The sequence below is a fragment of the Astatotilapia calliptera genome, chromosome 7 (assembly GCF_900246225.1).
Source record: "Astatotilapia calliptera chromosome 7, fAstCal1.2, whole genome shotgun sequence".
NCBI lineage: Eukaryota > Metazoa > Chordata > Actinopteri > Cichliformes > Cichlidae > Astatotilapia > Astatotilapia calliptera.
This window is the reverse complement of record NC_039308.1, coordinates 42,714,933-42,995,184: the sequence shown is the minus strand read 5'-3', so window position 1 is coordinate 42,995,184 and position 280,252 is coordinate 42,714,933. Positions and strand designations below refer to the sequence as shown.

Sequence of the window (280,252 nt, the reverse complement as noted above, 5' to 3'; positions counted from 1 at the left end):
TCTCTAATCTTGTTGGCTGGAACTGTGCCGACATCTGTGATCTGTCATGGTGCTTTGTCGCCTCGCCAGAACAAAAGAAAAAGAGGTGAATGACTGTGAAAAGCCTTAAGGGGAGGAAAGGGTAAGAGAAAATTGATGTCTCAAGTGACACCAGGGGCATTTACATGTAGCCAGTGACACACATACACACTCTTAAATGTTGTACCTCATACAGGAGAACTGTACTTTATACACTTTGAACCTGTCCATATATCTGTGGTTGTGTGGCAAATGTGCATAGATGTATAGGAACCTGACTGTTTTTCTTTCATACCTAAGTCCAGACTTTATGACCAACCTGAATATTATGCTTTTGGTCTATTATGAGTCTAAGCAGTTTTGACCCACCAAGGCATACTGGTACCAAATGGCACTTTCATAGATATAAGATATCTAAAGGTGCTGTTTGATATCTGAGACTAAGTTAACGTGACCTGTCATGGCATCAAGCCAATTCACGCCAATGTATGCAGCACTGAGTGGCCTTAATATGTGTTGTTATCAACAGATATTGTTATTCACCTCAAGAGAATGTATCTTCAAGTTCAAAGCGATGTTGCTCCTGGTTTTAACATTTCAACCTGCTTATGGAACTTTGCTGCACATAACATCTGTGCTAGTAAATGAACTGACCACCACACGTGCAGTAAATCCAGGCCTTGTCATGAGATCTCCAACTCACTACCTCCAGTGGAATTTCACTTGTAAAGTTAGGAACAGCACAGCAGCACGGTGGTTAGCACTGTTGCCGCACAGCAAGAAGGTCCTGAGTTCAATTCCACCATCAGGCCGGGGTCTTTCTGTGTGGAGTTTGCATGTTCTCCCCGTGTTTGCGTGGGTTCCCTCCGGGTACTCTGGCTTCCTCCCACTGTCCAAAGACATGCAGCTTGTGGGGATAGGTTAATTGATTAATCCAAATTGCCCATAGGTGTGAATGTGAATGTGAGTGTGAATGGTTGTCTGTCCCTGTGTGTTGGCCCTGTGACAGACTGGCGACCTGTCCAGGGTGTACCCCGCCTCTCGCCCTATGACAGCTGGGACAGGCTCCAGCGCCCCCCGTGACCCTGAAAAGGATAAGCGGAAGCGATTGGATGGATGGATGGATGGATGGAAGTTAGGAACATTTTCTGACTGTAGGGTTCTGCTAAATCGACTGGTTTTATATAGTGTTTCTCTACCATACCTGAGGACTCAAAGGCTTTATACAATTTGCTTCAGTCATCTAGTCGCACCCATGAATACAAGCACCTTTTTCTGTGTAACTGCTTTCTGTGTAACATTCACACATTCATAGAGCACTTGTCTATATCTGGCATGCAGACTGGAGTAGATGACCTGTTCAACCTTCTGATATTCAGCCACGCCATCAATAGGATTGCTAGATTATTATTGCTATCTTGATAATATGGGTCAATCCATTTAAAACTGTAAATGACCAGAAACATCAAAGGGAAGAGATAACAAATGCACTGAAAGAGGATAGGGAGAATACTAAAGCTACTTAAAAACAGGCAAATTAGGGGAAGTGAATGCAGCTGGGGAACAACAAAGGAGCAAGTAATCAGGGAAATGATACAAGGGGAAGTCAAACTGAACTCAAGGCACGAATAACTATCAAAATAAAGCAGAAAATAAAACATGGTAAGTAAAAAATAATGTTTTTTTCCTGAAATGAAGGAACTTAATACAGGAGAACTGATAAACTATGAATCACCAGAAGACATTCAAAATAAAAAAAATATTACAGCATCAGTTAGAAGCATAAGTGACAAGTTAATACTGGTCAGTATGCATCCACTATAACATGTGCCTTGAAAAAGTTATGAATCTGAAAGTCGTAAGCAATTTTTGGGACCATAGAAAAGATGTTTTTGAGACTGAGATTGGAGATCATTGCTATTGTTCAGTCTTAGGATGATACTGCACTGTGCCAGAAGGAGAACTTAACCCTATCAGAGAAGAATTTCAAATATTCTTAAACAAGGCTCTGAATTTCAAAGTATCAAAAATGAGTTTATTAGAAAACAAATATTATCAAGAAAGAATGAACCTGGTATCAAAATGTAGTTAAAAAGGAGAACTTCAAGTGATTTAACTTATGTTAATAAGTCAACTACCCAGATGTTGTTATGATTCCTGCCACCTCCACCTCTCCAGTAGGGACGATGTAGGGTCATAAAATGGGACTGTGCATCAGAGAGCCAATGCTAAAAGACACATCAAAGGTAAAGGTGGGGATGCAAGTGATATCTGACAAAACTGCATTTCTGAACTGAAATCAACAAAAACCACAGAAACAGTTGCAAAAATAGTTTTGAAATATATTTGCATCAGCATGGGCATGACCTCAAAGTGTCTGCTTGTACACATCAGAGACGATACTCATCTGAGTATCATCTTTTACACTTACCTCCCCAGTCACTCTAGTGCCTTATGAGAATTATGACAGGGTTGTCAGTCAGTGGGCTTGGGTAACTTCTTCAGGATGATTATAACACTCCATTCTCTTCTTTTCATCACACACAACAGTCCCCCTGCAGCCATGTGACCCCACTTTAACCTCTTGTGTCTGCAGGTTTTCTTCTTCAGTAGTCTGTCTGAATTACAGCTAATCGTCTCTGACTGACCCCAGTCTGTCATTCTCTGATAGACCTTTGAAACAACTGCTGAGACAGTTTTTACCAGAAGACATTCAACTTACCAGAGAGGTCACATTATCTTCTTCTAAGAGTTACCGTCAAAGTTGAGAAGCTACAATAATCTAATGACTGCTTGATTTTTTTTCTCTCTTTGGAAAATCACTTGAACAATTAATTTGTCATTTAAGTAGTTGCCAATTAATTTACTGTCAGGCAACTATTTGACGAATAAGTTAATTATTTTAGCTTTGCTGCTCGGGTGTCTGTGTGGGCGCGTGTGTTTAAAAACAGGGACGTATGCTTCATTTGCATGGACCGATGCAGACAAATCACTAAATTGTAATGTCAGGCATAACCTTGGAGGCCCTCACAACTTTGCATATTTTAAAATTATTTGAGAGAACAGTGTGACCTTGTCTGGACTTTGTCCATATTGAGGCTCTTGAAACTTTGTGATATGATTTGATGACTTTTATGCTGTCTTTGATGAAATATTACAATTATAAATATTGAGTCCATATCCAACCTGCCTGTTGACTTTAAGTGAAATCCAGAAGGTTTCTAGTTTTCTTGTGCAGCACAGAAAACAGAATGACAAGTCTCCTCTTGGGCCTAATACACGTCAGCTTAGAAAACATGGCTGTGAAAGATGTCGAGGCAATTACTATTGGCATTACAGGTGTAATATCTCTGGACAGCATGTCCAGGGCAGGATTTTTTTTTCCTTTTTATGATTGAAGCAGCAGGTAACAGTTCCTGAGTGAAAACAATTGTTAGGCTTTGCTTGTAATTGTTGCAGAGAAAATTATTTTAGTAAATCATACACTTTTTATTCACTTCAGAATAAAGAGTACAAGCAAGAGTTTCCAGAACATCTGCGTTTGTCCACTGTGTCAGCCGATCATTTGGAAAGGCACAGACGTATAGAAGTTTTAAATGTGAGAGAAAGACTTCTTGGCTAATGTCAACAGCAGCACAGATTTGTATTACTGAAAACCTGACAATCTAAATGTATTATTCCTGGAACGTCAGTAAGCTGTATTAGCCATTAGTAGTCAGAGTATCCAGGAGAACAGTGGGATGCATGTAGTAGTGCTATTTATTAAGTTAATTAAGGGAAAGTGTTCAGTCAGGTTCAAGTCTGTGCTCTGTCGGGGCCACTCAAGAACATTCACAGAGTGGTCCAGAACCCACTCCTTTATTATCTTGGCTGTGTGTGTAGAGTTGTTGACTTGTTGGAAAATGGTCTACAGACAGTAACTTGGTCTCCATGGCTTGGTTTGTCCTCTGACATGCACTGTTAGCTATCAGACTTTACATTGCCCGGTGTCCTATATGATATATAAGTGCCTATCCAAGTCATGTCCAGTCAACTGAATTTACTACTGGTGGAATTCCAGTAAAGTTGTAAAAACATCTGACAGATGATCAGTGGAAATGGGTATTGTGTGAAGAATGTTGTGGTCGGAAAAAAAAGAATTTAATCCATTACAAGAAAAAGACTGTAAGGTGACAAAATGTGGAACAATTGAAGTGGATGCACTGTGGATCCAAAGTGACCAAACAATCAAAAGATCAGTGCATCAAGGTTTATTCACTAAGAGTATTAGCTTGCATTGCTATTTGTTTTCACACTGACAATAGTGTTTGGATGTGTGTTCCACCTCGCTGCATTAAACACTCTACATTTCAGAATGTGTGAAGACCTCATCATGCACAACCAGCCGAGTATCTGCAGATTGCAATCTACAATTATTTTTTGAGTTATTCACATTTAATGCCAGTTATGTCTCGTTACAACTTTGTGCTAAAAATACTTTTTGTAACATTGTTTGACATTGTATTTTCATGCTCTACCATCCATGAGTTGCCCTCAGGCCTGCCTTTGTCCTGTGTCCTGCAGAAACCAAGGATGGATCTGGCTGACACTTACACTAGTTTTGTACGACAGAACCAGGACATTCTGCACTGTGGTGTCAGTGATGAGCTCTACATTGAGACCGTATTTGATGTAAGTGCAAGTACTGTTTCCAGTTTGCTGAAATTATGCTCATATTCCTACGTTATTGTTATACATAACTTTCTTTGTTAATCTGTAATTCTGTGTGCAAAAGCCTAAAATAGCAAATTGGTCACGTAAGTACATGTAAAGAAATTCTTTTAAAAATTAGTTTTATTGTTGTGGTTTTTTGTTAGTTTTTCTTTCTTTTTCTTTTTCTTTTTCTTTTTACCAGGATCAGACAAATCCTCTTACTTTTTCTTCATTTAAAATCAAAATGCTCTTCTGAAAGAGTATGCTAAATGATGCAACAGTCATAGATCTATTTGCATGTGATGTAAAAATTATGTAAAAACATTTAAACTATAAATGTAGCTTTCTGTCTTGGGGACATAGTAAGTTAGGTCTAACATTCTCTTCACTATTTCACAGCCAACAGTTGTTTCAGCAAGAATGCTAACGCTTCAAGCAAATCAGCAATAATAAACACCACTCCAAGCCAACTTGACATTTACAAATTTGTTTAAATTGCATACATAGCACAAAATCATAGTGAAAGCAATATCTACAAACTTTACATTGTAAGGTCAATATCCAATAATATTCTCCAAAATTGAGCCCATTCCCTTTGGGCAAGCACTTTGTCATGTTTTAAGGTTTTAAAGGCTTTGTGTGCCATTCAGCTCTTTGCACACATGTTTCTGCTTCATGTCTCTGTTCTTTAAGCACATGCTTTACCTCTGCTGTTTTGCCTGTCTCTTAACTTTCTGTACATTCCTAAAGAAAAACAGGGTCAAGAGTGATGAATTTGTATCTTAAAAAAATCTATTTTTTATTTCTTTCAACAATTTCACTTGTGGGATCAATAAAGTATCCATCTTTCTATCAGCAGAAAATGCTTTTATTCTCTGTTCAGCTGTCACTAAATTGCTGATTTGAATTTACTCTCAGACTTTGTTTATAGAATCAGTTTTTTAATTCCTTTATGCACCTACAGTTGTAGAGCTAGACAATTTTTTATATAGGTGGAGTACTTTTTTTCCATGGCAAATTGCAGAAGGCTGAATAATACATTTTTCAAGTCAGTACTTTTGGGAATAAAACCTTATGCTCTTGAGTGTAGAAATTTTTGATGTAACATTTCCACTGGTTAAAAAATGTAGAACTGTTTCTACTTTTTTTTCCTCTTTTTATTGTTGACAAAGCTCCGAGATGGAGAGCCAGAGGGAAAATATTTTATGAAAATGGCAGCAGGATGTATTTCCAGTTCTATTTGTAAGTGAAGAGTCTCCTAACACACTCCATAATTGGTTGTATGAAATTTACAAAAAAGACAGAATTTTAATCTGCACCCGGGGCCCCCTTGGGCCACCACGTGTTTCTATATGGCGCCACTTACCTGATTAATTTCTTTCATTAACATGAATACTGGGAAATGGTTCCAGTTTGTTTCGGTCTGTTGTTGTTCCTGTGGGTGTGATGTTCACACTCACACCATTGGACGTAAAGCTGCTTTCAGGAGCTGTGTTGTGCTCTGATGGTTAAACCTTCTTCAAAATCAGTGTTGTGGTCAATAATTCAGAATTGAACTTCAAAACCTGCAAACAGTTGATACTCTGCTCTACCACCGGTGGCACACAGAAGTGCTCGCTTAATCACCAGTACCACCGAGAAAACATCTTATTCGTTCCAAGTTCTGTCAGCATCCAAACAGAAGTCCCAGAAAAATGAGGCAGCTTTGTGTACATGTCATTGTGGTTTGCAGGTACACAGTAAGTAAAACTAGATTCCTCAAGCTCAGTAACAGGCAGCATAAACTAATCATTTCAGTTTGTTTGATAAAGACGCACACAAGTCTGCAGCAACGTACAGGCTTAGAATTAAACCCTTAGCTTTCAGAAAAAAACGTTTATATTTTGATATTTGTTCTCCGATACTCTTTGACTATTTGTACCATTTATGACACGTTTATTATAATAACAATTTTTCCCCTGGTGATATAAAATTAACATGTGATGTATTTCATTTTACCAGTGGCAGGAGCTGCAACTTTCAAAAAGCAAAAAACATTTGCATTAATGTATCCTCAATGTAAAGATGTAAATTTGGCTAGTTCCAAAAAAGGAAGAAAAAGTGTATGTATGTATACAAGCATGCATATGCATATATATACACACACACACACACACACACACACACACACACACACACACACACACACACAAACGTAAACAAAACAGGCCCCAGTACCGAGCCTTGTGAGGCAATGTAATAAATGTTACTTCTGGTTTTCTAAATGTAAATGCATCTTTGTAGAGAAAAAAATGGAAAGCAGTTTTTGTTTGTTTGTTTTAAATAATGCCTCACTAACCTGACTGTGACTAAACAGGAACGTACTCATTAGAAATACTTGTAACTGCTGTGAATCCAATTTGACCACTAATTCTGGGGTTCTCAAAACATTTTATGCTCATCTTTCAAGTCAGTTTGTGGTTGATATTTTCTGTGCTTTATGTTGTTGTGTAAAATGTTTAATTACAGACAAAAAATGGATTTAATATGCACACATAAAGACATGCAAACCAAAAACCAAAAATAATTTTGAATAGTATCTGATCTGTTCATAGGAATCTTATATATACAGTAAATGCTTATAAAATCTCTACAAGCAGAGCTCACAGTCAGGTGTTTGCACACACTGATTCTCCTCTTTCGAAGCAGCAGCAGGTTGCTTAGTTCCGAAAACACTGACTGCTTCTGTTGACCTGTTTATCACTTAGAAAACATCAAGAGCTTTTGGCTTGCTCTGCTGGAGCCAAAAACACTTTCACATACCCAGCTATCCATCCGCCTAATCATCCCTCTATCCCACGCTGTCCGTTTTCATAACCTACCGCCCCCACTTGGATTTAGATTTTTAAGAATATTTTAGCAGAAAGTTGTCAAACACGCCTCAGCTCGCCATCATTAGTTAACGCGGCAACTCAGACATGGCGGTTCAGACCTTCATACACATTAGCGGCACGAAGCTGAGCGATGGATTTCTGCCACCCACCGCCTCCTCCGAGAGTTCAGAGTGTTGTGACTGAGGCTCGATCTGCACTGGACTGAATTTTGTGTGTGTGTGTGTGTGCGCGTTCGTGTTTGAAAAAGGGAGGTCGAGGAGAGTAAGTCTAATAGAGCTCAGAAGCACCCAGTCATGCGCCAAGAAGGAGGTGACAGCGGGGCCTTGAGGTTTCTCCACTCAGCCCTTCAACATGTATCTCACATACACACACACACACATATGTGCACACATGCATTTTGTGTGTAAACAAAGAACCAAATCCTTTGTTCGACAGCAGCATCAGACCTCCTGCCAGCAGCAATATGGGTATGCGGTTTCCTTGTTTATATAGAGCTTTGTGAGTCAAAGGCAAATTTATTTACATTTGCCACACCTTTTAAACAAAAGCTTTGTCAACACTGATGGATTTAAAGAAGAGGAAGAAAAAGGCTATGAAAGCAAAGAACACCAAAATGAAAAGATGGGGAATCAACATGAACTGTAAACACACTTAACAGTTTTTTTCCCTTTTGCTTGTGCATGCAAACATCTGTGTTTTTGTGTACAAGTGCTCATCAGGGAGCATCTGTGTGCATCACACACACACACACACACACACACACACACACACACACACACACACACACACACACACACACAGTTCTCTGTTCTCGACTTTAGGAGGGAACAACTGACCAACCAAGGACAAACCTGGATACAGTTAAAAATTTATCTCAAAACAGGCTTAATTCAACCTCAGATTTATCCTTCAAAACAAGATAAGATGTTTGAGATTCTTTCTTTTCCCCTTATTTCTGATATTAGTTTCAGTTCAGAAAGAAAACAAAATATTAGATCATTTAATTCTTATGTGAGAAAACATAACATATATTTGTTAAGGAAAAAAGCAGAACTCAACAATTGAAACAAAAAATAGACCCAGAAATAAAACATCTCCGGCATTTTATATACAGGAGTTTACAACTTTATAACCGAGGAACATTTATTGTGCAAAAGTGTGAATATATCTCAAATGTTCAAATCTTTTTGGCACCAGAGAAGCATACACCCATTTCTTCACATAATTTTTACAAGACCAATGCATACCTACTCGTTCCCCTATCCTTCCTGTGCTTATTCCCTCCATCTGTTTTCACTCTTATCCTCTAATCATCTCAATTAAGGACCTTCTTCATTCTCAATTTCCATGATGGTTAATGCGGTTTGCAAGGAAACCAGCAGGCAGCTGATTACTCACTCTAGAAACTCGCCTCCCAGACACTCAAATATACGTTTCCTTGAATGGAGGAGGAGCAGAAAATCAGAGGGTGTCATGCAGTAATTTGAAAATCCTCAAGCATTTGTTAATAATGAGTACAAGGCTGATTAGGATACTATGTGAACTGCAGCATTTAAAAAAGATTGTGAAGGAAAAGGAGGAAGAGAAAATAATAGCAGGATAGAGAATGTGTAAAAAGTATGACAGCAAATTTTAGGAATCACATAGGAGCTGTCAGAGACGGCATAAGGACACAAGCAGACGCACATAAATGAGTTGATGCAAACTAAACTGAAGAATGATGTGCTACAATTTAGGTTAAAAAAAACACATGCTTGCAACATTTTTTTAAATTTAATTAGTCCAGAATAATAGAGGAAAAAACAGCGTAAATAGTCTGAGCTGCAGAGAATAAGCCAACAGGAATTGCAAATTATTACAAATGCATTTAGCTGTGAGGCAAAGCAGCCATATATCAGTGGTGTGCAGATGTGTGTTAACATGTTAGCAGTCACCAGCAGCACGCGGTGACTTTTACAGAAAGGCAGTCAGCACATATAAAACTGTATTTTTGGAAAATTGTGCATAAAGTAAAAGTAATTCAATTAATCAATTTTGTTCAGCATCATATTCTATAAATCACACGTTTGTACCACAAATCTATGAAAAAAATCTGATGTTCACGAGCTCAGAAACATGGGTCTTTTTATATATTATATTGTATATTAGTAACAAAAACTCCGCTGAATTAAAAGGCTTGAGCAGTATGTACCATAGTTAACTATTAATATCTACAGGGAGAATTATGAATGAAAAATTCATCTCCTCATGCTAATTTGTGTCCATGGGGTCTCATTTGTCAGAAGTTTGATTCTAATTATTAACTCGATGCTGTAAAATCGGGGTACAGTCGTTCATCGCAGCTTGGATGGCAGCAGCAGTCACGGAAAAACTTGCCTCTGTTTGGGAAGCGCAGATACAGCAGTGATTCTGAGAGGAGGCCCACAGTTTATTTTCCAAAACCAGGACTGGGCTGTTTCAAACTGACAGCGAAAAATGTTTTGCAGTAAACTGGACTAATCAACAGAAGAACCTCAGGCACCGTTGCACTTTTCTGGTAAGTTAAATGTGTGTTTGGGAACTAATCATTAATTAATGTGCTACAGCTAATTAGCTGAGACCATTGTCGGCTGTTGGGGAAAGCCGTGTTCAGTTATTGAATTTGTGCAAACAGTTGCATGTTTCTCTCTCCACATCTGTAAGAACAGTGACACCAGATTTGTTTTTTAAGTGTGGACTTCAGCAACCCGTTATTAATGGTGGATTTAATTAATGCAGGTTTAACAGAAGATGAATTACTGAGAGAATTTAAGATCTTCTCACTGCATTCAGCGTTCAGCCTGTAATATCAGTTCTTGCTGATATCCGGTCAAAAACAGCAGATGTCTACAAAATAAAAGAAACAGGATTGCATGGGCTCAAATTGTGGCCATAAATATTTTGTATTTGTAAATCAGAATGCGTAGTTGTGAACTGAGTTTTGTAACGTTGTAAACCAAAATATCAGAAAAATGTATGCTCAGTAAAGCACCCCTCCGACAGCCAAACCCATGTGTTCTCTGATTGGATTGTTAAATTTGTGATTGACATGACATTGACCAATTAGCTGAAAGGAAGAAAAATTGGGTCAAAATTCATACTTGTGAGTTCAAACTCACACACAGCCAGGGAACTTTAGCACAGAGTTTCACACGTAGTTTTTGCTTTGTATCTGTAACCAGACCTTAACAAAAAAAAGGTGTCTTGTCTAAATAATTTTTTACAAACAAATCTTTTTTACACACAAATTCTCATCTATAGATGCACAAACATAAAATTTTCAGGTATTTTGGTTTACAAGGTTACAAAACTCACAACTCTCACAACAACGCATTTGATTTACAACTACAAAATATTTATGACCACAATTTGAGCCCATACGATTGAAATAACCAAATCTAGCATTTATGTGCTAATGCCAAATGGTAGCATTTGGCATGTTAAGTCCAAATTTGTTTCATTTTTCCATTAAATTTTTAGCACTGACTCTTTGCATTTATCTATGCATTTGATACACAGTTTGTTTTAAGTACTCTGGTTAAAACGCGATCTGAATTATTCTTATTGAGGTTCTAATTTGAGTTCACCAAGTTACATGTGCAGTACTCTGCACAGCTTACTTCCTTTGGCAGAAATAATATGAAGCATTAATGTATGTTGTCCAGTACTGAGGCAGCTGATCAGAACACCGCTGATCATGCCTCCTATGTTATGTTTGTGTTCCTGCAGTAGCACGACTGAAACTGACTGGAAACCTGCGACATCATCTTTGTCGATCTCAATTTAAAAAAAGTAGCAGCGAGTCAAAGGTAAAATATTATATTGTATAATTAATATATTGTATTGTTCTACTGTTATGCTGATGTCAGCACATCAATAGAACAATTAAACTGAAGAATGGTAAGGGAAGATTCCGAGGTGCATCAAAACAAGGTTTCAGCTTCAAGGGATAAACTTTAGAGTTGACAGTTTGTGATTATTTATTTCTCTTTGTGATTACAGGACTTGCACACTTGGATTCACACCTTGTGACAACAGAGAAATCATCCTATATTCCCACTCTTAATGCTGCATACGTATTCAATATTAGAGTAAATTTTAAATTGATCCAAAATTCAATGATGAAAAAGTATAAAGACTAAATTACCTTATTGTGCAATGTGGTCGCACAAAAGACAGACATCCATGTAAGTATAAAGAAGCATAAAAAAGTAACTCAGTTTGGTGTTTAGGAAAGCTGCTCATCTCGCCAAATTACAAGGCAACTATTGTTGTAATTAGGTGCTGTCTAAGTAAAACTGAACTGAATGTAGTAAGCTGCATGAAGAGGGCACGACATTTTCTCTGACAGCATTAAATAAAACCTGATTAAAGATAAAAGGTCTTCAATTGTATTTTCAACTGAAAACTTTAATCTGTAATTCTTTCATTCTGTGTTTTGCTAATAGTGTATTATTTCCCATGAGTGTGAGTCTTATGTTAAAATCTAAAAATGACAACATTTAATTTCTAGATAATTCTGATATTTGCAGTAACTCTGGGCCTCAGTGTAAGCGTGCAGCTGATTTCATCTGTCCTAAATATGATAACAAAAACTAAGGAGGGCTGAATCATTCAAACATATAGACTAGGAGTGTAACACAGGTGTGTAGCATCGCTAACTAGCTAGCAACAAACCTGTAGCAAAGTGTGTAAGCTTTTTATCTAACTTTTGGTCCTCTCAATGGTGAGACCAAAAAAATCATTTGCTTGAGCTGCCAGTTAAGGTGGTTGAGACATCCATGACATGTTATCGATGAAGTGGCTCAGGGATGGAGGAGAACCCTAGGCAGGCCCTCGACCTACTGGAGAAATCTCGGTTACCTCAGTAATGCCTTGGGTACCCCCTTGGAAGAGCTGGAGCTGGGGGTTGGAGGTTCGGAGGTCTGAGCATCTTTGCCTAGCTTGCTACCGACATGACCATTCTTCCAGAACCGCTTGTAAGGTCAGAAAGTGATATTGCACAAAAAGGCCTGACTGTGCTCTAATTTATCTCAAAGGTATTGTCCAACAGTGGTGTTCAGGCCAGTCAAGTTTTCGCATGTTAAACTCACTCATCCATGGTCTTTACAACATTGTTTTGTGAACTGGTGCGCAGTCATGTTAGAACAGATGGAGGCCATCCAAACTGTTCCCACAAAGTTGGAAACATGAAATTGTCAAAAAGTTCTTGGTATGTTGAATCCTTAAGAGTTCATTTCACTGGAACTAAAGTGCCGAGCCCGACTCCTGATTATTAGTTGTTTCAAAACCTTCACAAGTTTTAAATTTGCAGCCAATCGCAGAGCCAGCCAGCCAGCCTTCATTCAGTCTGTTGGTGTCACCAGCACCAATGCTACTCCCCAAGAAGAACCGTCATCATCTAGTCCAACAGTAATGTATACAGCAGTGCAAAATTTAGTTCTCATTTGATCAGCTTACAGTTATTTTTAAAAATTATTTAAAGATAAATTATTTTAAAAATAACTATTTAGGTCTCCCATCTTCTTGTGGTAAATCGATTGGTTCTCGTACAGTGCTTTTCTACTCCACTGCAGCACAATTTGGCAAGCTCATTTTTGCAATGTAAAATTCTTGATTAAATAAGAAGTTAATTTTCTTTTAAAAGCATATAATTTTTCACCATTTGATTACTTTCCAGATGAAAAGATAAGACTTTTAAAGAGAGAAAATGCTTTAATGCAGCCTGGGCAGAAAAATAATCAAATCAGGAACGGTGACTGAACTTAAACCCTAATTTTTAAGTTTGTATTTTGTTGCATTTCCTCGAGGCTAAGCTACTTAGACTGAGTGAAAAACTTATTACTTTGGTATAATTGGGAGCCAGGACATAGGAGGTTACAGGTTGCTTTCACAATAGAATGAATCAAATATTTGCATGACAGCTGCGTAATCATGGATGTGTTTTGGGTTTTGTCAAGTGTGTGAAAAACCTTTGGACTGTTTTTCTCTCTTAAATGGGAAGGTAATTACAGTCCTTGCCATTGTATAGAATTAAGTCAGCGGTGATCTCTCAGAGCAGATCTGAATATACGGGTCATTACTGTGTCAGAGCAATTTCCGCAAGTATTCTTGTAAGACTGGTAACTGAATAAAGCCACCCAGTGTGTGCATTTTACCAGCAGCATTTTGAATGTTTCTGTAAGTGAGGATTGCTCTTTAGGTGAGAAAAGGTGTGTTTGATTTTCCTGCAGCTGTGGCTTGTTGGTGGAAGGTGTGAAGGAAGATCATTTAATGAACATTACAAAGAAGGAACCTGATTTTTTTCCAACTCTTTGAAGTTCAAAGCAGAGCCCTGAACTCTGTCCTCGTATTCAGGACTTCACCAGTAAATTGCTGCCTTTGAATAAATAAATGTTTTACCCTCTTTGAGTTTTGCACTTTTGTTAGCACATGTCCTTTGACCTTACATTGTGGTGTTGCTAGCTGAATTAAAGCAAGGCATTTTAGATCTGTCAACAAGCAAACGGCTAACACGTAAACTAATCTGAAGGTGAACACACAGGTATGAAAACCATAAACTGTTCTTGTTCAGAGTATCTGTAGCTAAATTAACATAGTATAGTTTTTATTAGTATCTTTTCAGGGGTTTGGCTGCAACTGAAAAGAAAAATGTTTAAAGATGCTCCTCAGAGTATTTTCTTGGCCTTATTGACTTCAAAAACAGACTTGAAAAAGCTTTCTCCAGGAATGTGCTCTACCAGTCAAAGGTCACTTTATACATACTACAAAATCCAGTACACAGATCTTCACATGGTTTATTCATTTTAATGCTGCAAAGTCATGTACGTTTGCAGTGACTTTGTAAAATGTTGCCTGTTTTATAAAGTCCTGTGCGTGTTTGTACATTGACCTACAAAAAATACAAGGAATTACAATAGTTCAATTGTGAAGAAACAAAGGCATGAATAATCATTTCTAATTCCGATTCAGTAGAAAGCAGGTGAGAGAGAGCCTGGAGGTGCCTGAGATGGAGGTATTCTCTGGAGAGAAGAGGAATAAAAATCAGTAGGAGCAAGGCAGAATACATGTGTATGAATAAAAAGGAGATAGTTGGACAGGTGAACATGCAAAGAGTCGATATAGTGAAGGCAGGTGAGTTTAAACATTTGAGGTCAACCTTCCAAAGCAAGGGGCAGTACACAAGAGATGAACAGGAGATTCCAGGCAGGGTGGAACAGGTGGAGACTTACAAGATGGTAGTGAGACCTGCTATGATCTGTGGTTTGAAAATGGTGGTGACACTAACAAAAAGCTAGGAGACAGAGCTGGAGGTGGTAGAGCTGAAAATGTCAAGGTTTTCCTTGGAAGTGGTCAGCATAGAAGGGATTAGAAATGAATACATCAGAGGAACGGCCTGAGGTTGAGCAAAATTCGAAAGGTAAGGCTGAGATGGTTTGGACATTTGCAGAAAAGGGATGATGGATATATTGAACAAAGGATGCTAAATATGGAGCTGCCAAGCAGGAGATGGAGAAGAAGAAAACCACACAGAAGATTGATGGTTGTAGTGAATGATATGAAGAGGACTAGTGTGACAGAGCAGGATACTAGTGATAGGGTGAAATGGAGTCACCCCTATCAAGTCAGGCAATAACACTGAGGTAGTCATCTGATCTCAACCTAATATAGTATGTGTTTTGGTTGTTAAATACAAAAACTTGTGTTGTTCATCAGGTCTGGACTTCATGCACTCATAGAAAGCAAACGATTTTGATCCAATTTATTTAAAATTTTTCAATTACTTTTGAATCTCTGACGATCAGCACTTTGTAGAAAAATGGCTGTAATTTCTAAATACTCAAATCAATGCTTATTTTAGCCCCCTTGAAACAAAGCATTTCTGCATTTCAAAAACATCCTGATTGATTGATTTAAAATCTACTTTTGTCATTGTCCGGTGTTGAAGCAGCCAAACTGATAAATATTTAGAGCTGATAGTTTGGGCCTTCGACTTATCCCTAGCTATTGTTTTCTCTTCTCATAATTATCTTTGTCCTGTTTGGTTTGTTTCTGTTTCTTATAGCAATGGTACACTGACTCCATGAGGGCGATATGTGTTTGGCTCACTGACAGACTGGACCTGCAGCTGCACATGTATCAGCTGAAAACACTCATCAACATTGTTAAGGTAAATAAACGTGAAGTATGTAAGAGAGACCAAGCCTAACCATTTGATAGACAAAGAAGTCCATTTTTCCAAAAGGGATTGTTTGTCATTCAAAATGACCTATTGCGTTCAGCTACCACATTTTAAGCCATCTTTTCTTTTTAAAAAAAAATGGAGTGAATCACCCGAGACTGGCTCCATTCAATTAAAGGAACATCTTAGAATCTGGCTTATTTGTGCAAAAAGAGTCAGATCTGACAAAAAGGGAAAGGAAGAAATAATAAAGACATTGACGTGTCCTTGTAAGTAGCAGTGTGAAGAGGCGGGGAGACGTGAAGGAAAAAAAATGCTCAACTGTGGGCTGTTGTTGCTTCCAGCTCTCTTTGTCTTTTCATTGGTTGCTAATATACAGAGTTTAACTTGAAAGCAATGAGACAATGAATTATAATAGCCCTCATGTAAGGTGCAAACATTATTCCTTGCATGCTATCGTCTGTCGCCCTGGTATGGCACATAAAAGACTGCACGTCCTTGGGCCTCAGTCTTCCTGTTTTTGTCCTTTCGAACAGTGAATGGCACACGCCTTATCCTGCTTAATAAATTCCAGAGATGGTTTCTGAATTTTTTTTCTATTCCTTCTCTTTTTATCTTCTTCTCACCTCAACAGAAGACCTATCATGACTTCAGGTTGCAGGGAGTCCAGGACAGCACACTGAACATCAAAAGCTATGAAACCATCTACAACAGGCTGACGATGGAGGAGGCTACTGTGGCTGTCAAGGCAGGTGATGGCCTACGGGGCATCAGCACGAGAGACAGTGATGTAGAGGATGACTAAACACACATCTGCACACAACCGGTTACTGCTTGATTATCACCCTTTGTAATGGACATTCAATTGCAGTCTGTGACACACTACTACGCTTCACTAAGTAGTTCACACAAAGCTGAAAGAATAGTTAACAGATTTTTTTTTTTCTTGTACTGTGGCTGAAATATTGCTGTGGTGTTTCAACAAAGACAAGTTATCAATTAGTGCTAGATTGCATTGGCCAGAGAGATGCTCTATTCTGCTGTAGTTGTTTTGCTAACAGCTCATCAACAACTGTTGACGCTCTTGGCATTCAGAAACCTCTAAGTTTTGGTTGTACATCTCCATGGTATTTTCTCCACTGTTTCAGTTCTTGTCTGATTTACAATTATATACAATTTATTTCTATAACATAGTGATGCACAACATGTGCACATATGTTAGAATTCTTGAAATCAGTAAATAAAAAGACATAAATCTAAAGTAAATGTAGTGAGATGCAGTATTTTTTTCTGAAATGTAATAAGGTACAAAAGGGGTCAAATGGGTCAAAAATTAGATGTACAAATAGACTCAAGGACAGCTGGAGTTTTCAATGGTGGTTTGAGGGAAAGTATCTCAAAATTTTTAATCCTTTTGAGTCACACCAGTTGATAACGTACCAAACTTTCTATATTAATAATTTGCAAATTTGGCATATGGAGGGGAGGGCTAAACACAAAAAATACCTAATGAGAGCTTATCATTTCCTTATAGCTAAAAATTGGTTACTGATTCCCCCGTTTCCACTACATAGCCAAGTTTGAAACTATGGAGCTTTTTAGCCACTACTGATGAACCATCCTGGTAGGTATAGTTCACTGCAGGTAGCTGTACTATATAGTGTTTATATGTAATATAGAGTTTACACACATTCACACAAATATGCAATATGAGATGCTATGAGTGTTTTCCAGTCCACCTCATGATAGAGCTAACAACACAATAACCAGTCGTAGTAAAGGAGGTGAGTAGTCTTACTTCATTATAGGGGTGACTGTAGGCAAGGAGGTACAGTCACCCAATTGGAAGTATGGTGGTTCCATCCCTGGCTACTCTAGCCCAGCGGTCCCCAACCCCCGGGCCTCGGACCGGTACCGGTCCGTGAGTCGTTTGGTACCGGGCCGCGAGAGTTGAGGCTCAGGTGTGAAATGTATAGTTTTCAGGGTTTTTATCGGTTTTCAGCGTTATTTTTGTTATCGTTTTTATCCTTTTATCGGTTTTCCTGGGTCTTTTCACGTGTGTTATGAATAAATCTTCTTTTTTTCTGTACCGGTACTAGTTTTATTTTGTTGTATTTATCCGCGACACCTTAAAGGCCGTTCCGTGAAAATATTGTTGGGCATAAACCGGTCCGTGGCGCAAAAAAGGTTGGGGACCGCTGCTCTAGCCTACATGCCAAAGTATCCTTGGGCAAGATACTCAACCCCAAGGTGCTCTCCGATTTTGGTCATCAGAGTATGAATGTGTGTGAATGATAGACAGAGCGCACTAATGCATTAGATGTGACTATCAGTGTTTCCCAGATTCTCTGCGGTTTGATTTATGGACATACAGCCATGCTCTGGTGCAACTTTGTATAGTAAAGCTTAGCAATTGGAGGCGCTTTCTATTATGTCTTTGCTCACAGCTGTAGCCTAACGTTGGAAATGCCCTGTACCCCAGATTAAAACAAAATGTTTGCTAGTTATTTATTCCCTTCAGCCATTTGCTGCATTATACAGTACATCCTATAATGATTCTACTTACATGTAAAAATTGCTAAGCTAATAGCTCATTTCTCCCTTCATGGTAAGTGAATGGACACATTCAACTGGTACTGAAGTAATGCATTTTTAGGGGTGTGGCTACATGTAGATGCTGACAAAGGCACATGTAGCTCGTCTTTGCTTAGGTTTCACATCAGCAAATTTAAGTTACTGATGTCTTGATGCATCATCCAGGTAAGGAAAACCCCAAAAGTTGTTTCTGTTCATCTGGACGTAGCGTTTGTAGTTGAAGATTTCATCACTCATCTAAGTGACTTCTTCAGTCTCAGCTGAATGCAGCTTTCCCCAACCTTATAAACAGTACATTTAGATAATGACTGAAACTGATCAGTGGATGTTGATCAATGGTTATGGCAATTTGTATATTAATGGTCAAGAAACTGATTTCACAGCCCAGTTTTCATCAGTAGGGTTTCAGTGGACCACTGAAATGACAATTGAACATTAACTCTCAAGTGATCAAGCTACTTAAGACTAAAATGATCAAATGGGGTCATTTCATCATTGGGAAGGTCAATTGTGTCCAAGTTTCAACCACCAGGTGATCTTGCAGCATTTTGAGGTAGTCCTTCTTGTTCCATCCGCTTTGTGCACCAGTGCCATTGTACCAGTACCACTGGCTGCAGAATAGCCCCAGAATAATGGCATGCTTCAATGCCATCATACTCTTTAGCCCCAGAGCATGCTTGACAGTTGATACAGTATATTTAATTTTGAAAGCCTCACAGTTACTCCTCCAAGTATACCTGTTATCGTTCATATCATTGTGGCCAAATAGCTCTATTTGTTTCGTCTGGCCATAAACCTTTCTCCAAAAGGCATTTGGGTTGTGCATGTGGGCAGCTGTGAATTTTAGCAAATTCCAACTGTATATTTAACGTAGCTTTCCATTGTCCTTGCCACACCAGTGAGCCAATTCCTGTTTAAAAAACAAAACAATATCATACATAATAATTTCCATGCTTAAATGCTTATAAATTATGTTGTGCAATTTAAAATGTGATTTGTAGTCATCCTTCAAGAGCCAAGCTTCAATGTTTAAAGTTCATGTCAGAAGCTCTGCTACATACTGATTTCAGTGTATTCTTCAGATCAAATGTTTGCAATAATCTGCCAGTTAATTTAACCCTCTGATCATGTTTGTGTCAGTCCTAGTCCTGGGTCTTTTACCCAGCGGTTTGAATTTTAAGATATTTCGAGTTTTTACTGTGAGCTCATGATTTGCTCTTTTGGATGTTGAGACCTAACTTATATCATAGCTCTTCATCTCTGTATCTACACCGAGTTCCAAGTTATTATGCAAATTGTGTTTAAGTGTCATAAAGATTAAATAAGTTGTTTTTCAATTAAACTCATGGATGGAATTGTGTCTCAGGGATTTGTGGATCACTGAATTAATCTCGGAGACCTGTGATCATGAGTTTGACGGGTGAGCTCAATTAAAGGAAAAACCACTAAAGAAGGATGTTCCACATTATTAAGCAGACCACCATTTTCAAGCAATATGAGTAAGAAAAAGGATCTCTCTGCTGTTGCATGAAATAGTTGAATGCCTTGGACACATAATGAAAACCTTAGATATTTCACAAAAATTTAAGCATGATCACCATAATGTTAAGAGATTTGTGGCTGAGTCAGAGCACACACGGGTTCATGCAGATAAAGGCACAATGAGGAAGGTTTCTGCCAGACAAATACTTCAGATTAAGAGCAGCTGCTAAAAGGCCATTACAAAGCAGCAAACACATATTTGAATCTGCTGGTGCCTCTGGAGCCCTGCAAACATCAAGGTGTAGGATCCTCCAGAGACTTGCAGTTGTGCATAAACCACCCCTAACTAATGCTCACAAGCAGAAACAGCTGCAGTGGGCCCAGAACTACATGAAGACTAATTTTCAAACATTCTTGTTAACTGATGAGTGCCGTGCAACCCTGGATGGTCAAGATGGATGCAGTGGTGGATGGTTGGTGGACAGCCACCATGTCCCAACAAAGCTGCATCGTCAGCAAAGAGGGGGTGGAGTCATTTTTTGAGCCGGAATCACAGAGAGAGAGCTGGTCGGCTCCTTTAGGGTCCCTGAAGGTGTCAAAAGGACCTCTGCAAAGTATGTGGAGTTTCTGACTGACCACTTTCTTCCATGGTAGAAAGAGAAGAACTGTGCCTTCTGCAACAAAATCACCTACATGCAAGACAGTGTCAAATGTCATGCTGCAAGGAATACCTGTGCATCATTGGCTGCTATCAGCATAAAAGGAGAGGAACTCATGGTGTGTTCCCCATTCTTCCCTGACTTCAATGCTCTTAAGAACCTTTGGAGCATCCTCAAACAAAAAAATATGAGGGTGGGAGGCAGTTCACATCCAGACAGCAGCTCTGGGAGGATATTCTGACATCCTGCAAAGACATTCAAGCAGAAACTTTCCAAAAACTCACAAGTTCCATGGATGCAAGAATTGTGAAACTGCTATCAATAAAGGGTTCCTATGTTAATATGTAACTTGACCTGTTAAGATGCTTTTGATTGAAATGGCTTTTGATTTCACTAAAATTGATCTACTAATGCTGCAAATTCGACAAATGGCCATTTTCAATTCTCTATAACCTATAAAATGTTTTGACACTCTGTGTTCGTAATAATTTGGAACAGTGCATTTTAAGTTTTTTATTTTTGAAAAACATACTGTTTTCATTGGGAGGTTTGTTCAGTAACATTTGAATTATACTCTAACGGTTGATGACTCGAATATTATGCCGACTGCCATTTGAATCGACTATTTAGGAAAATCAGAGAAACATATTATTTGCATAATAATTTGGAACACGGTGTAGTCCTTTCAGTATGATAGTGTTAGTCATGTCTCCATGTTTATCTCTGTCACTGTGTGAAGTTCACGTCTTAATCTTATTTTGATAGTTCCTTGTCTTGTGCGTGTTGTGTGAAGTTTTGCTTCCCCTTTTCTCGTTAGTTATTCTGTTCACCTGTCTTGTTTTGCCCAGCTGTTGCCTCCCAAATTTTCTTGTGTGCAGTTGAGTCCTAGTTGTTTTGTCCTCCCTTACATTTTTTTCCCTCAATGATTTGTGTATTTGATTAATTGTTCCTGGTTTCCATCTTGTTTGTTTTGTAAGTTCTTAAGTAATAAAGCTGGTATATTTCTGTTAAGTTTTGCTAAATTTTCCAGTTATTTTTAAATGCATGAAATATCAAAATATATATATAAAAATAGACTGAATTGACACGTAAAATGTAAGATAACATGTAAAACCTGTAACTGTGAATAACCTTAGACTCCTGGGGACGATTTGTTTAATTCCTTTTTTTTATTTTCATGCTATTTCGGCTGTACTGAGTGAATATAGCTAATATTTGCCAGAATATATGGATTTTTATTTTCTTTTATAATTGTTTTGTCAGTTCTTTAAATTGGCTTAAAATAGTTAAAGACAGAAAGACTGCTACATCCCAGCAGCCAGAGGTTGGATCCCAGAACCTACACACCATGACACAATTTGTGCACTATTGCTGATGGATGACACTCAAACTGTGGCCATGACAAACCTGCATGGGAAACACTCAGCAGCTTATGTTGACACACATGGAGGGCAGGCTTGCATAGGGACGCTCATTTTGGACAATGTTTACAGGTCAAAAAAATCTAATCAATTCAAGTCTGCAGCGTGCCACTGCAATCCCCTCTCGTCAGCAAATGTAAGGGCAGTGTGACTTTTGCACAGATGGAAAGAGAAGAGCTGGCAGCACCATGTGTGAACCTTACATGCAAAAACCACAGCCTGTCCATTTGCAGCCTCTGCCCCACCTCAGCTGGAGTCCCTCTTCTTTAAAGGGTTCAAATCCAAAAGCTATAATTAATATTTGATATATTTAAAGTGGAAAATCTTTGTGGGAAGGTGGCATTTTTCTGCTAGGTCCTTGAGTGTCAGTTTTTGTAAAAAAAATAAATAAATTTGACACTGTTGAAAAAATAAAACTGCATGGATAATCATGTACTCCTTAAATGTATTTTATCAAAATCATTTTGTTGTAGTGTAGCTTTTTAAGCATACTGGTCTTTAAAGGGTTAAAATGCAAAAACGTAATTAACATTTAATATTTATTGTTCAGACTGAAGTAGTTTTAAAAGAGTTATTTAAATTGGAGAAATACAGCATTTTTTGGGGAATGTGGCTTTTTTTGTCCTATTGATTTTGAAGGATTATATAAGGGATAAAAAAAATTAATGGAAAATTGAAGGATTTTCCAGATAACAATTCATATGACTCGTTATGGAACACAAAATATTAAAGAATAAAGGGGTAAATGAGAAACAATTTTGAGTTTTAAACAGAAGTGAGGTGTGTCATGTGGGAACTCTGCAGTGCAAAGTCGAAAGTGCATAATTTTCATATCTGACAGGATATAAAGTTGCATGAAGTCCAAGTCTGTAGACCTCTGAGACTGAATTGTTCTGGGAAGGGGTAGAGAAAAACTTTCTGGAACATTGAAGGTCCCAATGAATACAGTGGCCTCCATCATCCATAAATGGAAAAAGAAGAACCAGGAATTCTTCCCAGAGCTGGCTACCTGGCCGATCTGACTGATAGGGGTAGAAAGCCGGAGAGGTGACCAAGAACCTGTTGGATCCCAATGGTGACTTTGACAGAGCTCCAGTATTGCTTTGTGGAGAAATAAGAACCCAACGTACCCTAAGCACACAGCCAAGATGACAAAGGTTTTGTTTTTTAATTGTAATAAATTTGCAAGATTTTCAATGATTTTGTTCACTTTGTGCTTATTGGGTATAGTGACCAAAATGACCAGAACTAAGAAAAGTGAAATCAATGTTTTTGAGAAACTAAACTACTGCCATAAAATATACTACAATGTAAAATGGATGACTTGGAAAACTGGAGTTGCTGTTCAAATATTTGGTTGGGCTCTCTCTCTGGGAGGAAGGGCAAGGTGCTGATTGGTGTACTTTCTTCAAAAAGTGGCTCCATGAGGACTTGGTGATTATATCAGCATGCAGAATTGGTAGTGGAGCTAAAGTTGAGATATGGTCTCCTGCCACCTGGGGTTGTGATAGTGAAATTTCTGGACTATGCAGACAAACTACGAGTCATGAAAGCCACAAGTGAAAGGGAACAAATACTCCATGACAGCCAGAGAGCCCCAGCCTCCCCTGATGCATCTGTTGACTTCCAAATGTGGAGTGTGGAATATGGAATAGCTCATCTTGTGAAATTTTTGGAGACGTTCAAGAGGAACCAGACACATCTTCACACAGCACTGAATGCAGAGCTTGTACACAAACTGAAAACCTTTGGTTCTTGGTAAAGGTGAAGTCTGACAAAACATTCTGACAGTATATATCTGGCAAATGTTACCTTCTGTTTTGAAAAGGCATCTTATTACTCGCTTGATGGTAGCCTTAACGACTGATAAACTGAGTATAAATCAATTAATAGCTTGGAGTGTTTGGCTGCAACAGCTAAAATCCATGTGGAATTCTGGTTTGTTTAGCATCACTTACTGTGATGATGACAGGGGAACACCAGTTAGGCTGTTGTTTAAAGCCTTTTGGATACATTTGTTATAGGAGGGAAGGGTGTATTTCACTTGGGGAAATAAATTGAGTTATATTTTCATTCTTCAAAGGCAAATCATTTTTGTTACCAGCCTTTTCAAATCAGCTCATCTTTATTTTTAATGTTTTTAAATTTAACCCAACATCACAGCAAAGCATGTAAAAGACAAGCTGTGGATGTCATGCTTTGTCTCACGTGAGTGTGAAATGGACGTGCATGCAGAAGTTAGAGTAAGCTGAGTTCCATCAGTGGGCAATGTTTTATTTCAAGCCAAAATGAAAACAAGCATTTAGAGAGACATTACTAATACATTTACATGTAAATTCATTTGCCATCTAGCTTAATCTTACCTAAGAAGGAGCCTGGAATGTACTTCATACCTTTCCTGGTCAGCAACATTTTTGCTCAAATATATTATCTCCCCCTCCTGGTGTGCAACTTCTGCATGTGTGCATTTCGCACATAAAAGAGGCAAAGTGTAACATCCACACAATGAACCAGTGTGTCTATTACAAGCTTTGCCCTGTTGATTAATTACAAGGTCATATGTCCTCTGAACTTTAGTTTACCACTTGGAATGTAAATGACTAAAGTAAGTCATGAGTAGAATAAGACGATGGAAAGCTAAAATAATCCATCTACAGAAACCCATGGATAACTGTGGACACACACACACACACACACACTGGGAGTGGAAACGCCTCAGAAACATGAACAGCTAAAACTAATCACAGATGATGAAACAAAGAAAGTAAAACTACAAGACGCAAAAAGAAAACAACTAGCAAAATAACACAGAAACTAATGTGATTCAACAAGATACAAGGGAAGAAAAGGGTAGCACGAAACTGAAAATCTCTAACCACATGAGTCTACTTCTAAATGTACCAAAACTAACAAAGACAGTTAAATATAATACTGAGAAAACTAATAATTTTTTTAATATTTTCTGCTTGACTATCTCCAATTTGCATAAAAATTTTATGGTACCAACTTTGAACACAGGAAAGGAGCCTGACAGCTGAAGGCTCTTCCTCCCATGGTACTTTTAGAAAGTCCACGCTTCACAGTGGGACCATGCATATAAAGACCATCCGTGCACCCTTTCTTGCAAAGACACGGCGGGTGGAACCAAAGATCTCAAATTTGGACTCATCAGACCAAAGCACAGATTTCCACTGGTCTAATGGCCCAAACAAATCTCTTCTGCTTGTTGCTTTTCCTTAGTAGTGGTTTCTTAGCAGCTATTTGACCATAAAGGCCTGATTCGTGCAGTCTCCTCTGAACAGTTGATGTAGAGATGAGTCTGCTCCTGGAACTCTGTGTGGCATTTATCCGGGCTCTAATCTGAGGTGCTGTTGACTTGCGATTTCTGAGTCTGGTGAATTTATCCTCAGCAGCAGAGGTGACTCTTGGCCTTCCTTTCCTGGGGCGGTCCTCATATGAGCCAGTTTCGTTGTAGCGCTTGATGGTTTTTGCAACTGCACTTGGGGACACATTCAAAGTTGCAGCAATTTTGACTGATCTTCAGTTCTTAAAGTAATGTTGGATTTTCATTTCTCTTTACTTATATTATGGGAAGAACCATTCAGCTAAATTCTAACAGTTGTATTAACATCTTCGTGGGGACGAAAAATTGGTATTTACTATACTTGTGGGGACAAACAGCCCTCGTGGGGACCAAAATCCCGGTCCCCACAAGTTTGAAGGCGTTTTTGAGACTCAAAATGTGGTTTTAGTGTCAGGGCTGCAATTAGGTTATGGTTAGGTATGTGTGTGTTTGTGTAATTTAATGTTTGTTTTCAGTTTCAGGGAAAATCATCTAAAATCTGAGAAACAGTGTTGGATATGTAGCATCTTTATTCAATAGGTAACTAACGCAACAAGCATGGTGGAGATCTGAGTCATTTCCAGACAGACCAGAAAGGGTTTTTTAAAAAAATCTAAGGATTAATTTCTTTTTTGTAATAAAATCCTCAGTAATGCCTAACAACTAAAAACTCACAAAACATTTATCGCTCACATAAAAATCAATAAGACAAGCAGACGATAGGACACACATTCTCCAGGTCACTAATATCGTGATAATTCTTAGCAAAATTCATGGTTTTGTTTATATTATGTTCTCATTTGAACTGTATTAAATTAAAAAAAAAATCGTAAAATATTTTCAAAATAAATCTGTCACCGATTAATCAAAAGAAGTACCATTAAATCAGCAAGACTTTGACTTTCATTTTATTGGCATTCTGTTCAGAAATTGGTAAAGACAAATACTTTCTCCTGTAACTGTTTGAGGAGAATAAAATAAAACAAGTAGAACAGGTTTGGAGTTCTACTTCTAAAGTTCTAAAGTTATTATTTTAAAAAATACATTTATTTGCGCAGTATGAAATAAAGTTAAGAGAAATTAATATTTCATGAACAAAATGTAAGAACTGAATTAACAGGGGAAAAAAATAACACCGCGAAAATCCAGGGTAGGTTGGCAGAATAACCTACTCCTTATGATGACACTTATAATTATTTATAAAAGTATTGTTTATTAGTTCAGTTCAAAATATGAAGTGGTGAAAAGTCAGTTTACACAGAAGCAGCGTCTATGCGGCGCTAACACGACAGTGGTTTATTAGAGGCTCTGGCATAAGAAGCCTTTATGGGCAAAAAAATCAATGAAACAACAACAATTTATAATAATTGTTATTAATATTGCTATTAATAGTATGGCTAATTATTTAGACGTAAATGTAATTAGCTGACAGACATCACAATATTTTGAAGTGATTTAACGTGTTGCTTAATGAAAACGATAATAAAAATAGGAATAAAAATGATAATAACTCTCAGAACGTGACTTATAATATAATTAATAAGTCTTGCGGTGTTTCTAGCAAAAAGAAGCAAAAAGGAAAACTTGGCTAAATAGAGTAAAACTGCCGCTGTGATCTTTCAGTATATAACAAGAGACGTGGCCTGACGCTCAGATATGAAGATCTTAGTAATTAATGTAAGTATAACTGTGTGTGTGTGTGTGTGTGTGTGTGTGTGTAAATATTTTTAGAATATTTAGTGTGTGTGTGTGTGTGTGGGGGGGGGGGGGGTGACGCACACCCAACATTATACGCTTATAGTACTACTACTACTATTATTATTATAACTTCAATTAAAAATGATAAGTTGTCTAATACTTCTATGGCATAAAAGCAACGAAACTCGGCTGGACAGATTAAAACTGGTGCTGTAAGGCTTTAGTAGATAAGTGAGGAGAGACGTGGCCTCACGTTAACACTGCAATGTCTCTTGCTTTAATAATGGGCGCATAATTTATTTTATCACACTTTTATTACGTGTAAACGAATACTTGATTTGTTGAGCCTCCGTGACCCCTGACTCATTAAAAACCATCGTCCAAGAACACACAAACATTCAACTTCCATCTAATTCCCTCATTATTTAAAACAGTTTGACTTCAAAACAAAACATTATTACATTAAGCCAACTTAGAGACACTGAAGAAGAAAAAGAAATGCGTGTACTATACTAATAGTCAACCAACACAAATACCTTGTTAACCTTTTCTTTTCTGATGTGACTGTGTTCACTCTAATTTCTGCTGTCGCTCCCTGGGCCCTCGACGGTCACTTTTATTTCTCTTCATCTTTTGTTCAAACCCTTGAAGGACAAATTCAGCTCAGTCCACTCCGAACCTGCCCATTCACTCTCTGCCTCCATCACTGACAGGATGGAGCTATTGTTGTGGGTTCGTGCGCCATTGGTTTCATTCATTCATCTTGTGGAATTTGCGCTTCAGCCCACCGGCTCTGTGCTTTGTGGATAAAAGAGTTGCTTGTATTCGTGTGACTGGAAAAAAGGATAAGACTCGATAGGGGAGAGTGAGCATTTTCACTGCAGATTTCTGTCCATCTCTTTGTCTCGAGTAGTCGCTTTTTTCCAAACCGCTTTTTAAGATTTAAAAATCTGGTGCGTAAAAGAAAAAAAAGGGCGCTTTGAGTTAAAGTTGTTGATTTCTAAACCCATCCAGACTGACATCAATGACATCAAATCCATTTTCTGCTCAATATCTCGATCTGTTTTCTGTTTTGAATTCAACTATATGACATGTCCCTGTCTTCTTTGAACCGTGCGTAAAAGGGCTGGGTTTTGAGAGCCAAAGACGTGTCCAAATCTGATCTAAAACACTGACAGTTCCTGACCCTGCAGCCGCTGCGCGTCTGGCTCATCACGATTTAAAAAAAAAGATGTCACGTAAAACCACAAGGGGACCTAGGATTCACCAAGTACCTTTCAGTTGAGCAGGAGTCCTGCCAAGTAAAGAACACTTTCCTCCTCCTCTTCCAGCGGCGACAAACGCAGAGAATCGACAGAGGAGAATTGAGCAAATTATCTACTTTTCCACTCTCCTTCTTGGACGGTAACGATCGGCAAGGTCTCGGCTCTTGCCCCATCGATATCGAACGAGCCTCGGGCGCCCTGATTGTTGTCAACAACCAGGAAAGCAGGGTCTGTGTTTTGGTGGGGGTGGGGTTGGGGGATCCCTGGCGGATGATGTCCTTTTCTGCGTGCCGGTGAGGAGCAGCGCCGATCTCATCTTCTTTCCAGCAGCTTTAGTTGTTGTTGTCGCAACCCGGTTGATGCGGAGGTGATGGACGGTCCTCTCCGCCGCCCAGCAGGGATCCTTGGCTCCCCCACGGCTTCAGGGAGCCAACCTGCGGGCTCAGAAATGCTCACCTCCGGCGGCAGCAGCAAGCCTCTCGCTTTCTCCATCGACCGGATTATGGCCAGGACACCCGAGCCCAAGTCAATACCGCTCCCCAACTGGTTTCAGTCCGCTCCAGTGGGGAAACCCGAAGCATATCCGTCCTCGCTGCATTGCATGATCCCGCTGGTACCGCTCGGCTATGAGCCGGGACACCGGCTCAGTATCACAGGGCTGGATCCGGGCCACTTAGACGCGTCTTCTCTCCCGGCTCCCGCAGAATTTTTGGGGTTTGGGCTAAACTATAAAAATCAACAAGAAGACACTGCTGTCAGCCAAACCACCGGGCAGTACAAACTCTTCAGACCCAGGGTGGTAAACCAGTCCTCTTTTCCCACGATGGGCACTGTTTGCTACCTGAATTGCAGCGGGGATTCCGGAGCGTGTCCACCGCCGGCTGGCCTGGTGAACCTGCACCCTATGGCCTCGTACCTGTTCACTGCCCGACATAAAGCCTTCATGGCAGAGAAGAGCAAGACCGGCATGCAACAGGCCGCGGAGCGGTACGCGGGTTCCGGCGTGCAGGCCTTCAAGGATCTATCTCCGAACCAGATTCACTACATAAAGCAGAGGGACCAGATCCTGAGTGACAAGATTTTCAAGGGCTCCGCGACAGCTGCAGCGGCAAGCGCCAGGCTCAGCGGCTCCTGTCCCGGTAGCAAGCCCAAAGTTTTTACCTGTGAGGTCTGCGGTAAGGTGAGCGTCAGCGCGGATTATTGAATTTATTTACTCTTTATCCACAGAAGGAAACTGAAAATGGATTTATTTTCAGAATTGATGTTAGTTATCTCTCACCCTCTTTTTTTTATGAAAAAATTCGGAGGTTTTGAAGATATTTTAAACAAGTAATCTAGTGTAAGTTAAATGTTGGATTTGATTAGTTATTAGTGTTTAACTTACAAATACTCGATCCTTTTACATAAGGTTAAGTTTTGTTTAATGGATGTGTTTAGGGTTAGATAAATAATATAGTGTCCGATACACTCGGTCACTCTATACGATCTAAACAACCTTAAAAAAAATAACTCTGACTAAAAAAGTATTCGACATATGTATGCATTAAAATAAAAATGCATACATATGTCGAATAGAATTTTTAGAGTGTGCAGACCCGGCATTTAGTTCGCAAAATTAATAAACGGAGTCCCGGAATGGAAGCGCAGAGTACATAAATAAAGGAAAAAACGGAGGTTTGCTGTGGTTATTTGAAATAACAGATGGAATTTATCGAATTTAACATTTATAATTTCTCTAAAACTCATTTTAAAAGGACCAAATTACCGTAATGCCTACTTGGTGGGTTGTTTAGGAATTTAAATTTTGGCTCATGCTGCGCATCTTTAGAGATTTGTTATTGTGTTACAATGAACCCATTCCGTGTATTCCAAGTCCAATAAATTACCCCCCAACAGATTACACATAATTAGACTTAATCTAATAATTACAGGCACCCATTCTTCTTCTTTTTTTCCACATAATTAACCTTTAACTGAGCAATGTAGTCGGCTGACATTTTATTATTTTATTATTATTATTAAAATAATAATGATTATATTTTTCTTGTTGACAAGGTGTTGCTTTTTGTTTATTTATTTGTTTTGTCTCGGGTTTCCCCCCCCTCCTGTTCAGGTCTTTAACGCGCACTACAACCTGACCCGCCACATGCCCGTACACACAGGCGCTCGACCATTCGTGTGCAAAGTTTGCGGGAAGGGATTCCGACAGGCCAGCACGTTGTGCCGGCACAAAATCATCCACACTCAGGTAGGATGAGTTCAGTCATTCATCTCGGGGTTTTTTTTTTTTAACGTTTTTTGTTTTGTTTTTTAATGATGGTTTTAAATGTTATGTTTGATTATCATTTCGCTGATCTCTGTAAGTTTTAAAATGTTATATTCTCTGTTTTATTTACCGTTTAAATGTCAACCAAAGGTCGCGATAAAGTCGGTCACTCTTTATTATTCTGTTTATTGATTTATTTTTCTTTAATATGTTTCACCTCTGAATCGTACGCAGACATTTAATCACACTGAAGTACGATCATTAATTTATTTAAGTAACTACCAGTTCGATTGTTTTCAGTCATGATGATTGATATGATTTAATATGCGTTTGGTGGGCGTGGCTTCAGCGTGGCGTTCGGATTGCAGGTTTAGACTCAAAAATCGATTTCTGTTTTATTTACCCCTGTGAGGTGTCACTTTCACAGAGGAAATTAATTACGCGCTAATTATGTTTGTTTCGCTTAAAATATAAATTAAGCATAAAAAGTATTCATCTTTATGCGCTGTTATATTAATGAATTTGATTCTACACATTATATACATTATCTGTGAAAGTATAAGGTCCTTGTGCATCTCTGCAAGCTTATTTTGTATTTTTTGGTGCTATTTTTTATTTATGGCAGATTTTCCACTGAGTTACTTATTTCCCCCCTGTAATTTTTTTTACAGGAAAAGCCTCACAAGTGTAACCAGTGCGGAAAAGCCTTTAACAGGAGTTCAACCCTCAACACGCACACACGCATCCATGCAGGATACAAACCATTCGTGTGCGAGTTCTGTGGGAAGGGATTTCACCAAAAAGGTGAGACGGTAAAAAAAAAGAAAATGGATCAGTATTTTCTTATTTGTTTTTTCTCCTTTTTCAAGGATTAGATTTAATATATCAACCAAAACATCTTGATTAGAAATTTTATTCCAAGAATCCGTTACATTTTAGAGCGGTGTTAAATCCTAAAAAGCAAAAGATCCCGAGAGAAGAGCCACATCCTCACTATACAGCTGGACTGAACTTACAGGTCAAACAACACAGAGCGAAAACACGATAAATTCATTGGCATAAAGAGGGAAAAAACAACAAAAACAAAAGGTGATGATATGTAACAGAAGTGGGTGCGATGGACAAATACAGCGGGTCTGAGGCTAAATCCGTTTAAAGTTCCCGTGAAGACAGTTCGCTACAGACTCCACACTGTTTATTATATATAATTATTATATATTAATGTAAATCGAACATAATTCAGCATATTCAAGACATGCGAGTTTAACAGACACAAAAATAATACAGATGCTTGTCCAGCAGCACTATTTTGTTTTCTTCTTTTTTGTTTGTTTGTTTTGTTAAAATATGTTATGGAAACATAAATGTTTCATTGTAACTGCCTGTAGCAGAGCTGTTACATGTTGTAAGGCCAAATATTTGGTGCTATTTCAAACCTTCAAACCATGTGGGGCATCTCTGCCAGACACATAGCAGTCGCCCAAAGCCCATTAGAGTGGTAGTTGATGATTGTGTTGTATTTATGTATTCATAACAATTACCAAAGTTTACTTTCTTGAAATTAGCCGGACTTGTAATTTTAGAAAAGGTTAGTCTGCTATGACGGCTAAAACAAACAGTTAAATCTGAAGAGGAATCGCTCCCTGGATTCATCCTGAGCTGTTATGAAGTGGTGAAAAATCTTCTATAGAAACGCACATTCTTAGTTGTGACATTATATTTGTCTACATGCTTACAGTTTTACTGTGCTGTACTGATGTATTCCCTTCAAACTGTTGTATTGCTACTGCTTTACATCTACTAATACATCAGCTCTAATACATCCAATACATCGCCTCATGAAACACACAGAAAACTTTTACGACTAAATGCTTTAAGTAATTTGAGTACATGTAAATTAGATTTTCATTTAAATAAAATGTTGTTACATAGGTACTGTGTAAAATGTTAAATGGAATATGGTCAAATAAAATTTACTTAATTTGTATACATTTAGTTTATACCAGCCAGTGATTAATTCTTTAAATAAAGAAACCTTTGATTTTTTTTTACAGTTCAGTATTTTATTATTTTCAGTGTTGCTTTGTGTTCACTGAGAGCAAAAAGTCATTTTTTAAGTGTACATTTTCCTTTTTTTATGTTGTTAGAAATGCGGTAATACTTGTATTTTATTTCAGGTTTTATTTAATATTAAGGTAATGCCGGTGATTGTGGTGATGAATTGCTCTGAAAACACTCCTCTGGTTCATATTAACAGGAGGAAAACATATGTTTCTTTTTTGGTTATTTTAAATATCACAGAATTCAGTAGGGTTTCAGCAATAATGCCAAATACTGGATGGATTTTGCTTCTCAAATGTGAACATGTGATCCTTATTTTAGTTGTTAATGTGAGTAAAACTGTATTTTTCACAAACGAAAAACACATATATGTGGCATGATTTCTAATTCTCAGAACAACAAAACAAAACAAAATAAGCAACATAAATAAATAAATTAAAAATAAATATTATAAGGAAAAATATTTGCTGGGCTTTTTTCCCACATGCTATGGACTCATACAGTAATGTATTCATCACTGATAAAAGGTATCCTGATAATTGATAAAATGTTAGTAGTTATTCCCTTCTGCCGGTGATAAAAATTGAAATACTAATAATAACATCAATAATAATATTTACTAATAATTGAACAAAGTGCACAAATTCTTAAAATATGTGTACGAGTGACTGATTTACATCAGTATGTTATAATTTATTTTTACTTATGCAATTAGTTTATGTAATAAGTTGCAATTTTTACCATAACCATCGATCCAATTTCTGTAGAGGATCATTAAAAACAAATTATGAATCAATATATGAACATTATTAATTATTATTTCATTTTAACCTAAATGTAATGTTAATTAGTTTAAAAAGTAAAACCATTTTAACCATCAATTACCAATTTAATAACTTTTGTACTGTAAAGTATAATTGCTTGTTTTTTGTGTTTTGTTTTTTTTTGTTTTGGTCCCATTTCACTTCCTCACAGTCAGATTATGTGATGCTGATACCACTGAGCAAATATACTTATGGAAATTCTTTGGAATTGTAAGGAGATTCCATGTCTTGATGTCTTGTTAAGTTTCACCCTTTTGCCTCAACACAGGAAACTACAAAAACCACAAGCTGACACACAGTGGCGAGAAGCAGTTCAAGTGCTCCATCTGCAGCAAGGCATTTCATCAGGTGTACAACCTCACCTTCCACATGCACACCCACAACGATAAGAAACCCTTCACCTGCCCAACCTGTGGCAAGGGCTTCTGCAGGAACTTTGACCTGAAGAAACACGTCAGAAAGCTACATGACCCAGCCGGCGCACAGTCTCCCCCACAGATGTAAAAACCTGAACACTGACTCTGAAGCCCCAGCACACCAAAATGCATAGTCAACAATTACATTTCAGCCAAGCTACATGTAAAATAAGCTACACTTTGGTCCTTAGACTTAAGAAGCCCTGTAGGTGGTAAGGGGAAGGTTTTTCATAAATCAGCCATATGCATGTGTTTAGAATTTGTGCACTTTTTTCATCCAAATTAATGCACCAGTTTATCAGTAAGTGAGACTGGAAAGTAACTAAAATACATTTTTATCATGGTTTTTGCTCCTTCTGTTCTCAAATTACAGATGCTTAAGAGTAAATGTCTTTAAATAATTTCCTTACCAATATTAACTAATTGGCTCATTTACTGAAGAAGTTAAATAATTTGAGGGTTCTTTTGTAACCTTAAATTATTATTTAAAAAAATATATAACTCAATCATATGATTTCTCTCACAAGCAGCAATGAAGCTCCCTGAATCCTTAAAACTGTGACTATGACTATGTTCTTTATGTGTTTCTGACTATGATCAAAGTTTTTAACTGACATCATGTCCTGTGTGTTGTTTCTTGTAATTCTACATGATTTAATGATGTGATATGGGGAGGAGTTACTTATGATTTGTAGAAATCATCATAGATGTCTTCCAAAATCCCCCTCCCCCCCCCCCACCAGAGAAATCATAACAACAGATGATAAAGTTGTAAAACTAAAGCCAGGCATTTCAGACATGATTTTATTCAAAGTTACAGGTGTTCTAACAAATTTAACAAGAAGACTTTGCCATCTTTAACTGAAGGCTAAAAACAACAACAACTGGATCACATTCAAATTTAATTTATGTAGTATTTTTCTATTACAATCATATCCTGGCATATAATGGCTACAGATTCCCCTGTAACAGTTGGCCTAGTGTCATGTGATTAAGAGCAGTTTCATTTTGCGTAAAATTGCTAAATAGCACAACTTTTTCACAAAACCCAGTGACTTAAAAGATCAATGCGTCTGCATACCTCCACCCACAACATGCCTAAACTGAGTTATGTTATCCAGAGGATTTCCTGGATCTGCATAAGTTTCTAATCATTTTTAGATTACATCAAGATGATTTCTCTCAGTTTTTCTTATTTCAATTTGATGTGTATTTGTGAAGATATGTTGCAACGCACAATGCTGTCCATCCAAAAATCATTCCAACTATTCCTGAATCTGGACTCACTTCTGCTCGCAAATTCTTCGTTAAATATCCCAACAAAGAGGCTAAATAAATCAATGACTAAATAAATAAATAATAAGGCAAAAGTCTAAAATGAGATTATCCCTCCTTCTGATGGCATCACTGTGACATATTCACAAAATAATCAATATTATCTATAATTGTTTTTGCAGTCTGAGGAGGGATAGCCATGGAAAAAACCCAACAACTTTTAATTATAACATTTGTTAGTGTCCCATTAAATCTTTAACAACAGAATTCTTTTGATTGGCACACATGATAGCCAATCATGTTGTTTACTTATGTACTGGGTTGAACTTTGGTTAACTGAAGAGAAGTAGGCAGTAATGCCAGGTGAAACAACACACTGATGCATGTTGTTAGTACGTGTAAAATGTAAAAGAGCTGAATTTGTGTATGCAGATCTATTTAAATTGTCTTTAACCTGACAGCTTCCTGGTACAAAATCTGTGCCCGTGTGATGGAAGAGCAGAAAATGTTTATTCTGTCTTGCTCACTTAACTCAAGGAAATAGCGCATTACCAGTAGTGAGAGTGCGCCTGAGCTGGTTGAGCACTCAAAATGCTTTCTGCTACAAGTCTCATTCACCAAATTACACACACATTCATGCAGCACTTTGTTTAACATTTACACACAGTCACACTCCAATGGATGCATCAGGAGCAACATGAGGAGTTCAGTTTCTTGGTCAAGGATACTTTGATTAAATTACTGGAGGAGCCAAGGATTGAGCCACTTACCTACTGATCAGTAAACAATCCCTTCTATGACCTGTTGTTGTGTCTACGACCACAACAACAGACAGGAAGTACATTTTTGCACAAAATCTTTGAATTTAAATAGGATTTTGTCACACATGATTAAATTTCCCTAAATACCCCTTTTACACTTAGCATACCTGACAGAGTCATTTTTTAAACATCCAGTCACAAAAATGTTATTTGCGTTTTCATTTGTGATCCAGGAAAAACAAAAAAGGAAAACTCTCTCCTTGAACACTCCAACACAAACCATGACTATGAACTTGAACGTCAAGGAAGAAAGAAAGAAAGAAAGTGTGTGTGGGGGACTCCTAACCCCTTTAAAGCCCCATAGTGGCCCCTTGATACCTGGTCCTGACATGCTCCATGTCTCTCTTAGCTTGCTGGTCTGAGGTTACTCTGAGGGGAAACTTAACTTTCATATCCTCGAATTACTAGTCACTTGTTTTGTTATAATGATGGATAATTATTCCATCATTAGTCATCAGTATTATTTTTCAGCCAGAACTCAGGATGTGAGATTACTAGACTAGACAAGTGACAGCAGTGAAACAGTGCAGACTCATGTTCAATAAGATTTAATAGTAAAAAGTAAATCTAGTTACATCTATATTTTTCTTAATATCAGCTAATTCCCTCAAAGTATAAATACCAAGGAACCAAGTATGTGTTTGGTGTATTTCCACCACAGGAAATAGTCTCAAACAGGTGCACTTTTTACTCCTGCATTGCCTAAAAAAATTGCGTTGCCTAATTGTTTCAGGCACCGCTTTTGATGAAACCAGCAGCTTTTGTTTTTGTTTTTGTTGGTTTTTGTTGGGGGGTTTTTTTTTTGGGGGGGGGGGGGGGGGGGGGGGGGGCAGACCAATTGCAAACAAAATAATACAGTAAGGCATCGTATTTAAACATGTTTCTTCCATAAATTCACATTGTTCGTCCAAACACATTTGACTAGTGTTTCATTAAAAACACATCCACCAAAAAATAAAACGTAACAATCAAAATTCATAGTTTAAGAAAGAAAGAATTTAGAGACTATTTCAGTGTCCAAATCTGTAAAGGTTAACTTATTAGCTTATTTTTCACTCCCTTTATTCATAGCATATCAGACATTTGTCACCATGAATGCTGTTTTCTCGCTCATAATCATGTGATCCAAATGTGACACTGATTTCATGACAAAAGGCGATTGTCCAAAACTGTTCTTCTCTGTACTCCAGCAGGTTTCAGAGTTTGTAGTTGCTTAAATTTGTGACTTTAATTACATTTTTATAGATTTGGTGGGTATTTATATCAGTAATAACATCGTTTTGCTCACCGCCTTAGTACCTGAACTCTGGGAATGTTCCAAGGAACAAAATCTTCCTTAAGATTTTCTGCATATTTAATATTGGCTGAAGCCGTGTTTGATTTTGCAAGATAGTTAGCCCTCCCAAAAAGCTGCTGTTTCAAATTCACGCTGGATATTCATGCTTCAACCAGCCTGTTTCCAGGAACATACTTCTAGGATCGACTTGCAGGTTCTTTTCATTGTGAGATGAGGTGCACCAAAACAATATAAATTATTAAGAACACTCTTTGTGAAAGGCTCTAGGAGGCCAAAACAGCAAGAACAATAGAGGGACATAGTTTGTAATTATTTCCAGAGTTTAGTTTACCCACCCACAGCAACTTATAAGGGTCACTCATAAATACCTATCCTAGAGGTATTTTATCCTCAATTGAACATGCCTTAAAAACAGAGGGTCTATCAAAGAGCATTCTGGGGTCCAATTCTGCAATGAAAAAACAGACCAACGAACATCTTTTAAAAATGGGCATTGCAATCAACCAATTAACCAACTTTAAAGCTGTAAATTCTACCCTTAAAGGTATGTAAACTTTCACAAAGTGCTACCTTCCCTTAGAGAGCAGCTGATTCCTCTGATAGAGACACAAATGAAAGAATCTTCTCAAAAGTTTCTTGGGAGTTTTAGTCGTGAAATTGTTATTTTAAGATAACTTCCTACTATACCATCTGTAGATGTGTGCACCCAGTTTTCCTGTGCAGTAAGGAAGTATTTCGGACATTTTCCGTATTAATAAAATACTTTATTTAACCAACTCTACAGATTTAAGCAAATAAATGGGTGATTACAGTGTTATTAATATTGATAAAACAGATGAAGAAAAAATGTAGTTAAAAATGACTGTAATTCTGTTGCTGTTCATGTCAGCTGAATGTGGATCCCACTGAATCAAAGCTGAAAACTGAAAGCTAACCCGGTTTATATCAAAATTATTCCCCAATTTTAACAACATATTCTACAGAAAAGCCCAGATTTTTATATCTAAAACATTTATATGATTATATGAAGTGGAGTGATAGCATGGCTGGTGTTTCCTATTCCTAATAAGAGATCCTTGTAAAAAAAAAAACAGAAAAAAAAAAGAAAAGAAAAAACAGAATGCAACAAGATAATGTCTTGAAGAAAACCCACAGAAAAGGATATAATGTAGCTAAAATATGAAATTTCTGTTTCATGAATTAATGTAAGCAAGGGTACAGTTTCTATATCATGTCTGATGCTTTCATTTTTTCCTTACTTACTAAATTTAGCCATTGTACCTTGTTGCATTTTACTTCATTATTACAGCATTTTTTTTCTCTGTCAGTCACAAAAACTTTCGAAATCTGGGTTCTCAGTGGTTCCATACATTTTTTTTTAAAGATTTGCATTTAAATATTTGTGTGTACAAAACCTAATCTGCTAGGACACACAGCTCTAACGTCCTATGAAAGAACCCCCACCACCCACAACAAAAATAAATAAGTAAATACAATACATTTCTTATTTACCTCTGCATCTCTGGTCCTGAGTCCTGAGAACAAGTTGAAACCTTCCTTTCTTTAGTTTGTTTCTAAACTTGATTTCAATCTCAGGAGAATTGTAAAAATAATAATAATAAAATAGTATTTTATGATATTTATTTTAAAGTGTGTTATATTCTAAAGAGAATAGCTGAACTGAAGACTACGTTATATGAAGAAGGGTTTCTTGTCAAAGTAATTTTTTGTCCTGCTGCTAAACGAAAAAGCATAATAAATGAAAATCAACTGTGTGTGCTCATTGATCTTTTTGAGTTAATTTCAGTAATTACTTCCTCCAAACCATCAAAGTGTCTTTTACACCCCACCTCAAGACTTCTCAAAGAAATCCTACCATAATTAATGCTTCACTTTTATATATGATCAAACTATCTCTATTAATCGGCTACATGCCACAGGACTTGGCTGGGACTAGGCTAGCAGTACTTAAACCATTACAGGGAGTGCAGAATTATTAGGCAAATGAGTATTTTGTCCACATCATCCTCTTCATGCATGTTGTCTTACTCCAAGCTGTATAGGCTCCAAAGCCTACTACCAATTAAGCATATTAGGTGATGTGCATCTCTGTAATGAGAAGGGGTGTGGTCTAATGACATCAACACTCTATATCAGGTGTGCATAATTATTAGGCAACGTCCTTTCCTTTGGCAAAATGGGTCAAAAGAAGGACTTGACAGGCTCAGAAAAGTCAAAAATAGTGAGATATCTTGCAGAGGGATGCAGCAGTCTCAAAATTGCAAAGCTTCTGAAGCGTGATCATCCAACAATCAAGCGTTTCATTCAAAATAGTCAACAGGGTCGCAAGAAGCGTGTGGAAAAACCAAGGCGCAAAATAACTGCCCATGAAGTGAGAAAAGTCAAGCGTGCAGCTGCCAAGATGCCACTTGCCACCAGTTTGGCCATATTTCAGAGCTGCAACATCACTGGAGTGCCCAAAAGCACAAGGTGTGCAATACTCAGAGACATGGCCAAGGTAAGAAAGGCTGAAAGACGACCACCACTGAACAAGACACACAAGCTGAAACGTCAAGACTGGGCCAAGAAATCTCTCAAGACTGGTTTTTCTAAGGTTTTATGGACTGATGAAATGAGAGTGAGTCTTGATGGGCCAGATGGATGGGCCCGTGGCTGGACTGGTAAAGGGCAGAGAGCTCCAGTCCGACTCAGATGCCAGCAAGGTGGAGGTGGAGTACTGGTTTGAGCTGGTATCATCAAAGATGAGCTTGTGGGGCCTTTTTGGGTTGAGGATGGAGTCAAGCTCAACTCCCAGTCCTACTGCCAGTTTCTGGAAGACACCTTCTTCAAGCAGTGGTACAGGAAGAAGTCTGCATCCTTCAAGAAAAACATGATTTTCATGCAGGACAATGCTCCATCACACGCGTCCAAGTACTCCACAGCGTGGCTGGCAAGAAAGGGTATAAAAGAAGAAAAACTAATGACATGGCCACCTTGTTCACCTGATCTGAACCCCATTGAGAACCTGTGGTCCATCATCAAATGTGAGATTTACAAGGAGGGAAAACAGTACACCTCTCTGAACAGTGTCTGGGAGGCTGTGGTTGCTGCTGCACGCAATGTTCATGGTGAACAGATCAAAACACTGACAGAATCCATGGATGGCAGGCTTTTGAGTGTCCTTGCAAAGAAAGGTGGCTATATTGGTCGCTGATTTGTTTTTGTTTTGTTTTTGAATGTCAGAAATGTATATTTGTGAATGTGGAGATGTTATATTGGTTTCACTGGTAAAAAATAAATGATTGAAATGGGTATATATTTGTTTTTTGTTAAGTTGCCTAATAATTATGCACAGTAATAGTCACCTGCACACACAGATATCCCCCTAAAATAGCTCAAACTAAAAACAAACTAAAAACTACTTCCAAAAACATTCAGCTTTGATATTAATGAGTTTTTTGGGTTCATTGAGCACATGGTTGTTGTTCAGTAATAAAATTATTCCTCAAAAATACAACTTGCCTAATAATTCTGCACTCCCTGTATTTAACAGCCATCATTGGATCCATTTGTCTCGGGTAATTATTGGCCAATTCTTTCATTTGCACAAACTAAGGTTAATTATGGAGTTCCACAAAGTTTTATGCTTGGACCATGTTTACATTATACTGTCAAGGTCAGTGGTTAGTGTGCAAATGTTGGACACAAAAGTAGAATCAATATACAGCTTTTGTCATGGTCCCAGGTTTCTTCAGTGTTGTTTGTTGTTGTTTTTCCTTCGCTCCTCATCGCCAGGGCGGACTCTGGCTTTGGTCCCCGCCTCAGTACTCACCTGTGCAGCTCTACTCACCTGCCATCCATCGCCGATGAGTACTCCTGCAGTACTTAAGGCCTCAGCGGAGTCTGACTCTTTGCTGGATCATTGTGCAAGCCTCCATCAGTGTAACACAGCTCGCCTAGTGATTTCCTCGTGTTTTCCTAGTGCTCCTTGTTAACGTCAGCTTCTCTCCTTGTGGAATGACTTCCCTGGACCCTGGCCTCTTTCCCTTGCTTGTGGATACTGAGTGGATGAGCGTGAGTGTGAGTGAGCTTGGACTGGATTGGATTGCGGATAATAGTGATTCACTGGCTGTGTGAAGAGGAGTTTGGACCTTCCCTACCCTGGACCTTTTCCTGGCTGCCCTGGACCCCATTTTCCCGCCAGCATTCTATATATGTATATATTTCACTTGTGTAAATAAACTACCTTTTTGACTTTCAACCAGAGTGAGTCTTGCATTTGAGTCCTGCACCCGTAACCTTGACAGCTATTCAATTTTAGACAAAACTTTATTTAATACAGGAATCGCTAAGGTCAAAGCATGATTGTTGGGTTTTCTCGGAATCTATTATTGTATGATCTACTGTACAATATAAAGCACCTTGAAGCAACTGTTGTTGTGATTTGGTGCTATATAAATAAAATTGAATTGAAAAAAAAATTAATTGAAAAGCATGATGGAGAGAGAACTTTGCAGGAACAGGAGGCACTTGAACAGCAGGAGAAGACGTGTTATTCACAGAGCTTAGGTTGAAGGTGAGTAAGATTGCTATGGTAAGTATAGGAGGTCTACAGGAAGAAGCAAGACTAAAGGGAGGGGTGGATCTCCATGTCAGTGACTGAGTGATGGAACTAGTAGAATAGAATGTCCAACCTTTTTCTTTCCTCGTCCAGAGCGGAGGTACGTTGTGGCGATCAGGAGTGCAGGCATGTGAGATTTAGAGTGAGAGTGAATACACCAGAATGCCAAAACACACTGGATCATGAGATGCTACCCTTAGGCAGTATTATCAGAAGGCATAGCATACATTTCCACTGCTATGCAGATGACACCCAACTTCATCGATCCATGAAGCCAGATAACACACACCAGTTAAACTGCAGGAATGTCTTTAAGACATAAAGCTCTAGACCATTACGGCTTTTGCTATACTGGTCCACATGATAGTCATATTTTTTTTAGATTTTTATTAGATTTTTTTTTTATTTCAGTCATTAGAATCAGAACAGACAAGACTGGGGCATGGAAAAAAAGAAGTTGGGAAAGTTAAGAGAAAATAGAGAAGAGAGATAGGAGAGAGAGAAAAAACACTGAAAATCTTCTTCACCACCCACTGAAAAAAGAACAAGCAAAAAACATCAAGTAGCAGTAAATAATAAATATTAAATGTTACTGAGCAGCACACAGTATTAATGATACATGTTTAAAGGCACCAGCCAACCAAGATAGTGTGCATTTGAAATACCTGTTCGTACACCTTTGTACACTGCTACTGCCCTGCCACCCAAGACATGACTCAGTCATGGAGGAGACCTGGACTCCGCACAGTCAGAGGCCCCCCAGAGCATGAGAGCCCCAGGAGGACCACCATAGGGGCAATCATGACACCTGCCTAGAAAAGAGCTGAGGAGAGCCCTGGATGAGGGTTCCTCTGTGGCCACGGTGTAGAAGCCACAGGGGGGCCTCAGCAGTGAGCAGGATCTACCGGAGCAGACAGGGTCCCAAGAACAGAGACCTGAGGGCCCCAAACCCCCAGCGGAGGCCCAACAGAGCCAGAGAGGCCCCACCAAGCAGCTGCTGAGAGTGAGCTACTACACACCCGAGCACCCAGCCTCGCTCACAAAGAACCACCAATGCACTGGCAGGTGGGGGCACCAGCCACTGGCAGAAAGTGTGGTGGGTGGAAATAGGCCCCCACAGAACTGAGATGTTCTGACAGAGGTGGAGCCTAAAACCAGACCTGACACATAGGCAAACAGGCACACACAGACCACCCGAGCCCCTCCAAACAACCCTCAATGTCTGCATGCGATTTAAAATTGAGATGTGGGTACTGGCACCAGAGGTGAGGCACAGACCAACCTCTGGCCCAGCCACCATCGAGGAGATGGTGCACCCCCCCCCCGGAGAATCGGTGGGGGTGCAGGAGATGCCGTCAGTGAGTCAGGAACTGTTGCCAGGATGCTGAAGCTCCTAGTAGCCAGGAGAATGCAATCCACTTCTTCTGCGAGTGAGCGGTAATCGTTTGTGGCCAGCAGCAGGGAGTTGGTGAGGCCAGCTCTGCTGTCATCCGTTCCTAGCAAGGACAGCATGCTCTCCATGAGCTCAAGAGCGGTACCATCACCCAGACCGAAGAGAAAGAGGAGTTTCTCGGCCTGCTCTGCATTGGAGTGGGAGTAGCACTGCAGCAGTGCCTTGAGAGCGGTGTATTTCCCTTGGGTGGGGGGATCCTGGAGGATCACACGGCGGGTGGATAGCAGATCCAGCAAGGCCACCACATGATGGTATAAATGCAGAGTAGTAACGTAGTAACATAGTAACGTCATCATTTAAAGATTGGATAGCCCACCTGCTGTGAATGTTTTAATGCAGTACAGTTGTTATTATTATCATAGTTAAAATAAATAACATTCATATAAGACATCAAATTGAAGTGGTTTATCTATGGCGTATGTGAAAGAGAAGTCCCTGAAAGTGTTGTTTATTCTTTCAGGGTCATATACTGTGTTCCCAGTTACGACTTTTTTCTTTATTTTTTTAACTTATCTAGAAATCGACTGGGTTCGTTACCATGTTAAAGATTTTGCAAGTGCAGTCTTTGTACTAAGACTTTAGTTTTTTTTTTAAAATAATCTCATTTAACTCTAGTTTTGTTTTATAAATTTTGTTCAGCATTTCCTGTTCCAGGGAGGACACATACGCTTTTTCTAATGATTTGATGATTTCTTCCAACTCCTGAATACATTTGATTTCTCTTTTCTTTTTATGTGATGAGAATGAAATTATTTTATCTCTCATCACAAAAAAGCAAAAAGAAACAATATAGGAAATAAAAAATCCATCAATCTTCTTCCGCTTAATCCGGGGCCGGGTCGCAGGGGCATCAGCCTAAGCAGAGAAGCCCAGACTTCCCTCTCCCCAGCCACCTCCTTTAGCTTGTCCGAGGGAACACCAAGGCGTTCCCAGGCCAGCCGAGAGATATAATCTCTCCAGTGTGTCCTGGTTCTGCCCTGGGGCCTCCTCCCTGTGGGACCTGCCCGGAACACCTCACCCAGGAGGCATCCTTGTCAGATGCCCGAACCACCTCAACTGGCTCCTTTCAATGTGGAGGAGCAGCGGCTCTACTCTGAGTCCTTCCCGGATGGCTGAACTTCTCACCCTATCTCTAAGGGAGAGACCAGCCACCATTCGGAGGAAGCTCATTTCCTGCCGCTTGTATCCGCGATCTCGTTCTTTCCGTCACTACCCACAGCTTGTGACCATAGGTGAGGATAGGGATGTAGATCGACCGGTAAATTGAGAGCTTAACTTTTTTTACACTCAACTTTTACGCTTTTCATTCACCACGACGGACCGGTGCAGCGTCCGCATCACTGTGGCCGCAGCACCAATCCGTCTGTCAATCTCCAGCTCCCTTCTCCCATCACTCGTGAACAAGAACCCCGAGATACTTGAACTCCTCCACTTGGGCCAGGAACTCATCCCTGACCCGGAGTGTTCGGGTGCGGGTCATCATACCCACTCCGGTGGTAAAATATAAATAGAAAATATAGAAAAAAAGATATACAGATCTGGATGATCTCTATTAGAAATAAATATATTGTACGTGGCCCTAAAAATCTCAGAAATATGGTATCTAACAAGATGCTCCAGTAACCAACACAGTTGCAGACCAGTGGCGGAGCGGGGGGAGGCTTACTGGGCTTAAGCCCGGGTTATTTTTTCAGAAGCCCGGGGTCTTTTGGAGTGTAATTTTTTCATAGTTAGATGCCTGGCTGACAACTGTATAAAACAAAAACTACACACAATATTCAAAGCACATAGTGCGCTGTGGGAATTTACGACTGTGCGCAAATCCCACCTAATATTGGTATGATCCGAGCTCAGGCACTAAGCGACTGAGCGAGGGGGCGGGGCTGCCTGCGAGTGCGCTGTTGGAGAAGCGCAGCCAGGTAGACAGAGGAGAACTGAAGTTCGTAGTGATGGGATTTCCGGCTCTTTTTAGAGATCCGGCTCTTTCGGTTCGGCTCACTAAAAAGAGCCGGCTCTTTCAGCTCCGAACCGGCTCTTCAGGTTGTTGGTACTTGCTGGCTTGTGTAGCCACTAGGTAACAAAAGCTCAACACTGCGCCCAGCATCCTGGAGCACTTCTGTTGTCTTTTGTACGTGTTTTGAGTTTTTACGTGCTTCGGAGTTTGTACGCGTTTTGGAGTTTGTACGTGTTTTTACGTGTTTTGGAGTTTGTACGTGCTTCAGAGTTCGTACGTGATTTGAAGTTTGTATGTGCTTTGTCCATAAATATACTTTTATTTATTCACTCCACATAAAATGTAATAAATAAATCATATAATACAAAAATCAACTATTCACATTTCAACTTTTAACTATTTAAATTTTCAGCTTTTTCCTTTTACAAATTTAAAGGGAAACAACACAAAACACTGCAAACCACAACACAATTAAATGTAAATTAAAATATGAAAACAAAAAGAACATGCATATTCTCTGTCATATGGACCTAAGAGCCATTTCGTTCGCGAACGACCCATCACTAGAAGTTCGACCAGGTACCAAAGCAAATCATTCGTACTGTAGAAATAATGTAAATATGACGGTGTATCACAAAAGATTGATGTCAAACTGATCACTTGACCCATATTACGTTACTTGCTCTTCGAGTGAATCAACAAATGGCGAAATGAAAAGCCGAACAACAACAATGCTGTTTCTTTAGAGAGTCTTAGCTTACGTCTGTTTATTTCATATTTTCAGTTGTTACCCTCCACGGCTAAATAAATCGGTTTCAGTAATGCACTGATATACAAGAATGGACATAAGGGGCTTCGTTCAAAGAAAAAACTCTGGTAGATGTTCTTTTATATATTATGTTTTGTGTGTTGTTCAGTATATTTCTATGCAAAACAAGAGGAATTTCAACACACAGCAGTATATTCACAGTTTAAACCAGATATTTACATACACTTTATGGAAAACACAAGAACATTTTTTTTACTGTACAACATCAATTTAGAGTAAACTTGTTTTGTTTTGGATAAATAAATATTGAAATATCTTTTGAATTCGTTAAATGTCAGAATAAAGAGAGCGAGCTGTCTATTTTTTTTTATCACTTTCATCAGATTTAGGAGTACATATACACTAAGTTTATTGTTAATTGCACTGACATGTCTGCAGTGACATGTCTCCCACTTCTGAGTGTGGACGCTTCATCTCTTTGCTCTCTAAATGCTTTGCTTCTTTTATTGATTTTTACCGATTTTTATGCTGATTTTTTCCCTTTTTCCATATGAGCTTACCTGCGATAGCTTCTGGACACTTATAGATCATTAGGACTAAAGTGTTCTTAACAGAAACAGCAACATTTTTATAGTTACCTTATCCTCAGCGCTCTGTGTGTCTGTGGCCTAGACACAGCTGAAGCCTGATTACAGCGTCTGGGCACCGAGCAGCCTCGATAGCCTAGAAAGGTGCTAACCGCTAGGCTAACTAGCAACAAGATGCCTTCCCTCTCCACAGATGACTACCACAGCCTCCTGCAGAAGATTGCAGCACTGGAGACAAAAATTCATCGCTTAGAAGTAAACGTGGAGGTAAATGGACTGTGTGGAAATGAAACAACCTTGCCTTTGACTCAAAACAATAGCGATGAGCAAGCTAGCACACAGCTAAGGAGCACAGATAACATGACCAAGAAAGTAGACTTTGTGCACTATTATAAATCCTCAAGCGATAATCCCCCCTTGGACTGTCTTGGTGCAAAACCAAGACATAAATCATGTCTCCTGGAAGGGGGAGGACGTACCACAGGCAGGGCACAGCGAGCTGAAATCTCTGAAACCGACTGGCCTTCACTTCCTACGAGACAGAGAAGCTCTTCTACCCCTGTATACGAGAGGAAACAGGACTGGACAACCGTGAATAGGAAGGTTAACAACAAACCTTCAAAACAACTGAATGTGAAACTGCAGAACAGATTTGCTCCACTATCAAAGGACCCTGGATCTATATCGGACAACCATCCATCTAAAAGTAGCGAAGTAAGGCCTGAAAATCCACGGGGAAAGCTAAAGGCTAGGCCTGAAACGCTGATTGTGGGTGACTCTGCTGTAAAGGATGTACAAAGCATGTGCGGTAAGAACACTAAAGTCCTCTGCTTTCCTAACGATATGGTCAACATCCTGAAGGAGAGAATTCTTCAAATTGCAGATGAATATCCAACTGTGACAAACATTGTCCTGCATACAGGGTCAAACGATGTGTCCAAACAACAATCGGAGGTTCTGAAACGGGACTTTATTGGATTATTAAACACTGTAAACTCTCTGAATGCAGCTGTATTCATCAGTGGACCTGTACCGCCGGTCAGAGGAGGAGACGAGAGATTCAGCAGGCTGTTTACACTGAATAAATGGCTTATATCAGCATGTGCTGACCACTCAGTGCATTTTATCAACAACTTTAATATTTTTTGGGAACGCAGGCATCTGTTTAAAGCAAATGGATTTAATTTTAACAAGTCAGGGGTGAAACTGTTCACCTCCAACTTGTTTTATTCCATACGTCATCCATCTGTGCTTGGAGCCAAGGCTGAGATAAACGAGGAGTTATCTCATAAAGAACAAACAGTACTCCAAGAACAGACAAAGCCCAGCAGAAACCTTGAGGAGGAGCTCCATCTGCCCCCACCCGGGAAGAGCCTCAGAAAGGAGAGACATCTGAGGCAAGAAGAGGCAAGAAGAGGGGTCCCTATTTGCCTCCAACTCTCTCAACAACACCAACGACCAGGACCAGGATCTTCCCCAGTCTCCCAAACCCCTGACAGGCCATCACCCCCATCACCCTCCTCCCCCTCCCTTTCTCCCTCCTCCCCACACCTGAAATTCACTGAAGAGATGATGGAGCGGGTCAATGCTGGGCTCAGATCTACCCCCCGGCCCAATCCCTCTTTGTCCCCCATAAACCCCCCACCAAAGCAGCCAAAGGTTCGCCACCGAGCCCCACCCTCAACAGAGCAATCGAAGTCACATTGCCCAGCCTCGCCCCCCTTAGTTCCTCCTTACTACCTTCATGCTTTGTCTCCGCAGTCTGATGTGTGATGTGTGGAGGGTCCGGGCTGCGAGGATTATGGCAGTGGTGACTTTTCCCAGGAGAAGCTGGGACCCTGTTTACTAGAAGGTTTTAAAATTTCTGTACTTTTAGGTGACAGGAGACATGTGGCCTGGTCAAAACACAGAGAGCTGCACTCTAAAAGATCTTTAAACATAGTAAACATACCTTGTGTGCCACAGACTGCTCCCAAACACGAGGGGACAAGTAATGCCTCTAAAACACTTAAGTTGGCTTTATTAAACGTTAGATCTTTATCTGGGAAAACATTTTTAATTAATGATTTAATCACTGAGCACAGCCTTGATTTTATGTTTTTAACTGAAACTTGGTTGGACCAAAATAACAGTGGAGCTGTTCTCATCGAGACGACCCCTCCTAACTACAGTTTTATCAGTGAGGCCAGGGTGAGCAGGAGAGGAGGAGGGGTTGCTGTCTTATTTAATGAATCATTTCAATGTAAGCAGCTATCTCCTGGAAGTTTTCAGTCTTTTGAATATGTGGCTTTACAGCTGAAGGCCCCATCCAAAGTTGTGTTTCTTAATGTTTACAGGCCTCCCAAATACTGCACAGACTTTTTTAATGACCTCAGTGAACTGCTGTCTGTGATCTGTGTTGATTTCGACTGTGTAATTATTGTTGGGGATTTTAACATCCATGTGGACAACCCTCAGGACAAAGGGACTAAAGACCTGAGTAACACTCTGGGCAACTTTGGGCTGACTCAGCATGTAACAGAGGCCACACATAATAGAGGACACACTCTCGACCTACTGATCTCCAAGAGCCTGAGCATTTCAAACATTACTGTGTCTGATGTGGGCTTATCTGATCATTACTGTGTTTTCTTTGAAAGTAAAATCTCAGCCCACACAAATATATCAACAGCAGTGATCACAAAACGGTGTATAACTGAAGACAGTAGTGAGATCTTTAACCAGGTCTTCCCATTAACACCTGACCTGTCCAAAGGTTCAGTCAATGAGCTCGTCAATAGCTTTAATGCAAAAATGTTAAATGTAATGGACACTATTGCCCCCATTAAGGTGAAGGTTATCTCTGGAAGGAAAAAGTCTCCATGGAGAAACTCCACACTAGTGAAAAATGAAAAAAGAGAGTGTAGGAAAGCTGAGCGGAGATGGAGAAAAACAAACCTCCAGGTTCATTATGACATCTATAAAGAGAAACTTCACAATTATAATTTACAACTGAGGAGTGCAAGAAGGTCCTACTTCTCTGACATCATCACTAAAAACAGCCATAATGCTCGGGTCTTATTTTCTACAGTTGACAGGCTAACAAACCCTCCTGTGCCAGTGGCAGCTGAACTTCATTCAACCATGGCCTGTAATGACTTTGCCAAATTCTTCACAGACAAAATCCAAAAGATTAGACAAGCAGTTGGAACATCAACAGCAGATCCAGGATATGTACTGTGTCCACCGAAAAGCTGTTTAAACACCATCAAACAGTTTCACCCTATTAACAGCAAAGACCTGGAGGACATCTTAGGTCAACTGAACTCCTCCTCCTGCTGTTTAGATGTCCTGCCAACAAGTTTTTTCAAAAAGGTCTCCAAGACTTTAGAGTCAGACCTGTTACAGATCGTCAACTTTTCCTTAATGTCAGGTGTGTTTCCAGAACCACTAAAAACTGCTGTAATCAAACCTATACTGAAAAAGGACAATCTTGACAAGACACAAATGAACAACTACAGGCCGATCTCAAATCTCCCATTTTTAAGTAAGATCATTGAAAAAGCAGTTTCTCAACAGCTCAATTACTTCTTAACACAGAATAACTGCTACGATGCCTTCCAGTCAGGTTTTAGACAGAACCACAGCACTGAAACCGCTCTGACAAAAGTGTTTAATGACATATGTCTGAATACAGACAGTGGAAAAATGTCAGTCCTAGTTTTACTGGATCTCAGTGCAGCATTTGATACAGTTGACCACAACATATTACTCAAACGACTGGAGAACGGGACAGGTCTTTCAGGAACTGTACTAAACTGGTTCAAAACATACGTAGAAAACAGGAAATACTTTGTATCAATAGGTAACTTCACATCTGAGCAGACAAGTATCACATGTGGAGTTCCCCAAGGTTCCATCTTGGGACCCCCTCTGTTTAACATTTACATGCTCCCACTGGCACAGATTATGAAAAACAACAAAATAAACTACCACAGCTATGCAGATGACACACAAATATATATCACAATGTCACCAGGAGACCGAGGCCCTGTACAGGCTCTTGGTAAATGCATTGAGGAAATCAATGACTGGTTGTGTCACAATTTTCATCAGCTAAACAAAAACAAAACTGAAGTAATAGTCTTTGGCGCCAAAGAAAAACGATTACAGGTCACCAGAGAACTTCAATCTATACATCTAAAAACCACAAACCAGGCGAGAAATTTGGGTGTAGTGATGGATGCAGACCTAAACTTAGAAAAACACATTAAGACAATAACAAAGTCAGCTTTCTATCACCTCAAGAATATTTCAAGGATAAAAGATCTGATGTCTCAACAGGACCTGGAAAAACTAGTCCATGCATTCATTTTTAGTAGGCTTGATTACTGTAACAGCATCTTTACAGGTCTACCTAAAAAATCAGTCAGACAACTACAGCTCATTCAGAACTCTGCTGCTCGAGTCCTCACTAAGACCAAAAAAGTGGACCACATCAGTCCAGCTCTGAGGTCTTTACACTGGCTACCTGTCCGTCAGAGGATAGACTTTAAAGTTCTGATGCTGGCCTATAAAGCTCTGAATGGTTTAGGACCAAAATACATCAGTGACCTGCTGACCCAGTATGAACCTTCCAGATCCCTCAGGTCATCTGGATCCGGTCTTTTATCAGTTCCCAGAGTCAGAACCAGACACGGAGAAGCTGCATTCAGCTTTTATGCTCCTTATATCTGGAACAAACTCCCAGAAAGCCTCAGATCAGCTGAAACACTCAGTTTATTTAAATCCAGGTTGAAGACTCACCTATTCTCAGCTGCATTTGAATAAAGCACCAAATCCACACTTTTAAGCTTAAATTTCAAAACTTACACTAACTACTGATCTTATCTATTTCTGATTTTATCTGTTTTGGTTTTATATACTGTTTTGTTTGTTTGTTAAGCTTAAATTTCAAAACTTACATTAACTACTGATTTTATCTACTGTTCTGATTTTATCTGTTTTGATTTTATATACTGTTTTGTTTGTTTGTTTGTTTGTTTGTTTGTTTGTTTGTTTGTTTGTTTGTTTGTTTGTTAAGTGGGTTTAGAGCTCTGGGTAGCTCCCCAACTGGGTCTAGACTGGGTCTAGAGAGTATTTTAAATTCAGGGAATTTAAAATAGAAAGTAGCTCGTCCACAGAAGGACTGGTAGCTCCCCTTACGATAAGGGTTCAGATCGCGCGAACAGGTGTGGGATTAGAGCTCTGGGTAGCTCCCCAACTGGGTCTAGACTGGGTCTAGAGAGTATTTTAAATTCAGGGAATTTAAAATAGAAAGTAGCTCGTCCACAGAAGGACTGGTAGCTCCCCTTACGATAAGGGTTCAGATCGCGCGAACAGGTGTGAAATGTGTGTGTTTAGTTAGTTTGTTTGTTTGCTTGTTTTAATTAATTTTAAATCATGCTTTTTATTTGTTTTTGTTTCTAATGTCTCTGTAAAGCACTTTGAATCACCTTGTTGTTGAATTGTGCTATACAAATAAATTTGCCTTGCCTTGCCTTGCCTTGCCTTAATTAATAAGAAAACTCCAGACGATTCCAATCTGAGCTGAAGAAGCTTCTGATAGGTTAGTAGAGTCCATGTGAGTAAATTGGTGCCACAGCTGTGGATACATATAAGGCAAAACACAGAGTCTGTTTATTTAACATGGGAACATCAAGAGATGTCAACGAAAACACCAGAAAAAGAATTGTGGAGCTCCATAAGTGTGGCTGAATTTTGAATACAATTTGGTGCCATTTACAATTAAGAAATACAGATAGTTTCTCTCTTTACTATTAAAGTTAACAAATATGTTTTTTATATTTATCAATCTAAAAAAATAAACATTTACTCTGATTCGATGTTACAATTAAAAAAGTGTTTTTATCTGAAGAGTATGTAAATATCTGGTTTCAACGGTATATTTGATGATGTTGGTGTTTGGCTTGATTGTCAGCACAAAGAGGGAGAGAGAGGAACAGAGGGAGAGAGAGGAACAGAGGGAGAGAGAGGAACAGAGGGAGAGAGAGGAACAGAGGGAGAGAGAGGAACAGAGAGGGAGAGAGAGGAGAATGAGGACAGAAGAGAGAGGGAACAAGAGCAGGTGAGACACACATGTTAGTCAAATGGTTGTTTACCAAAAGTATCACCGTATCATAGGTACTCATGTATCTCGTACCTAGTGTTTCTTTTTAGGTTTGTTATTTTTCAAATTCTACATTTATTAAGTTTTGCAGGCTTGTTTGCACAACAAGGCTAAATAATTATATAAACTTTTCTCAATCTAAATAGTGGACTTTAGTAGAATTAAAAAATAAGTGTAGTGCAGGTCTATGATGATTTTTAGCTATAAAGACACATCTCCTGGATGCACTGGTACGCATCTTCAGTGATGTATCCTGGGGTCATCAGGTGTTTCAGGTCTCACAACATCATACACCCTCGCCCAGGCGACCCAGCCGGGGGTGATCAGCCCCCGACTTGTGTACCAGTAGCTACCCACGGATCAGCCCTCTTGATCCACAGCCACCTTGTGGCTTTCTCTGCCGCTTCACTCACAGCCTGGATGGCCCTCTTCTTGGCTGCCCCCGCCACGCCCAGCCGGCCTAGGACTTTGCAGAGTGATCGTCCTGCAAAGCCTCTACAACCGACTTCTATGGGCTCATAGAAAGTCTTCCAGTCCCTTCCCCTGCACTCCTGCACTAGTTCCTGGTACTTTCCTCGTTTCCTTTCATTGGCCTCTTCAATCCGCTCTTCCCAGGGCACTGTAAGTTCCAGCATGATCAGCTGTTTTGAGGCTTCAGAAATAATTATCATGTCTGGCAGGAGTGATGTTTTTGCAATTTTCTGAGGGAACTTTAGTTGTTTACCCAGGTAAGCCTGCAGCTGCCAATCAGAGGCTGTGTTGAGGAGGCCAGTTGTCAAATGTGGGCGCACCTGGGATTTCTCTCCAGCCTTAATAAAAGAGATTTCCTTCCTCAGAGCCTGAAGATGCTTGCTGGTGCTTATTGCTGAGGCAATCTTTTCAGCAGCTACTCTGAGCACCTGGTCGTGCCGCCAACGATACCGACCATCGGCCAGGGCCCTCGGGCAGCTGCTAAGGAGGTGTTCTAGGGTCCCTCTTCCAGAGCACAGGGGACAGGCAGGTGTCTCGCTCTTTCCCCACAGATAGTGCTACTATCATCTAGTTCTGATTCTGGTTCTGTCTTGGTTAAGTCCTAAGTAGTCCTGATTTTGAACTGTTGTAGTCCAGTTTTAATTCCGGATCAGTTCTGGGTCTGGTTGAATTGGGGTTTAGTCCTCGTGTCTTGATACAGCCCGACTTTGTTCTGCCTTGCTGCTTAATTAAAAAACTAGTTTAAGGTATCCTGCATATATGATATATATTTTTCCTTATATGAAGTCATTCTTTTTTGAACAAAACTCAAAACAGAGCCTATTAACCCTTTAAGACCTACCATAGAACCAAGTCTGCCAGAGCTTATATTATATTTTTACATGTTGTAGTGCCATTTTTGGGAGCATTTCAAGTTGCTATACATCAATACAACCATTACAGCCTAAATTTTAATAACATGCATGCATTAAGTGCATGGTAATTACATAAATTGCAAAGAAGAATCGGCAAACAAACAAACACGCAAAACAAAAACAAAAAAAAATACAACGAGATTATACAAAATCGGCCTTCCCATTTTGTACATAGTTCAACCATTTCGACCAGTATTCGTCAAATGAGTCCGCCTGCAACTTTAGCCTAAAAGTTATTCTTTCCATAACAAAATTAGCATATATCACGTCAATCCACTCATTTATAGTAGGAGTATCCTCATTAAGCCAACGATGGGTTATGGCCTTTTTGGAAACTACCAACAGCACACTGAACAAATATTTGTCCAGTCTGACACTATCTCTACTTTTAAGATTAGGCTTAAAACTTTCCTTTTTGCTAAAGCATATAGTTAGGGCTGGACCAGGTGACCCTGAATCCTCCCTTATTTTTTCTGCAATAGACTTAGGCTGCCGGGGGATTCCCATGATGCATTGAGTTTTTCCTTTCCAGTCACCTTTCTCACTCACTATGTATTAATAGACCTCTCTGCATTGAATCATATCTGTTATTAACCTCTGTCTCTCTTCCACAGCATGTCTTTATCCTGTCTTCCTTCTCTCACCCCAACCGGTCGCAGCAGATGGCCCCGCCCCTACCTGAGCCTGGTTCTGTTAAAAGGGAGTTTTTCCTTCCCACTGTTGCCTAAGTGCTTGCTCATAGGGGGTCATATGATTGTTGGGTTTTTCTCTGTATCTATTATTATAGGCTATACTGTACAATACAAAGTGCCTTGAGGCAACTGTTGTTGTGATTTGGCGCTATATAAATAAAATTGAATTGAATTGAAACTGATTTTGGTATCGATCGGATACCAAGTAAATACAGGGCCAGTATTGCCAATATCAATACTTTTACCGTATAAAGGCAGTTTATCTAGGGGAGAGCAGTGAGTCATAATTTATGAGACAAATCATCTTCAATTTGCAAATATGTTGAACACATTTTAATAACTACTAAACCCCTCTGATTTTCACAATAATTAGTAAATACAACTGTTACGACCCAGCTCAAGGCCGCAACATAAAAAAGGAGACGAATACCAGAGTGTAAATAGGAAGAGGTTTTAATCTTACAATGGCATCACAGGCTGGCTAAAATGGCTGGTGCCACCCAGGCACGGCTAGTGAGGCGTCTGAAAGCCTGCCTCAGGTATGCTTTGATCAACACCTGATTAGGTGTGGCCAATTAGCACCAGCTGAACACACTGAGCCAGATTAAAGGCTGCAGAGGGACGTAACACTTCCTCCCTCCAACCGGTACCTCTAGGACCCCTAAACAAATTAAAAGCCCCTCTGAAGCCTTCAGGTACTTGACCCCCCCCCCCCCCAAAAAAAAAAAAAACCAAACAAACAACCAACCTGAAAGAAAAAAAAAACTAGCAAAAGCAGTGTTCACATTATAGTTGGCATCCTTAGGCATGGATGCCCCTGCATGAGGATTTGAAGTTGCCACACTGAAAACACACAAAAAGTAACATGTGACCAACACAAAGGAGCACCACAGTCAAACCCAAAATGATTACTTGATCTGCTACAACGCAAAACCAAAAGTACCAACAAATAATCACAACCGAGTGATCTGTTGTCTCCACCACACAAATGGTCACATACAAGTGGCCCTACCCATATGGAAAAGATATATATAAATCTTATAAAGTTTGTATCTGTCTTGCGTGAAACTTGTATGAAAAGCATACAAGAGTGAAAACAGATATAAGATCCCTTGAAAAATTATATAATGAAACTTGTATGTTTTGGATACTTCCTAAAACAATACATGAAAGTAATGAGAAAGTGGCTACTTTCATGAGTAATCACATATAAGTTTTTACTATTTCTTTTCCATATGGGTATACCACAACAAGTTACTTTAAACTCCAAAGTTCAGTAAAGCAAGCATGCTAGTGACCAACCACAAACTGAGAGCTATGGCCACACAACGATCACATCAAGGGTGGCTCAGCACCCCTCAGTGTTATTGATTGATTGATTGATTGATTGATTGGTAATTTATTTCAACATGTGAACAATATACAAGTACATTTAGAAAAGAAATGAGAGAAAAAAATATACCAACAACACTCACAAGTGATCCAACAAAAGTAGCCATATTCCCCACAACACTAAAGGTCACCACACAAAACACTCACCACACAACGATCTCATTAGCATCCATCAACAGTGACATATGCACACATGGTGTACACACAATGCCAACTTTAAAACAGCCTACCTGCCTCAGCTACAAGACCATAATAATGAATGGTCTCAAACCTCCTACCAAGTTTGGTGCCACTGGTTTACTATGTGCAACTCCCAGCCTAAAATGCTAAAAACAATAAAACCCTAACTTTACCTACCTAGTCTTCAGTGGTGTACCAAGCTCGAGGCAACTTTAAACGCAAAGGGCAGCACAGCCACCCAGCTGAAACCCACTTACTAAATGGACGTTGCTCAATCACAGTGAACACCATCACTCACCCACTAGAAAGCAATACAAAAAACTGATATTCAGTCTCCACAAAAATATCCATACAATCCCGGACCAGCATCATGAAGCCATATACGTAGTAGATTTTGTAGGCCCAGAAAGATGTGAAGGCACTTTATATATATCATGTATTTTGAAACCCGGTATTTTGGAGACCTGGACTATAAATGTGTCTGTCTCTAAAGCATTCTTTGGGTTAGCTTCTGTTATTTAAATGTGTCATGGGCTAAAAAAAAAAAGAAGTTTAACCTGTTAGTCAACAAAAAAAAGTTCAGACATTTTTTATAGTGTATGTTTGAGGTAATGTTTTTCATTTCCAAAAAAAATAAATAAATATATATATATATATATATATATATATATATATATATAATTATTAATGTTGAACCATTCAGTAGTACTACACACAGATCGTAGAGGATAAACATTGATTGATTAATCCACTATTGATATTTGGAAAGAGCTTGCAATACTTTTGGAACGAACGAATAGGCTTGCTGACAGTGCTTGTACGTGCGCAGCTGCCCTTCGAGGACTTGTCGGTCCTCCGTGCAAATGCCGGTTATGGCAGATTACCAGTCCAGTCATGTCGACGTGGTATGTCTCGCTGAAAAACAAGACAAAAAACCCCATAGAGGGTAGAGGAGAGTAGACTGGCTGCTCAACAACCAGAAAACAAGGTGTTCCGATTGTTTACGATACAACTGATTTATGTATACATGTCTAAAACTACAGGTGACATCCGGGGGCGGATCTACAGTGGTGGTATGGGGTAGCATGTGCCACCCTAAAATAATTTCTTGCCACCCCTAGTCCCACCCTAGTTTTGCAAATGACATCGTTGTTTATAAGCTAGTATTAACACTTTGAGCTACAATTAACACTGAATGTAAATTCTAAAAGTGAATATATTGCATTGTGTTAACCCCTCTCACCCATTAAAAAATGGTTCATCTCATAGCGTGGAACAGCTTTATTTTTTGTTGTCAGTAGCAACCCACTATGATTGTGCCGAGCTCATCTGTGTTTTAGATTTCAACACAGTCTGGAAATGGAATAAAGGTGAGTGTTATTAACTCTCTGGGGTCGACATGACCAATGTAAGCTGACACAGCAACAAGCTGCAGCCAACTTGTGTTGAAAGTTCGGACTTCAAACTCTATATACCAGTTTTCAGTTTTTATTGATATGCCATTAAAATCAGAGTTATGATCAAAAAAACATATGTGATAATTTTTTATGAATACTGTCGTTACATTTATTGTGGGGAAAAAGCATTTAAAATGGCATTTTCAAGGACAGCGCAAAAATAAACCAAGAAAAACAGCGCCTCCCATTTCCTATTGGTAGAAAAATGTCGACCAATCAAAAAAAATTATATGGCAACACCTGACATTTGTTTGTTTAGGATGCAGGGAAAATTTTGGCAGTGATTGCGGAGAGATCAACAGTGAGTTTGAGACGAGAGAGATTTGTGATGTTTAGTTTGTTTGGAGTGTATTGTTAGTGTGTAGTGTGGTCGTTTGTTTTGGTTTCTCCAGAATAATGAGATTACTAGTGAATGTCACAGTTGCTGCTAAAATGTCACAAAAGGCAGATTGTAATGCAATCACTGTCTCCAAGTGGGATACACCTGTATCTCTGTCCTTGGTTGGCTGGCTGTAGCTCAGGTGGTAGTGCAGGTCAGCTACTAACCAGGAGGTTGGTGGTTCGATCCCAGGCTGGCAGACTGCTCCAGTCTGCATGCCAAATATCCTTGGGCAAGATGCTAACCACATGTTGCTCTCTGATGCATCCAGGAGTGTAAATGTGTATGAATGTTAGATAGTGAGCACTGACAACTTAAATGAGTTGGGTGAATGAATTAGTTGTATAAAGTGCTTTGAGTGCTCAGAGTAGAGAAGCGCTATATAAGAACCAGTCCATTTACCTCCTGTTGTCAGGGAAGCAGGGTTTAGGCCAGGGAATTTCTCCTCTGTCTTGTGGCGAACAAACTTTTTTTTGGAGTGGCACAAATAATTTTTGCGGCATCTTATTGTCAAACCTAATTGTTCTATAATTTTAGTTTTAGTAGTTCATTAGTTTTAAATGGTTATACAAAAAATGCCAGAGGCATTGGCTGCATTTTTAGGTAAATAGTTGTGTATAACTTTATTGTTTACAAAATTTGTAAAGTTTGTTAAATGTATATTTGCATTTCAAATTATGAAAATTATTCACTAAACATGTTTGTGGTTTTTCCCTACTGGGATGTTTTTTGTGTGATTTTAGATCAACTATGTTAATACAGTACGTCAATGAAAAAATAAGTCTAAATTTAGACACATGAGGTTGTGCTATGTTTAAGTAAAAGTTTATTTATATAGCACATTACATAGACAGACGTCATAAAGTGCTTCACAAGAGAGGTAACAAAAACCCAACACAATCATAAAAGCCCTGGTCTAATTATGAACTTTTTGAAATAAAAATGTCTTTAGCTGTGAAACGTGTGTACTTACTGCATTTGATGTATTTTAACCATGGATTATGTATATTACAGAATGTAAACCCTGCATCTGTATTAAGAAATGCCTTTGATTTGGCAACTCCATTTGATATCCGTGCCACCCTCATGTCACTCTAAGAAAATTTCTCTAGATCCACCGCCGTCCACCGCTGGTAACATATCTCTTGCTCACTAAAACCTTAAATGCGTGTGCAGCAAGTGCCTGATGCCTCACGAGTACAGATCACATCTCATGCCCACATGGGGTTTTGAGGTAAATTTCACACTGCCAGCTTTGCACAGATCCACAAATGTAACCTGCGTCCATGTCCCTGTGTAAAACTCTTCTCTGTACTCCTCAATTTTTAAAAAAAGAAACAAAACAACTGACAGTTCTAAACAAACCAAACAGCCCATAACCCCTCTACTAGAAAATTAATAGTATTAGCAATTATCAAATCAAAATCAAATCAAATCAAATCACTTTTATTGTCACATCACATGTGCAGGTACATTGGTACAGCACATGTGAGTGAAATTCTTGTGTGCGAGCTTCACAAGCAACAGAGTTGTGCAAAATACAATAATGTAAACAAGCAAAATACAAGAATGGCTACATCTGAAACTAATAAATATATGTACAATATATAATAGTATATGCATTTCTGGATGTGAATACTAAATGTTTTTCTATGTGTGTGTGTGTGTGTGTGTGTGTGTGTACACATATTTTACAAATTAAATAGAGTAAACAATAAATAAAATATATATAAAAAAATATAGATGCTACACAGAGGCCTGTTGTGAAAAATCAGGCATTCTCTGATAATAAGTTTACTGGTTCTTATATAGCACTTTTCTACTCCACTTTTCTACTCCGAGCACTAAAAGCAATTCGAACAAACTGCCTCATTCACCCATTTATACGCAGAACCTTTTTCTACATAAGTACTTTCTATCTAATATTCAAACACATACTTGGATGGACGTATCAGAGATAACTTGGGGTTAGTATCTAGATACTAGAGACAGGTAAACTGGAGCAGGCACTGAATCCTGATTAGTAGTTGAACTGCTCAACCTCCCGAGTTAGAGCCACAATTAGCTTAATGACTAATCCTGAATACTTCAGGATGTAGCAGCAAATTATTTAAAACATATATAAACCTTCATAGGCTACTGTGTAATGCCTAATTGTTAAAACTATGTTTTCTGGTAGATGGGCGACAAGCTGTTCTGTTTATATTTAAAAAAAAAAAAAGGAACGCTTCATTAAAAAAAAAAATGCAGAAGAACAGTGAAAGGCCAGATGTCCCAGTTTTACACTGGGAATTGAACGCGGCTTATATTTGTGGATTTGTGCGAAGCTGGCAGTGCTTCCAAACCCCACGTGGGCGTGAGACGTGACTTGTGCGTATCAGGCGATTGGTGCACACTCATTTAAGGTTTTTTTTAAGAGAGCGAGATGGATGTTACGTGAAGTTTTAGAAGTTAGCATGCAAAGAAGAGTTTTTAAGAGAACTTTTAAACTGAACTTAATAAGTTGTGTGTAAATAATCACTATTTATCCAGGTTTTAATGAACGCATTCATAAAATAGGTTTACATGTTATTAAATTGCTTCGTATTTGTGGATGCACGCATTTGTGAGTCCTCAAAATCTGCACAAAAATAATATTTGTAATTTTTACCCATGTTAGCTTACATATCTTACGCACGTACGCATTCGTAACACTAACGGTCATACCCTGTAGGACCTCTACCTCTGCTGGTTTCATTACGTTAGATTATATTACGTATCACATTGCATGTAGGTACGTACGGTAGAATGTTGTCATCTTACGTGAGGTTTTACTTTTTACTTTTATTTTGAAATAGTGACCGGAAGTAGCTTGGTTCAGCCTGTGCGCGTGCGAAGTAGTGTCTGCGTAAAGTTGAACGTCTTCTCACCTCCACTGTTTTCGGTGAATAGTCGCCAAATTTCATCGCCTGGAACCGTTGTGGTGTAGAGAAAGCAGTAAGTAAGGTGGGTTCGGGTAGCTGCAGCACGTCTAGCCCATTATCGAGCGCTTGAAATGTTAAGCGTTTTGAACAGAACTGACTCATGTGGTAACAGACTGTCGATTAAAGCCACACTGCTAGCTAAAATCAACGCTGAGGTCCACTTATACGTTTACTGATTTTACTGCTGTGTCTGTGTTGTTAGATTTTTGACAATGATTGTTTGGTGTTGTGTGGTGTTCAACAAGCTTATCGATCACAAAGTAGTGCAATGTACTTCATATGCCGTGGTAATTAAGGCTCACTTAACAGAAGCATCCAATTTTGTTATTCTTACGTTTTCCGGAGCATTTCTAAAGTGTCTGGCAAATGCACTGAGGTGTTGTTTAGCCTTACTCTGACTTGGGCATGGCCCATGGGAAATGGCAGTTACATCAAAAATAATACAGAATAAAGCAGAATAATAGTACAGGGCAAAACATGCATTTTAATCGTTTTAAAGTGTTGTGAAGTATATTCATTTTAATTGTTTACCAACCTTTTGCCTTAATGTAGAGTCCTCACAACAATAAGGCACTGAAGCCCAAGATTCAATGGAGAGTTACAAGAGATAACAAAACGCAGTCTGGTAACAATATTAAATGTGGTTTGTTCCACTGAGTGGTAAAAAAAAAAAGATATGGTTGTACACGGAATTTTTTTTTTTAAAGTTTCCCATGTACACATTTTTTTTTTAATGTTTAAATACTACTAGTATTTTAATTTGTATTACTTAATATTTGTATTTATTTCATTTTTATTCTGACAGTCTTATTGAATATTGTTAAAAATAAATTTTTTTCAAATTGATTTTCTAGGTCATTATTTTAATTTTTCGTGGGACAAGACAACAGGGTGATATTAAGGTGGGCAGACTTAAGCAGGTGAGGTACTGGAAACTAGAACAGGATATTTTCCCAGAGGACACAGAGATAAGAGTTATTTAAATAATCATTGACTAACTGACTAATCACAAAAAAACTAGCAGACTAGTCAACTACCAAAATCATTTTTAGCTGCAGCCCTACTGGTGAGACGCCATTTCCTCTCATGCTTAGGAGTACTCTGGTTTAAGGTGCGTGTTTGTGAGTTACACCAGGGAGTCAAGTACTTCTGATGTGAGGGTTTCTTTTTTAGAGGAGCTACAATATCTAGAGTTGAATGCAGTGAAGAAGTAAAAATAATAACAAGATAATCAACCTCTGTGGGAGTAGCTTCAGGTAGCTGCTCTACAATTTTTTCCGCATTGAAGGCATTGAAGAAGATATCAGTGGATTAATTATATCCTTAAACTTGGTTACAGCGCATTCAGAAAGACATCTGCTGTGATGTAATCTATTCCATTGTGGTGTAATTAGAGCTGGGCGATATGAGATTTTTTCATATCACGATATGTTTTTTTCATTTCAGGCGATAACGATATCTATCACGATATAAGCCAAATAACTATATTTGTAAGATTTAAATGTGCCGTTGCTCACAAGTAAAATGTGAAATAATCAGCAGCTTGTTTTTATTTAAATATTTATTTCCCATAATAAGTTCAACAGGGTAGATGTACTTAAGGAACATGAGACTTTTTCAGATAAATAAAGGCAAATATTGCAAACTACACAAAAGGCAGCCGCTAAAGCGTTTAAGTTTCAAAATAGAACAAACGAAACAGACTAAATTGTCAATTCCACTTAGAAACAAAATATTAATTCTAAAAATAAATCTTAGTTTGTTTTACAGAAGAACAGACAAAATTGACTAACTTTTGTCAATATAAAATAAACTGAGAACTAAAAGGAAATTCTCAATCTCTCCTTGTTGTATAGCTGAGCTTTTCAAACAGTTTTAACAGTTACTTTAGTCTGACAAAAGCCGAATGACGAATTAGCGCTTCCAGTCAGACACTGAGGCTACGTCCACACTTACACGGGTATTTTTGAAAACGGAGATTTTCCGTTTTCGTTTTAAAAAATAATCCCGTCCACACATAAAGGCAGAAATGAAGGAAAACGCTGCTATGAACATGTCAAAGCAGCAGGTGGCGCTAGATTCCTAACCGTGCAGAAATGTTGGCCAATCAGAAGTCTAGAAGCCTCGGTGGGAAAAAGTAAACAAAGCTGGGGCATAGAAGCAGAACCGAGTTGTATGTGTGGAGGGACAGTAACTGTGTGTATATGTAAGCATTTAAACACTGCAGAGAGTAGAATTAACAGTAACAGTATTGTAGAAATTCATTTCACCGAAACAATAACGTGGCGCACAGTGTGACGCATTCACCAGTTTATTGTATTTCCAGACTTGCTTTCGGCACATTTACAGTGCACGCTACTCTGTTTTTTGTCAGACTTGAAATAGCCGAAATACCTTCACACTACGGAACTTCTATGGCTCTTCCGTTCGACAATCTCTCGGGCGTTGGAACCATCATCTGTTTTCTCTTCGGTCACGCTCGGTTGATTTTTCTAGTCGGCACACTCATTTCCTCCATTACCCGCTGGCTGCTTCCCAAACAAACACATGTGCGGCTTGGCACTTGTGCTGTACGTAACAAGTCACGCGACGTGACGCTGTGGCTGTGATTGGTTCGGCTCTGCGCTACTTGATTTGGATTGGCTGACCTTTTTTTTTTTCTTTTTTTTTTTTTTTTTTTTAAGAGGACAAGAGCGGCGAGGTCTATCGCGATAGCTTAATTTCTCTATCGAGTAAAAGTTATATCGCGATACATATCGTTATCGTTCTATCGCCCAGCTCTAGGTGTAATCCATTATTGTAAATGTAAATGTTAGTAGGAAATGGATTGACAAAAGAGGGTTTTCAGGAAATAGTGTTAAATGATCAGTTTCTATGCCAAATGTCAGAACAAGATCTAGAGTGTGTCTAAAATAATGGGTGGGTTCTTTTGCATTTTGAATCAAGCCAGTTGACTAATGAAAGGTTAAATGCCGTGTTGAAGCTGTCATTTCCAGTATGTACATGGATGTAGGGCTGCCACAAATGATTATTTTGATAGTCGACTAGTCACCGATTATTTTTGTGATTAGTCAACCAATCAGATCATGCATCCATTGGATGTAAAACATACAGCCTATTGCACCAGCATGCGTCTGCTCTTATTTAACTATCATTAGCTTACAACTTGAAGTGTTTAAGGTATGTGCTAACTAAAAATAAAGACAAAATAATAGTTTATTAAACTTTTAATGAAATTTGTAGATTGTCTCGGTGGAGTTTAATAAACTCAGCCGTCTGCTCCTTGCTCCCTCAAATATAACAGGACAAATTCTCGACCATCTCACATTTCTGTTTAATCAGAAAACGTTAGGGCTGCTCAATTAATCGAATTTTAATCACGATTACGATCTGAGCTTTCAACGATCATTAAAAATGACTGAGCCGATTATTAGCACCTCCCTCGTGCTTTACTCTTGCGAGGTGGCAAATCGAGCGCACCTCTCTGCATTTCGAACACGTGTCACATCAATTAAGAGTATCTGAGGAGAGCTAAGCAGACGTTATTTGGAGAGGATAATGGCTGCTAAAGAAAGAATGCCGTTGGTTGAAAAGCGAGGTAAAACTACTTCAGTGGTGTGGAAACATTATGGGTTCGCGGAGTCCGATGTGGATCAAGTCGATATAGTGTGTAAACTTTGCTACGGTGTTGTAGCTGCACCACAGGGCAACACTACAAATTTATTCAATCATTTGAAGACCGCTCACAAAGTGACATACGATCAAACAATGAAGGAGCATAGAGAAAAACCCTCAACAACACATGCTTCATCCTCACAGACCTCCATTCACGCTACCATGTACAACGCGACTAAATATTCCACCAGCTCCCAGAGACACAAGGAGATAACAAACACGGTAACGTTTTTCCTCGCCAAAGACCAATGCTCAATTAACACAGTGGACACCCCCGGCTTTAAGAAACTAATCAACACTTTGGACAAATGGTATAACTTGCCATCTCGTCACTATTTTAGTCGCGTGGCGATTCCCGCTTTATATGACGAGTGTCATGATGGTGTCGCAAAGGAAGTGCCTACAGCCCAATATTTTGCCACCACAACGGACTTGTGGTCAAGCCGCACCATGGAGCCGTATTTGAGCCTCACGGTACATTTCACTGACATGGATTTCAACATGAAAACGAAATGTCTCCAGACATCCTTTTTCCCAGAAGACCACACAGGACAGAACATAGCTGCAGGTCTGAAACAAGCACTGGCTACGTGGGATCTGGAGGAGAGTAAACTCGTCTGTATAACCACAGACAACGCTGCAAATGTCATACTGGCTGCAGAACTGAATGGCTGGATGAGGCTCCAGTGCTTTGGGCACAGATTACATTTGGCCATAGGTGAGTAGGCCTAATTCCTACTGAATATGATGCATAATGTGATTTTCTTTCAATAAGTATACAACATGATGCTTCGAATGAATATAATAAATAAAAAACAATTTAAATTCAGAGATACTTTTATTCATTCTCACAGTCAAACACATTTTCTATGAATTATACAAACACATAAATAAGCTACCATCACTTTTTCTTATTCATTCACACTCAAGGAAATGACAGTCATCATCCTGATAATGCTTGTTTATATTTTTTATGTTCTTATAGAAAGAGCCATGAAAGATCACAGGATTGAGCGTGCAGTGGGGGTCTGCAAAAAAGTGGTCAGCACCTTTTCATTCAGTTGGAAAAAAAAGAGAGAGCTGAAAAAGGCACAGATAGACCTCAAACTGCCAGACCACTCCTTAAAGACTGAATGTCCAACCAGATGGGGATCTAGGCAGGCCATGGTTTCCAGAGTCCTTGAGCAGCAGAAGGTCATTGCCCATGTCCTCTCCCAAGACAAAGGAACCAGGCACCTCATCCCCTCATGGCAGGACATTGATGTCCTTGAGGCCATCAACAAGACCTTGGGACCTCTGGTTGAATTCACTGATGCACTTTCTGAAGAGAAATATGTGAGTGTGTCTTTAATAAAACCAACACTCCACCTATTTAACAACTCAGTCTTGGCTGAGCAAGATGATGACACAGACCTCTCAAAATGCATCAAGAGGAGAATACTGGAGTACCTAAATGAAAAGTATGGTGACTCACCAACACAAGAGTTGCTTGACATGGCCACTGTCCTGGACCCAAGGTTCAAACTGAGATACAGTGGGGCAAAAAAGTATTTAGTCAGCCACCGATTGTGCAAGTTCCCCCACCTAAAATGATGACAGAGGTCAGTAATTTGCACCAGAGGTACGCTTCAACTGTGAGAGACAGAATGTGAAAAAAGAAATCCATGAATCCACATGGTAGGATTTGTAAAGAATTTATTCGTAAATCAGGGTGGAAAATAAGTATTTGGTCAATAACAAAAATACAACTCAATACTTTGTAACATAACCTTTGTTGGCAATAACAGAGGTCAAACGTTTACTATAGGTCTTTACCAGGTTTGCACACACAGTAGCTGGTATTTTGGCCCATTCCTCCATGCAGATCTTCTCGAGAGCAGTGATGTTTTGGGGCTGTCGCCGAGCAACACGGACTTTCAACTCCCGCCACAGATTTTCTATGGGGTTGAGGTCTGGAGACTGGCTAGGCCACTCCAGGACTTTCAAATGCTTCTTACGGAGCCACTCCTTTGTTGCCCGGGCGGTGTGTTTTGGATCATTGTCATGTTGGAAGACCCAGCCTCGTTTCATCTTCAAAGTTCTCACTGATGGAAGGAGGTTTTGGCTCAAAATCTCACGATACATGGCCCCATTCATTCTGTCCTTAACACGGATCAGTCGTCCTGTCCCCTTGGCAGAAAAACAGCCCCATAGCATGATGTTTCCACCCCCATGCTTCACAGTAGGTATGGTGTTCTTGGGATGCAACTCAGTATTCTTCTTCCTCCAAACACGACGAGTTGAGTTTATACCAAAAAGTTCTACTTTGGTTTCATCTGACCACATGACATTCTCCCAATCCTCTGCTGTATCATCCATGTGCTCTCTGGCAAACTTCAGACGGGCCTGGACATGCACTGGCTTCAGCAGCGGAACACGTCTGGCACTGCGGGATTTGATTCCCTGCCGTTGTAGTGTGTTACTGATGGTGACCTTTGTTACTTTGGTCCCAGCTCTCTGCAGGTCATTCACCAGGTCCCCCCGTGTGGTTCTGGGATCTTTGCTCACCGTTCTCATGATCATTTTGACCCCACGGGATGAGATCTTGCGTGGAGCCCCAGATCGAGGGAGATTATCAGTGGTCTTGTATGTCTTCCATTTTCTGATGATTGCTCCCACAGTTGATTTTTTCACACCAAGCTGCTTGCCTATTGTAGATTCACTCTTCCCAGTCTGGTGCAGGTCTACAATACTTTTCCTGGTGTCCTTCGAAAGCTCTTTGGTCTTGGCCATGGCGGAGTTTGGAGTCTGACTGTTTGAGGCTGTGGACAGGTGTCTTTTATACAGATGATGAGTTCAAACAGGTGCCATTCATACAGGTAGGGGACAGAAAAGCTTCTTACAGAAGACATTACAGGTCTGTGAGAGCCAGAGATTTTCCTTGTTTGAGGTGACCAAATACTTATTTTCCACCCTGATTTACGAATAAATTCTTTACAAATCCTACCATGTGAATTCATGGATTTTTTTTCACATTCTGTCTCTCACAGTTGAAGTGTACCTCTGGTGCAAATTACTGACCTCTGTCATCATTTTAAGTGGGGGAACTTGCACAATTGGTGGCTGATTAAATACTTTTTTGCCCCACTGTATGTAAGCGAGGTCAGCCAAGAGACAATAAAAGCCAGACTGACAATGGAAATGAAGTCCATCATGGTATTTATAAAGATACTAAACATATATCTATCCATCTATCTATCCATCTATCTATCATTATTTATAGTAATTATTTAAGGATTGTATTTTAGAATGCCAAACCCGAGACAGATAAAACTGGTTCCTCATTCTGTGTTGCTGTCATTTTATATTTGTCCCATTAAAGGAGGCTATAGTGATGGGGACACCCGTTGGTAACACGAAGGTTGCTGATAATGGTGCATAAAACCAAAAGAAGAGGAAAAAGGGCCTAAGCAGCTTCTTTAAGGCCCCTCACAGCACAGCTCCAGGTGCAGAACATGTTCTTCAACTGGACCAGGCCATAGCTTTTGAGCTTCAGGCCTACCTCCAGGCAGGGACCCTGGACACAGAGGAAGACCCACTGGGGTGGTGGAAGCTATCACAGAACCTCTTCCCACGACTCTCCATCCTGGCAAAGAAATATCTTTGCATCCCAGCCACAAGTGCCTCATCAGAAAGGGTCTTTAGCACTGGTGGAAATGTTGTCAACTGCCTGCGTGCATCCCTGAAGCCTGATCATGTCAATAGGCTGGTGTTTTTGGCTAAAAACCTTTGAAAGGTTGCAGGAACCATGTTTTGTTGAGCCATTTTGAGATTGTATGGGACTCGGGCCTACTAGTTTTTATTTATTTCTTATAAAAGGTACTACTTTCAGTGTTTAATTTTATTTTTGTTCAGGCAGCAACTTTAGTTGACATACCTCAATGTCAGTTTGATGCAATTGTGCATTGTGTGGCTACACAGCTTGCCTTGATGTTTGGTTATTTGTATGCATAAATATTATGCAGTAGTTTGAAGTTCACTAAACATTAATGTTTACATCTTTTTATTTATTTTTTATATTGCAAACATTTGGACGGTTATCAGAATTTGCACATTGTTTTATATTATTTTTTGACAATCTTTAAAGCAATTATTCAATGCATTGTTATTGTTAAATAAATATCGTGAAATAATCGTGATCTCAATTTCATTGAAAATAATGGTGATTATCATTTTTGCCATAATCGAGCAGCCCTAGAAAACGTCAGAGCACTTTTGTAAATATGTGATGTCTTGATAAATCGAGCAGATATTTGAAGTTTACACAGCTACCTTCTTGCCTGAAAATATCTTAAAAGTTTATTTTGTGACTCAGAAAGAGAAATATTAAAACTAAGTAGCTGCCATCATCGTTGGAAACTGGGGGTCCAGTCCCTGGCTATCGAGGCTGGGTATTGGAACATTATCTCGCTGGTGGGGGAAGGAATCTGGGCCCTTTCTCAATTCTAAGTACGGAAGTATGTACTCGCGTTCTCGGCGAGACCGGACTTGCCTGGACCGCACGGGAGTACGGACTTGCCGAGAACGCGAGCACGGACTCGTGATTTGTACAACTGGAACACCAGCGTACATGATGATGTCACAGGTCCGGAGTTTTTACTGCTGTCCCCTCTTAATTTAACTGTGAGTAATATGTTATGAAGCTTAACTTTAATCACAGACAAACCGATTTACTCAGGAACAAATAAAACACTGAAATAAACCAAACATTAACATTTAGAAGTGATCTAAGTTACTTATATATCATGTTTAACCTCAGTAGCGAAATCTCTATTAATAAAAATAGTGTACATGTATGTCTTAATAAAAACAAGCAGGTGAGATGTTAGAACGCCTTTATTTTTATTTTAGTACAATAGACAGCTGCTGGGGTTTGGGGTTTGTTTAACCTGAGTAGCGAAAAGACCGCGGGGGGGTTGAAAACAATGTGCCGGGAGTCCGCTGTTCTCGCCGGCTCTAATGATCCTCGACCTCGCTGTTTTCTTTGGAGCTGGCAGGTCACAGACGTCTCCGAAAACGTCGGAGCGCGTTTGGAAATATATGATATCTTGATAAATCGAGCAAATATTTGAAGTTTACACAGCTACATTCTCGCTTGAAAATAACTTTAAAAAGTTTATTTTGTGACGCAGAAAGAGTAATATTTAAAAGTTTTCAACCCCGCTCGTCCGCCATTGCTGCGTTTGAGTTTTGGACGAAATGCATTCTGGGATATTTAGTTGTACCAAGTCCACACAAGTCCCCACCGATGCATGCTCGATAAAACGGGCGGAGCGAGAACACATCCGGGACTTTTTTGCGTTCTCGGCTTGATGCGTACTTTGAATTGGAACAGTACTTGGTCTCCGACTGATGACGTATCACGAATACGCACAAGTATGCATATTGAGACAGGGCCCTGTACTAGTGCATGAGATTGAGAGATACTGGCTAGATATAGTCGGGCTCACCTCGACCCGTGGCTTGGGCTTGGGAACTATTGTAATGGGCTCTGTTTCAGTCTGCCCTCGGTGAGAGGCAACCCCAGAATATCCATGGGTGGGTATTCTTGTATCCCATCAATTTGCTACCAGTACACTGAGGTTCTCATTGTGCATGAGAGGGTTGCTCCACTTACCCAAACGGAACACTGACTGTCATTTGAGTTTATGTGCCAAAGAACAGTTTAAAATACCCAGCATTCTTGGAGTCACTTGGTGGGGCGTTTGAGGGTGCTCCACCTGCTGACACCCTTGTCCTACTGGGAGACTTCAACAATGACTTAGGCAACAACCTAAAATTATACTCAAAACAGAAAAACAAGAAAAACAACTGATGTTAAATGATGCCTTTAAGCCTACAAGGGTCCATTCTACAATTGTTTGTTGAATATAAACACCATTTCATGCTGATATTGCACTTCCTTTGTTTTTCAGATATCCAAATTTAAAATATCGGTATCTAAAATAAAAAGGTGGCATCGTGCCATCCTCAGTTCCAACTAGTGACAATAGTGACGATTAGTCATATGAACGACTAGTCACACACATCTCTAGTTCAAACACAACGGTCCATAAGTACATGTGGCACCAAAACACCCCAGATTGCAGGTCAGGTCAGGTAGATCAGATTGTAAGGGAGGATGCACCCATACATATAGAAAGTGTTTGATGGGAATGCCTGGCAGCTGAAACAAAAGCTCGGGTGTGGAAGGAGTTTGGTGAGGCCATAGAACAAGAGTACTTGCTCAGAGAATTATTTGATTGCTGGGGTTTTTGTCTGTATTATTGTAGGGTCTTTACCTTATCATAATAATGATAAAGTAACAATAATCACTTTGAGGTATTTGGTGTTATATAAATAAAACTGAAGTGAGTATTATCAATAATAATAAAGTATTGTAGTTGTTAAAAATAATTTAAATGTTATAACATGTTAATATGATTCCTGGTCTGGAAGAACAGCTTCCTTGTGAGCTCATGTCACTTCTCTCCCAGCAGCAAATTTTTTGACCTTTCAGCCACACTCTCCCTAGCCTCGTCACAGGTTGCCCTTTCTATTTCTGTTTCTCTTCTTTTAATTCAGGCAGGAGGAGGTGAAGTCATGTTCCGAATCCTCCATCATCAAGGTAAGGGAATGTGCACCAGTCTCAGGGCCCAGCGGCGCTATGAGCACCACAGGGCCATCATGGCTATACGTCGCGAGGATGTCAATCCCTGGGAGAGGAGGGCGCCACTGGCACCACGACATGTCAAAGAACTCACAAATGCTGGCGTAAAAGTCCTGGTACAGCCATCCAACCGCAGAGCTATTCACGAGAAGGTGAGAGAAGGAATACTTTGTTTAATTTTCACTTCTTCAGGTGGTGTTGTTTTGATTTTCAGATCTATGAAGGTAGTATTTAATATCTTGACGCATGCTCGATCATACAAGTAAGGAAATCCCAAAAAGTTGATTCTGTTCATCTGAACATAACGTCTTCAGTGGGAGAAACGTTTCGTTACTCATCCAAGTGACTCCTTGAGTCTCAGCTGAATGCAGGTTTCCTCAACGTTATAAACAGTACCTTTGCATAATGACTGAAATTAGCACCACTGACGATCAATGACCTTTGAGGTGAGGTTCTTGATCATTAATATCAATAATAATATCAATAATATAAAGAGGGTTTACCTTTAAGACCCATTGTCTGTATAATCAACTCGGTCACCTATAACATCTCAAAGTTTCTGGCTTTGATCCTCAAGCTGTTGGTAAGCAGCTCTGAACACCATGCAGAACACTTTTGATTTTGTTGAGAAGATGAGAGCTGTCATTATGCAGGCAGATGGTTTCATTTGATGTTCACCGACCAAGTACGTTTGCTCTTGGAACTATGTCTTCATTCCACATATTTCACATTCAAGGATCACTACTACAGGCAGAAACATGAGTGTGCCATGGGCTCCCTAGTTTTAACTATTGTGGCCAACTTGTACATGGAAGAAATGGAACAGAGTGCTCTGTTATCCTACCCTGAAACGCCACCAAGTCATTGGTTCAGGTATGTGGATCACACCTGGGTGAAAATCAAATCTCAGGACGTACCACAATTCACGGATCACATTAACTCAGTGGACCAACACATCAAATTCACCAGGGAGGATATGAAAAGTGGCAGGTTAGCCTTCTTAGACTGTAAGATTTCCATCAGTAATGAGGGACATTTAAAAGTTGATGTGTACCGTAAACCAAAAAGCTTTTAAGTATTTAAGGTTTGACTCTCATCATCCACTGGAGCACAAACTGGGCATCATCAGGAAGCTACAACACAGAGTGAACACCATCCCCACAGACACAGCGGCCAGGGAAGCAGAAGAACAGCACATCAAGAAGGCCCTGAGTAAATGTGGTTATCCCAGCTGGACATTTGTCAAAGCTGGGAAGGCGCCAAAAGAAAGCTCCAGCCGATCCAGGAGAGAAGGACAACTGCTGCCTAAGCGAAAAACCCGTAGTGATCCTTTATGTGTCAGGAGTATCGGAACAGCTGTGACATGTTTTCTCTAAATGCCACGTTTCTGTGACTTTCAAACCCCAAAACACGCTGCGGCAAAAATTCGTCCATCCCAAGTATCGGGTCCCCTGACACAGACAGAGTAATATAGTGTACTCTGTTAAGTGCCAGGAGGATTGCCAGGATTTATACATCGGGGAAACCAAACAACCTCTAGCAAAGCGGATGGCACAACAGCGAAGAGCTAACTCATCAGACCGCAGTCTGTTTACACCTACAGGCCAGTGGACACTCTTTCAATGATGAGGATGTACACATCCTGGACTGGGAGGAACGCTGGTTTGAGCGCGGAGTCAAGGAGGCCATTTACATGAAAAAGGAAAGACCATCTCTGAATCAAGGAGGGGGCCTAAGGCCACAATGCTGTTATTGCAGCCATTCCCCAACTCTCTGTGAATTGTACTCATGGCAGTGACCATAGATTAATGGTTTTTGAGCAGTGGTTGTTGATCAGTGGTCATGACAATTTGCATAGTAATGATCAAGCTGACCTCACAGCTCATTAATTGTCAGTGGTTCTAGTTTCAGTCATTGTGCAAATGTACTGTTTATAAGGATTGGGAAACCTGCAGTCAGCTAAGACTGAAGAAGTCACTCGGGGGAGTGATGAAATGTTTCTTCCACTAAAAATGCTACGTCCAGATTAACAGAATCAATTTTTTTGGATAGTATTTAGCGATTTTACATTTGGTGACTTTTAGGCATCTTTGCTTCATCTAAAAACATATTGTACCTATAAAATGTATAGCTTATGGGACTAAAAATACAGACAAACTTGAAGACACATTAAAAACATTTTGTAAGCCATAACATTTAGACCGTACTTTCTTTCAGTACTATATGAAGGCAGGGGCTATCATTCAGGAGAACATTTCAGATGCATCACTGATAATTGGAGTGAAGAGGCCGCCGGAGGAGAAGATCATTCCCAAGAAGACGTACGCTTTTTTCTCACACACCATTAAAGCTCAGGAAGCCAACATGGGGCTCTTGGATGACGTACTGAAAAAGGTAAGCCCTAAAATACCCTGCAGTGGTCCTGCTTTTCAGTCAGTTTATTTATGTTTCCAGTTAGGGGTGGGCGATATATCGAATATACTTGATGGTATCACGAGTTTTTCCAAATATGATGGTTAAAATGGCTTTATCGTAACCATCAAGTATAAATTGCCATGGCAATATTAAGCTGTCTGCATTTAATTCGCTGAGTTTTTTTTCTCAACGAGTTACATCATTAATCCCCCCTCCTAACCGGAAAGTTTTCTACCTGACACACTGCACTGAGCATGTGTGTTTATTAGGGGTGCAACGATACACAAAATTCACGCTTCGGTACTTTGGTGTCACGGTTCGATATTTTTTTCGATACAAAAAAAATGTTCATACCTTTTTAATTTGTCATTTATTAAATTTTCACGGCACATTCCGCACCACATCTGTTCGTTCATCATTTGTTTGAAGCCAGCTCACCTCCTGCAACTACTTTTCCGAGAATACGTGCTTCTTTTGTGGTTCAGACTCCTTCTGACATTTCTTTGGAGGTGGAGGAACATCACAGTAATTGCTTAAAGGAGCTTCTTCGACATCTTTAAGAGTTCTAAACAAATGTCTGTCCTCCTCCAGAAAATCTTATGTACGCAAACACGCGTTGCAACTTCTTATCTTGTGCATGTTTTTTATTTTGACAGCGAATGCGCACCTGCGGACCACTTATGTGCACTTATGTAATTGAGCATTGCGTGGCACATCCGACATACTGTTTTACTTTAGCGCTTACCTTCAGGGTCATACGTCACATGAAAACCAAAATAGTTCCAAACGCCAGATCTGAATGATGGTGGGGGAGGTTCAATTTGCCATGTTGCAAGGAGAGCTTAACTTCAGTCACGCTAGCTTGCCCTGCGCTCACTGAATCTGCGTTCGACTGTTCCGCCTAGGCTGCACTGTCGAGCGCAGATTCACTGAGCGCTCAACACAGACAGCATCGTCAGAAGGAAAGTTGATAAAATAAATTAAAAAATGTTGTATTGTTCGATGCATATGCGTACCGAACCGAAAGCACTGTATCGAACGGTTCAATATCGATACGAGTATCGTTGCACCCCTAGTGTTTATATACTACCAGGTGGGGAAAAACATGGCGACAGCAGGAGTTTTAGATGAGTGAGATAATGAGACTCTCTGTCGTTTAGATTTCACAACAGTGTCGAACAAAATGTGGTAATTTGCAAAACATCCTCTAAAAATATTGCCGCAAAAGGTAGCAGCACCACAAATGTATTCCACCAGCTGAAAAGTCATCCACTGCAAAATGAAGCCTGTTTTAAACTCTGCATGTCAGCGTCTCCCCACACACCAAAGAAAACGTTAAATGAACCAGCTGTGACACCTGCGACTGTTCTTGGTCACTCTGTTTTAGTCACTGTCTAGGCTTATGTTTCTGTAATTTGAGGTGATCACATTTTTTATAATAACCTTATAGGTTAGAAGCACAAAAGAGAACCTTTTTAATTTAACTGTTTTGTTTTGTCTCATGAATTCTTGCTTGCTGTAAATTTTTGTTGCTATGATCTTTTGTTTGTTAAAGGTCTAGTGTTGACCACAGAGAGACTTACTGTGACAGTATTGTCATCTGTAAAAAAAAAAAAAAAAAACCTCTGTGTGCAACTGATGGTTAAAACATGATTTTTTTTATTCAAAGTAGAAAAAAATATTGAGTGGTCAATTTGAATGAGTATACCAGTGCAATTTTAGGCACTATATGATTGAAAATAACATTTGTTTTTGGAGGCTATTTAAACATATTGTGATATAGATTGTGATATAGCCAAAAACATTGTGATATTATGTTTTCCTCATATTGCCCAGCCCTGTTTCCAGTATACAACTGTAAATGATGCAGGGAAAGTCTGTATTTATCTGAGGTACAAGAAGTTCCTCCCAAGCATTCTTTGGTGTCTTTTCTCTTCTTTTGCTAGCCTTGAAATAACTTTTTTTAAACGGTATGAGTTTTTCTTTTTTTAAGTAATATGCTTAGTCAAAGACAAAGGTGGGCAGTGTGGGTGCAGCCCAGAGGGGCTGCACGGACTAAAATCCTTTCATTTTCTCAAAAGTTGACAGCGCGCCTTATGTATGAATTCTGGTTGTGCTTGATGGCCGCGAACCGATTTTATGTGGAACACGGCGCTCAGCAATCTGTCAAAAAATGTTTTAGTACGACTTTAGTAAGCTACGGAGCTGCACCGCTTGATGGATTGTCGGAGCATTACGGCTGAGCCTCGCGGAGTGATACGTACTGTGCATCAACGTAATATTACCCTACTGTGTATAAGGACTATAAATGGCACCTGTTAAGAGACGTGGTTATGAAGCGGATTTCAAACTCCAGGCTGTCAGTCAACAGTACAAGTTGGGAACAGAGCAGCTGTGAAATCTGTCTTTGTTATTGTGCTCAGCATCTTTTAGTTTACATTTTGACTGCACAATTGTGAGCTTTTTGTTATGCACAAAAACAACATTGTTTTCTTTTATTTATGGAGCATTATTATTTAATAAATGCTCATGGTCAGCACTTTTTCCTTACAGCAAGAAGATCCTAGGTTCAAGAACTCAACAGCGTGAGGGTTTAAGGCAGGATTTAGATGTACGTGTTGCTTCAACACTTGACAGTGGTTGCACCTGTCATTTGGGGTTGTCTTTGTTAAAAGGACTATTATAAGCAACAACAAAAAATGTAATGCAAGCTAACTGTGCTCTGATCACCAAACTAGCTGCTGGTTACAAACTTTATTCATGTACAACAGACTGATTATTCATTGCAGTGATTGGTTGTTTTGTTTTGGGAGCAAAATTCCACAAGCAGTTATGTTGCTCTCTGTGAATATTTTAATAACCTAAATCGATTAATTGAGATGTTGCTGCTTGAGGTGCTGAACTCTTCTCAAGTTTCAGTTCAAGCACTGTAGACAAAGTGAAGCAATTCTATGATCACTCTTCACAAGGTCAATGACAGGCATGAGTGTTGAAACCTGAAACCAAGACTCGCCTGACACACATTTTCCATTTTCCAGCATGTGTTTTATTTTTGTTGTGATTCAATCCCAACAGCAGTAGAGACCTGCAGGTTCTCCTCTCTCTCTCTCTCTCTCTCTCTCACTCACTCACTCACTCACTCACTCACTCACTCACTCACTCACACACACACACACACACACACACACACACACACACACACACGTGATGTGATCAATTTTTGGGATAAAAAGCCAACACCTTTAATTTCAGTCCTTTCAATCACCTGCTCAGACTGTCAGGGCTCTGTGTGCGGGCTGGTGGAGATGTGGATCCAAGTGCATGACTCTGAGACGGAGATATAACTGAAAACCACAGCTTTATTGCTGGCACCAACAAAAAAGAAACCAAACATGAAAACACTAACTGGAACACACAGGCAGGATCTGAGGGTACGACGCGACACCGAGCACGGGAAAACACAGGGCTTACACAGGGTAATGATGAGGGAATGGACAACAGGAGGGAGACACAACTGGGAGAGATCAGGGCTGATGAGACAGGGGGAACAAAGCTGCACACACTAACATAAGACAAAGACTTTCACAATAAAACAGGAAACATGAATCACTACTCAAAACCCAAGCAAATCATAATTCAGAGAAAAACCAAACATAAGAACTAATCTCTTAACAAGAATAACTGAAACAGAGATTATAATAATAATCAACAAAGCACCAGAGAAACATAAAGAACCCATCATTCAAAAAATAAACCAAAACATAATAAACTCAAAATGCTGGGTCGAATCGCCCCAGAACTGTGACACAGACAGTTTAAATGTTAATGAAAACAAGCTTGTTAACTGCTTCCAGCAATGACTGTTTTCATTTTTTGACACATTAACACCAAAACTGGATTAAGATCAAGTTAAAACCAAAGCTGTCATAGTTTACAAGCTTTACGTCTGTTAAGTTTTTCATGAACTTGCTGTAGCCTGACAGCAGCGGTCCTCTCTCAGTAGAGAGTCGCATCTCACAGTATGTGAGGGTAAGACTGAAATAAAACCTTGATTATTCTTTATATCTCCTGGGTTCTCCTTGGGTCTAAACATCATTGTAAATGGCCTGTATTTATATAGCGCTTTACTAGTCCCTAAGGACCCCAAAGCGCTTTACATATCCAGTCATCCACCCATTCACACACACATTCACACACTGGTGATGGCAAGCTACATTGTCATCAGACAGTGAGCATGACAGTCTGTGCTGATTTCTGCTCATCTTCCTGTTTTTTATTTTTATTTTTATGGGCAGACACTTCTGTAGAGATTTACCATTAGAATGCAAAAATTGCACATGTAGCCAAATGGTTGACTTCACCCTTATGATGTCTACAACCATCCATGTTGCACAATGTAATCACTGCTTAAAGGGGGACATGGATTTGCATGATTTGATTCGTTAATATAGAATATAAATAAAATCTGTTACTCTGTATTATTATAGATTAAGTTGTCATATTTAAATGAAGTGGTATATAAAGTAATGAAAATTATTTAGTATAAGTATAGAAGAACCAGTGAAACTATACAAAAGGAATAATTGATGGAACCATGAATTCGGCTCTTTACTGAAAAAGGAGATTGTTTCCTGAAGGAGAATGTTTGGCTGTCAGTTTGTGCCCTGAAACTCAAGGACACTTGGGCTATGCAGCAGGTCAATGATCCAAAACACACCAGCAAGTCTACCTCTGAATGGATCAAAGAATACAAAATCAAAGTTTTGGAGTGTCCTAATCACTGTAGGATTGAGTTACTATTTGTTTCATTTAATTGTATTAAGTTAAATTAGATTTAACGCGGTTTGACAGGGTGAAACAATCTTAGTCACAAGTCCAAACAATGACAATAAAAGATCCATTGGTTATGACTTATTAGATTTGGAAAGGTGGGAGGACAAGAAATTGGGATCACTATCAGGAGACTGATCAAGGATTATAAAATTGGATTAAATAAAGACATTGCTTCACGGAGCCACTGAGTGTGGTACAGGGCACTGTTTTCCAGAAGAAGAGTAGGTGTTGTGTTGCCAATAATAAGGTGAATTTATTAATAAAGAAAACAATAATAAGATAAACGGTAAGAACTCCAATTGACTAATCGATATATGAGAAAGGTAACGTAAAACTTGACATTTATTGAAGCTATTGATTTTAAGTATAAAAAATTGATAGACAGCTTTAGATAGGTGAATCCTGAAATTGTATAAAGAGAGGTGGGTGTGAATCGAGGTTTACATTCCAACACTTGTTCAGGCTAATTCCCAGCTCTCTCTCCCATGCAGATTTAACATTGGATGGTGAGGAATAAACAGATGAAAGGAGTCTACCATATATCTGAGAGAGAAATTACTTTTGATGGGGATCGGAGCATAGGAGTTTTTCCCACAGGTGTTGGGGAGTTTAAAATGATTGGTATTCACTTTGAAAAATCTAAAAACAAAATACACTAAAATGCAAAATAAATAATAAAGACATAAATAAAGAAAACCCATAAATGACTATGTGTCCAAACTTCTCAACAAATAATGAAAACTGATTCAGATTTCTAGCTGTTGCTACTAGGGATAGGTATTGATAAGATTTTCACGATTCCGATTTCATTTTCGATTCTGTTTAACGATTCGATTCTTTATCGATTCTCTTATCGATTCTTTTTAAAAAAGGAGAACACTAAGGTCGATTAGCTTAGAACTTTGTTTTATATCTTCTCTTTGAACAAGATAGAAATTTAGGAGTAACATGGCCTTACAAACCCAGCAGTGAGATCTTAAGAGATCCACAGCCTACGGCTTTTCAATGGGGTGTCACAGGGTCCCCAGGAAAAAAATTGTAAATGTAAAATAAACTTTTAAAGCAATTAAAAAATTCTGTGCCCGCTGTAAAGGATTTATTAGATCAGTTTGGGGTTTTCTCAGGGTATAAAGTTAATGTAACAAAATCATCATTAATGTTACTTAATCAAGGGTACAATCAAAACGTAAATCAGAATGTATCTGGCTTTACTGTTAAATCTGAATTCATCTATCTAGGTATTAAAATAGTTCCTTCATTAAAAGATGTGGTGGTACTTAACTATAATATAATACTACAGAAAATTTCCAAAGATTTGGAGCGTTGGATAAGTCTACCACTATCTATTATTGGAAGGATAAGTGTTCTTAAAATGAATGTATTACCTAGACTGTTGTATATGTTTCAAAATGTCCACTGGCTCCTCCTGCTGGATTATTTACTAAATTAACATCACTAATCAGAGAGTTTATCTGGAACAAGAAGCAGCCTCGTATTCGTTTGTCTTTGTTGTACCTTCCCTTTGATACAGGAGGGTTGAAATGCCCCAACTTTTACTGGTACTATTTGGCTATTCAATTAAGGACAATAAGATTTTATTTTTCATCCCAAAATACCCCGTCATGGGTGGGGATGGAAGCAAATGCTCTTAAAATGCCATTAAATTTGTACTTATATTCTGCGAAATCCAAACAGTTAAAGAAAGAAACAAATAATCCTATAGTTCAAAACATGATTGAAGTCTGGTTTACAATAAAAGAAATGATGAATATTAAGAACAATCTCTCTCAGTTTAGCCCCATCTGGGGAAATGCCTTATTTGTACCAGGAAAGTTGGATGCAGGGTTTCAGGATTGGGCAGTAAAAGGTGTTAAGAAAGTGGGTGATCTGTTTTGTGATGGAGTAATGGTCTCATTTGAGGATTTAGTCTCAAAATTTCAAATCCCCCAAAAACACTTTTTTAAGTATTTACAAATTAGAAGCATTATTTCATCTATGCAAAATAAATCCCTTAATTTTCCCCAGTTAAGTAAGCTAGAGGAGTTTATGGTGAAAAAAGGTGGTAATAAAGGCTTAATTTCAACATTTTATAATTGGATTGTTTCTGCCTCTTCAGAAACATCAGTTTCTAAGTTGGAAGCTTGGAGAAAGGACCTAAATATTAATATTTCTGAGGAGACATGGAAGTTAATTTGCTTAAAAGCACAAAAACAATCGATTAACAGTAACTTAAAATTACTACAATACAATTGGATCATGCAAACATATGTAACACCGGTGAAACTGAATAAATATAATAATAGAATACCAGATACATGTTTTAAATGTGGAGAAGCCCGTGGAACATTTTTTCATTGTATATGGGAATGTAGAATTGTTTGTGCCTTTTGGCAGGAGGTGATGAACAAAATAAACCAAATTTTAAATAAAAAGATCACTTTGGATGTAGAAATGATGCTACTACAAGTGTATCCTAAAAATATTAAATTAACAACCTATCAAATTAAGTTTATGGATTATTGTACATTACAGGCAAAACGTATGATTGCAATAAATTGGAAAACATCAGTTCCTCCTGCTATTGGCGCTTGGATAAACTCCTTGACACAGTGTATGGAAATGGAAAGGATTACGTACTTTCTGAAAAACAAGTTAATATATTTTGATGAAATTTGGAAGCCATTTAAAAAAATTTTAAAAGTAGTAAATATAGAACAACTTATGTAGGAGAGTGGAGTAGGAGGAAATTGTTTAGCATGTGCATGCTATTTTTTATTGTTTATTCCTATTGATCATATTTTCTTATTTCTTTTTTTTTTTTTTTTGTCTTTTTTTCTTGAATTATGTATAAATGCCACATATGGTACAATTGTATATATATTTCATGTGAGCTTGTTCTTTTTTTTCTTTGTTCGGAAGAGAGCAGAGTGGGAGGTGAGGGTGGGGGAAAAGGGTTTCTATTACAACAGCATATTATTGGAAACTACCTTTGTATGTTGTTGGAAAAGTAATAAAAAAAAAAAAAAAAAGTAAAATAAACATTCTTCTGTAGCAATAACAAAGTATAACATAAATTATTCTGTAGCAATTACACAAGAATATCCAGTAATGTCCCTGCCTACAATTAAACACATTCACTTACCGAAAATCGGGGGCATCTGCTGTGGCAAATGGGTGCAAGCCTTTTACCACAAACTTGGTCACTGCTCGGTGACATTCGTCTATCCTGGCCTGAAAGGAGACGCTACTGGTAGACTGCAGTGACAACTGCCAGCATCTGAGCCAGCTAGACTCTGTCTGTCTCTCTCATCATGGTCACCTAAATGCACAGTAATGGCAGGTTTTGTAATAAGGCAGATTGCGCTAACATAATATGCACTGTTAGTTGATTATTTACCTGCTGCATTAACGGGAGAGGATGTGCAAACGTTACCGCTGCTGCTGGATTGAGATTCACGAGTCCGTAGCGGAATTAAAAACACGACATTCATTTAAGGTTATCGCGTGTTTTGTGAGCAAATGCTTTTGCATATTCGTAGTGTTTCCTCCCTTAAATGAAATATCTACTTTGCAAGTATTGCAAGTTGCCCTGTTGTCATCCGTTCTCATAAAGTATAACCAAACTTTTTAGCGTTTGAGCCGCCATGTTTCCTGCCAGGTAAATGATGCTCTGCAACGTGGTGACGTCATTCGGGGCAACTGGAATCGATAAGGGAATTGTTTGCGAAAATGGCAAACAATTCCAAGGAATTGAAACAGTGGGAACTGGTTCTCAACAAGAACCGGTTTTCGATACCCATCCTTAGTTGCTACTCAACTAATGATTTTGATGTACAGTAAATAAAGAAATACAGCATACTCTGCCGAAGGCTGGATTTCATTTTCCATTTAAATTCACACTCTTCAAAAACACTAACAAAGTTTCTTTTGTCTGTGCAGGAGATCAGGCTCATTGATTATGAGAAGATGGTTGATGCTAATGGTTACCGGATTGTAGCATTTGGCCAGTGGGCTGGTGTCGCAGGTAAGAAAGGCTGCTGGGATTCCTAATCTTGTTAATTATTTCCCCGACTGTGTAGAAAGAGTTGCACTGTAGCAAACTTTGGGATCAGTGAAGATCAGGTCAGATCATGGACAGAAGTGAATCATTCGTAAAAACATGGCCTTTATCATTTGATCAGTCTGACCACTGTTGACACTGTTAACTCGGACTTGCAAGATCAAAATCTGTTATTCAGTATAAACTGTTACAGAATTTTATGTCATTACTGACATAAAAAAATAATGAAAGTAGGACTCATAAGAAATCCCTCTGTCCAGCCATACTCTTCTTTCGTGTGCTCCCTTATTTTTAGACATGGATCCGTGTTTCAGCCTTTGTTATTATTACTTATTGTTATTATTATTTATTTGTTACTTCTTATGTTATTATTACTTATTATGCCGGATCCCCTTCCTGATGCAGCCCTTCTAGGAATTTATGCCTCCTGGTCTTAAACCAAAGATCTTTTGCATGTTTGGAAAATGTGCTCGACACTACACTATTGACCCCATACATAAATACCCACAATTAGTTGGATCAAGAAGAGCTCCTCCTGGCCCAGCGAAGTCAGAAAACAAAAGGCTTAAAGGGTTTAAGGGTGTTCTTTATGACAAACAGTAAATGGACTGGTTCTTGTAGAGTGCTTTTCTGTTCTCATGAGCACTCAAAGCGCTTTATACAGCTTACCTCATTCATCCAGTACCAAGATGGTGAGCTCAGGTTGCGTGAAAGAAAACGTGTTTATAGCATAAACAGCACCATTAAATCATTCACTGAGAAAAATGCTAGTGGGAATCCTTCATCAAAGGACCTGATCAACAAATTCTAACGTGAATAAGAACAAACTTTGTAGCTGTTCCATCCACCGCTGCAGTAAGCCTCAAAAAGTTTTATTATTGAAACATGCAGATGAACCGTTAACTTGATAGTACGATGATTGATACCTGATATCATGTTTAAATTGTACAGCTTAATGAATTCTGATGGCAGCCGTACTTGTAGATACCTGAACACAACTTGGAGCGTGGAAAGAAAGAAAGAATGTCGCACCGTATCACGTATAATTTGATTCACATTCTTTGATTCACGTATACGTTTTTGTGAACTCCATTGTACACGAAGCGATCTTCACGGGTGGGGGGGGGGGGCAAAACGATTTGGTCGATATGCCCCCGAAGGCCGTCAAGGCGCTACTGGCAGAGGATGACAGCTATGTCAGTGTTAGCACGCTGAACGCTATGCTGGAACAGCAACGGGAATTTTACACAAAGATCTGATTCATCAACAGCAAGATAACTTTAAGACATTCGTCCAATTAATCATGGATGGAACTAACAAAAGGTTGGACAGCATTCTGAAGGATGCACAGGATGTTAAATCCAGCCTGCAATTTACGGACGGGGTTGTCACTGAGCTGCAAACCGAAGACAGGTGCATTAAAAGCAAACTAAAAGAGTTCGACTCGGCGGTCAGCAGCATACGCGAGGAACACAAAGAATTAATAACCAAGATGGATTATTTAGAAAATCAATCGAGAAGGAACAACATTGTGGTGGATGGATTAACAGAAGAAAAAGCAGAAACGTGGGAAGGATCAGAGGAGAAAGTCCGACACATGCTGAAGAACAAGCTGGGCCTGGATAGTGACAGCATTCAAATTGAACGCGCTCACAGAGTCGGTCCATACAAGGAAAATGGACGAGCCGGGCCGATTGTGGTCAGACTACAAAGATTTAAAGATAAACAATTAATTTTCTCATCTGCCAAAAAATTGAAAGGTACTAATCTTTACATCAACGAGGATTTCTCAGAGTCCATCAGGAAGAAGAGGAAAGAACTGTTACCACAGCTGAGAGCGGCCAGAGACAGAGGTGATATTGCCGTCCTGAAATATGACAAATTAATTGTTAAACCGAGGCCACAGAACGCCGGACTTAATATTTAGATTTCAGCAATGTTGCCATTTGTAGCTGTTGAGATCGATCGGTCTGCAAATGTCGGATCCTATACTTATTCCTGGATTCTCCGGTAAAGATTTTGAAGTGGCTCATGTTAATATTTGTAGCCTTAAATATAAGATTCAAGAAATTCATGCACGGTTGTCAACAAATACGCTAAGTGTGCTGGCTTTTTCCGAGACAGATTTAGATGCTGCCTTAGAGAATAATGAATTTGAAATAAACGGTTATAAGTTGTATAGGAAGGACAGGAACAGATTTGGAGGGGGCGTAGCCCTATACATGAATGATAATATGGCAAGCAAACTACGTACAGACTTAATGTTTAACGACCTGGAAATTGTGTGGGTTCAGTTACACCCGCTCTATGGCAGGCCTGTATTAGCAGGTTGCTGCTATAGACCCCCAAGTAGTAATATGTTGTATGTAAAACGAATCTGTGAAATGCTGGAAAGAGTAACTGAGGAAAACAAAGACATGTTCTTATTAGGAGACTTTAATATCAATTGGTCAGCTCCTTCTTGTTCTTTAAGGAAAAAGATAAGTTCATCAGCGTCGGCTTGTTGCCTGTCTCAGATGATCACCATTCCCACCCGGGTCACGGTCAACGCTGGAGGTCATAGGTCATCATTATGCATTGATCATATATATATACAAATATTCCTGAGCATTGCTCTAATATTGTTTCTATTCCAGTTGGTTATAGTGACCATAATCTTGTAGGTTTGACCAAGAAAATGAAACCACTGAAAACTGCACAAAAGATTATTTTTCATAGATCATACAAAAATTTCAATGCAGATAAGTATATTAATGACGTAAAAGAAATTCACTGGACTGACATCTGCCTCGAGAGTGACCCTGATATGGCATTATCTATGTTTATTGAAAACTTTTGCTACCTGGCTGACAAACATGCCCCCTTAAAAAGATTTACTGTTAAAAAGAACTACGCACCTTGGTTAGATAATGAACTTAAGGTTGCAATGTCAGAAAGGGATATGGCAAAAGCAAAAGCACATAAGTCTGTCAGTCCACAAGAGTGGGCAAGATATCGCGAGTTAAGAAATCAAGTAACTAAATTGAATAGGCGCAAGAAAGAATATTATCAACTTAAGCTCAAGGAGGCCAATAAGGACAGAAAAAAGGTGTGGAAAGTTTTAAATAATATAATGGGTAGAGATCTTGCTCCGGTGATGTTTCACATCTACATGGGTATACGTTTATAAGTAAAGCTAAGGACATAGCCAATTATTTTGCGAATTATTACAGCAATAAAATAACAAATTTAAAATCTACAATGAGCAGAGGCGATCCCACCTTATCACGTCGTCTTATACAGGATGTTATCATGAATAATAAGCAATGCCAATTTAAGTTTGAGGCAGTGAATGTGGAGATGGTAGAGTGCTTATTGATATCACTTCCTGACGATACATCCTCCGGCTCTGATAACGTAGACAATAAACTGCTCAAAGTTGCAGCCAAGTTTGTGTCCCTTCCTATATGTCACATATTTAATAGATCTTTGGCATGCAGCTTATTTCCATTGCAGTGGAAAGAATCGAAAATAATTCCCATTCCTAAAAACAAGAATGACGTTTTTAATGGTGTCAATAGCAGACCTATTAGTCTACTCCCCGTTCTAAGTAGAATTATGGAGAGGATTGTCTATGAACAAATTCAACATTACCTAACAGAAAATCAGTTACTCACTCAGTTTCAACATGCCTACAAACCTGGTTATTCCACCAGTTCAGCTCTCATTCACATGACAGATAACTGGTATAAATATCTAGATAATGGGAATTTGGCCAGGGTGGTATTTTTGGATTTTAGTGCTGCATTTGATTTGATAAATCATGATCTTTTGATAGATAAACTAAAATGTTATGGATTTTCACCAGCAGCTTTGTGCTGGATGGAAAGTTATTTGTCTGGAAGACGGCAAAAGGTTTATTATAATGGTTATTTCTCGGAGGGCTGTAAAATGAACTGTGGTCTACCCCAAGGCAGCTGCCTCGGTCCACTTCTCTACTCAGTCTTTACAAATGATTTGCCGTATGTCCTGGATAAATCTCATCTTGTAATGTATGCTGATGATTCCACCATGTTTTATTCAGCCAGTAGCCACTCTGAATTGACAAGCGTATTACAACTAGATTTGCTGAACGTGTTTGATTGGATAAGTAAAAACAACATGATTTTAAACGTGTCTAAATCCAAATCCATGTTAATAGGAAGTAGAGTACGCTTAGTCAACAGCCCACAACTAAATCTTTCCATAGCTGGATCGGTATTAGAACAGGTCACCCAGATTAAATTACTTGGTGTTACCATAAACCACCACCTTTCATGGTCTCAGCACATCAACTCTGTTATTAAGAAAATGGGACAGGGCATAGCTATAGCTAGGAAATGCTCTTTTTATATCACTTCTTCAATTATGAAAGATGTCATTAATCCACTAGTATTATCTCATCTAGAGTACTGCTCAATCATTTGGTCAGCAACTAATAAGACAGATCTGAACAGACTTCAGTTAGTCCAAAATAGGGCGGCCAGATTAGTGTTAAGGTGTTCATATTATACAAGTATTGATAAAATGCACGATAAACTTTCTTGGCTTTCTGTACAAGTTAAATTATACTATGGCTTACTTGTATTTTTAAAGAAAGCAATACTGGTAAACACACCACACTTTTTTTTATGCTCAGTTGCAGTATCCAGATGAAATACATAATTATGCTACACGATTCTCAACTAACCACAATTTAGTAATTCCTCGAGTTAAAAGTAACTTTTTGAAAAACTGTTATATTTAGAGCATCTTTTCAGTGGAATAAGTTGCCTTATGCAATTAGAGAATTGGCTTCTATTCATAATTTTAAAAATCACCTAAAAGCCTATTTAGGCAGTTTTTAATTTATTTGTAAAAATTGTAGAGGGTAATGTCACTTGTAATGGAAATTGTGTATTTTGTTTGAGTGTTTTGTTTTGGTTTGCTGTGCGAGGTTGTTGGATATTCGTGGAAACTGGTACACGCTGTCGTATACGCCGGTCAAGCACATCCCGAACATGCTCAATGGGTGACATGTCCGGTGAGTATGCTGGCCATGCAAGAACTGGGACATTCTCAGCTGCCATCTGCCCTGAACAATGTGAACCATGATTCATCCGTGAAGCGCACACCTCTCCAACGTGCCAGACGCCATCGAATGTGAGCATTTGCCCACACAAGTCTGTTACGGCGACGAGCTGGAGTCAGGTCAAGACCCCGATGAGGACGACTGGCATGCAGTTGAGCGTCCCTGAGACAGTTTCTGACAGTTTGTGCAGAAATTGTTTGGTTGTGCAAACCAATTGTTCCAGCAGCTGTCTGGGTGGCTGGTCTCAGACGATCTTGGAGGTGAACCTGCTGGATGTGGAGGTCCTGGGCTGGTGTGGTTACACGAGGTCTGCGGTTGTGAGGCCGGTTGGATGTGCTGCCATATTCTCTGAAACGCCTGTGGAGACGGCTTATGGTTGAGAAATGAACATTCAATGCACGGGCGACAGATCTGGTTGACATTCCTGCTGTCAGCATGCCAATTGCACGCTCCCTCATTGCTTGTGGCATCTGTGGCATTTTGCTGTGAGACAAAACTGCACATTCCAGGGTGGCCTTTTGTTGTGGGCAGTCTGAGGTACACCTGTGCACTACTCATGATGTCAGATCAGCATCCTGATGTGGCACACCTGTGAGGTGGGATGGATTATCTCAATATAGCAGATGTGCCCACTACCACACATTTGGACTGATTTGTGATCACTGTTTGGGAGGGATGGTTATATTGTGTATCTGGAATGAATTTTAGGTCTCTACGTCCATCCCATGGGGAATGGGAGCAGTAACAAAGGTGTTGCGTTTATATTTTTGTTGAGTGTATTAGCCAGAGGTCCCTTTACTACGGTTCGGAGCCGTGGACCAGTTTTATATACGCAAGGAATAGTTTTCTATACGAGAACGCTGCAAAAAGTGCAGCCTTACGTAATGTCCACCCTACTGTTACTCATTTTATATTAAGATTTAAAAATCTAGTTGGTACTGGTATGACAAGTAGCCTTCAGTAATAGTAATAAATCACACAGCAAAAGTACATTCATGTAGTTGTAAAAAGCATGATAATATATTAAGTAATCTAAAGTATTCAGAATACGTTACTCTCACTGAGTAACGTAACGGAATACGTTACAAAATACATTTTGGGGCATGTAATCTGTAATATGTAGTGGAATACATTTTAAAAACAACCTTCCTAACACTGTTAAAATCTTTATTTTTGAAAAAATGAATTCAGTCATTAATAGTTATGGTTAAACAAATGCTTGGCTTAACAAAATGCTGACTTTTAGTTAGCCTAGCTACAGTGCCTAAGAGAAACCTATGGTTGTTTTTATTCATCACTGTAGTCAGTGATGAATAACAAGACACCCTAGATTTACAGAGGGGAAACTATTTTTACAGGCCAAATAAAGATCTTCTAAATTGAGATGGCATTTCCTCCCCAACATACGGGTTCTATTTTTTAAGTTTGAGAGTTATACCAGGGAGTAGGAATGGGAATTGATAAGAATTTAGCGAAGATATTACATTTGTGCAGTTGAATTGTATGCTGTGTGGTCAAATGTTTGTGCATGTTGGAGGTATTTCCCCTAATTGTTGTGCAGGCACTGGCAAAGAACTGAAGTTGTGTTAGAAGCTTAATGCAGTTTGTTCTGTCCTGGATGCAGTTTGCACTTTACCATCATGCTCTCATCCTTTTATGGAATAAAAATAAATGTAATGTAGACTGTGTCATTATTTTCATCCCTGACACAAGCTGAAATAAGTGGGAGTGATAGGCAAGTAGACAGTAAAGTTGTGGCCAAACGGTTTGAGAATGACACAAATATTGCTTTTCACAAAGTTTGCTGCCTTAGTGTTTGTAGATCTTTTTGTCAGTTGTTCTGTGACGTATTGAAGTAGGAATTACAAGCACTGTTTACGTTTCAAAGGCTTTTATTGACAATTACATTAAGTTTATGCAAAGAGTCAATATTTGCAGTGTTGGCCCTTCATTTTCAAGCTTCTGGGCCAAATCCTGATTGATGGCAACTGTTACGGATTCAAATATTGGGGGTGGATACAAGAGGAAAAACCACAATAACAACACTGGTCCGGCCGGGTTGAGTCAAACGATGATTTTAATGATCAAACGTGTGGGAGATGGACACTGTACGCAGACAGCATCAGATCTCAAAATGGTGGAGCATTGGTCAAACTCTTATAGCCTCTAGTGGCCCCCACCTAATCACAAAAGCCTAAACATTCACATTCTTTCTCTCACACAGCGCCTAAGCTACGACCTTGGCTCCCTGTTTATCTGCTCCTGCTGAGATGGGGCAGAAAACTACAGTATGTTCTGTTCTCTTCTAATCAGACAAATAAGGCGATGACTTTCTGCGAACAGTATTTCTTATAACTCAGCAGTATAATGCATCATAAAACAATATCATTCATTCACAATAAATCAGCAGTCTAATGTAATGCAAATCAGTTTAACAAATGTAATAGTTATCACCTTCTTCTAATTCAGGAGAATAATGCAAACTAAAACTACATAATTCACAATCTTTAATTAGGGGTCTAACATGGCATAAAATAATATTATAATCCCACACTCCCCCTGTTGAGCTCTTTAGAATAAAGAGCTCACCTACACCCTGTAATCCAGTGTAGCTGGGTTCATTTCTTCTTCCCCCTGAGGCCCTCTGTCCCCCTGTTGGGCGAACCATATGTGAGATGACCTCTGTGTTTGCGCAGTTCAGATTCAAGAAAAACTATTACTACAACAATAGCAGGTACAGATGACACTGCCCAGTTCTCCCACAGCTTTATTTTGGTGCTACCTTATAGGGCTGGGCCATATTATACCGTTCATGGTAATACCGGTATAATGTTAGGCAACGATAGGAAAATGAAATATCGCGATAGAATATGAGTAAAACGCGCATGCGCAGTGCCTTTGTTTTCATACGCACATGGCCGATTGTTGAGTGAAACAGATGAACCAGAATTGGTTTGTAAAAATGGTGCAACTTCAGTAATGTGGAACTGGTTTGGTGTTTGTCCGTCAAATACACGACAAAGCACATTTCTTTGCAGAACATGCAAGCGGCCGTCGTTATTGTCGTATTTGTCGGACTAAGATGCTCTTAAATCTGGGAGTAATCTGGGTCCTAAACTCCGTATGCTTCAGGTCAAACGAACACTGCAGCATCACTGAGAGTTAAAAACTGTCTAAATTCTTTCATCTTTAATAAAACGATCAGCATTGCTGCTTTACCAGGTGTAACTATGAAGTTTAACTTCCAAGCATCTATGAAAACAGAATTTATTACATTTAACGGCGTTAGAAGTTAGCAGGAAGCTAGCAGAAGTTAGCTTCGCTAGTTACCTAAACATGATATAGCATGTTCTGACTGAGAGATTTCTGAAAAAATTCAAACGTACAGCTCTGCTATCACTTCCAACATAAATGAAGAGAGGAAACTAAACAGCAGTGACGTTTGTAGGGTTACTGAAGTTGGGCTAGCTGGTATATAATGATGTGCTACGTGATCGCTAGCGACGCAGCTATGTTAGCATAACATAAACAGTGAAGCTGGAGGACGAACACTAACACTTTTCCACTTACAAAAGTTAACGTTAAGGTTCTGATAGTTAGAGACAAATGTAATCGCATGGCAGGATGCTGTAAACGGACCAAACTTCAGTCAGGAGAACAACTGAGATAATCCATCCACAATACGAGGTCAGTCATTAATATACTGCAACAACATGGGAATAGAGCAGCTGCCAGAGAATTCAACATTAATGAATCAATGGTACAGAAGTGGAGGAAGCAAGAAGAATGAGTTTAATAAAGTTTGATTTATCTGACTGCTTTGTTTCGCTTAATGTGCCTTATAATCCCGTGCACCTTATGGTCCGAAAAATACGTACTGCACACTGCAGTTTAATGTTGCAAAGCACCTCTTTTTAACTTCAGTGGATATTAAACATGGTTATGCTCAGGATATGTCAGCCCATTTCTACTGGAAATGCCTTTTGGTTAAACTTTCAGCAAGGAATTTGCATTTGCACTGTTACATTTTTATAAAGCTTTAATGTACATAAAAACCAGCTTCTTGTTTAAGTGAAAATAAATGGAAGGTTGTCTTTTTGCGCTAGTAATGTTGTGGAGTTGTATTTTGTCTCGCATCAATTATATCGTCAGTTATATCGTTATCGCAAATTTTCAAATATATATTGTGATAAATATTTTTGGCCATATCGCCCTGCTCTACTACCTTATACCCTTCAGACGTACTCAGACTAGAACCCCTGTCCAAGGAGCTTTTAGCCTTTATTTTATTGCTGCAGCCACCAGTGTCGTCCAGTTGGGTGATCCTCTGCTCTTCTTTCTTCAACCTCAGGGGTTAGACAACCCTTCAGTCGTTGCACAGATCAGGGGATTATTCTGCCCCGATTTCAAACAACGATCTGTGAATCCTCGGGTCCTGTGTGTCCTGTGTATCCCCCAGAAAAAGGTACAGGAACGTGTCCCCCTTTTGCCCAAGAGCCTCTCGAACCTCGTTGGTCTGGTGTTCCTGGATTTCCGCCAACCCCTTCATGGTTATTGCTGTGTTTATGGGATCCATCCTTTTGAGGTGACTAATCGGAGCCAAACGCCATGGCACTTGAACCCAGTTGGTGTCTCGGCAGTCACTGTGTCTGTCTCTGCTGTGAAGGATCCTCGTATATCTGTGACCTCGTCTGGTGTCTGTTCCTTTCTCTGTAAGAGACAGAAAACCAAAACACCTCTCTTCCTAGCCCTAATAATCTAATGTTGTTATCTACTGACCTCCTGGTGATTCAGAATTGGTTTAGAATATTCAGAATGTCCCAGGGACTTATTCTAATCATATCCTATGTGTGTGTAAGCGTGTTTGCATTTAGCCCTCTGCACTCAAGTCATTTCCTACACTTTATCAGTCTGGACCATCACGCCAAACGAAGCTTATGACCTTCAAAAGACCGAGTGCCAACTCATTATAAGCACATTTGCAAGGTGTGTCTGAAAATTATTAAAACCACTCATTTTAACAAAAGACATCAAAAACAAATTAGCCATTTTTAATCCTAACATTTGCCCCCCCAAAAATCATGTGTTTGCTTCCGCCTACTGTCCCACGGTTTCCTCTCCAGTGTGGTACTCAGCTTCTCATGAACACAGGCATTTTATCATCTAAACGCTATTCAGTTCATTTCAATGATTAACGCTTAAACATGGAAATAATGATTTATGCTTCTCACTGATTCTATAAAAAAGTCCGGAAACCTTCTGGGTCACTATTAGCGTAAGTTTTACCATACCTAAGTTATTAAAACACCAATGAAGTCATAAAAATGTTCAGATAACCCTTTTTTGATGTTAAAACTCAACTCCCCCCCCCCCCTTTTTTTTTTGACTCATTCCCATGTGTCAAATCAACGGAGCTAGAAAATTAAAAGAAAAGGTTAGTGACCTCATATCTTAGAAAGTATGAGACCTTCTCCTATCCAGTGTCGTTGCTCCAGTCCTGTCAGCCTGTGCCAGGGAATGAAACCAATTTAATTGTCATTTTAGATCTGTTCAACTCCTGGCTCTGCCCAGAGCCTGCGTCCTTAGAATTGCCAAGAAACAAAACCTGTATTAATATGAACTTCACTTGAATATGAACTTGTTGACTACTTTTGACACAGCAAAGGAATATTCTCTCCTTCTCGAGGACAGGCACTGACTCCCACTTATCTCCTGGAGCCAACTGTCCCTTATGGAGACACAACATTGCAGCTACAAGGTCTTGCAGATTGTTAAGTTGATCTGTGTGTAATGCTCTGAATCAGGTATGTAATATTAAATGAATGTCGTTTAATTAACTGCCACTACTTAAAACTTAGCAAAAGATATAACTGAATAAAAGATCACCAAGAAAAACATGATATCAGTGTTATGTAAGCGCGTGCAGCCTTCTATGCTCGAAGTCACCCCAGTCCATAGATCAGCCAAACATCGCGCTGACTGTAGCTTTTAACCCTTATTAACTTGAGCACAACTCTATAATGAGCAACAAACTGAATATGTATAAAAATGATCATGATTACACCTGCAATGAAAGATCATATGATTATCCTGACACCTGTAAATAGAAGATTAACCTGAGGTTATAACAATCACTGTAATACAAATGTTAATGTAATGTCAATAGCTTCAATAAATGATTAATGCAATGCTTGTTATATGATTCTGATGTAACAATACTGCTGATGCTAAAATAACAGTAAAACACCCCCTTTTTATCCCGTTTATAAACTTCACACATAAACGTTTATAAATACCTCTTTCAATTTTATTTCCCCCTGTTTTTCCCTCACTGACCACAGCAGGGAAATCTTTGTTTTGATTCAGCCATGAATCCAGCTCACCTGATTCATCACTGAGCCCCACCGTCACTGGCGTCTGACAGGGTGGCGCTGGATATTCTTCCTTTAATGTCTCTATGTTCAATCTGTTAATTAGAGTGCTTAAACATGAAGTAGACTGCGTCCACAACAAGTCAATACAGCTGTAAATGTGGCCAATTATCAATCTATTACCAATCAATAACAAAAAATAGCTTTTATTTGATGCATGCTTTTAGTCAACCACTCACCCAGAGGATTTCCAATCCCAGAAAATTCCTTCTCTTCATTTAATGAGTCTGTCCTCCTTCCATGCCCTGGTAACTGGTCCATCCAGAGCCAGATCATCTTGAAATATACATGCAACAAGCCAAACCACACCTTGGTCACACCAACCCTTTTCCGCCCTGAAGATGTCCAACGCCATCTTAGTCTCGACCAGGGTTTTAATAGTTCTGCAATTTTCATTAGTTTTTATTTTTATTTAGTTTTGACTCCAGATTTTCAATTTTATATCCATTGTAATTAGTTTTTACCAATTGTTTGCTAGTTTAGTTTAGTTTTTATTTTTTGAAAATCCTTAGTTTCAGTTTAGTCTAGTTTTGATTAGTTTCAGTTTAGTTTTGGTTGTGTTTGCGATAATTAAGTGTAACCAAATCCCAGTTTCATCATATCAGTCATGCTCTTCTGCTTATCCTTGGGTATTGAGACTATTAACTCTTGCAGCACCGGGTGTTCGTAATTTTGGTTCAAGTGAATTGATAAACTTTTTGAAGGCAATTGACTCACACAGTTATGTAGATATCCCCGTCCTGTTGTCTCGGGATGCATCACGCTGCCTTGCCTGGGGTTAGCTTCTGTTTTCTGGGGATGAGGTTTGAGTGCGCTCCCTTACCTTTTCAAGGTAAGCTAGGTTAGCCTTCTTGTGTGAGCTTTTCAAGTGCACTTTAAGGTTTGTGGGATTTTTTTTGTTTTATAAATGTCCCTCATAATTTGTCTCTGTCCACTACAAGACACTTGCTTTATCCAAAACACAGTCATATTCAAAGTAATCCCAAATTGGACTCTGGCGCTTTCTCCCGACTTTTCCTGACATGATTCTGCGCGTGGACGGAGCAGCAACACAGACGACTCGACTAACGTACTGCCACCTGCTGGCATAATGAGACAGCAAGAAAAAATCTGGAAACTAAACTTCATTTTCACCCTTGACTATTGTATGACACACACACATCAATGAAACTAAACACATTTTGCTATAAATTCAGTTAATTTTAGTTAGTTTTGTGAACACTCATTACAGTTTTCGTTAGTTTTCCTTTTTTGTTTTTATTATATTTCCGTTAACGAAAATGTTTTTTCACTTCTAGTTTTTGTTATTTCATTTGTTTTCGTTAATAATAATAACCTTGCTCTGCACACTGGAATAAATATAATCAACATGATCAACATTTTACGGCGTGTTAATTCACCATCTTATCGATTCAAATGCCCCATCCTTATGTGGTTTGTGACATTATGTTTATCCACTCTGTTTCTAAATGTTTGAAGAATTCTCAAGTTTGGGGTCAAATTTTGAGAATTTAACCATAAGTGAAAGTTATGGTGTTATCACCCCCTTCGGGGCTTACCTTTCCCAGTTTTGATGATACTCCTCCATATTCTTTGCAAATACCCCTGTTGGTGGCGAGAAACTGTTGGTGTGGTCAAGTGGGTGCTGTAAAAACAAAAGCTCAGGACAGAACAGTTATCAGTCATGTACTTCATACAAAATTAGCATATATCGAATTTCATATTGATCCTCTGAGTGTAATGGTACGTTTTAATTTGAATTTCTCAAAGCTAAACACAATATTTTTCTTTATTTTGCTCTTGTTCTTGTGCAGCACCACCCCTCAGCACATGCCCCTGTCGGTTCTATCCTACTTTTAAATTGCTGACTATTTCAAGAAAGGACCTAAAAGACGGGGACCAGTGTTTATTATTACATATCTCCATTTTGAGTGTGACAAGTCTATCATTCCCCTGTTATTCACAGACCTCAATAGAGGGTTTTTTGGCTTTTTTCTTCTTCCCCTCTATAAAAGTTAATTGACTCTTTACAGTAGCCTGCTATGGTTAATAATAACATGTTCAGTCATGAGTGAAATCAAACCTTTTCTTTACTTTAGCATTTAACATTCCCAACAATATAATGTGATACATTAATCGAAACACAGCTACTAAAACACAATTTTCTTAATGCAAACATCAGTAACTCAAAATTAGCAACCAAAGGGTTAAGTCTGCAGTTCACACTCATGTGAAACTACAGCCTCCCTTAGTCTCTGTCATCCTTCTGTTCTTGCAAAAACAAAACAAAGCAAGACAAAACATCCACCCTTCTTTTACAGGCTGGGTGAATTGTTTGTGGACATTCACTGATCCTAAAGTCGGTACTGTTTTTGTCTCAGTATCAAGTCAGTTAAAACTTTTAGTCGTCAGTCCATCACAGTCCAGTTACATGCATACATCCACACACATTCATACCAGATATTGCTGATAATGGAGTCTCATGCGCAACCTATTCGAGCATCCATCACCAGCACGATGACGTCATCATTTTAAAGGAAAACAGTTCCTTGTTTTTTGGACTGGATTGACTCGCTGCAATCCTTTTAGGCTCAGGACTTCTCATGTGATCAATGGTCCCATATAAGTGAATTTCTCCCAAGCCCATTATAATCATGGAGAAAAATACTTTGCGACTGTTTTCAGTAAGAATATTTTATAGCGCTTTAAAGTTCAATCTCTCAGGCCTGGATTAAAGAGCTGATTTGTTAAATCAGGAACTCACAAAATACCAAAATATCACCACCGGTGGATCACACCTCTCAGATTTTCTTATTTCAGTGCACTGTAACAAAAGCAAAAACAAACGTAACCAATAAAATACTCATATAATATCAAATACTGGGGCCCATTGCAAACATGTCCAAGCATAAAACCATCTTTCTCTCTCTTAGAGAAAGAAAACAATCCAAATCTCACTGATAAAATCAACCTAGTGTCAAGCAAAACCCAAAAATCAACCAAAACTTCACCAGAAAGTTTTTCTCCCTCCCGGGACAATATTGTGTAGGAATACAGGTATCGTAACTCCTTTTTGCACTGACAAAAAACATGTTGGATTTACTTAATTCAATAGTGGACACTGGTTGCACACAAATGTTTTGCTTTGGCAGAAACTTAAACAACTGAGTTAAATCAACACAACCTTTTCATATTCAGTAAACCTGTGCATTTTGTGTTCATAAAACGCAATTGAAACATGGTCAGATGGAGTAAATTGAGCTCCTGGAATATTTTAATCCTTCAATTCTGTCAGTTTATTTCAACACTATTCAGTAACTTTTATCCAAATACTACTTGGTCACTTAAATACTACATGTTGTCTTCATATTGCAACTACCATCCTCCTATCTTTATCCTGGTTGCAACAGGGCTGAGAAATAACCCTGAAGTGACAGGTTACCAGGCAGGGTACACCCCGGACAGCTGACCAGTTTATCAGATAGAAACAAACAGCCGTTTGCACTTACATTCATGGATAATTTAGAATCATCAATTAGCCTAGCTCTAATAACTGCATGACTTTTTACTGTGGCAGGAAACCAGAATACCCAAAGAGAAACCACTGCAAACTAGCCAGACTGTGGACTTGCACCCAGGAGCTTCTTACTGTCAAGCAACAGCACTAACCAGCATGCCAACAATGTAGGAAATACAGGAAAGCTATGATTTCCTGTATTTGAGGCAGAATTCTTTTGTTCTTGCCCTTGACAGGTTAATCCACAATAAATAGCAATAGCATGCATGGGGTGTGTGTGTCGTTGTCTGCCTCTTATAACTCCAGTGATTTTCCTGTAGTTTGAAATCTTATGCGGTGTTGTGAATTCCGTGAGTTCAGCAACTAACCACTCTTATTGGATTGTATCGTGTCATCTCAATGAGAACAAATTGAGTTGTTGGATTTCGTACAGATCTTTAAAGCCTGAGACAATTGTGTTAAATACACGCAAGATGCTTACGTAAATCCAAGGGCTGGCCCCTTTTTTTTCTTTTTTTTCTTTTTCAGTGTGTTCCTCCTTCAATTAAATCTCAAACACAAAAATGTGGCGCTCCGAAATAAGGCTCACACCGTTAATTCATCATTTTCACTTTGTACCACTGCTCCTTATCAGGCTATGTGAAGCACAGTAAACAATTCAGTGGAGGCCTTAAGCCATAAACAGACATCACACACAAACATTGTTTTCATAACCAAACTGCCTTAGACCTTGTCCCCCAAATCTACACAGGTGCCCTCTGGGTGACATGAACTGCATTTAACCAATAAACAATCAATGGCTTCTTGTTGTTGTAACAGATTCTGTATTTGGATGTTTGTGTGCAGCATTTGTTAGTAAAGCATTCTTCATTGCATCAGCGTGTGCATGTGTGTGCATGTGTGGATCACTTCTCAGTGAATTGAATCAGCATTTCGATTTGTGTGCGTGTGTGTGTGTCATTTCTCACTCAATCAACAAGTGCATATGTGTTCATATCTGTGTTTCTCTTCATTCTGAGTCAGTGCATGTAGATGTGTGTGTTTGTGTGTGTTTATGTTCATCACTTTCCTGTTCTGGGTAAACCACGGCCTGAAGCGTGCCCTGGGGTCCTGTCCTCCTCCATTTCAGTCCGTTTGCGTCCATTGGTGCTGCTGCTCAAAGTTCTGTCCATACTGGTTCTGGCCCCAATTGAGGCAGTCCTTTTCTCCAGTGTCCTGCATCTTCTCCTTGTTCCGCTCCTCCTTAACTTGACCCTTTTGCTTCTGTAGCTCCTTCAGGGCTTGCTCCTGCTGTTGGAGCTTTTTCGTCAGGTTTGGCGACCTCCTGCTCCAGCGAGCTCCGGCCTGATTTCAAGTCCTGTATCTGGGACTCCAAGCCTAACTGATGGGTTCGATTATCAGCCAGCTCCTCCTGAGCCATGCTCAGTTTCTGCTCTGATGCCTTGAGCTCTTACTGAGGGCAGAAACCTCAGAGTCTTTTCCGTACACGTCAGATTGAAGTTTATTGATGTTTTCCTTGCTTTGCTCCACGGCCTTCTGCGGCTCTGCTGTTCGGCTCTTCTCAGAGGTCAGCTCCTGGCCGAGCCCCGACACCTGTGCCTTCAGCTTATTTTCTTCTTGTGCTTTTGTCCATTCTGAGGTGCCTCCTGACCTCAGTTACTCCTCCTGTCTCTGGCACGCCCTTTTTGCTGCCCGATCATCAGTGTTGGTCCGTCACTGTCCTGCACAGTTTTAATGCAGAGTTGTTAAGGTCAGCATTCTTTTGCTCGGCCTCACTTTTCATCCGGGCTTAATGGGCGTCTCGTCACAGCTCTGTCAGCTGAAGCTGTCTGGAAATCTCCCCCGTGTAGTGAAACGGGCCTTGGATTTAACGCTCTTCGTCTCCGCTGCATGAGATCGTTTTCCTGCAGCAGTGTTGACATTTTCAGGTTGTTGTTGTGGGTCCAGCTGCTGTAGCATTTGGTCAGGGTCACATCAAAGATGGTAGAGGAGTGAGCAAAGATGGTAGAGGGGAGAGCAGGAGTCCAGGTCAGCCTCGGCTTTCCGGGCCGACAAAGCAGCCTGTAATCAAGCATAAAGAGAAAAAACAAAACAAAAACGGACGAACAGGAAAATGATGTTGTGTTGGCTGTGTTATTCAGAGAGGGGAGAAACAACGGGACCAGGCCCTGTGTCAGCCTTCTCTCCCCCTTTTTTTGTTTTTTCTCACTATATAATCAACTCATAACCCACCAAGCTGACAGGACAACACAGATACATGTTAAAATTCTTAAGATCATGTTTAAAAGCCCAAAAAGGAATTTTCTTTCATTCAGTAATCATTTGTATTAATCAATCAGCAGAAAACATGTCACAATTTGACTCTTTTAACCACTAAATTTGACGTGTCATCACTGGTTGGTCAGACCAGTGTCTTTTTTTGAAGTTAAGTTGTTGTCCTGCAACCCAGAGAGTTTATTTGTTAGTAGTGGATAAACTTTATCATTTAACAACCGGTGTATGTTAAGTTTCGCTGCTTTAACCTTGCTAGAAAATCTTCACGTGTTCATGAATGTAAGCTGTTTCTTCATTGCGTGTGTGTGCGTTTGTAGGTGGGTTAATTTAACTTTTTTCTCAAACGAGGCATTTCTCTGGTTGTTTGCGTGTTTTTATTTTGTTTCCCAAATCTTGATTTCCCACCTTAAATAACAGCATTCCATGTCTACAGCCAGGAGTCAGAGCCTGCTTGTGAGATTTCAGGGGCACATGGCGCCAATAACAATTCAGTCAAAAACTTGCCTGAAAATTTCCAGTGATGGTAACCGATAACTGGAGGAGAAGATGTCCTTTAAGCTTCTTTTCAGGTTGGGAACAAAGTGAGGTCAAGCTGTAATTTTGAGACAAAGCTTGGCCTGTCTGTCGTCCCAATTCTGTTTATCCTTTTGCCGCTGTACTCAGGTTTCCAGGTTGAGAGAAATCCAACTGTATTAACAAACTAAAACATTCACTTAGTATTTCTTTTCTGAAAACATCCATTCGCTTCATCTACCTAGATTTAACTCTCTCTCTCTCTCTCTGGGTGTATACTTCACACAGTCAGGCAGTTGCCTTCTATGGGCATGCAGAGTTCCTGTCACACACACAGCTACTCACTCCAGCAGCTGCAAAGCCGTCTTCACGTCCTCTCTCCACACTCTCAGTCACAATCCTCCATTAATATGAATGTATAAAACCAGTAATAATCGTAACCATAAATCAAATGTAACTGCCTATATTATTGAACTGAACCAAGAGTCACTTAAAAATCTTATAAATCCTGCTTCACACCACAAAACTGAAACAAATCACAGCTGTATTTATCACTCAATCTTACCCTGCCGACTGAAGTGCCGGTCTAAATCATGCACGATTTGTCTTTTCTATATCAAAACCCAGCCAAACATCAAACATTCACCGTAGTCATTCAAAACCTTATTTGTAATATTATAATCAGCAAAATCAGCGTCTTATTTACAGGTCTTTAACAATATTTGCAAATCATAATTATAAAACTCAATCACACGCTAAACAGCAAGCAAAAGTCCTCTGTGCGCTTCACAGCAGCCACCTCATTTGCATGTTCACAGTCTAAAAATAGCTCGCAGCGCTGCAGTGCGCTGTCGTCACACACAGTCTCGTCTCACACACAACTCTATTTTATATTACAAAGACGTCTTATATTTACAATCACTGTCAGGCCCGACAGCTTTAGCGCCTACACAATTTTGACAAATTTAAGTTAACGGGTCCAACCGAAGAAAGTCCAACTTTTTTGTGATCAATTAACCAGTATCAGCCTCTAACTGTATCTGGCCTCATTTCTAAACTCCCTAACTCAATTTAACAGTGTCCAAAAAAGCGCAGATACCGTTTAACACGGTAAGGAGCCTCTAACTCCTAGCTTATTCTAGGATGCCCTGTACCCCACAGTCAAGCCAAACTGAACTAACCCTGTTCGCCGACAGGTCAAGGTCGCGCGTCCACGGCCAGGAGGGAGCGTAACCTCCGGGCTATGCGCTTCTTAGCAGCCTCTAACTGCCGTCCTATAATAATTTATAACACTTTGAAACAGCAGTCAACTCCTCGAAACAAGAGTGTGACTGAGGCAGGTGCAACCTAGTGATCAATGGAGCCTCTAACTCACAACATGACCAACTCAGGTCCACCATATAACCAATTGAGCCTCTACCTCACAAAATGACCAATTCCCTACCAAACTACTTGAGCCTCTAACTCAATTTCTTAGCAGCCTCTAACTGCATTAACTTCTTAGCACCCTCTAACTATATTAATTTCTTAGCAGCCTCTAACTGCATTAAACACTTAGCAGCCTCTAACTGCATTAAACACTTGAGCCTCTAACTCAATTTCTTAGCAGCTTCTAACTGCATTAACTCATGAGATTTTTTTCATCAAAATCAAAACAGACATCTACCAGTAATTTCAGTGAGTAGACTTTAATTTTATCATGTCCAATTTGGCACACTTTGGAAATAGATTCAACAGGTAGTGCCTTACCTTTGTATAAGCCGGCTTATGCCCACTCACGTCAGACCACTGGCTTGTGTCTGTCCGTTCGACAACCTCGGACCGTCCAAACCTCCAACTTCCACCCCAATACCACAGGAGGAGCCCCCAAACTGTTACGGATTCAAATATTGGGGATGGATACAAGAGGAAAAACCACAATAACAACACTGGTCCGGCCAGGTTGAGTCAAACGATGATTTTAATGATCACACGCGTGGGAGATGGACACTGTACGCAGACAGCATCAGATCTCAAAATGGTGGAGCATTGGTCAAACTCTTATAGCCTCTAGTGGCCCCCACCTAATCATAAAAGCCTAAACATTCACATTCTTTCTCTCACACAGCGCCTAAGCTACGACCTTGGCTCCCTGTTTATCTGCTCCTGCTGAGATGGGGCAGAAAACTCCAGTATGTTCTGTTCTTCTAATCAGACAAATAAGGCGATGACTTTCTGCGAACAGTATTTCTTATAACTCAGCAGTATAATGCATCATAAAACAATATCATTCATTCACAATAAATCAGCAGTCTAATGTAATGCAAATCAGTTTAACAAATGCAATAGTTATCACCTTCTTCTAATTCAGGAGAATAATGCAAACTAAAACTACATAATAATTCACAATCTTTTTTTTTTTTTTTTTTCGCCTGTCCCATTTGGTTCTTTAGCCATCAGAATTGTTGTCTGAAGACCAACAAGGATACCCAATGGATTTACTTTGCCAAGTGGATCATCGTGGCATTGCCGTATTGGTCCATTTGGTCGATCTTTGTTTTTATTATTTATTATATTTTATTTTCAGATGTTACAGACGGGACAGACATGAGTGAGAGATAGGAAAGGGAGAAAGAAAGAGGAAGGAAAGGAAAAACAGAAGGGGAGAGGGACAGTGAGAAAGGGGGGGAGAAAAAAAATAAAAAATCTCCTGGATCACCTGTTGAGAGAAGAATAGAAAACAAGCAAAAAAAGACAAAAAAAACAAAAAACAAAGCAACATACTAAACACAACACCATCGCATTAATCTAGCTAAGTGTAAACAGCAGTAAATACTAAATATTCAATGTTGTTGTGCAGCACGCAGGACAGATGTGCTTCGAAGTAGCAGCCAAGAAAGGTGTAATTTGGGTCTACGAGCAGTGAACACCCGTGTGCATACCTGTGTGGATCAGCGCGCTTGTATTCCAAAGGTTTCTCCATGTAACGATCTGCTAGGGAGTGTGGGGGGGCCACAGCCCCGTCCTCCAGGGTGTGAAGCAGGTATGGAGGAGATCAAAACTCCAGACATCCAGAGGCCCCCAGAACACAAGAAACCATGGAAGACCAACAGAGGGGCAGCCGCGCCACTGTTCCAGTAAGAGCTGAGGAGAGTCCCAGATGAGGGCTCACTCAGCAGCCGCGGAGCAGAAGCCAGGGGGAGTTGCAGTGACGCGCCTGTGAGCTCCGCCGGCCGCCAGCTGTGCCTGAGTGACCGAGCCCCAGGCCGAGAGGCCGGGGGCACCCCACCCCCGAAGTGGCCCGAGCGAGCCCCAGGCTCCAGGCCCCGATAAGCGGCCGCCAAGGAGTGAGCCGGTGTGTACCTGGACGCCCACCCCCAGACACAAAGAACCACCAACGCACCGACACCTGAGGGAGTCCGCCACCGGCAGGGGAAGTGGTGGTAGGTGGAGATAGGCCTCCAAACCTTGGAGGGCCTGAGGTGTCCCCAGAGAGGTGGCGTCTGATACCCAACCTGACATATAGACACAGACATACAGGCACACACAGACACAAACATCCATTCCCCCCCTCATGCTCTCATATGCACTCACTCCACACTCAACCAACGTGGAGACAGACATAAAGAGACGCTGTACACACGATCACACTCCCCAAGCGTACTCTACAAACCGGGTCTAGGTACCCTTGCTCCTGGAGGGGGGAACTGCACCCAGACCCAGGTGGTGTTACCCTTTTCCCTGCGGTGGGGAGAGGCAGACCACCCCGACTCCGTAGCAGCAGGGAGGCCCCACACTCCAGACCGCAGTCGGACGGCCAACTCCACCTAGCCCTCCCGCTCCAGCAGGCCGCAGAGAATGGGGGTGGGAGAAGACTCCAAACCTCCCTCCACCCGCTCATTGTAGTGTTGATGCATGTGTGTTCTAAGGTGCAATTAAAACCCAGGAGGGCATGGAGCTACCTGCCAAGGAGCAGCAGGTAAGCGCATAGTCCCTCCTGATAGCCCTCAATGTCTAAGTGTATTTAAAATTGAGAGGTGGGCAACGACGCCAGGGGTGAGGTGTACACCCTGATGGTAATTTGGACTCCGTGATTGTGCCCACCCCCAAGATCCTATATGTATGTGTAATGAGAGTGTGAATAATGTGAATGTCTAAGTTGTGGGATAAAATTGAGGCAGAGGCAGCCAGAAGGGGACAGAGGGGGGGGGGGGGGGGGTAGCCTCCTCTGCACCCTGGTGACATACCCCTACTCCAAGGCCCTGCATGTGTGGGTGGTTGGGGTGGGGCGGGAAGAGAGAGGCAGCTGGAGATGGGGAGGGAAGGAAGGGAGGGGCAGGTAACCCCTCCCTGGGGCCAGCTCCCCCGCTGACCCCAGTAGGCACTCCCACACTCCGCGACCCGCCAGGGAAAGGGGGCCCAGGCCCATCCAGACCGGGGCCCAGTGCAGCAGCGCCTCCCGGCCCCACAGAGCCCGGGACAGTCCACCCAACCCCACCACAGAGAAAACTGCACCCACCCCACCATCCACTCATCTTCCAGACTACATAAGACAGTAAACGCCCAGGCTGAGATCTTCCTCCACCTCTCCTGTATCTCCCCCTCCTGCAGAGAGAGTTCCTGAAGAGAGGAAAGCTCCTGCAAGATGTGACCATCTCCCCCACCAGTTGAAGAGCCCCCCAGGTGGTTCGACGCACCGGCGGCACCCCGCTCCAGGGCCGGGCCCCCATGCACCCACCCGCCCACAACCCCGGCAACACACCAACCAGGATCCAAGCCCCCGAGGCCCGGCCCGGGCCCCAGCCCAGAGACGGAGCGCCCCCAGAACCTCACGCCCATCCCGGACCCACCCAGGGCCAGCCAGGCTACCAGGTCAGTAACCCACATCCGTCAGCACAGACCATCCCCTAGCCCCGCTGCACGCAGCCGCGAGGAAACAGTCACCTGAGAGCCAACAGAGCCCCCAACCGGACATGACCGCTACCCTGGGTTGAGCCCCCCAAGGAAGATGCCTCCGGGGAACCCCCCGACGCCCTAAGCCTGTCCCTACCCCCACACCAATCACAACAGTGAAGGCGGGACCAAATTATGACCCCCCACCCCCACTAGGTGATGGAGCTGATAAAAGGAGTCCAGAGCAATTGATCTGATGTGGTGGCAGAGGCTGTATCAAGACTAATGTAATCTAATAGATAATTTCTATATTGGTTAGAATTAAGATTATTTTTATTTTTCCAGTTCATGAGGACTGTTTTCTTGGCTATGCATAGGGCAGTGAAAATCATATGGGCTATATTCTTTTCTGAAGTGACATTATCTAAGCTGCCCAGTAAACACACTAAGGGGGAGGTTGGAATGTTACATTTCAGACACTTTGATAAGTCTTCACATATCTCGCGCCAAAACTTTTGCACTGGTGGACAGAACCAAAGAGCGTGGATGTAATTGTCTGGTGTATTGCCTTGACAGTGTGAGCAGTTGTTGGAAGATGTAAAGCCCATCTTGAACATCCGATGACCTGTATAGTGCACTCTATGTAGTATTTTGTATTGTATTAATTGCAGACTGGGATTTTTAATTAATTTAAAGGTTTTTAAGCAAATCTGAGACCAGAAGTTTTGGTCTAAGCTGACTGATAAATCTGCTTCCCACTTTGCAATAGGAAGGGATATTGATTCATCTAATTTAGAAAGTGTTCTGTATATTTTAGATAATAATTTGGGGGATTTAAGAGTAAGAAAATGTGCCGCACTTAGTGGTGTTTGTAATTCAACTTGACTGAGGTTAAATTTCTTTTTTACTATGGATTTAATTTGTTGATATTCTAAAAATCTTGTCTTGTTGATCCCATATTGTGCAACTAGTCTGTCAAATGGAATAAATTCTGTTCCCTCTAATATATGTTCTAAGTATTTAATTCCTTTACAACTCCATTCTGGGAAATTAATCATATTATTGTTTTGTAATATGTCAGGGTTATTCCAGATAGGTGTACGTTTGCATGGGATTAATGAAGACTCCGTTATTTTTAGAAACTCCCACCATGCTGTCAGAGAAAAGCTGATGTTGATACTTTTAAAGCATTCATGTCTTTTGATGTTTGAGCTAATAAATGGTAGGTCTGAAATCTCTAGATCCTTGCATAGTGCCTGTTCAACATCTAGCCAGGGCTCAACTAAGAAGGTATGTTTTAACCATTCTGAGATGAACTGAAGCCTGTTGGCTAAGAAGTATTGGTGAAAATTAGGCAGATCTAATCCTCCTCTATCCTTGGTTCTTTGTAGCGTTTTTAAGCTGATACGCGGGGGTTTATCTTTCCAAAGGAATTTGGAAATACATGAATCCAGAGATCTGAACCAATCTTGTGATGGTTTGTTAGGGATCATCAAAAATAAGTAATTTATTTTTGGCAAGATCATCATTTTTATAGTGGCGACCCTTCCCATGAGTGATATGGGTGAAGATTTCCATCTAGTCAGATCGCCTTCTACTTTCTTTAGAAGTGGGATGTGGTTTAATTTAGTTAAGTCTGAAAGCTTAGGAGAGACATTAATACCTAAATATTTAATATTTCCGGATTGCAGTGGGGCAGAGGAAGAATTATGGAAGGAGCAGTTAATGGGGAGAACTGTAGATTTTGGCCAGTTAATTGAATAATCTGAAACTCTTGAAAACCAGTTTATTAAAGTAATTACCTCAGAGAGGTTGGTTTGTGTGTTTTGCAGAAAAAGCAACACATCATCCGCATAGAGACTGATTTTATGTTCTATGTTCTTACATTTTATGCCCTTAATTGTTGTAGCCTGTCTAAATGCTGCTGCTAGAGGTTCGATAAAAATTGCAAAAAGTGAAGGGGAGAGTGGGCATCCCTGTCTGGTGCCCCTCAGGAGATAGAAGCTGGAGGATGTCTGGTCATTTGTTCTGATACGAGCTGTTGGGGAATTGTATAATATTCTTATCCAGTTTATGAAAGAGTTTCCAAAACCAAATTTGTGTAAAGTTGCGAATAAAAATTTCCAGTTAACTCTGTCAAATGCTTTTTCTGCATCTAGAGATAATATTATGGTTTCGATGTTTTTATCGTATGAGTAGTCTATTAAATTAAGTAATCTACGAGTGTTTGTTGAGGAGTGCCGACCTTTTATGAAACCAGTTTGGTCAGGATGAATTAAGAGGGGGGTCATTTTCTCTAATCTCTTTGAGAGAGCTTTGCAGATTATTTTAAGGTCTACATTTAAAAGAGAAATTGGACGATAGCTTGAGGGAAATAAAGGGTCTTTGCCTGGTTTTAGCAGGAGACTAATGTTGGCAGAATTCTTATTTGGTGGTAGTCTACCATTTTCCTCGATTTCCTGCAACATGCCGTGGAATACTGGTGCCAAAATTATCCAGAATTCTTTGTAGAATTCTGCAGGGAAGCCGTCTGGACCTGGAGCCTTATTATTGGGCATACTTATCAGGGCTTCCTGGAGTTCACTTGGCGTCAGTGGCGAATCCAGTTCCATTGCTTGACTATCTAGTAATTTTGGAAGAGTTACGTTGTCAAGAAACAGATCAATTTCATTTTTAGATGGGTTTATTTGTGGTGAGTATAAAGTTTCATAGAAATCCCTAAAAATGTTGTTTATTCTTCCAGGATCATATATTGTGTTCCCCGATAAATCTTTAGCAGCACATATAGTTGTTTTTTCTTTATTTATTTTTAGCTGGTTAGCTAGAAATCGACCTGATTTGTTACTGTGTTCAAAATTCTGCAAGCGAAGTCTTTGTATAAGGAATTGTGTTTTTTTTATTAATAATTTCATTTAATTCTAGTTTTGTTTTGCATATTTTGTTCAATGTTTCCTGATCTTAGTCGCACGCGTAGGCTTCTTCTAGTGATTTGATGTTTTTTTCTAATTCCTGAATATTTTTGTTTTCTTCTTTCTTTTTGTGTGATGAGAAAGAAATTATTTTACCTCTCATCACAGCTTTCCCTGCTTCCCATAGAACAGAAGCAGATATTCCGGGAGTGTCATTAAAGTCTAAATATGAAGTCCATTCCTTTTTAAAATATTTAATAAAGTCTTCATCTTTAAGTAGTGATATATTAAATCTCCAGTTTTTTCTTGGCGTAGTGTTATTCTTGTGCATTAGTGTTAAAGATACAGGAGCATGATCGCTGACAGCTATAGGATGAATCTCAGTGTCTGAAATGTCACACAGCAGTGAGCTGCTGACCAAAAAATAATCCAGACGAGAGTAAGAGTGATGAACATGCGAGAAAAAAGTATATTCCTTACTGGTGGGGTGAAGAGAGCGCCATGCATCGCAAAGACCAAAGTCGCTCATATACTGTTTGATTATATTTGTGGACTGCCAATTGCGCTGAGTTCCTGTTGTGTTGAGCCTATCCATGTCTTCATTTAGTCCAAGGTTGAGGTCACCGCCAAGAATGAGTGTGCAATCAAGGTGTTCAGAGAGTGCACTAAAAAATCTGTGGAAGAATGAGGGTTCATCAACATTTGGACCGTATATACTTACAATACATAGTTTTTTGTTCAATATTGATAGTTTAATAATTAGAAATCTACCCTCTGGATCTATAACTGTATCGAGTACTGTAAAATTAACATTTTTATGTATTAAAATTGCTACTCCCCGTTGTCTAGAATTATAACAGGCTGCAAACACGTTAGGAAACTCAGGTGTTTTAAGTTCGTTTAAACCTGTGACAGGTTTATGAGTTTCTTGTAATAAAACAACATCTGCCTGTAGTTTTTTAAGCTGGTTAAATATCTTTAACCTCTTTCCTCTGGAGCCAGCTCCATTTACATTCCATGTGACAAACCTCAGCATGCCCATAATTGTGTGTGTATGTCTAATGAAGTATGCTGGGTGTTTCGTTTAGACAGGTGGAGAGAATGTGGAAACATCCCTTGTTTGTAAATAGAAAGAGAAAAAGAAGTGTGGTGAGAGGCTCCATAAGTCTGACTATGTGTGTGAATATTCACTAATATGAACAAGCGTGGCTTGCTTATGTGTCCTGCAAGTCTGTGCGTGCTGTGAGGCTGTTGTGAATGTGCTGCCGTTGAGCTGATGTGTTTGCGTGATCGTGGTGTGAAAATATGGAGAAATAGAGGGTGTTGTTTGTAGGTGAGTGGGGAAGTAGGTGATCACAGCAGTGAAAGACAAGAGAAAGAAAGAAACCACATGAACTGTGAGCAACAACAACAAAAAAGAAACGAAACGGAAACATTCCAATTAAAACAATGACGGAGGGTGACGGTGTTATATCTGCTATGACATCATATTGATATTACTAGGTTAAACCCATGTTAAAAGAGAAAGTGTGAATGAATAAGAAAAGAGTGTAGCGGGTTCTTATCTGGAGTGCAGTCAATATAACCACGGTGTGGTGCCGGGGTCGCGGTAGAGCTGTCCGTCCACGTAGAGCCAGTCCACGGCGATGACAGCACGGGAGCCTTTCTGGATGAAGCTACGTCGAACTGGGAACAGGACCTTGCGTCGTTCCAGGATCTCTTTGGGGAACTGGTCGTTCACGCTGAAGTCCGTTCCTTTCAGCTCTCTGCCGCGACTCTTCACCTGTTCCTTCTGTTTGAATTGACCGAATTTGGCCACAATAGGCCGTGGTCTCCCGGTCCGCGACCGCACGCCCCCCAAGCGATGTACTCTATCGAAGTTGATGTTCTTTACGGTGTCCTCCGGCAGCTTCAGGTGGATTTTAATGAAGCTTTTCACCGTTGCCTCTGCGTCCTCTCCGGCAGTTTCTGGAATACCAGAAAACACAAGATTATCTCTCATGCTACGGGCTTGTAGATCGATAACGGACTCTTTTATTTTTTTATTTTCAATGTTTAGCTGGGTCACGTTATCGGTGAGAGATTTGACCGACTCCCGTAGCGTGGCATTTTCAGCGGCAAGCGTTTCCACCTGCTGCTGGCTGAATTCCAGGGATTCTCTCAGAGATTTAAATTCCCGGTGTAAAATCTCCACCAGGGACAGCCTCGCACCGAAACTGGACAATCGCTTGTCGATTGACTCCAGGATGTCTGCGATGTCTTTGCCGGCAGGCGATGTTGTACCGGGGGAGTCTGCCGGGCGACATCTCTTCGATGACGGCGTCTCAATTTTGGCCGGGGAAGATGCACTCTGGGCCTTATTCATTACTAAATCTTGAAAACAGCGGTCGATGTAATCTTGGAGAGCGTCTAAACTCTCCCCGTTGTCCTCCAGGGTGTTAGAGATGATAAAACAGATGTTGTTAGTTATATGACAATTGATTAGTATATTTGGTAATACTGAAGCTTGAAAAACCTTTGTTAAACTCTATGCTACCATTTGCTTTTTCTCCGCCAAAATCTCCGGCGTCTGACGTCACCTACAACATGGGTCGCTTACCTTGTCCGTCACTTCCGTCACTTACCCTTGCCCCGTCCGCCTCGTCCCCCTATAATTCACAATCTTTAATTAGGGGTCTAACATGGCATAAAATAATATTATAATCCCACACAACCCATTCTTTCATAACCTGCTTGTTGAGGATTGACCACAAGTTCTCAATTGGATTAAGGTCTGGGGAGTTTCCTGGCCATGGATGCAAAATGTCAATGTTTTGTTCCCCGAGCCCCTTAGTTATTATCACTTCAGTCACTTCGGTGCTCCATCAGAGGCTGGAAAGGGCATTGTTCATCACAAAACTGTTCTTGGATGGTTGGAAGAAGTTGCTGTCGGAGGATGTTTTGGCACCATTCTTTATTCATGGCTGTGTTTTTTGGCAAAATTGTGAGGGATCCCACTTCCTTGGTTGAAAAGCAGCACCCCACACGAATGGTATCAGGATGCTTTACTGTTGGCTTGAGGCAGGACTGATGGTAGTGCTCGCCTTTTCTTATCTGGACAATCCTTTTTGCAGATGCCCCAAACAATAAGAAGGGGGCTTCATCAGAGAAAATGACTTTACCTGAGTCCTCAGCAGTCCACTCACTGTACTTCTTGCAGAATATCGGCCTGTCCCTGATATTTTTAGGGGGGACAAGTGGCTTATTTGCTGCCCTTCTTGACACCAGGCCATCCTCCAAGAGTTTTCAGCTCACTGAGTGTGCAGATGCACTCACAACTGCTTGCTGCCATTCCTGAGCAAGATCTGCACAGATGGCACCCCAATCCTGCAGCTGAATCATCTTTAGGAGACTGTCCTGGCCCTTGCTGGACTTTATAATTATGTTATCTGAACCTAAATCGGGACAAAAGATCTGAGAAATCAGATAGAAAAAGCTGTTTATTCTGGTTCTTGTAGATGATTTCCCTCCAAAACTATATACAACTAGCTGTAAGTCATGTAACTAGAAGACAATTAAGAACATAATTTTGCATACATAAGATGGTTTTCTATGGTAGATGAGAGTTTGATGGTGTAAGGCAAGCTTTTACAAATACATACTGAGCCATTTTGAATGGCCTGTATTTTTATACAGCATACAATAGTTAGTCTGTCATGGGAGCTTAAATGGCACAGAATACTAAAAATCACCCTCTAACCTTAAATTAATGACCAGTTTTTCTGTCTTATAAATATTTCTGTCATTTTAATCGTTTATGATGACCACATTATAAATTACTATTTTGTGTGTTATTATTTAGTAAATTGTTCTTTTTGAAGTAAATGAATCTCTCTTTCTTTTTCTTCAGGAATGATTAACATTTTGCATGGATTGGGGCTGCGCTTCTTGGCTCTCGGCCACCACACTCCGTTTATGGTAAGAGTGGACATTCTTTATCATTTCAAAAAAATGTTAAAAACAACTTTGTCCTTATAAAGAGTTCACATGTGATGTCCTTTTCTCCACATGATTCATATCCAGCACATTGGTATGGCTCATAACTATAGGAATGTAAGCCAGGCCATCCAAGCAGTCAGGGATTGTGGGTATGAAATTTCAATGGGGCTTATGCCCAAATCCATTGGACCCCTCACATTTTGCTTCACTGGAACAGGAAATGTCTCCAAGGTACAAAACCTTAGACACAACCAAACACTCAGAAAAAATACATTAAGGAGGATTTTGTGATGAATGTTTCATTTTATGCATCTTTTTTCTTCTCTTGCAGGGAGCCCAAGACATCATCAACGAGCTTCCTGTTGAATATGTTGAACCTCACGAGTTGAAGGACGTCTCTGAAACAGGAGGTATGAAATATTTTGAGCATCATGCAATTTTCAGCTGTTGGAGTGACCGTGGTGGGTTGTAGCACTTTAAACACACAAGTTCTTTGGGGAAATGGTCTGTCTGATCTTGTTATTTGGAATGTGGAAAAACATGGATACCACAAAAAGCACAAGGACTTAAATTAAACATTGCTTACAGATTATATTACAAATGAAATGTGTTTAGAAAATAAGAACATTTATAAATTTCTACATTGATCAAAAAGTTCTTACTATTAACCAAACTTTTACTATGTTCCTTTATTTTTGCCTCTGTGAATAAATTGGAAAGTCATGAACCTAAAAAAACAAAATATCTGTCAATTTATTTTAGGGCTGTGGGATATGACAAAATATACCAGATGATGATGATAATAAAACGTCTGTCATCTCTATCCCTGTTTTTGTGGGGTTGTCAACTTTGAGATACTGAGAGTCACTGACCCGTTCTGTCATCATGTGAGTCATTAGGATCCCATGAGACAAAGTGTGAATTAGAGGTGAATCACTTGGAAAATGATCTCAGGACTGTATTATAGGTGGCACCTGTTTGGTGTTGTAGGTCACTACCTCTATTCAGTGGATATCCATTTACTCATTTACTCTTCTCTGAAACCATCCATCTTCTCTGTCCAAAATGTGAATATTAGCATCATGAAAACAGTGTGTCCCCTCATTGAAGTGAAATTATAGCTGAATCTTGTCCTAAAGACCTGGATCTCTCTTGTGGCGCTACGTACCTTTGGAGTGGTTGTTTCGTCCCTCCTATGTATTGGTCTGAGAACTGCTCATCATATAACATACACAACATTGTTTTTTCCAGTGATTTTCCATTTTGTTGTCTGAGGTTGTTGCTGGGTCTGAGATCTACTGGGGTGTTATGCTCGGTGAAGATTTTTCAAACAGAGCTATCACATCACAAGGGGCAGTAGTGTAGTTCTGCTGAGCAGTAACTCAAAGGGAGAAAATCCCATGAAACTCTGGGGCACCTCCCTCACTGTAAACGAAAGAGGGTCTAACTGGCAATCCTAATTGTGTTCATCCGCGTAAATGACCTTGCAAATCATGGAGCTTAAAGTCTCATTCAGCCGTTCCACCACCCCATCAGTCTGAGGGTGGTAGAAGTTGGTCCGAACACATTTAATGCCAGTAATTCGTACAGTCCTTGTAGTCTGTGAGACATGAATGATGTTCCCTGGTTAGTTGCAAGTTGGCAAGTCAAGTGATATTTATTTGCAGTGTTTTCCTTTGCTTTTATGAGAGCAGCTTTCCATCTACCTTTGTTGTTCCACACCACACACAACTCCACATCCCACCACAGGGCTCTAGAGTGCGACCAATTTGGTCGCAAATGCGACCAAATTTTTCAGTGGTGCGACTAAAAAAAAAAAATTGGTTGCAACTGGCGGGTAGCAAAAAAAAAAAGAAAGAAAAAAAATCTGCAACCTTCCCTGTGGTCAACAACAGACACACATTTTGCCCCTATCGTGGACTAAACCAATCAGAGATAGTCAGGGGCGGGACCTCTCTGATTGGCCGTGGTCCAGTTGAAAGTGCAGGTGGAAGTGGGAGGTGAGTAGCTTGAATAAAGCGATATCAAATCATTAAATCCTGAATCGACTTTTAAATATAACTGTGTTTTGCCAGAAACGCCAGATTCTCAGATTAAAGCTCACAAAACCATTTCAACAACAACCAAACAGCAAATGAGAGCAGGTACACGGATTGCACACAAAGACGTAAACACAGAACGGACCGACGCATCAGAATCAACTTTGTCTTTCTTGGCTTTCTCACCCGACAGCCCGTAGATGGACACGCTGTCGGAGCTTAGCGATTCTGATGTGTCCGGTCCGCGCTGTGTTTACGTCTTTTTGCGCTGATTCTGAGCTGCAGGTTTTGTCTCTCCAACCAAAATTCACAGAGCCAGCAGCAAAAGAAGCAGCAAACTGCGCTTCACATTTGATCAATGTCGTCATGAATTTTGCTGTTTTGCTTCCACGACTATTAAAATCACACTTCATGCACAGCTAGCTCTCTCTCTATCTCTCTCTGTACTTCAAGAACAGTTTCCTGTCTCCAATCTCTGTTTTCTGTATTATTCATTCACTTATTACCCACCAGTCTACCGTTGTTTACAGCGCTGTGGCTGCTGTCTTTTTCTTTTCTTTTTCTTTTTTTCACTTAAATGACCTCGGACAAGAAAGCCTGTTTTTTCTGTTGTTCAATACTGAAGAAATTTAAACTTTATATGCAGAACATTGTAGAATATTTTTAAGGTTATCTGCTATAAAAAGCCAGACCAGGAAAATCTCCTTCATGTTTTTCTGTGTTTTATTCTCAGTTACTTTCACACAAAGGCATCTGCTGTGATTTTCACAATTCTGATGAAGTCAGTACTGATAAATGATCAGAATTATAATATTTCTGACTGTCTGAGGCTAAGTTGAATCGAATCGGGACTTTGAAAACCGGAATCGAATGGATTATAGAAATCAGTGATGATACCCAGCCCTAGTGAGCAGCCTAGGCACGACAGAAGTGGATGTAGCTGCAATAGGAAAAGAACTATTGCTCACTTTTCTGTTAAGTTAAGGCCTGATCCTTCTGAAATTCATAGCCAGTGCTCTGACACGGTGTCATCAATCTTTGAATGCTGAAAAAGCACAGTGTATCCAGAAAAACACATTATATTTTATAAATTATTATAAAATTTGTGTGCGCCTAACTTTTGTGCCGGTACGCCTAACTTTTTAAAGTTAGGCGTACCGGTACGCCCATGGCAAAAAGTTAGTCTAGAGCCCTGCACCACAGTAAACCTCTCTAATTATTAGGATTCAAAGTCAGTTCACTGTATTATCATTAAAGATTAAGTCAAAATATTACTAGAATCATTAATGTGACATTAAGATTAGATATATACTAATTTATGGCTAAAGCTAACTGTATTCCTACAACCTTTTATTATGCAATTGTGTTTGTTCGTTTTTATCACTATCATTAAGTTATATTATGTAATTTAACTAGAGCAAACTGTATGTTTTCTTGCCAGATATGACCAAAGTGTATGCCACCGTCCTTAGCCGACACCACCACCTTGTAAGAAAGAGTGACGGCATCTATGACCCCATTGAGTACGAGATCCATCCAGAACTGTACACTTCCCACTTCAGGACCAGCGTGAGTTTCTTAATTTTTGTCTGTCACTAAGACCTGCTTACAACATTACTCCAACCCCCGTCTGTTATTCAGGGGCCTTGTCCTCTACTTCAGTCAGCAACATCCATCCATCCATCCATCCATTCGCTTCCGCTTATCCTTTTCAGGATAGGTGCTCGAGCCTATCCCAGTTGTCCTAGGGCGAGAGGCGAGGTACACCCTGGACAGGTCGCCAGTCTGTTGCAGGGCTAACACACAGAGACAGACAGCCACATGACAGCGCTCACATTCACTCCCGCATTCACACCTATGGGCAATTTGGATTAATCAGTTAACCTATCCCCACAAACTGCATGTCTTTGGACGGTGGGAGGAAGCCGGAGTACCTGGAGGGAACCCATGCAAACACGGGGAGAACATGCAAACTCCACACAGAACGACCCCGGTCTGATGGTGTAATTGAACTCAGGACCTTCTTGCTGACCTCCGTGCTGCCCACATAAGACATGAATAAGTCAAGTTGTGCTGGCATTTCAAAACACATGCTGTATTGATGTGTCATTTAAGTAGAAATATAAAGCCCACTTGCAGGGTTCTAGATCTGTGTTTACCATGGTAATCCCTATGTTTTTATATAGATTATTAGAGATTAGGGAAAGGAAAGGGGTAAGGTATGTGATTATGGAGGGGAGAGTTGGGACTTTAAAAGGAGGGTCTATGACTGGTAAAGAGAGAGAGCTCACTGACATGGAGAGAAGGAAGAGTGAGTTATTGTTTGTGCATGAGGCCAGGTGGAAGGGTAGCAAGGTCAGTAGCACTGGATTTGGACTGTTCTACTTTGCTGTAGAGAGCAAATGGAAAGGAGTAGGGGTAATCTTGAAAGAATAGTGTCAGACAGCATCATGAATTTGAAGCTGGAAAATGAAGGTGTGAATATTGTTAGTGCATTTGACCCACAGATTGGATGTCGGTTAGAAAAGAATATGGAATTCTGGAAATGTACATGCATGCAGAAATGGCATTACTGGATGCAGAAGTTGTTAGATGAAGTGGCAGAGAGTGTCCTCAGGGACATGTAGGTTAAGTGAACTGAGGAGACGATGAGGTGTTGGTTAGGTATGGTGTTGAGTAGGGCTATGCGATATGACCAAAATCTCATATCCCGATATAAGACATCTATCATCCCGATAACGATATAAATCACAAAAATGTAACATTTTCTGTAAATTCTGTGAATCTCGTCTTGCGTAAAGTGTTTCCAGCTGCGCATCATGTAGCTGGAGTCGAGTGTTTTAACAGATGCATGAAACAATACATTTTTAGACATAAGTTGTAAAGGGCGCCGTTTTTTTTGTGAGTATTTATTACACGGCGTGCTGCGGGGAAAAGCCTGTTCTAACGTTTGAGTCTAAGGTTTATTTTTTAGCAACTGGCGGCTCTTTTTTAATTCTCATCTGTAAATAATCTGCTCTTTCACGTGATTCAGTTTATTTTGAAAAGTCTCAACAGGATCTTGAGCTTTATTGTGAAAGGTTTATGTGAAACATAAACAAGCGGACACGCGATGGTGTTACCGTCGTTGTTGCTAACGACAACGCATAAAAACAGGCGCTTGTCCGTCTGTAGTGTGGTTATATAAAATATAAGAGAAAGAGAGAACTTTAAGAAATTAATATAGCCACTACAGTGACCATCAAAACGATTAAAAAATATTGCCGTAAACAGTTTATTTTGCGACACCACGAAACAAACGATAGCGTAAAATGAAACGATAGACGTTTTTATATCATCATCTGATATATATATAGTTATATCGAACAGCCCTAGTGTTGAGGAGAAAAATGGAAAACATAGTGTTCATCTGTTGTAGATTTGTTTTTTTTATTTTTAGGCTTGCCACTTCTTTTGTCCTCCACTTGTCCAGTTTCCTCAAAAAGACTTTTTCTAATGTAATGCATACCAGGCAAGATATGCAAGTTATTGGCTAATAGCTATTAGCCAATAACTAGTTATTAGTTATTAGCTTTTTATATTATATTTTAAAATTGGTTCTTTGCTAGGTTCTGTATTATGCATAGACCCATAATTCATTCATCTCTTGAGTTAGGTGTTTTTGCCTTTAAATCATGTGTCGGTTTTAAGTGGTTTAACAAACAAGAAACCCATCCCTCTGAAAATCATCATGGACTGGACTAAAAAATGAGTGAAAAAGTAACCAAAGAAAAACTTTGGCCTTCAGAAGGCCTTGAGAACTATTGCTCTGCCACATGGCGAGTGGCAGGGTACATCCTGGCTAACATAGAGACACACACCATTTGGACTCAGATTCGCTTAAGACTTTTTTCCAGTGTGATGGAACTGTCTGTAACTGTCTTATCTGCTTTATGAGGAATGTGCCCCGTGAATTAATGTCACCCAGTGAAATCAGTCAGATACATTAAAATAATAAGCTACTTAGCGATGTATTGCCAACATATTTAAGGTTGGGTTTTCAAAAAGTCAATGCTTAGATATTAATCAACATTAAAACCTAAGTAAGATAGTTGCAGCTGTAGTGTTAAGTTTGTCTCTGGCATGTCCAAATTAACACTGTCAGATTTGATTTCAACACTATTAAAGTGTCTATATGGGTCCACACCAGAGAGTGTTAATTTAACTCTTTTTGGAGAGTTGGTACGTTAACTCTGATTTAGTGTTAAACACCAAATCTGTCTGGAGTTGATAATTTAACACTTACTAATGCTTACTAGGTGTTAAGAGTTTATATATTAACTCTCAAAGAGTATTTTAGTTTAACTACGTAAGAGTTTTCTTCTAATTAATTCTAAAAAGCGGGAATTTTACTGTTCTGAACTTCTAGAAATTTCTTTTGGAAATAAACATTTACTAAAAAGACGCAATGGTTTTTGAAAAACATTTATTCTGAACTGTGCACCACAATTTCAAAACATTTTCTGAAAGATGTAACAGTATACATGTTCTCACTTTCATTAGAATGTTGTTTATCAAAAGGTCTGACATAGGTGAGCTGGTAAATGCAAATAACAGCATTCTCTCACTTATTTCTTTAATACAATATGCATGTCTTTCATTCATCACTTTGTGGAACTTCAACGAACTTCTGCTCTTCCCCATATTCCATCTTCACAAGCATATCCTGTGCGGAGATTGAATAAAAATTAGTGGCACAAATCAATTGCAGCACAGTAAAAAAAAAAGAATTCTCTTTGAGCCATTACTTGTGTAAAGTATTTTCCCAAAAGACAAGGACACAGGCAACAGGTAATACTGAACTAAATGTAAAGCCTCAACCTTTTTCATTTTTACCTAAACCGTGTGCACAAAACTCTGGAGGGATCTAAATGCTAACGTAGAACCCAGTCAGGACATCTGCTACTGCTGTTTGCGCGGTTTTTTTTTTTTATGGGAGATCATTTTCAGGCTTCAAGTAGCACCATTATACCAACATTTCACATTCTAGACATTGTTTTAGGTGTATTTGACCAAAAATTTGACTGAAAATTCACATGCAAGCTTTTTTTTCAAGGCTGTGGTATTTGCCCGCAAACAATACCTTTCAGCTAGCTAAAACAGAATATTATGCTATCGCCGAGCAACATGGCTAATGCCTTTCACACAGCTTTGTCTCAACTCCAAAGAGCCACAGAAGTAAAAGCTAATAATAATAATTGAAACAATCTTTGAAAAAATGACTTGCCTAGCATAGCAAACAACTCAAATATGTAGAGCAAAATGTTTTGAAACGGCTTCACTTCAGCTTCGATTGAAGCCTATGGTGCTGGGGGCGGAGTCTGTGAATTTACTCTATTGGTGTCATAGCCCCTGTAGGAGTTCAGAGTTAAGAGGTCAAGAGTTAATTTTTCCATTGTAACACGTTTCAACAACACTAAAATATTATACGGTTATCATAAATGTCAGCCTGACCAGCACACACATTGACATTAATAATAATAATAATACATTTTATTTGAGGGCGCCTTTCAGAAACCCAAGGTCACCTTACAAAAAAACCCACAATTAATAAAAGGAACAATAGTCATAAAATACATAAAATAAGTTAAAGTTAAAATTACAAAACAGAGCGTGACAACAAATAAAATCAGCATTAAAGCGAATAAGCCAGTTTAAACAGATGTGTTTTGAGCTTTGTCTTGAATATGGAGAGGGAGTCAATATTTCTTAGTGCAGGAGGAAGAGAGTTCCAGAGCCGAGGAGCAGAGCGACTGAAAGCTCTGTTCCCCATAGTAATAAGGTGTGAGGACGGAACAGTAAGATGAATGGCAGATGATGATCTGAGAGGGCGGGAAACAGTGGTGATATGGAGTAGGTCACACAAATATGAAGGAGCAGTTTTATGGATACATTTGTATGTAAGAAGTAAGATTTTAAAACTTATCCTGGCTTCTATGGGCAACCAGTGAAGCTGCTGAAGAACTGGGGTAATATGAGCACTTAACGGAGTATAAGTTATGACCCGAGCTGCGGAATTTTGAAGAAGTTGAAGTTTATGAAGGGACTTTTTAGGGAGACCAAATAGGAGGGAATTACAGTAATCAATACGGGACGTAATCAGACTATGGACAAGGATGGCAGCAGCATGGGGAGTGAGGAAGGGACGGAGTCGGTGAATATTACGTAAATGGAAGTATGCAGACCGTGTTATGTAATTAATGTGAGACTGGAATGAAAGAGTATTATCAAGTATGATACCCAAACTCTTAACCTGAGGGGAGGGAAGGGTGGGAGAATTTTCAACGTTAATGGAAAAGCTGTGGGATTTGGTTAAGATAGATGGTGTACCAACAAGTAAAACTTCAGTTTTATTACTGTTAAGTTTAAGGAAATTGGAGGAAAACCAAGATCTAATCTCAATAAGACAGTCTGAGAGGGAGGTAGGTGGGAGGGATGAATTGGGTTTAGAAGAAAGGTAGAGCTGGGTGTCATCGGCATAACAGTGAAAATTTATATTATATTTTCGGAATATATAACCAAGAGGAAGCATATAAATAATGAATAAAAGAGGCCCCAATACTGAACCCTGGGGCACACCAGCAGACACAGGATAGAGAGTTGAAGAATGGGATTTAAGTTGGATAAACTGAGTGCGGTCTGAGAGATAGGAGGTAAACCAGGTAAGTGGGGTATGACTAATACCGATGGAAGCTAACCGGTTCAGGAGAATATTGTGAGAAATGGTATCAAATGCCGCATTAAGATCAAGAAGGAAGAGAATGGATAGGAGACCAGAATCAGCTGCCATCAGAAGGTCATTGGTAATTCTTAACAGAGCAGTTTCTGTGCTATGATTGGGGCGGAAACCAGATTGAAATTGTTCATAGAGATTATGGTCATTGAGATGTAAATGAAGCTGGGCGGCGACAACTTTTTCAAGAATTTTTGAAATAAAGGGGAGATTTGATATAGGGCGAAGATTATCAAAGTTATTGGGGTCTGCACCAGGCTTTTTGAGAGTTGGAATAACAGAAGCCTTTTTCAGTGCTTCAGGAACAATCCCAGTGTTCAGGGAGGAATGAATAATATTGGTTATGAGAGGTGTTTATCTATTAGTAATTATCCAATATTTATCCATATTAGCGATCAGTTGTCAATACCATAGTGACTAGTGGACGATAGTTAGATAAAAGATGAATAATTTTTGGAGGCTGAACGTGTAGCAGATGGAATATTGAGCTGTGGCAGGTTGCTGTGTGTGCAGAGCAGTAGGGGAACCATAGCTGGACTGAGAACAGTCCATAGTGTGGAGTACTAATTTGAGAAAACAAAAAGCATATGTGAGGTCAGTTTTAAAATGCACATAGTTACCATTTTAATCTTTCACAATTAATGCTGTTTTTAATATTTTCTTTATTTTAGTATAACTAATACCATCCTTTTTCCAAAGCTTCACAATTACTTAATGAACAAGAAAACACAATAGAAAAGCAAATACAGAAAAATGAGACATGATGAGGCAATGACAATATATTTAACATGTAAACAAAGCAAACAAAGATAAAACAAGCCTGATGGTACTCAAACTGAACTTGAATTAAAAGTGAGTTTTAATATGCAATTTGAAAGACTGTATAGACTCTGAAGTGGCAAGTTATTCTGAAGTCTGGGCACTCCAACTGGGAAAGCCAGATTTCCTCTATGCTTTAAAATTGGAGTGGCAGCAAAATTATTCCACATCTTTAGGCATAGTAGGCCAGTAAAAATGGTGCCTAAGTTTCTCCAAAGTTATCGGACAAAAAAACTAAACTACACACTCCCTAACGTGAGGCACAATGCTCAAGTTAGTGTTACGGGTTCAAATATTGAGGGTGAGCACAAAAAACAACAATTGGTCCAGGAGAGTCAGTCAAACAATGATTTTAATGAACACACACGTGGAGAGATGAACATTGCACACAGACAGCATTGATCTCCGCCCAATAATACACAAGCAGTTGTTTTTATAACATCAGGGTATTATTTATGACGCCCCCTCATGTGTCAAAGCAGATACAATACATGCACAAGTTTAAAAACCACAAATGTTCTGTTGACGACTTTTGACACATTTAAAAGGACATCTTCTCCGTCTCGAGGCCAGGTGCTTCCTATTAATCTTCTAACTCTTGCTTGTTTACTCCTAAACTCAAAAAGCTGTGGCTGGAAAAGAGTAAGGCGTTCAGAAGCGGAGACAGGGACTGCTACAGAGAGGCCAAGTACAGGTTCACTAAAGAAATGGACATTGCCAAACATCAGCACTCTGAGAAGATGCAGCAGCAGATCTCAGAGAATGACTCGGCCTCTGTGTGGAAAGGTTTTAGGAATATTACAAACTATAAGCCTAAAACCCCCCACTCCACTGATGACTTGCTCTTAGCCAACACCCTTAACAACTTCTACTGCCGTTTTGACGAGCCATCAGGCAGCCTTCACACCTCCAACGACCCCAACAATAGAGGCACTTTGGACACTCATTCCCCCACCTCTCCCCCCTCCTTAGAGCCATCACCACCTTCAAACTGTTCACCTGCAACACCCGCCCCCTCACCCCACACAAAAGAGGATTTCACACCACCTCCTCCGACCACAACTCTTCATATTCATGAAACAGATGTGAGGAAGCAGTTTAGGAGTCTGAATGCTCGGAAAGCTCCCGGCCCAGACGGTGTGTCTCCTGCCACCCTCAGACACTGTGCAAACGAGCTGGCCCCAGTGTTTTCTGGCATCTTCAACTCCTCACTGCAGGCATGTCATGTGCCTGCCTGCTTCAAGTCCTCTACCATAATCCCTGTCCCCAAGAAACCTAGGATCACTGGACTAAATGACTACAGACCCGTGGCTCTGACATCTGTGGTCATGAAGTCATTTGAGCGCCTAGTTCTCTCCCATCTCAAGACCCTCACGGCCCCCCTCCTGGACCCCCTGCAGTTTGCATATAGAGCCAACAGGTCTGTAGACGACGCCATCAACATGGCCCTACACTTCATCCTGCAGCATCTGGACTCCCCAGGAACCTACGCCAGGATCCTGTTTGTGGACTTCAGCTCTGCCTTCAACACCATCCTTCCAGACCATCTCCGAGGCAAGCTTTCCCGGATGAATGTGCCTGATCCCATCTGCCGGTGGATCACTGACTTCCTGACGGACAGGAAGCAGCATGTGAGGCTGGGAAAGAATGTCTCGGACTCTCGGACCATCAGCACCGGCTCCCCTCAGGGCTGTGTTCTTTCTCCTCTGCTCTTCTCCCTGTACACCAACTGCTGCACCTCCACCCACCAGTCTGTCAAGCTAATCAAGTTCGCAGATGACACCACCGTCATTGGGCTCATCTCGGACGGGGACGAGTCTGCCTACAGGAGAGAGGTTGAACGTCTGGTGTCTTGGTGCAGCCACAACAACCTGGTGCTGAATGCCCAGAAGACAGTGGAGATTATTGTGGACTTCAGGAAGCACACAGCCCCACTCCCCCCCATCATCCTGACTGACACCCCCATCACCTCTGTGGACTCATTCCGCTTCCTGGGTACCACCATCACCCAGGACCTGAAGTGGGAGCCCACCATCACCTCCGTCATCAAGAAAGCCCAGCAGAGGATGTACTTCCTGAGGCAGCTGAAGAAATTCAACCTGCCAACACGGACGATGATGCAATTCTACACTGCAATCATCGAGTCCATCCTCACCTCCTCCATCACCGTGTGGTACGCTGGAGCCACTATCAGGGACAAACAGAGACTGCAGCGTGTTGTGCGCTCTGCTGAGAAGGTGATTGGCTGCAGACTCCCATCTCTGCAGGACCTGTACACCTCCAGGACACTGGGGCGTGCAGCCCGGATCTCAGCTGACCCTTCTCACCCTGGACACAGTCTGTTTGACCTGCTCCCCTCAGGCAGGAGGCTCCGGTCCATTCGCACCAGAACCTCTCGCCACAAGAACAGTTTCTTCCCCTCTGCTGTTGGACACATGAACAATAACCACATGATTGTCCCCGCCACTAACACATGACCCTACGCTGTGTCACTGCATCATTTCATGTTTGGCACTGATCACCACCTGCACTCATGTATATATCTTTCTACGTAGCACTCATAATTCTTATTCTCATGTATATATCTCATGTATATCTCATGCACATATCTTTCTTTCTACATAGCACTTTAATTCTTATTGTCTGCACTGAAGCACCGCAGCAATTTCCTAATGTTGTAAACCTCAACATCTGGCAATAAACCCATTCTGATTCTGATTATCTCCTGGAACAAACTGTCCCTTAGGCAGACATAATCTTACAGTTAAAAGGTTTTGCAAACTATTATTTGAACTCTTATCTAAACATGAGTCTAACTACTGTTTGTGTGTGTGTGTGTGTGTCTCGACCTCAAAATGCACTCGGCCTCACCCCGCCCGTTGACGCTTCTGACCTTTTACCAGACAGAAGCTCTCTGTGATAGGTGTAATAATCTTAACTAAGAACATGTGTAATCTATTGAATAAATGCTTTGATGAAATGATAATTAATGTAATGGTAATGATGGTTATGAATAGTAGCAGTAAAATATTTCCCTGATCTCCACATTAGGTAGCAGTCAAATAACAGGTGACATGAAATTAAAACAGTTGTGATCAAACACCAAGCCTAAAGTAGTCATACAACATGTTTTAAAGTCAAATACTCATGTCCTCATGAACTGGAAAAATAAAAATAATCTTAATTCTAACCAATATAGAAATTATCTATTAGATTACATTAGTCTTGACACAGCCTCTGCCACCACATTAGATCAATTGCTCTGGGCCCCTTTTATCAGCTCCATCACCTAGTGGGGGTGGGGGGTCATAGTTTGGTCCCGCCTTCACTGTTGTGATTGGTGAGGGGGTAGGGACAGGCTTAGGGCGTCGGGGGGTTCCCCGGAGGCATCTTCCTTGGGGGACTCAACCCGGGGTAGCGGTCACGTCCGGTTGAGGGCTCTGTTGGCTCTCAGGTGACTGTTTCCTCGCGGCTGCGTGCAGTGGGGCTAGGGGAGGGTCTGTGCTGACGGACGCGGGTTACTGACCTGGCAACCTGGCTGCCCCTGGGTGGGTCCGGGATGGGCGTGAGGTTCTGGGGGCGCTCCGTCTCTGGGCTGGGGCCCGGGCCGGGCCTCGGGGGCTCGGGTCCTGGTTGGTGTGTTGCCGGGGTTGGGGGGGGGGGGGTGCATGGGGGCCCGGCCCTGGAGCAGGGTGCCGCCGGTGCATCGAGCCGCCTGGGGGGCTCTTCAACTGGTGGGGGGATGGTCACATCTTGCAGGAGCTTTCTTCTCTCAGGAACTCTCTGCAGGAGGGGGAGATACAGGAGAGGTGGAGGAAGATCTCAGCCTGGGCGTTTACCGTCTTATGTAGTCTGGAAGATGTGTGGTTGGTGGGGTGGGTGCAGTTTTCTCTGTGGTGGGGTTGGGTGGACTGTCCAGGGCTCTGTGGAGCCGGGGGGCGCTACTGCACTGGGCCCCGGTCTGATGGGCCTGGGCCCCCCTTCCCTGGCGGGTCGCGGAGGGTGGGAGTGCCTACTGGGGTCAGCGGGGGAGCTGGCCCCAGGGAGGGGTTACCTGCCCCTCCCTTCCTTCCCTCCCCATCTCCAGCTGCCTCCCTCTTCCCGCTCCTCCACAACCACCCACACATGCAGGGCCTTGGAGTGGGGGTATGTCACCAGGGTGCAGAGGAGGCTACCCCCCCCCCCCCCCCCCCCCCCCCCCCCTGTCCCCTTCTGGCTACCTCTGCCTCAATTTTATCCCACAACTTAGACATTCACATTATTCACACTCTCATTACACATACATATAGGATCTTGGGGGTGGGCACAATCACGGAGTCCAAATCACCATCAGGGTGTATACCTCACCGCTGACGTCGTTGCCCACCTCTCAATTTTAAATACACTTAGTCATTGAGGGTTAGCAGGAGGGACTATGCGCTTACCTGCTGCTCCTTGGCAGGTAGCTCCATGCCCTCCTGGGTTTTAATTGCACCTTAGAACACATATGCATCAACACTACAATGAGCGGGTGGAGGGAGGTTTGGAGTCTTCTCCCACCCCCATTCTCTGCGGCCTGCTGGAGCGGGAGGGCTAGTAGGAGGAGTTGGCCGTCCGACTGCGGTCTGGGGTGTGGGGCCTCCCTGCTGCTGCGGAGTCGGGGTGGTCTGCCTCTCCCCACCGCAGGGAAAAGGGTAACACCACCTGGGTCTGGGTGCAATTCCCCCCTCCAGGGGCAAGGGTACCTAGACCCGGTTTGTAGAGTACGCTTGGGGAGTGCGATTGTGTGTACAGCGTCTCTTTATGTCTGTCTCCACGTTGGTTGAGTGTGGAGTGAGTGCATATGAGAGCATGAGGGTGGGAATGGATGTTTGTGTCTGTGTGTGCCTGTATGTCTGTGTCTATATGTCAGGTTGGGTATCAGACGCCACCTCTCTGGGGACACCTCAGGCCCTCCAAGGTTTGGAGGCCTATCTCCACCCACCACCACTTCCCCTGCCGGTGGCGGACTCCCTCAGGTGTCGGTGTGTTGGTGGTTCTTTGTGTCTGGGGGTGGGCGTCCGGGTACACACCGGCTCACTCCTTGGCGGCCGCTTGTCGGGGCCTGGGGCTCGCTCGGGCCCCTTTGGAGGTGGGGTGCCCCCGGCCTCTCGGCCTAGGGCTCGGTCACTCAGGCGCAGCTGGGGGCCGGCGGAGCTCACGGGCGCGTCACTGCAACTCCCCCTGACTTCTGCTCCGCGGCTGCTGGGCGAGCCCTCATCTGGGACTCTCCTCAGCTCTTACTGGGACAGTGGCGCGGCTGCCCCTCTGTTGGTCTTCCATGGTCTCTTGTGTTCTGGGGGCCTCTGGATGTCTGGAGTTTTGATCTCCTCCATACCCGCTTCACACCCTGGAGGACGGGGCTGTGGCCCCCCCACACTCCCTAGCAGATCATTACATGGAGAAACCTTTGGAATGCAAGCATGCTGATCCACACAGGTATGCACACATGGGTATTCACAGACGCGGACTAAAGCTTTCTTGGCTGCTGCCTCAAAGCACACTGTGCGCTGTCTATCTTGCGTGCTGCACAATATCGTTTATTACTTAGTAAATACTGATATCTATGACTAGCTAGTTTATTGTGATGGTGCTTTGTTTTCTCTATTATTATGTTGCTCTTTGTTGTTTGCTGTCTCCTCTGTTTGTTTTTGTTTGTTTGTTTGTTTGTTTTTTTTCTCCATACAGGTGACCCAGGAGTTTTTTTTTTTTTTTTTTTTTGTCTCTCTTCCCCCCCCTTCTCACCGTCTCTTCTCCCCTTTGGTTTTCTTTCTTTCTCTCCCCCTCTCTCTCTCATTCATTCCCCCTGTCCTATTTATTAAAAAAAAATAAATAAAAAAAAAAATAAAAAAAATGACAAAGGATGAACTGAAGCTCTGCCATCACGTAATGTCGCATACTGCTGTTTCTGATGTCATTTAGAGAAAAAAAAAAAAAAAAAAAAAAAAAAAGGTAAAGTAAATCTGTTGGGCGTCTTTTTTGGCCTTCAGACAATAATTCTGATGGCAAAAGAACCAAATGGGACAGGCGGCAAAAATAAATAAATAAAAAAATGAATAAATAAATAAAAATTTATCAATTATAAAACTGTTTACTCGCAGGGACTTAGAAGAGAGAGACTTACTGTTTATTGTTGGTGTATTATTTAATGCAGTTCAGGGTATTATATTTTTTTGTTTTGTGTTGTAGAAAATGTGTAATATGTATTTTACACACCATTCCAACTTTTTCAGAATTGTAGTTGTAGATTTAAATTACAGTTGAGATTTCAAAAGCACTACTGAATGGCTGACACACTGTAGTTCAACACATAGTGAATGACTGGACCATGGTTTCTTCCTGACTATAGGTAGCACCCTATACAACCTGTCTGATCAATGGTATTTATTGGGACCCCCACACTCCTCGACTCCTCAGGCGACTGGACGCTCAGATGCTCATGAGACCACAAAAATCCTCATCTGCATACAACGAGGGATCACCTAAGCTTCCTCACAAGTAAGAACACAGCACAGGAAAATCACAAATACAGGCTGGAAATCTTTTTCTACTGAATGAATAAAAGTACTGTGGTGGTAGCTACTGCATCTCAACAGCGATTGCATGTTTATCTTTTAGGGATATTCCTGGCGACTAATTTCTTAGTTGACTAAACAAGAAAAAAAAATTAGACTAACCAACTGGTCTAACACTAAGAAGCACTCAGGTTTGAAGTTACATTTGAAAACCGTTTAATGAAAAACAATAACAAACGCATTTCAAACCAGTTATCACATTCTTCAATAACAAAGAAGAAAAATGTCTTGATGTTCAATCATCCAGGTAAGGAAATCTTAAAAGAAAATCATCTGGAGGTAGCGTTTTCAGTGGGAGAAAGGTTTCGTCAGTCATCCAAGTGACTTCTTCAGTTTCAGCTGACTGACGTGGTGTTTAGAGAAAATATGTCTCAGCTGTTCTAATACTCCTGACAGATGAGAAATCACTAAGGGTTTTTGCTTAGGAAGCAGTTGGTCCACAGTTAATGTGATCAGTGAATTGTGGTATGTCCTGAGATTTGATTTTCACTCAGGTGTCATCCATATACCTTTACCTTTTTATTAGATCCCAGCTGGACTATTGTAACTTCTTATATATTGGAGTTAGTCAGACCTCCCATCCAAGACTGCAGTTGGTCCAGAATGCTGCAGCTCGTCTTCTGATGTGAACTAAAAGACATGAACATATTTCACCAGTGCTTGCCTCTCTCTCTCTCTCTTCACTGGCTCCCTGTTCACTTCAGAATTGGTTTTAAAATTTTATTGTTGACCTACTAAGCTCCAAATGGACAGGCTACTGGGTATTTGTCTTACCTGTTGAAGCCTTATCCGACTTCTAGATCTCTTAGTTCAAATGATCTTTTGCTTTTAGCCATACCAAGGTGTAGGCTCGTTCACAGAGGCAATCGAGCATTTGGGTTTGTAGTGCCTAAACTGTGGAATAATGTCCCCCTACAGATGACACATCTAAAACACATTTGTGTTCACTGGCATTTAATACAGTATGACCATTATTTGGTATTAATATTATAAATGATAAGTTATTTGGTACTATTTATTTTGTATTTCTGTTTCTGTTCAGTTCATAAATAAAAATGATAATGAAATGATAATGATACCTGAACCAATGACTTGATGGTGTTCCAGGGTAGGATAACAGAGCACTCTTTTCCAATTCTTCCATGTAAAAGTTGGCTACAATGGGTAAAACTGGGGAGCCAAAGGCCCACCCATGTTTTAGTCTGTAGTACTAACTATTGTGAAATATGTGGAATGAAGTCAGAGTTCCAAGAGCAAACACACTTGGTCGGTGCTGAGAGGAGTCCTATTGTTGAGGTTGGGGTCATCCTGTAATCTCTTGTGAACTGCCTCCCCTGCTTCAGTGACTGGAACATAAATGAGACAGACGTAACATCACACAAGACTTTTGTATCATTGGAACTAAATAATAAAAATACATTATATATAAATAAAAACCAAATAAAATAAAAAATAAAAATAAAATTAATTAATTAAAAAATGACATCCGGTCAGTAGTATTGTCTTGTTCTAACTGCTTCAGACAATCTATCACCCTCTTCCTTTAGTCACTTCCTGGTCTTGTTTCAAGTATTTTTGTAACCGAGCAGCAAGAAAATTTTCTCATGATAGTTTCTGGTTTAGCAAAACCGTGTACCTACCCTTGTCTGCCAGAAGGATGATAATGTTTTTGTCTTTGATCAGTAATTGTTGATCAATGGTCATGACATTTTGTATATTAATGATCAAGAAACTGACCTCATTGTTCTTCAGTGGTGCTAGTTTTAGTCATTATGCAAATATACTGTTTATAAGGTTGGGGAAACCTGCAATCAGCTGAGACCAAAGAAGTCATGTGGATGAGCGATGAAACATTTTTTGCCACTGAAAACGCTACGTGTAGATGAACTGAATCAACTTTTTGAGATGTTAAATATGAGAATAAATATGAAAACATGTTACTACAAAAGCTGTTCACGTATTACTAAAATATGGCAAAATAACATCTGAAAAACAAACAAAAGCATTGTGATTCATGACTTCTCATGACATCTTCAATAAAATTAACATCTAAAATAATAAAACAAATCATCCAGCCATTTTTTTCTGCTTATCTATAGTTGGCAGAGGCACCCCACTTATCTGAGGAAACATCAAACCTTTCCCAGGCCAGCCAATAGATCTCTTCAGCGTGTCCCGGGTCTGTGCTGGGGCCTCCTCCCTGTAGGACATACCCGTTTGGATCACCTTACCCCACAGCCTGCTATACCCTCATAAGTGTTTTCTTTTCTGTCTTCCTGCAGGCTGCTGGCCATCTGCGACATATCTGCTGACACTGGAGGCTCTATAGAGTTCATGAATGAATGCACCACCATTGATAAGCCTTTCTGCATCTATGACGCTGACCAGCATATTGATCATGACAGGTATAGAGCAAACGGTTCATGATTTGCCTTTGTGCCAGCATCAACTGTGTTTCTGTTTGGATCAGGGTTTCAGAATTGAGGCAACGACTCCAATTTTTACATCAAGCAGCATCTTTTATGATTTCTGTATATTCTTCTGTTCAGCTTTGTTTATTAACATAACTCACCATTCGTATCCTGCTAGACCTTTGTGTGAGGAATGTTGGAGTCATTTTTGACCAGGATAGGTCTTTCAATGCACATTTTATCAAAATCTGTAGGACTGTTTACTTGCATTTGGACATGGATAAAACATGCTAACATCCTATCTCAGAGTGATGTAGAAAAACTGGTTCATGCATTTATTACTTGAGTTGGCTTTTAAAAACTCCTTTCTTATTTTATCCTAAAGACCTCATATTTATTTATTTTTATTTAATCAGGGATCCCTTGAGATTAACATCAGGGGAGACTTGGCGAGGAAGGCATATTATTACAGTGTTACAAGTTAAAAATCAAATACAACATTAAAACACATAAAACAAAATAATACAAATACAAAGTCTAGTTTATGAATAACAGTCTTCAGTTACAACAGTCTTTATTAGAGCTCTGAATACCCCAGGGAGACAAAGACAAGCAGCTGCTGGCTATTTATATTTTACTCCTGCACAGTTGGTCTGGATCACCAATAATTTCTTTGTACATTGACAATAAAGGGCTATTCAGTTCTGTTCTGTTAAAGTGCTCTGAAGGTTTTTCAATGAACAAGGTGCAAAATAAGAGACCGCAAATCACAGCAGCTGTTTAAAGGGATCTAAAAAAACACGTTGATGGTTTGGAGGAAGTAATTATTGAAGTTAACTCAGAAAGATCAATTGGAGAAAAAGAGTAACTTAACATCAATGATACTAAGAGTAGCTGTAGATAATATTACATCTGTGGGATGATTATTGGTAATTTTTTCTTTAATGATTAAAATTTTATTTGTGAAGAAGTTCATGAAGTCATTACTAGTTAACGTTTGTTACACCCCAGCCCAGGGAAAACCGGCGTGCAACATAAGGAAAATAAAAATAAGGAGAAATGCCCCCACACTCCCTGCTCTCAAGGAAGATGAACCAACAAAAAACAGCTACCACGGATTTCACAACAGCCAGTGTTTTGGCACTGTAAATTGTGCCAAAAGCAAGTCTGGAAATACAATAAACCGGTGCATGCTCAATCTCTGACTGGAAGCGCTAATTCGTCATTCGGCTTTTGTCAGACTAAAGTAACTGTTAAAACTGTTTGAAAAGCTAAGCTATGCAACAAGGAGAGATCGAGAATTTCCTTTTAGTTCTCAGTTTATTTGATATTGACAAAAGTTAGTCAATTTTGTCTGTTCTTCTGTAAAACAAACTAAGATTTATTTTTTGAATTAATATTTTGTTTCTAAGTTGAATTGAAAATTTAGTAGCCTGTTTCGTTTGTTCTATTTTGAAACTTAAACGCTTTAGCGGCTGCCTTTTGTGTAGTTTGCAATATTTGCCTTTATTTATCTGAAAAAGTCTCATGTTCCTTAAGTACATCTACCCTGTTGAACTTATTATGGGAAATAAATATTTAAATCAAAATACGCTGCTGATTATTTCACATTTTACTTGTGAGCAACGGCACATTTAAATCTTACAAATATAGTTATTTGGCTTATATCGTGATAGATATCGTTATCGCCTGAAATGAAAAAAAAAAAACAAAAAAACATATTGTGATATGAAAAAATCTTATATCGCCCAGCTCTACAGCAGACTGATTTTCTCCAGGCAGATAATTTAGTAGCATTGCAAGAAATCTGCTCCCTTTAGCGCCTTAAAGCAACTGTTGTTGTGATTTGGTGCTAAATAAAATGTAATTGAAATTGAATTTGATTTAGTTTTCAGTCTGAAATATTTTTTAAATTATTAAAAGCATGATTGCATTAGCAAAAACTTAAGGTGTAGCACGTGTGAAATTGTAGATTTGAAGATTTTAAATCGTCCATAAACGATAAACATAGAATTTAAATGCTGTAGACATTTCTTCAAAACTATGGTATTTCAGATCCACTGTGCATCACTGAGCCCTTAGCAAAATACTATTCCTTCTTCACCCCTGTGCATCATTCGTATTCCAGGATTGATTATTTTCGTCTGGATAATTTCCTTATCCCAAGGGTCACCATGTGTAAATACAATGCAATTGTAATTTCTGATCATGCACCAGTGCAGGTTGATATCGCATTTCCAAATGTATCAGCAAGGCAGCGGTTCTGGAAATTTGACTCAGCATTATTGTCAGATGAGGAGTTTTGCAAGTTCATAGTACACCACATCGAGCTTTTTCTAGAAACAAATAACCCAGGAGTAGTTGGCTGTCCGACTGCGGTCTGGGGTGTGGGGCCTCCCTGCTGCTGCGGAGTCGGGGTGGTCTGCCTCGCCCCACCGCAGGGAAAAGGGTAACACTACCTGGGTCTGGGTGCAGTTCCCCCCACCAGGGGCAAGGGTACCTAGACCCGGTTCGTAGAGTACGCTTGGGGAGTGTGATCGTGTGTACAGCGTCTCTTTATGTCTGTCTCCTCGTTGGTTGAGTGTGGAGTAAGTGCATATGAGAGCATGAGGGTGGGAATGGATGTTTGTGTCTGTGTGTGCCTGTATGTCTGTGTCTATATGTCAGGCTGGGTATCAGACGCCACCTCTCTGGGGACATCTCAGGCCCTCCAAGGTTTGGAGGCCTATCTCCACCCACCACCACTTCCCCTGCCAGTGGCGGACTCCCTCAGGTGTCGGTGCGTTGGTGGTTCTTTGTGTCTGGGGGTGGGCGTCCAGGTACACACCGGCTCACTCCTTGGCGGCCGCTTATCGGGGCCTGGAGCCTGGGGCTCGCTCGGGCCACTTCGGAGGTGGGGTGCCCCCGGCCTCTCGGCCTGGGGCTCGGTCACTCAGGCACAGCTGGCTGCCGGCGGAGCTCACGGGCGCGTCACTGCAACTCCCCCTGGCTTCTGCTCCGCGGCTGCTGAGTGAGCCCTCATCTGGGACTCTCCTCAGCTCTTACTGGGACAGTGGCGCGGCTGCCCCTCTGTTGGTCTTCCTTGGTCTCTTGTGTTCTGGGGGCCTCTGGATGTCTGGGGTTTTGATCTCCTCCATACCTGCTTCATACCCTGGAGGACGGGGCTGTGGCTCCCCACACTCCCTAGCAGATCGTTACATGGAGAAACCTTTGGAATGCAAGCATGCTGATCCACACAAGTATGCACACAGGTGTACACACGGATATTCACAGACGCGGACTACAGCTTTCTTGGCTGCTGCCTCAAAGCACATTGTGCGCTGTCTATCTTGCGTGCTGCACAATATCGTTTATTATTTAGTATCTACTGATATCTACTGCTAGCTAGTTTATTGTGATGGTGCTGTTTTTTTTATTATGTTGCTCTTTGTTGTTTGCTTTCTCTTCTTTTTTTTTTCTCCATACAGGTGACCCAGGTGTTTTGTTTTTTTGTTTGTTTGTTTTTTCTTTCTTCCCCCCCTTCTCACCGTCTCTTCTCCCCTTTGGTTTTCTTTCTCTCCCTCTCTTTCTTTCATTCTTTCTCCCTGTCCTATCCCCCAGTCATGTCTGTCCCGTTTGTAGCAACTGAAAATAAAATAAATTCATAATTATAATAAAGGTCAATCAAATGGACCAATATGGCCTTATGCCTTAAGACAACAATTCTGATGGCTAAAGATCCAAACGGGACACAAAAAAAACAAAAAAACAAATAATACTCCAGATGTTTCAAAATCTATAATTTGGGAGTCGCTAAAAGCATATCTGCGGGGCCAAATTATTTCTTTTTCGTCTTATAAGACTAAAAAGCGAAACGAATGGCTTCGGGAGCTGACGGAGCTCATAGCTAACATTGACACACAATATGCTACCTGTCCAACCGCTGATTTATACAAGCAGAAGGTACTGCTGCAGTCTGAATTTGACACTCTCTCAATTAAAGAAACTGAGAAGCTCCTTACCTAGATCAAGACATCATGTGTACCAGCATGGTGAAAAAGCAAGTAGATATCTTTCGCATCAGCTTTGTCAATCCGCCACAGCTCAATCTATACCCAACATACAGTTAGACTCCGGTCAGGTGGTAACACACCCTGACGGAATTAATGCTGCTTTCAAGCTATTTTATCAGGATCTCTGGGGTGGCTGTAGCTCAGGTGGCAGAGCAGGTCAGCCACTAATCAGAAGGTCGGTGGTTCAATCCCAGGCTGCCTCCTGGCTGCATGCCAAATATCCTTGGGCAAGATACTAACCCCATGTTTGCCTACTGGTGGTGGTCAGAGGGCCCGGTGGCGCCAGTGTCCGGCAGCCTCGCCTCTGTCAGTGCGCCCCAGGGCAGCTGTGGCTACAACGTAGCTTGCCATCGCCAGTGTGTGTTGAATGTGTGTGTGAATGGGTGAATGACTGAATGTAGTGTGAAGCGCTTTGGGGTCCTTAGGGACTAGAAAAGCGCTATACAAATGCAGGCCATTTACCATTTACCATTTACTTCCCGCACTGATTATTCAGAGGCTGACTTGGTTTCCTTCTTGAGGAACATAGATACTCCCACTATTAACCCAGACCAACATGAGCTGCTGGAAAGACCTATTACCTCAGCGGAAATATTGCAGGCAGTTAATTCTTTGCAAAATGGCAAGGCACCGGGCCCAGGTGGCTTCTTGTGTGATTTCTATAAACGCTTTGCCGACAAGTTTGTTTCTTTACTGTCTGAGGTTTTTTCAGAAATTCAGGCAACAAGCACGTTGCCACAAACTCTGTCCCAAGCCACAATCTCTGTAATACTCAAAAAAGACAAGGATCCTCAAAAATGTGGATCCTATCGCCCCATTAGTCTACTGAATGTGGATTATAAGATCCTCACAAAAGCTCTTGCACTTTGTATTGAGAAGGTAGTACCTTCTATTATACATGAGGACCAAACAGGCTTTATAGTGAACCGCCAGTCATATTTCAATATCAGACGGCTGTTAAATATCCTATATTCTGACCATTCAGTTGATCACTAATAGTCTCACTAGATGCCGAGAAGACTTTTGACTGTGTGGATTGGCAATATTTGTTCTCCGTTTTGAAAAAATTTGGCGTCGGTTCTAATTTTATTTCATGGATCAGGACTCTGTACTCAGCACCCCTGTCTTCAGTCCGCACCAATAACACTATTTCAGAATACTTTTCCTTACATAGAGGCACCCGCCAGGGATGCTCCTTAAGCCCCCTGCTATTCAATCTGTCAATAGAGCCGCTGGCGGCAGCATTGAGAACAGACCCCATAATAAGGGGGATCACTAGGGGAAACACTATTCATAAGTGCTCCTTGAATGCAGACGATCTCCTTCTGTATATTACAGATCCGGAGGCATCAATTCCTTCACCTCTGGACCTCATTGGATCCTTTGGCCGCCTGTCTGGTTACAGATTTATGGAAGAAATATAGTATCATCAGAATTCAAGTATTTTTAGACATTGAATTTATAACACTAAACTTTTATCCTCCAAATTTCCCTGCAAAAATTCACCTGCAAAAGTGATGAGCTTGAATGATCCAAGCCAGAGCAATCAGCACTAGATCGAGTCGAGCGGCTCTCAGCCAATTAAATTATGCTGTTTGATCACATGACACCGTTAGCCAGCAGTGTGTCTCCTAAAAGAGAGCTGTTTAAAGGTGAGTAATTAAGTTTTTCTCCTAAATAGAGATCATTACAGAACACCTAGTCCTACTTAAAATCCCATTTATTTTTATTTTATTTTATCATCTACTCGAACTAAGGAAAACGTTTGACTAACTCAAAGACAATTTCCACGCCTCCCCTGCCTGTCTGCAGAGGCAGTTTTGAATTTAGGAGCGGCAAGATGGAAGCGGCAAACCCTGGCGATTCTCTGGTAAGTACAGTGGGGCAAAAAAATATTTAGTCAGCCACCGATTGTGCAAGTTCCCCCACCTAAAATGATGACAGAGGTCAGTAATTTGCACCAGAGGTACACTTCAACTGTGAGAGACAGAATGTGGAAAAAAAATCCATGAATCCACATGGTAGGATTTGTAAAGAATTTATTCGTAAATCAGGGTGGAAAATAAGTATTTGGTCAATAACAAAAATACAACTCAATACTTTGTAACATAACCTTTGTTGGCAATAACAGAGGTCAAACGTTTACTATAGGTCTTTACCAGGTTTGCACACACAGTAGCTGGTATTTTGGCCCATTCCTCCATGCAGATCTTCTCGAGAGCAGTGATGTTTTGGGGCTGTCGCCGAGCAACGCGGACTTTCAACTCCCGCCACAGATTTTCTATGGGGTTGAGGTCTGGAGACTGGCTAGGCCACTCCAGGACTTTCAAATGCTTCTTACGGAGCCACTCCTTTGTTGCCCGGGCGGTGTGTTTTGGATCATTGTCATGTTGGAAGACCCAGCCTCGTTTCATCTTCAAAGTTCTCACTGATGGAAGGAGGTTTTGGCTCAAAATCTCACGATACATGGCCCCATTCATTCTGTCCTTAACACGGATCAGTCGTCCTGTCCCCTTGGCAGAAAAACAGCCCCATAGCATGATGTTTCCACCCCCATGCTTCACAGTAGGTATGGTGTTCTTGGGATGCAACTCAGTATTCTTCTTCCTCCAAACACGACGAGTTGAGTTTATACCAAAAAGTTCTACTTTGGTTTCATCTGACCACATGACATTCTCCCAATCCTCTGCTGTATCATCCATGTGCTCCCTGGCAAACTTCAGACGGGCCTGGACATGCACTGGCTTCAGCAGCGGAACACGTCTGGCACTGCGGGATTTGATTCCCTGCCGTTGTAGTGTGTTACTGATGGTGACCTTTGTTACTTTGGTCCCAGCTCTCTGCAGGTCATTCACCAGGTCCCCCGTGTGGTTCTGGGATCTTTGCTCACCGTTCTCATCATCATTTTGACCCCACGGGATGAGATCTTGCGTGGAGCCCCAGATCGAGGGAGATTATCAGTGGTCTTGTATGTCTTCCATTTTCTGATGATTGCTCCCACAGTTGATTTTTTCACACCAAGCTGCTTGCCTATTGTAGATTCACTCTTCCCAGTCTGGTGCAGGTCTACAATACTTTTCCTGGTGTCCTTCGAAAGCTCTTTGGTCTTGGCCGTGGCGGAGTTTGGAGTCTGACTGTTTGAGGCTGTGGACAGGTGTCTTTTATACAGATGATGAGTTCAAACAGGTGCCATTCATACAGGTAACGAGTGGGGGACAGAAAAGCTTCTTACAGAAGACGTTACAGGTCTGTGAGAGCCAGAGATTTTCCTTGTTTGAGGTGACCAAATACTTATTTTCCACCCTGATTTACAAATAAATTCTTTATAAATCCTACCATGTGAATTCATGGATATTTTTTTTTCACATTCTGTCTCTCACAGTTGAAGTGTACCTCTGGTGCAAATTACTGACCTTTGTCATCATTTTAAGTGGGGGAACTTGCACAATTGGTGGCTGACTAAATACTTTTTTGCCCCACTGTATATTGTTTTTTATCTTCAAGTTTGTCTTTTGAAACGTTAATTTTATTTAAATCCATTGCTCACGTATAAAGTACACAGACGGGGTCTTTGCTCAACTCGTCTGAGGCGTGTCTCACTAAGCGCTACATGCTACCATCCAGCTAACCGAGCTACCCTTTACATGCTGTGCTTTGGAAAATAGGATACTCGTTAAAAAAAAAAATACTCCGCAGATATTGATAGATAGATGAACACTGCAAATATAATGTTGTAAACAAGAACGGCCTTTGGTGAAGGGGTAAAATACACCATTAATAAAGCCATAGAGTGAATGGCTGCCATGGTTGCAGAACGGCCTGATTTAATGACAAGAATGGGGAAGAGTGAGGTGAAGTGAACCAAAGCCACAAAACACGGTCAGACAAGGCGGCAAAAGGGCAGTGATCTGTCCGTCAGTATGAAGTTGGTGTGTGCTTTGGTGAACAAAAACTCGAGACCGGTAGGAGGAAGATGGGAGACTCGTGTTTCACTGGAATAGTGGTGAATTAAAACATCCTTTGTTGGGGACATTTAGATGTAAATGCATCCATACAGGTGAGACAGAGGCAGACCAGACAGTGAAGAAAACAAGGCAAACATTAGAAATATTAAAACGGAAATATAGGATTAATATAACATACAATTAGGGAAAATGTAAGGAACACAATGTAAGTGATATTGTAAAGTCATTAAAACAGCATACTCTGATTAAAAGAAACATGTAATTGGGTAGGATAATAATAATATTAAAAAACATGTACAAGATGGGTATGTATACTTGTACCCAGAATTTAACAACTATAAAGTTGTAGCATGTCAGTACCTTACCCCATCCACATCCTGATTGCTCTGGCTTGGGTCTTTCAAGTTCATCACTTTTGCAATTGAATTTTTGCAGGTGGATTTTTTGCAGGTGAATTTTTTGCAGGTGAATTTTTTGCAGGTGAATTTTTGCAGGTGAATATTTTTGCAGAGAAATTTGGAGGATAAAAATTCAGTGTTATAAATCCAATGTCTAAAAATACTTGAATTCTGATGATACTATATTTCTTCCATACAGATTGAACCTGGCTAAAAGCACACTGTTCCCTATTAACAGTCTGGCGAAGGAAGCTGACTACTCAGCCTTTCAGTTTAGACTGGAACACTCCTTATTCACCTATTTGGGTATTCAAATCACAGACGCTTATCAGGATCTTTTTAAACAAAATTTTATCCCTTTATTAGAGAAAACAAAATCGGATTTGGCACACTGGTCAGTATCACCCATCTCTTGCTGGGCGGGTCAACACGATTAAAATGGTAGTCTTGCCTCGATTCATGTACCTCTTCCAGATGATACCCCTTTTTCTTCCTAAAACCTTTTTCATCCAGTTAGACGGACTCATATCATCTTTTATTTGGGACAAAAAAGTTCCAAGAATCCGTAAATCCTTGTTACAGTGTTCTAAGTCGGAAGGCGGCCTGGCCCTACCAAACTTTATGTATTATTATTGGGCTGCCAATATTGTGAAATTATCCACCTGGATGCGGGGTTTTAGGGAGGGCAGAGGGCCGCCTTGGTCCACTATGGAGCTAGACGGTAATCTCACCATATCCCCTGTTGCAATAATGTGTTCAGGTCTACCAGTCAGTCGCAATGTTCATTTTAAAAATCCTGTGGTTAAGAACTCTCTCAATGTCTGGTTTCAGCGTTCTCCTATTACGTCAAATCATCTTTTTTTTACCAGCTCTGAGCGATGCAGGGTTCAAGGTTTGGTACAGCAGAGGAATTATCTGCTTCTCTGATCTGTTTGTTAAAGGGTCATTTTTATCCTTTGAAGCATTGTCTAAAGATTTTGGAATCCCAAAGACTCACTTTAGATACTTACAAGCGCGTAGCTTTGCAGTTAAACACTTCACTTCTTATCCAAGTCTACCTAATGTCTGTACACTTAAATGGTAAATGGTCTGTATTTGTATAGCGCTTTACTTGGTCCTAAGTACCCCCAAAGCGCTTTACTCTATACACAATCATCCACCCATTCACACACACATTCACTTGAGGATTGTCTGCAATTTCGATCTATTGCTAGAGGTCACATCTCTCAAATATATAGCACATTGCAGCATATAAAGGCAGACTCTGTGTCCAAAGCCATAAATGCCTGGGAGCTGGACTTAAACCTCCAGATCCCAGACGACCTATGGGATCTTAGTGTTAGCAAGATCCATGAATCCTCAATCTGTATACGGCATTGTATAATACAGTTTAAAATTCTTTACCGGGCGTACCTAACCAAAGCTAAACTAGCCAAAATATACAATGCCTCTGATGATAGATGTCCGAGGTGCAAGCAATCACCCGCCGACATTAACCATATGTTCTGGAGCTGCTCTGATTTGAACCGGTTCTGGGAATTAGTTTTTAATATGTGTGTGGGAAAACAATTGATCCTAATCCGATAACAGAAGTCTTGGGTGAGAGAGGTGATGAGGTGCTTGCAGACAGAGTATTTGAGATACAGTTTGAGAGGGTCTCAAAGTAAATACTACAAAACCTGGTCATCCTTTGTTGAATATGTGGAGAAGTTGTCATTTACTGCTTTTATCTGTGTTTGGGGTTTTTTCTCTTTCTTTCTTTAAAGCCACCTACTATCTGTAGCAAGCCAAAAAGAACTGCGCACAATGCAGCCCCCCTTTTATTTATGTATTGATTTTATTCTGTTTTTGTTTGTTTTTGTTTTTTGGTGGGTTTTGTTTTTTGGGTTTCACATGGTAGTATTTTTTTGTTTGTGCCCATAGATTATACATTTTTCTGCATCCAACTGGTTTGCCACTGCGTGGCTCAACCGGTTTCACAATGGCAGTGTTTGTAGTCGCAATTCGAGTTATATTTGTCTGTACTTTTGTCATATTGGAAAATCATAAATAAAGTTGTCAAAAAAAAAAAAGACTTGTCTGAGAGCCCAATATAACTGCAAAGGTGAACAGGTAAATAAAGAAAACATCAACAAATTTTGCCTTTCAGTGGTTTTACAATTAAGCAATACACAAGTTGATACAGAAAAATAGCCCTGTTAGTTTCTGTTTTATGTTTCTAAATGTTCCAAAATTAAAAGTTGACTTCAGTATGTCCAGGGGTTTTTTGCTTCCATATGGAAATGGGCCCACTCAAAAGTATTGTCTTTCTGAAATAAGCAAGGCCTTCCCTGAAAACAGTTTCTTCTGGATGGGAGCATATGTCTCTCTAAAATTGCTACATACATTTCAGCACTAATGTTGCCTTTCCAGATGTGCAACCAATAACAGAATCATGAATGCTTTTAATACAATCTTTACTGCCCATCTTTACTTGTTAATCTACTAAAATTAACATTTTTTATACCCTCCTCATGTTACAGATCTATTGACAGTCAACCTAAATAGACGCAAAGCTGTTTCTTTTTAGTGCTGCTTGCTTTTTCAGCCTTTTGTTGTCCCCTCCTAACTTCTTTGAGACTGCCATCAAATTGTATACGTGCTACTGTTTTTTGGGTTTTTTTTGAAAGAGTAAAATGCCTGAATTTTAACATTTGATTTGGTTTTATTTGTGGTCCCGGCAGCGTGGAGGGAAACGGGATTCTCATGTGCTCCATTGACAACCTTCCTGCTCAGCTGCCAATCGAAGCCACAGAGTATTTTGGTGACCGTCTCTTCCCCTACATCTGGGAGATGGTAAGACGTCTGATTTGATGCCACCAATTTTCCAGTGCATTTGGTGGTGTTTTCTGATCAAGTATGGGAGAGGGCTATGACATGTTTCACATAGTGTTTCCTTGTGAATTATATGTCATTACCAGCTACCTTCAGATTCAACCAGACCATTGGACGAAGAAGAATTTAGCCCACAAGTCAGAGATGTAAGTAGTGAAATGTTGGTTGAGAGAAGTATCTCACTTTATTTGTTACAAAGGCATGATGCTATTTTTAGTTGAGTGTTTTACTTCATTTTCTAATTCAATATTTTGGTTGATAACATATACATTTATTTATTTGGATTAGATATGTGTATGTAACGGATGTTTATTTGACTCTTTCTGCAAATAAGTGAAATTCATGTTTGGTTTGGATGTTCTGATTTATTCCTAAAGGCTGTCATCGCCTCTAACGGAAAACTTACTCCAAAGTTTGAATACATTGAAAAACTTAGAGAAAGAAGGTAAGTCTTCAGACAGGAACTGTGAATATGTAAGTTTGTTTGTTTGTTTGTTATATTTGCATTTAAATGCTTCGTTTGAATGTAATTCTTATTTTAAATGTTCATCAAACCTGTTAAAACATTCTATGAGTAAGATACAATGTCTAACGATTACAGGAAAGGTGCAATAGCTCACCAGCTCTGAATTTCTAAATTGTAGAGCTTGTTAACCTCAGTTATTAACTTGGTTTCTAGTGTGCCGTTTCTGCTGTTGCATTCCTTAAGTAATCCTTTCCTAGAATTGTCATTTGTGAAGTTTGAGGATCTTTGTTCATAGTAACAAACCATTACTATGTGCTGCCTTCTGGTGTCTGCTGTGCCTGCATTAACACCTTACTTAGCTAGCATGCTAAATAGGCCATCTCCGCTAACTAACTCCAGAAGCTGGAATATGCACTCACCAAGTGGTAGACATATCTTTTCTACTCTTTTACACTAAAAACCCAATCACTCATTATGCTGAGTCTTTCTGTCTTGTTTTGTCTGGTGTTAACATACAGGTTCTTTTGAGGTGTAATCAGATGTAAAATGTAATCAACAGATATAACAGATATAATCAATACCAGTTTTACTTCTGTGCATAAATAAAAGCTAGGACAAAGACTGGAGGCAGGATATAACTGCTAGAATTCCACTGTTAACAGGGGAACCTTGACTGCACTTAGGAGTTTTGTAGAGATGATTTATCTTAAAAGAATACAATTTTTTTTTTCAAGTGTCTTTAAGTAAATGAGTACAAATAACATAACATAATAACATAAAACGGTTCATTGCTTGTGACTATGGAAAAAGACAGCGTTCAAATAACATCAGATTTGTACATTTTCTCCATTTTCTCTACATCAGCAATGTCTGAAAATAGTACTGGAATATTTTTTGTCTTATCTGCTACATTAAGTAAGTTTGAAGACTAACATTGAGGACAGGTTTACTTGTTTATGTTAGCATCTACTTTACATGCCCAGGCAACAAATCTAGCTATTTAATATTGCATGTTCTTATTATTACATGTCAGATCTGCAGTTAACTTATGGCAGCTTATTAGCAAACTGTGGGTCCAGCCAGTCACTTACAAATGTAAAACATTTTGAAGCTTAGACTTGTAAGTAAACATGCCCTGTGATCTAATGCTTTTTTCTAGTACCAAAGTCACAGAAGTCAATTCAGTCTGGCTCTGTATAAAGGAGATTTCTCAAAAACATGAAAATATAATCATTTGCACATTTAGCATTCGTCATCTGGGAAATCACATTTATAGCATATAGCATTTAGGAATGGTTTTAAATCTGCTATAATTATTTTCTCAGATCTGTTGATTATTTGTAATTGATTTGCTTATTTTTCTGCAGTCTTAGCTTTTTTTTACATGTTCGCAAGAGTTGTATTTACAAATATTTGAATGTGTTTGTTGGATCTATTGACAGATCTATGACTTTATTACGTTTAACCAAAGAATATTTTTATTAATCATTAACAATCAGACTGTATGCATTTTTTTCTCGAAGGCTGTAGGAACAGCTTGCTTGGAGGTATCTCATCCTCTTTTCACCATCCTCAGTGAATCCATGGTCACCAAAGCCTTCCATTTGGTCATATTTAGGCCAGCTCTAAGACCTGATGAGTTTTTTTTCTTAACTGATCCTAAGTATAATTTTTCGAGACAAGCCATGCCATCAAATTTTTAATCCTTTTGACTGAATTTGGCTCCTTAAGATATGTAAACTTAGGGGGTAATCCTCCTGAGTGAATGTCTGCCTTTTCTTTTTTAATTAAGAATACAAGTGCCAGGCAGACCTACAGTCAGTCCCGCTGTGGCTAGAGCATTTGTGCAATGCGGTTTCCAATTAGGCCAGCGATAACAAGCCCACGGGTTTGACTCCGGGGGGGATTTGAGGGGGGTGATGGGATCTTAATCCCACAGGTCACTCTGGGTGCCTCAATCATCCAATAATATTGGTGGTGGTGCTGGTGTAATGTTGAGGGGATCCTGCCTGCAAAATCACAAACTGATTTTTTTTTACTGAATCTAGCAGATATTTTAAGAAGGATATATAATTTGATTAAAAGTCCTACTCTGGGTTTTCCAGAGCATGGCTTTCATTGTCACGTTGTTTAATCACAAGTCACTACTTTTATGATGCCAGAGATTCCTTTAACAAAACAGAAAAAAAACCCAAATACATAAAAAGGAATATACATAGTAATATTTAAATGAGGCATACTCATAGGTTACCTGGCTTTTTAAATCTTACTAACAGTTAATGTATTGTGTATTATGCATTATAATATAATGTACTATAAATGCTTCTTTCTGACATTTTTATTATTTACTTCCAATTTAAACAAAAATGCACTGCCTGACAAGAAAAGTACCAACCTAGATCTAACTAAACAAATGATCTCCCATTGGAGAATTATTGCTATGATTGATTGGTTTTAATTGGGCTATTGAACCCTAAATAATACGGTGCTTCTCATTAAACAATCACAATGGAAAACATACATCCTGTCGTTGTAGAAATGTCTTACTCCATTTAGAAAGATCATATCATTGGCTTGCATTAAGCAAAGGTTGAGGAGAAGCACTGGTGGCCGCCAGGATTTTTACCTATTTTTTTCCCATGTTTCACCCACTTTCTCCACTGCTAGCCTTCCTCTTGTCTGAATTCTGTCCAATTCTTCATCAGTCATACAGTTTGCTACCTATTGCTGCCATTTTGACTTTGTACACACTGTATTGTAAATAACTAAGACATTGATTCAAACCTTTCTACACATTACCCTCTTTGACTCTCAGAGGAGGCGGACGCATCTTTCCCCTCTCCCTCCCTTATCTTCCCGGCTGCTGCTTCTATCTTTTAGTCTAGTCTCTTCTAACTCTAACCCTCAAAGAGTTTCTCAGTCTTGTTCTCTAAAACCTAAAGAATTATGGATTTGATCAACTGTTCCCGTAACGGAATTGACACCTTGCTGGGCTTGGGAGAGCCAGATTGTCCTGCGGAGACGTTTGCTGCCAGATACTCGATGGTCGATTGCGTTGTGTGTCTGGCGACACTCTCGATGGAGGACAATGAACAACATCTACCAATTCGGAACCACGATAACAGAGTTCTGGCTGATTGGAGCTGGCTCGGATCTGGCTTATCAAAGAACAAGAAGTGGCTATAGCTGTTCAAAATCCCACAAGGCTGGCCGACATGATAGGCAGGGCTGTGAGTACTCAGACTGTGTTTTGAACGCAATATGGATAACATATTGGAGAAGAACAACGGGAATTGAGATAATTGGTGACCAGTCATCAATGTTCCCTCTAATTTTTCGTGTGTCTGAGCGAACACACAAACTCCCTGAGCAGTCTCTTGGACCACTGTGAGCAACAGCACTGTGGTCACGCCAGCATCAAGTTACATGGTTTATTAAAATAATCAAATTACAGTGTTTACATTTATGTTAGCTACTTTTAATTAACTGCTTTAGCCCACTTACAACGAAAATTTAAAAAGAATCTTGTTCATGACCTGGTATGTTAACACAGTAAAAATAACTTGAATTTTGAAAACACAACTTTCTTTTTTTTTCCTTTTTTTCTTTTTTTTATATAAAGCTCTGACTTGTATTATGATCACGAGTTTGTGGTCTGGGAGAGAGTCCTGTAACTCCGTCTGCAAAATACAGTATATAATGACCAATGTTGGGCAATTAATTATATAGTTACTTTTTCAAAAAAGTAACTGAGTTATGCAAACAACAAAGTTTTTGCAGCTGTTTACGTAAAAATGCAGCCAAGGCTTTTTTTTAAACAAGCATTTCAAACTATTTACAAAACAATCAGCTGTTCTGCATCAAATTTGATGCCACACAAATTATTTGTGCCCCTCCAAAAAATAATTTCTGTCCACTATGAGATAAAGGAGAACGACAGCCTGATACCTGCAGGCCTGACCACAGGAGATGTATCACTCCTGTAACACCTGTAACGTTCAGCAGTCGCCTCATTGTTCTGACACACACAACAAAACTATTGACTACACTACACACTAACTACACAACAAAACACACTAACTACACATGATTTGCGCTAAACGTCGCAAATCTCTCACATCTCAAAACACCGCCGTCACTCCTAAAACTTCCCCCTTCCTAAACAACAAAATACCATGTTGCTTAGGGGTGCAACGATACACAAAATTCACAATTCGGTTCGGTTCGATACTTTGGTGCCACGGTTCGATATTTTTTCGATACAAAAAAAATGTTCATGCCTTTTTAATTTGTCATTTATTAAAATTATAAATATATATTTTAACTCAAAAGTACAGTTTTTAAATTGAATGTCGCTGAAATAACAAAGTAATAAAAAAAAAATATCTGATCGAGGAATCACTCATCTTTGGAAAAGAGAGTTTATTACAGAGAAATGGCTCTTTCCAAAATAAAAGCTATACTATCCGCTTCTTCTGGGCTATAGTCTCAGCAGCATATTAAACATATCAGGTCCCCATAAGGAGAATCCTGTGCTAACAGCTGTCTAAATGACTCGGGTAAAGTTTGTAGCATGCGCGCTTGTTGTTTTTGTCTGCTTCCACTTGTCTTTGCACTAGGATGATGTCAGCATAAATGTGCAGTCATATTCGTTGTGTTCTCACTAGTGCTGTCAGCGTTAATCTCGTTGAAATGACCTTAACACCACAACACGGCAAATCTCCGTTAACGAGCTACCACGGATCGCCCCATGCGTGGGGCTGGACGGCCAACACGTTAACGAGCTAACTGCGCTAACACACTAGCTCCCACCCATGTAATTGAGCATTGCGTGGCACATCCAACATACTGTTTTACTTTTGTCCATGACGCGCTTACCTTCAGGGTCATACGTCACATGAAAACCAAAATAATTCCAAACACCAGATCTGAATGAGGGTGGGGGAGGTTCAATTTGCCATGTTGCAAGGAGAGCTTAACTTCTGTCTCGCTAGCTTGCCCTGCGCTCACTGAATCTGCGTTCGACTACTCCGCCTAGGCTGCACTGTCGAGCGCAGATTCACTGAGCGCTCAACACAGACAGCATCATCAGAAGGAAAGTTGATAAAATAAATTACAAATGTTGTATTGTTCGATACATATGCGTACCGAACCGAAAGCACTGTATCGAACGGTTCAATATCGATACGAATATCGTTGCACCCCTAATGTTGCCATATCATTTTTTGGATTGGTTGGCATGGTACATTTTTCCACCAATAGGAAAGGGTGGGGTTTTTTGGTTTTGTTTTTGCTCACAAGCTTTTGAGTGTTTTCCGTATAAAACGCTGTTTTTACCATTTCTTCCCGCACTAAATATAAACAACGATAGTATTCAGGAAGAAAACCAAACATTGCATATATTTTTATCATAACTCTGGTTTTACGTGGCCTATCAACACAATTTAAAAACTGGTATAAAGTCCACACTTTTTCCTTCAATTGTTCCGTCTGTCCTGCTCACATCTCCAATGGTTGTGCGCGTTGACATTAACGTGGCTTCACTCCTTATCAGCCGGTTTGCTGGCTAAAACACCAGTGTCAGCACATAAGGACGCTGTCATAGCCTGTCAACGACGTTGATTAGCTGCGTATATACGAATGTGAATCGCATTATTGGCTGGACTATGGGATAAGGTGGCATCGTTCTAATCCCATACTGGAGCAGCCAGTCACTTACTGACTAACAATGCAAAACAGAATTGTTAAAGTATTAATTTTAATTTCAATTCTGGTTAGATTTTTTTTCTGTGCGCAGAGACCATGCCAGCAGTGCGCACGCGCGCAGCTTAGAGGGAACATTGCCATGATGGACATTAGACCAACTGTAAAAATTGGATGAAGTTGTTCACACTAAACCCAAACATTCACTTCATGCGGCCCCCCTGGCACCAGCTGAAGGCCTACCAAGGTTGAAGCTGACTGGAACAACAAATTCTTCCCATGATAACAGGATTGTTGTCAGAATTCTTTGTACCTCCTTCAAGGCCACCTGGATCCACTGGAGACTGTGATGCCTCAAAGGCATTTACGTCATTTATCTTTAATGTTTGCTTTAAAATAATTAATTTGTTTGTAGTTAAGTTAAAAAGAACAGTAAAAAGAGTTAAACATGTTAAGAAGATTTAATTTTGAAGGTGAACTTGCTAATAACCTCACTTCCTGGTGGGTTCCCTGTATTGCTTCATTTCCTGTTTAATTCCTCATCCTGGTTGCTCTAAGAGGGAGAGTGACATGCGGTTTTGCTCTGAGGCTTATCCACAGCCATCCACTTGGGAACATCGTTCAGGCAACTCCGTAAGTGTATATATTTCATGATGAAGGTGTTAAAAAGGCATAAATAGCGGTATTTGTTAAAAATTATATTTTATTTGTGATTCATGGAGGTTGATATGTACATGTTAAAAAAGGCATTCCTTTTGATGATCATTACTGTTGCTCAAGCTAACACGAAGATGTAAAGTCATATTTTGAGTTATTTCGTGATACAATATTTATGTCTTTTCAACCACAGTTTTCACCGCTTGTCAAATGAAGATTCTGAGTAAAAAGTCACGTCTACTCAGACTCATGTATTCATTGAGAGAGGTTTAGCTTAGTGTTTAACCAGAGTTGCTACACTCTGCAACAGAACACTACAGAGACTGTTGACCTTCGCTTAACCGGGTGTGGTGACACTTTCTCTCAGATGAACATGGGATACACACACACACACATGCACACGCATGAAACATGTACACTGATACTGATACGTCCTCACTATCACTCTCCCTCCCCCGAATCCAACGCCTCCTCCCATGCTTACCTCCCATCCGATGTGGACACCAGATCATTGCAGCAGTCCCAGATCAGCTGTACACACTGGAATACTCTCCCAACCTCTGACAAAGCGGATGGCACAACACAGAGGCCATTTACGTGAAAAGGGAAAGACTATGGAATCAGAACGATGCCACCTTGAAACGAAACCGAAAAAAAATATTGTAACTGAAATAAATGTACTGAAAAATCTTGCATTGAAACTGAAAAAAAATTAATTGAAACTGTAATTTTTTTGTTTTCGCTTACAATTTTTTTTTTCAGTTTCAATGCAAGATTTTGCATGTATTTGCATATATTATAATGCTGACCAATGACTGGAGAAAACACTGACGACGCGGCTGTGGTCACGGACAAACTTGCACGTGTCTGTTCGGGAATGGCAGATGCTGAGAGGTCCAGCGTTTACATTACCGACTATTTCAAAGTGACAGCCTGAGGTGTTCTTCAGTAAATTGGACTACCGGACAGGAGGACCTGAGGCCCCACCGCATTATTTTTGGTAAGTTAAATGTGTTTGTAAACTAATCCGTAATTTAGGTCCTTAGCTAGCTACCTAGCTCCATCATCTCATCTTTGCAGATGTCCATTTATAAAGTATCAACAACTCAAAGGTAAACATGATATTAGAAAATGTGTTAGTATATAAGGTCTTTAAAACAAATAAAAAATAAACAGCTCATATGTCAGCTGTCGGCAGAACTGTAGGACTGAACAACTTCAGATCCCGAGTGTGTGAGGACAGAGAAGGAACAGCTCTATTTCAGATTTGAAAGATAAACTTTATATTTCAGTTTGTGATCATTCTGTTCTGTTTGTGATTACAGGAGCCGTCCTCAGATTCAGACCTCAGCACCACCCAGTGACAGCAGACAGATCATCCTATATCTTCAATCTTTGTAGTAACTCCAAAATTAACTGAAGAAAACAGTACAAAGGTTAAAGTACCACATGTGCTGTCAGTGAAAGCTGCAGCTGTTTTATTGATAAATTTAAAGACAAAAAGTCAGAAGGATTAATCACCCGTGTAACTGTGTACATCAGCATTAACAGTACCTCAGTTTGGTGTTTCAGAAAATTGCTGATCTCAGACCTGCACAACTTCTGTTTTAAACACTGAATGTACTCAGCTACATGAAGAGCACATGATGTTTTCTCTGACACAATTAAATAAAACCTGATTAAAGTCAAAGGTTGTTACTTGTATTTGAACTAAAAACTTGTGATCTGGAATTCTTTCACTGTTTTTAGGCAATAGTGTGTTATTTATCATAAAGTAATTCAGAGTCATTCATACCACAGTAACCAGTGAGCACAAAATATATTTAACTTTCTACAGGACTTAAAGCTATTACTATAGCTTATAGCTATAGCTATTACTTAACTGCACTACTGTATAGTTCTGTGTAAATAATCATTCTGTACATACGATAATTTTTAATCCTACAACTGTTTATAACTTGCATAGTTCACATTTCTGTATAACTGTATATCTCAGATTTCTGTATAGTTTTTTATTACATATTTATATCCTGTTCATATCCTGTACATAGCTTGTACTCACTACAGCCTGTACATACTTATAGTTATAGAATATTCTTAACATACTTCATACCGTGTACATTATAACATACCATAATAGACCTATTTCTGTAATATACTTACATATCTATATTATTGCTAATATATATTGTAATATATCTATATCATGGCTAAAGCACTTCTGGATGGATGCAAACTGGATTTCGTTGCCATGTGCATGTGCAATGACAATAAAGTTGAATTCTATTCTATTCTATTCTATTCTATTATGTAAAAGTCCAGACCCTCTGAGGATTATCTGAGTACTTCTAACATTACACAAAGCAAAGGTCTCCATCAGTGTTCATGAAATGCTGGGTTTATCCTTCTTGTGAGGGAGCTGCTGGTGAAGATCACGAGCCCTGCTTGATCCCGGCGATGAGTTTCAGTCTTCCTGGTGTTTGTGAAATGATGCCTCTCACTGTGGGTCAACAGAACATCTGGCACAGGACAGCTGTAATGAAAGAAATTGGAGAAGTTTTGAAAAAAAAATCTTGGAAATACCCTATATGTGAGAAGCAGATTTTGTATTTACTTTTCTTTTGCCAATCAAGATAACTGAAATTATAATTTTCACCATACAATTACTAACCTTGTCATCTCCTACACTGTCTGTTTTGGGCTCGTCCTTCCCAGCGCTCATGAGACTGCTTTGCTGCACTGTGGTATGAGGTGCTAACCTGTTGACAGTGTCGGGAAGGTTACTTTTAAAATGTATTCCACCAAAGATTATAGAAGTAATGTATTCTGAATACTTTACAACTACATGAATGTACTATTGCTGTGTGATTTATTACTATTACTGAAGGCTACTCACCATACCAATACCAACTAGATGTTAAAATCATAATATAAATGAGTAACAGTAGGTGGACATTTTGTTAAGCCAAGCATTTGTTTAACCATAACTATTAATGACTGAATTCATTTTTTCAAAAATAAAGATTTTAACAGTGTTAGGAAGGTTACTTTTAAAATGTATTCCACTATATATTACAGATTACATGCCCCAAAATGTATTTTGTAACGTATTCCGTTACGTTACTCAGTGAGAGTAATGTATTCTGAATACTTTAGATTACTTAATATATTATCATGCTTTTTACAACAACATGAATGTACTATTGCCAGGGATGGGTATCGTTTAGGTTTTATCCGATACCGGTGCCAAATCGGTACTTTTGAAACGGTGCCGATGCTCAAACGGTGCTCAAACCGGTGCTTAAAGAATGGAGAACACAAAATTGGTCCAAAAACCTCTCATGTTCAGCTGTTTTTTTGTAAAAAGATAACAATGTTAGCCTTTTCTGCAGCTATGGGGCATATATGGTATCACTCTTGGCTGGAAGCAGTGCTTAAACAATGGAAAAAACACAAACTTTGTCCTAAACCTCTCATGTTTAGCTGTTTCCCTCTTTTTCTTTTGTCATTTTAGCCTTTTTAGCCAGGGTGAAGGGAGTATCTGCCATCAAACAAGAAGACAGCCGCATGTAGCTATGATGATGTTTGCTAGTTCACCTTACATGCATTAAAGTAATAACGTGGTTAGTCTACTCAACGTAAATTACACACGAACAACATTAAGCTACTCACGCAGAGAAGAACGGCTGCTGCTGCTGCATCCTCATCATTTCTGCTACACTGGCAGGGCTAGGGGCCAGGACTCTCCTCTTCGTGTTTTTGGGGGGATGTTGCTAACTCCGGGTCTGATAACAGGCACCACACCCGCAGTAGATGCGTTCAGTGTGAGGTCTCGCAGCAAGCTATCAAATACGGCGCATTTCTCGGCTTTTAAAAAAAAAGCCCTCTATGCATCGCCAGGTATTTCATCGGATTTGAGGTGTTACCTCCTTTGACAGTATCACAGTATCAGCTTAAAGCACTTGTTGCAAGCTGCTGAGTTTGCATCTTTTGCTGTGAAGTACAGCCAGACTTTTGACCGCTTCGCCTTGGGCATTTTTAATCTGTAGCTCTGCTCTAAAAGAACGTACGTACCTGGGCCCGCCTACTATCCTCGGAAACGTAAAATGATTGGCTAGAAGTGTATCACAGCTCAGGAAAAAAAAAGCACCGAAATGTGCGCTGCTTTTCGGTCTGGTTACTACCGTTTATGTCAGAACACCAGTACCCATCCCTAACTATTGCTGTGTGATTTATTACTATTACTGAAGGCTACTTGTCATACCAGTGCCAACTAGATTTTTAAATCTTAATATAAAATGAGTAACAGTAGGGTGGACATTACGTAAGGCTGCACTTTTTGCAGCGATCTCGTATGGAAAACTATTCCACGCGTATATAAAACAGGTCCACGGCTCCGAACCATAGTAAAGGGACCTCTGGCTAATACGTCGGGTTTGTGTCGTGCTCGTAGCTGAAAACTAGCTTTACTTTGTTGTCTGGGTCAACTTTGCTAGCGAGAGACAGAGAGAGGCGTTGAAAGGCTGCTCCAACGGAACTGACAAAATATGACGGAATTGTATTGACAGCTTCGTCATCTAAAACTTTTATTTGTTGCTTTAAATGATTCGACCAGAAAACCTGTAATTTGTGTTGTTCCAGTCAAATCATACAGTTTTAAGGATCAGATGGAAACATTAATCAGAATCAGAAAGGGTTTTATTGCCAAATGTTGAGCAGGTTTACAACATTAGGAAATTGCTGCGGTACTTAGTGCAAACATACTGTCATATAACGCTTAAATAGACATAAAAATAAGAATTAAAAGTGCTAAGTAGATAGATATATACATGAGTGCAGGTGGTGATCAGTGCAAACATGATCAGTGCAAACAGATGAATGAGCAAGGAATCAGAGTTTCATGAACTGCATCTCTGGTGTTCCTTTTTTATTTGCAACAAATATCCATATCTGATATCCTAGGTATGCTGTGCTTCAGTTTTTGAAATCTCATGTTTTAGGTAGAGATCGACCGATCCGATATTACGTATCGGTATCGGTCCGATACTGACGTAAATTACTGGATCGGATATTGGATAGAAATAAAAATGTAATCCGATCCATTAAATATCAAAAAAGCACCTCACAAAACTTGCAACACGGCGTAACTCGGCTTATAACCTTAGCAAGTCGGAGCAGTATGCTCACATGATAGAGCGGCTGGGTGTATTTGGAGCCTCGCTACCAAACCAGCATTTCATCTCTGAGAAAGTTATCCCAGAGAGAAGTAAAGCAAGTGTGAATGTTTGTAAAGCATTCCCGCGTTAAGCTTAACAACCAATACCTGGAGCGACTGCCTCTTCTTGCTGCTACTTCAATCATGAAACTCCTTAATGATCAGCTGATCGGCTTTTCTGTCGTGACTCTCTTGTTTGTTTATCGCCTACTTCGTGCCAGAAAGAGGAAACCAGTGGCTGAACAACTGCAGCACGTTTAACCTTGATAAGCTGTTGTTAGAATTTATTTAATATTACTTTCTACACCAGGATCTTTTTTTACGTAGCTGACGGCTGGTAACTGTGCAGGGGCGGATCTAGCAAAGTTTAGCCAGGGGGGCCGATAGGGCATTAACAGGGAAAAGGGGGCACAAAGACATACTTTTCTTTCTTATTCTCATTTAAAATGTCTAGCTTTTAATAAATAATTATCTGAATCTTACACCCAAAGTTTTAATCTTATGTAAAATGTATAGAAGTCAATTACTGTATATAGTAACTAATAAGTCTAATATACCCTAGTAAGCTATAGTGCTTTTTCCTTTGGGAAGGTACCATCTGTGCAGTCTGCAATTCTGTTGAAGGAAGATGTTGAATCTATTTAATTATTCTTGAAAAATAATTTAATTCTGTGCATTTTTTTTTCACACTGCATCAAATTAAAGTTGATTATGTCGATTAAGCATCATGAGGTGTAGGTATTTTTTTTTTTTTGCTGGGAGTTTGCAACCCTATTAGTTAGGTTGCTTAATATTTCTGCTAAGTATTCTTTAAAATACTAGAATAGGGAGGATGGAGTAGGTTTAAGTTTATTAGATTGATCAGTATTGCTGAACTATGAAATATTTTGGGTGCAGTGTATTTTTTTACATACAGGTATAACAGAATAGCTTTAGTGTTGTTGTTTATTTAAACTTGAGTATGAACTTATACAAAATGCAGCAAGATATTAAAAAAACAGTTTTATTGATTAAAAACACACTATATCGGATTCATATCGGTATCGGCAGATATCCAAATTTATGATATCGGTATCGGACATAAAAAAGTGGTATCGTGCCATCTCTAGTTTTAGGTACTGAACTCAAATCTGTGGAGTTCAGTATGTAACTTTCCCACTTGGAGGCTCAGAAATTGAAATGTTGTCATGCTTTACCATAATAACCCAGCCTGTCTGATGTTCTTAAGGGAGAAAACTCAGATCATGAAGAAGGCCGGCATGAAGCGAGTTCTGCTGTTGGGTTCAGGATATGTGTCTGGACCTGTTGTGGAGTATCTGACCCGTGATCAGGGCACCCAGGTTACTGTGGGTGAGTTTGCCTGTTAAACTTTATTAAGACTGAAATGTTCTGGGCTTTTGTGGGATTAAAATTCATGTCAGTCTTTATTGTCAAGTTTATCATTTTCAGATAAATAATGAAACCAACGGTCAATGTTTAATATTTTTATAAAGGGTTAGTTTGGTCTCTTTGAAAGTATTATGAGGAGTGAGAGATTTGTATACCCCATCTAATGGACACATCACAACCTTGAACAGTGTTAGTCAGTGTTTACTCAACTCTGCCAAAAGGTAACTGTAAGCAGTGCAGGTTACTGACTGACCATGTTTTCCCTCTTAACATAGATGTATGTACTTCTACTGAGATTAAATTGTTTTGGGGCTTTGGAGATCAACAGAGTGAAAACATTGCATCAGTATACTGGTGTCAACCTTAATGCTGGTTAGCCTGTTAGATTTCTGTTACCATGTTGGACCCCAAGAAGACTTACTTCTGCAGTTTGGCTGAGAGTCAGAGGACTTTCATTGCTATTTTAAATATTTTCATCTTTAAGAAGCTTAACTGTGACTTATTCCTTTAGCCTGAGGAAGTTCACTTAGATACAGTTTATCATAAATCATATTGTTTCATCTCTAGTAAAAGTCATAAAACACTTCTAACACTACCCTTAAAGTGTAAATCTTACCATTGGGGTTCTTGTCCAACTTAGGACTTTAGGTATCTTGGTGTTATTATTATAATAATGAGTGCCATTGACTATATCTAGAAGATGGATATATTCTTGGTAGCTTGGGTAGCACAGTGCATCACGTTAACTGAGCTAACATATAAATGAAACCCTGAGCCACAATATTCATTGATAATTGCATTAAATTGGCCTAGATTACAAAGACACCACAAACTTCCAGCTGAGTCCAGCTGAGTGGCTTACATTAACAGTTATAAGCACAATAAAGAGTACATTACTTAAAGTCTTAAAAAAAACTGAAACTGAGAAAGTTGACAAAGACCAGAAAATTATGTGTAACAGTGGTTATTGTTTCTTTGTTTGCGTTTAGCATCGATGCTATTGAGCCAGGCAGAGGAGCTGGCAGCCAAATACCCCAACACCATCCCTGTCATGCTGGATGTCAGCAGCCAAGAGGGACACCTAGACTCTCTGGTCAGAGATCATGACTTGGTCATCAGGTATAGCAGCAGGACAGATATAACATTGGTGGCAATTATTAAGTAATGTGTAAAGTTGTAATGATTTCATTTATTCCAGATGAATACTTTACCACAATATGTATTACCACAAAACAAATTCTTTTTTATTTTTTTATCATTTCATCTCCAAAGTAATTTAATGGAGCCCAGTTATTTTTGGACTGTTTTACAATTTAACATTACATTATTAGATTAAAATATCAGTCCGCTTATACTTAAGTCAACCCCTTCATCTTCTCCTCAGCTTGCTGCCTTACTCGTTCCATCCGCTTATCGCCAAACACTGTATAAAGAGGAAGGTGAACATGGTGACAGCCAGCTACCTTAGTCCTGCCATGAAGGCGTTGCAGAGCAGGTAATGATCAAGTCCACAGAAGTCTGTTAGGAATTCAGGATTACTTTCAATAAATGTTTCTCTATTATTTTCCTATGTGTGCACATCATCCTCAGCAGTATTAATAAATTATTGTAAAACATATGCATAGGATTTGGGATGCACAAATGTATAGGCAAATGTTAGTCTTGTTTCTTATTGTGTCACATAATTATTGCACTGGCTAAACGTTTGAAGGTTATGGGATAAAAAGCTGTGACTTTAAAGTTTAAACTTTGAATTTTATAATGACATTTTCTTATTTTTCTTTTGATAAGAAAGTGAAATGCATAGCAAAAATAGAATAAAATAAAACAGAAAAGATCCCCCCTAATATTATTAAGAAATATAGTCATGAAAAGTGAAAATGCATATTTACATGTTGAATGCATTTGTGTGTATTAGTGCAGAAGAAGCAGGGATCACGATCGTGAATGAGATGGGACTGGACCCAGGCATCGACCACATGTTGGCCATGGAGTGTATCAACAAAGCCAAAGCTGAAAGCTGCACTGTGAGTGAACATTGCAACACTGAGATAGAAAATCTGGCACCTGTATGTGTGCCATATAAACAGTGTTCAAACACACATGGACAGTCACACTATGGCTCAACATGGAAAGTTTTATGTTCAACACATGCTGAGTTTCACACAGGTTCCAGTTCAAGCAGACAGACACAGGCTAATGTGGAGTTTTTGAACTGGAATTTGTTTTGTTTTTTTCTTAGAAACTAGTAATGTAAACAAACAAATTGAACCCAATATTGTTCTGACAGACTGAACACTTTAAAACTAGACACAACTCAAGATTAATGATTCATGCCAGCTTCTGTCATATCAAGTGGTTAACCTGATCAGACTTTGACAGATACATAAATACAATTGTCACTAACTTTATTAAGAACAGCTGTAGACCTGCTTATTCATGCAATCATTCAGTCAGTCAGCATACAGTGGAAGCTGAATCCAATGGTTATTCTGTAAGCACTGATTTGCCAGGTTTGTTTCCACGCATGATTTTCTTTAAGCATAAACTAACCAATTATGGATCACACAGCTGCTGAATTCAGAGACCATAGGAAAAAAATATTCTCTAATTGAAAATTGTCTACCTACTATTACTCCTTTAAAGTGGACCTATTATACTCATTTTCAGTTTCATGTTTGTATTTGTGAACTATATTACAGTGACTTTGCCTCATTCAGGTTTTGAGACTAATCTTATTTAACTTAGACTAGACAAGTGCAGCCCCTAAGTTTAACCACAGACTGAAATAGCAGTTTTAACTCATCTCCGTAACGCCATACTCCGTTTAAACTTCTCTTTTGATCAGTGATGGGAATAACAGCGTTACAAGTAATGGTGTTACTTTTTTCAGTAAGGAGTAATCTAACTAATTACTGTTCCTATCGTTAGAACGCCATTACAGTTAATAACAAGAAAATGCGGTCCGTTACTATTTTTCAACAAACAGACGGTTGAAGCTGTGTTCAGTTTACCGCATCTCATATCAGTTGCACAGAAGTAGCTGTAAGTAATCTGGGCGCTACATCTTTAAGCAATTGTGTTGATAGGCCACGTAAAACCAGAGTCATGATAAACAATATATATGCGTGTTTTTTGGAGTGTGTAGTTAATGTGTTGTCTTGTGTAGTTAGTGTGTAGTGTTGTGGATAGTTTTGTGTTGTGTGTCAGAACAATGAACCTGCTGTCTCCAGGTACAAAAAGGAGTGATACACCTGCTGCTGTCAGACCTGCAGGTGTCAGGCTGTGATGTTCTCCTTTATAGTGGACAGAAATATTTGGAGTGGCACAAATAATTTGTGTGGCATATTATTGAATGCAGAAGAGCTGATTGTTATGTAAATAAATTCAGACACGTGAGGTTGTGCTGAAAAGGATGAGACCAAACAAGGCAAAGTAAATAGTTTTTAAAGGTGTAATATAGAGGAAACATCAAAAGTAGTTTAAAATGGCCAATTATACCCTTGGACCCCAGAGGCTTAAACTTTTTTTTTTAAAGTAACGCAGTAGTTACTTTTCAAATAATTAATTACTTTTAGAATCTTGTAACTCAGTTACTTTTTTGAAGAAGTAACTAGTAACTATGATTAATTACTTTTTCAAAGTAACTTGCCCAACACTGCTTTTGATTGGCAACTCCTATTACAAAAACGCACTGAAGAGCAGGTAGGTTGGGTTTCTTCACTTACAGATAGCCATTTGCTTGAGATAGCTCTGTAAGAATATCCTCTCTCTTTAACATCACAAAGACCAAAAATGCAAAAAACTAGAAGCTGAATATTTGGATCAGATTAAAGCCTGAACTATTAGATCACAGGGATTACTTGGTACACTGATCAGGCATAACATTATTTATTCTTCACTCGCTGTGTTTATTCACCACTTTGCCTTTAATCACTACTTATTATTAATCTCTTGCTCCTTTCCACAGGGTGTCTTTTGTCCCTTAAATCCCAACTGGTCATGGCAGATGGCTAGACCCTCCTTGAACCTAGTTCTGCTGGAGGTTTCTTCCAGTTAATATAAAGTTTTTTCTTCCTACTGCTGCCAAGTACTTGCTAATAGGGTTTCATCTGATTGTTGGGGTTCTCTCTGCATAATTGTAGCTTCTTTACAATATAAAGCACCTTAAGGCAACTGTTATGATATATAAATAATATAATGTATTAAAAAAATATGAATAAATAGGACTTGTTTGTCCAGCATATGCCACAGATTATTAAGCTTGATTAGGTTGAGAGTTAGGGTTAGGGTTAGGGTCAAACTCGTTCTTGTCCTCCTTAAACCAATCCTGCTCCAAAAAGGCTACAGCTATTAAGGAATATTGTTTTGGTTAGAGGGTGTACATGATCTGCAACTATGCTTAGGTAGGTGGTACGTTTCAAAGTAACATCCTCATGGATGGCAAGACCCATGGTTTCCCAGCAGAACATTGCCCAAAACATCTCACTGCTCCCATGTCTTGTCTTCTTCCCATATGCATCTTAGTGCCAGGTGTTGCCAAGGTAAACAATGTACCCAGCCAGCCACGTAATGTAAAAGAAAATGCAATTCATCAGACAAGGCCACTGTCTTTCATTATTCAGTTTCACTATTGTCCAGTTCTGATGCTCGGGTGCCCATTGTTGGAAACCATGCATCTCCATATGCAACAAACTGTGATGTACTTTGTATTCTGACACCTTTCTAATCAGCAGTACGTTTTTCAGCAATTTGAGCTACAGTAGCTCGTCTGTTGAATCAAACCAAACGGGCCAGCCTTCTCTCCTGATGTGTATCAGTGATCCTTGGCTGCCAGTGACCTGGTTGCCGGTTAACAACTATTCCTTGCTTGGACAATTTTGTTAGACATTTCTGTAAAAAATTACATTTGTTGGTATCATTATAAATACACTTTAGTGCATCCAGATAGTATTTACAGTGCTTTACGTATTTGATATTTTGTCATGTTACAGCCTTATTCAAAAAAATATTAAATTCACATTTTCCAACAGACATGAAGCTTAGTATTCAGACCAAAGAGTTAAATCTTTGTTTCATTAGGCCAGAACATTTTGCCTCTAATGGTCAGAGTCCTTCAGGTGCCTTTTGGCAAACTCAAGATGAGCCCTTGTGCATTTTACTGAGTAGTGGCTTCCGTTTGGTCACTAACATATACCAGCTACTAGATATTTTAAGTACTTTCTGCATATCAACAGTAGCTTTAGCTGCATTTTTGTGTAGCTGTCTGATCATTCTTTATGCATTGAATACATTTTAGGTGGAGTCCTACAGCTCATTCTGTGGTGGTCTTCCTGCTCCTGAGTGTTCAGACAATCCTCTTCGTTACAAGTTCAGCTGGAGCCCATATGGTGTCCTCCTCAACACTATCAGTCCCGCTATTTTTCTCAAAGACAACCAGGTATGGATGTCTCAAAAGACCATAAATTGTTAATATGTTTTTTTTTATTATTATTTACTTTCAGTAAAGATAAGATTTTTTTGTCTTTCTTTGAGGTGATAAATGTCCCACCTGGTGGCTCTCTGATGGATTCCACCACTCCAATGGATTTCTTTCCAGGTTTCAACCTTGAGGGATTTCCGAATCGTGACAGCACGAAATACGCTGAGCCATACGGCATCCAGACAGCACACACGCTCATCAGAGGAACTCTGCGTTTTAAGGTACAACACACATAGACAAACTGCACATACAAATACAACTGCTATACAGAATTTATTATGCTTAAGAAATAATTAAATTCAATATTAGATTGTAATTATAATCTGTAATAATCTAATATTGAAATTATAATTATCTTTGATTATAAAAGGCATAAATAGTCTCTGAAATGCATGAGTTTTGGACTCCCCATTTTGACACCTCAGTGTTAGCATTTTGGCACCTACCATGTTAGTTTTTGAAGACAGGAGTGACCATATTAAGACACGAGGATGGAGTTATCAGTTAACACTAACCAAACAAAGCCACATCAGTAATAAGTGCCCAGAACATTAAATCTCACTACAGATTTGGCAGTGGTACAAAATGAGCTTTAAACTTAACTTGTACTACAGAAGTACAAGTCCTACATTAATCATCAGCGTGGCCAATCAGTGCACAGCAATGGTATCACTGTGATCTTGAGGTGCGCAAAATATACATTTTTCTGTGTCCACGTAACTTTGCAAATATCCAGCACTCAGCAAAATATTTAAAACCTTTTCCTTCCGTGTAACATAATCCCCTGATTAAACCTGAAACCCAATTTATTTTAACATATTTTGGTTACCTCCGTTCTTGTCCTGTTACTCAGGGTTTCTCGAAGGCCATGAGTGGTTTCATTAAACTGGGTCTAATCAACAGCGATCCCAGTCCCATCCTGCAGCACACGTCATCACCAGTTTCATGGGTAAGAACCTCTTTTAGTGTTCAAAAGCATCCAAAGATGTGGGCGGAAAATAGTCAGTTAACAGTGCACCCTGCTTCTTTCTGTCATTCAGTTTAATGTAACAAGCTGCTTTGAAGCTCTTGACTGTGACAGTAGAGCCTATTACAGTTGCTGTTTATTAGCATCAAGGCTGCAGTGAGCTGGGGCACTCTGGCATTGATGAGAGTATACAGCAGACAATATTTGTCATCTGCTATCTGTTCGACAAGAAAAAGCAGCCTTAGTGCTCCGTGTTTGGGTTGTGTTTATCAGAAATCAAAAGCTGGTTGATGATGATTGATGTAACAAGGGTTTTCTCTGAAAACACTCAGAACTTTTTATCTGAAAAGACAATTCAAAGAGAACCAAATAAATAGCAGCCCACCTACAAAATGTAGCCCTGAAGTCTCATGATTCATTAATGCGATGCAGTGACTTGTTTCTCTTCTTTCTACAGAAAGAACTCCTCTGTCAGCAGATGGATTTATCTTCTTCTGTTTCCCAAAATGTCTTTGAACAAGCTGTATATGAACACACAGGGCAGGATGACTTCAGGATGGACACTCTGAGATGGTGAGAAGCCATCCTGAAGTTAAAAAAAGAGCTTCTTTTAGTCAACTAAAGCTAAGCTGTCTCTCTCCTATTGTGTTTTCAAGATTTTAACACATTTCCTTTTGGTACCATCTCTCTCATAGTGTCCATGGGTCCTTTAAAAAAAGTCTTCAGATATCTCAGAAACTAAATCACTTTTCACTTTCAAGCCTTTCTGATTAATAGAAATGGGGGAAAGGGAACAGTAGAATAAAAATGTGAGGGACGTCAAGACTCTTGAACCTGAGAATGGCTGCCATGTATGTTAATATTTTTTTCAAACCAGGATTAGGCTCTATATACTACTGAGTCCAGTGGCCTTATAATCTAATTAAAAAGTCTAATGACAACAAGGATCTGTCCTGTGTTTGCAAAAACAGGCCTGTCCAGTAGGACACAATAAGAAAACTGCACTTGGGCCTGGCCTCTGTGCACAACATTTCGCTGATTAATTTATGGGTCAGTCAGTCATTTGGGGTTAAAATGAATAGTTTTGTAAATTTTGTTCATTTTGAGCCTCGTATCTTGTGTATGCACACTGGCAAATAACTAGCAGTTTCACAGGCAGATCTATCGCTCACTCATTACATACGGTTTCAAAACACGAAGATGAGGGAGGCTTTAAAACAGTACTTCATAAACCAGTGAGTGATGTCACAGCGCCTTTTATTGTTTATACCAGCAGTCCCCAACCTTTTTTTACGCCACAGTTTAATGCCAGACAATATTTTCATGGACCGGCCACTAAGGTGTCACGATAAATACAACAAAATAAAATGAAGCGACGAACTGTGGTACTTTGTAAATATAATAACTAGTTGTGTAACTTTATTAGCAGCGTCCTACTGAAATGCGCCAACAACACTGAGAGTCACATCCTCCTCTCTGCCCCTTAATGCTCTCTAGTTGCTATGGTAATGCGTAAATATTTATTTCAAAATAAGACCTATAACTACAACACGGGAAAAGACCCAGGGAAACCGAGTTAACAATAAAAATCCTGACAGCCATAAATTTCACACCCGAGCCTAAATTCTCACAGTACCAAACAGGCCACGGACCGGCCTGGGGGTTGGGGACCACTGGTTTATACCATCTATGGTTTACACTGAAGCTAAATGCAATGTTAAAACTCCCCTTATTCAATATATTTGGCCAGTCTGAAACCATGTGAAGGTAAAAGCTTGTATCATATTGTCAGTGTGTGAGAATTGGCACCTTTCAGAAGAGTCTCGTCCTTATCAAGTCAGAAAGTGATTATCAAAAGTATAAAGATGAAATGAAGCCTGAAATAATTTGAATTGTTTTGTCATTTGGTGGAATCCTGTACTACTTTAGCAGACATCCAAATATCTGGTATATTCTTTTGTGATTGATACTGCTCTTCTGAGTTTGCGTTGTCCCTATACACAGCGCCCCAAGAGCAAGGCTATGCATCTTCTACACACTTATTACTGCCTGCCTAACAAGTACACCTGAAGTGGTGTAGTATGCACAATCATCAGTTTAAATTAGCTTTTCCAAGGGTCTCTTCAGACCAAGGCTTCATGCTGTCATTGTTCTCACAGTTCTGGCAGTGAATGCAAGAGGGTCACACTGGCATTGAAATGTAAATTCCTCTGATGGTAAAGTGAACTGTTGGAAACATTCCATCTGTGTTGTTAAAGGGTAAAAAGCAAGGCGCTTGCAGCTCACATTGAAAGACTTGTTGTTCATTTATTCAATTCACCAGCAACCCAGCCACAAAAAGCAAATGCTCATCTCTTTAGATGTAGCCAAGGACACGTGGGCTGCCGCTGCAGTGTGTAGGGTTATTAGGGCAGAGTAATTATCTTTCGAGCCTTAAGTATTGTTTTGTAACGGTTATGTTATTTTAATAACCATTTTTTTATTTCTGCAGCTTAGGGATGCTTGGCGATGAGCTAGTGCCCCATGCAGAGAGCATTTTGGCTGCCCTTGCAAAACATTTGGAAACTAAACTTTCATTCGGTGAGCTCATTAATACCATATTAGAAGAACAGGAGTATTAAATGTGACACCAAGTGTAAAAAAAACTATTGCCTCTTGTCATCAGATAAGGGAGAAAGAGACATGATCATTCTGAGAAACGATGTGGGGGTTCGCTATCCAACTGGAGAACTAGAGACCAAACACATCAGCCTGGTGGTGTATGGCGACCCCACCGGCTTCTCAGCCATGGCCAAGACTGTTGGATACCCAGCAGCCATTGCTGCTCGGATGGTTCTTAACGGTTAGTGATTTCACTTTTCAAAAATGTTCATTTTCGTTGGTCTTTCACTTTACAGAGAGCATTCAAACTATGTTCAAACTAAATTTAGTCACCAACCTCATTCACTGAATATTAGATAAATACTTGAGAATATAATGTTACCGGCTCTCTATACTTACTTTGTAGGTGAAATCAATACAAAGGGTCTGGTGGTTCCAATGGTGAAAGAGATCTACGAACCAGTGCTGGCCCGGCTGAAAGAGGAAGGACTACACTTCATTTCCAAAAGCACCCTGCAGGAGTAGAGCTACAACATCAAGAAGAGCAAATGACTGTAAATTCTAATCTTGTCTACATTTCATGTCATTAATCGACCTTTAAACTCTTCAGACAGATTCTGGCTCACCTACCTGCTTTCATTCTGAGTTTATAATAATACTCTAACATGCCTACCCAGGAAGGTTGTTTGCTCCCTGATTTTTTGAATTCACAATAAAAAGTTATCTGAAGCATTGTAGATTGTTTTGTTTACCTTGTTGTACCTTCTTGTGTGGGCAATCTTATTTCCATTGCCAAATAATGCTCCCAGTACCATCTGATAAATCCAGCAATTTCTTTTATGTATGTGCATGTGTGTGGTTGTTACCTTGACAACTGTTCTTTCATTCCATTTCAGGCTTGGTGGAGGTGTTAAATTCAGTGCCAAGTGCCTTTATCCTGCATTCTTTCTAATGGCTGCCAGAGGGCAACTCCTCTTTTTGTGTGTGATTCTATTGAAGTCTAGAATTACCCTCCTGTGACCTCAGCGAACACTTTACTGACTGATAACAGTCGATAGTTATTGAAAGCAACATGAAGCAGATTTTGTCCCCTATTAGAGTCACAAGACTAGTGAGAACTTTATGTAGTGGTTAACACATTTAACTTACACAAGAAAGATCTCTGCTTGAAACTGGTAGTACCCACAAATCCAGCTTCAAGGAGTCACAAGCTCGTGCTAACTGAAGTCACTACAGGACTTCATGTGATGCAGTTAAGTGACCAATTAAATAAAGATAGCGGAGGGCATTACACAGCAGTTGTTTTGTTTGCTCTCAATTTTGACAGCCTTATTAAAGATTAATGTCAGTTTTGTACATGCGCCAGATAGCTTTTCTTCAAATTCTTTAATTCTCACTCGCTTTTGCAACTTTGTACTTTTGTGTTACTCGCAGCAACAACTCCACCTCATTGTTAGTCCAATTAAAAAAACTCGGTGCTTGTCTTTGACATTTTGGCACGATGTTTCAAAGAGCTGGAAAGTAAATAAATGGCTGACAGAAATGAGGCAGGCCGAATCGTCTTGCGTTTCACGCATGCACAGTACTGGAACGTGAGCGTTTTAGGCGTTTCAGTGTGGACGCACAACTCTGTGAAAACGACTGAAAACGGTAGTGTGGACGTGGAGCGTTTTCAGACGACTGTGACTATGGAGGCCAGGCCATCAGGCGCAGCACTCCATCACTCGCCTTCTTGGTCAAACAGCCCTTACACAGCCTGGAGGTGTGTTTGGGGTCACTTTGCTATTGGAAAATTGGCGGCAGCATCTCTGCTGGGGACAGGAAGAGACTGAACAGGGTGATCCGAAGGGCCAGCTCTGTTCTAGGATGCCCTCTGGACCCAGTGGAGGTGGTGAGTGACAGGAGAATGGCGGCTAAGCTGTCATCCCTGATGGACAACATCTCCCACCCCATGCAGCAGACTGTGACAGCACTGAGCAGCTCCTTCAGTGGGAGACTGCGGCACCCACGGTGTGGGACGGAGAGATTTCGCAGGTCTTTCCTCCCCACTGCTGTCAGACTCCATAATAAAGACTTTAACTGATCAAGCACACACATCCATACATATGCAATAATACTAAGTGCAATAATCCTTTCTATCATCGTTGTATTTTTACTCAGTTGTATATAGTATTTGTATTTGTATTCTATTTTTATCTTATTGTATATTTATTTTATTTTATTCTACTGTATATAGTATTTTATTCTATTCTGTACAGCTGTGTACTGTATTTATTCTTATTGTATTCTAATTTTTGCCTCATAACTTTTGCACTGTCCACTTCCTGCTGTGACAAAACAAATTTCCCACGTGTGGGACTAATAAAGGTTATCTTATCTTATCTTAAATAAATGATCGTCCAACTAAACACAAACTGGATGGCATGTTGCTGTAGGATGCTGTGGTAGCCATGCTGGTTCAGTGTGCCTTCACTTTTGAATAAATCCCCAACAGTGTCACCAGCAAAGCACCCCCACACCAAAACACCACCTCCATGCTTCACTGTTTGAATCATGCATGTAGAGAATATCCACTCACCTTTTCTGTGTTGCACAAAGACACCGCTGGTGGAACCAAAGAGCTCAAATTTGGACTCATCAGACCAAAGCACAGATTTCCACTGGTCTAATGTCCATGCCTTGTGTTTGTTGGCGCCAACAAATCTCTTCTGCTTGTTGCTTTTCCTTGGTAGAGGTTTCATTTGACCATAAATGCCTGAATCGTATAATCGTCTCCTTTGAACAGTTGATGTAGAGATGTGTCTGCTGTGTGGCATTTATCTGGGCCAAGCTCCCAGGCCTCTGGTAGAGGACCCGAGCTTGAAGGATAAACCGCCCGCAGGGGCGTGCTGGGTGTTTATATATATATATATATATATATATATATATATATACACACACACACACACACACACACACACACACACACACACACACATATATAAAGAGAGAGAGGGGGAGAGAGATACATACTATAAGATCAGTTTTAATGGTCTACCATGTTCCCTAAGGTGCACGGAGCCACAATATGCAATGTTTACGATTTAGAGTCGCTCGTCCTCTGTAGTGCGAGCTAGAAGTACCACATGGTATTTTTAGGTGGTATTTTTAAGGTGGTTCAGTTTCATGTGTTCATGTTAAATCTGTTAGTAACAAGAATATGACACTGAATAATAACAAATGGTTTTTATTTGTCTTTTTGATTGACCTTCACAATAATCAAAGATTTGATTAGTAAAAAACAATCAGATGGTTCTGATATTTTGCTTTATAAAATAATGATTGCATGAATAAAATTATTATGTGAAGTATTTCTTATTCATTTTTTATAGATTCGGATTGTCACAATTCAATTATAAATGTAATAGTCTGTTGTTTTTTTTAAATTTCTTCTTCGTTGGATTGTTACTATATCCATAACTGACCTTTTTTATTTTTTAAGCTTTTTTAAATTTTATTTTTAAGCTTAGAGCACTACAGAATCCATCGGATTCAGCCATGTTGATAGCAAAGCCGTGCAGGTAGGTGGAATTCTCTTGTTTGCAAGGTATTTGGGTAAAGTGAATCTTTTCCTTCATTCTGAGCATGTTTAAGCTTCCAACATTTTGCAGAAGACCTTTTCTCCACAAGATTTCCTTATTCATTGGTGTTGTAGCTTTGAGGTCTTGGTGTTCGTAATGCTTGGATCTTAGTGCAAACAGTGCAGTAATTTAATTGCAAATGCGCTAACATTTAAATCAATTGAGAATCCATCCACTGAGAATTTAATGTCAACTAGCCAGGATGATTTTTTTTATGAATTTTAGGGATACCATTATATTCAATAGAATTTGCTGAGAAAGCTCAGAATGAAGATTTGAATTAAATTCCAATAGAAATGAATCATGAATGAAGTGCACTACCAGCAAAATAATAATTGTTATTATGCTATAGTCCTTCACTTCCCAACCACAACGGGAACATATCACCCACAGACCCAAATGGAAGAGAATTATGACGGTCTACAGCTGCAATCAGTTTTCTTGTTATCTTCAGAACTTTCCACACTCTTGATTTGTCCATTTCACGCACTAGTTCTCCCTTACTTATCTTTTTATTGATTACTTACTTATCTACCTCCCATTGGTTCCCTGTAAGGCTGGATATCAGTGAGCTGAAAATCATTCTGCTAATCTACCGCTTTGCTAATTGGTGCTTAGCATGGACTTAATATATCATCTTGACACCAAAAGAGGCCAAATGATGATAAAGGCTGCAGCACACTATTTCTTTTGCATCAATACACAGTATGTACATGTTTACAATTATGGCTGATATTTGTCAGCACAAAGCTTTAAGATATTAAAAACAGTTATTGCGTAATACAGACTTTTGCACCTGTATTGCTTTTTGTGACCTTTTTATTTGTGACATGGTTCTGATCACTTAATTAGTTGAGCTCAACTCTTCAGAAAAAGATGATCAGCGTTTTTGCTCCTTCTTGATTTAAAGGCAGTTATATAAAGTAGGGCACCAAGCAGAGACCAATTAAGTTTGTATTCATGAAAAGTCAAAAATGCAAATTAAAATGTGGATACGTCTGGACACTGACCTATTTTCTGTCCTGAAAAGGCACATTTCTTACAGTGTCTTAGCCTGGATTAACACATGCAAAGATCAACTGAAATAACCAGGGATTAGTCCATGACTCTGTTAAGGGAATTGTATAATCCACAGACAAGAATCATCATTAGAAATGGAATTGGGTATGTCTCCATTTTCGGTGTTTCTTGATTCGGTAACATCTCTTCTCTGTCAGGCTCACAGAAGGCTGTTTCTCCTCATTTTTGTTCCTTTTGTCTGGACCTTGTGACCTTTGACCTGCCTCCTGTTGGTTCTCTGTAAGGCTGCATATTAATGAGCTGAAACTCATTCTGCTAATCTACAGTTTTGCTAATTGCTGTCTACAATGGACTTAATACATCATCTTGGTACCAAATGTTTAAATTGGAAATTTCCAACATCACTTGTATGCAAAACAGTGTATTTAACTAACTTCTGAGCAAACCTCTAATAGTTCATGTGTCTGTTGCATCTTTGCAGGTATATTTGTGGTTCAACACACAGTAACAAAACACTCTCACAGGCTCTCTTTGGTGTTCCTTCCCTTATTTAATCCCTTAGCTAATAAGCCAGCAGCGATTCCTTTATAGCTAAAAAACAAACCAAAAAAACAAAAAGGTCAGTACCCATGCATGACTGTTACAAAATCCATAGTATAAAAGCAGCTAGGCAATTAGAATTAAACCCTTCAAAAATAAAAGCAAAGGTGAAAAGCATAAATAGAAATTTGGTCCATTCAGGGTATTATTATAATATTATTTACAGTACATTAATCTACTATTCGATACCCTTATTTTATATTTGACTGCAGCATGCTACACCAATTTAAACAGAATTTACATTTAACAGAGCAAGTACTCTGTTAAAGACACATTAACAAAATCAATATTGAAAGAGTCTGACAAAGAGTCTTTCCTTTGACCTTAGCATTTGATGTCAAAAGATGCAGCTTTTCCCTTTTTCCCCACATTTGGCTCAGCGCCAATAAATATAAGATTGGCGTTGACAGTTAGTCTCAGGGCAGTACAGCATTAAAAACATTGAACAATTAGTCTACAGCTCATATCACAGTTAGAAATCCAAGATGAGCAAAAAGGCACACATTACAAAACTGTATAGAGGAAACTCATACCAGTCTCAATCTACAAAAGGCAGAGTCTTGAATGACAAGATTTCTCGAGTGATTGTAGCAAGAGTCTGGATTCACTAGCAGCTCTGTTGGTGGTTTCAGGGAAGGGACGAAATGCTGTTGCTCATTTGTAAAAGTGTAGTATTTTTTTGTTGGTTTTATTTATTCGTTGGTACCAGGGATTCAATGCTTTCAGCCATGCTGGTGGTTTCCGTCACGATGGTCCCGTTAGCGTCAAAGGACTGAGTTTTCTTGTCTTCTTGTGTCCCGATGAGACTCAGCATGGCTTTGTACAAGAACTGGTACTGCTCCTAGAAAATGGGTAAACAACTCATTATATGTTCATTGTACAGTTTTGTGTGTTTAACTAACCTGCTGTGCATATTTTTCTACTCTACCTTACCACTCGCAGTGCTTTTTACAACCTGCCACAATCACCGATCCACTTCTTTTTCTGCGCTTTCTATCTAACATTTACACACACAATAGATACATTGGAAAGCAACTTGGGGTTATCTTGCGAAAGGATATTTGGCATGCAGACTGGAGTAGCCAGGAATTGAACCATCAACCTTCTAATTACTAGATGACCTGTACATTTGCGAGGTGGCTCAGGAGGTAGTGCTGGAGCCTATCCCAGCTACTACAGTGGGAGAGGTGGGATACCCTGGAGACAACCACTCACATTCACACCTATGGGCAATTTAAAATCATCAGTTAATCTTACCCCACTAACTGCATGTCTGTGGACTGTGGGAGGATCTGGAGTACCCAGAGAGAACCCACACAAACACAAGGAGAACGTGCAAACTCCGCACAAAGGCTCTGGCCAAATGGTGTAGTTGAACTCTGGATATTCTTGCTGTAAAGCAACAGTGCTAAACACCAAACCACCATGCTGCCTTGCTGAAAAAAGTTTTTCCTGAAAAACCAGTTCATACATTTGTAGGCTGGACTATTGTAACTCATTATTACTTACTTGATCCAAAATACTGCAGCAAAAGTACTGACCCTGTTAAATCCAGAATCTAATTTAAAATCCTTCTAAAACAACTAGAATTTACAATTCAATTGCAAAACGTTTTTTGCAAGGATGTGGAACACTGTGGATGTGAACAAAGAGTTCTAGATAAACAGCTTGTTTGTGTACAGTGAAAACAAGTGTGCCCAATAAAGTGGCAGACACTGTAAAAGTGGTTTGTTTGTTTGTTTTAAACATACTGAAAGTTGTCAGATGTTAAAAAAAAAGAGAGAAATATGTCCCTTGCATCCAAAATTGTCAGTACAAGAGAAGTAAAAGTGCAGACTGTAAGCCACTGACAGACTTCCTGACAAAACACATGACAGCCACTGGTAGGTGTGCCCCTTAGGGGTGAGGGAGTAGGACTATGACACAGGCCAACCAATCCGCAATTGATATTAAAATGAGGGAGGCATGACATGAGAAAATGGCCCCTTTTCTCTCTGTCATGCCTGTAAGAGAAGCACTTTGCACTCCTCTCACAAAATGGCTTTAAAATGAGGCTTCTCCATATCACATTCAGATCAAATGTGATATTTATGTGTTTTAAAAACCGTGAGCATCCTGACAAGTTGTTGTCCATATGTGTGGGTTTTTGGTATGTGTGGTGCTTAAATTGAGGTCAGGAGAGCAAGTTAAAAACTGAGGTTATTTTCTTTCTCTCCAAAACTGGTTGGAGAAATTAGTGAATAAGAGTGAATGGGAGCACAGAATGGCATTCGTCTGAAACAAATGGCTCCAGGTCAAAAAGTATATTTATTTTTATATGCTCCACAGGGCTCGCAAAATCGCTAGCCCGACATCCCGGGGCTAGCGATTTTTCCAGTCGGGCTACCAAAATCTATCTCTGCCCTGCCCGTCGGGCTATCGTAGGAAGGAAAAATATATGTCAATGCTTTTGCATTCTTTCGGAAATTTCGTTTGAATTTGCGCTTCTTTTTTGCTTTCACTTTGCAATCGTGCGAACTGTGTATAGAGAGCGACAGCACTGATTGGTGAGTGACGATAATTTGCGCACCAATTCCTCTGACATCGTCTTATCAATCGTTAGCTTACTATGCAAACATGACAAGTGAAATCTCCCGCAGCTTAAACATGTGAGAGGTTGATCGCGCAGAGAATCGCTGAGCTTATGTGAGTCCGTGTGTAAAAGCAGCAGGATATATATTTTAGTTCTGCTGAGCCAAATAAGAGAGGTCAGGGTGAAGAAGTGACAGCCAAAGAAAAGCTTACCACAAAACGGAAAAGTTATGACAAATGAGACTATAAGGCAAAAAGAAAGTGCAGCTTTATGGTTTCATGGACAAAATAATTTCTGTGGCTGCAAAATGACGAGCTATATAACCGGGGCTGCACATAAGTGGTCCGCAGGTGCGCATTCGCTGTCAAAATAAAAAACGCGCACAAGATAAGAAGTTGCAACACGTGTTTGCGTACATAAGATATTCTGGAGGAGGACACACATTTATTTAGAACTCTTAAAGATGTCGAAGAAGCTCCTTTAAGCAATTACTTTGGTGTTCCTCCACCTCCAAAGAAATGTCAGAAGGAGTCCGAACCACAAAAGAAGCACATATTCTCGGAAAAGTGGTTGCAGGAGGTGAGCTGGCTTCAAACAGATGATGAACGCACAGAGATGTGGTGCAGAATGTGCCGTGAAAATCCCACTCTAGTGGACAAAAACAGTGCTTTTTATATGGACGCAAACGCGCGTTGCAACTTCTTATCTGGTGCGTGTCTTTTATTTTGACAGCGAATGCGCACCTGCGGACCACTTATGTGCACTTGTGTAAATAACATGATGTTCTGCCGGGTGTGTTGTTGGTTTTCCCTCGATTTCTGAGTCGACAAGCGCCTTTGTTACTGGGACCAGTCATTTTAAGAAAGGCCCCCATTAGAACCCATGAGAAATGCAAGAAATGCATTATTGCTCAGTCTGCAATGTCTTTCCCAGAACAAACACCAATTGCAAATAACATACTAAAAATAAACCTGAAAATCAGTTTAAAACAGCGTACTATGTTGCAAAGAGTGAACTACCACTGGCACAATTTAGCAGTCTTTGCAAACTTCAAAAAGCAAATGGCCTAGATCTTGGTTCCACTTGTTTCTTACCTGTGACTTCAGTGGAAATTTCAAATTCAGGATCTGACACAGACTGATTCATGTCCTACACAGTTCTTACAAGTTCATAGAAACTTCTGTTCAATTAGAACCAAGTATTTGAGTTGATGATTGTAATTTTTATACAATGTTGTAATTTGTGTTTCAACAATTTTTTGATTAATGTTTTGTTTCCTTTACAATATTATACTTTAATGTATAATATTGTAAAGGAAACAAAACGGGAAACAAAACATCAATCAAAAAATTGCTCTCTTTTTTATTCGGACTACTTAAATTTATTTTGGGCTACCAAAAACTGAAGAGTCCCTGCCCAAAGGGCTACCAGGGATTTTGAAATTTTGCGAGCCCTGAAGCGCTTGGGATCTTTTATGCATTATTGTAGGATCTTTACAATATAAAACTTGAAGGGATTGTTGCCACCTCAAGGTGGCAATAACATTAACATGAATTGACAATTGATGAATGAATTGACATGTTGGTACCCCTTTTGCCACCAAAACAGCATGAACTCCACTAGACCCTTGAAGGTATCTCCATGGATCAGACTTTTTTTGTCCAGTACAAAATAAGTGCTGGAAAAAAACAATTGCTTATGCTTGATTAGATTGAGAATTTGGAGGTGAAGTCAACACCTCAAACTCATTGTCGTGCTTCTTGCCGTTTCACTGTTGTCTCCCTACTGAAAAAGGCCACAGCCATTAAGGCATATTATACCCTTAAACAAACAGAAAAAACCCAACATTTAAAGAGCCTATTACAATAAAAACAGCTGCCTTGTTGTTTTGATGCTAATTATATATTTTTTAAATATTCAAATTTAATGAGGTACACTTTACAGCATTACATTACAATAAAATTATTGTGAGACAGACAAACTTACGATGTTGTTGAAGGTTCCAGGTCTCATGAGATTCATCAGCCTGGCTACTTGGAAGACATCCACTGACGCTTCGGCATCCAACTGGCGAGTCAGAGACGAAAGAGCACAGAACAGTCCTGCTGTAAACCCACCCACACTAAAAAACAAAAAACAAAATAAATAAAATTATATGGGCATGTGGCTCCAACTTCTTGTGTTTTCTTTTTTCCTGATTTTGCTACTACTTGGCATAGCTACATTATGTCCGGTTGGTTAGCCATTACCACTTTGTCTGTTTGTATCTGGAAGTCCCACAAGAGCTTAGCCTGGTCATTCTCAGCCACCTTGGGGAGCGTCTCCCATTTTGACCTTGGGAGTTCTAGGCCATACTCAGTACATGTTCTTGTGGACTAGGCCGCCACTTGGTTATGGCGTTCCATGTATGCCCTGCCTGCTAGCATCTTACACCCTGCAGTTATGCTGGATTGTCTCAGGGGCATCTTTGCACCTCGGGTCTTGCCTGGTGTGTTAGACCCCAGCCTGTATGGATCTTGTGCTTAGAGCTTGTTCCTTTGTTGCCATGATTACTGCCTCTGTGATGTCTTTCAGTCTAGCTAACTACTGGTGGGATTTCTCAATATCCCTTCTTCTGTTTGTCGGTGGTACATGCGGGTCTGTCATCATGGGAGCTCTTGCTCTTCTTCTTTCTCTGGTTTCTGCTGCCTGAGGTATTCACTAAGCAATACTATGTGCCCATCTTCCTGATGTACTCATGGATCTTTGTTGTGTCATCCTGGATAGTAGTTCTGATACTCACTAGTTCTTGGCCACCTTCCTTCTGCTTAGCATACAGTCTCAGGGTGCTGGATTTGAGGTGAAACCCTCCATACATGGTAAGGAGCTTGATTGTCTTGATGTCAATGGCTTCTATCTTCTCCCTTGGGCCTGCCAGCTTATTGATGTCTGATAATAAGCTGGCAGGGCGTATGTGTTGATTGCACGAATCTTGTTCTTCCGATTCAGCTGACGCCTTAGGACTTAGGTTATTCTCTGCTGATATTTGGTGGCTGCAGCTTTTCTAGCGGCCTTTTTATTATTCTCCAGTCCGACATCCAACGTCTCTCTTTATATATCTATATCTATCTTATCTATATACACACACAAACACACCCACACATACACCCACAACTCCCATCTCCACTATATACACTATATTGCCAAAAGTATTTGCTTGTCTGCCATCGCATGCATATCAATTTGTCTTGTCTTCATTCCTAGGGTAAATATTATGTCAGCCCACCCTTTGCAGCTTCAACTGTATGTTTATGGGAATGTTTGACCATTCTTGTAGAAGCGCATTTGGGAGTGCCACGGTCTGTGGCTGCAGACCATGCAGCTTTTTATGAGGACCCAAATGCAGACAATCAAAGGCAAAAATTGATTTTTAACAAAAAGTGTAACCATTTACAGTGAGGAGCATAAGTATTTGAACACCCTGCGATTTTCGAAGTTCTCCCACTTAGAAATCATTGTGGGGTCTGAAATTCACATTGTAGGTGCATTGCCACTGTGAGAGACAGCATTTAAAAAACAATTCAGGAAATTACATTGTATGATTTTTAAAGAATTTATTTGTATTGCACTGCTGCACATAAAAATTTGAACACCTGGCAATCAGCAAGAATTGTGGCTCTCAAAGACCTGTTACTATGCCTTTATTAATCTAAATTATTAGCACCTGTCTGAGCTCTTTAAAGACACCTGTCCACTGGCCTAGCCAGTCTCCAGACCTAAATCCAATAAAAAATCTTTGGAGGGAGCTGAAACTCCATGTTGCTGAGCAACAGCCCCAAAACCTGGCAGATCTAGAGGAGATCTGTGTGGAGGAGTGGGCTGTAATCCCTGTTGCACTGTGTGCAAACCTGGTCAAGAACTACAGGAAACGTTTGACCTCTGTAATCGCAAACAAAGGCTTTTGTATCAAATATTAACACTACTTTTCTCAGGTGTCCAAATACATTCTTTAAAAATCATACAGTGCCATTTCCTAATTGTTTTTTTTAAAGTGGGAATGCACCTACAATGTGAATTTCAGATCCCTCCATGATTTCTAAGTGGGAGAACTTTGAAAATTGCAGGGTGTTCAAATACTTATGTTCCTCACTGTATTTTGGCTGCTAACAAACATGAATAAAAACAGGTAAACTGAAAAATAAACAACAAAAAAACTCAAAACATAAAAGGAACTAAACTCAAGGAATAAAACTTGATCCTAAACCAATAATACAAAGAATCACAAAACAGAATAAACTCAAAATGCTGAACCAGCACCCTGACAGAGAGGTCAGACAAGAGGTTCAGAGGTTGGACAAGAAGGCCTGAGTAGGTAGGTACACAGACAGACAGATGCATAGATATGGATCGTGAATAATATAAAGATTACAAAACAAGTATCAGACCAGACGACAGTATTGTAAGTAGTCCAAGGGTCTTACTTATCGTGGACCACAGTAGGGCTGTCCTCTGTGAGGATCTCTTCCTTCATCAGTTTGAAAAGTTCAAAGGTGGAAATGAGGGGACTGTCTGGGTTTGGCCAGTTGGGAGCACGATAGTGTCTCACCTCAAGAACGTAGTCATCCTATTAAGATAAGAAAAGACAGCAAACATCAGTCACAGTCAGTCATGAGAGTGAGTTTTCATGTCCACATGACAACTATTCTTATGGGCGTGGGTTTTAAATTAAAGCTGGGATACATTTTTTAGAGGGAATTCAAACTGCCATGTTACTAACCTTTGTAGCTTTCAGTATGTAGTCCTGAACTACCAGCAGGTCCTCGTTGGACAGACAAACATGAGTCTCACTCTTTTGAGTGACAGTGAACATCTCATAGCTGATCAGCTGCCCTTTATAAGGCCAGAAAACAAATGGCTCTGCTTCTTCCTCCATCTACCAACACAGGAAATCATTACATTGCATTCGTGACAATTCACAGATATCTCCAACTTGCAACTACATTTTTTCCAAACTGGCTGCTTGTAATTACAGTATGTACCATGATACTGTAGAGAGAGCATGACTTTCTCCAAAAGGTCATGGTGCACCCTGAACAGATCGCTAGTCTGGGCTAACACGTCAAGAAAACCTCAATACATTTTCCACAAAACATTAAAATATTAAACCAGAAAAGATATTTTGAGATATAAAATAAATATTAAAATAACATTTGAATTAAAGGAACAAACAGGTACAAAGAGCCCCAGGAGGATGTAGTCACAAGATTCTTTCAGGGATGTCTTTAAAAAGAACGGTTCCTCACCCCAGGCAGTGACAAAATGACTTGGGCGTTGTGGTCCCATATCATTGTCCAGAAGTCCTTTATGGTGACAGGCAAGGGTTTCTGGGTAATGATGAACTCCTTGGTGTGCCTGTAACCCTGGAGGAACATGTCAGCCACACTTACTGACCTCATTACTTGAAACGGTAGCTGTTACTGATGAATTATATACACATACACACAGAGTCATATATATATATATATATATGACTTACTGCGATATATGATGCATTAATGTAGTCTGATGTTTCCCCTGCTGTTGTCGGCAAATGCACTCGTGACCTCTCAACTGCAATATGAGATAGAACATGTTTGTGCAGACAGATGTTTTTGTGTATGTGCAGTATTTTCAGCTGCAACTGACGAGTGTGTCAGACTCACTGGGTATCACCGAGCAGTTCCTGTTCTTGTTGTGGTTGCAGTCCTGCAGAGCTGTGGAATAGTCACAGTGCTTCAGATTGGTGTAACAAACCATCTGTGGAAAACATCAAAAACCTGTAAACAACTGTAAACAACTAAAAAAACCCATCTTTCATTAAAAGATGTCTGATAATAAGTATGATAATAGTTTATGATAATATGAAGACTGCCTGAGACTGTGTCTGTCTCAATGAAACATATTGAGAGTAAGGCTTACCTTGAACTGTTTGTCCATCCCTGTTCCTCCATCAGGCCCTGGGGTCATCAGCTTGTCCACGTACGTATGCAGTTGAGCCACTGCCACCTCTGTCTCACCAGACAAGATGGCTTCCACCAGGGCATTGTGGATAAAAACATACTGTTCCTGCAGAAAGAAAAAAAACAGGACGTTTAAATTTGTCATTGAAACTTTTTTAACAGCCTCATAACAGGAGACTGAGCCAGGTAGGAAGTTTAAAATGTTAAACATTGAACTCTATTCATTTGAACATTAAAAAAATCTTACTGTCTAATAAAGGAGATGTGGAGTTTGACAGTCTGATGCAGATGAATGTCAAATTAGTCCGATTAATTAAGGTATTTTTGGTGAGTGGTCTTTGTTCTAGTAGCCACAATTCCAGTAATGTAAAGACACTCAGACATACAATCATTTCATACATTTTCTGAATCACCAAATTAATACCCAGACATTCCTGTCACGATGTAACACATAGTTTGTGCCTCATTTAGTGTTTTTTATATGTGCAGTTTAACGAGCTGCACATATAAAACATCATCTCACCAATAAATCTATAATACACTTAAAATTTGCTTTAAATAAATGAATCAGTGAAAATGTGACACTTGCAGCATATTTTAAAATTAAACTCTAAAATAAACTTCTCCCAACAGCTTTAATTTTTATTCCTCCAGTTGCAGACTCGGTTTGAGAGGACAAATTTGACCTCTTTTCAGCAAGTACAGACTCGCTGTCCTGTTAGGATCAGATAAATTGTTGTAAAATGTTTGCTGATTGTTTGTTGTTTTGGCATTATTCCCTGTTGAAGCAAACAAACTGCTGATGGCATCTTCTGTTGTTCTATGTTGCTGAACTTTTCTTGGGAGTGGGGGGCAGCACCTTGTGTTATATCTAGGTTATCTCTAGGCTTTGGATTTTGTCCTGTTTGAGGCCAAAAAGCATCACAGACTTATTTTCAGTGTGGCTTCAGCATGTGCACATGCTAATCTTATAGCAGGGGCTTAGAACAGCGAGGCAAAGTTGTCGCAGGAGCAGCATAATTTATTTCCCTATTTTTCTGTTTATTTGTCCTAAATTTATACCTGATACAGTTCTAGCCATGAAATAGAAACTGACAAACCATCATAACCTTAGTGGGCCTTAGAAATGGGAGATGGAATTAAACAAGATGGCTGTCAGAAAATAACAAGTCACAAAAATTCAAAGTTGATTATTTCTGGGACTTCGGGATCAGGACGAACTTTTGTGAAAAAAAAGGTTGTTAATGCATTCTAGTTCTGCCTGCCAGTGAAAAATATAGATAGAAACTAAAACTGTATTCGTGAGAAGAATATTCTGTTCAGTGCTATATTTAACAAGATCTCTAGCAATCATTTCAATTTATTTTATTAATTCTACACAGAATCAAAATATGGTTGAAAGAAAGGTCTACAGTTGTGGTCAGGGGTTTATATACACTCATTATGGGAATGAATGTAGAGGGTGTATACAACAGTGATCAAAATGACTGTAACCCCTCTATATCATACTGCTACACTACATTACTAAAAGTAATCATTCACTCATCCAGACCATTGAATTCAGGTGGCCACCAGGATATCAAATCAGACACCTCTGTTAGACTGCTTCTACAAAAATTTGTGAAAGAATGGGCCAGTCTGAGGCACTGAAGTGAATTTCAGTATGCTACCGTGACAGGATTCCACCTGTGCAACAAGTCCAGTTGGGAAATGTCCTCACTACTACGGTTCACAAAGTGGAGGAGACTGGGCATGACAGCAACTCAGCCTTGAAGTAGTAGGCCGCTAAAGCCACAGAGCAGGGTTAGCGGATGCTGAAGTGGATAGTGTGTAACGTCTTCAGCAGTTAATGGCTACAGACCTTCAAACCACATGTGCCTTCAGATTAGCTCAAGAACAGTGCATAAAGAGCTTCATGGGGTGGGTTTCCATCGCCGAGCAGCTGCATCTAAGCGGCGTAATGCAGTGAAAAGTGATGAATCATGGTTGTATCATGGTTCTCCGTCTGACAGCCCGATGGATAAGTCTGTCAAGTGTAATGTTTGGTGGATATGGGGTTACTTTTAAGGAGTTGGGCTCAACCCCTTAGTTCCAGTGAAAGGCACCGCTAATGCTTCAGCATACCAAGGCATGGGTTTGCTTGAAGAAAAATCTAAGTATTGCCAGTGAGGTTCTCGTTTTTTATTTTTTTAATCTTCTGGGCTGCATCTGTGTTTGGTTCCAATTTAATGTCAGTTGTTCCAGTCTGGGTGCACAGATCAATGACACTGAACTTGCCATGTAGAGACTCAGGATTTACCATCCACAAAGAAGTCATTATTATTAGTAGTATTATTATTAATGGTAGTAAATGGATGGTGTGTTGACTGGCTATAGGTGTGGGTGTGTATGGACAGGAATGAGGGTGACCTCTGTCTGCACCAGGCATTTCCTCTGAGTTTGAATGTGTTTAAGGAAGCCCATGATGTTGACGGAGCCCTCATTTTGGATCTGCGTCAGCATGCTGTCCAGGACAATGTATGTGCCCGTGCGGCCAACACCAGCCCTGCGCGGCAAAGAGAATATTAGAGTTAAGAATATATATTCAGCTGCCAATGAAAATGAGATTTTTAACTCTTTCTGGCAGTTCCCACCTGCAGTGAACCATCAGTGGCCCCATGTCATCTGTCCTGGCTCTGGACGACTTGCGGATGAAGCAGAGGAACGGCAGAGCTAAGTCTGGAACGCCAGTGTCAGGCCACTGGGTGTAATGATACTGTGTCACAGTCCGCTCATTAGCCCCCTCCTTGGCCCGCCCCTTCTGAGAACTCTGCAGGTGGACAAGAACAAAGCAGTCAGTAACAGGAAGATACCAACAGTGACTCACTGACATCACTCGAGTTGTGAAATTCTAACTTGTGCCATCCATGGATGGATCTACTGCGGTACTGCCACCCTAAAATAATTTCTTGCCACTCCTACTTGGCCTAGTTACAATTAACATGAAAATCTAAATATATTGTATGTAGTGCAGTCTCTCTACTCTCTTCTCTTTCCCCTCACCCCAACTGGTTCCCATTAAGGGAACTCCTTTCTAATATTTTAGGGTCTTTATTTCTCTTGAAGTGATCATCTTTGCAAATTAGAGCTATAAAAAAGAAAATGAAGTGAAATTCTGTCATTACACAGGATACTTAAGGGTGACTGCTACAGGCTGACCTTTTTTACCTGGATTTTTCTGATGGTGAAGGTTCTCTGGGTGTAGTAGGCGAGGACTTTAGTGCTCTTCACAGTCACAAGAAAGCTGCCGTACTCCTCCTGCACCTCTAGTGGCCAGTACTGATCATATATTCTCTAAGACACAGTAAACACATGCATATAATGCTAAAAGAAATGTGATGGAAAAGATTCTTCTTTGGTTGATCGATATTTATAAAAGAGTACTGTAAAAGTGTAAAAAATATATTTTTTAAAACTACAGAATCATTTCTTTCTTTACTGACCAACATGAGTGAACACAAGTTCACTCTGTGTGTGTCATCAGATTATGTTCATATATATTTCAACTCAAAAATATAAATGTAATTTCAGAAACTATGACGAGACACTTACGCATCCTTTCTCCACCAGGTTGCTGATCAAGACGATGATGCAGATGTTCTGCTCCCATATCATCCTCCAGAAGTCCTCAATGCTCGACCTCACAGGCCCCTGAGCAGCAATGTACAACCGTGGCTTCTTAAAACCCTGAGAAACACAAAGTGCTGACATGATCTTTGGCAAATCAGAATGTCACAGGTGTATGTGCAAGATGTACTAAGTACAAGATGGGAAATTTGTTCTGCTGACTTTGTTGTGTTCATGTACTTTTACATTGCAATGTGAAAAACAATGAGATAATAAAAAGATTGTCCATTAGAGTTTTTGCTCTGAATGCTTAAACACCACATTGATAGCTATTTCAAGTATAGTTGCACCATTCCTTTATGAATCTGGATTTATTATTACTAATAAATAACTTTAGGTGAAGGCCAACCAACCAAAACGTATTACAATATTAGAAATCAAAAATAGGCAAAAAAGAATTTACGATTTAAAACACTCGTGAATATTGTGTTTTACATCTGATTGCCTCAAGGCCTTATAACATCCTCCAGTTAACTGATTATCTGCAGAGGAACGGTTCATTTGAAGAATTTCAGTCAGGATTCAGAATCACAGAAGAGAAACCGCACTACTAAAGGTTACTAACGACCTCTTATGGCCTCTGACAGTGAGCTTACACACTGTCAGACTCCTGCTAGACTTCAGTGCAGCATTTGATAACACTTAGCACAATATTTTACTACAGACTTTTTAATTAATTAAATTTTAAAGAAATTGCACTACAGTGGTTTAAGTTATATCTATCCAGGTTGTTCATGCAAATGTTGAGTCTTCTTTTTGTCAAGGACCAATTCTATTGACATTATACATTTAAATAATAGGCAATATTATTAGAATAAATAACATACAATATGCAGATGATAGCCAACTTTATCTATCCATGAAGCCAGATGATTCACATCATGTAGTTAAACTCAGGCATGTCTTTTGAATTTCCTCCTTCTAAAATGGAGACGAATATGTAGATGACTTGCCTTGGCCTTCAGTAACACTTTCAGAAACCTTAGGAGTCATTTTTGATCAGGATATTTCAAAGCTCATATTAAATCAATATTTAGGATTTGTGCAATATCTCTAAAATTAGAAACACGTCTACAAGAGATGGTAGTTCAGGAATACCAGCATATTTTCATTTACTCCTGGTGTGTTCAGTCTAATACGAGTTCAACCTGTTTCACTAGAATTTGTAGCTTTTTTATGATAACGTTTTTCTTGTTGTAGTTGATTTTTAAAAACAAAATGTGCTCAAAAATATTTTCTCCTCAAAGTCCACTTGGAGCTTCCTATTTGTTCTCCTGTTGAAAATGAAGCATTTAAATGCACTTCACAGTCAATCTAAATCCCACAACTCAAATTTACTAGATTTTTTTTACTACTGAGAAAGGACCCAAGAAAGCTCCTGTATAGGTGCTCAAATTGGAGACTAAATTGCCAAATCAAACAAAACGTGTGTGTGTATGTGTGTGTATATATGTGTGTGTGTGTGTGTGTGTTTTTAACAAAAATGTCAAGATGGCAGAATTCTGGTGATTTGTTTAGTTAAGGCCAGCCTACGAAAGACTGTCACGTGTTCTCAGGAGAGAGCGCTGTTCAATCACTCCATTTAATAGTTTGATAACCTTCAGTTGACTGACAGCATGAAGTTGTCGTCAATGCGCCAAAAGCAGACAAAAGTAGGAGCTGTAGAGATTCTCAATGTGCTTTTACCAACTCTAACCTGTATGCCGGCTCTCCAGAGAGGCCATGACTGCAGAGAGGTCTTTTTGTGTCGCTTCTGCTTTTCACAAAACAACAAGATGTTGGAAATAAGGTTTTATTGGTGCCGTTACTAGCATAATAGAGAGCTTCGCAGGTCCCCTCTCGTGAATAGGTTTAGAAATATGCAGCAGGGAGACTTGACTTGGTTTTGGAAGACTAGAGGGAAGTGTTGAGTGGCTCTGGGAATAAAAATACCCTCAGACTATTTGTTTGAGAGGCTGAATAAACAGAAATGAGCTTCAGAGTGAGGATGAAGGCCTCAGTTTGTATGTAGCTTATTAAAATGTTTTCCTTACATCCACGTAGCTTGCGTTAATGTAATCCATTGCTTTTCCTTTTTTGTTGGCCAATAGTGAGAGGTGTACCTGGGTATCATCATCTGACAGGCAAAGACAGACACACACAGACAGTAAAGATAAAAAATTAGATGAATTCATTTTACATTAGATAAAGACATGTAAGTAAATTTGACATCTTCCATATAAATTGGATATTAAATATAATTTTGAAATTTAAAACGCTTCAGGGCATGACGAGACATTCTCCTTCAGCATCGACTGATAGAGTGTAGAATTTATGACTATCAATTACATTCTGGTCCTGAACTCTTCGGGGTGTAATCCTGGAGGAAAGTCCTGAAATGGGCCAGTTACTCTAGATCCTCTACTGTACTTTACTTTTGACAAAAATAAACATATAGTGCTGTTAAAAACTATTTCCTCCCTACCAAGTTTCTTTTTTTTTTTGCTCATCTGTCACACTTAAACGTAAACATATTTTAATACAGAACCTACCAAACAGCAAATGCAGTTTTTAAATCATGATTTTATTTATTAAGGGAAAAATATACCCAAAACTACCTGGTCCAATGTGAAAAACTAATTGCTGCCTAAACCTGACTTGTTAGGGTTTTGAGCCATTCAGAGGTGGTATGTTTCAGACACTGTGCTGGGGTCCCAAAGCCTTTAACTCTTTCTGGACTAATTCATGTCACTGACTTTGTTTCTCAACTGTTTCTTTACATTATGGCATGATGTGTTGCTTTCTGGGATCTTTTAACCTTTTACTCTGTCTCTGTTCTACTTAAGCTATTTCTTTTTTTTCCCTTTTATTAAAGTTTGAAATTACATGTTATTTTAAATTTATTTAACAATTTTGGTCACTTGTGACTCCAAATAAAAAAGACAGCAATCACAAAAATGCTCAAATCAAAGATTAAAACGGTGAGAAAAAGGTTCACAGAACAGAGTGATGTCATGGTGTGTGCCCATCTTTTATATACATGTTTTTATACTCTGAGTGCTGAGTGCATTTTATTTCTTTCTTCTTTTTATGTGGATGGATTACTCATTTACATATACAAAACCAAAATTTGTAGCTTAATGCTTTATCTTAGTCCCGTGTGTTGATAAGGCTACAGAAGATTTTTATTAATTCATTGGTTGATTTTAGGCTTCTTAATCAACTAATTACTGTGGCTCTGAACTGAAAACCCAGTTGCTGTCTTGACTCTTCAGGAATGAACAAGCAGCCACAGCTGAAAGTGCAGCAAATGAAGAAGAATTAAATCTCCGGACCAGCATCTGGATATAAACGTGTAACAAATGCACCAGTATTCATTCTTTTTTTTTTGGTGGATAAAGAAGTTATATTTTTTATTGTTCCAAATTAAATCTTGATGTTTTGGCTGCATAAAAAACTGCAATACTGCGTATGAAATACTTCGCCTACATATTCAACTTAAAAAGGAAAAAAACTGGAATGATAGAATAGAAATTGGACACTACAAACTTCCAGTTTGAGCCTGCACTCTAGCTTTCCTTTTTTCTTTTTGACTTTTTAAATTTAATCGCTTTACACAAATCATGGTCACAAAACAAAATGAAAACGTTGCGATTATACATAAAAAAATAAAGCACAGTTAAAAAAAGAAAAAAAAAGAACCCCCCTCCCTCCCCACCCGAGGTTCATGTAAAGAGAAACAAAACAAACAGATAATGTACGTCACACATCTGGAAAATACGTTTTTATATAGTCAATAAATGGGTTCCAAGTCGCAGATAATTTTTGTTGTGATGAGAGAACTCTGTGTCTAAGTTTTTCCAGTGGTAAAAAGAAAAGCACCTCCTTTAACCATTGTATATATGAAGGAGCCTTATCAGACTTCCAGTGGAATAGATTGAGTCTAAGGGCAAGCAATGTAGCAAATGCTATGGCATTTTCCTGAGATGTACTAATTTCGTATTGAGGCCAAAAATGCCAATGCGGAAATCAAGCACTAAATTTTGCGCACTGATGTGAGATAATACTTTGAATATATTTACCCAGTATTTGTCCAGGTTAGGACAAGACCACATCATGTGACCCTCATTTGCTGGACTATGTCCACACCTGGGACAGGCAGGATTGGCTTCTGGGAAAAATTTTAAAAGCCTCTCTCTTGTATAATGAAGACGATGAAGAATTTTAAACTGAATTAAACCATGGCGAATGCAAAGGGAGGAGGTATGTATATGATTCAAGCAAGATCTCCACTCATCATCAGATAAATCCACTCCAATGTCTTTTACCCAATTATTTTTAGTTTTTTCCCAAGTAATAGGCCTTAAGCTCTATATCAGTTTGCATATGACAGAGATTCGCCTTTTGCCAAAACGATCTATTTCCAAAATAGTATCCACTTGATTTTTAGGAGGTAAGTAGGGGAATGAAGGAAACAATGTTTTTACTACTTAAGCTATTTCTTGATTCAACATGTCTGGTAGTAATCAGGCCTAGGCATGGCTATTGAAGTTGAACTCAGTTTTAAAAAAAATACGTGTTGATCATAGTTAAGTCAAGATTTAACAAGAAGGGACAACTACTTTTTTCACATAGAGCCAGGTAGGTTAAGTAGATTTTTTTCTCTAATAAATGAAACTATCAATTAAAAACTGCATTTTGTGACTACTAATCCTTATAGTTTTGTTCAGTGTGTCATAAACAGTAGCACTGTGGGACTAGTCTCAGTGATGGAAGAATCTATATGTGGTGCTCTGTTGAGTATTGTGGCCACACATACCTTACCATGTATTTATGTGTACCTGTTAATGAAAAGAACTTCGGCTGAAAAACAATATTTTAAAACCTCAACTCAACAGAAACATTAATTTGCATCTGATAAACACTAGCAGAGCACACAGACTCAGCAAAATCTTAACAATTAATATCCTAAAATACCTAACATAATCATAACTATGCTATGCCTTTTATCCATCTTATTTGTGATTAAGAGATGAAAATAAGTCCTTTACTAAAAGTTAGAAATCTGAAACTGTTCTGAATCTTGAACATGAAGCACATCACACTGTCTGAACCTGTACTTACAGGTCGAATTGTTGCTGTGTCTGTTTTCAGTCTTGCTGTCTGGATGATTTGCGTTGTCAGTAGACATCACTATGTCCACAGTGCACATATGTGCCTCCTAGAAACATGCACACACAGAGCAAAGCTTAGAGTCTTCAAAGATAACTTAAAGTCTCAGTAAATGTATCATAAGTGAGTACAATTGCACACTGGCAGATTTCAATTTACATTCCACACAATGTAAAATAAACTTGTGATAGAAAGCGCCTTTCGACTCAAGACCACTTACCACACGCCTGTTGCAATAGCTGCGGATCAGACCATCAAGGATAAACATTGCATCAGATTCCCTCTTAAGATACACTTTACTGCCAAAAGTATTCATTCACCCATCCAAACATTAAATTCAGGTGTTGAATCACTTCCAAGGCAACAGGTGTACAAAATAAAGCATCTAGGCATACAGACTGCTTCTACAAAAATTTGTGAAAGAATGGGTCACGCTCAGGAGCTCAGTGAATTTCAGCGTGGTACTGTGATAGTCCTGACCTCAACTAGACAGAATACTTTTGGGATGAATTAGAGCAGAGTCTTCTCATCCAACATCAGTGTTTGACCTCACAAATGTGCTTCTGGAAGCATGGTCAAAAATGACTATAAACATACTGCTAAACCTTGTAGGAAGCCTTACCAAAAAGACCTGAAGCTTTTTTAGCTGCAAAAAGGTGGGCCAATATCATATTCAACTCTACAGATTAATAATGGGATGTCACTCATATGCGTGTGAGGGCAGACGAGTGGATACTTTTGCCAATATAGTGTATGTATTTTAAAACTTCATACAACTAGTTTTCCAAAACAGTTCATGGTTAAAAGAAAAGATTTTGAGATTTTAACAGATTTCCAACAGATTTTGGTTGGATTTCTTGAAACTAGAAATGACCTTTATGCACACATTTTACTCTTAGTAATAACCCTGCGGCTCACATAATGCAGTCATGCCTTCCTCTACTGCTGCCACAGAGTAAACGTGCTTTACTGATACTATGACAAGGAAACAGCGTGCAATACAAGACAGATATACATCTGGTGGTATGCAACAACATGAATAAATGCCAGGGGCTTACCTCGTAACTGGGCTTCAGTTTCTAAGGTTGAGGGCGAATCAGCAGCAGACAAGCAGGACAATTCCGTAACAAAAACCAAAGAAGTGCAAAAGGGCAAATTACAATTACAAATTACAGATCCACATAGCTTTATGTCACAGTACAACTCCTGCAAACATGAAGGAGAAATCACATCAAACTGTTTGTAAATATTTTCCCATCAGCATTTTGATTTGTTAGGGTTAACCCATATCACACTTTTGATGTTGCACAATAGGATGTGCCTCAAAGCAACTTCACGAACTGTCAGTATGACGGTTGCCCAAATGTTTTCTGTATTCATTTATTTATTCATTCCCAATGGACAAGTTGACAGATGAGGTTAGGCAGGATTCTGATGATGTTTATAGACGACATTGTGATCTGTAGTGAGTAGAGAGTAAAACTGGTCTGTGGGCCACTCTTGCTTGCATTGTTGTTGGTCAGTCAGTTAGCCACTGAGTACAGTGAAAAAGCCCTTTCCCCCTCTGTCCCCAGTAGTGTACATGGATGGACACATTTGAGAGGACCATAAAACCAGCTTAACACCACTCACACAACTACTCAAACATAAAACTTTTAAAATTCCATCAATCTTCTGCTTATCAAATCCAAACTGAGCTCAACAACAAGGTCCTGGGTTTGAATCCACCCTATGAAAGCGGTCTTTCTGTGCTATAACTATTGCACCACTGTAAAATTGTATTATATAATTGAATCTTTGTCATACCTCAAACTCTCGTTTGAAGCTTTGAGTGTGGTGAAGTTCAGCAACATGCTTGACAAAGTCCCTCACTGGAAAAGCCCTGTGCTCACCTAGGAAACAAAACCCCCACAAAACAACAATGACAAAAGACAAAACAAAACAAAACAAAAAACTAACAAATGTTCCAAATAACAATTTTTTGTCCATTATGTAATACAAAAAAGAAAGTTTCTGGACTTCTTGGTTGTGATAATAACACATTTAACTAAATAAACAGGTATGCAGTGCATCCAGAAAGTATGCACTACAGCTTTTATACAAAACCTATTAAATTAATTTTAAACTCAAAATTCAACATAATTTCAAATTCTTGTAACTTTATTAAAAGTAAATGATGAAAACAATGTGAATGTGAACATAATACATCCGGCTATGAATATAGCCTTTGGTCAATACCTTGTTGAAGCACCTTTGGCAGTAATTACTACCTTAATTATTTATGAGTATGTCACTACAAGCTTGGCACACCTATTTTAGGCAGTGAATACTGGGTGCACTCTCAGCAATGGCACTAAAATTAGTTGTGTTTCAGGGCTTGATGGCCTACTGACCACCACAGTGAAGGTCACAGTACAGGTCCTTTTTTCCCCAGAAGGTTCTTCCTCATACACACATGCATTGACATTATGACTATGGAGGATGAATTCATGGAACAGAGCCCTGTGAATGTTGGAAAAGGCAACATGCATGTTGGAACCTTTAAATGAAAAATGGTGAAAACTGTTGGGTTAGATCCTGCACATTGTACATGTAATAAAATACAATGACATTTGGCTTTCAATTCGGAAGTTTAAAACAGAAGTTAAAGTTTCCCTCTTTGTGCAAACTTAAGATCACGGAGTAAACACCAAGTCTCAGGAAAAAAGAGACGAGTATTTTTGAACTAAATCTAGAAAAAAACAACAACAAGGTTATTGATAATGTATTTAAATATTTGAATACAATGCATAACCCCTCCGTGAATCTGTTGAGGGGTTTGTGTGTCCCAGGAATGCCAGGGGCTATGTTGTCAGAGGGCTTTTGTGCTCTGGTAGGGTCTCCCATGGCAAACTGGTCCTGGATGAAGGACCAGGCAAAGAGCGATTCAAAAGACACCTATTCACAGAAACCTAGGGAACAGTCCATCATCCCGGAGCCCCAGTATAGATATACTGGGCCCCGCCCTGGAACCAATCCTGGGGAGGGTGAACGAAGGCAAGTGCCTGGTGGTGTCTGGCCTTTGCCCATGGGGGCCGGCAGGGCACAGCCCGAAGAAGGGCCATAGGGGTCGCATGCAATGTGTGCTGGGTGGTGGCCAAGGGTGGAGACCTTGGTGGACTGATCCCTGGCTACCAAAACTAGCGAATGGGACATAGAATGTCACCTCTGTGGTGCACAAGAAACCTAACACAGTGTGTGAGTCCATCGATTAGCCGAACCTTGGATCCAGCAGGAACAATGCGGTTTTTGGCTTGGTCGTAGAACACTGGACCAGCTCTTTACCCTAGCAAGGATACCTGAGGGTGCATGAGAGTTTATTCAACCCGTCTACATGTGTTTTGTGGATTTGGAGAAGGCATTTGACCGTGTCCCTCTAAGTATTCTGTGGGTGGTGCTTTGGAAGTGTGGGGTGTGTAGCCTGTTGCTATGAGCTATTCGATCCTTCTGACTCGTTCCCAGTGGGAGTTGCCCTTTGTGATTCAGTTCTTAATTTTTATGGACAGAATTTCGGAAGCCGAAGTGTCGGAAGGCTTCCACTTGGGTGGTGTCAGAATCTCGTCTCTGCTTTTCACAGATGATATGGTTCTGTTGGCTTCATCTGGTGGTGGCTTTCAGCTCGCACTGGAGTGTGGTTTGCAGATAAGTGTGAAGCAGTGGGAATGAGAATCAGTACCTCCAAGTCTATTTAAGTTTCTCAGGCATCTTGTTCACGAGTGAGGGGAGAAGGGAACAGAGGACTGGCAGACAGACTGGTGCTGCGGCTGCAGTGATGTGGACACTGTACCAGTTCATTGTGATGAAGAGAGACCTGAGCGTAAAAGCGAAGCTCTCAATTTACTGGTCGTTCTACCTCCCTACCCTCACATATGGTCATGAGCTTTGGGTAGTGACCGAAGAATGGGACTGCGGATACAAGAAACGGAAATGTGCTTTCTCTAAGGGTTGCTGGCTTCTCTCTAAGATAGCGTTCAGCCATCTGGGAAAGGGCCCAGAGTAGAGGCAGTTGAGGGGGCATGGGCATGGCATGGGAGGTGTTCCAGGCATGTCCCAGGAAACACTGGAGAGATCATAGCTCTCAGCTGGCCTGGGAGTGCCTTGGTGTTCCCCCAGGGAGCTGGAGGAGGTGGCTAGGGAGAGGGAGGTCTGGGCTTCTTTGCTTAGGCTCCAGATAAGTGGAAAAAATGGATGGATGAATGGATGAATGTAATGTATGAAGTTGTTACATTGAGAACAAACAAATACTATAAATACCTTGGAGTACACATTGACAATAAACTGGACTGGGCTAAAAACACCACAGCACTTTACAGGAAGGGCCAGAGTCGTCTCTATTTTTTGAGGCGACTGAGGTCCTTCAACATCTGCCAGAAAATGCTGAGGATTTTCTATGAGTCTGTTGTGGCCAGTGCGATCCTCTATGCTGTTGCATGCTGGGGGAGCAGATGCCAACAGACTCAATAAACTAATCCGTAAGGCCAGCAATGTTGTGGGGATGGAGCTGGACTCCCTCAAGGTGGTGTCGGGGCGGCGGATGCTGTCCCAGAGAAAGACAATGTGGATAACACCTCCCACCCACTCCATGGACATGTTGGTCAGTCACAGGAGCTCGTTCAGTGAGAGACTGAGATTACCGTAAAAGCACCACTGAACGGACACAGGAAATCTTTCCTGCCTGTGGCCATCTCCGCTGTACAACGCATCCAACTTACCACACTGTTGGCTGGCTACAACTACACATGTTCTTTTCCAACTATTTATCTATGAGTGACTTATGTATGTATGTATGTATATATATGTATATATTGTACTATTCTTAGTTAGTGTATTGTCTGTCTTGTCTTAATGTTGGTTTATAATGGAGCACTGTAACAAAAAATAATTTCCCCCAGGGATCAATAAAGTATTCTGATTCTGATTCTGATATTTTAGACAAGTGAGAACTTTACAGCAAAATGAGGACAGCTCCATAAACTAATGACATTTTGGTAAATTAGCATCTTTACACTGTTGGCTGGAAAATTTAGAAACAAAACATTTTTTGAAATTAAGGACCTGTTTTTCGTGCAAAGTGAAGAGATTTATTGACAACTTGGGGTGTTTGTTAAATTTCTGGAAAGGATATTTAAGAAAAATTGAGAGTATAATATTGTTTTTGAAATTAAGGCAATTTTTCTAGTATGTAAGTCCTCAAATGGCTTATGTTACGTTGTTAAGATGTTAATTTTGGGTTTTAACTTCATGTCAATGTAATATGTCACACAGATACACACAAAACGATGTGTGCATGTTACCAGATATAGCAGTGTCTGGTGCTGTGATGACTCTGGTTGAGCAGCTGTCATGGATGTAAAAGTGAGCCGACTGGAAACACAACCTGCAGAAAAACAAACACTTCCTTTAGACGACAATCAACATTGCACTGATAGGCAGGAAATGCTTTTTGCTTTCATGTAATTTAGCATTAGCCCAGATTTTAGAAAATACAAAATAATCTCCCCATGACACCAGTAAATAAGATGTTAATAGGTTTGTAAACAGATGACAGCACCTCTGTACTGTCTCGGACAGACATGGGCATCAGGGATTTTCACAGATGGGGAAAAAAACCTGAATCAGAGCTGATCTCTGAGATTAACAGAGATGGGCAGTAACGCGTAATCCAATTACTTTTTTCAAGTAATGAGTAAAGTAAGGGATTACTATTGCAAAAAAGGTGATTAGATTACGGTTACTTTCCCATAAGCACGCTGCGTTACTGTGTTAATAAAACCGTGATTTTTTTGTGAGAATGTCTCATGACAGTGACGTAAGTGAGTGCGACGGTCGTGGCAACAGCTGTGTGCAGATCAACAATGGATAATATATCGAGTGCGGGAGAGAGTATGAGCGTGCAGCGTTTAAAGTGTGGAAGTACTGACCTTACTTTGAGTTTGATTCCGTAAAAAGTGACAAAAACATTAGCGTCCGCTGCTCACTGCGTGGGAAGAAAACTTATTTTTACAGCGAAAAAACCCCTAAACTTCCGAGCAAGCACCGAGTGCGCTATGACTAGGGATGGGTATCGTTTAGGTTTTATCCGATACCGGTGCCAAATCGGTACTTTTGAAACGGTGCCGGTGCTCAAACGGTGCTCAAACCGGTGCTTAAAGAATGGAGAACACAAAATTGGTCCAAAAACCTCTCATGTTCAGCTGTTTTTTGTAAAAAGATAACAATCCTTCCTCTGACCTGCACCAGGGTAAACCTCCGCCTGCCCCACTCCTGCTTTACAGGTGAAAATAGAGCAACAGGACCGTTGAGCCTTTGACTTTATTTATGTTCTTCTGTGTTTTACTTGCATCTATTTGAAAGAGTGAGTGTAAACACAAAAAATATTTTATTTTATGTGCTGGAATGTGCAGAAAATAGGTTTAAATGTTAAACTAATTTCTTCCAATCTGAGAATTTTGTATATAATTTAATTTTTGCTTGATGCATAAAGTTAAAAGATTAAAACAAGTTTTAAAAAGATACTTTTCCATTTGATTACATTTTGTATGATGGATTATGCAGAAAAAGTAGAATTGGGCTGAAAGATCTATCACTTTATCACCTATTCAGGTTCTAAGTCATGTTTTTAAAAAGTAACTAAGTAACTAATTACTTTTGAAAATAAGTAATCAGTAAAGTAACGGGTTTACTTTTGGGGGAAGTAATCAGTAATTAGTTACTGATTACTTTTTTCAAGTAACTTGACCAACACTGGAGATTAATGACAAATACTTTGAGAAACTACTTTGACTAACAAAAACAATCTCCCAACAGGTCTCAGAGGTTTTTACACCAGCCCCCCACTGTCCACTAATCTAGTCTGATTAGCCCTGCATCAAGTTTCCAAACCAAACAGAATAATTTCTACTTTATTAATTCTACTTCATTCTACTTCTATATTAATTCTTCAGTCTAGTTTTTTTTTCTTAAGATAGTTGTTCTACAACTTACTCAAGGTAAGGAAATCTTTAGTCTCAGATGACTGCTAGTGTTTGCCTAACAGTACAGATGCAAAATGACTGAAACTAGTAGCACTGCAACAATAAGCCACAAAATCATCTTCATGATTGTTAATTCACTCGGATAAAGTATTTCTCCTACTGAAAACACTGCATCCAGATAAATGGAATCTTTACGAGATTAAAGATTTCTCTTTTTCTTTTAAATGACACAGTTTAGGTCAACAGGAGCTATAAGCAGAAAGGAGTATAGGACCCGTATCCCTTAAATGATTTTGCTTTTAATGTCAGCCAGAGTCCTTGAGTGGTCTCGTCGCATCAGTGAGGGTTCATAATTCAGGGTAGTCAAGTGGTTGACGTAGACTTCCAATAGTTCCCAGCATTGGGCAGTTGAATGGTTATTCACACATTCCAAAATAACAAATTTAATTGATCTACAATACTTTGTATACTACATTAGGCAGCATTGCAGCTAAAAGGATTAGTTCCATATGCCTCCTCCATATATGTATACTATGATTTTGGTCCACCCTTTGCAGATTATGTTCAAACATGGTGTTCATTATGGACAAATTGTGATTTGCAATAACAAAACACCACTGTGTTTCAGATGAGGAAGGCTGTGCATGCCAGTCACACTCCTCCAGGTTTTACTATCATTGCTTATATCAGGGTTAAAGTCTCCCAGTAGGACAACAGAGTAATGAGGTGTAGCAGCTTGAGCACCCGTTTCAGGGACTCCAAGAAGGCTAAACTGTTGCTTGGACTTTTATGCCAAACAACAGTCAGTACCTGCTCCCCGACCCAAATGACCTGGGAACAAATCCTGTCCTCATTAAGCGGCGGAAGCCTAAATGCACTGGCAGCAATCCGAGGGGATACAACAACCCCTAGTCTCTTTGAGTGTTTATGTACAGAAGTGCTATATAAAAACCAGTCCATTTACCTTTTTTTTTTTTTTTTAATTCAGTCCTGTCTGGCAGGTTTTGCAATTAGCATTATGATCTGAATCCAAAAATGTGCCAAACACATTTTGCTTTTCTAAGACGAGCTCTCTAAATTCTCTATAGGCTCCTCTTCTTCATGTGTTTCTTTCATCGGTTTATTTATCATTTTCTATTAGTGTTATTTTATTTATTAGATTATATGTAATATAGTATATAGTATATTATGACCTTGTCTAAGTTGACAGGCAGCAGAAGAAAAAAAAATGGAAGGGGGCGAAAACAGGAAAAACATAATAAAAGTATAGAGTGCAAATAGAAATGTGATGCCAAATGCTGCACCTGTAAGAGAAGAAAAAACAAACAAAAAAAACCCAAACCCCATACAGCATCTAGAAGACAAAAATATAAAAATGCATAGTTAAATTAATCAACAGTTTTCTTGCGGTGCACACACGCATGTCTGGCATTATTGAGGGTGGGTTGGGGCTGGTTCCTCTCCCTGCTCCTCCCAACTGGTCGTTGATTATCCCCCACCCCTCTTTCTTTCTGTCCCTTTTCTTCTTCAGTTCCTCCGCCTTCTCCTCTTGCCTTTCGGCAACCTGGCCTTCACCCACTGTCCACTCTGGCATAATACCCACACAGATAATAACACAATTTATAAAAACAAAACGATTAACCCCAGAGTCTACAGCGCTCGTCCTGGAAAAAGCAAATGTGTTTGGCACAACAAAGCATTCAGGCAATGATTCTGTCGCTAAACCTGCCTGACAGTACAGGTTAAAAACAAACAAGCAATTATATAGAGATTGACATATTTTAATGCAGAACATTTGCACTTCATTAAAAGTTTATTTTCACAGAATGTAGTATGACTACTTTTATCTAAGTATAGGATTTGGGATAGATACTTCTTCCACAACTGCAAAAAGTTTCATTCTAATTATATTAATATTTAATATTATAAATCATAATAATTTTACTAATAACCACAAATCTAACCACCTAGTAGAATTAGTTTTTAATATTTTTCTTGCTTTTATTATGAACACAATTATAAACTATGTATATAAATATATCAACTAATAAATATATAAACTTATCAAACTAAAATAATTTTAAAAAAGACAATTGTACAAGTATTTTGTACAAATATTTTAGCAGTGCAAACAGACAGATGCATAGCTTTTTCCCTTTGGTCTGCAAGTCCAGGGCAAGACACCAGATTTAAGGATCTACAACATGGTACATGGTAAAACTCGTTCTTACGTAGTGGACTGACATGACCGCAAAGTATGAAAACTTAGCCCACATAGCAAACAGCAGCTACAAGGATGGTGTGTAGTTTGACCCTTTAGGTTGCTACACAAAATCATAGTAAAAACCTTAACTGTTTTATCGGCCACTAATTCAGATCAGAAAATGAGCTACTTACTACTGTCGTGTTGTGTGGTAAAAAGACAGCACACCTTATTTGTTCACATTTTGGAAAATGTATTTAATTAAGAATGAAAGAATAAAAACTATTTTTCCTTTTCTTAGAAACTCATTATGATTTTTTTTTATCTTAAAAGGTGTGTGATAATGTAAACAGGAGTTCAGAGACTTCAGAACTTCTCTTTGAGTACTCTAGTTTTAATGATTTCTTTAGCAGTAATGTAATTTCCACTGCTACACTAGGATTTAATATTAGGGCTACTTTTCCTTTGGCTCCGCCCTCCAATTAGTCAGTTGGTTGGAGCAATTAGGATTCAGCTTCGAGCACAGAGCTAACCGTAAGACCGTGAAGCGCACGCAAACGCAGTCTTGCATACCTGATTGCTTATTTCAACGCATGACTTTCTGAGTTGTATGTGGGCATTATTGAATTTACACGAATTTAATTGCGCGAGTAGCGATTAGTACTCGTGCAATTAAATAATTTTTTTCTCCCGCATGACTTTTGACATACATATAACACCATAGAAACTACTTAATGCAATTATATTGATATTGATTATAGTAACTTGTGAGAAGCTCAGATTAAATTAAGTAACTGAGCTGCAGCTTAGTAACAACCACATTAACAGATAATCACACACTCTAAACTGAAAACAGCTACCATCCACATCCCGTGAGATACTCAGGATGTAGGATAAATATTAATATTGTGCATATCCAAACCTTTAAAGACTGTTTAGCTATATCCTGATTTGCTGCACAACTCTCACCTTGCTGCAACTTTGTAGTCAATCGAAATCCTCTCACCCTGCTTCATCTCAAATGCACAGCAGCAGTGGCCAAATGAGCACCGTGTTGTGAGTTAGTGAAGGAGGACACAACAACAGGAGGATTAGTGCAGTCTGACCTCCTGCTGCTCGCCCTACAAGAAGCTGATACGATTCCTTCTATCCGACATAATCAGTCAGATGTCCTTTTCGATCCTGCAGCCCTCCCAGGACGCTCTCCTCTGAGTGATGCTCAGAGCACTGCAGCCAAAGCACATCCTTTATTAAGGATTAATCCTCCTGCTCTACAGATTATTACCAGTTTAGCACTGCTCAGTCTTAGGGATACAACAACAAGTTGATTGCCAAACAAGAGCAATATGTTTATCTTCAACATGGCAGCTGACAAATGTACTCTGTGAAAAATAACTAAAAATGTTTACACTGCATTTGACAGCGTGTCTTTGATTGGATTTCTGGAGCTGGGTATTTCACGGTCAGAAAGATTTTCAAGATTTGTTGTCAAAACAAGACAAAAAAAAAAGTTTGGGGTTTGTGACGAGGAGAAAACAAAGCATGCAAACAAAAAACTACGACTATCCTTAAAGAACATTCAGTTTGCTTCATATTGAGCATTTCATATGTCTCCATAAATAAAGAAAAATGGCATCTCTGAAGGTTATCCAAAGTGAATCAACAGAGAGCTGCAGTAACAGATGAAAGGCTTCATTCAGCATGAACAGAAGGTATTATTTGTGAAGTGTGTGTATTTGCTCACCAAAACACAAATAAAAACACACAATACGATGCATGATCAAGATTGAGCCCATGTTTGAAGAGATTAGGTTTCCCAGAAAAATGTGAAAATCTTCTGGTTGATGTTGATCATCAGAAGATATATGTCACGTGTAGTTGGGTTAGAAGGCGGGCAGTGGAGATGGGGATTATGCATATGTGTTTTTAATAGATACTAGGAATATATTCTTAACACCTTTTAGAAAAAGAAAACGTGACAAAAATCATGAAATTATTGGAGGAGGATTTGGATTAGACAATAAGTCGGATGCTAAATGTGCTAGCGTTTTTCAGTATTTTCAGTAAACAAAAATGCACTTTTGACATAAAACTGGTACAGGAAAAGGCTAAATGAACTTTTCAATCATTTCAAATGATATTCCAATGTCACGTATCTTCCTGATGTTAATCTTGTACCATACGTACAAGAATAATTGCATGATATTATTACCCACGATGGATGACCCTCCTATGGATAACAAGTTGTCTGGATCATTCTCACGTGGAGCACAATTTGGGTGGGAAGTGGTCTTCTATTGCACATCACCATGTTCATGGTAAATGCACAACAGGCTGCAGAAAAAAGCCTTTGTTTTAACCATATTGTTCACAACTCTCACTTACCTTTGGACTAAACCACCTGCGTAAATGTGTTAAAAGAATCTCACTACATAAAGTGTAAATTTTAAATAGATGGGGGATTATAAAATTGTACTATGTATCCTGCATGCATAAACTGTTTTCCATTATATGCAGATTTACCGGCAGTACCTACCGCCAGTAGACGAGAACACAGATGAGAGCAATCAGGCCGAGGACGGTGAGGGTGGAGATGACAGCCAAAGGAACCACAGCCTTCCTCTCTTGTTCCCTGATTGAACCAACTCTCGACTCGTGGCTGCTGTTACTAGCATCTGTAGAGAAATAACACCAAAAGAGTTGGCAGCTAAAAAAACGCTGCTGGAGAGCAGAAATAAAAGTCAAAACCCACCTACTTTTTAGATGAAGGCTCAAGAAGTATAATAAAATTGGTCAACAGAGCCACAAACACTATATGCCAGTGGCATACAAACCCAGTCAGGGTCATATTTTAAACGTGTCAGTTTAAACTGGATATAGTTAACTTTTAATTACAAAAAAGTCATTATAGTCATGGTATTTTTATACATTTAAATTGTAAGTATTAGGTGAAACAAAAGGTAGAATATGGCTATTTCAAACATGTTTTTCACTATTTAACCAGCTTTTCCTTTGTTTTTGTTTTTTTGTGACAGTCAGCAAATGAATTTAAATTTTTGCTTATTTTGCCTGAAATGTAACCACAGGGTCAAAGTCAATCTAGAATCAATGGAAATAATGCAAAAGAAAGTATAAAAATATTGGTCCCATGTAGAATCCAAAATGTAGTCTCTAAAGCCACCATATTTCTGACCTCCTATCCATAAAATATATATAAAAGATGGTCGTACACTGATTAGTGAATTTATAGTAAATTTATGTTGTGAAACCTTAAATAGAGCATTGTTGCTCTTGCCGGTGGCGGCAGTGTCCGGCAGCCTCGCCTCTGTCAGTGCACCCCAGGGCAGCTGTGGCTACAATGTAGCTTGCCATCACCAGTGTGTGAATGTGTGTGTGAATGGGTGAATGACTGGTTGTGTAAAGCGCTTTGGGGTCCTTAGGGACTAGTAAAGCGCTATATAAATACAGACCATTTTTGCTTTGGGTTTTTTGTAAACCTGTTAAAATTTAAGTCTATAACCTGCCTTCAGACTTTACTGCATTTTCAGAAAATCTGTATATCTTTACACAGATTATTGTATTTATAGAATACACTGATAAAGCATAGGACCACAAATGTAACACTATCGACTGCCAATCCAAAAATAACGTCCTCTGCTTGCTTGCTAACTGCTCTTTCATTTTCAAAATATATTACAGCCCACAGATTTAGACATATTTAGTCAAGCAAATCATAATTTTATCAATCAGGTCTTGTCAACAAACTGTACTTACTCTCCCACTTGCTTCAATTGAACAACTTTGCCTGAAGTATATTTGAAACTTTGAGCATATAAGCATGGAACATTTAAAAGTAGAGGAAAGAAAATAGGAAAACAACCATAGATGGTCCAATGTAAAAGAAAGAATTAAAAATCAGCATCAAAAGGGTTTTCTGATGTCACATTTGCAAAACTTCAATATGAGACCTCCAAGAATAATAAAACAAGCTTTCCTTTCTCTTGTGGGGTTGTATCGACTTTTTTCATTGTACTTAAATTACTTAAGTGAATACATAAGTAATTTATTTATTTATTTATATGTTAGAGCAGCGGTCCCCAACCATTTTTGCACCACGGACCAGTTTACGTGTGACAATATTTTCATGGACTGGCCTTTAAGGTGCCGCGGATAAATACAACAAAACAAAACCAGTACCAAAAAAAAAGAGATTTATTTATAACACACGGGAAAAGACCCAGGAAAACCAAGTTAACGATAAAAACGATAAAGAAAATAAGGATAAAAACCAATGAAAACCCTGAAAAGCGTAAATTTCCCACCCAAGCCTCAACCCTCGCGGCCCGGTACCAAACGACTCATGGACCAGTACCGGTCCGTGGCCCAGGGGACGGGGACTGCTGCATTAGAGCACGTAGCAAAATGGTAATACAGCATCGTAGGTTACACAGATTTCTTTGCACTGTGCTCTTCTGTTTCCAGGTGTTAGGTATTATTTTTGTGAGCTTTCACTAATTATTTTTAATGATATATGAAAAATACCCACAGTGCATCTTTCCTGTAAAAGTGGATAGAAATGTACGCTGTGGAAGACCTAAACAACATTTCACTCAACTGAAACATGATTCAAATGGAAATTTCACATCTGATTAATTAAACACAAGTTGTGGACCAACTTCCAAACTTGTTGCAAAATAAATTATTATCAAAAATAATTAGAACTTATAGTACTATCCCTTTGTACTTCATCATCTTGGCAGGTAACACATACAAATTTAATGGTGACCCCAAAAACGTGAAGAATAATTAATAATTTGAAGACTTACAAGAAAAAAAAGAAGCAAATAAAATGTAACTGAGCTCTTCTTGGCTTACTCAAAGTGTTTATGAAACAACGTTGGACATTCTCATACCTCTAATATCTATTTTAGAATAAAAAAACACATTTATATCTCAAAACACAATGCTCTCCCTCATTCAAAATTGACTAATGTGCTGTACAAATACAAAATTCATCACGATAAAAACACCTGCCAAACCATTTGAAACACAGGGAGGCACAAAAGCCTTTAATGAAAAGTCCATCACTGATTCCTCAAAGTACATAACCTATAATGGCTGAACCTGAGGTCACTCAGCAGCTCCCCTTACCTCAACTGGTCGCAGCAGATGGCTGCCCCTCCCTGAGCCTGGCTCTGCGGGAGGTTTCTTCCTGTTAAAAGGGAGTTTTTCCTTCTCACTGTTGCCAAAGCACTTGCATTTGTCTGTTATATTATTGTACGATTTACCTTAAAATATAAAAGTGCCTTGAGGTGACTGTTGTTGTAATTTGGTGTTGTATAAATAAAATTGAATTCAATTTAGCCGCTAAACCATCCTTTCTGACAGCCTGTAAAAACAACAATAGTGTGAACTACACATGACTGAAAAGCTGTTTGCTAGACCTTTTCTGCACAGACTGACCCTGTACTGTCATGAATGAGTGGGTCAGACCTGTTAACCAGCTCATATCGAGTTTGTGGTGCGCTTTAAAAGTAAAACCAATTCATCCAATAATTCATCCAGCACACCTTTTTATGCCGGTTTTAAACCTTGGACTAATTACTAGAGGATGAAAAATATTAGTCAATTCAATGAGGAAATTGAAATAGAAGACTCAACTCAAAAAATTAAAAATCAAATCAAATCAAATATGTGACTTAAGGAACCAACAGTCTTAAAACCCCCTCTTAACAAATATAAATAAAAAGGTTGGAGGTTTCCCCCTAACATATATTTAGCTACCAGGCAGGCTTTATTTTTAATTTATCTGAAAGAAAAGTCAAGGCAATGTTCAATACACATCATACAACACAGATCAGTTGACCTCAAATTACCTCTAAAAGAATAAAATAAAAGGAGTGACCCACTACTTTTCTTTTCCATTTGCAAACATTTGGCCTTTGTTGTTATTAGTGCAGTAACACACCAAGACCTTCTACAACAAGACCATGTGAAAACTTTTTTTTTTTAAATCATAAAATTTTGGTATTTTCAAGGACACTTTGACGAACAAAGCTTTATGGATGAAAATCTTAAAAAAAAGAAAAATCCAACCAAGAAAAAAAAAGATATTTTAAGTTTTTTAAAGAATTATTATTATTATTATGCAACTTTGAAGTAACAGGGATATTAATTATGATATTACCCACCTGCAGCAAGATTTTAATAAGATCAATGTGAATTTCATTTAAATAAACTAAAAATCAAAGCCTGTCAGGAAGGGAAAAAATCTTTCTCTGTTATTTATTACTTGATTTACTTTGTAAATACTACAACTTTAAATCACTTTTCACTCATATTTACAACCTATACATAGCACAGCTGAGACAATATAAAGATAATATAGATATGTGAACCACTTTGAAAATCAAAACAGCTCTGCTGCCCTCTGGTGCCCATGTCAAGCAACATTTGAAAAGGCATTTCAGTGTTTAGGGTTTTTGAGCATCACTAAACCTTGATGACCAAAGCTAGACCACATGTCATCTTTTTTTTTTTTTTTTTAATTACAGTAATAATTTTGGTTGTTGTCAGGATATTCTTTAACTTTCTGTCTCTATCTCATGATAGTGTGGCCTCTTTAAAAGGTTTTATTCTGTCATCAAATGTAGTGCAGCGTTTAGGGCTCCTGCATTTTCGCATCTTCTTCTTTATTAGTGGCCATGAATATCTTACTGCCTCACATGTCATCAGAGAGGCTCCATTAGAATTATATTAAATAAGAAAAATACTTCACATGGAAGTGGAGCTATTTACATCCCTGATATGCAGTTTGAAAAAACAACAATATATGGCTGGATGCAATCCATTAAGATAAATATATCTGAAATTATAGTGAAGAATGTAATGAAAGGTTCATAATAGTTAAGGGGCCTGTATAGTTAAGTGAATTTTCTTTATTTTGATTTAACAGACTGAAATTATAAATGACGTTTTCTTTTTCTTCTCTTACAAATGAAGAGAAGTAGATTAGTCTTTTGGATGTTCAAAATTCTTTCTAACAAAGCATGTGTTTCCTAGTTTCCAGGGCAAAATTGCAAATGCAGTGAAGTTTTTGTCCCCCGCGCACTGGCAGCTTTTTTTTTGTTTTGTTTTACCTGCTACTGGCTCCTCTTCTGTCAACTCCCTTTCTGTGTGCTCAGAGATACTGAAGTCAGAAGATGTCTCGTTGTCGTAGAGGCTTTCACTCTGCCCTGAGCTGCTCCCCTCCTCCCTACCTAGCGACCAATGTGAAGCAGAGGTTACTGCTTCCGTTGTCGTGTCTCCTACCTCGAAGCCCAATGCATTGCTACTCTCACTTTCAAAATAAAATGCTGAGGAGTGTTCATCCAGATCGTCTGGGTTCTGGCCAGCCTCTGAGGAGCTAGATGGGGAAGCACTGCTAATAACGTTCATCGAGTAAGGGAGCATGCTCTCCCCAGAGGTTGAAGTTTGAACCATGTCCCACTCCTGATCTATGCCCTCCTGGGAGTCGGGGAACAGGCCTGAGCCAGATGCACTGGTACTGGTGTCTATCACCTGTCCCTCTGAAGCGAGAGTGGTGGGGGAGGCTGTGGGTGAAGGAGTTAGCACAGATGATACAGAGAACCAGGATTCCATGATGGCAGATGCTGTGGCTGCAACAGAAATTGGCAGGTCACTTTGGGTGGCTTGGAGAACCTGGGAGTGTGAAGAAGATGATGAAGGCAAGATAGCACTACGGGATGACAGTGGCTGACCTAAGGACAGACCATCAGAGCCCACCACAGATAAAGAGTGTAGAAAATTGTCAAAGTCAACATGAGTGGCTGAAAGGAAGCCCAAACTTGAGTAAAGCTCTAAACTTATAGAGTCCCAGGCTGAGGAGGACAATTCAACATTTAACAAATGCAACCAAGGGGAGGATGCTGATGGCTCCAAAGAGCAGTCACACAGGGCATGCACATCGCTAACTAATGGAAACCTGTCACCACTGCCCTCTTTGAGAAAAGTCTCTATTGTTTTCCCTGTGGCATATCTTGAATTGTCAAAAACAGATGAGAAAGAACTAGATAATCCCAGGGTAGGGTCAAAAAGGAAGCGGTTACTAGACAGATGAACTGAAGGTTCTAGGGTGGGGATGACAGACAGAGATGCTGCTGAGAGAGACTGATCCCAGGAAGATTCAGAGAGCTTGGTGGTGAAAACAATAGCAGACGGGTCTAGAAGTGCTTGGAGTGGAGGTGTACTGCTAAATACTGAGGGATTACTTGAAGATCCAGACAACACATCATCATTGCTATCAGTATCATCAAACCCAACACCATGAAAGACAGGGTCAGTCGCCCAACCAGACAGGGAGTGTGAGGGGTGAGGGAGGTAAGGCAGGGTAGAGGCAGATAGCGTGAAGACTGAAGCCTGGGAAACTGGGTCTTTGACAGGTGACAGGGATGTAGCAGTAAGCTGTGAGTCCAAGGGAGACAATACAGGCCAAGAGGAGGTAGGATCATGCAAGCAGGTGGAAGAGGCACAGCTGGAATCCACGGCGTCACACAAAGGAGAGGAGGTGAAGGAGGAGGAAGTTGAGGGGAACACAAATAGGCTCTCACCATTGGACAGTGGCTTTGTGGTCTGCACGAGAATGCGGCTTAATTGGACAGATGTTTTGGTAGGTGAAGAGGAAGGTTTGGAAGTTGAGCTTTCTGTCTGGATCTCTGGAATACCTCTGGGCTTAGTAGAAAGACTTCTATCAGTGGTGTTGTCTTTGTTTGTTGGGTGTGCCAAACGTGGATCAGTCTTGGTTTGGATGAAGGATGTAGAAGACGACGTTGTGCTGCTCACATTACTTATATGAGACATGACATTGGTTGCAGTGTTGCCTGATTGAGAAACATTACCTTCTTTGGTCTTTGCACTGGTAATTGTAGGAGTAGTGGTAGTTACTTTTCCAGAATAATCTTGTTGACTTAATCCTCTATTAATGTAATCAGCCTTTGAAGTGGTGACTGTGGGAGCAGTGGTACTTATACCTCCCTTTATTTTGCCTTTTCCGTTTAGGGTAATGCCTCCATGAACACCATCTATTTTTATCGTGCGGTGTAAAGGAGCAGTGGTGGTATAAAGTGAGTTTTCTTTGGTTGTTTTGGTTAAATTAAACAGAGCATTGGCATTGAAGTTAGCTCTTCCCTTTGTTTCTGGTGGCAGGGTCATTTCTGGTGACCACATGGAGGTACTATGTTGTTGCATCACTTCAGAATTGCTCAACACTTGACCAGATTGAGTGGCTCTAAGAGGAGGAAGTGGATCCTTGGTAACTTTCCTGTGACCCGACTCTACTGTTGTAATTCTAATAGTAGGCAAAAGCAAAAAAGGTGATTCAGAAGTTGTTGTCCTCTGCAAGTTTGTTGCACTCCAATCCAGATCGTGGTCCTTAGTTTGTCCTATTTCATCCCAGGTAAGATCTAGATCATACTTGACCTGTTGGTAAAAGTATGGTTTACAGACTTTGACAAGTAACAGTAATTCTACAATTAAACAATGAGATGGGGAAAATAGGATTTTTGTTTTTACCTCATTACTATATTCATAAGAAGCTGGATCCAGTGCATTTTCTAGAAAGGGAACAGAATGCAACATTAGTTATATACAATGCAAACAAGAACTAGAATAAATCACTTAATTTCAAAATAACTCTAGCTTAAATTTTCTTCAGGATGGCTTTAAGTTTCCTTCAACTTATATTCATGTTATTTTTAATTTCCAGAATTAAAAACAATGTTCAAAGAAAGAAAATGCTGAAAAAGCAGAAATAGGTAACAAAGGTCATAACAAATTGGAAACACAGACGAAAACATCTCAGACAAGAACAGGTAAGCTCCTGGACAATTAATCCTTTCATTTAGTTTCGTTATTCTAGGACCAATAATCAGAATGGGAATGTGTCACTCGGGATAGAAAAAAGGACAATACAAAAAACCATATGGAGAAAATGAAAAAGAGGAGGATTATTCAGACAACTACATGTGATAAAATGACAATTTATGAAAAAAACAAATGGTGACAACATATCGGGTACCTGCATGCAGGAATTATCCCCAAAAGACACAAACACATGAAGCATTTGCAACTTGTAGTTTTTCCTGTTTCATTCTTATAAAACTAGACAAGTTACAGAAAGGAATCTGAACAAAAAGCTTTCAAGTTACTTCTTTAACTCCGATTGTCTCAAACTTTTGTTTTCAGACTGGATCCACCTGTTCCCTAAGAGGAATAAAACAAACTCATAAGGAGAGTTATCTGCTAATGCTGCACAAGCTGACTGAACTTAGAGACAGCACACAGTGGGGATTTAAGGGGGCAGGTGTGTAAATGGTGGGCTAGTGGCTCTTACCTGTTTGAAGCTAAATGACACACCACAAGGACCAGATCAGACTTGTTTGAGAAGCATGAAGTGAGGTTTTACAAGTTTAAAGAAACAGGCTTGATGGAGAAGACTCAGGGAAATGATATGTGTGTTAACTTTATCAACATTAGCACCATGGCATTTACAAATGAAATACATATCAGTATTTTTTCCTAGAACACATATCATCATTATAGATCATAAATAACACTTTTGCAAATTTCTGTATAGGAATTGTATTTTGAACGTACTTCATTTGGTGATCATAAAATTCCTACTATAATCATGTATGGTTTGCTCTCAGGAGCTCAGTGAATTCCAGTGTGGTAGCATGATAGGACCTGCGCAACCAGTCCAGTAATAAAGTTATGCTATACACTTTACTCGGTCTGAAATATTTTTTCAATTTTAAAAGTGACTAATTTTAAAGGTGAGTAAAACGTTGCCTTGTTAGTTATTCCTCACAGTCTTGTAAATGCCATAATCAATTCAGTTTTATTCATATAGTGCCAAATCACAGCAACAGTTGCCTCAAGGCACTTTACAAGGTAGAGACCCTACAATATAATTGAAAATAAGGTAATGCTACTTAAATATAAGTAGCTGTCACATCAGAATCGCTCCATTTCCTAATTTCAGAGAGTCTTCTTTATACCTGAAAATAAGGTAATGCTACTTAAATATAAGTAGTAATCTAATAGTAGTAATCTAATACTAACATAATAAGGTGTTTTTAAGATGTCGATTTCTATGTTTTTTTGTGACAGAACTATTTCTAGGCAGCTATGACTGCCAGAATGTTAGCATGTATCCAAAACCCAAGTTAGGAAAAATTCACTTATGTAAATCTAATGAATATTGAAGAATATTACAATAAGATACAGGATAATAGGATACTTCATCTTTTTGATTGTAAGAACACATATCGGTTTATTTATTATTAAGTTCAGCTGAAATACAAAGTCACTATAACTGCCAATCCAGTCCTCACTAAACAAAAGGCTGCAAAAACAAAAGGTTTGGGAAGCAGAACAGATGCCATGTGAATGTGGATGACAGCAAAACAAAGATGGCAGCTTTGCAACACTAAAAATGACTCTTTAAACCAAGTATATTGTTTAACTCTAAATACAGGAAGAGTATATTTTAAGAATCTAAAGAAACAGTTAAAAACACAGAAAAGATGAAACATGTTTTTGTGTGTTAAATCAAATGTAGTCAGTTACATGTGTACAACCATAGGGAAGGTAAAATGGGTAGGGTGAAAAGGAGATGAGGAAAAACACAAGAAATATTTATTCAGGATTTAGGGGAGGACAGATATTTGGGATAAATTGTTTACAAAGAAAATGTGTAAGAAACCAAAAAAGTTAATTAATTGCACCCTAATGATCATATTTCAGTAACAATTTAGTTAGTTTGAAGGGCTGAAGCAGTTTTTCCTCAGCTTCAGGTCTTTGTGTTAAGTAAGGTTAAACAAAACCCTTTTAGACGGAAAAAAGAAATTCTCTAGCCTCAACCAAAACCAGATGTTTCCGTTACAAAAGTGACCTTGTTAGTGTGTGGTAATTTATAAGCTTTTATCTTCTAATGCAGTTTATTCCATTTATGACCATAAAACAACAGAAAAATGTAAAGAGAGAATAGCAAAAGAAAATGATGAAAATAAAAAAAAAACAATAAAATGCCATAGTAAATAAAAATGTTGAATGAAATAAAAAATGCATACACGTTATTAGATTAAATTTAAATTATTAATTATTAATAATATGTAAAAGTGACTGGAATATATTTAAAATATGGTTAAATGATGACTTAGTAACAGTAATGTGACCAATAACATTACTAAGTGTTAACCAATTATTTTGCACTTTGTAAAGGTTCAATACAAATTAATTTTATAATATACAGGTTTGGCTATCTTGCAGGTTTGTCACAAAGTCACAATTTGCACTAGCCTTACTATTTCACAATTAATAGATTTTGTGGTTATGCCTGGTGATGGGCACGCTTGCTCTTACCAGGGTTGTCAATGGGCATGACAACCATCAATGGGTTGCTTGAACGTCCGTACAGACCATTGGAGCACACCGCCACAACCTGGATCATATAACTGGTGTTGGCCAAGAGGTCATCAAGTATCGCACCCTGGTGAAAGAATATCACATCAGTGCCAAGATTACCTACTTCCATTCTCTACAGTCATTTGCATGTCTTTATTTCACTCACAAGGAGTTAAACCATGGTCAAAGTACAGTGTACAAGTGAATGTTACAGCTATCCTAAAACTAGGCTCGTGCCCGGTACCAAACGACTCATGGTCCGGTACCGGTGCGTGGCCCAGGGGTTGGGGACCGCTGTTGTAGACAAATTCCTATACATATTTCTTAGATATTTTGATCCATATTGACATGACAGCATCATGCAGCTGCCACAGATTTGTTGGCTCTTTATACATGGCAGGTATCAAGAGCTTTCATGTTGTTACCAAATTGGGATTTTTGCCATCCAAATTTTGCAGCAGAAATCTACATTTATTAGACCAAACATCATTCTTCCAGGCTGTTGCTGTCCTACTTTGGTGATCCCCTACAAGTTATAGCCTCAGGTTCCTGTTCTTAGCTGACAGCAGCAACTATTGTTGCCTTCTTCTGTTGCTGCTGTAACACATCTTCTTCACAGTTCAACGTGCTGTACTCTTAAGCATACCTTGGTTATAACCAGTAGATATCTAAATTACTGTTGCCATCCTATCAGCTCAAAGCATTCTAGCCATTCTCCTCTGACCTCTGGCATTAACAGCATTTTCACCCAAACACATGCCATTCTCTGGATATTTTCTGTTTTGAGAAAATGTTCATTTTTTGCAATGTGATTTGGTTGACTAGATATTTGCATTATCTAGCAGTTCAACGGGTGCACCTAACAAAGTGTCTAATGAGTGTAAGTAAGCATCCTTACCTCATCACCTAATGATATTAATGCTGAAAATTTTCTGTGTCCGAGACTTATTTAATTTGCTACCTTGCGATTAAACACCACAGAAGTTGTTGCAGACATTCATCATTTGGCAAAAAAGACATTTTACTTTTGGCAAGTATCTTGCACATATTGTGGAAGTGTCATAAAACTTTTATTTCAACACAAAGTTTATTGTCTAACATAAAATCCAGGGCGACACTTTTGGGTTGGCCTACAGGTGGACTTCAACATACTCCCTAGACTATGAAATAACAATATGGCTAAGAATTATTTACCATTAAAGCCACACCAAAAACATTGAGCAGCCTAGTGAACACCTTTTTGAGAAGACAGTTTTTAGTAGTAGTAAGCAGTGCACAGTTCTTAGAGGTTCGGTGATTATCATTTGTGCAACAGCTGCTTATTCAGGCTTTACAGAGGTCAATGGTTAATATAATTGGCGAAAATATCACCCCTCTGTGAATTGCTACCTTAACGTGGTGGAGGGGGTTTGTGTGTTCCAGGGATTCCAGGGGCTATGTTGTCCCCCTTGGTAGTGTCTCCCATGGCAAATTGGTCCTGGGTAAGGGACCAAACAATGAGGAATTCAAAAGACCCCCATGAGTATAAGTCACCGGTCGTAGCAGATGCCCGCCCCTCCCTGAGCCTGGTTCTGCCGGAGGTTTCTTCCTGTTAAAAGGGAGTTTTTCCTTCCCACTGTCGCCAAAGTGCTTGCTCATAGGGGGTCATATGATTGTTGGGTTTTTCTCTGTATGTATTATTGTAGGATCTACTGTACAATATAAAGCGCCTTGAGGCGACTGTTGTTGTGATTTGGCGCTATATAAATAAAACTGAATTGAATCGAATAAGTCCAAGGGAACAGTTCACCCTTCCAGGGCCCCTCACTGGAGCCAGGCCCGGGGAGGGTGCCCAATGGCATCCATGGGGCACAGCCAGGCACAGTTCGAAAAAGGGACATGGCCTCCTGCAGGCCCACTACCCACAGAAGGTGCCATAGGTGTCGGGTACAATGTGCTTTGGGTGGCGGCCAGGAGCAGAGGCCCTGTCGGACCAAACCCTGACTACCAAAACTAGTGATTGGGACATGGAATGTCACCTCTCTGGTGTCTGGGTTAGTGCATGAGGTTGAGAGGTACCTGCTAGATATAGTCGGGCTCACCTCAATGCATGGCTTGGGGTCCTGGTGAGGGCCTAGACTCTATCTCAGTCTAGAGTTGCCCTTGCTGAGAGGCAGCAGACTGGGGTGGGTATTCTAGTATCCCCTCGGCTTGTTGCCTATACGTTGGGGTTTCTGGACAAGAGGGCTTGCACCCTGCACCTTCAGGTCAGAGGACAGGTCCTGACTGTCGTCTCCGCTTATGCGCAGTTTACTTCAAAGTACCCAGCCTTCTTGGAGTCCCTGGGTGCTTGAGAGTGCTCCACATGGGGACTGTTGTCCTACTGGGAGACTTCAACGCTCATGTAAGAAATGACAGTGAGACCTGGAGGGGGCGTGACTGGAAGGAATGGGCTCCCGGATCTGAACCTGAGCAGTGTTTTGTTACTGGACGCCTGTGCAAACCACAGTTGTAACAAACATTTTTGTAAACGATTTTGTAATCGTATCACCAGACTTGTGGAAATATTTTGGGTGAAGAGAGGGGCTGAGCTGATCACCACCTGGTGGTGAGTTGGATCAGGTGGTGGGGGGGAGGATGCTGGACAGACCTGACACACCAAAATGTATAATGAGGGTGAGCTGGGAACGCCTGGCAGAGGTCCAGTCTGCAAGATCTTCAACTCACACCTCAGGCAGAGCTTCAACAGCGTTCCAAGGGAGATTGGGGACATCGAGTCTGAATGGACCATGTTCAGCACCTCCACTGCTGAAGCCGCTGCACTGAGCTGCAGCTGTAAGGTGGTTGCTGCCTGTCGTGGTAGTAACCGCCGAACCAAATGTTGGGACACCAGAAGTGAAGGGAGCCACCAGGCTAAAGGAGGAGTCCTATTGGGCTTGGTTAGCTTTCGGGACGTCAGAGGCAGCTGATAGGTACTGACAGGCCAAGCAGAACGCGACTCAGGCAGTGACTAAAGCAAAAACCCAGTGTGAGAGGAGTTTGGAGAGGCCATGGAAAAGGAAGAAATTCTGGCAAACTGTCATGCGACAGATACTTAAGAAGGGTGTGCTCCAACTATAGGGGATCACACCCTCAGCCTCCTTGGGAAAGTCTATGCCATGGTGCTGGCGAGTTCGTCCTTTAGTTGAACCTCGGATACAGGAGGAACAATGCGGCTTTCGTCCTGGTCGTGGAACACTGGACCAGCTCTTTACCCTCTCAACGATACTTGAGGGTGCATGGGAGTTTGCCCAACCAGTCTACATATATTTTGTGGACTTGGAGAAGGCATTCAACCATGTCCTTCAGAGTGTTCTGTGGGAGGTGCTTCAGGAGTATGGGATGTCTGACCCATTGCAACAGGCCCTTTTTTATGGAGAGAATTTCTAGAAGTAGCCAAGTGGAGGGAGGCTTTCACTTGGGTGGTCTCAGAATCTCATCTCTGCTTTTTGCAGATGATGCGGTTCTGTTAGCCTTAATGTATGATGGCCTCCAGCTCGCACTGGAACAGCTTGCAGTAGAGTGTGAAGCAGTGGAAATGAGAATCAGCACCTCCAAATCTGAGGCCATGGCCCTCAGCCGGAAAAGGGTGAATTGCCCACTTCGGGTCAGGGACAACTTCCTACCCCAAGTGAATTAAACTAAAATCTCGGGGTCTTGTTCACAAGTGATGAGGGAGTGAGAGATTAACAGATGGATTGGTGCTGCGGCTGCAGTGATGCGGACGCTGTACTGGTCTGTTATGGTGAAGATAGAGCTGAATGTAAAAACGAAGCTCTCAATTTACTGGTTGATCCACAGTCACAAGCTGTGGGTAGTGCGGATACTAGCAGCACAAATGGGCTTCCTCCAAAGGTTGGCTGGCCTTTCCCTTAGAGATAGGGTGAGGAGTTCAGCCATCTGGGAAGGACTAAGAGTAGACCCACTGCTCCTCCACAATGAAAGGAGCCAGTTGAGATGGTTTGGGCATCTGACAAGAATGCCTCTTGGGCGCATCCTGGGCGAGGTGTTCCAGGTATGCCCCACTGGGAGGAGGCCCCGGGGCAGACCCAGGACACGCTGGAGAGATTATATCTCTCGGTTGGCCTGGGAATGCCTTGGTGTTCCCTTGGACAAGCTGGAGGAGGTGGTAGGGGAGAGGGAGGTCTGGGCTTCTCTGCCTTGTCTGGCCCCCCATGACCCGGCCCCTGATCAGTGGAAGAAGATGGATGGATGGATGGATGGATGGATGGATGGATGGATGGACAGATGGCAAATATCACAAAATTTAAGAGAAAATGTTTTTTATATTATGAACTGTTGGTTGCTTTCTCACCACATCCTGGTCTCCGTCAGTCAGATATTCAGATGAGACAGCATCCTCTGTACTAGCTAGTCTGTAGTTGACTGAGTACTTGTCGATGCTGGAGTCATACACTGCCCGTGGCCTTTCCCATGTCACCAGCAGGCTGCTAAGGTTGTGTGGTGCCACCTGGATGTTCTCCGGTTCTGAACTGCAGACTGAAACACACAGATAAAAACCTCTCTTTTTAAAAATATGCTGTGATGCACTCTTTTAAACCCACGAGTTCTGCAGATGGTTTACAGCTTACATTTCCTCAGTCATTTCAGATCCTGATAAAATAAATAAATAAATAAATGTACTCATTACAGTGTGGCTGGCTTGGTATTATTGATTGTCACATTCTACAGTGTATATTCCATTTTTGCCTGCACTTTTGGACACAAATTCAAATACAGGAACCAAAACTCTAACCAAAACTAAGATCTACCTTGACTTTATTTTCTATTATAGTAACTTTTATTATTTCAGTAGCCTTTATGTAAATTTGATGAACAGGGGAACACTGGATACATTATCATGTATGATTGACTACATTAAAAAGAAGAAAGAGTCAATTAAAAGGAAAATATTACATTTTATGATTTTGCTTTTAAAATTGTCCGGATCCTCAATGCAGGTTATCACATCACATTATGTTTTATAGCTTGTTCTTTTGAAGCAACTCAGTGGTGAAATGTGTTCAATGCTTGTTTGCTGATTAGGAAAATTACACAAAAAACTACAAAGCTGAATTTCATAAAACTGAAATTGTGCTCTTCAATATAAAATTGAAGAGCATAATCAAGAATTAATTCAATTTAGATGTGAAGCCATAGTTATACCTTTAAAATTGACTTTGGTGGGCCATAAACTGTCCTAGCGCCCATCATGATGTGCCTTTATTTGTTTATTGATTTATTTGTTACTGCCTTGAGGTGACTGCTGTTGCGATGTGGCGCTGTATATATAAAATTTAATTAAATTGAACTGAATTATTAACTACCGGTAAGTAAGCAATGGATGAGTAACGTGAATTGTGGTTGTTGAAATGGCTCCTGTCTGTGTTTGTAAGTATGATTCTGGGTCAGAGGTGAGATTAGTAGTGCAGAGACAATGCAGATGACTGACACTATGAAGTCTGGGATTAACACAGATTAAAGCAGGCTGAGGATTGGCGGTGACAGACAGAAAACTCTATCCAATCATTCGCTGATTTCCTTTTCCACTGGATCTCAGCTAGGCTCAGTGCTCTAACCAGTCTGAACTCTGTTCACTGAGGGATCAAAGTGAAAATCCTGATATCATTAGCTACGAACAGCAGAAGAGGGAACAGATAAATACAAGCTGATAAATACAAATATTTTGCTTGGACCACTAGAGGGCAGTGCCAACCACGAGAACTTTGGTAAAGAATGCACAAACCTCTCTCTCTCTCTCTCTCCCTCCCTCCCTCCCTCCCTCTCTCCCTCCCCCTCTCCCTCCAATTTTAGTCTGTTTTCCCTGAAACCAACTGTCAGGGAAAACAGACCATGTGTTTCCATGTGGCAAACCTCAGTGTGGTCGTGGTTTGACTGATTGACTGACTGACTGGTTGGGTTGTGTATGTGTGTTTATGTGTTTTTGTAGTTAAAGGGCAGGACTGAAGGCAGATCAAACATACTGCTGAGTGCAGAAAGAGAAATGATAAGACATAAAGAGTAATAAATAAAACAGCGGACGCACCAATGAATCACTCCAAAGTGACCTGAAAATCAACAACAATAACAAAAAAAAGACCAGAAAAAAAAACTATGCTATGTTGACTAAACCAACATTAATTGTTCTATGCTGACATGTCTATAAACAGTGTTGGGGAGTATTGGAATACATGTACCGCTGTTACGTATTTAAAATACAAAATATGAGTAACTGTATTCTGTTACAGTTACCGTTTAAAAAGGTGGTATTCAGAATACAGTTACTTTGTTGAAATAAATGGATTACACGCCGGTCTTTTCCTGTTTCATATGTTAGGCTATGCCCTCTCCATTTTTGATAATTCCACACCGGTGGAAACCCAAACAAAACACGCATTAGTGTTACAGGCATAGCCCTAAAGAATGTAGCCTCATGGGCAGTGTAGTCCGTGCTGCAGGGAGAATGGACTGCCATACTTGTTATGTGTCTGTGAGCGAGGGAGGGAGAAAAAGGAAAAGTACGAGTTGTCACCGACCAGAAACGGGAGCTGGAAGCATGTAAATATAATAATAACCACTGCAGCCAAGAAGAGCGCCTGACGAGCCCAGCTGTAAGTAAGCTATTAAGACTCGACTGTACACCGTGTTCGTGTTTTCCTCCGAAAACAATAAGTTCCGCTGGAGCAGTCTTTCAACGTCTCTCTGTCTCTCACTAGCAAAGTTGACCCAGACAACAAAGTAAAGCTAGTTTTCGGTTATGAGCCCGACATGAACCCGACGTATTAGCCAGAGGTCCCTTTACTATGGTTCGGAGCCGCGGACCTGTTTTATATATATTTTATATATATATAAATTTTTTCTTGGACTTTTGGATCTCATAAGACATTTAAATTAAAACCAGCAACTAATTTTTTTGGTACTTTGAAACCCTTCCCTATTCCTATATCAGGGAAACCGATTCAATCAAACCATACTCACTGAACAAACTACAGTGATCAGCACATTATAGTTTGGCATGACTGCTGCTGCTTCCAGTAATTTTCAGTTTTCTTCTAAGGCTTGTGTAAATTCCAGTACCCAGCATCGATGAGTTTGTAATATCTAATGGAGTATACTCTCTAAGTAGATAAGCAAAACTGTACTTGTATAGCACCTTTCTATCATTACAGCATACGTTTTGTTTTGTTTTGGCTACCAAGTGTCGGGAAATATGTTCCTGCTGTTCTAGTGGTGAAGATAATGGCAGTAAATTTGTGGGGCCTAGTTTGTTTTGCTGTTTAAAGATTAGCAGAAGCTTTTTAGGAGTGCTCTGCCATTGCTTTGCCTAGGCATTGTACCTTTGTTGTTTCACTCTAGAGCAGCGGTCCCCAACCTTTTTTGCGCCACGGACCGGTGTAATGTCACACAAGATTTTCACGGACCGGCCTTTAAGGTGCAGCGAACAAATACAACAAAATAAAATGATACGTCCAAGACAAAAACTGTGGTATTTTATAAATGTAATAATAAATGCCAATTAACTGTGTAATTATGTAACTTTATTAGCAGCGTCCTCCTGAAATGCGCCAACATTAAGAGTAACATCCTCCTGTCTGCTCTCTGGCCACCATGGTAACGCGTAAATATTTCTTTCAAAATAAGATAATAATAAGAAGACACAACTACAAAGACCCAGGGAAACAGAGTTAATGATAAAAACCCTGAAAACCATCAATTTCCCACCTGAGCCTCAACTCTCGTGGTCCGGTGCCAAACGACTCACAGACCGGTCCGTGGCCTGGTGGTTGGGGACCGCTGCTCTAGAGTTTAACGTGTTCTTTTCTTTCAGTGAAGAATGGGGTTTTTGTTTGGAAACCCACTTTATATATAGTTTGCGCTGTTGCCGTCATGCCCTCTAGACTTCACAGAAAAGGGACGCCCCCTATGGGGTGGGCGGTATAAACGATATTCGGTATAAACGGTATTCGGTAGAAACGATATGAATTTGGCCAATGGTAGAGATTTTCACTATACCGCTCTACCCTGATAGTGCATGTTGATGGTGTCATCAAGCTGCGCCTGTTTTGGTCAAAAGCATCGCAACGGCTGCAAGCAATATCATCTGCAGTTTATGCCGGGTGACAGTAATAGCGAAGAGACGAAGCACGTTTTGGAATATGAGGAAAGCCAAAAACTGCGCTTCCTCCACTTCCGTACCATTGATTCATTAATGAATGAATTCTGCTCTATTCCCATGTTGTTGCAGTATATTAATGACTAACCTCGTTTTGTGGATGGATTATCTCAGTTGTTCTCCTGACTGAAGTTTGGTCCCTTTATAGCATCCTGCCATGCGATTGCATTTGTCCCAAACCATCAGGAACCCTCACGTTAACTTTTATCGAGTGGAAAAAAGTTAGCGTTCATCCTACAGCTTCACTGTGTTTTTGTTATGCTAACATAGCTGTGTCGCTAGTGATCATGTAGCACATCATTATATACCAGCTAGCCCAACTTCAGCAACCCTAAAAAAAGTCACTGCTGTTTAGTTTCCTGTCTTCGTTCAAGTTGGAAGTGACAGCAGAGTTGTACGTTTGAATTTTTTCAGAAATCTCTCAGTCAGAACCAGAGATGGGCAGTAACGCGTTACTTTTTTCAAGTAACGAGTAAAGTAAGGGATTACTATTGCAAAAACGGTAATTAGATTACCGTTACTTTCCCGTAGGAACGCTGCGTTATTGCGTTACTAAAACCGTGATTTTTTTGCGAGAATGTCTCAAGACAGTGACGTAAGCGAGTGCGCCGTTAGTGACAACAGCTGTGTGCAGATCAACAATGGATCATATATCGAGTGTGGGAGAGAGTATGAGCGTGCAGCATTTAAAGCGTGGAAGTACTGACCTTACTTTGAGTTTGATTCCATAAAAAGTGACAAAAACATTAGTGTCCGTTGTGCGTGGGAAGAAAACTTCTTTTTACAGCGAAAAAACCCCTAAACTTCCGAGCAAGCACCGAGTGCGCTATGACTAGGGATGGGTATCGTTTAGGTTTTATCCGATACCGGTGCCAAATCGGTACTTTTGAAACGGTGCCGGTGCTCAAACGGTGCTCAAACCGGTGCTTAAAGAATGGAGAACACAAAATTGGTCCAAAAACCTCTCATTTGTCACGTGGTGTGAGCAGAATCATCTGCAGCTCAACGTGGCAAAGACCAAGGAACTGATCGTGGACTTCAGGAAGACCAGGAAACACTTGACCCCTGTTTCAATTCAGGGGGTCAGTGTTGACATTGTGGAGGACTATAAATACCTTGGAGTACACATTGACAATAAACTGGACTGGGCTAAAAACACCACAGCACTTTACAGGAAGGGCCAGAGTCGTCTCTATTTTTTGAGGCGACTGAGGTCCTTCAACATCTGCCAGAAAATGCTGAGGATTTTCTATGAGTCTGTGGTGGCCAGTGCGATCCTCTATGCTGTTGCATGCTGGGGGAGCAGGCTGAGGGTCGCAGATGCCAACAGACTTAATAAACTGATCCGTAAGGCCAGCAATGTTGTGGGGATGGAGCTGGACTCCCTCAAGGTGGTGTCGGAGAGGCGGATGCTGTCCAAGATAAAGACAATGTTGGATAACACCTCCCACCCACTCCATGACATGTTGCAGCTGTTTTTTGTAAAAAGATAACAATGTTAGCCTTTTCTGCAGCTATGGGGCATATATGGTATCACTCTTGGCTGGAAGCAGTGCTTAAACAATGGAAAAAACACAAACTTTGTCCTAAACCTCTCATGTTTAACTGTTTTCCACTTTTTCTTTGGTCTTTTTAGCCTTTTTGGCCAGGGTGAAGGGAGTATCTGCCATCAAACAAGAGGACAGCCGCATGTAGCTATGATGATGTTTGCTAGTTCACCTTACATGCATTAATGTAATAACGTGGTTAGCCTACTCAACGTAAATTACACACGAACAACATTAAGCTACTCACGCAGAGAAGAACGGCTCCTGCTGCATCATCCTCATCATTTCTGCTACACTGGCAGGGCTAGGGGCCAGGACTCTACTCTTCGTGTTTTTGGGGGATGTTGCATAACAGGCACCACACCCGCAGTAGATGCGCTCGGTGTGAGGTCACGCAGCAAGCTATCAAATACGGCGCATTTCTCGGCTTTAAAAAAAAAAACGCTATGCGTCGCCAGGTATTTCATCGGATTTGAGGTGTTACCTCCTTTGACAGTATCACAGTATCAGCTTAAAGCACTTGTTGCAGGCTGCTGAGTTTGCATCTTTTGCTGTGAAGTACAGCCAGACTTTTGACCGCTTCGCCTTGGACATTTTTAATCTGTAGCTCTGCTCTAAAAGAACGTACATACCTGGGCCCGCCTACTATCCTCGGAAACGTAAAATGATTGGCTAGAAGTGTATCACAGCTCAGGAAAAAAAAAGCACCGAAATAAAGCACCGAAATGTGCGCTGCTTTTCGGTCTGGTTACTACCGTCTATGTCAGAACCGGTGCCATCATGGCACCGGATACCGGTACCCATCCCTAGCTATGACGTAATGGAAAATTCACAGAGAAACTCGCGGATTCTTCCATTGACCGCGGCACACCTGCACCAGGGTAAACCTCCGCCTACCACAGTCCTGCTTTACAGGTGAAAATAGAGCAACAGGACCTGAGTCTTTGACTTTATTTATTTTCTGCTGTGTTTTAATTGCATCTATTTGAAAGAGTGAGTGTAAACACAAAAAATATTTTATTTTATGTGCTGGAATGTGTAGAAAATAGGTTTAAATGTTAAACTAATTTATTCAAGTCAGAGAATGTTGCATATAATTTAATTTTTACTTGATGCATAAAGTTAAAAGATTAACACTGATAAAACAAGTTAAAAAAATAGACTTTTCCATTTGATTACATTTTGTATGATGGATTATGCAGAAAAAGTAGAATTGGGCTGAAAGATCTATCACTTTATCACCTATTCAGGTTGTAAATCGTGTTTTTAAAAAGTAACTAAGTAATTAATTACTTTTGAAAACAAGTAATCAGTAAAGTAACGGGATTACTTTTTTGGGGAAGTAATCAGTAATTAGTTACTGATTACTTTTTTCAAGTAACTTGACCAACACTGGTCAGAACGTGGTATATCATGTTTAGGTGGAAGCGAGCGAGCTAACTTCCTGCTAACTTCTAACTCTGTTAAATGTAATAAATTCTGTTTTCATGGATGCCTGGATGTTAAACTTAATTTTTACACCTGGTAAAGCAGCAGTGCTGATCATTTTATTAAAGATGAAAGAATTTAGACCGTTTTTAACTCTCAGTGATGCCGCAGTGTTCGTTTGACTTTGGGACCCGAAGAAGACGGAGTTTTGGACCCAGGTTACTCAGCGAGGCTCCTGACTACGGTACCCATAATGCTCCGACAGTCCATCAAGTGGTGCGGCTTTGTAGCTTACCAAAGTCCTACTAAAACATTTTTGACAGATTTTTGAGCGTGTACCACATAAAATCTGTTTGAGGTCAATAAGCACAACCAGAATTCATACATAAGGCGCACCGGATTATAAGGTGCACGGTCGAGTTTTGAGAAAATTAAAGGATTTTAAGTATAGAAAATACGGTATACAGAAGAAAAAAATATATCGTGATCTATATCGTTACCGCACATGCTTCAAATTATACCATGATATGGATTTTAGGCCCTATCGCCCAGCCCTAGCATCCTAACAGCTTACTAAAACTTTAATGTTTTATGTTTTTACTACAACATGCTGAGGTTAGCAGATGTAGTGTGTCATATTAAAAAATAAAGTGTGTGCTTAGCCAAGCTAGATAGTCAAGTTCTCTAAGGTCTAGGATATTGTAAAATTTGAAGACAATCCTTTAAAAGTAATATAAAGTTTTTGCTGTTTTTCCACATTTGGTATCACCTTGACACAATTTTCACCAAAATTAAATCACCTTCAGTTGTTATTGATATCTACCATCACACAATATTTAAATATCTTTACAACTGTGGATGCTAGACTGATAAACAGACAAACAAATGGAACTGATTATGGAGAAGATTGTTTTTGTCCTGTAATGTTGCCAAAATATATACAGATGTGTGTGTAACAACTAATAAATTAATTTCTGCTAACTCCAATAAAATATGCTAAAGTGTTGCATATTCCAAAACTAACTGGTGGAGGCAAAAGTCAACGGCAATTCAAAACCAGCTTCTCAAATGTTTTAAGAATATTTTAGAACATTAATTGAAAACAACATCAAATATTTCTCTGGTACCAGAACAAACTCTCCCCAAAGCCAAAGATCAATCCCAGTTATTGAGTAGAAACAACATGCAGTGTTAAAATCAATTGGTACCCAAGTCACCCCATTCTCTGTCTGTCACTGACATTTTATTCAGGTCACTTCAGCTCTATTTTTACATCATGATCATTTGTCTAAAAATCAACAGAGGTTTAGAATATTTTGCTTCATCATCTTCAATTTACCTAAAACGTTTATGGTCCAAAGTTTTAAGCTATATGATAGAATGGAATGATGAAATTTAGGCTTCATATGTCAAATAATTTTGAAAATATATTTTTGGAAAAATGGTCTTTTGACCCACTTTCAGACCCCTTTTTTTTTCTTTCCACACACTGAAATGTGAGGCAGATTTTTAAAAGCCTGAAATTCTCACCCTTTCTTATAATCAAAATGAATCAGGATCTGTACTTTGGGACAGATACACACATAGTGTTTGAGTATTTGCTGGTTAAAAATGTAAAAAAAAAACCTGTCATGTAAAGTCCTATATTTAAACATCCAGTAATTGACTGTGTGCACGTTAGCATATGCTACTTCCGGTGCGGAAACTCCTGTGGGGAGCTTTGTTTCCGGTGTCTTATTCGCGCCTGGTTTACAGTCCAAAACAAGTTAAGCAAATGAATGAATCAAGCGGCGATTTACATTTCTATAGATGTCTTGGGCATTTACCCAATATATCTGTAAATGATGTTCATCGACTTGTAGATATTTTTCCCTGCGCCTCAGAGCAAAGGAGAAAATGGATTCAAATGTTATATTTCTCAGCTGTCCCTCGTTTATCGCGGGTGTTATGTTCTAAAATAACCAGCGATGGGTGAAATCAAGTAGCCAATTTTATTTTTTGACGGTGCAAAACGTTTCGTGGACATCGTGGACATACAGTACTGCACTTCAGAGTCACACTGCTAGCGATCGATGCAGCGATTCTGTACTGTACAGGAGAGACGTCACGGAGGAGATCGTCTGCAGCGATCAGGACGCAGGACACAATGTGACGTAAAAAAAATAAGCATGCAAACTTGCACTAAAAAATCTGCGAAACAGCGAGGTGAAAGGTGAACCGCGTTATTGCGAGGGACTGCTAAACTCTTTAAACGTCAAAATTGATCATTAGATTTTTTATGACACAACAGTGGTGAGTGTTCCCACCTTCTCCTCTTTGTAACTTAACGCGATCTTTCCGTTTTCGAGTTTTGGACATGATTTTGGGGTATATCTTCGCAGTAGCGATTGACCGCAAAGTAAAGCTACCGGAAATGCACAACCCCACATCCGGTCTCAAACCAGGAAGTCAGCATTGTCTCGTGCACATAGTCAATAATAAGCTTCACATTGCAAAAGAGAATTGCTTTCGGAGTAGTATATAGGGATGTCAACAAATTCATTTTACATTGTGAGCCACATGCAGCCCACTTTGAGCTTAGGTAAGCCAGACAGAAGTGGAAAACGTACAGACATTCTGTACTTAATTAGAAGTACAGATACTAGTGTTAAAAATACTCCAGCAAAAGTGTCAATTTCTTTTTTCAAGTAAAAGTGAAAAAACACTGGCTCTGAAATGTACTCAAATAAAAAAATGAAAAAAGAAACCCTCTAGTTTCCTTTCTCAATTGTAGAGTGTGAATTTGCTTCTAAACAGGAAAATGAGTAGGAAAGTGGGATTCAGGAGGTGGGGAACCCTAAAATCTGTTGTAATGGCTCAACGGTGTCTGCCGTTTGTTTACTACAAAATTATGCAATTTAGTTTTTTTACAGTTTCAATTTTTGGGGGGCTTCAAATTCCCTTTTTTCAGTTTCAAACCCCCTTTTCAGTTTCAGGGCATTTTTTCCCTCCCTTTCAGACTTTTAACCCTGATTTTGTCTTGATATATTCTCAGTCATCCAGGAAAGTAAATCTCCAAAAAGTTGTTGTTCATCTGGATGTAGCGTTTTGTGGGAGAAACGTTTCGTCACTCATCCAAGTGACTTCTTCAGTCTCAGCTGACTGCAGGTTTCCCCAATCTTATAAACATACATTTGCATAATGACTGAAACCAGCCCACTGAAGGAACAATGGGCTGGGAGGTCAGTTCCTTAATCTTAATTATGCAAATTCCCATGACCAACAACCACTGACCAAAACCCACTGATCAAAGACCATTGATCAATGGCCATGAGTACCATTCACAGAGAGTTGGGGAATGGCTGCAATCACAGCATTGTAAGATGGCGAAAGATGTACCCCTAGGCTCCCTCCTCGATTCAGAGATGGTCTTTCCCTTTTCACGTAAACTCGGTCACCTATAACACCTCCAAGTTTCTGGCTTCGATCCTCAACCCGCTGGTGGGCAGCTCTGAACACCACATCCAGAACACCCTGGATTTTGTTGAGAAGGTGAGAGATGTCATTATGGAGGCAGATGAAACCATGGTATCGTACAACGTTACATCTCTCTTCACTTGTATCCCAGTCACGGAAGCGTTGGAGGTAGTCCGTAAGAGATTACAGGATGACACCAACCTCAGCAACAGGACCACTCTCAGCATCGACCAAGTGTGTTTGCTTTTGGAACTGTGTCTTCATTCCACCTACTTCACATACAAGGGTCAGTTCTACAGGCAGAAACATGGGTGTGCCATGGGCTCCCCAGTTTCATCCATCGTGGCCAATTTGTACATGGAAGAAGTGGAAAAGAGGGCTCTGCTATCCTACCCTGGAACACCACCAAGCCATTGGTTCAGGTATGTGGATGACACCTGGGTAAAAATCAAATCTCAGGACGTACCACAATTCACTGATCACATTAACTCGGTGGACCGACAAATCAAATTCACCAGGGAGGATATGAAAAGTGGCAGGTTAGCCTTCTTAGACTGTGAGATTTCCATCAGTAATGAGGGACATCTAAAAGCTGACGTGTACCGTAAACCTACACATACGGATCAGTATCTAAGGTTTCACTGTCATCATCCACTGGAGCACAAACTGGGTGTCATCAGGACGCTCCAACACAGAGCACATACCATCCCCACAGACATAGCGGCCAGGGAGGCAGAAGAACAGCACATCAAGAAGGCCCTGAGTAAATGTGATTATCCTAGCTGGACTTTTGTCAAAGCTGGAAAGACACCTAAAGAAAGCTTCAGCCGATCCAGGAGAGAAGGACAACTGCTGCCCAAGCGAAAACCTGTAGTGATCCCATATGTGTCAGGAGTATCGGAACAGTTGAGACACATGTTTTCTAAACACCGGGTCTCTTTCAAACCCCAAAACACGCTGCGCCAAAAACTGGTCCACCCCAAGGATCGGGTCCCCCAAACAGAGTAACATAGTGCACGCTGTTAAGTGCCTGGAGGATTGCCAGGATTTATACATCGGGGAAACCAAACAACCTCTGGCGAAGCGGATAGCACAACACAGAAGAGCCACCTCATCAGGCCAGGACTCTGCAGTCTATTCACACCTACAGGCCAGTGGATACTCTTTCAATTATGAGGATGTACACATCTTGGACAGGGAGGAATGCTGGTTTGAGCGCGGAGTCAAGGAGGCTATTTACATGAAAAGGGAAAGACCATCTCTGAATCAAGGAGGGGGCCTAAGGGTACATCTTTTGCCATCTTACAATGCTGTGATTGCAGCCATTCCCCAACTCTCTGTGAATGGTACTCATGGCCATTGATCAGTGGGCTTTGATCAGTGGTTGTTGATCAATGGTCATAAGAATTTGCATAATTAAGATTAAGGAACTGACCTCCCAGCCCATTGTTCCTTCAGTGGGCTGGTTTCAGTCATTATGCAAATGTACTGTTTATAAGATTGGGGAAACCTGCAGTCAGCTGAGACTGAAGAAGTCACTTGGATGAGTGATGAAACATTTCTCCCACAAAACGCTACATCCAGATGAACAGAATCAACTTTTTGGAAACCCTGATTTTGCATTGTAGCCATGTATCAAAGGGAAGAGGCGGGACAGAGACTAATGACTGACAGTTCCTGTGTCACATTTGTGTCAGCGTTTTGGTTGAAGATGGCCATCATTCCTTAATGGGATACTACTGGCACCATCCAAAAGGTTTCTCTCCATTTCCTCTCCAGCTTACGAGTTATCAGCTTTAAGCTATGTGTTTGAGAATTATACCAAGGAGTCAAGTACTTGTGATTTGATTTCAGCTGTTTTTCACAAGAGCTAAAGTATCCAGGGTCATACAAAGTGAGGAGGTAAAATTATTAACAAGATAATCGACCTCTGTTTGAGTAGCGTTCAGCTAGCTGCTCTGCTCTGTGTTGGTACAGGGCATTGAAGAAGATAACAGCAGGTATATTATATTCTTAAAGTCAGTTACAGCACTTTCAGAAAGACATCTACTGTGATGAAGTCTACTCCCCACTGCTGTGTAATCAATATTGTAAACATAAATGTTTTTAGGAAATGATCAGACAAGAGAGGGTTTTCGGAAAACACTGTTAAATGTTCAGTTTCTATGCCATATGTTAAAACAAGATCTAGAGTGTGATTAAAGTGATGGGTGGGTTATTTTATCTGAATAAGTTCTTTAGGTAAGCTAGAATTGTGATTACGAGGTCAATTACTGTTTACAATTACTGGATTACTGTACATGTAAGATGGAGGTGGCCACTCTGCTGCCACCCATTACCATCATCTAGCATTTTGGCTGCTGCTATGTTCATTTTTTGGAGCCACAGGTCCCCATATTTAAGAAAGTTAAATGGTAATTCTAGTAAGCTTGATTGGAAAACTGAATCCCACACTAAATTCATTTTTAAGCCCTGTTCTTCAGTTGCTACTTGTTCCAAACTAATCAATACCATGTGAAAAAAGTTTCTATCATGGCTAAAGTGGAGGATTTACGGTTTTTAAGTTTTCAGTAGTTTGACCGCCACATCTCAGCTTCCAACAAGGTCTGTCACCAAAAACAACAAGAAAACCTGTCTGTTTGGATGCTCCAACAACTTTTGTGTTAACTTATTTCAGGTAATAATTTTATGACGACAGGTACATCCAGCCCAAAGATTTACAGGCGTCAACCTCTGTTAGTAGCTCTGCCTCAACTAATGCTTCAACCTGCTTCATGCATATGGAATATGATTTAGTCTAAAAAGTATATCATGATTTCAATTTTAAATAACAAAGTTAAAATTATTTAAAATTCTGCAAATACTAGCTTTATATGTCTTTAGGTTAAAAAGGCAAACACTATGTATTCTACACAATTCAGCTGATGTATTTAATCAGAGAAAACATTTGCAAGTAGTGATGTGCGATACCACTGATTTCCTTTCCGATCCAATACCAAGTAAAATTCAGGGTGGCATCGGTGATACTGATCCGATACCGATACGTTGTACAAAAACTTTTTTTTTTTACTGTATCTTTTATTGTATCTCAAATTATAGCTTCATAATGATTACAGGACCTCAGATTACTTGTTCTTATCACTTAATAATGCAGAATTATCATATAAAAAACTGAAGTTGTGTGCCATTTGAGCATGTTGCCTGGCTGCAGCACTAAAGGCCTCCGCGAGAGACATCTGTCTCGCCCTAGCGGCACCTACCCCTCTCCTCCTCTTCAGTTCGACTCAACATACGCTCGTCATATTCTGTGATATGATTTACAGTGAGGTGTTTGACGAGGTTAGTGGTCTTGCCACATGTATCGCAAACCGCGTCTTGGCTGTTTGTGGAGGTAAAATACGTCTGCACATGACTCCATTTACGCCCAGACACTGTTGTGAGTGTGCACGACAAGGGGCTGCGACACATTTATACATTTATACAGCCGTATTTCGCACATGACTATGAAAGGCGGAAGAGAAAGTAGTTCCTTCCAATGTAGACAATCCAAATGATATAGCTGCTTTCCACTGTGTTCCTGTTAATGATAAACTACAAATTTACCCTAAATTACTAAAATATTGATATTTTAATATGAGAATCGATTCTAGAACATAAATGACTGGTATTGGAGGAATCGATATTTCAGTATCGATCCGCACATCACTAGTTTTCAGTCAAATACGATTTCATTCAGATGACTAGAGCCCTTGGTATAAATGACTGTTCTAAGAAACAAAAATCTGGATACAAACCCCGTGTGAAGATCTCCTCAGTGCCCGTATAAGAGGAGAACACCAGACCCATAAATTGCTCCTGCTGCTCCCTGTAGTTGTTCTGCAGGTAGTCCATCAGCATCACATATCCAGCCTGCTGCATCGTCATCACCTCACAGAACATTACCAGCTGCAACAGAGGAATCAATACAGTTATAAACATGAGTTCAGCACTCTGCCATGAATGGTTACCTAATAATTAGGAGTGATTGTACTGTGAGGTTGCACTAACTGTGGGGTTGTGATTTCAGCAGGTTCTTTTACAGAAACGACTTTGGGAATAAAATAAACAAAGGAAAAGGTAGCCTAAAAATATTTCTTATTAAACTCCTCGAAATTTTTATGATGGTGAACGTCTTAGAAAAAGAATGGGCAACAATAAAAGATTCTTTTAAGGTATTCAAACTTCAAAACTATATCTGACTACATGCCCCACTAAAGACTCAAAGGTGACTCGCTAATCTAATTTCCAACATTATTTTTTTTGCACTTTACTACATCAGCTTTGCATCACTCACAGTTCCAAATAATCTTTATATATATATATATATATATATATATATATATATATATATATATATATATATATATATATATATATATATATATATATATACACATACATATATATATATATATATATTAGCTGCCAGCGTGGGGCTTCTGCACAGAGATGTCTTCAGCAATTGAAATGCTCAAAAGGGTTGAGATCAGGTGACTGACTTGGCCATTCAACAATATTCCAATTCTTTCCTTTAATAAACTCCTGTGTTGCTTAGGCTGTATGTTTTGGGTCATTGTCCATCTGTATTATGAAACCCAATCAATTTGACTCCATTTAGCTGGATGTGAGCAGACAGTATGTCTCTGAAAAACTCCGAATTCATTCGGCTGCTTCTGTCCTGTGTCAGACACTAGTGTCCCAGTGCCTTTGGCAGCCATGCACGGCCAAGCCATCATATTGCCTGGATATGCTTTGGATTGTGAGCTGTTCCATGCCCTCTCCATACTCTTTTCTTGCCATCATTCTGTGCTTTTTAGATGTGTTTTAGTAAAATCTAATCTAGCCTTAAAGTTTATGAGTTGCTTGCATCTTCCAGTGAACCCTCTGTATTTACTTTCAAGCACTCTTCTCTTTATGGTAGACTTGGATATTGATATGCCTCCTGGAGAGTGTTGTTCACTTGGTTGGCTGTTGTGAAGGGGTTTCTCTTCACCATGGAAATGATTCTGTGATCACCCACCACTGTTGTCTTCCATGGACATCCAGGTCTTTTTGTGTTGCCGAGTCACCAGTTCACCAGAGTGAAACCTATCTAATGGTAGCTGTGTTTGAAGTGAATGAGTCAGGTTGAAAACAACATCTGGTCCTCAGCAGGGATCATGGTGGAATGTTTTTGTTGAAAACCTTTTGTATGCATCTACATGTTTGTGCAGGTACATGCAATTATGTGGGTCTAATGTGCTTCATCAAGTCTGAATAGCTCAGAAACCTTCTGTAAGCCAATAATTGTTTGAAGCAAAGACTGCTTCTGTATGGGGTTCAGTCATGCTCTGTCTGTCTCGCCCTTTCTCTCTCTCTTGCCCCTCTCTGTTGTGAAACCTAAATATCTCTTTAAAGGGTTGCTTACGAACATAGGAATAATTGTTTTGGGTTTTTTTTCTATCGATTCCTCTATCGAGTCGCAGTTTTCAGTGAGTGTCCATCCCATCTGCCCCCTTCCCCATGTAGTTGTTAGTGTTTATGACACCAACTTCAGTTTATTGTTTAATGTGGTGATTTGTCCAGTGTGATGCAAACTGTGTGTGTTTTACACTGTTGGAATTACAGCTTTTAGAGCACAAAACACAAAACAATACTGTCTATTCAAGCAATAAACTTATTTCCACTATGATCTGCCAATAAACTGTTTCCCTGTCTTTTAATTTTATTTATTAGGTTAATGGATGGTAACCTTTAATGTTTAAATGTAAATAGCCAGCAGGACTCCAAGCTCATTCTGTGTGGAAACAGAGTTACATGAACCACAAAACACCTACAGTGGCTTTCAAAAGTATTCGGTCCCCTTGAACTTTCCCACATTTTGTCACATTACAGCCACAAACATGAATCAGTTTTATTGGAATTCCACGTGAAAGACCAACACAAAGTGGTGTACACGTGAGAAGTGGAACGAAAATCATACATGATTCCAAACATTAAAAAAACAAACAAACTGCAAAGTGGGGTGTGCGTAATTATTCAGCCCCCTTTGGTCTGAGTGCAGTCAGTTGCCCATAGACATTGCCTGATGAGTGCTAATGACTAAATAGAGTGCACCTGTGTGTGATCTAATGTCAGTACAAATACAGCTGCTCTGTGATGGCCTCAGAGGTTGTCTAAGAGAATATTAGGAGCAACAACACCATGAAGTCCAAAGAACACACCAGACAGGTCAGGGATAAAGTTATTGAGAAATGTAAAGCAGGCTTAGGCTACAACAAGATTTCCCAAGCCTTGAACATCCCACGGAGCACTGTTCAAGCGATCGTTCAGAAATGGAAGGCGTACGGCACAACTGTAAACCTACCAAGACAAGGCCGTCCACCTAAACTCACAGGCCGAACAAGGAGAGCGCTGATCAGAAATGCAGCCAAGAGGTCCATGGTGACTCTGGACGAGCTGCAGAGATCTACAGCTCAGGTGGGGGAATCTGTCCATAGGACAACTATTAGTCGTGCACTGCACAAAGTTGGCCTTTATGGAAGAGTGGCAAGAAGAAAGCCATTGTTAACAGAAAACCATAAGAAGTGCCGTTTGCAGTTTGCCACAAGCCATGTGGGGGACACAGCAAACATGTGGAAGAAGGTGCTCTGGTCAGATGAGACCAAAATGGAACTTTTTGCCCAAAATACAAAACGCTATGTGTGGCGGAAAACTAACACTGCACATCACTCTGAACACACCATCCCCACTGTCAAATATGGTGGTGGCAGCATCATGCTCTGGGGGTGCTTCTCTTCAGCAGGGACAGGGAAGCTGGTCAGAGTTGATGGGAAGATGGATGGAGCCAAATACAGGGCAATCTTGGAAGAAAACCTGTCTGCAAAAGACTTGAGACTGGGGCAGAGGTTCACCTTCCAGCAGGACAACGACCCTAAACATAAAGCCAGGGCAACAATGGAACGGTTTAAAACAAAACATATCCATGTGTTAGAATGGCCCAGTCAAAGTCCAGATCTAAATCCAATCGAGAACCTGTGGCAAGATCTGAAAACTGCTGTTCACAAACGCAAAAGGTGGTTCTACAAAGTATTGACTCAGGGGGCTGAATAATTACACACACCCCACTTTGCAGTTATTTATTTGTAAAAAATGTTTGGAATCATGATTTTTGTTCCACTTCTCACGTGTACACCACTTTGTGTTGGTCTTTCACGTGGAATTCCAATAAAACTGATTCATGTTTGTGGCTGTAATGTGACAAAATGTGGGAAAGTTCAAGGGGGTCGAATACTTTTGCAAGCCACTGTATTTTTAGAGTGAGCATGCACAGACCCTGAAGGTGAAAGCCTAGCCTAATAGAAACTTCAGATAACTTCCGTCATGATACCCATTATCTCCAACTGGGCTTTTAGGTTTTGTCGAGCCACTTAAGGCAAAAGGACCCCTCTATTATACTGAGAAAGTTATGTTTACAATATGTTTAAATTCTACTGTATGTTTACAGTAAAAGCTAGCATCATATTTTATTGCCTAAAGTGGTGCAGTCATTTAGAAATCAATATAAAGAAGGTTACCATTTAAAACAAGAATATAAAAATAATAAACAACATGCAGGATTTGAAGCAGATTTCAAAATAGAAAGTGAAAATGTATACATTTTAATTTAAATGTACTGGAACTGGATTTGTCACCTGGTCATCGGAAATGGCTACTGTGTTCTTGAAGATGATCCACTCAACAATCTCGCCGCAAGGTGGCGTAGTCAGAGAGCCATTATAGATAAAGTATTTTTCAGTGGAGTTTGGCAGAAGACCTTGCAGGGTGAAGGGTGAAACCTTGGCACTCTTTCCTGGACAGTAAACAAGACAGCTTAAAAACACACAACACAAGAAAAGGTAAGAGAAAACACAAAAAACCACCTGCTGTACCATATCTGCTCACACTGTTGATGCCTTCTATTATAGCAGCGTAGTTCATGTTGTCTTCAGTGCTTATCTGTGAAAAGGAAAACATAATTACTTCAGATAAATCACACATATACATACAGGTTCTAAATGAATATCTTAAAATAGCTTTACTAACAAATATAACAACACTAATACCATTGGGAAAAAAAACAGAAAATAAACAGGACAGCCAGTATACTGTAAAACTATAAGTTCCTATGACTGAAACTTTGTAAGTTAACAAAGTAATAAAATATGAAGGAATAAATAAAACAAACAACGTACAACCCTTTCCTCTCAAAATTATAAACATAACATCATGACATGGATTTTATGTTTTAGATATAGGTTCTGCTAAAGATATGTATGATCTTGCACTGTTAAATGCTCCATTTATTATTTTACCATAAAGTTAAGAAAAACAAAAGGAACACAAAGGGAATATTAAACAAGACTATAGGACATATTCAAAACCAGAACTTTCATGGTTACACTGCTTTCACCAACAAAGCGTTCACATTTTTGGAATTTTGAGAGAAAAAAAAAGAAAACGATGAGAAGAAGATTATTTATGACCCAGTTACTGCCAAAGTTGCTGGCAAGAAACAAAACTGGTAGTTAACTGGTAGTTTTTATGCCCAAGCTTTAGCTGGAAAGACACACAGATATTCCCTGCTGTTTCACATGAGGCATTCGTCTTAGATTTGTTCCAACCTGACCTTTCACAGTTCTAACATGCCAACATGGCCAGAGGCAACATGACTGCACAAAGCAGACTGCATGTTAAGAAAAAGTATTTACTATGCTCAGTATGAACCCTGACACTGAACATAAGCACACAGACAAGAACACAGCAATGATCATAAACCAACAATAAAAATAAACCTTCAGTCTAATGATTGAACATTACTATTCAATTCAATGTTATTTATATAGTGGCAAATCACAACAACAATTTCCTCAAAGCATTTTGTATTGTAAGGTAAAGACCCTACAATAATACAAAGAATCAAACGACCCTCTGTGTGCAAAGCAAAGAAAACCCCAGCGGTCATATGACCCCCTATGAACAAGTGCTTTGGTGGAATTGAGAAGGAAAAACTTCTCAACACAACTTTTAACAGTAAGAAACCTACAACAGATCCAGGCTCAGGATGATCATCTGCTGTGACTGGATGGGGTTAGGGTAGGAAGACAGGACAAAGCCACGATACTACATACACTGGCAGTATCACTTTGAACATCTGTTTAGCTGTTGTGAATTAAAAAGCCCCCAATCAGCTCTTTTCAACAGAGGAGTAGCGGCTCCATGCTAAGTTCCTCAATGATTGCAGTAACTTATTCAAGCTTAACTTTTATTTTATTTTAATTATTGTAATACCTTTCTTCTTCTATTGTCACGCATGCATTGAATAGCTTTTTGAATTTCAATGCTTTACTCTTTAAGCACACAAGTCATACAAACCTCTAAACCTGTTCTCAGCACATAACAATATGCCTTGTAGTGAACACATGCACACACCACAAACCTCAAATAGAACAGCGAGTGCTGTGATTCTGCCTCCAGCCTTGATGCTTTCATCCAAAGAATCAAATCGAAGTGGGTCATAACAGTATATTTGCATCTACAGGAGTAAACAGAAAAAAATAAACACCAACAAGTTGAGTCTATCAGTCCAGTGAGATTGTTTAATTCAGACACTGAATTTATTTTTGTAAAGGTCCTTTTTAAAAATATGAAATGATTTTGTTTTAAATTAGGATGATATTTTATTGTTGCTTTATAAGAATTCTGGTTATAATGTTATATAATATTATAACATTATTTTTTATCATATTTAAGTAAATGCCTTGAGATGCATCATGTCAAGTAGTAAACAAAACAATACAAGAAATAATATAAAACTAAATTAAGTAGAGCAAATAAAATGAAAATAAAATTATAAAAATGGAACAAAGGTTGCAGAGGTAAAACAAAAAATAGTAAATAATACTAATTAATCTATCATTAAATAAAGACAGAACAAAACTGTGATGAAAACACAATAATAAAGACAGCTAATGATATTTAGATTGATCTTAGAGTTTAACATAGCTGAATGCTTCATTTCTGGACAGAGCTGAACTTATAGATATAGTTTAAATTCTCCTGATCATAACAGATGAATTTGAGTCTGTAAGTAATATTTAACATTTAGGTCATTACCAAGCTGAACACTACTCACATAAGCTGACTCACCTCTAGAGGGTATTTGACACCATTCAGACTATGTTCTGACCCCTCTGAAGAAGCATTGCAGCACCCCCAGTGGAAAGTGATGCACCCCACCTTGACCTTTGACCTGAGACCTGCTCCACTGACATAGAAGTCACCATCCACATTGACGGTCACTAACAGAAAAGATATGTGAGAAAAAATGGCACGTGTGAGACTGAGTTTTCTTTATTTTATAATTGCTATTAAAAGGCTACATTGAGACTAATGTATAAAGAGAGATGCCATTTGTACAACAGCTTGCGTGACCCAAACTGGGTCGGGCAAAAGCATACTAGTAAGTCTACAACAGAATAGCGCTGTGCGATATGACCAAAATCTCATATCCCAATATAAGACATTTATTGTCATGACAACGATATATATGACAAAAATTTTACATTTTCTGTAAATTCTGTGAATCTTGGGCAACTCGACTTGCGTGAAGTGTTTTCAGGTGGGCGTCGTACACTTGGAGTTGAGTGTTTTGACTGATGCGTGAAACTGTACATTTTTAGACACAAGTTGTAACGGACAGAATTTTCTTTGTGATTATTTATTACACAGGGAAAAGCCTGTTCTAACGTTTGAGTCTAAGGTTTATTTTTAGCACATGATGGCTTTTTTTTTTGCTTTTCATCCATAAACTCTCTCCATACTCTTTCACACTATTCTTGCGTAGGTGGTAGAAGAGGTTTGCCGTGTTTGAGTCTGAGGTGGGGACCGGTTTCATGCATAATTTGCATAGTACAGTTTTCTGGTCCGTGTCAGACTTTTCAAAACCAAACCATGTCAATGCTACAGAGGGAGCCCCTCGTTTAGAAATAAGGTCCTCGATTTGTTTTGAATGGTCCTTCTGCTTGTCATCATTTCAGTTTATTTTGAAAATCTCAACAGGATCTTCAGCTTCATTGTGAAAGGTTTATGTGGAAAATAAACAAGCCAAAGGTGGAGCCACACGATGGGTTTACCATCATTGTTGCTAATGACAATGTGTAAAAACAGTCGCGTAGTGTGGTTATTTTAAATATAAGAGAAAGAGAGAACTTTAAGAAATTAATATTATCACTACAGTGACCATCAAAACGCTGAAAAAATATTCCCTTAAATTGTTTATTTTGCGACACCACGAAACAAACGATAACGTAATACGAAACCGATATATATCATTATATCGAACAACCCTACAACAGAATGGCAAAAAGAAAAGAAACAAGATGTTGCAGTGGCAATGACTGTAGATCTGCTTCAAGTTTTTGATATCCCAGATTTTTCAGTTTTATTCTTTGCCTACTGCATTGAAGACTCAACCACAACACAGTGAAAATGTCCTGAAAACAATGGATTAGAAACATACAGAATATCAAAAGATGATCTTCTCTATTTAATACTCTAGCAGCACCTGCACTCTACCATAAAACAGACCTGAATAAAAGTCGCCTTTTCTTTAACTTGCTAAAAAGATACGCTCAAGAATCGAAACTTACTTTGAATGGATCACAAAAGTGGTCATGTTTTCATCGTGTTGCCACGGTCATGTAATTATGGTTTTGTTGTGATAATACCTTATTTACTGTGAACTGATGATATTAAGCCTGTTTTAAGTCACTGATTATTGAACACATGAAGAAAAGTCCCTTTGATATGTTTTGGTAACTGTGATCTCTCTTTGTTTGCCTCCCTTTGTGCCATTTAATCCATGTAAGTTTAAGCCTGTTACGTTTTTTTGTCTTGGCAAAAATCTAATTTCCCCGTTAATTATAATGTAGCAATAAATATATAATTTTGAGCTTGCACATACAGGTGACCCTTACAGAAACCAAAAAATTATATAGTAGTTATAGTGCCAATCTCTTAATTTATAGGAGCTATGACTTAAAAATTACATTGGCTGGTGCTCTAATAAATGCTGTTAATATATTCCAAGATTTCAATTTTATTGTCTGAGGAGGAAAAAAAATCAGTTGCTAGGCTCAAAAGGACTCCTCCACTGGCGATCATAATGTGTGTAAAATGTCTATTTTATTCCATACAGTAGTTGAGATATAAGTATATGTGAATATGTAGAACTGACCAAACTAGATCAAAATTCTCATTGTTCTAGAAAACAACAACAACAACAACAAAAAAAACAAAAAAAACAATCCAAAGCATTACTGTTATTACCAGTCTTGCCATCATTCTTGATTGTTGTTCTGTTAGTTGTCAGATTCTCCCAGCCATCAAAGCTCAACTTCTGGTACTGTAGTTTCACCTGGGCCAGGTTCTGTTCTATGTTGATGGGAGACTGCTTGGCGTTGCTGCAGGATGGAAACTTCTTGGCCCAGTTGTTCTGGTTTAATGTTCCTGGAGTGTGTATATAGACAATTAGTGTTGAGATAAATCATTTTGGGGCGGTGTAGATCTTGGTGGAAAGACAACCAAATAATAATCAAACCCAAAATAAATTTTAAAAAATAGTGAAAAGTGAAAGTTGTTACTTTCAATAATTTTCAGTTGAGTAGGTGACTCTCTCGAGTTCAGGGGTGTCACAAAAGTAAGGCCTGGGGCCCAGAATTGGCCCTGCCCACTGGACAGCTTCAAAAATGTGAAGGAAGGCATAGAGTTTAAACCTTTAATTAGATTTTCAGACATTTCAAGCTTTTTCTATTAATAAAGACCTCTTCCATGTCCATTCATACTACACCAAAGTAATTAACTAATAGATAAACATTTAAATGACAGAATAAATTCCTGTTTTCCTCCATCTAATATAGAAATGTCTACAAAAAATACAATACAAACTCCAATACAAAAAAATTGACATTTTACCATTTTGTGAATTCATGTAAACTTTGTACCTTATCATTAGAGTTAATCTGGGAAATGAATTACAATGACTTTTTCTGAAATTTGCAATATGATAACAAATCTTGCACTTAATAAGTAAAGACGTTTTGTGGTTGATTAAATACGTGAAGCACTTCTCATTTCTCTGCTGATTTTTGTAGAAGTTAAGTTAAACCAGTGAGCGCACTGTTGGAAAAACAAAGATAAATGAATGGAGAAACAAAATAAATGCAAATGCTTAAGCAGAGCTCAAGACTTAAAATGTTTTTTCTTTAATATTACGTGAGCCACATGCTGCTATAGAACAGACAGTATACACATCTGTAACATTTCTGGACAAAAGCAGTGTTAAATGGCAAATGGACTCATTCTAATATAGCGCTTTTCTACTCTCTTGAAGCACTCAAAACGCTTCGCACAATACCTCATTCACCTCATTCACCCATTCACACAAGCACTTTTCCGTATGGTTTTACATAAGTGCTTTCTATCTGACATTCACACACATTACACATTACACATACTCTGATGGATGCTTCAGAGAGCAACTTGAGGTTCGAATCTTGCCCAAGGATATTTGGCATGCAGACTGGAGCAGCCAGGGATCAAACCACCAACCTTCTGACCCATTCTACCTGGGGACTGCTGAAGTAGCTGACCAGATTAGGTTGTTAATCAGTTTCAGACCAGTGTCTAATATAACTTTGTTCCTTTATGGCTTTGCTTAGCATAGAACTCACTAGAACATCCTTTTGCCACTGCTCAGTAACAAAAATAGTTATGAACCCCTAAAATGAAACCCAGGAAGTGGTTACAGGAAGAGGGTGATAGATTGTCTGAAACAGTTAGAACAAGACAACACTAACTGGACATCATACCCAGGGCTATACCCAGGGGAATCTACACCAAGTCTGTATGGTTTACAGAAGATTGGTAAAAAGTGCACACCTTTAAAACCAATTGTCTGTATAATCAACTATGTCACCTATGACATCTTAAAATCTTTTGTCTTTGATTCTCAACCCCTTGGTAGGCAGCTCTGGACACCACATCCAGAACATTATGGATTTTGTTGAGAAGGTGCGAGATGTCATTACAGGAGCAGATGAAACAATGGCCTTATATGATGTTACATGTGTCTTTATTTGTATTCCAGTCACGGAAGCGTTGGAGGTAGTTTGTAAGAGATTACAGGATGACCTCATCCTCTGCAACAGGACTACTCTCAGCATCGACCAAGTGTGTTTACCTTTGGAACTGTCTTCATTACACATATTTTACATACAAGGGTCAGTACTACACACAGAAACATGGGTGTGCCATGGGCTCCCCAATTTCTCCCATTGTGGCCGACTTGTACATGGAAGAAATTGAAAAGATGGCTCTCATCCTACCCCGGAACATCACCAAGTCATTGTTTCAGGATTGCGGATATCAACTCTGTGGGAAGCCAGACAGAAGACTGAAAGTGATGCTTGTGATGTGTCAAAGGTGTAGGAATTATTGACAAAGTATTTACAGAACACCATTATATAAACAATTCTCTTCTTTGTATTTCCTGAACTTTATGACAATGTTAAAATGAGGGTTTTTTGCTTTTCTTATTAAGTGCTTGATGTTCCACAGCCACGCTTCATTTGTATTACATTGAAACTATCGCCACCTCTTAAAGATCGTGAAGCAAGAGCTTTCTACAGAGAAGAAGCAACACGCCATCTCAGCCAGTCTCTAAAACTTTCTTAGTGAATGCTATTGATGTGTTTTGTCTTTTAATACAATTAAATACGAAATATTTATAAAATATTTGGAATATACTGTATATATTCATTGATCCTGAGATTACTGTTAAAATCCTGTTTATAAAAGTATGCAGTCCAGAGTATGTTACTAAAATGATTGTTAAGACATCTGCCCAATTTGTGACATCATTTTGAATTCATAACAAAGACCAACTTAAAAATATGGAGAAGTCATTTCCACTTTAGAGAATGATCGGAGAAGTCAGAACATGCTTGTTTAATTCATTTGTGTTTGCTCAGTCAGAGAAGCAGTTTTCAGCACAGTTCACGTTCATGAAAACTCCAACATCAGAATATCACTCCTTTTATCTTGGGGTAACTGTGAGAGCATTGTATTCTCCTCTTTGAAACAAATTTAGATTTTTTGTTGAAACTGACCCCTTTTTTTTCAACAAAAACTGAATATCAAGTAGGAAAACCTTACATTTATCAATCTAACAGTTGTCTATCATTTATATAGCCACTACCAGAACCACTGTCCACAATAAAAATACAAAGATCCATGAGTACATCAGATGTCATCAAACTGATGTACTTATGTACTTAGTGAATCCATCAGGGATTCAGAAACCTGAGAAAAAAAGAGGAGCAAGAAAGGGAAGCATCGTGGAAGTATGTCTGCATAGGTTCTCATTTATCCAGATCATAGTAGTTTAAGAAGCGTGGAAAGAAAGTGATTGGAGTTAGTGAAGTTTTGATGAAGACACTGCACCTCTCATCCCAGAGGCTTGTTTAGTTCTAAAACCAAGTGTTTTAAGATGCTTAAGCAAAGATAAGTTGTAAAGATAGATGTAGCAATAGCAAAGCGACAACAATACCAATAAGTAGGAACATAAGGAACTCGAGGGGTCAAGAGCCGGAAGAGGAGCTAGAAAAGATGTGGAAGATGAAAACTACAGTGGTCTCTGAGGTAATTGGAACACTCAGGGCAGTAACATCCACCCCCCCACCCAAACTTTGTTTGGCTCCAGTAGATTCTAGGAATGTCATCTGAGATCTCTGCAGTCTTATCTGAGGTCTAAAAGAGCATAGTCCTAGGAACATAGTTCTAAATACTCCTGCATATATAGTGGTTCATCCAGTGGTTCTATCCAATCACCCAAAATCTCAAAATATGACGATGACGATTTTGCACGATTTTGCATAAAATGAGAATCACGATTTTTTGGCTTAGAATTGAGATCACGATTCTCTCACGATTTTCTTTTCCAGTATAAATATTTATTGCACTTATTAGCTGCACATCAACTTCGTAACAGTTGAGACTGAACATAAAAACAATAAATAAACATAAAAACAACAAATGTCTCACGCTTTGTTGTTGCCGCAAAATGTTGTACTGCTTGAAATTCCGTCTCCGTTGCTGGACGCTGCGTGTATAGAGCAGGTAGTGCAACAATAGAAAAATAGTTGCGGGACGGCACTGTGTAGCGTGTGTCTAGGGTGTTGATCATTTTCCTAAATCCCTTGTTTTGCACAGTGTTGATGGGAGCCATATCTTTGGTCAGGTGATAAGTGATAGCCTCCGTAATTTCTTTGTGCCTGCGGGAGTTCGACGGGTAAAGGGAAGCGCTGTATAAGGTTCCCGTTATTGATGTTTGGGTGGTTGACCGGGACGGATTTTCTCCTGTCACTTTCTCGTCATCCCTGACGTGCTCAACGTTGTTTTTTCCCTGCTAATTTTAGCATCACACGGCACAGCTTCTGTATCACGTGGTATAAGGCTCCGCCCTTGTCATTTGTTGAGCAGGAAGAGTGAGCGCTTGTTTTCATGCAGATTACGTCCCGGATCAAAATGCGGTACAGTCGTCGTCATCTTTTTTCTTTTTCTTTTTTTAAATCGTTGTCATTTGGAAATGAGATCGCTCATAAGTATGAATCGAGATCGCGATTTTCTAACGATTAATCGTGCAGCTCTAATGGTGACAGAAGAAAAGTCAGTTTATCACCAGTTTTTCCTTTTCCCCCCTTTCTTTTTTGGAAACATGAATCTTTCAAAACAAAAACTGGCAGTCTGATAGGCCCGTATTTGATCATTAAGAACACATAAAGGGAAGAAACCTCTTGCCTAAAAATCAAGTTTCAAGATTAATGTAACAGCAGCTAAAGGGCAATGCAGTCTGTATTGTTGGTAGTGATGTCCAGTACTGGGTGTGGAAGTCTTTTAGATTTATCTTTCTGCTCTTTGTTCCTTTACATGCCACTGAGACTCTTTATTTTAGCTAGAGCTTCTATACCTACCATACTCTTTTGGTGTTTGCTTAATGCATAACAGCATGAATAGGCTTGCCAGAAACTTTAAACAAATAAAACAAATAAAATGTATTGCCAACTACTGCACAAGTAAGAGACAAAAACAAAATAAAACAAAACAACCCCCCCCCCCCCCCCCCAAAAAAAACAAAAAAAACAAACAAAAAACAAACATACAAGACCTGGAGCACGAAGAATGTGAAAAAACACAGACACATAAATCAACAATTTTCCAATAGTATGTGTGAGAGAAAGGACAGCGTGAGAAGGAGATGGGGAGAGAGTGTATGAGTCAGGCATTCTCACACGCAGTCACTGTGTCTTTGTCACAAATGTACTTGATAATTAGGGTAACTGCAATGATGCCCCCCAGAAGCCTGAAGGTAGACAGCTCCCAAAAGTACACACGACCTGGTCACCATGTCCCACTTGAGCCAAGGCCCAGCAAGCCCCAGACCTAGACCCCACCATGCACACACACACGCTCATACACTTCGTTCACTCGCTCTCACCTACCAACTGATGACATACAGAGAGACAAAGACACGTGCAAACCCCCCCCCCCCCATGGTGTTGGTGAGCAGATGTCGCCCTAAACCACCACAAACTGCTTGTTGCCCCTGATCTGAGGCAGAGTGTGTGAAACAGGGGTGTAGGAAGATGTCCCCCTTCCTGCACCCCTGTGTGTAATTAAAAAAGGAGGACGGGGGGGGGGGGGGGGGGGGGGCATAAGGCGCATCCGTGTATTCATGAATATCCGTTACACAGGGGGCCCTTTCATGGCCTTACACACTAACCTACGCAATCCACGACACCCCTTCAAGACTACGTGTGTGAGTGATGTGTTGTATGAGGGAGTGTGGAGGAGGGAAGGATGGGACAGGTAAAACCAAGAGGTTGAGGACTACCCCCGGAAGGAGGGTAATCCTCTACCTCCTGTGGCTCAGTAGGCACCCCCATCTCCCACAACCTGCCATGGGTTAGGAAAAGGTTGGTCCAGGGCCAGCAATATCAATGCCCCAGAACACCACCGTGTTCGGGGTATCACCTATTCCCCCACCACAAAAAGTGGATTGGAGTTTGCAGACGAGTCCCAAGACTTCACCAAGCATCCACTCAGTTTCAAAAGACCCACACTAATAATATATATACTCAAGAGTCTTACCAAACAGCAGTGTACACAAACACATAACAAAATGAAGACCTCCCAAATCTGTTGACACCATGTTGCTCTACTAATTCAGGAACGTTCTGAATGCACAGAAGTTGCTTCAGCATTTTCGTTTTGTTACCTGTGATTGTTGACTCACCTGCGTACGACCAGTCAATGTCTTCTGAAAATTTGCGCTGATTCCTGTATCCATATCCTTCAGCTGCAAGACAGAAACAAATGGTTACCAACACATGTTCTACATAGAGTATTCAGTTTCTTTATCTATAAATAGTAGAACTATTTACATAAATTATTTAACATATCCAAGTTAACTACAATAACAGTGGGTATTTTATTTGGAGATTAAGTATCGGAATTTCAGGAGCGGGGCCACACCTCCAAACACGCTCCTTCCGGTTGTCATCTATATAGGTTCGCCCAGTTCTGCAAGCTGTTCATTCTCGTTTACGTGCCTCACCCTACCTCCGAGTTTCAATTCTTTAACTTCTTCTCTTCTATTTAGTTCATGGGGATCTTTTTGTTTGTTTGTTTGTTTGTTTGTTTTTAAATACACAGATGTGACAGATTTGACTTGGGCACGCAGTCTAAGTATATTCTGCAAGAGTAATTATTCATTTTTAGCTTATTTTTTTTCATTAATGTATTTTCTCTCTATAGGCCAGGCTGCTGTGAAATGGACTCAAGCTCCACCATCATGGACTGCACCTCGTATCAGGAGTCTTTGCTCTACTTAAGAAAACTGTTACTTTGAGTTGAAGCGTCATTTTAACCAGAACCTTCAGGTGGTGGAGAACTTCATGGATATTATTAAAGTCCTATGGCTGAACAAGAGGTACTGCCACCAAATTAAATTCAAACTGTTGAATGGAGCTCATTTGCAGGACAGGACCTGATAATACTGCTCAGATATATCAGAAAATTTTTGTTGCCACAAATAAAAGGGCTGCTGCCCAACCATAACGCCAGTGTGTGCGTGTGTGTTCTGGGGTGTGTGTCACAGTGCCATTTTTTTGTTAGTGATAAAATTTTGCTACTTTTTTACCCCCATTTTTTTCTTAATAGGGCAGAGATGTGAGCATGAACTTGCTCTATAGTGTGTGGCATATTAATTCGGGAGGGTGGTGAGGTTTCTGGCTGTGCTGCAAGTGAGTAATTGCCAGTCAATGTAAATATTTTAGACAAATAAAAAAATCTTTGCTAAAGATGTAAGCATTTACTATTTGTGGATGAGAGGAAATAAACTTCAAATGGCAGACTTTTGCTGTACATTATACCTCTACAAAAAGATTTTCTTTGGCAAAAGTGGCAGTCTAATGACAGTCTGGTGTTGTGCTCAAGCCAACATGGCACAGTCACAGACAGAAGCCGTGTTAAGATGGAGACACAAGCTAAAATGCTGCCGAGGTCTGGGGTGTGAGGTCTGTGCTGTCAGTAGGGCCAACCCTGACAGGAAATTGTGAGCTCTGTCTCTCTTAAGCTGGAAATGTCAGCCAGACAGTGTAAGTAAGCAGTTCTGACATGTAACACCTGTTTGCTCTGTAACCAGTATATCAACAAGAGCTTATTACAGTCTGTTCCTGTGTATGCAGATGTCTCTGTGCATACATATATACACACTGGCGTCACACTCTCCCTAGCTAACAATCTGTCACGAAAGTGTTAAGAGCACTAAAGTTTTCATTTTAGATTAAATTTCAGGTTATCAAAGTTACACTCTAAGCTTAATTCCCAACAAGGCAAAGCTGGGAACCTAGGCCAATGACAAATAATTTGTCTGGATAATTTGATTACGCATACTTTATTTGTTGAGTTTGTAGATTTTTTTAACCTCTCAAATGATTCAAATATACTTTTAAAAATTCTCCGTTTTTGTGTCACAACATATCCACAAGGTTACAATTTCTACATAATAAAGGAATTGCCTGTTTTAAAAAAAACACAACAAAACAAATCATTCAAATTTCATCTTTTGTGTGGCTTGCAATCAGAAACTTAAAAACTTGGATTTTTGTAACATAGACAATTAATAACTAGCATTTAATAACCTGGTACAAGTTCATGTTAGGGACATCTGTTTAAAAATAATCATAAAAAACAACCAATAATCAAAATGTTTGACAATTAATGTGAATAGAATTTAATCAAGAAATAATTATGCTCTCTAGCACTCTTCTTGTAAAATAATAAGACTTTTATTTGCAGTGCATATTAACAGGAACCCAACAACTAAATTGAAGTTTTAAAAGTCACATATACATCTATACACTTTCCCATATTTGCTTTAACTTTGTAATAGTCAAAGCTTGTAAACTCAAATTAAAAATGACAGTTGTCTCTGAATTTACAAACATATCTCAAAGCTGTGAGAATTTGTGCTCTTTTTAAGACATTTTAGCATGTTTAATAGATCAGAAGTAGCATCAGATTCCTTTTTAGTCTATGAGCATGCAAGAGAAAGATTTTTTTTGCAACCATGCCTCAAATTCATTTTTTAAATGGTAGTCTGGTATCACTTTTGCTCTAACTGAAAGCACAAAGTAACCTTATTTTCCAAATTGATTGGGACAGGTGACTGGGATGGATGACATTATGCTAAGTTTGAGGTAATTAGCACATTTACAGTCCATGATGTTCAGGTTTTTTGACAAATCATATTTTCCTTTGTTAAGTAAACTCGGCAAGCAAAGCGCTTGGGAACCTCTGTGGAGGGAGCATAAAATGATGTCACACTACACAATGTGGCTAGTGTTTGTTGCGCTGTTTGGAGAAAATATTCCTGAAGCCATCAATAATGAAGAAAAAAAAGGTTTCTGTTATAGAGCAAAAGGGGATCAAGAGAGAAAAGCTGATTTTAGAAGAACAAAGAAGTGAACATGGGAGGGTGACTGAGTAGGAGAGATGTAATTCAGGTCTTGATGATTGGGGGTGGTGGGTTAACATGCTTACTGGAAAAGAGTGAAGGAGTAGAATAGATTCTATGGAGAATTCTTGCTCAGCGCCTGTACGAAATAGAAAAAGACCACAACTGTGTCACTGTGTTTATTCAGCGGAGAGTGGCCGACTCTGTGCTCCGGTCTGTGGGAGCCCCGCAGCCTCCAGCCAGAAGCTGAATAAGAGGATTAGCTAAACCCTGGGAGAGCCAGGACATCTACAGGCTGTGGGGTGAGAACTGGTGCTCATGCCAGAATGTGTAACAACCCCCTCCCCTCTACTTCCACCCGAATCCCTGACCCTCAGCTCTTGATGCCAACGAGGATTTGAGCATGGTGGGGGTGGTATTAGTAATATTTTCATTGGATGAATTACTGGTAAAAATACAGGATGAATTATTTATTTCTATGAAAATCCAATGAAAGAAAAAACAACAGGAAAAAAATTAATTATTTCATACACACAAACACTAACAAACTCTGAATATGATCTCAAACCATTGTAAACGACTGATTACTATATAGCACTTTTTTAATCTACTCAAATAGTACTCAAAGCACTATGCAATACGCCTCATTTCAGTCACCTGTTCACACACATACATAGAAACATCGAAGTTATTTATTGGGAACCAAGCCCCAGTGCATTTGTTGAAGGCACTGAATACCATCATAAAGTGATGACACCACCATGGTTCGGCTCATCTCTGATGGAGATGAGACAGCGTACAGGGCGGAGGTAGAGAACTTGTCCCACTGGTGCTCAGAAAACAACCTGAAGCTGAACGTCCTTAAAACAAAGAATTCCTAATGGACTTCAGGTCTCACCTTGACGGACAACACCAACGTCCTGGTAAAGAAGGACCAGCAACAGCTGCACTTCCTTCGTGTCCTAAGGAAGAATAACCTTAATGAGAAGCTGCTGCTGGCCTTCTAATGTTTCTCAGTGGAGTGTGCTCTCCTACTGCCTGGGTATTTGGTATGGACAGACCACTAATGAGAACAGGAAGACTGCACAGAGGGTAATTAACACCTCCCAAGAAATAATTTGCTGCCCTCTGCTACCCCTGGAGACCTTCGTCAGGAAGGTCTCAGGAAAACCAGTGCCATCACAGGGGACCCCTTGTACCCCGCTCACCACCTGTTTGACCTGCTGCCCAGAAATCCTGCCTCACCAATCTAAGCCATGGTCTGAGTAACCTTTATCACTCAGGCCACTCACACACTGACTCTTCGCGGACCAAGTCTTTCTTTGCACTGCCTCTGAGCACTTTGCAACTGATTTGTTCTCCAATGTGTGCCTTTGTCTTATTTTTGTATTTTTTTCCTCTTGTTTTGTGTGTATACACACATACATACACACATACATACACACATACATAAGATACAGTCGGTGTGGAGCACCTACAATTTCGTTGTACATGTACAATGACAATAAAGTCCTATTCTATTCTAGAAGCCAGGAGGATAAACCAGCTGCTCTCCATTGAACCATCGAAGGTGTACACTCAGTGGCAGGGAAACTATAACAAACAAGGCTGGAGATGGAGCAATACTGGAGGACTATGTGGGAGAAGGATGTAACCCATAATAACAATGCTGGGTATCTGGTGGTGCTAAGAGCAACCATAGCAACCTCCCTGAACAAGCGTCAACAGTTGCAGATATCCAAAAAAGAATGAAGCATGAAGAGTTGGACAGCACCAGGCCCTGATATGACTCCCACTTACTGGCTAAAGAAGCTAACTAACTAACAATGAATGTCTGGCTGCACAAATTAACCTGCTGCTAATGAATGAGACATACCCAGAATGATTAACTGAAGGCCTGGCAGTCCTGCTTCCCTGGACCTCAAAAGAAGGAGTCCTATCCAACTGCTCTGTCTTGACTGCACTTCTGCGTAAGCGTGAACCAACCCTCAGTCAGAGTATTGACAAAACTGGTTATGGATACAGACTACAGAATAGAGCAATCGTGAACTGAATCCCTTTTTTAAAGAGAGATTATCCCCTTTTCTATTAGTACTGACTCGGATTGACTCGTCACGGTTCACCACGGTTTTCCATTAGGTCATAGTAACTGGTACCAGGCACTTTTTAGTACCTGCTCAGCTAGGGTTCCAATTGATCAAAACAGGTACTAAAATGTGACATCATCAGACTGCATGCCACCAACTGGTGTGTCGCAGTCGTGTCAATAGTAATTACATCGCAGGACGTGCAGATTCATTGCAATGACAACAAGCACGCAAACAAGGTACTACTGGGCTGGAAAGCAAGTCGATGTGAGTCGAGTCACGTAGATCCATGGCAAGTCGACCTGAGTAGGTACTAATGGAAAAGGGACTTTTGATTCAAGCCCCACTCCCAATGTGCTACTCCCCCCTCTTCGGACAAGATTTTGCATTTTCACACTCCTCCCACCAAAGTGAAAAACTTCCTGTGTCGTTCTGGTGCTAAAGACTGTATACCCCAGGGAGCCTAACCATTTTAGACCTGTGTTTTTACTTTTCCCACTTGATGAAGAGTCTGGAGGGGATCAACAACCTCCATTCTCTTGCTGCTGGACCCCTGCTGTTTGCTTACCATCCTGGTGTTGGGGTGGATGATGCAATCCATAGAATTACTTTTTGGCAAGATCACTTTCACAGCTGTAGAGTACTAGAAGCACTGTGACTGCATGGACAATGGACTACCTCATCAAAAGACTACAGTACGTGAGGCTTCAGGTCTGTGTGTCTGAAGTGGTGATATGCAGCATCAGGGGCCCTCAGGGGACGGTCCTCTGTCCCTTCCTTTTTATCCTCTATACTTCGGACTTCAGATACAACACCACAAAATGCCATCTCCAGAAGTTCTCTGATGATCCAGAGTATCGCCTACTTCATCTGGTGTGACCTCACCACCTGCTCATTAACACCAGTAAAATGCTCATTGACAGCATAACTGTGGTTTGGACACTAAAGTACAAATCCATTTACCAAAACAATAAACAGGACTAGTCACATAACACTTATGCTCTGTACAAGGTGGGCCAAAGTTGGCTTCATCAGCTGGGCAGGCTGAGGTCTTTTGGAGTGTGCAGAAGTTTAATAAGGATCTTTAATGACACTATGATGGCTTCTGTTATCTTTTATCTGGTTGTCTGCTAGAGAGGTAGCAGCATGGAGAGGAAAAGGAAACAACTTAATAGATTGTTAAAGAGGGCCAGATTTTTAGCATTTAGTTATAAATATTAAGCAAATAGGTGGTTTAGTATTTTGCACAAGTGTTTCCAGGTAAACATCATACATCGTTTTACACACAAACTGTCCCAACATTTAAAAAAAGTTTTAAAAAAAAAGTATTTCAAAGGCAATAACTGCCCAACTTTTGAGATAAAGCAAATATTTGTTGTCTTATTTACTCAAAATTCTGCCTTTTCTAATGTCTAATAAGTCCTGCAAAACTAAGCACTGAATTACCTTCTTTTGCAGATTTCCTTATTTATAAAGCATGTCTTCTAAGTAGAGGTGTTTTGATTCTAATCTGATTGTACACACACTGACGAAAGAGTTTGTCAAAGGCCCCCAGAGAAGCTCCTTCAACAGAAAAACAACTTAATTAAACACTGGACTTAAATGGATGGAGCAGAATGCCAGCACTGTATCCCAAAGAAACAACAACGAGAAGGGAAGTGTGAGGATGAATGTAAAGCCCTCTTTCTTGGATTAAATACTTTGTCAACTTAATCCTCAGTTGGAGAGTAAATCAATTGAAAATGGTATGCCTAGGGACGTCGGTTAGAGCATGTAGTGAAATCAAAAGACTACTTCATGAATGAATTTGACGATTTTAATGCTGCATCCAAGGCATGTAGTATTTCCAAGTTGCCAACTAGGGAAAATGGGCAGTAAACACTGAAGTAACCCACCAAAAGTAGTAGACCAAGGTTGAATGAGAACCTCATTTTAAGACTGTAAAATATCCACACAGGATAAAAATACTGTTTAAAATACATACATATTTTTATCACTCCCACTGCACTTTATATACATATATAAAAATAAAACTCTTGGTGTATCTTATTGTATATAGTAACAATCTTTATATAGTATATTTTACTATTGTATCGTATAGTATTTTTCTTTGTTGTATACTATTTTAAAAATATTTTTCCGTTTAAATTTTTTTTTTTTCCAATAGATCTCAATTGTACCTTGTGTCCCACGTCCCTTGCGATACTGTAACAAGTGAATTTCCCCAGTGTGATCAAATAAAGTCTATTTCTATACTGCTGAAAGTATTCAATCACTCATCCAAATCATTGAATTCAATAACTTCCACAGCCACGGGTGTATAAAAATCAATCACCTAGGCACGCAGACTCCTTTTACAAACATTTGTGAAAGAATGGGAGGCTTTCAGGAGCTCAGTGTGGCACCATAATAGGATGCCACCTGTGCAACAAGTCCAGTCATTAAATTTCCATTCATCCATCCATCTTCAGCTGAGAGAATCAGAATACTTTATTAATACCTGAGGAAATTATGGAATGCAATCTCTCCACTGTGTCCTAGGTCTGCCCCAGGGCCTCCCTCCTGCGGGACATGCTGGGAACACCTCACCCAGGAGGCATACTAATCAGATTCCTGAACCACCTCGACTGGGTCCTTTTGATGCGCAGATGTCCAGTATGCAGTTTCCACTCACTGATAAGTGTGTTATATTTATAAATTGAAAATGAACATTGTGTCTATAGAACACATATAATACTGAAAATACCCATTTTTATATTAATATGCCAACAAAGGCAGCACAACACCAACAAAACAACATTTGACTGAGAAGATATTGTGATAATATCGTTACAGTGAAGAGCAAAGTATCAGGGTTCAATGGACAGGTTTGAATCAGCTTTAGCGTAAAGAGCCATTCAAAAGTATGTCTGCAAAAAAGGAATTTGAAATTTAACATATACAATGGACATATGAATAAAATTTATCTAAGACTGAATGGCCAGCTAACCAAAAGTTATCCATTATTTACGAGACTACATGAATAACATTTATTTTTCCCCTACTCTAAAAAGCTCAGTTCTATCTTGCACTTAATTCCATCTAGAAGTATTTTATTACCGAATTCACATACAGATAAGCTTGTAAATGGTGGCTGTATAATGGGGTATTTATTAGAATAGTGTTTCCCATTTGTAGCATACAGACCACAACTTGAAAAAACATGGGTTCAGTCTCACAGGAAAAAAGATGATTGAGTTTTCTGTCCATAGTGTTCTAAGCAGGGCGTCCTACCCGCTGACCTTCTAAAGATTTCAGTGCCACATCATCTGCAGGGGGCAGCCACAGCCACCCTGCCTGCAAGTTTGCAGCCAAACATCAATTGGTTTTTTACTTGCATATATCCATTGTGATGTGTGTGATCATCATCAATAACACAATCACTGACTCATTAACAGGCGGGCATTTGCTCTCAACACCTTGGACACACATGACTATTTTGAGAGATGACCTAATTTAAATTAGCAGCTAGGGGGCAGACACAGAGGAAATTATGGATTTGTCCTCTCGTAACCTTGACATACTTCTATTTAATTTTCCCTCTTTAGCACTGTCTGGTGATTTCTTATTTACTTGCAATTTCTTAATAATCCTTTTATTTCTCTCCCTCTATTTCTCATGCAAAATCTGTTTCTTATCACAACTTGATCATATATTTGAGCAAAATGATATTCTGGACTCCAATGATTTAAATGACCTTGCAATACTCAATTCCCAGTTATTTATATAGCACCAAATCATTTACCTCAAGGCACTTTATATTATAAGCACTTTCAGAAAGACATCTATTATGATGACATTTATTTGGGATTTAATTTTTTCTCTCTAAATGGCTACTTATCTGAACTGGAGGAGAACAACCATAATTATTTAGATGACTGTAAAACACAAACAAAAATAAGCATTTTTTTTCACATGATGAGATTACCTAGTGCTATGACTTTTGCTCTAGTGGCTCCAAAGAAGTTTGGAGGGGTGGAGTTTACCCCAAACTGTGCTGTAGTGGTACAGAGAATTCTATGTGTATTTATATGGAAACCTACTGCTTACTGTATATAATATGAAGCCATTTCCTTCCTATCCACTCGCGATGGGACTGCAGCCAATCCCAGCTGTCTTAGAGTGAGAGGCGATATTAGTGCTGCTTTGAGAGGTTAATACTAGAGATGGCACAATACCACTTTTTTATGTCTGATACCGATATCATAAATTTGGATATCTGCCGATACTGATATGAATCCAATATAGTGTGTTTTTTAATCAATAAAGCTGTTTTTTAAAATATCTTGCTGCTTTTTGTATAAGTTCATACTCAAGTTAAAAAAAACAAACACTAAAGCTATTCTGTTATAGCTGTATGCAAAAAATACACTGCACCCAAAATATTTCATAGTTCAGCAATACTGATCAATCTAATAAACTTAAACCTACTCCATCCTCCCTATTCTGGTATTTTAGAGAGTAAGCAACCTAACTAATAGGGCTCTAAAACTCCCAGCAAAGAAAAAAATTAGGGAACCACCCTCCACCTTATGATGCTTAATCGACGTAATCAACTTTAATTTGATGAAGTGTGAAAAAAAATGTACAGAAATAAATTATTTTTCAAGAATAATTAAATAGATTCAACATCTTTCTTCAACAGAATTGCAGACTGCACAGATCGTACCTTCCCAAAGGAAAAAGTACTATAGCTTACTAGGGTATATTAGACTTAATAGTTTCTATATACAGTAATGGACTTCTATACATTTTACATCAGATTAAAACTTTGAGTGTAAGATTCGGATAATTATTTATTAAAAGCTAAACATTTTAAATAAGAATAAGAAATAAAAGTATGTCTTTGTGCCCCCTTTTCCCTGTTTATGCCCTATCAGCCCCCCTGGCTAAACTTTGCTAGATCCGCCCCTGCACAGTTACCAGCCGTCAGCTGCGTAGAAAAGGATCCTGGTGTAGAAAGTAAATAAATTCTAACAACAGATTATCAAGCTTAAACGTGCTGCTGTTGTTCAGCCGCTGGTTTCCTCTTTCTGGCATAAAGTGGGCAATAAACAAACAAGAGAGACGGACTCGCGACAGAAAAGCTGATCAGCTGATCATTGATCAGTTTCACGATTGAAGTAGCAGCAGAAGAGTGAGGGAGAGAGAGGCAGTCGCTCCATATATCGGTTGTTAATCTCTATGCTTTACAAACATTCAGAGATGAACTTACACACTTGCTTTACTTCTCTCTGGGATAACTTCCTCGGAGATGAAATGCCGGGCTGGTAGCGAGTCTGCAAATACACACAGCCGCTCTATCACGTGAGGCATACTGCTCCGACGTACTACGGTTATGGGCCAAGTTATGCCATGTCGCAAGTTTTGTGAGGTGCTTTTTTGATATTTAATGGATCGAATTACATTTTTATTTCTCTCCGATATCCGATCGAGTAATTTAAGTCAGTATCGGACCGATACCGATATGTAATATCGGATCGGTCCATCTCTAGTTAATACCTGGTATAGTTGTTACTAGATATATACTCGGTAATGTTAGGTTAGGAACAAAAGAAAGCCACATAATATATTGGAAATAAAATTTATCAAGCCAGAGTTCAAAGAAACAAACTGTCACAGAGGTGTTCTACTGGCTTTAGGTCAGGCAAACACGGGGGCCAGTCAGTGGTATCAGTTCCTTCATCCTCCAGGAACTGCCTGCAAACTCTCTGCACTGAGGGTGAGTATTGTCATGAACCAGGAGGAACTCAAAACCCACTGATCTTTCCAACCAGATACCTAATGGCAGTCAGGGACAGTCAGCCTGTAGAGGTCTGTGCATCCCTCCCCAGACCATCACTGACCCGCCACCAAGCCAGTCATGCTTAATAATGTAATTTTCTCCATACTGTTTCAGGTCTGTCACATGTGCTTAAGCTGAACTTGCTCTCATTTATAAAAACTGTAAAGCACAGGGACAACCAGAGGACACTGGGCTCTCAGACCACCTTCACGAAGCCTGTTTCCAATTGTTTGGTCAGAGACAATCACACCAGTGGCCTGCTGGAGTTCATTTTGTAGGGCTCTGACAATCTGCTTTTTCATTGCACAAAGGAGCAAGTGGTGTAGTGGTACCAGTGGTCTTGCTGATGGGTTAAGGACCTTCTACAGCCCTGACAAGCTCTCCTAGAGCGCCTGTCTCCTGGAATCTCTTCCATGCTCTTGATACTGTGTTGGGACGAAACAGCAAACCTTTTGGCAATGGACTTTGACTGCCTGTGCAACCTCTGTAGGGTCCAGTATCACCTCATACAACCACTGGTGACACCGACCCTAGCCAAATACAAAACTAGTTTTGAACAAACAAAAAAAAAATGTCAGAAAAGATAAAAAAGGGCAGCTGAAACTGATTAGCAGCCACCTCTGTTACTTAACGAACCAGATCAATATCCAAAACGTTTGTGGGACAGTGGCCAACCATTTGAGAGAACATCTTTTTAACCGGGGATGCTTCAATAGGAGCTTGACCCAAGCTGAAAAGAGCTCTATCCCAAACAGAGAAGGAGATCAACCCACACTCAGCTATGTGGTCCCAGTGAGAGCCACTTCAAGGTTCCAGTTCCACAGCTCCAACCCAGGTTTTCTGGGATCCAATGGTCAACTACATTGCCCTGTCGGAGGAGGAGGCCCATAGAAAGGAAAAACGGCTTCTCAAAGTTTACGATGAATGGTAAAAACAAGTATGTACAACATGTGAACCAATACAATTCAACGAGTGGAAAGCTTCCTTTACTGCACATCTCCCCTGTTAACAAACTGCACTACTTAAAGAAATACCTAGGAGGTCCAGCTTGACAAACGCTTGATGGCATCTTCTACAGAAATGACAGTCAAGCATACAGGAATGCATGTACTAGAGCAGGGCGATATGACCAAAAACATTATACCCGTATTACCGTGAACGGTATGATATGGCCCAGCCCTAGCATGTACAACATCCATTTGATGTACAGAAAGCATTCAGAGAAAGTCTGGCAAATTGGCCAAAGATCCAAACAAATGACTCCACAGGATTCAGGGGAAGGTTTAAATATTCTCGACGATTGTGAGGAGAACCAAAAACTTGTTCAAATGATACCAAACTGGGCAGCTGCAAGGTGAAATCGTCAAGCTACTCAGTTTATGAAAGAAAGTGGGAAGTTTCCAGTTTTAAAGGACTTTGCCAAGTTCATGTCTTCTGAAGCCAAGATCATGTGCAACCTGATCACATCATTTCAGGCTCTCCACTCTGCACAACTTCAACTATGACAATGGTAAATGAGCAACAAACCAGCCACAAATTCAGATCAACACAGAATAGGCTGCAACCACCAGACTGTGAAGTTGTCCTTTTAATTGGCTAGAGTTGCTCTCAGGAATAAGCTAAGCTCCTCCAAAGCAAGTAATCTTAGGAGGAGAGAATGAACCTTATGCAGTTCGCACAGCATTGGACTGGAGAATTGCACGCCTGGCATTGTCTTACGATGACTCTTCTAGTATGTCTACTCTGTGTCAGAGTTGCAGTTAAAGAGCTCCCACTAGTGACTCCAGCTGATGCAATCAAGGTTATTGAGTCTGACTTTAAGGACGATAACAAGGATAACAGGTCAGTGTCTCAAGATGACATTCTCTTTCTTAACATGTTAAAAGGAAGGGATTTACAAAAACACTGAAGGACATTATGAAATGCCACTTCCATTTAAGGAGAGACCCTTCTTACCAGACAATAAGCAAATGGCCACTGTGCGGCTTCAAAGCCTCAAACCAAACTGTACCCAATGTACAAGGAACAACATATAAAGTTTGATTGAAATCGTAGAAAAGGGTGATGCAGAGGAAGTGCACAGTGAAGCAAAAGAAGGAGAAAAGTGGTATATTCCTCACCGCAGGATATATCATCCCCAAAAACCAGACAAACTCAGAGTAGTATTTGATGCCTCATATTGATGCAGACAATCAGGTTTCATTTTCGCCCCAACAATAACGTGCTACAAGACTATGGCTGAATCCCTTTACGGCCCATTGAGATTCATCTCCCCTTTTCTACTTACAGGCAAAAGAGTGCTTCAAGAGACATGCAAACAAGGCACAAGCTGGGATGATCCACTTCCCAGTGAATTAAGGCCAATGTGGAATAACTACAATAGCAACTTAGACAACATAGAGAAAATCATAATATCACACTGTTATGTTCCTAAAGACTTTGACCAAATTGTAAAAACAGAGTTGCATGGCTTTTCTGACACAAGTTTATATTCTTACTGTCACTGTTCGTATTTAAGACACTTAAACAAAGATGATAAAGTGCATTGTGCTTTACAGCAAAGACCAGAGTTGCTCCTATTAACATAACAACAATACCAAGACTCAAACTGACCGCTGCTGTTCTCTCCATTACTGTAAGTAACATGTTAAAAGGTGAGCTTGGATTGACATTGGAAAAGGAGGCAGCACTTGTCGGCCGCATTTGGAGGAGTCTACAAATTTGGACAGCCTTCGTCGCGACACTGTGACGTAATCGGCCAACAAATGCGGCCTCAGGAGGATGCAGCCTATGAGTTTGGACACCCCCATAGGTCTTTAGGAGCTGACCCTGCACTCCAAATAACCTCGGTTTCCGTAGCAGATACAGCCTGCTTTGTCCTTTCCTGTAGATGGCCTTTGAATTGTTAATGCAATCTACTGGTCAGGTGAACACCCAGGTACTTATGAGTCCCCCATCTCAATGTCCATTCCCTGAATGTTCACTGGTGCAGAAGGAGGATGGTTGTGCCTGTAAAAGTCCATCACCAGCTGTTTGATTTTCCCAGTGTGATATTTGGGGGCTTGGAACCAGGCAGATTAGGTACTACTTTAGTACCTGGTACCAGGTACTATGACCTAATGGAAAACTCTGAGAACCATGGCAAACCTGGGAAGTAAATCTGAGTAGGTAGTAATGGAAAAGTGTTTTCGGCTCACTAATGCCTCTCCTCAGCTATCTCTGTATACTCTTCAGTTGTTCTCTGTTTCCTGACTCAAAAGGCTCTCCTATTCTGCTTAGGAACACCCTTGATATCAAGAATCTGATGTACAGTCCTGGTGGGATACACCATTATCTGTACAGAAATTAATGTAGTCTGTTACACAATCCACCAGACAATCAATGTCCTCTCCATGGTCATCACAAAGCAATCCCCACATTGTTGCATCAAAACAGTCCTTCAGAGGTTTTCTTTACACAATGTGGATGAAAGCTTCCTGTGTTCTAAATGTTTATACACAGGAGAGATGAGCTATATGCATCTTTTGTGTAGTAAGTCAGTGTTTTATTGTCTCTGGTGGGACATGTAACACACTAGCTGAATGAGGGTAGAGTGATCCAAAGAGGTGTGATTATACTCAGGAAGAGGAAATGGGGTTACATTATCTCCAGTTTACTAGTGACAGAATGGAAAACATCACAAACTATATCTAGATTTCCCTTGGTGGGTAGTAGAGTCTCATGCCATTGCCTAATAGCTCAATATCTCTGCTGGTGACTTTGTCTTTAATGGTGATATGCCCACTGTTACATCATCTTCAGCATGTAACTGCTCAGCTATAATAGTTCTACTTTTTCCCCTCCACGCTTTCAAATTCAAAGGGAATTTGAACCCATTTTCTGTCACTCAAAAATAGTGATGAAAGTTGTGAATGGGCGTAGCTAGTGTGTCTGAATAAGCCCAACAAGATGTTTTCCCTTCCGCATCAGTAACATTATACTGTTCTCAGTCCTATAACACAGTGCAAGACATGGTTTTGGTGTCTATGTCATGCAACCCATAGCTTCAGGGACTTATGGAATGTGAGAACATGTTGCCATTATTGTTCTGTCCTTGCAATTTGAAATTCAGCTCGTTGAGAGATGAAACGATATCTTCCAAACAGGACAATTTGAGAAGTCAGTCATCAATGAACAAATCAACAAAAGGGGAGGCATGTGGGGCTGCTTCTCAAATATAAAACATGAAGAACTCTGCCTGTGGAGAGTCAGCACACCTCTGGATGAAACAGTTAAGTGTATGTATGTGGCTCTCTATCCCACTACATTGTCGTTTTGTAATGCCAGGCAACTTTTTTTTTTTCAGCATCTACTGAACATCTAGTGTTGGTCTCCGTAAAATGTGGTTGTTGTGGACGTTGTTTCAATGTCAAACTTCAACTCATTTTAGACATTTTTTATTTTTATTATGCTTCTATAGGCACTGTAGTCCCATGTTTCCAGAGGGTGGGCAGCATGATTTCTGTACAGAAACAGCTATGTGTGAAGGAATGCAGCGTAATTAGTGGAGCTCTCCAAGATGGCGCGGGCTCTTAAGCTAAAACAAAGGTAAGCAGCTGCATGGTGGATTTGAGCAGCAGATTGAGCAGAAATGTCCCCAGCTTCTCACAGGCAGTTTGCAAAATGTGTGCACTGATAAAGACTGTCGAGCAGATAGTCCAGTTCATATATAAACACTTTTACAAACTTCTCATACTTTCCATCACAACTTCTCCCAGTCCTGCAACCAATCACAACCTCTTTCTAAGCTCTTCACAGTAAAACAGGATACTGCTCTCTGTGTGGCGATTGTGGCTCAAAGAGCTGGCAGTTCGTCTTGTAACCGGAAGGTTGCCGGTTCGAGCCCCAGCTCGGACAGTTTCGGTCGTTGTGTCCTTGGGCAAGACACTTCACCTACCGCCTACTGGTGATGGCCAGAGGGGCCGATGGCGCGATATGGCAGCCTTGCTTCTGTCAGTCTGGCCCAGGGCAGCTGTGGCTACAACTGTAGCTGCCTCCACCAGTGTGTGAATGAATAGTGGAATTGTACAGCGCTTTAAGGGCCCCGAAAAAAAATTATTATTACTGCTCTTTTAAACTTATTAAACACATTGTACTCCTTTTAAAATAATTTTTTAAAAGAATTCTAAATACTAAATGCCATTATTATTTTTACATTTTAACATGGATTTCAACACATTTAAAGAAAACTTAAAAAAAGAAAATCTGTTTTAACCTGGTTACAAAAACATAAGTTGATTAATTGAAATAAATAACCCAGTCAAAGAAAAACTGAAAAAATGTAAATAACAAAAAAATAAATAAATACCCACATGTACTGAGTAAATCAACAGGCTAACGCATAATAAACTTTGTTTGTTTATAAATAATCTCTATTCATATGCATCATGTTGATAACAAAAAATGTTGATATTTGTAAAAAAATAAAACAAAAAAAATGTATTTATCATGTAAATTTCTTGCACCTGTCATAGATGTCCAAATGACATCTAAAGAAAAAAAAAAAGGACCCAAAGTCCAAGTTGGGTCATGGTTGGAGATCCAAATTGTGGACCAAGTTTGCACATTGTATACATGTCCAGGATTGGTCATGGACCGATGGACCTGCACATCCGACGTCCAATCTTTACTGGGATATTATAAATGTTGTATACTGTGCAGTGCAGTGAGGACTGCTCAGACACTGGAGAAACGAAACAGCGGCTCCACATGGGACAACATAGAAGAGCCACCTTGACAGGACAAGACAGCTGTACATCTGCATCTAAAGCTCAAAGATCACTCGTTCAAGGGTGACAATGTTCACATTTTGGACAGAAGACAGATGGTTTGAAAGAGGCTATCTATATCCACTGTGGACGACCATCTTTGAACATTTTTGAGAGGGTGACATCAACTGTCTGCCAGCTACAATGCAGTTTTAAGATCCCTTCTCAGGCGCATTAACCCCCACTCATATCTTGTGTCAGGTGATCACAATAGGTCACATGATAGGGTGAGGCAAGGTCTCACAGAGGTTTCACCCAAAACCTCTGCTGGTAATTGTGCCATTTTTTCACACCTTGGCTAATATGATGAGTCACATGATCAATATTGGGTCAATGATCAGGACACGACAGGACAACTCCCACTAGGGTTTAAATACCTAGGAATCCACCATTTGGTTTTAGAACTAAAGCAGCTTCTTAAATGAGAGATGAAGCATCTTCAAGAAACTTAAAGAAGTTCAGTCACTTTCTTTTCAAGCTCCTTAGACTACCATGATCTGGACGATTGTAAACCTAGACCGACACATATTATGTTGTAAGAGAATATGTGTTTGTAAATCGACGTATTGTTTTACTCACATTTTTTCACAGTTTTGTTATTTCATTTGTTTCATAAGAGCAGAAAGAGACAAACACGTATGTTTCTTTCCTCAGCATTTTTGCCAAGACATATTTTATAGTCCACAAAAGTGGACTACAAAGTGAGGCTGGAGAACCAAAATGCACAGTGGGCTTTGCTGGGGCTGTTAAAATGCAACAAAGGAAGAAGAGCTGCTTAACCTGTGCTCTATCACTCTGTGAGCCTACAATCTTGTGGTACTGGAGGGCAAATGTGTGCATTTACTCTTTACTTTATTCCCCACTCCTAACAAAATGTGCTTTCACACTTCAGCACCAGCTTCACAGTGTGACAGTGCCCTCTCGTCCTCACCACCACTCGGACAAATTACACTGCCATCGTGAATCACACTTCCCCACCTTCCCATCCCCTGTAAAAAAGAAGAAAAACACCCATTACCCTCTTCTGTTCTGTGTTGCTCTGCACCCCATCGTTCCACCTCATTCTACCCCTTAGACCTCTCTTCTGTATGTCATTGCCCCCTTTCCTGCTATTTCAAAACAAATCTCCCCTCTCACAGCATAATTCACTGGGCTGAGCTCGACCAACTGGCCTCCTCAGCTGACCTCCACCAAATACCCGTCTGCTTGTTTCCCCAAATAACCCCAGCCAGCATTCAGCCAAGGGCCCATGGAAAGAAAAGAGGGGAGACTCAGGAGGATTTAAACCGATGGCTTCTCTGTATGCCCGAGTTAATGCTTAATACCACCTAATCTGGTCATCAAATATCCCCGCTGTCACAACTGGAAATCTGCTCTTTTTATCCCTCTCTCCAGACTACCAGTTGGGCAGCAAAGGATGTCTTCCCAGTCTCCCCAAGCAGCACTGGACAGATATCAAGGGATAAAATAAATAGGGGGGGAAAAACATTAATCTAAAGAAGAAAGAGAAACAGGAGGTAGTCTGTGGTGATCATTTATGTCTTTCCTGAAAGAAAGAACAGAATCTAGGCTTTTATAGAATATTTGATTGTTAAACTTAAGTTGAATGAAAACACCAGCATTTTCAACACACCAACTTTACACTGATTGGCCATTGAAGTTGATACAGTAACTCAGTAAATAAAAGTCTATACGAAAATAAAAAGCACTGACGCATTTGTTTTCATACAAAATGTGAGCACAGACTAAAAACAGCATTTATTTTTGCCAGAAGTGAGCATCTTCACTGTGTGTGATGAGTATCATTTCCACAGCTTCCTCCTCCATGTGCCTTAGTGTCAGACAGGCTGACTGTGACCGCCATCTGTCAGCAGACTCTCTGTTAGACAATAAGTGGGCAGGAGATTCTATGAGCCCAGACACAGTAGGGCACGGGGCTTGCACTGCCCATTCAAAAGTATCTTATGGGAGGACAGATGGTGCTGAGTTTTCTCCTTGTACATCTTTTCTTCCACCATTCCTGTGCTGCCTTCTCAGAAAGCAAAAACAACCCCCCTCACAAGAATTGTAAATTCTTGTGGATTTTAAAGTTTGCAGAGGTACCAATATAACGCAAGACATTTTTGTATTTCCATTTTTTATGAAAACAGTAATCATAGAAGCTATAAATTGGCTCTAATATATTGACTTATATTGAATTATAGTGCACCATTAAGCAACTTAGAATTTGCACCATGTCCCAGGAAGTACTAGGAGATGGTGCAAGAAACAAATTCCTTTTGGGGAGACAAGAAGAAGGACCAACTTATCAGTCTTTTTTTTAAGTGTTGAAAGAACAGCAACTAAACACGGAGGAATTGATTCTAGGGTTCAGCAAATAACTTGAAAGACAACATTGCCTGCAGTGGATGGTCATGTAAAATTATTAAAGTACCAGAAGAGCTACTAAATGCTACTAACAGCAAAACCAAATGAAAATCAATAAACAAAGACTGGCTGTGAGTTACTTCTTTTTAATGACCTTGCTAATATTTTAAGACAATATATAATTTTTACTAATATTTATAGCATAGCCACATCTAACCCATCTTAAGCATTGGGAGCAGTGGGCCAGCACTGTGCAATGCCTATGGACCAACTCCAGTTGTAAGCCTGCCCCTTTGTCAAAATAATGTTGAAAAAATAAGTTTTCATATTTTCTTCTGGTAGAAAAAATTAGACTTCTTGAAGGAAAGGAGCACAAGCATGATTAGAACATGCAAACTCAACACAGAAGGATCCTACACGGGTCTGGACACGCTTACTATGAGGCAACAGTGCACCAACAGTGTGCCATCAGATCACCATCTCACTGCATTTTAAATGCAGTTGTAAAATCCCACCTCAAAAGTTCATAGATGTTGAGATATTACAACAAGCTTTTAAAACTGCCTGCCTGGAACTTCTAGACTCCCTGAGTTCCTCTGGTGGAAAGACGAATATAGATCTGACAACTAACTTGCCAGTTAAGTATAGTTTTTGCGTGCGAGTAGACTGAAACAGTTAAACCTAAACATTTATGATGATTGCACGTTCCCATGGCATCAGTCAAAAAATAAATCAATAAATAATACATAAATAAAAACTGGAAACGTCTCCATAGCCACAGAAACTAACAGCTACAAAACTAAAAGTCACATCTCTGATATAAACATCATATTTTATATACATGAGTTTTATGAATATATATATATATATATATATATATATATATATATATATATATATATATATATATATATATATATATATATATATATATATATACATATATATATATATATATACATATACATATATATATATATATATATATATATATATACATATATATATATACATATATATATATATATATATATATGTATATGTATGTATATATATGTATATATATATATATGTATATATATATATGTATATATATATATATATGTATATATATATATATATGTATATATATATATATATATATACATATATATATATATATACATATATATATATATATATATATATATATATATATATATATATATATATATATATATATATAATGTGTTACTGTGTAATGTGTTACTGGGTTTCAATTGCTGTTGTTTATAAATACAGAGCGTCTGACACTCTTAATAAACCAGTTAGACCGTGTCCAGACCTCTCCTTTCATGCTTGACAGCTCCAGTTTAGAATTTATGTGTGACACTCTATGCCTCAGAACATTTTAATCTGAGATCCCACTGAGTAATTAAGAAAAGAAGTGTGTGTGTGGCATCTCAGCCACAGTTAGGAAAATGAGTTCATAAATATATATAGACCAGACAAAAAAACTTTCTAATGCTAACAAAATACAAAGACTACAAAAAGATTTTTTTCGTTTAGTTTTTTTGTTTTGTTTTTTGAGAGAGCGTATTACTTCTCAACTTACCTAAAGCTAGTGATCACCTAAAAGTTGCCGCAGCAAGTAAAAGGCCACCGCACTTTTGAAACACTATTAAGTGTTTCTGTGAATAACACACTAACATTAATTACAACATGCCTTACCTTGTTGGCAGATAAGGATAAAGTGTGCAGCCAGTAGCAGCCAGAAGCCTGTAGTCTCCATGTTGGTGGAAATACTCGTAAATGCGGAAAATAAACAATGTAGTGTTTTTTATGCAGAGCGAGAGAGAGTAGGTCCACGACCCTCACAGCTCCATATTGTACTATGCAGGCTGTGAGTTGGCTATTTACGTATGTGTAGTACAGCTCGCAGGTCCCAGTGTGCGACGCCGTTTCGCTCTGTCCGTTGTTCTTCACGCAGTCTGGCTGACTGGAGAGGAGCGGCCACACCGAGGCGGTGCGCCGCCCACATTTCACTGGCTCAATTCCTCCACACGACCATTAATAGAGACACTGGCAATTACACGACTTCATTCAGCCGTTAATTTTGTATTTATTAATTGATATTTGTGTCAGGGTAGAATAGGAATTAAAATAGTGCAAAAACATTTTAAAGTTTGGTTTGGTTGGGGAGAAAGATTAAGAAGAAGTGAAAGTAATAAGGATATGAAACAAGGGAGAAGAAAATGAAAATAAAGAACTAAAGAAAATACATAACTTAGGAAACACTGAAGGAAACATATTAAGAGGGAAAGGGGGCACAGCAAATGGAAATAAGATATGACAGCAGTAAATAGATGAGAAAACTAAGGTCATAAATAAGTCGATTTAATCTAATCATTATATCATTTGATCTAGTTATTCAAGAATTTGTGTGTTTGCATTTAAGTGAAATATTAAAAGGGAAAACTATGTTTAGTAAAAATTATATGATAAGGTTGATGAGTAAGCTGGATAGATTGTTCTTGGGATCCCCCAAACCTGCTGAGACCTGTCCTATCGCCTATACAAGTGCACTTCAGGCATAAGTGGTCTGTCTAGCATTTAATTGGCTGATCAAGGGACTTCAAACCTCTCTGTGAAATATCTGATTTTCTGGAACAAGAAGCTCCCGTGTTTATCAAATGGAGGTGGGTGATACTACTAAATTTGGTATTGATTCATTGCCAAATAAATCCTGGTCCAGGATCAGAGATGTTAAAGTAACTGCTCATTTCCAGCTCCACGTTTTTATTTTTGGACTCTACAAGAGTAAATAAATACTTACACAGAAAAGCAGACCCGGTTCCACCACTTTAGTCTATACCACTCCAGGTACATTTTGCTTTCTCAAAGTTATCGTACAGAGAGGGACTGTGGAAATCCATTTGTGTTCTATTGTTAACCAGGTTACTCTTAGCCTCTATGCTATAACTGAGACTTGGTGAGGATGTAAGCCAGTCCTCAGTGGCCAAAGACAACTGTTAGCAGGTTTAATTCATCAGAGTGACAGCTTGTGTGTGTTTTACAGTTGAAATGTAAGTAGAATTTGTTTTAATGTTCTTGTCTTTACAAGAAGTATGTCACAAAAAAAGGAGTCCCCTTCATCTGCTCACTTGCACCTGGCCTTGCTAAAGTGGTTTGAGTGCTCAGCGTATAAAAGTGCTTTAAAAGAACCAGTCCATTTACCATTTACTCTTTGATCCACGGTAAGTTTTTACACATTTCTAAGCAGATGCACATGTATGTACTTAGGCTTAGACTAAGCTTCATATTATTATTCTTGGAATCCACTAGAGGATATTGTAAGCAATGCATGGTGACATTGAGATATGCAATAACTCACACATAATTACTTTCCATTTACATGACATACCATTGTAAAGGTATGGCTTCATTAAATTAATTAAAAATATGACAAAAGTATCTACTTTGGTTCAAAGTGGTGGGAGTGTGAGTCTGGTTGGGTCAAGATTAGCAACCAAACTGGATGAAATAGCTATGCACAGTATAATATGTGTGCAAATGTACAGTATGCTGTGTGTGTGTGTGTGTGTGTGTGTGTGTGTGTGTGTGTGTGTGTGTGTGTGTGTGTGTGTGTGTGTGTGTGTGTGTGTTCATAAGGGGATGGTCTTGTTGCAGTGCAATTTTTGCAATTTTTTAATTTAGCTGTGGTGGTCCTCACTGTGTTGGCTAGCACTGCATAGATGTCTGGTCTGCTGTTTGGACTTAACCTATTCACCAGAGTTGAAATACAGATTTAACAATATTTTTGAATTTTAATGGACACAAATTAACATACAAGGCTCAGACTCTCAAAAATAAGCTTTTGGGACAAGACTGACGGGAGCCAGCACCCTTTAGTATTTGGTTTAAGATCATTCTAAAAATAGAGGTAACTAGTTTAGTTTGTTGAAAACATGTTTTGGAAACTGTTGTGCAAAAGTACTGAACCACCCATTTATTTGTTTTTGTTAGGGAAATAGGTGCAGTGATTTATTTATAATATGCAACCAAACATGAAAATACAATATATAAGGTAAAAAACAGAGTTTGTACTAATTACCTTGGAAGTCAACATTTGGTATGAGCAACTTTATTCTTCAACACAGCCTGAACTTTCTGAGGGAGCTTTCTGCTAGTACCTACAGGTGTTTAGTTAAAAATAGATTCTTTGCTAAGTTGTCTGTTATGTGTAGATACAACACTGGTTGATCCCTTGGACTGACATTGAGTGAAGAAAAGCCAGTAAAATAAACCACAACAACTTTGAAAGACCTTCAGAAAGCCTGGAAACCATTGCTCAAGGTACTTGCTCAATTTAAAAAAAATTAAAAGAAAGTCTAGATCCTTGGAAGTAAAATTCAGTATATCAGCTTCTTAGCAGGCAGCTCACACTATACCAACTAGTGGATCAGAAAGTTCAAATTAGCTAGTAACTTCTAGTGGTTTAAGCTACATTAGCTAATGTCGCTATTTATGTTTGCAATTTAGAGTACAAATAGAAATAAGCAGACACTTTATAAGTCCCCACATTATCAGAACATTTTGAACTTTTGCTATATTTCAGTTAAAGTACATTTTAAATCTGCATCACTGATTTGTGTTGCAAAATTATCTTTTTGTCTTCTTTCTGCCACAACAACAAAAGTCTTATTTATTCTATTAATGACAAACTATGCTGTGAAAGTAGCATTGCCTCACTGTAACACCATGAAAACAAAAATTACAACACTGGACATAAAACCTGTTTTTATTCTAGCCTGTACTGTCAATAGACAAATCAGGAAAATCTCAGCTGGACATCTGTCAAAGCTGGGAAGGCGCCTAGTGGCTTCAATACGGTCCAGTCCATCTGGGCTCAGCCCAAGTCCTTTTGGGAACTTTTACTCGCACCCAGTCAGCTACCTTTACTACAGGCATCTGGACCTGTTTAGAGTTATCTCGAGTCAGATTGGTTAGAGCAGTCATGTGCTCATCACAGCCTATCTGCCAGTTGTCTAAAGCAAGGAGATGTGTTCCCAGTCTTGGGGTCCAGGCATTGGACACACTGTCAAGAGTTCATGTGGAGTCAAATGTGTCTTAGTCTGCAGTGAGGATATTAATGCCAATCGTGCCAATGTCATTTTGGTTGCTCTTTTTATAATACCCTGAGATGCCAGATGATATACTGCCCTGAATCGGTGCGTTATTCCTAAAGCTCTCACAACCTCAGATAAGTGCTTATTATTAAAATGTGACCCTTTGCCAGACCTGATGATTCTTGGCACTCCCTATCATAGTCACAGTCAGAAAATTGCTTCCACCCATTTAGCGAATCTGTCCACCATTACCAGTAAGTATATTTATCCCTTTGTTCTGTGTTCAGCTCCCATGACAGTGAAGTCAATGCTAATGTCTTTGAATGGGGCGTCTGGGAACTTTCCCACGAAAGGGTTGTGCTCATTGCACTTGAGACAGTGAGCAATGTAGTTCTACAAAATGTCTCCCATTTGTGGGTACCATCACAATTCTTCCATATTTCTCTGAGTTAACCTTTTACTGACATGCACAGGGCCATGTGCTTGCTTGATCAGAGGCTGACAAAGTTTCATTGGTGCCACTATTCTCCCATGATGTGAACAAGAGCCCATCCGTCTGTATAGCTCCCCTTTTTTATCCATTCATTGATTTCATTGGCTCCTGCTTGTTTCTGCATTCCCATAATGTCTTATCTTCAGTGAGTTGTGGTAAGGTTTCTGTCGTAATTACCATCGTCGACCCATAGCTTCATGTCTGTAGGTTTAGTCGATGTCCCAAGTGGGGATTGTTGTACCACTGCAAATGAGACCACGTTCCCCTTCTCACCCTCCCAATCGGGTGAGATCAGGATCTTCTAAAGGCTCTGTCCTCAGGTCTGGTCTCAATCTGATGTCCTTTACAGCCACCTCAGCATAGTCATATGGCTCATGTTCTTTGGAAGTCATTCCAACTGCCATGTTAATCCCTTCTGTTCAATAGGTGTTGTGTGGTTTTATCAAAATGCTGCAGATTCTGGGTTTTCTGGCTGGGGAAAAAATGAACGCACATGAGCTGAGAAATGTAACCACTCTGTGATTTGTGCTTACTATTAGTGGGTGGTACATTACAATGTGGCTAGGTTTTTTTTTTTCAATAGCTTTTACTAGGGCTGCAAGGTATTGAATGTATCCAGCTTGGCCTTTTCCATGTCCAGTCTTGAACTGTAGTACATCAGTACATTTTCACCCTTTACTGTCCAAATAAGTGTTGCTGTCAAGTTTCAGTTGCCAGCTTGTGCCACAATGTCACAAAGAGGTTGGGTAATATTTACATAATTTGTGATTTAGACTCTAACCAGCCTAAAAAAGGCAGCCCTAAAAAGCCTAACATCTGCTGAACAGTCAGTGGTTTTCCATTAATCAGTATTGAAGTCCATTTAGAGGTTGTCACAATGTGTCTTTTAGGCTTCATTTTAAAATTCTTATGTTTGTTTTTAAATGCTTTCACAATCTTGCCCCGCCCTACCTCTCTGAGCTTCTTCATCCCATTCTCGGTCTCTTAGGTCAGCTGGCCCAGCCCATTCACACTCCTGAGGCGTAATATACTGACGATTTGTCAAGTCCTGAGGGTTCTCATGTTTATGAATGTCCCAATACACACACCTGACCTCCACCTACTGTTCCTCCAGAAGTGCCCCCCAGACAAACCACAGTTTGGTGGACCATGGACCATAGTCTACTGCATCCCAAGTCCACCATAGCCTGAGTATCCAACTATGACAAGGCTGTCAGTGGACAGTGGCTTCTAAAGTTGATGGAGCTGAGCTCGTTGGTAAGGATGTGTACAGACTTCAAGGCTCATGTGGCGAATGACAGTGAGATGTGGAGGGAATGATGGACTGACCTTGTTAAAATGTCTCTATATTCACAGTATATTTCTTTAGGTTTTAGTCTTTGGGTACATAATTAATTTTGCATGGCTATTATAACCTGAGATCTTTTACTGGGGATCATGAGAGTTTCTGAGTGCCCCCCTGTAACCATGGTTACTCACCATTGTGCATGCCCTGGTTGACCATCTGAGAGAAGAAAAGGAGAGCAACCATCCTGCAGCTGCATAGTTTCATGCTTATAATGTCACAGATCTGTGACGCTGTCCTCCTGATGTTCTTGATAACTTCGTTATAAGAGGTGAATTTGTTTCATCAAGAAAATGGTAGTGTGACAGAGTGTGCGAAGTTTGTGAATCTCTAGCTTAGTTTATCAGAGATGGCAGCAGTAACATGTTACAGTAAACACTTTAGAAGCACCAAGAGCCTCTGATTCACCTGAGTTTCTATCTAAGCTATTGGCTATCTCATGCTCTGTGTTTGCTGCAGTAGCAACAGTAGGCAACGCCTTCTCTGCTTTCCTCACCTCACCTGTTCCTTCCTTATTTCCTTTTTAATAAGGCTTCTTAAATCAGAAGTGTTGTAGTTAACTAATCGCCACCAGATCAACCTACTTTGCAGCACAGCTGCTGGAATCCCACATGTTGTTAAATCCAGTTTGTCCGACCAGGGTGCTGATGTTAGGTTGGACCTGCCAGAGGGATGCTAAGCTGTGATTGGTTACCTGGATGGTGTCATAATCCATTCATCGTCATCAGAGCTCAGAGTACCATATCCCCGCAATAGAGCACTTTGCTCTCTTAGGCTGCTGCCTTGGACATTTGACCTGTAGTGGTTCCTACAATAAGTAGTAAAATAGGAAGCAGAGCTTTTACCTTTCAGGCCCCTCTTATGTGAAACTAGCTCCCTCTTTGGATTCAGGAGACACAAACCTCCATCACACTTTTCTCTCTCTTCTGTTTTGCAGACAAATGAGCAAGGACTTGGCAACAGTGGGAAGGAAAAACTTCAAGCAGAAGGCTATTTTGTTCTAGAGAGTAAAAGGATCAACTGCCTGATTTTGTACATCACTCGTAAGCTGTCCGAGCAAGATGCTCACTACAGCACTGTGGAGGAGTGCCAGGCCATTCAGCAGACTGTTGACTCTCTCCACTATTACCTTCTGGGATGATTATTCACCCTCTGTTCAGACCACGCAGTAGTGCAGTGGCTCCATTGCATGAAGGATGCAGTGGAGGGTTTGAGCACAGGGTTTAAGGGCAAGGCCAGGATTTAATCGTGTCTCTCTTGTTTTACACAATAATACGCTGGGACCGTAGTGTGTTTAGAGCCAGCTGGAAGTTTGCTGAACTGAGCAGCTTTGTCTGAAAGACAAAGGCCTGTGCTGTGAAAGCAAGGGTAAATGAACGAGCAAAGTGAATCATATTCCACCTTTGTGGTTACTTAGTGGTACAGAATCATTTACACAATGTGATAAGTAATTGACTGGAATGGCTGATCGTGTGATGGCGGAGTTCTCAGGGCTGCTGTCCCTCTGACTGCTGAATTATGCTTCCACCTTGCACTGAAATGGAGACCAAAACATTAACATGACAAAGAAATCCCAATTCACTCTGAAAATACAGAACTGTGTGTAGCCCATTTTTTGTTTATTTCAACTTGTTTATTTTTATTTATATAGTGCCAAATCACAACAACATTCACCTCTACGCCCTCTATATTGACCGTTGAATAAAAGAGAGAAGATTCCCAACAATCACACAACCCCGTATGAGCAAGGACCTGGCAACAGTGGGAAGGAAAAACTCCCTTTTAGCAACGTTCAAATTTCAAGCTTCATACTCTACCAGGCCCAACTCGAGTCTCGCTGGCTATACTCCCACGCTCTCCTCTCCAATGCTCTCTGCTCTCAAACTCATACTCAGATTACCACACGTGAAACTGACACAGGAAATCGAGATAGATAGACATGGAAACATGACAGGCTGAGGGGACAAAGGGACAAAACACAGAGAGATGAACATGGAAACAGGCAGGGAGAAAACAGAGGGACAGGACTACAAATGCATTTGCAGAGATAGAACTCAGATAGACCAGACAGACATGGGTACATTACTGGGGAGATTGAGGGTAAAGAAAAATTGGGACACTAATGACAGGAGACAGAGATGAGACAGAGGCAGGCTAGACTCAATGGGAGCAAACATAAATAAACCAGAAATCAAGAACTATGAATACCAAACTAGATACTAGAAAATAACATACTTGGGAACTAGAATATAAATTCTGTTAAACTTTGAAAGATGTAAATAACAATTCCAGAACAAATTTCAGAAACTGGCATTATCCTTTGATGAAGAACAAGAAATTGTTAAACATTAAAGCAAAGCTGAATCAGCTAGCTAGCTTAAATGAACTACCACATGTAACTCTTCCGTGTAGTTGACTTGGGCATTTACAGTGTAGTGCCAGAAAAGTTCTGGTAGTAATGATTTGTCACATTAATGTTGTATCATAAATAGAAAGTTGAAGTATTTTTCCGATGTCAGGTAAATCATCCCTATAGTTTAAAGAAGCCACCACAGACAACCAGGGTTGCTTTGGAAAGGGAGGGATTAGTGCGATTTGACCTGTAAGGGCAGGAGGTGTGCTCATATGTTGTTTCTATACTCCATGGCCTTCTGTCAGCTGTAAACAACCGTTGCAAGTGCAAGTTAAGTTCATTCAAAGGATGGCTTTAGGGCAAAGGAATGCAGTTCTGCTTTTGCCGAGGTGGGTGTGTCCCAGTAGCTCTAAAGTCATGTAGAACTACAGATAGATCATTTTCTGATTGTAGCATGACAATAATTTGGCCAGCTTAATAAATCTGTCCCATAGCGTATAAAATTAAATACATCTTATTTTTTTTGTTTTTTCCTGCCATTTCAGTCTAAGACCTGACCTCCTCCTTGTTTAGTATTTCTATGACTGAAATAAAATTCCCTCCATCCATTACTTCTCTCAGCTGACCTGAAGTTTAAAAAAAAAAGATTAATGATCATTATTGAAGCTGCAATATAACAACGATATTGAATAAATAAATTATATCGAACTTTTAAATGTACTTTATTCAGTTAACAAAGCTCATAAACAATCTAAGCATTGTTAGTTTTGTTTGAAATGAACTGAAACTGCTGGATGTGTGTAAAAAAAGAAAAGAAAAGAAAAGAAAGAGGTGGGATAACTTCAACAAACCCCACCTGTCATGTATGCTTTTTCTCACCAGATTTTCTTTTGTTATTGTCTCAGTGAGTTAAAATTGATGCAACACCCCTTTGTTGTTTCCTAAAATGCTGAGCCCCTACAAGCATTTAAGTTTTCTCAATTCAGTTTCAACCACTGACTGTTTTTTTTTAACCTCACAACAAATGAGCACACTACCCCCTCTTTATCTCATTGAATATATTTGCATAATTTACTCTGGATTACCTTTGATTTATGCAGGACCTTCTTTCCATTTCTTAGGCTGAATGTTTCCAAGGAGGCTAATAAAATTAGTTGTACCCCCGCAGAGCAACCATTCAGGGATTTTTTGGGTGCTTTTTCAGTGACTTTCCTGCAATCTGGATTTGATGGGAGTGATTTTTCCCCTCCAACGTGAGCCAGCCTAACAAATATCAGCAAACACACAAACTTTTTGTCACATAGTGTGTATGTACAGCTGCTGTATTTTCTGGGAAGAGAAAAGCGAGCAAGATAGTGCATTCAGAGATGGAAAAAGATGTAAGAAAGACCATACAGGAGAGGAAGAAGAGAGATTCTATTTAAAGGTAAAGACTGCTCAGTGGCATTCAATGAACTGGAAATTTTAATTTGCAATCTGTTTTTTATATTGTGAAAAGTCCTGCAAAACAAAATGAAGTATGTAAGTAATAACCTTAGCCTGCAGTATTGCGGTGAATTTACAGGAAAGCACAAAGTTAGATTATAAAGATCTCTTTCTGCATTTACTTGATGACTTGACTCAAAAAAGGTGATTTATACAAGATCTTTTTATGTCGCATTCCCAGATGAGTCAAACTGGTGTACCATGTAGGTACTGGACTGCAACAGGAATGTCTTCTGTCAAGTTTTTTCTTCAGTCTGAGACTACTGAAACAGAAACTGCTTTTTGCAGGTGATGTGGTCCAGTTGGTTTCATCAAGCAGAGGCTAAACATCGGGCATCTCTGCTTAAACTGCGGCCCCACAACCTAGACCTGGGTGAGGTAGAAGGTAGGTATGTCTAGGGATGTCTAGGGATTGAATCAGACCAGGTCATCTGTTCGAGCTTTCTTTTTTTTTTCATATTTACTGGAATGTTCCACCCACAGATGATGTTACATGGGAAAAAGCACCAGTCACTGAATGAATCTCTTGAGAGAAGGTTCTCCAGTCCTTTTTTTTAGGACATCAGATAAGCTCATCCAGTTTTTATTGATGTGTATTTAAGCTTTACTGTTGCGTAGAAATTCACCCAAGCATTGTACTGTTCTGCCCCTCCACCTAACCTCGGGTTAATTCAGGTCAATACAGTTACTGTTTGTCCACCTGGATTCGTTCACAGTCTTAACTGTTTCATTCTACATTACATTTGTAATGATGACAAAGGAAGAAAATAAGATGGTGCTAGAAAATATTTCTTGAGGAGGCAGAAAGGGAAAAGGCAATCTTCCCTAAATGAATTTGTAATTGTAATTGCTTTAAAAATGACAAACAACAGCAGAAGTTGAATTACAGTGAATACATGGATTGAGGTAATGAGGTCATGCCACACAAACCAGACTGGGTGTCATTATACTCCCCCCTTCTGTATAACCCCACTCACTGTGTAAACCCCCCTACCCCAGCCTTTCCTAACTGAGGGATCAGTCATTCTTTGTTTCACACTACATTTGAAAAAGTCGGTCGGTGGCTGGTAGCAGTCTGAATGCAGGTTAAAAGCTAGTGATCCTCCTTGAACTACAGTATTGAAAATAATGCTTTATCGCAGAGGTAAAGTTTAAACCAGAGCACACTCAGTGTTAGAGCTCATATGTTTACATTTAAACAAATGAAATGTGGAGAATGTACTTAGAACTTGCAGCATCCTGTAGATTTTGATCTTTTGATTTTGCCAGGCCAAAATCACAAGTGTTTGTGAGGTCAACTAATCTCTCTCTCTCTCTCTCTCTCTCTCTCTCTCTCTCTCTCTCTCTCACACTCACACTCACACACACACACACACACACACACACACACACACACACACACACGTCCCATAAAGAAATATAGTAGTCAAAATACACAGGGCTTTAGTGTTTGTGTTGCATCTGTCCCCTCAGTTTGAATGGTACTCTAGTTTTCACCTCTCACTTTTTATACCTCATACACTCACATTTAACACTGATATTATTAGTTCAGATGTAGCCATTCTTGTATTTTGCTTGTTTACATTATTGTATTTTGCACAACTCTGTTGCTTGTGAAGCTCGCACACAAGAATTTCACTCACATGTGCTGTACCAATGTACCTGCACATGTGATGTGACAATAAAAGTGATTTGATTTGATTTGATTTGATAAGCAGTAAGGGGAGCAGGCAGGTCTTCTTACATCCCCTTTTCCTACTACTTGTGTGGGGCCGGTGATCTGGGATGTGTGTGTGTCTTGGCCTGGGTCTGGGGCTTGCCAAGCCTTGGTCCCTCTGGCACATTGTTATTGACGGTGTGGGGGTTCCTCTTCCTGTGCACCAGAACTGAACCACAGAGCAGTGGAAGTAGGTGGTCTGGTCTGATGAATCACATTTTTTTTTTTACAGAAGTCAGTCTCATGTTTGGTCATTGTTTTGCTTGAAACCTTGGGTTCTGCCATCCATGTGGATGCTACTCTGAGATGCATCTTCCTAAGCATTGTTGCAGATCATGTCCATATAATTACACATATAATATGAACTTTCTGTGTGAGTTTATTTCTTATCATTATTTCAAGATTAAATGGGTTATTACCCTTCCATCCTCTAATCTGTGCCATTGCTATCACACTTCCTGAGGCAGCTCTTCTGTATCCCATGTTTTGTTCTCACTCTCTGTGTTTAATTTTTTTCTTTCTGCTTTTAGACTGGTTAATCTGGATATTTTGAATTCAGACTGGAGCAGCCAGGGATAGAACCACCAACCACCAAAGATTTGTTAATGACCTGCTCTACCTCCTGAGCTACAGCCACCCTAAGTCAGCCAAGCCCATCCAAGCCCCTACACGAAACAGTTACTAAGCGTTTGATTAAATACATTTCATCCTGACTCCAAACAAGCAGTTAGTAACATGTGAATGTGGCTTCCTCTGTTAACTTTGTGTTTACTTTGTGCCCAGTCTTTATTGATTTAGGTGATGGGAACTGGCCACTTTGCTCTGCCTTCAACTTTGATGTTTCTCTGCCATTGTTTGAATCTCAGTTAGTTGGTTGGGTTGACTGGTTGTTTGGCAGCCTTTGAACCTTTACAAAGATGTACTGTTATTACCAGCGTTTTTGTGCACCTCGGTTGCTCTCTGCATACCAACAGGCAAACAAAACGCTCCTCTCCAGCCTCTCCAGTGAAGGAGGCTTCAGAAAACAGCAGGTCTGATCTGCTTTTATCTGCACTCTGATGAGATTATAAGAGCGCTAAGTGGTCTCTTAACTGACAACAAGATCCTTTTTAGGAGAGAAGAGGGCTGATATGTTATGTATTGGCTGGGACCACCACACACATTATCAGACACACAATGGAAAAACTTTCTATTTTGTGCTAGCCTAGGTCACAGATGACTTTATTAAAGAGGCAGAAACGTGTTGAGGTACTTCTGCATTCACTCCAACTACACAATCTCTGATTTTCCTCATAACATCTCCTGCAGCAACAATGAGCTTTGCAATCAATAACCCAGCTTGTATTTGAAACATGTGGCTCTGCCAACAGACAAGAAATCTGACCTGTTTTGAACATTGGCATAACTGCTGGGATTTATCTGTTTTGTGGAGGAGAAAAATTGCAGCAGCAAATTGATACGAAAAACCAAATCTTTGTGTAAATAAAAGCCATAAGTGAACATATAACTTCACATAGCTTCACAGCACCATAACTGTTTGAATGAAAGTGACTGGGGGCAGGAAGGTTGGAAAGTTCAGTATTTTTTGTTTGTTTATTTTCTGCTGGGAAGTTGAGATTTGTTGTAAATTTGAACTTCTGAACATTTACTCATCTCCCACCCCAAAAAGCATAATTATTTAACCCTAAGATAACCATGTAATTCTTTTGAGAATGGAAGTTCCCAAGCAATAAAAGGAAAATTTATTAGCTGGGACCACATCCTTATTTAGATTTGAAAATGGTGAATGGAGAATCATGAACTGATGCTGCAGTTTGGGGAAAGGGCTCAAAGGGGACTGGCAGTAGCTCCAGGTGCAGTCAGATCACAAGAGAGAAGCATCCTCTAGAAGTACCCAAAAAGCTGATTCTGTTCATCTGGACGTAAAGTTTTCAGTGGGAGAAACATTTTGTCACTCATCCAAGGGACTTCTTTGGTGTCAGCTGACTGCAGGTTTCCCCACGCTTATAAACAGCACATTTGAATAATGACTGAAACTAGCTCCACTGAAGAACAATGGGCTGTGAGGTCCGTTTCTTGATCATTAATATGCAAATTGTCACGACCACTGATCTTCAAGAACATCATATCGAGAAGGTCCTGAGTGAATGTGGTTATCCCAGCTGGACATTTATCAAAGCTGGGAACGCACCTAAAGAAAGCTCCAACCGATACAGGAGAGAAGGACAACTGCTGTCTTAGCAAAAACCCTTAGTAAACCTGTATGTGTCAGGAGTATTGGAACAGTAGAGACGCATTTTCTTTAAACACTGCTTCTCTGTGGGTTTTAAACCCCAAAAAACACTATGCCAAAAATAGGTCCATCCCCAAGGATTGGTTCAGCCAACACAAACAGAGTAATATAGTGTATGCTGTTAAGTGCCAGGACAATTACCATGATTTACACATAGAGGAAACCAAATATCCACTGGCTAAGCAGATGGCACAACTCAACAGACTCTGCTGTCTATTCACACCTACAGATCAGTGGCCATGCTTTCAATAATGAGGATGTGCATATCCTTGACTGAAAAAGACACTTGGATGAGTGATGAAAAATTTCTCATTTCACGTGTTATGGAAATTCTTGAATAAAACTGCAACCAACAGGCGAGCTTGAAAACACTGAAATTGTTTAGATCACACACCTAACCCATTTTTCTGAGGGAAAGACATCACCCTGAACCCTTTTATACCTCCCAAACAAAGAACATTCCACAGCAGATCAATTATTAGCAGATCCTTATCTCTTCAGTCTAGGTTCCGACCAACTGTCATCTCCTCTGCAACAGGATGTCTACAGCCTTCAAGAGGAAAATGAGTCTGCTGTGAAGCTGCAATAAAACTTGGGCCCACTTGTGATCACATTCCACATGCATACAACTGATGTCAAGAGTGAGCTTTCTATACTGAGTACAGAAAGGGTTACTACTATTACTAAAGTGATGTGATTAATACATCAACTAAAGAAATTTTCAGTACACACTGAAAACGCTACGTCCAGGTGGACAGAATCAGCTTTGTGGGATATCCTTAGCTGGGTGATTGAGCGTGCATCAAAACATCCCCTAGAAGTAGTACTGATTGAGCATGGCAGAGGTCTTGGAGATTTTTGCAAATGTATAACTGGTAGGCTTATGATGACCAGTGGCCCATGAGCTTGATTAAGCGGTCAGGGATTCTTTTGCGAGAAGTGGATGCTGCCGCACGAATGTGGAAGGAATGGCCAGACAAAAGATTACGAGAAATTCAGAAAAATGAGAGAACTTGATGAAAATGTGAAAGAATCTGTCACAGATTATTAGGCAGAGGACTCACTCGCAGGACTCTGAAGTTTAGAGAGAAGGTGAGGGTTTATTTACAGTGTGGCACCAAGTGAGAATATCTACATATATACAGTGAGACAGATAACACGGGGCTCCAGGGGGTGGAGGGGGGTCCGAGGGGACGGTCCAAGGCAGGGTACATACACTCCTCTCCAACTTAATCCACAACTCACTCTGAATGTCCACTCCAAAATGCTCACGCTCACTCACACACATCCACAGAAATCCAGACGGCAGGGAAGACGGGCAGGGAATCTAGAAGGCCTGTACACAGAGAAAAACAACATTAGGAGGAAACTCTGGGTGATCACAAGGAATACTTCCAAAGGCTAGGCTACACTGACGCTAGGTAATGTAACGATCCAGCGAGGAAGCAGCCTCTCTTGCCATCTTAAGTAGTCTGCCAGGATCAGTGTGAATGAGCCACAGGTGTGTGTTCAGAGGCAGGGAATCAAGGTCCAGTTCCGCCCTGGTGGGAGAGGCGAAGACAAAAAACACACACACACCACAACCTCTCCAGATCTTGAGAACCATGACAGAAACCAGGCTCTGGTAGCAACGTGGCAGGTAGTAGTGACCATACTTCTGCCTGGGTGTGAAAATGCAGAAGGATAAAAGATCCAGATTTAGGGGCAGATGTTGTGGGGTTGAATGGGTGCCTGTGTCAAAGACCTTTGATGAACTGTGACAGCTGAGATAATGTTGAGGTTAAGCGAGGGGAACCTGTGAACATTTTGGCAAAGAAATGGATCCTGCTGAGATGTGCTTTGATTGTGGGGATTTTAAAGGACAGTAATCAATGTGCAAATGATACATGGTACCAATGTTGTGGAATGAATGAAATGTAATCCAATCAGCCCAGTAGCTGGTCAGATTGCCCGCTAAGAGTCTGTCAATAAAATCTTCTTGGGGAAGGTGGATGAGTTCTGCAATGCTAGGGTTTAGATCTCGAATGTTGTGGCTGAAAATAGAGGAACTGGTGTCAGGGCACCTCTGCATGAGGGGCAAAGGCTCTGAATGTTTAACAGTCAAGACAACACAGGGAGTTAGCAATGGCATTATAATGGTCTGGGATATCTTCTGCTCTGAGTAAAAACTGGTGAGTGACTGACAGCCATGTGAGATGACGCACAAAAGGCATGATAGAAGGGGAATTGCTTCAGCGTTTGTTAATTATGTATACTACAGCAAGTTGTCAGAGTGGATGAAAATGGTCTTTTTGACCATTCATGGCCCAATAATAAGCCTGCAATAACTACTGGAACTGGAAAAATCCAGGAGAAATTGCTGCAGAGAACCACCGTCGGCAATAATAACACTCAAAGTCAGCAGAAGGAGCAACATCTGTGTAGAGATGAACGTCATTGGTGTGGGGTAGCTGATCATCATACAAGAAAGTGATCCCATTCAGTCGGTGATGAGAAGTTGTCAAAGCTACAGTTCAGAGCAACTGTCTTTTAGAACAAGAGGGAGCAAGGAGAATGTTTTGAAGGAGAGGATTAATGTGATTGAGATTTTTGATGGGCAGTGAAGCTTGGAACTGCATGGTAGCAAGGGTTATGCCAAATACCTCCAGGGATGTAGAAGGGCGCTCTGTTTTCTCTTATATCAAAATGGACACCAGGTTCATTGAAAACTGACTTCATGGTAGATAACCTGGGAGTCGGAGGTGATGTGGGAGGAGATGTGACCAGAAAATCATCAAGAAGATGGACCAGTCAGATGGGCAGTCAATGGTTATTGGAGAGAGCTCAACACAAGGCTTCAGAGAGTGAGTCAAACAGTTTAGGGCTGCTTGTGCAATCAAAAGTTAGCCAAAATGCAAAATAATAGGCATCCTTCTACTTGACTCCAAACAAGCACCAGAAGTCAGGGTGACTTAGCAGGACTTTGAAAGCACTTCTAATGTCAGCTTTTGAAAGCCAGGCACCTCTGCCAGTGAGTTTTACAAAGGAAATGGCATGGTTTACTGTGGAGTTTTTAGGAGAAAACCATCACTGGAAATAAGGTCGGTATATGGCTGCCATGAAATGCTGATCAATCTATGATGACAATGATGAGTGTCTGAGGTAAATTATCTATAAGGAGGGATGAATAAATGCTGGGTTCTGGAAAAATCTAAACCCTTGCCCAATTTAAATTTGACTAATCTCATAATCAAAATCATCTAGCTGTGCATTTCTGGGTCCTTTTCGTTCTGACTGTTAGTCCAATTATATCTGTCGTATTCCTGCCTTTGTAATGTGTACTGTGTCACCTCCAGTGTGTGAAAATGGTGATCCTTCAACTTGATGTTCATTTTTGGCTAAGATAACTCCTCAATTAATATATAACCTTGGGGGAAGATTTCATTGTGCACTACCACTGGAGATGAAAGAGAGCGGACCCAAATGCAGACACACAAAACGGAACTGTTTTGTGTGTCTGCTGTTTAACAAAACGTGAGCCTTTATTGTTGGAGCTTAAGTATCGGAATTTCAGGAGCGGGTCCGCTCCTCCAAACACGCTCCTTCCGGTTCTCATCTATATAGCTTCCCCCAGTCCTACAAGCTGTTCATTCTCACTTACGTGCCCCACCCTCCCTCCCCTTTTCAATTCTTTAACTTCTTCACTTCTATTTAGTGCATGGGGATCTGCCAGGCCTGGGAGTCGTCGCCAGTCTCCTTCGAGGCCTTCCCCAAACTGCAGCTCAATTCATGTCCAAGCCATTCACCTTTAACCTAACCCTACTAAAACGCTGTCTAACATAAAATGAGGATGTGGGCCCAGCTAGTGAACTGGCTGCACAAACACTACAAAACAAGAGGCAAACGGGGAATTGAAAAATACCAAGACAAACCTCACCTGGAAAAGCTAAACACAAAACCTGAAACCTGAGAGCAAGAACTAGAAAAACCTGAAACCTGCAAACATGGGTAGAGAAGCGCAGGGGGAGATTCACAGGGGTTGATGAACACACAATCTGACAACAAACAGAGGAATACCACGGTTAGCAAAACGATCCAGCAAAGAATCAGGCCTTAAGTAGGACAAAAGTAATCACACGTGATGGATGGCAGGTGAGTGATGCTGCACAGGTGAGGACTGAGGCGAGGACGAGACTCTGACTGTGCCCTGGTGGCGAGGAGTGAGAAAAGACAGCAAAAATACCCAGAAAAACCTTGGACCATGACAGGAAGCCTGGTAGCTCCATGGCTGGTAACTAGCTTTATCACACACTGCTGTGGAATCGCATACAATTTTTCATCAAGTAACCAAGTGTGGCTGTGTTGGTCACACTGGCATGAACAGCATGCCCAAACTGATCCTACAAGGAGTTTGGTCCCAGACCAAACCAAGTATCTCGAGATTGCCACTGGTTTGCAGAATGTCATCTTAAGATCTCTCTGTACTGAGATTACCTCCAATGATG

At 39.9% G+C, this 280,252-nt stretch overlaps 4 protein-coding genes across 12 annotated transcripts in view; 3 read left to right on the top strand and 1 right to left on the bottom strand.

Annotated features, from left to right (window-relative positions):
• cadps2 (Ca++-dependent secretion activator 2) overlaps positions 1-17,673 on the top strand; it is a 186,005-nt gene extending 168,332 nt beyond the window's left edge. For 2 of the 3 annotated variants that reach the window (XM_026174893.1, XM_026174892.1), the window contains exons 25-27: positions 4,582-4,689; positions 15,667-15,771; positions 16,418-17,673. In XM_026174893.1, the coding sequence (XP_026030678.1) occupies positions 4,582-4,689; positions 15,667-15,771; positions 16,418-16,588 (384 nt within the window). In that variant the 3' untranslated portion in view covers positions 16,589-17,673. Of the gene's footprint in view, positions 1-4,581; positions 4,690-5,109; positions 5,293-15,666; positions 15,772-16,417 lie in introns of those variants that run through there. The other variant, XM_026174894.1, reaches the window with a different exon arrangement.
• A 9,887-nt stretch (positions 17,674-27,560) lies between these two features.
• fezf1 (FEZ family zinc finger 1) lies at positions 27,561-34,218 on the top strand. Its single transcript, XM_026174890.1, has 4 exons — positions 27,561-29,426; positions 30,360-30,494; positions 31,184-31,316; positions 33,666-34,218. Exons 1-4 carry the CDS (start codon positions 28,617-28,619, stop codon positions 33,899-33,901), a joined length of 1,314 nt encoding a protein of 437 aa, XP_026030675.1. The 5' UTR covers positions 27,561-28,616; the 3' UTR covers positions 33,902-34,218.
• Positions 34,219-61,064: 26,846 nt separating this feature from the next.
• Positions 61,065-165,577, top strand: aass (aminoadipate-semialdehyde synthase). 2 transcript variants are annotated; one of them, XM_026174889.1, is made up of 24 exons: positions 61,065-61,199; positions 71,465-71,701; positions 73,767-73,943; positions 82,737-82,821; positions 112,352-112,419; positions 112,525-112,671; positions 112,772-112,850; positions 115,921-116,048; positions 128,438-128,586; positions 130,946-131,068; positions 142,213-142,324; positions 142,450-142,509; positions 142,741-142,808; positions 155,633-155,754; positions 156,783-156,912; positions 157,178-157,288; positions 157,712-157,820; positions 161,093-161,233; positions 161,329-161,496; positions 162,129-162,224; positions 162,700-162,815; positions 164,734-164,822; positions 164,908-165,084; positions 165,250-165,577. In XM_026174889.1, the coding sequence occupies exons 2-24, from the start codon at positions 71,483-71,485 to the stop codon at positions 165,366-165,368; spliced, it is 2,793 nt and encodes a 930-aa protein (XP_026030674.1). In that variant the 5' UTR covers positions 61,065-61,199; positions 71,465-71,482; the 3' UTR covers positions 165,369-165,577. The 2 variants fall into 2 exon arrangements, with proteins under 2 accessions (XP_026030674.1, XP_026030673.1); XM_026174888.1 differs by having other exon boundaries at positions 61,065-61,208.
• Positions 165,578-169,946: 4,369 nt separating this feature from the next.
• Positions 169,947-262,966, bottom strand: LOC113026289 (receptor-type tyrosine-protein phosphatase zeta-like). 6 transcript variants are annotated; one of them, XM_026174885.1, is made up of 31 exons: positions 262,685-262,964; positions 242,166-242,228; positions 236,141-236,320; positions 233,960-234,111; positions 233,250-233,345; positions 231,703-231,769; positions 231,466-231,623; positions 227,548-227,698; positions 213,465-213,649; positions 209,090-209,216; positions 206,237-206,277; positions 205,276-206,143; positions 203,806-204,324; positions 199,203-199,341; positions 192,784-192,866; positions 189,257-189,342; positions 188,509-188,529; positions 187,403-187,499; positions 184,333-184,415; positions 182,225-182,359; positions 181,832-181,966; positions 181,267-181,442; positions 181,043-181,178; positions 178,593-178,739; positions 178,337-178,430; positions 178,171-178,244; positions 177,938-178,054; positions 177,412-177,567; positions 177,116-177,258; positions 174,642-174,777; positions 169,947-170,924 (listed from the first exon to the last, which is right to left on the bottom strand). In XM_026174885.1, the coding sequence occupies exons 1-31, from the start codon at positions 262,743-262,745 to the stop codon at positions 170,772-170,774; spliced, it is 4,779 nt and encodes a 1,592-aa protein (XP_026030670.1). In that variant the 5' UTR covers positions 262,746-262,964; the 3' UTR covers positions 169,947-170,771. The 6 variants fall into 6 exon arrangements, with proteins under 6 accessions (XP_026030670.1, XP_026030667.1, XP_026030668.1 ...); XM_026174882.1 differs by having other exon boundaries at positions 203,806-206,143; XM_026174883.1 differs by having other exon boundaries at positions 181,841-181,966; positions 203,806-206,143.
• Positions 262,967-280,252: the final 17,286 nt, after the last annotated feature.

Excerpts from the sequence above, each read along its gene's own strand:
- aass (XM_026174889.1), top strand. The coding sequence starts at position 71,483 with ATGTTCCGAATCCTCCATCATCAAGGTAAGGGAATGTGCACCAGTCTC. Across the intron at positions 131,069-142,212 it reads CAGCATATTGATCATGACAG|CGTGGAGGGAAACGGGATTC; the intron begins GTATAGAGCAAA and ends TGGTCCCGGCAG. Across the intron at positions 155,755-156,782 it reads GGGCACCCAGGTTACTGTGG|CATCGATGCTATTGAGCCAG; the intron begins GTGAGTTTGCCT and ends GTTTGCGTTTAG.
- LOC113026289 (XM_026174882.1), bottom strand. The coding sequence starts at position 262,745 with ATGGAGACTACAGGCTTCTGGCTGCTACTGGCTGCACACTTTATCCTT. Across the intron at positions 231,770-233,249 it reads CACTCGCTGTTCTATTTGAG|ATAAGCACTGAAGACAACAT; the intron begins GTTTGTGGTGTG and ends TCCTTTTCACAG. Across the intron at positions 178,245-178,336 it reads GAACTGCTCGGTGATACCCA|TTGAGAGGTCACGAGTGCAT; the intron begins GTGAGTCTGACA and ends CTCATATTGCAG.
- fezf1 (XM_026174890.1), top strand. The coding sequence starts at position 28,617 with ATGGACGGTCCTCTCCGCCGCCCAGCAGGGATCCTTGGCTCCCCCACG. Across the intron at positions 29,427-30,359 it reads CCTGTGAGGTCTGCGGTAAG|GTCTTTAACGCGCACTACAA; the intron begins GTGAGCGTCAGC and ends CCTCCTGTTCAG. Across the intron at positions 30,495-31,183 it reads ACAAAATCATCCACACTCAG|GAAAAGCCTCACAAGTGTAA; the intron begins GTAGGATGAGTT and ends TTTTTTTTACAG.